The sequence below is a fragment of the Myotis myotis genome, unplaced genomic scaffold, assembly GCF_014108235.1.
Source record: "Myotis myotis isolate mMyoMyo1 unplaced genomic scaffold, mMyoMyo1.p scaffold_m19_p_3, whole genome shotgun sequence".
NCBI lineage: Eukaryota > Metazoa > Chordata > Mammalia > Chiroptera > Vespertilionidae > Myotis > Myotis myotis.
The window spans coordinates 24263482-24525917 of NW_023416335.1; the positions used below are offsets into that span (position 1 = coordinate 24263482).

The 262436-nt window shown below is 41.3% G+C and overlaps 4 protein-coding genes across 14 annotated transcripts; 2 read left to right on the forward strand and 2 right to left on the reverse strand.

Annotated features, from left to right (window-relative positions):
- Positions 1-3958: 3958 nt before the first annotated feature.
- Positions 3959-138312, reverse strand: KAT6A (lysine acetyltransferase 6A). 8 transcript variants are annotated; one of them, XM_036300725.1, is made up of 19 exons: positions 119500-119847; positions 118079-118135; positions 116066-116164; positions 81241-81486; positions 65871-65979; positions 61221-61336; positions 58532-58613; positions 57429-57564; positions 55617-55933; positions 52410-52528; positions 37598-37713; positions 29430-29571; positions 27342-27503; positions 26175-26268; positions 24190-24421; positions 23339-23549; positions 19033-19635; positions 12418-12739; positions 3959-9299 (listed from the first exon to the last, which is right to left on the reverse strand). In XM_036300725.1, exons 4-19 carry the CDS (start codon positions 81274-81276, stop codon positions 6628-6630), a joined length of 5469 nt encoding a protein of 1822 aa, XP_036156618.1. In that variant the 5' UTR covers positions 81277-81486; positions 116066-116164; positions 118079-118135; positions 119500-119847; the 3' UTR covers positions 3959-6627. The 8 variants fall into 8 exon arrangements, with proteins under 8 accessions (XP_036156618.1, XP_036156617.1, XP_036156612.1 ...); XM_036300724.1 differs by lacking the exon at positions 119500-119847 and adding an exon at positions 119071-119365; XM_036300719.1 differs by lacking the exons at positions 81241-81486; positions 118079-118135; positions 119500-119847 and adding exons at positions 134751-135660; positions 135986-136231.
- Positions 138142-205258, forward strand: AP3M2 (adaptor related protein complex 3 subunit mu 2). Of its 3 annotated transcripts, none has more exons than XM_036300727.1 (9): positions 138142-138258; positions 183827-184171; positions 188783-188954; positions 191967-192104; positions 196529-196614; positions 196876-197009; positions 199255-199462; positions 199732-199876; positions 203634-205258. In XM_036300727.1, the coding sequence occupies exons 2-9, from the start codon at positions 183899-183901 to the stop codon at positions 203732-203734; spliced, it is 1257 nt and encodes a 418-aa protein (XP_036156620.1). In that variant the 5' UTR covers positions 138142-138258; positions 183827-183898; the 3' UTR covers positions 203735-205258. The 3 variants fall into 3 exon arrangements, with proteins under 3 accessions (XP_036156620.1, XP_036156619.1, XP_036156621.1); XM_036300726.1 differs by lacking the exon at positions 138142-138258 and adding an exon at positions 182274-182336; XM_036300728.1 differs by lacking the exon at positions 138142-138258 and adding an exon at positions 182444-182503.
- A 4917-nt stretch (positions 205259-210175) lies between these two features.
- PLAT (plasminogen activator, tissue type) lies at positions 210176-234253 on the reverse strand. Of its 2 annotated transcripts, XM_036300660.1 has the most exons (14): positions 234109-234253; positions 221451-221546; positions 220554-220596; positions 219480-219617; positions 218977-219087; positions 218452-218626; positions 217892-217983; positions 215839-216013; positions 215094-215179; positions 213986-214181; positions 213759-213895; positions 213399-213539; positions 212358-212524; positions 210176-211065 (listed from the first exon to the last, which is right to left on the reverse strand). In XM_036300660.1, the coding sequence occupies exons 2-14, from the start codon at positions 221523-221525 to the stop codon at positions 210907-210909; spliced, it is 1695 nt and encodes a 564-aa protein (XP_036156553.1). In that variant the 5' UTR covers positions 221526-221546; positions 234109-234253; the 3' UTR covers positions 210176-210906. The 2 variants fall into 2 exon arrangements, with proteins under 2 accessions (XP_036156553.1, XP_036156554.1); XM_036300661.1 differs by lacking the exon at positions 218977-219087.
- Positions 234254-259016: 24763 nt separating this feature from the next.
- On the forward strand, positions 259017-259396 carry LOC118651384 (60S ribosomal protein L36a-like). Its single transcript, XM_036300506.1, has one exon. The coding sequence runs from the start codon at positions 259042-259044 to the stop codon at positions 259360-259362; it is 321 nt and encodes a 106-aa protein (XP_036156399.1). The 5' UTR covers positions 259017-259041; the 3' UTR covers positions 259363-259396.
- Positions 259397-262436: the final 3040 nt, after the last annotated feature.

Genomic DNA, 262436 nt, shown 5'->3' on the forward strand with positions numbered 1-262436 from the left:
TAGTGATTATATTCAGTTGGGAAAGAAAATTGTGATTAGGAAGGAGCCCACAGTCAGAGTGGAGGATTTCTGGCTGCTGTTCTTTTTATTTTTACAGAGATATTTTTATATAGACTCAGTAAGCTGTACATGTTTTGTGTACTCTGTATGTACTCTGTTTTCACAATAAAAACAGGCATAGCCCTAACTGGTTTGGCTCAGTGGATAGAGCATCAGCCTGCGGACTCAAGGGTGTCAGGTTTGATTGCGGTCAAGGGCATGTACCTTGGTTACAGGCACATCCCCAGTAGGGGATGTGCAGGGGGCAGCTGATCGATATTTCTCTCTCATTGATGTTTCTAACTCTCTCTCCCTCTCCCTTCCTCTCTGTAAAAAATCAATAAAATATATTTAAAAAACAGGCATGAAAAGATGTTGGGGAACAGAGTCCTTCTTTTCTGGGCATATTAAGATCTTCTTAGGATGCCTGACCCTGCAGAGGAAGACTGCTAAGGCAGGAGCCAGCTGAAGACAAAGCCAATACACAAGGAGGGTGGATGGAGCAGGTTGCTGAAAGATGTTCCACAGCCTGAGACCCCCAACAAAACAACTCACCAAAGAGGCTGCAGTGACTGGTTTGGGTCTGTTTTGCTTTGTTTTCCTTTGTAATTTTCAATAGCATTATTCCCTTGGCTCTCTAAAGTTGTTCTTGCAACATTCCATGTTACTCAGTTTTCAGATTACACTTTCAATCAAGAACCTTTTGGCGATGTCAAGTTAGGAGTTCTAGTCAATTCTAGTTATCTTCCTTAAACAGGAGCTAGACAGACTTTTTAAAAATCATGTAATTATTCTACTTTGCAAGAGATTCTAGCAGTAAAGCCATCACTGTTTCCTAGTCAATCTATAACTGTTTTCATTTTCACTGGAAAACTATGGTCAACAACAATCCTTTTGACATAACTGACTACATAACTGCTTTTAAAACTTCCTTTTAAAAAGAAATTAAAAAAATAAATTTAAATCAACCAATTTAAAAAATGTAATACATCAATTAAACAATTAGAACTTGCACATGGGGAAGAGCCTCAGTCCTAACAAAGAAGTTTTATGTATAAATGTTTTTCTTTACTTGTCACAAAAGACTTTAAACTTAGGATCCCAATTAAAATGTTTTAAAAGAAAATTTCAAAAATAGGAGATTCTGGAGCCCCCCAAAAGCTCTTTTAGGGCCAATTTTTAAATAACTCGAGAGGTAATCTGAATGGCTTGTGTTTCCTAACAACAATGCCAAATTTTCAATGCACATTCATAGGAATCCTAATGAGCTGTACACTGCACTATAGTTCTTTAAGCACAGGCAAGTAGCTTATCTCTCAGGTCACTTGCTTGTCTTTGCTGATCCTGTGCATGTATAAACTAAAAATTTTTAAAAATGAACACGTCACCCAGAAAGCATTTAATATTTTTGAATGTTGCTTAAATGTGGCTTTCAGAAATATTTAGTAAAGAATTAAATGTTAGAACATTTTTTCTTGCTAACAATAATGTATACCCACACTCAAAAAGTTTCTCACAAGTCATAGGAAAACAACTCCCTATTACTATTTATTTGAAAAGATCTCAAAAAAAACCATAGTCCATTATACTCCAGGGCTTTCCTTATTTCAAGCAAAAATTATACCTACCACTTTTTTGAGGTTTTATATAATCCATATACCAATACTAGTATTTAGGCTCCTATCGATATAGCAAGGCATCTCAATTAAGCCCAATTTGTAGCTGACGCTCTGGAAAGAACATCCACGGGTCTGTGTTGCATTATGTAACCACACCAACTTACATAACAAACCCATCCAGCCCCTTAACAGGGATTTATTAGGAAATGAGTTGGGTTTTGTTTTGGGGATTGTCAGCTTTTGATTGGATGGCCATGCTCAAGAATTCCAGACACTAGTCAACATAAAAAAATAAAAAAACACCTTACTCTATATAGTCTCTAAGTTCATTTACAGAAACTGTATCACTTTTTAGATTTCTTGAAAGTCACACGGAGGATATAGAGCTCTTTCCTCCCACACACACTTGTCGTAATAACTCTGCTTACTTTATTCTGCCAACAAGGACAGTTAGTTTTTCTCTTTTCACGATGCCTTCCCGTTATCATCGACCCATACCTTGTATATTGTGAAAAGACAAGGACAAAAACCATCACAAACTGCCCAGGCTGCAACAGAGAACCTGAAACAGTAATTCTCACCTTAAGAGCTAGATTGTCGACCTGACACTGGCTTTTTGGTGAATAGATATTGTCACTATGCTACAAAGCCATGCTTGGAGAGGCCTTAAAGGAATACAATTCCTGGAACCCTAGTTACTAAATGCATGACAAGTCTCAGCATATATCATTCATCTAGTGCCGTGGTCAGCAAACTGAGGCTCACGAGCCACATGCGGCTCTTTGGCTCCTTGAGTGTGGCTCTTCCTAAGCCTTAGGAGTACCCTAATTAAGTAAATAACAATGTACCTACCTATATAGTTTAAGTTTAAAAAATTTGGCTCTCAAAAGAAATTTCAATCATTGTACTGTTGATACTTGGCTCTGTTGACTAATGAGTTTGCTGACCACTGATTCTAGTGTATTACCACTCTCCTCTCACACCTACCCTTTGATTCAGAGTGAAAAGGTCAAAGGCAATAAAGAAATAAGAGCTCCTTTTCTACTCATATCACTCATGAGTTGGCTTCAAATGGAAGTATATTACTCAAATTATATTTTTAATTTAATATATAGTGAGGGTGCCACACTTCAAATAAATCTATAGTACAGTCTTTGGTCACCTCTCCTTTGTCAAAAAATCAAAATTGCTGTATGTTGAATTCACTTATAGTAGATAATTTATAGTAGCAAAGGCAGCAAGTATGTTTTTGAGACACTACACTAATACTTGCATAGTACCACGACAGTCTTGGGTCCAAATCATGGTTACTTAAGCAAGCAAAGAAATCAAGGGAAACAAACTTATTCTGGGTGACTTTATGACCTAAAACTTTAATGGCATGAGGGTTAGAACAAACATCTGCTATAGATACTACTCCTGTAAAATTCCTGAATTCTTCTCAGTGTGAAAGGGTAGCAGATAAAGTTTGGAGGCCATTAAAACTTGCAGCCATTTCACCTCTCCACCCTGAGGCTGTCAACTTTCCAAAGTTAAATAGCATTTCCTGAAATCTGCCTTATATTCAAAATTCTAAATGATGAGAGGCAAGTAAAATAATCAAGAAAATAACAATAACAAAAAGATCTTTAATGTTCAGGACCTTGATTTGTGGCAAATCTCCCTAAATTACATAATCAAGTAAACAGAAATGAGAAAAAAACAACCACTGTTTCACATCTAGGAGGTACTTGGTCACTGCAACTGTATTTCTTTCTTTCTTCCTTTTTTTAAATCCTCACCCGAGGATATTTTTCAATTAATTTTTAGAGAGAGCGGAAGGGAGAGGGAAAGACAGAAATATCGATGTGAGAGAAACACATTGATTGGCTGCCTCCTACACGGGTCAGGCCAGGCCAGGGAGGAGCCTGCAACCAAGGTTCGTGTCCTTGACCAGAAATCAAACCCAGGACCCTTTGGTCTGCAGGCTAATTCTCTATCCATTGAGCCAAACCAGTTAGGGCTGTATTTCTTTTTTAAGGCTGGGTAAATCACAATCCCTTTACAAGGTTTTCAAATGGATTAACCTAAAAAAATCAAGATGAGGTTATAATACCATTTTCTTTGGAAAAGAAAAACCATCTATATTGTTGGCATTAAATATATATATATATTTGAAAACTGGATTTCAAAGCAAAAGTCATGAACTTATACTTGCTATATAATGAGGAACATGAAAAGGCTGTTGTGTGTTGAAAAAGAACTGGAGTTTGAAATATTTGGAAGAGAGAAAAATTCCACATGCAAGACAGACATCCAAAATGGCTCAACATAATTTATTTTTTTTATGTTAAAATGTACAGAGTTCTTTTGAAAGTACTTGCTAGAAAGGGGGGAAAAAGTGATATTACATACAAGGAGAGGAAGGGAGACCAACTGGCCCAGGAGCGCATGACATGGAGAAATACAAAGGCATCTAGGCACCCCTTCCCCTTAGCTTACAAGTCACCATGAACAAAGTACAAAGAAGTTACAAAACAGGAAAAGCAAATATAAACAGACAGGAATAGACTTAGTTAGCTTCATTTGTACATGCGGCTTTTAGAGGCATCTGGAGCTCTATTCACACACTCTAGAGATCTCTTTAAAGAGAATTTTTATCTTTCTTAAAATAGTTTTTAATATTCTACAACAAAGATAAAAAATTTTAAAGATGGAATGAAATGAAAAAGCTCTTATTTTAAAAGGCATCAAAGTCACTAACAGTGAGTTTTTTAAATTTCTTTTTTAGAAGATTACCCAAGTTATTTTGCTAAAAATACATTTTTTTTTAAAACAGAAGTGAAAAAATGACAGGTACCAATATTACTGTGTTGGATAATTTCTTTTATAATATAGAAAAGAACATTTTCTCTACAATAGTTCTAGTCACAAAAAGGCTTGTGGAAAAAGGGAGCTGCCTGATTGAATCTTTTTTTTTTTTTTTAAGAAAGAAACAAAACCAAACACAATCGCAAACCAACAGAAACTGAATTCACGGCCCTCATTGCAACAGCTTCTCCTTCTGCCTTGACCCACCACCCTCCTCCCAATATACTTCCCTCCCGACCCACCCCAACCCCACCCCAACCAGGAAGCAATGACATAGCTGAAGATAGGGAGAGGGCAGAACAGTGCACTTTCTACATAGATGCTTGAGAACTGGAATAGTATATACAGAGAAACTGGGTCCTACACAGCCTTGTACATGCTCAGAATTGATAGCGCTAGGATGTGGAATTCTGCCTTTTTCTATGTAACACATTTAATTGAGAAAGTCAATTAAAATGTATTAAAAAAACCAACAAACCTGTGCATTTGAAAAATGTAATGCCTAATTAGTACTTCAAAATTTATCTATATAAAATATACAAATAAAGGAGAGAATTTAATGCTTATAGGTATTTCTTTAAGCAGTACTTCCCCCTTTTGGATATTTGACTGCACATACCAAGTGGTATAATAATTTCCATCTTCCAATGATGGAATATATATATATAGATATATAGATTTTTTTACCTATCCCTGGAGCAAGTAACAGGAAGAGAATGGGCAAACTGGCTGCACAAAAGAGAATGGAATTGGGAATAACATAGGAGCCTGCTAAAACCCTGCTGTCCAGATTTGCCCTGCTATGCTGGTGGTTGGTTTATCTTTCTTCTCTTCAGCCACTCACAGGTGAGCAGCTAGTGCACTGATTCACAGGGGATGAACTCAGGATCTCAAAAGACAAATGAAGACCGGAGGTATGTATCATTTAAGTAGCTATAAAACTCACACCATGATCTCCCTTACAACACACATTCTGTAATCTCTTCCAACATAAACAGTGTCAAAGGTTTGCCAGGTATTTTCAAATCACCGAAACAGTCATCCATCAACACTGTAAGAATGTAAGAGGCTAATCACTAGGGACTGTTGTTTGAGTTTAATCAGAGTCAAAGGCTCAGGAATCAAGACCCTTAGCATCTCAAAGTACATACTAAAAACAAGAGGTTGCGTGGAACGTGGGCTTTTATGGCTGATTCACCAGGTGGTAAAAAAAACGAGAGGTTAATTTCCTCTTTTTGATTGTTAATTGACCATCTCTATTCTTCCAAGGCTAATTTAGGATTGCAAACAGCTTTCCTCTGAGATTCTGCTGTTAATTGAGACTTACAGTATTTGTGTGTCTCTGAGTGCTAAGTGGGTATAGTAAAAAAAATTATATTACACTTGATTTAAGAAAGACAAACATTTCAATGAAGTCCATCTAAAAAGAAACATTTTGGGGGAAAGGTTTCAAGAGGTGTGTGTGTGTGCGTGTGTGTGTAGGGAGTGGAGGGGATTTTCAGAGGAGAAGCATTTTCCTGCCTCACTTTATTAATAATAATAATAATAATATTAACAATAATAATAAGTTTAAGGAGCTTGGGTTGTTCTCCATGTCCCCATCCGAGTCTCCCATAAGTGCCTCCTGCTGGAATGAAGTAGGAAATGAAAAGTTGGGTTCAGAGGAAAGGGTCTGGTTAACCCTCGAGATGTATATATAACATTTAAAAATGACAACACTGGGAGCTGCAAACAGTGAAGGGAAACATACATCTTCAAATAAAATCAAGATATTTCACTTTACACAAATTCTGTCCATGTGGTATGTAAAGAAAGTAAGGCTCTTTTTAATTATGAAAAGATTTTTGTGCATGTTTCCCCTATCCCCAAATCCATTTTTAGATGAGTTCTATTGTAAAATGTTCAAGATTATGAAGAAAACCAAAACCCAGAACAAAATGAACCCCCAAAAAAGAGAAGACCAGGTTTTTTAAAAAATAAAATAAACCAAAGAAAAATTCCTCTAAATCTACAGCAATATTTTAACTGGAAAAAAAAGGTCCATTTTTCTCTGGTTTGTCAGTATAAAAGGTTCCTTTATTTATATATATTTAAGTTTTTAATTGCAAGTTCATCTTGCTCATCTTCTCATGTAAGGTCCATTGAGTGACTGCTTGGGCACACCAGCAGCATTCATGTAGCTGTGATGGGAGGGGCCAGTGTACATCATGTTTCCATGAGGGTTTGGCTGCATAGGCTGCTGGGTATAGGCCTGGCTCCCCATCATCCCCATCTGCATCTGCATAGGATACTGTGCTGTCTGGTTCATGTAGGCAGGGTTACTATGGTAACTGCTGTTCATCATGGGTTGTGTCATTCGATAGCTGTTCATGGCATTCAAGGTGTTCATATTCATGGAATTAACATTATAGGTAGGGGTTGGCATTAAATTAACTCCCATGTTCATGCCACGCTGAACGGCTAATGCACGAGGGCCAGCCTGCATGGCAACCGCTGGTGGACTGCGGCCATACAGCTGCTGCTGGTGAGCAGCTGCAGAGGGCAGTGGTGCAGATTTGGAGCGAATGGAAATGTGCCCCTTGACCGGCATTTGCCCTTGCAACCTCTGAGTGTGAGGAATACCAATGTTGGTAGCAGACATGTTGCACTGTAGCAGAGGTGACGTGAGGTTCATGGTGGTAGATGCCAAGTTTGGGGGTGGCGTCATGGTGGCTTGTGCTTGAGGGGTCCCAGCTAATGGATGAGATGGAGCTAGCTGAGCCAGCCCTGTATTAGACAAAGAAACACTGGTTGCATAGGAAGTCACAGCAGGAGAATGGCTATAAGGCATGGCATGAGGGTCCATAATGGTGTTAGTCAGCTGCTGTAACTTGGCTAAACTGAAGGTGGCTGACGGTTGAGAGTAGCTGCCGGCACCAAAATCCCCTGGAATCCTCTCATAGATACTGATGTTCCCAGTGCTTCCAGATTCTGGTATCTCCATGATCATAGGCGCTGGAGTGAAACTGTTATTCATACTACACTGTGACAGGGGCGGCTGCTGTTGAGGTGGCGGTGGGGGTTGAGGCTGCTGGGGCTGAGGTGGCGGCGGCGGCTGCTGCTGCTGTTGCTGCTGCTGCTGCTGGGGTGGTGGAGGCTGAGGTGCTGGTTGCTGTTGCTGCTGCTGCTGCTGCTGCTGCGCTGGTGGCGGCGGTGGCGGCTGCTGGTTACTGGGAGGCCGCTCCACCACACAGCTCTGAGGTGACTTGATGTTGCAGTTGGCAGCAGGCTGGACATTGTTCTGCTGCATCATACTGCAGCTGTTGCCCATGTTTGCCATCTGCTGAGTGACAACACAACTGTTCTGGGTGAGGCTGCTGGAGGACGATAACCCACCATAGGAGCAGCTGCTCTGGGAAGAGTTATTCCCACAAATGCTGCCGCCCATTGTGGAATCATAACTGCTAGGGTTCTCGTAGTTTTCTGTGGTGCTCTCAATGCTGCCCAGATCACTGAAGCCACTGTCCACCACCTGCTGAGAGTGGTCTGATACGGAAGGCACATCCATCATGGGGCTGGTCTCCATGTTCTGCATAGAGGGGGCGGACAGGGATCCTTGTTCTGGGCTGATCTGGGTGTAACCACTTTCAAGGGCAGGCACATTGGGACTGCTGACTGAACGGACTGACTGACTGGGATGAGACTGAACAGAAGATATTGGACTATTGTGTTCAGAAGCATGACAGTCTTCAACCATTGACATCTGAGGGTCTTCATCAGCTTGGGTGTAACTCTGCAGCGTCTGACAAGCTGCAAGTGTCTCTTCACAGTCCTGGTAGGCACCCTCGTGCTCATTGCTTTCTTCTTGAGTCAAGGACTGTACTGCTTGCACAGTTTCCAGATCCAGTTCACTATGGGGAATTTCGTCTTCCTCTTTTAACTCAATTAATTCTTCTTTAGAGTTTGAGTCTTCTTCATGATCATCCTCAGACCCTGGCATATGCTCTGATATCACGGATGTTTCATGGGAAGTCTGTTCTTCTTCAGAATCTGGTTCTGTTTCCTCTTTATCCTTTATATTCTCCCTACTGTTCTGCATATTCGTATCTAAAAAAGACTCCTGACTACCAGGACCCTCTTTGACATCTTCTCTAATGGGCTGCTCCTCTAGTTCTTTTTTCTTTGTAGATTCTAGATGACCGTCATCTTCATCATCTGCATCATGGTCTTCATTCTGGTTTGTCTCTATAGCCACTTCATCCTCTTCCTCTTGCTCCTGTTCTTCCAGTTCTTGTTGCTCTTCCTCAGATTGCCTCTGCTCTTCTGAGACACGGGGTTTCTCTTCTTCCTCCTCTACCTCAGGTTCTTTCATTTCCATCTCGGGACTGTTGCTATCCACTGGAGAAACTGCTCTAACTTCACTGCTGGTTGTATCTTCTTCTTCTCCCTCTTCAACCTCTTCTGCTTCCACGTGCATCTCCTCATCTTCCTTCCTTTCTTCGGTTAAAAGTAAGTCTTCCTTTGATTCAACAGTTTCTTCATGCTCTTGAATTCTGAGTTTACGTCCAGGTTTAAGAATGGGGACAATGGGCTCAACAATGCGTTCATGAGTAGAAGAAACCGGCATGATTTCCCGATTCAACTTAAATCCTGGCTTGCGACCAGGTCTTTTCTTCCAGTGGATTGGTTTGCGGCTTTTGCCTTTGGGCCATCCCTTTTTCTTTTTCATAGGTGTTGATGTATCTGGCTCATGTGGAGAATCATTCACATCACATTTTCTCAAGACAGGTACTGGCTTTAGGATAGGAGTGTCTGTACAGGAGGGATAAAAAAATAAAAACAGGTTATAAGATCTTGTGTTTTTTAATGCCTTTTTCTGAGACCAGCATATACAACAGAAATAATTTCATTAATCACCACAAACTTGATTATCTTCATTGTCTAGTTAAGAATCTAAAGAAGAAGCCTAATTAGTGACATCTTCAAAGTTATAAGGTAAATTGGCAGAACAGTGAAAGAATCCTAGTCAACATTCTGTTACCACCCACTAGCTAAAACCAGTTCAAGTTTATCATTGCCAACTGTATAGCTTGGGAAAGTTCCTCTAATTCAGTTTTATCATTTATAAAATGGAGATGAGCTTTATAAAGGTGCAAATACAAAGTAGTTATTACAACTACTTTAGACAAATTATCTTTATTATGTAAGTTATAAATCAGCTCATATCTTTGTTTTTTTTGTAATCCTCACCCGAGGACATGTTTCATTGATTTTAGAAAGAGAGTGGGAGAGGGAGAGAGAGGGAGACAGTGGTAGGGAGGGAGGAAGACAGAGAGCGGAGGGAGAGAGGGAGAAACATCAATCAGTTGCCTCCTGCATGCACCATGACCCACAACCTGACCAGGAATTGAACCTAAAACCCATTGGTGTATGGGACAATACTCCAACTAACTGAGCCACCCAGCCAGGGCTTTTTTTCTGATTGCAATTTATATTCTCTGATTGTCTTATTTTCCACAAAATCATTACTTAAGTTAATTTCATGAGCCATGATTGAGCAATGCTACAAAATAAATGTTGTGTTTGTATGGGAATAGCTGCAAAACATTTAATCCTAGACAAATACTGACCTAAAGAAAAAGCTGAAGCACCAATAACAATGGTTTATTAAAAATAAATTTTATTTTAGCATTATTTTCTTCACAATTAATTTGTTCCTTTTAAAAAATTGTAGTAAAATATGCATAGCATATAAAAGTCTCCATCTTAACATTTTTGGTGTGGCATTAAGTCCATTTCCTTTTCCATTTATTTATTTAATCCTCACCTGAGGATATTTTTCCATTGATTTTTAGAGAGAGTAGAAGGGAGAGAGAAACATTGATGCGAGAGAGACACATTGATTGGTTGCCTCAAGCCTGCAACCAGAACTGAACCCGAGACCCTTCCGTCTGCAGCTCTATCCACTGAGCCAAACCAGCTAGAGAACATTTCCCATTAATTTTTAAAGGGAAGAAAACCAAGGCAAGAACATGATTTGCAGGGGAGAGCTCTGCAACTAAAAAGGTATAGTTAATAAAAATAATTTGAAAACAAAGAAAATTTGTCCAACTCAACATAAACTTAGAGGATACTATTTTAGTTTATAATGATACAAGTTATAATTTTACTAATGTGCCAAATTTAAAAAATAAGTTTCCTACTTATATATATTTCCTACTTATAACAAAACTCTGGAAAATCATTACCAAAGCAAAAAATCAGTCATCTTGTCATTTTATTAAAAGTATTTATTGTAGCCCTGGTTGGTTTTGCTCAGTGGACAGAACTTGGGCCTGTGGACTGAGGAGTCCCGGGTTTGATTCTGACCAAGGGCACATGCCTGAGTTGCAGATTTGGTCCCCAGTAGGGGGCATGTAGGGAGGCAGCCAATCAATGATTCTCTCTCATCATTGGTGTTTCTATCTCTCTCCTTCCCCTTTCCGCTCTGAAATCAATAAAAATATATTTTTTAAAAAAGAAAGTTGTCATCTTTAAAAACAAGTATTGCATAAATATATGAGCATGGAGAAAATGAAAGTTATCCACTAGATTTGAAACTGAGTGAATTTAGGTGAGGGCTTGTGCTGGGAGGGGGGAAGGAGACATATGTAATACTTTCAACAATAAAGAATTTAAATTTTAAAAAAAGGGGTTCTCCTTTTCAGAAGAGCATTAAAAAAAAGTAAAAAAAGAAACTGAGTGAATTTATTTTAAAAGAATAAAAAGCTCAACTAGTTAATCCATAAAAGCTATACATTTATATCTATGTTCAACTAGATTCCTTCAAATTCAAAAAGCTCAGTTTGACCCCCATGCAAAACAAACACTGCATGATGCTCTGGAAAAACTGAGGCAAGGATGCAAATGACTAGTGTGTGACCCAGCTAATCTATGAGCCCATTTCTTCATTTCTAAAGAGGAAATAACAATAAGGGTGTTTTAAAAGTAAATCACTGAATGTTTAGCTATACCATATTTTGAAGTGCTGTTACCATTTTTATTAGAAATGTACTACGAAAAAAAAAGGACACATATGTAATACCCTTTGTGATACTTTAAGCAATAAAACAATAAAAAGAAAAGAAAAGAAATGTACTACTAATTGAGCAAGACACTTAAAGACATGATTCAGGAAGGATTCCTGAACAGATCTGAAGCAAGTTCAATTTACATGAATCTGATCTTATTTAAGAACCGTCTTCTTTTTTTTTTTTTTTTAAATATATTTCTTTATTGATTTCAGAGAGGAAGGGAGAAGGAGAGATAGAAACATCAATGATGAGAGAGAATCATTGATTGACTGCCTCCTGCACACCCCCCACTGGGGAATGAGCCCGCAACCCAGGCATGTGCCCTTGGCTGGAATCGAACCTGGGACCCTTCAGTCCGCAGGCTGACGCTCTATCCACTGAGCCAAGCCGGCTAGGGCTAAGAACCGTCTTCTTAGCATTTGTAACTATTTATTGAGTACCTATATTAAACACTCAGTACACTTCAGTAAGCGAAACAGACTAAATCTATAGAGAGCACGTTCTAGTAAAGAGTTATTACTTAAATATCTTTCTGACACTAAGTCTAGTCCACCTATTAACTAAAGTTTCAGATAATGAACAAAAAAAGGATTCGGCAGAAAAAGAATTTTCTGCAGAAACAGCAATAGGTCCCAGGGGAAACTAGAAAAACAAAACAAAACCACACTTTAAAAGGACAGAGGACTAAATGAGGGTGGATACACTTGATACAACTTTTTAGAGATTACCAAGTCATCCATTAGTTACTTAGTAGGCTGTGTTCGTTTTTCAGCCTTTTTATTGAAGGGTTTACAGCTATCACTGCTGTATTCTAAAGACAATAAAAATACAATAAGCAAAAGTTTTGTAAAACATACCATCGGCATCATCTGACTCTTCATCATCGTCATCATCATCTTCATCTTTCGACTTCCTCTTAGAAGAGGATCGACACCTGAGAACATTCTGTGAGGACAACCGATGGAAGTATCCTCTAGAGAATAGTTCATTTTCATCCTCTTCCTCTTCTTCTTCATCAATCTCAAAGGTGGGTTCTAACCTTGGCATCGGCCTCTCAGAGTCAGAGTCTTCAAAAGGTTCGTCTAAAACTTCTGTAGTCTCAGAAATAGTTTCTGTGACCACACTGCTATTGTGGTGTTTGCGTTTTCGGACTCTCCTCCTTCGGTGAAGAATTGGTTTCTGTTTAAAAGAGAAGTAATTTCATTAACAGTAATGAACACTATGGTTTCTGTTTATAATATGATTAATAGTTTTTAAGCCTAATAGAATTAGCACACATAAAATGAGGATGCTATTTACCAAAATATATTTAAATTTTAAAGAATTTTTATTAATAGAGAGGAAAGGAAAGGGAAAGAGAAAGAAACATCAGTGTGAGAGGGAAACACCGATCAGCTGCTTCCTATATGTCTCCTACCAGAGATGGAGCTTGCAACCTGGGCATGTGCCCTGACTGGGAATTGAACCGCCAATCTTTCGGTGCATGGAACAACCCCCAACCAACTGAGCCACACCAGCCTGAGCTCAAAATAGATTTTAAATATTATTTCAAAATACCATAGTAAGATACTATACATAATGTATCATAGATTCACAGATGTTGGATAAATGAATACAACTTTGTAAAAGAATGGTCACGCAGGCCCCAAAGGGCAGATATTATAATTCCCTCCTTAAGAGTGACTTAGAGGAGAAACCAAGATGGCGGCATAGGTAAACAACTGAAATTGCCGCCTCGTACAACCACTTCAAAAATACAACTAAAAGACAAAACGGACGTCATCCAGAACCACAGGAAGGCTGGTTGAGTGGAAATTCTACAACTAGAAGGAAAGAGAAAAGCACACTGAGACACAGAGGAGGTGCGGAAATAAAGTGCAGAGGTACGAAGGCGCGTGCGTAAAGGGCTGGCAACTGAGGACGTGACTGTCTTTTTCAATTGGGAGGGAGACATAAGCTCCTGCTCTGAACTCCAGTTCCGGGAGAGTCTTTGGGGACCCAGACTCATACGGGGAGAAACTGAGCTGTCTGGCAGCGGGCGGAACTCGAGGGCAGCTTTCTCTCAGAGGTGCTTGCAGCGATAACTGTGGGACACTGAGATGGGGCCTCTTAGGGTAGGACTGAGGAGCAGCCATAGCTGCTTGCTCTGTCCTGTTGATCTTGATACGTCCCCCCCCACCCAAGCTGTGCGCAGAGGCTTTTGCATATGAAAGACCTGGCCCTTTGCAATCTAAAATTACCTAACAGACTGCAGCTGGGTCAGAGACACCCAGAACTTCCAAAAGAAGGCCCAAGGCCCCACAGCAGCTTGAATTGCTTCACAGCTGGGCCTCATCTGGGCACCTCCAAATCCCAAACAAAGAAGAGAAATCTGCAGATCTCTCCATAGCTCCTGCTGGGTAGCCTTGGGCAGAGGCTAAATAAGCACCTCCTTAGAGATCCAAGAGCCAGTGTACCCAGTGGTCAGAGTGGGGCCATCCGGATTACAACTCCTCAGATCCAGAAGGGACACACTCAGGGGGCAGACTCAGTGAGCACCAAAGCCCCACTGAAGCAAGTCTTGCCTCAGAAGGGTGTCTCCAGCACAGAAGTTCTCCCACTGCAGACACAGCTGATTCTCACAGCCAATTGGCCTGGAGGTCAATTCCTCCCAGTGATACCTACAACAATCAAGGCTTAACTACAAGACTGTGCACACAGCCCACAAAGGGGTGCACCAAGTGTGTCCACCTCAGGTAATTGGGGAGGCTGAGCTACTGGGCCCTATAGGACACCTAGCACAGAAAGCCACCCTATCAACACAGGGAAGCAGCCAAAATGCGGAGACAAAGAAACAGGTCACAAATGACAGAAAAGGAGGAAAGCAAACTACTGGATATAGAGTTCAAAACCACGGTTATAAGGTTTTTCAAGAATTTTCCAGAAACCGCCAATAAATTTAGTGAGACCTTCAAGAAATCTAGTGAGACCCTTGAGGATATGAAAAAGGACCAACTAGAAATTAAGCATACACTGACTGAAATAAAGAATATTATACAGAGATCCAACAGCAGACTAGAGGATCGCAAGAATCAAGTCAAAGATTTGAAATACGAAGAAGCAAAAATCACCCAACCGGAAAAGCAAAAAGCAGAAAGAATCCAAAAATATGAAGATAGTGTAAGGAGTCTCTGGGACAACTTCAAGCACACCAACATCCGAATTATAGGGGTGCCAGAAGAAGAGAGAGAGCAAGATATTGAAAACCTATTTGAAGAAATAATGACAGAAAACTTCCCCTACCTGGTGAAAGAAATACACGTACAAGTCCAGGAAGCGCAGAGAAACCCAAACAAAAGGAATCCAAAGAGGACCACACCAAGACACATCATAATTAAAATGCCAAGAGCAAAAGACAAAGAGAGAATCTTAAAAGCAGCAAGAGAAAGACAGGCAGTTACCTACAAGGGAGTACTCATACAACTGTCAGCTGATTTCGCAACAGAAACTATGCAGGCCAGAAGGGAGTGGCAAGAAATATTCAAAGTGATGAATAGCAAGAACCTACAACCAAGATTACTTTATCCAGCAAAGCTATCACTCAGAATTGAAGGTCAGATAAAGAGCTTCACAGATAAGAAAAAGCTAAAGGAGTTCATCACCACCAAACCAGGATTATATGAAATGCTGAAAGGTATCCTTTAAGAAGAGGAAGAGGAAGAAAAAGGTAAAGATACAAATTATGAACAAGTACATATCTACCAACATGTGAATCTAAAAATCAAGTGAATAAAAAATCTGATGAACAGAAAAAACTGGTGAATATAATAGAATTAGGGGCATAGAAAGGGAGTAGACTGACAATTCTCAGGGGGAAAGGGTTGTGGGGGTGCAGGAAGAGGCTGGACAAAAATTGTACACCTATGGATGAGGACGGGGTGGGGGGTAAGGGCAGAGGGTGGGGTGGGAACCGGTTGGAGGGGAGCTATGGGGGGGGGGGGGCAAGAGGAACAACTGTAATAATCTGAATAAAGATTTAATTTTAAAAAAATAGTGACTTAAACACCCTAGAGATGTCTATTTCATTACTAAAATGACATAGTGGTTAGTCCCTCAACTTCTCTTTTCCTTAAGAGAAAAAAAGGAATAAACACTTTCTGTTTGTCTCATAGCTCTACTATGAAGGTCAGCAGAACTATCAGCAGAACCTTCAGTACGCCATTTCATGCACTATCCATGGAGTTTATTGGAATGCAGAAATGTGGAGCTGACAGGTATTTACCTGATGTCAGTGAAGCATTTCAAAAGTAATAAAATAAATGTGGAATTTGGCACATTAGGCACAATTTTTCACACAATAGCACAAAACAAAGATGATGCAACTAAGCCAATTCCCTCATTCTATAGAGGCGAGAAAGGTTACAGGACTTAAGGTTACACATGCAGTCAGTATAGAAATGGTTGTAAAATACAGTCTATGACTCTCAGTCAAGTGAGTTTCTTCAAGAACTTCCAAAGTGCTTTGTACATGATCTCACTGCCTATTATAATATTCCTTTTTTACACAAACAAATAGCCCAGTTTTATTTTATAAAATGGCAAAGATATATTCTTCAGGATCACATAATAAATAGTAGAATTAGTTAAGAGTTCACTTTTTCTCCACTTCAAATTTACTAACATCACTAGTTAAGAATACAATTTTCAAACTAAGTTAAACATGACCTTGCTTTTTGGAGAAATAATTGATTGGAGCATGAAATATACAAGTTGAACCTGAAACATCTTTTAGTACCAGAAAGTAAAAAGTGCTCAAAACAAAACAAAAACCTTCACAAAGATGAAGGCATGTATGTTAAAGAAACACAGGAATAAAATGAAAAGAGTTCCCAATATCCAAAGCTAGAAGAATTTGAGCAACAAAATAAAGTAGTAGTATTGGAATATAACTCAAAGTATAAAGTAAATATGAGTCCAAAGCGATATAAATAAATGTATAAACAAATAAACAAATAAATAAATGTGGAGAATGGATAAATATCCCAAGCAGGATTCTAAATAAACATAGGTATTCTGCTCTTAAAGAGTAAAGTATTACTCCCCATACCTCAAGTGGGGATTGTAGACAGATGTCCTCCAAAGACTACAGAAAAGGAAAAAAGGGAATACCTTTACAGTGGAGAAACCTGACAAACACAAGCTCATGCCAGGTGATGGAGGTTAACAACAGTGGAAAGTCATATTGATAGTAAGTACCCTTGTATATATACTGACTAGAGGCCCGGTGCACAAAAATTTGTGCACTTGGGGGGGGGGGGTCCCCTCAGCCTGACCTGTGCCCTCTCACAGTCTGGGACCCCTCAGGGGATGACCACCTGGTGGCTTAGGCCCACTCCCCGGGGGATTGGGCCTGAGCTGGCAGTCAGACATCCCTCTGGCAGCCCAGGAGCCCTTGGGGGATGTCCACTTGCCAGTGGGGAAAAGGCCTAAGCTGCAGTCAGACATCCTTAGCACTGCTGAGAAGGTGGGAGAGGATCCCACAACCACCGCAGTATTGGCAGCTGTCAGCCTGGTTTGTGGCTGAGCAGAGCTCCTCCTGTGGGAGCGCACTGACCACCAAGGGGCATCTCCTGCATTGAGTGTCTGCCCCCTGGTGGTGTGTGTCATAGTGACCAGTCATTCCCAGTCATTCTGCTGTTAGGGTCAATTTGCATATTACCCTTTTATTATATAGGATAGAGGCCTGGTGCATGGGTGGGGGCCGGCTGGTTTGCCCTGAAGAGTGTCCTGGATCAGGGTGGGGGTCCCGCTGAGGTGCCTGGCCAGCCTGAGTGAGGGGCTGAGGGCCGTTTTCAGACTGGCCACCCTGGGTGAGGGGCTGATGGCTGTTTGCAGGCTGGCCAAGCCCCCCAGCGGGGACCCTCACCCCATGAGGGTGTGGCCATCCTGGGTGAGGGGCTGATGGCTGTTTGCAGGCTTGCCACGGCCCCCAGCCACCCAAGCTCCCAGTGGAGGCTGGCTGGAAGCAGGTATCTGGGATTTATCTATCTTCTATAATTGAAACTTTGTTGCCTTGAGCGGAGGCCACAGCCGGCCAGGGCAGGCGGGAAGCTTGGCTTCCTTCATCGCGGGGGCAACCAAGCCTCCTGCTTGCTCCAGCTCCGTGGCTGCCGGCTGCCGTCTTGGTTGCGTTGATTTGCATATAGTCGCTCTGATTGGCTGGTGGGCGTGGCTTGGGGTATAGCAGAGGTGCGGTCAATTTGCATGTTTCTCTTTTATTAGATTAGCTAGTTGACACCCTTTATATGATGTGATGAGAATGGCACTTTACCTCTGTGGTCTTCTTCTTAAAAATATATTACCCCATTCTAATATCATGAGGAACATTTGCAAAACTTTCAAGGTCACCAAAAACAAAAAGTCTGAGAAACTATTATAACCAAGAAGGGCGTATGGAGACATAACTACTAAATGTAATGTGATATGCTAGATGTGATTCTGGAACAGAAAAAGGACATTTGGGAGAACTGAGGAAATCTGGATAAAGTATGTACTCTACTTAATAATATATCAATTAATTGGCTCACTATTTGTGACAAATGTACCACATCAACCCGAGAAGATAATAATAGGGGAAACTGGATGTGGGGAATACAGAAACTTTCTTTCCAATAATTCTATAAATCTAAAATGGTTCTAAAATGAAGAGCTTTTAAAAAAATAAATAAATAGCCCTACCTTTTGTTTTTTAAGGGTCTGCCAAAGAAAGGAATTATTTCATTGTTTTGTATGAAAGCTGTCACCTCACTACTACAGGGTGGCTCATCCAGAGAACTGACATACTTCAGGCTGACTGCCTTGTGACAATGCTTCAAGATGACTCCATAGCCTGGAGTATTTCTGGTATACAGTTTAACAAAAGTCACTATCATCATCACAATTTTTTAACCAACTGGCTCTTATTAAAAATTTGCATGATGATGAAATATATAGCTTATAAAATATTTTTAAAATGTGGTTAAGACAAACTACTGGCAGAGTAAAGGGGAGAGAGAGAAGGGGGTGAGAGTACAGGAAAAATAGTACTACTCAAGATAAGATGAATGGCTTTGCTCTGAGCACCCCAATATACATCCACTTTCCATGGAACTATGCAATACTTCCTTCTGCTTTTCTAATATAATCATTTCTAAACTATACACATTTAAAAAATATTTTTTAAATTCCTGTCATTTTTTAAATATCAAAACAGCAAGCTGCAAAACAGTCTGTCAACCCTTAAATAAGCTTATGACTTCTATGCTAATTACCATGAATCATAGAAGTCACATACACATTTCAAATAGTCACTGGAAACAATATACTGAGGCTTAAAGTTTAAAAAATAACCCACTAAGAACTTCTATATTTACTCTTTTAGAACTCTAGAAGAGAACAAGTGTATACAATAAACTGCAACTGCAAGAAGGAAAGACATCAAAGAAATGCTTTACCTTTCGCTTCAATGTGGGCTTTGTAAGAACTGGTGGCGAGTTGGACCGAGGACTTTCCGGCTCCTCTTCCTCCTCACTACTCTCACTGAAGCCCCTGAGGAGAGCCTTGTCACCATCACTATAGCGACGGGACAGTCTATCATTGCCTTCTGCTAACCTACACTTCAGAACCTCAGGGCTTTTCTTTAGATGTCCCCGCCATAGCTCAATCCCTTCACTTAGTCTTCTTTTGGGAATGTCTGGCTTCCCATCCTGGCTTGGCTGCTCCTGAGAGGCCGCCGACTGTTCCTCGCTTTCAGTGTATTGTTCTTGGGAGGTTTCTGATTTTTCCTCACATTCTCCATATTGTTCCTGAGGAGTTGATGACTCTTCCAAGAGTAGTTTAGAATCTTTATCACCAAAACGTTCCTGGTTTTTTTTGTTCTTCCTCCCACAGCGGCCTCTCCGAGATGGCTGATTATTTGCAGGAAAACTATCCCGGGAAAGAACTTGTTTGTTCAAACGTGTAGAACTGGTTGGTGCCAAAACTTCTGGTTTCTTTTCACTTTCTATTGAAGAATAAGAATCTTGTTCTTTGTTCTCCTGAGATGCAGACTTTCCCACCTGATTTCAGAAAATAAAACCATGCTGGTTAATTTTTCAATTTTATCTGGTACTATCTCCTACTCTGATCTTTTAAATACTAAGATAAGAAAACAGAGCTTAAAAAAAGAAAATTATTATTTAATAGCTAACATGAATATTATTTATGTGTCAGACACTTTTAAATGCTTTAAAAAGGTAATTTTCACAATAATAGTATAAAATATAATTACATGCCCATTTTATAGATTAGGTAACTGGGGTATAAAAAGTTTAAATAAGTTATCCCAGGTCATGCAACAGCAAATGAAGAAGCTGGAATATAAACCCAGGCAGTCTGACCCAAGAGTTGGTGCTCTGAGACACTATGCAATACTATCTTCAATAAACAAAATGAATATTATTATTCTTATGAATTTTAAATGAGATAGTTTCTGAAACTTCTCAGAAGTAAAAATTTATAAACAGAGAGGAGATCGGCTCTGGAATATGAGCAAGAAAAAGGGGAAGTTTGAAAAAAATGAAAGAAAATTTCTATAATTATTTTAATTTCTTTTTATTCTGATTAATTTTAAAAATTAAATCACATTAAACAGGGGCAAGAATTTGTTTACATTATCAAAGGAGGACATAGATTTTTTAAAGAATGAAAGAACTTATTTTAAAAAAGGTATGATCAGGGAGAAACCAAGATGGCGGCATAGGTAAACACCGGAAATTGCTGCCTCGCACAACACTTCAAAAATACAACTCAAAGACAAAATGGACACCATCCAGAACCACAGGAAGGCTGGCTGAGTGGGAATTCTACAACTAGAAGGAAAGAGAAAAGCACACTGAGACTCAGAGGAGGTGTGGAAATAAAGTGCAGAGGTAGAGAGGCTCGAGCGCGCCCGGGGAAAGGGGCTGGCAACTGAGGACACGACTGTCTTTTTCAATCGGGAGGGAGACATAAGCTCCCAAAGGCCCTGACTCCAGTTCTGGGGGAGTCTCATATGGGGAGAAACTGGACTGTATGGCATTGGTCGGAACTCGAGGGCGGCTTTCTCTCAGAGGTGCTTGCAGCGATAACTGTGGGACACTGAGATGCAGGGCCTCTTAGGGTAGGACTGAGGAGCAGCCATAGCTGCTTGCTCCACCCTGTTGATCCCCTGGGACCCCGCCCCACCCAAGCTGTGCGCAGAGGCTTTTGCATATGAAAGACCTGGCCCTTTGCAATCTAAAAATTACCTAACAGACTGCAGCTGGGTCAGAGACACCCAGAATTTCCAAAAGAAGGCCCAAGGCCCCACAGCAGCTTGAATTGCTTCACAGCTGGGCCTCATCTGGGCACCTCCAAATCCCAAACAAAGAAGAGAAATCTGCAGATCTCTCCATAGCTCCTGCTGGGTAGCCTTGGGCAGAGGCTAAATAAGCACCTCCTTAGAGATCCAAGAGCCAGTGTACCCAGTGGTCAGAGTGGGGCCATCCGGATTACAACTCCTCAGATCCAGAAGGGACACACTCAGGGGGCAGACTCAGTGAGCACCAAAGCCCCACTGAAGCAAGTCTTGCCTCAGAAGGGTGTCTCCAGCACAGAAGTTCTCCCACTGCAGACACAGCTGATTCTCACAGCCAATTGGCCTGGAGGTCAATTCCTCCCAGTGATACCTACAACAATCAAGGCTTAACTACAACAAGACTGTGCACACAGCCCACAAAGGGGTGCACCAAGTGTGTCCACCTCAGGTAATTGGGGAGGCTGAGCTACTGGGCCCTATAGGACACCTAGCACAGAAAGCCACCCTATCAACACAGGGAAGCAGCCAAAATGCGGAGACAAAGAAACAGGTCACAAATGACAGAAAAGGAGGAAAGCAAACTACTGGATATAGAGTTCAAAACCACGGTTATAAGGTTTTTCAAGAATTTTCCAGAAACCGCCAATAAATTTAGTGAGACCTTCAAGAAATCTAGTGAGACCCTTGAGGATATGAAAAAGGACCAACTAGAAATTAAGCATACACTGACTGAAATAAAGAATATTATACAGAGATCCAACAGCAGACTAGAGGATCGCAAGAATCAAGTCAAAGATTTGAAATACGAAGAAGCAAAAATCACCCAACCGGAAAAGCAAAAAGCAGAAAGAATCCAAAAATATGAAGATAGTGTAAGGAGTCTCTGGGACAACTTCAAGCACACCAACATCCGAATTATAGGGGTGCCAGAAGAAGAGAGAGAGCAAGATATTGAAAACCTATTTGAAGAAATAATGACAGAAAACTTCCCCTACCTGGTGAAAGAAATACACGTACAAGTCCAGGAAGCGCAGAGAACCCCAAACAAAAGGAATCCAAAGAGGACCACACCAAGACACATCATAATTAAAATGCCAAGAGCAAAAGACAAAGAGAGAATCTTAAAAGCAGCAAGAGAAAGACAGGCAGTTACCTACAAGGGAGTACTCATACAACTGTCAGCTGATTTCGCAACAGAAACTATGCAGGCCAGAAGGGAGTGGCAAGAAATATTCAAAGTGATGAATAGCAAGAACCTACAACCAAGATTACTTTATCCAGCAAAGCTATCATTCAGAATTGAAGGTCAGATAAAGAGCTTCACAGATAAGAAAAAGCTAAAGGAGTTCATCACCACCAAACCAGTATTATATGAAATGCTGAAAGGTGTCCTTTAAGAAGAGGAAGAAGAAAAAGGTAAAGATACAAATTATGAACAACAAATACACATCTACCAACAAGTGAATCTAAAAATCAAGTGAATAAATAATCTGATGAACAGAATAAACTGGTGAATATAATAGAATTAGGGGCATAGAAAGGGAATGGGCTCACTATTCTCGGGGGGAAAAGGGGTGTGGGAGGCGCGGGAAGAGACTGGACAAAAATTGTACACCTATGGATGAGGCCGGGGGGTGTGAGGGGCAAGGGCAAAAGGTAGGGTGGGAACCAGGTGGAGGGGAGCTATGGGGGGATAAAAGAGGAACAACTGTAATAATCTGAACAATAAGATTTAATTTTTTATAAAAAAAGGTATGATCACATGAAGAAAAATATTGAAATCTATATAGTCTCTCCTTTTAAAGCCTGTAACTCTTTAATGGCTTTAACCTTTTAATGGCTAAAAATGTCTGTGTACCTACTAAACTATTTAGTGCTCTCTTAGAAAACATACACATTTACATTATTCCATAATGTTTTATCTTAAGGAAAATGTATTTTGTTTTCATTTTTAACAGGTCAGATTTAGTTTCAATTCTGATTCCTCAATTACTATATAGCTTAAAATTTAGCTGCTTGTTGGCACTCTGGTAAGAAATATTTAGTCATAAGTTAACATATAACAAATTTGAAGGTCTCCCAATGATCCAAGGCTTAAAAATATACAAATAAGTATATAAAACCCAGTTTTATTTTGTTTTTGATTTCAGGGAGAGGGAGGGAGAGAGAGAAACATCAATGATGAGAGAATCACAGATCAGCTGCCTCCCACTTCCCCCCACCCCTCACTGGGGATCAAGCCTGCAACCCAGGCATGTGCCCTGACCAGGAATTGAATCATGACCTCCTGATTCATGGGATGATGTTCAGAATTAAAATAAACTCTGAAATTCTAATGTGAATTTACTTCATTGGTTTAATTTATTTATATATATCACAGATACTTATGAAAACCCAAAATATATCCTTCTGTCACAAAAAATAGAGACTACTCATGTCCTTACATTTGTCTCTAATTCTCTTTCCTGGCACTGCAGCTCTTCACTTTCTCCTTCCTCAGCCTCCTCCTCTTCTTCTTCCTCTGAGACAACAGAATTGGAGACTATGACAGGAGTCCAGCGCAAGCATTCTGGATCTACATCTACAGGTCGCAAATTCAGCTGAAGTTTTGTCATGTGATCCTGAATAAGTTTTTCCCGGCGGATAATTACAAATCTGGAACCAAAGAAAAGTTTATAGCAATCAACAATGTACAAGGAGTACCTAACAATGAATACAGAACCATAACACCCAGAAAACCCTGGAGATGATGATAAATGCTTCAAAAATAGCAAGCCTGGGAAGCTGAAATAGAGAAATAGGCCATCACATGAGATAGCTAAGAAATATGAAGTTAGATACTTAACACTCAACAACAGCAAGGGATGAAATTCTTTTAACCATTTATTGTCTCACACTCCCAATCTCAGAATTTCTAATACTTCCCTGAACTTTACCTCCTATTCTCCATATTTCTAGCTCAAATGCCTCCTTTCTAGATAAAGGTGAGCTCTTTCCTTTGATCTATATTTCATTTTGTACCATGTTATATGGAAATAAATCATGGGTATAACTTATGTGAAATTGTTTCTAGGGTTGAAGAAACTCCCGATACTAGAAAATAACATTCAAACATTAGGAAGGTCAAAAATAGTTTAGAAAAATATGGTCAGTAGTATCAAATATCATAGGATAGAAAATGATGTCTGAGGATCACCAAATGTATTATTTATATTAGTTTATATTCTTCCATCAATAATTTGGCTGCCTTCACCTAATTATCCTTCAAAGGTATACAAAAGAATGTAATACTCACTGGTCACTACGGAAGTCCAGCATTCTTAGGTGGTGGAGTGTGGAAGTAATGTCTTGAGGACAGATTCCAGTCAACTTACTTAACTTCTTAATGCTGATTTGCTTGTCATTTTGGTGATAAAGGCACTCCAATATTACACTTTTCCAATAAGCCATGTAGGAAAGACGACCTAGATCGGATAATGGTTTCTCTGGAGACCCTGCTTGGCCTTCGCGCTTTGATAACAAATAACCTAAAGAAACCCCCAAATTACAAGTATGTCAGAGAGCCTAAATTAGGCTAATTCACGAACATAACAATCCCCTCTTCCACAACCAATCTAAGTATTATAAGCAATAATAATTACAAAAGCAAATTCCTTCAAGAAAAAAACATAAAATTGCAAAATTACTTGAAAACCAATTTGCAGGCAGATTACATGATTTGTCTACAATGAACATTAGGCTAGTATCACTTAGTCTATACTTAACATAAACATTGTTATAATATTCAAACTGTTAAAAATCAGGACTTCATATTGATGGGCTGCATTAGTAAGTTTAAGGCAATGTTTTTTATTTAATGTACTATAGAAAACCACCCTTGCAATATTTTCCTTGGACCACTAGATGGCAAGAGTTATATCTGAATTGAACAACACAAAGGAATGCCAGTGTTTATGTAATCTTATCTATTAATATTGTGGTTCTTTGAGAGAGTATTAGATGACAATTTCTCACTTCAACCAAAGCTCTCCTCACAATTACCTATCACCCTAATTCTTGGTAAGCAGGAATAAGAGTGTCACTGTGAGTGTATAATGGTATTACTTCGTCCTCTTGTCTTGTGCATGACTCTCAAGAACAGGAAAAAGAAGGCATCAATTCTAAAGGAAAGTATCAAAAATGGAGATGCCAGAAGAAATGTTTTTTTGTCATTTAACATAAAATCAATCTAAGAATGGTAATGTGGGAAAATATATTACATTTACAAAAATAGTTGAAGACAAACACTGTAATCATAGATTGTTTGCATATCTCAAAAAAAGACTAATCAGCATAATATTTCCCCTATGTCACTTAATGACATAATATGTTCAGTCATGAGTCCTATTTCAAAACAATATATCAATATGTCAATATATCAATATTCACTCTCTAATACTAATCCAAAAAGACCAAGAAAATTTACAAAATAACCAATTTTATTTCCAGTAAAATATGGTCAATTGTATAGTCTAAGGCCAAGGAGAATAAGCTTTACTGGTCTATATAAGAATTAACTTCTTAACACTGGCGATATAATCATCTGATATTTAGAAGGATTGACTATTGTCAAAATCCTTAGTTTAAACCACTGTTTCTGAATATTTTCAAAATACTATTTTTAGCAGTATCTGAGAAAATATTCCCTCAAATATCACTATTTTATAATCAATATAAAATTTATTACGAACATACATTAATTCCTAAGTAAGATTATCAATGTGTAAAACAAAATTCCAGTTCCACAATTACCTTTTTAGAATCATTAGCTTTCAATATTTAACTCAGATTAAATTATTTCCTTATCATTTAATTTTAAGATTTTTAAAGGTGCATCACATATTTTTAACCATTAAGTAAAAAGCCTATAACTAAAAAATGATGCACACATTTTGGGTAACAAAATTGGGGCAGGTGCTGTACATCTTTATTAATATTAATTTAAGCAGATATACAATGTTTAGTATTGTTGTGAGTTAGAATTACTATATAAAACTAAGTTCCATTGTAACTTAACAGTTGCAAATTCAAGGAAGTTGGTATTTAATATTAGCTACTTACAAATATTTAATGTCCAACCAAAAGAAAAAAAAATTCATGACTTTAAGTTTTAAAGTTCCATACAGCAGTATGACAAGCAATAAATCATCTGCAAATCTTTAAAATATTATACACACTCACACGTGCACACAAACATGGTCCATAAGAAGAGATAACAAGAAATTATGTTATAGTACTTACTGAAATCGATGAGAAACCTGCCATAGCCCTTACGCTGGTATTGGGGAAGAATCATTATACAGGAAACGTTGTACTTCTGTTGGCAGTGCTTTTCCTGTTGGAGAAAACAGAAGCCAAGTTTAAAACAATAAGCTGATAAAGATGAATAACAATGCTAAATATTAAGAAACAAATACTAACAGTCAAAACCACAGCTCTGGTCCTTTGGGAATAACAATGCACATCAGAAAAAATACCCCACAGGGAGGAGATAGGATAATGTTAAGTCACTGCCATTACCCACAAAGCAACTATCCCAGAAGAATAAAATTATAATATAAACGACGCCATCCAACAGCATATGCAACTCAAAAACAGTAAGTCAATGCCTAAAATGAGCAGAGGAATCTGAGTCCCAATCACTTTGCAAAGCTACAAATTATGAATCAATATGGCGCTCCAGAAATTTTAAGATTCACCATTAACTATTTCAAAGCTGCTTTTATTTCCTCCTCTTGGGCTACACAGTGCAGCCCCACCTCCCTATAAGCTGTCCCTAAGTTTACAAATAATAGTCCCAAAGTGTTAGGTACAACTATATTTTTACAAACCAGGTAACAGAGCTTAAATTACATTTAACTACTGAAATAGCCTACTAACAAAATGCTTATAAAGCCAGCTGTCCTTCTTATTTTATTCACTTAGATTTTACTTTGGGCTTACTCAAAAGACATCTTTCATGTTGTTTGACTACAAAACAAAACTTTTTTCTCCCAACAGAATAAAAGATTAAAGGAAGGAGAAAAATATCCTGTAATAAAAATTTCTTACTTTTATTTCTGTGCCTAAAATTCAAATTAGGAAGAGAAGATTTAAACTGAGAACTTAAGCAGGTAATGACTGTGTTTATTTCACAAGTTCTATCATCACCATGGGAATAGAAGTCATTTAAAACTTTTCCTCTTGAGTATAACCAGCAGTTCATGTTCCTAGGAGAGTACATAGTCTGTTGAATGTTACTAGGTACCTTCTAGCACTTGGTATGTTCCTGAATGTTCCTTCTAGTTTCCTTTCTAAAAAGCTAGATGGCACTCAGAAGGTCCCCTGTAGTATCTCCTAGTGAGAACCAGTAAAGATTGTTTCAGATTTACATATGAATTCAAACAGATTTTAAGCTGATATACTTACTTTAGAAAAGTAGCCAACAAGGTGGCAGCCCTTGACATCATTCTGTGTTAGGACATAAAAAAGAAATGGCTCCACATCATAATAGAGTGTTTTGTGGTCAAGAAATAACTTTGCCAAGAGGCACAGGTTCTGACAATAAATGGTACTCACATTCCCATCAACCTAGAAGAAGAAAACATAGAACAAAATGGTCAGCAGAGTTTCTCTTTAGTTCCAGAATAATACAGGTCAGTTACAAGCACCTCTGAGTATCCACAGTCCAGCCTAAGAGAAACTGTCAGTGATCAGAACACACTGGAACCTGGAAGCTATCCCTGGTAACAGCAGGATTATAGGAAAACCTCCTGTTTTTAAAACAATTGTATTCAACAAAGCATGAAGGAGTTGATGGCCATTTTAAAAATTGCACTTTTTGCTTTTATAACAGACTAGAGGCCCAGTGCACGAAAACCGTGCACTGCGGGGGGGGGGGGGGGGGGCGGTGCGGCGCGCTCAGCCCAGCCTACACCCTCTCGCAGTCCAGGAGCCCTCAGGGAATGTCTGACTGATGTCTTAGTGTTAATGCTTTGGTAGAAATTACTTTGAGATGGATGTCTGTCAGTTGGACATCCTTAGCACTGCTGTGGAGGCGGGAGAGGCTCCCACCACTGCCACTGGGCTCGCCAGCCATAAGCCTGGCTTCTGGCTGAGTGGCGCTACCCCTGTGGGAGCACACTGACCACTAGGGGGCAGCTCCAGTGTTGAGCATCTGCCCCCTGGTGGTCAGTGCACGTCATAGCAACCAGTCTTTCTGCCATTCGGTCACTTTGCATATTAGCCTTTTATTATATAGGATTGACTGCAGGAATCCTTCAGATGGCAAGCTGATCTGTTTCCTTTTTTAAAAAGTATTTAATATAATAGAAAATCTAAATGCAACCACTTCTAATACCTATGTAAATAAAACAAGGAATACCTATAACCTAATCTGTGCCAGCAGCCAGAAGCAATGTAGTCTGACTGCCATGATCAGATTTATCCCCAAATAAAACTATTGAGGGAGATTTTATTAAGCAGGTTCCCTGGCAACCTGGAAAATGGGATATTTGTTAGACTCGGGCTGGCCAAGATCAGGGGCACTAGGCTTCATTGCTCCTGACACCCTGTGCTCTTGGAGTTGCTGGAGCTTACTCTTTGATGAAAATGCCAATGGATGCCCACATTAGACCCCTAACACACTGGCATTTCAAGACTGAAACCTTTTGAACAATTTTAGTAATTTAATATTACTTCTTTTAAAATTTATTAGTACACCAATATATGCTTGACTTGAGGAACAATTTGCTCTGAAACAGTCCTATACACCACACCCTTTCCCCTCCCCCAAGGTGAAGCACTTCTGTATTCCTCAACTGAAATAAAGACTTAGGGAAGATCAAGAAAGTAAAAACTGAGTAGACCCGACAATCAGAAATTCTATCAACTAGGATTCTAGTAATGTAAATTCTAGTGATTAAAAGAACTGAACACATGGCAGGTACTCAATAATTGCCAATCAAACAAAACTGAGGATCAAGACATTAATACCACTAACAACACAGAATACTCACAAGCATAGATAAGTCATATCATCATGAAGTCAGAAAAATATATTAATATTTACTACTGCTATTTAAATATACCTGTTCAAAATATTCCTTTAAATAGAGCAACAGAAATCTCTTCATTTAAACGCCACAGTTCATAGATTCTAAGACAAAATTTAATCACTTCTAAACACATATAAAACCAGGTAGCATTTTATAATCAAATGGAGTCTTACAAATCATTAACAGTACTTTTTCCTTCTTAATTGTACATAAAATAGATATAAAGTATATAATTGATCATTAATTTAATGAAATACAGAATAATTTGAGATCAAGCTTGTGAACTTGGTACATTTGTATTGGCCTAATTCTGCTTCTCAAACAGCAGAATTATCTGAACAGTGAATAAACAACAGTAAAATAACATCCCCTCCCCCTCAAAAAAATCAAGTTGCACAATTAGATACAGTATAGGTGGCATTATATTTGAAATGAGAGGACAACTAAACATCTACTTTACCTCAAAGACAGATATGTTATTCTTTCTGTAAATCTCATTGGCAGGAGGATGGAACCAACCACATTTCTTCATGTGCTGCTGTAGAATAGTTCTACTTTTCATATATTTTAGGCAGAATTCACAAAGATATAGTTTAGGCAGCCTATAAATAATAATTAAACAAAAAAGGGGACAGGGCTTTATATTTTATAAGACTAAACTTTCACAATTCTTTTTTTACTCTCATTACTACACAGGTAAAAAGGCAGAGAATGTATCATTAACCCCATATATCAAATGAAAGAAAGAAAAAAACCTAAAGATAAAACTAATTTGGGTAATAGTACCCAACTAATAGCTGCAGAGCAAAGGTGAGAAATCAAGACACAAAATTCCATGTTCTTCCTATTTGACTAATATTTTGCAGTCTTTTTAAAAGTTACCCCTTTGACAAGACACACACAAAAATCTCACATTATCTCCTCCTTGATAACCTCTAATAAGTAGAAAATAAAGTCTACCTTCAGAACATACCAGTAAAAAAAAAAAAAAAAAACAAAAGAACATACCAGTAAGTGAAGAAGACTTTGTCAAATTATATACTCTTTCTTCCTTTATTTGTAATCATTCATTCATTACTATCAGAAAATAAACATTTGTTGAATATGTATTGTGTCAGGACCTGTAGTACACTAGGCATACAGTGCTGAGTGAAATGGACATATAGTGGATATCATAAAAGCAGATTTTATATTTCTTTTTATATATATATATTTTATTGATTTTTTACAGAGAGGAAGAGAGAGAGATAGAGAGTTAGAAACATCGATGAGAGAGAAACATCGATCAGCTGCCTCCTGCACATCTCCTACTGGGGATGTGCCCGCAACCCAGGTACATGCCCTTGACCGGAATCGAACCTGGGACCTTTCAGTCCGCAAGCTGACGCTCTATCCACTGAGCGAAACTGGTTTCGGCATTATATTTCTTTTTAAGTATAAAATTATAATATTGAATATGTTTTTTCCAAGTTAGGACATATTATAGTACTTCCTTCTTCCACTCCTGAAATTCTGGCTTTCCCTCTGGTTAAATATCACATTCAATTCTGCAACTCAAAAGCCTATTACTCAACAAGTAAAATAAAAGTTCAAATTATTCTTCCAGATGTTCTCTGTTACTACTTCATATTTAGTCTTGCTATTTTAGCAGTAGTTTAACAGGACTTCTTCCTTATAATGTCCTTTTAATGAGGAGCTAGGTAATGAAATTAAGTGATCAGATAGGTTCATAATGGAAGGAATATAACCTAAATTAAAAAACAGCAAGTTTTATACCTATTTTAGTCTGAGCCCAGAAGACCACATGGCTCTTCTATTATAAAATGTACACCTCTTGTAACCCTTGCAACCTGAAATGTGTCCAGAACTGATCATGTCCTAGTAATCTGAGATGATACCATCCTTAAAATTGCATATGCAAAATACTGAATTATTCGATGACAAAAAATATACCCCAAATAAATTACTTTATCTTCTCTCATATAAATAAATAAGTATTGAGGCTGAAGAAAATTTTAAAAACTTATTAATTTAGTTACTATCAGTTTGAATAGCTATGCTTTAAAAGATTACCCTGGAATTTTTTTAAAAAAAGGCAGATTAACACACACAAACGTTTGATTTGTTAAAGTGTGAAGACCATACTATTTTTTCAAGTCTACTTTAGAAGCAGTTTTTAAAGCATAATTATTTTTCTGAGAACATTTAACATTCAACTAAACCCTCTCCAAAGGTATATTTATGGAACACTAGTCCTGTATGTACTAAGTGTTTCAAGCTAAAATAAGGGTGGGAAAGGGCATGTGATTTTTTTCCCTTCTCCCTTGGGAATTTACATTAATTCTTCCTATACCACATCTTATTTTTAAACTGTCGTTCAGCATACTAAAAACTTCCAAGGAACTATTGAAGTATAATATTCTAAATGTCTACAACATGTAATACTGTTTTCTAATATCTCTAGTATTAGCCAAACCAAAACAACATAAAATTATACATTAGCATAAAACATATTCCAAATACAGTACTGAATAAAACAAATGACTGACATTATAAATTAAAGTCAAGAAGCAAGATCCAAAACATGGAAAAGAAAGTTCCCTAGGCTACGTTGCTTATTTCCTTTGCAGGTTGTCTCAAACTACTCAGAAAAGAAGGGCAGCAGGATAAACAGCTTTCTCCTTCTTTACCATCAGTTAAAATATCTCAGAATAAAATGGCCGCAACTGCTAGACTGTCTTCCTGAATATCTGGATTTTATACAACTATAATTCATGCCCCCCCCCCCACGATTCTACTACTTATCTTTATTTACCTGTGCTAAATTCTCAATAAGCAATTACTTTAACTTGTTGCAACATGAAGAAGATACAGAAGAATCCCTGAGTACAGTTTTACTTTAAGAGCTAAACATTACAACTAAACATTCCCCACAATGTGAATCTGAGAAACCTAAACAAAATTCTGTGCTTTTAAAAATAATGGGGGGTGGGGGGGTGCAGATAGGAATGGAGAGAAAGGAAGGAAAGGAAGGAAAAGAAGGAAATAATGAAGAAAGGAAAGGAAAAGAGCCAATGAGTGACAGGCTATAACTTTCTCCAGGTTATGGTAAAGATAAATGCCAACTTTAAAAGCATCTAATTAAACTTTTAGGTCTCAGTACATGAAAATAAAATACAATTTATTTCCTAAGGTCTATGAGAGAAGCATAATTTTTTTAAAAGCTCTATTAGGTAAACAAGTTTTTTAAGACAACATCAGAAAAAATGAAATCTCTGAGAAAATTACTGCCAAGTCTTATCAGGTAAATTATGAATTCATGCTATTTCTTTGGAATAATAAGATGTAAAGCATTTTATTGATGAGTAAAAAAACCCAACTTTAGCAAATCTTATTATATGAAAAACAATAAAGTAAAAGGAAGCAGAATCATGATCTACTTCATTCCAATTCTTGCTGGAAACATTTTAAAAGCCTCTTACTTTACTATAATCAGGCCCACTGGGATAATACTGCTAATCTAAAGGGAATCATCTGATAAAAGCCCTGAAAAAAACAAAGTGTTTTTCTAGTAATAGTACCAATAACTGCAGTTCTGTCATTGAAAAAAATACATCATCAAGAACGAACATTAGATCACATGAAATAAAGTGTAGTTATAGAGATTAGGAATACTCCTAACCCTAGAGAATATTGCTGGATGATGCTTTTGTCATCTTCCTGACAGCACCTTAGATTGCTCTGATCAACTTCATCATGGGGTGTAGCTCCACACTTGAAATTTATTCTAAAGTAAGTCACTATGTTGACACCCTAGCCAGGGGTGGGCAAACTTTTTGACTCGAGGGCCACAATGGGTTCTTAAACTGGGCCGGAGGGCCGGAACAAAAGCATGGATGGAGTGTTTGTGTGAACTAATATAAATTCAAAGTAAACATCATTACATAAAAGGGTACAGTCTTTTTTTTTTTTTTTTTTTTAGTTTTATTCATTTCAAAAGGGCTGAATCCGGCCCACAGGCTGTAGTTTGCCCACGGCTGCGCCTGTGAAGTTAGGGCTGTGCTACAGCTGTGTGCTTTGGAAGCACTGCTTCCCTTACTTCTACAATGATGCAAATATTCTTCCCAGGAATTCCTTCATGGCTTTTAACATTGCCCAACATAGTAGCATTTTATATGGCCTTCATAATAGATCAACTTGTAGTAAAATTTTAATACCATAATAAAAATTATAACAAATATCACTTGAATCAAAGGTAATGAATAAGCCCTGGCTGGTTTGGTTCAGTGGATAGAGTGTCGGCCTGCGGACTGAAAGATCCCAGTTCAATTCCAGTCAAGGGCACATGCCTGGGTTGCAGGCTCGTTCCCCAATAAGAGGCAGGCAGGAGGCAGCCAATCAATAATTCTCTCTCATCATTGATGTTTCTATCTCTCTCTCCCTCTCCCTTCCTCTCTGAAATCAATAAAAATATATATTTTTAAAAAGATAATGAATGGTACCAGCTACATGAGAACAAGCTAGGTACAGATGCTACATGGAATAGTGCAAGCACAGTGGTTAAAGGCTATGGCTATATGGAAGAGAAAAGTGAGATTAAATCTTGGTTCTGACACTTTAAACTGTATGATCTTGAATAAGGTTGCTGGGCCCTGGTCTATAAAACAAAGATAGTAATATCCACCTTACAGAATTACTCCAGAAATGTTTAATTCAGTACCAAGCTCAACAAATGGTAAACAGAGCTGCTATTATTTATAATTGGTACTATGAATATTTTTATTCTCCTTGCATCCATTTTACTCCATCATTTAATGGTCATTCCAAGACTTTAAGAATGCATTCTTCAGTAACAGGAGCTACACATAATCTATACCAGCAGTTGCCAACCTGTGGTCTGCGAGGTCTGAAAGGTTGGTGACTGCTGAACAATGAATCAAGTTAGGAACAGGATTAAAAGGTTAAGGAAACTTCCTAAGCTACTCAATTATGTGGGAATCTGCCTAGGATCTCAATATGATCTCGTAGCAAAGAGGTTATTATGAAGCTAAGCTCTAAACAGCCCAGGAGTAGACGATATGCCATGATTACAGTAACTCCTCTGTCATGTTTTTTTACTGGGAGAGTGGGGCTCTCTGTGAACCTGTCTACCATGTATGAGCATCACATGGCCCTGTTGAAGAAATTCAGGGTTAAAACTCTAATTTAACTCTTCAACGTCTGACACTGAATCATACCACTCCAAATGAAGTACTACTATTGCTTTATTGTTGTTTCACTTTAAGTCAGGGATGCAAGATTACTTAATATACAATGCATACACAGCCCTGGACCATACTGCTCAGTGGTTACAGAGTGTTCGTCCTCACACCAAAGGATCTCGGGTTCAATTCCCGGTCAAGGGCATGTGCCTGGATTTTGGGTTTGTGTGCGGAAGGCAACCAGTCGATATGACTCTCTCATATCAATGTTTCTCTCTCTGTCTCTCTCTCTCTCCCACTCCCTCCCTTCCTTCCACTCTCTCTGAAAAGCAATGGAAAAAATATCCTCTGGTAAGAATTAACAAAAAAACAACAAACAAATAAAAAACAATGCACACACAAATGTTTGACATTATGGGAGATAATGCTTAATTCCACTTTCCAAAAGATATTTTCCTCTTGTGATCTTTTTGTTTGTTTGCTCTAATTGTCCTCTTTCTACGTGCATTGGAATCTGAAATTTTTTAAAGTGCTTAAAACCTTTAAAAAATAATTTATAAGTAATTTAACACAGAATGATAAAGTCATTAATAAAGTTAAGGATACAGAATTATTATTTGGAAAACACAGTATCTCTAAACATTTTCGTCAACTCAAGTTTAAAAGAACTCAGAAGTAAAACAAGACAAAACTCATTTAAATAGATATATGTAATTCTTTTGCCTGGCAGGTATGGCTCCGTGGTTGAGCATCGACCTATGAACCAGGAGGTCATGGTTTGATTCTCTAGTCAGCGCACATAACCAGATTGTGGGCTCGATCCCTAATAGGGGGCATGCAGGAGGCAGCTGATCAAAGGTTCTCTTTTTCTTTCTTTCTTTCTTTCTTTCTTTCTTTCTTTCTTTCTTTCTTTCTTTCTTTCTTTCTTCTTTCTTTCTTTTTTGTATATATTTTATTGATTTTTTATAGAGAGGAAGGGAGAGGGATAGAGAGTTAGAAACATCGATGAGAGAGAAACATCGATCAGCCGCCTCCTGCACACCACCTACTGGGGATGTGCCCGCAACCAAGGTACATGCCCTTGACTGGAATAGAACCTGGGACCTTTCAGTCCGCAGGCCGGCGCTCTATCCACTGAGCCAAACCGGTTACGGCAAAAGATTCTCTTTCATTACTGATGTTTATATCTCTCTCACTCCCTCTCCCTTTCTCTCTGAAATCAATAAAAATATATTTTTAAGTTTAAATAGATATACATAGTTTTATTTAAAAATGCAACCAATAATTATGAATTCAAAGACAGAAAAAAAGTCACAATTATTAAAGAACCTATAAAATTACAGAATCTTTTCTGATGAAAATTTCAGGGAAACCTCCACAATGAATAAGAAAATATATAGAAAATGTCTAAAATTCTATTTAAAGTTGATGAATTTTTATAGCTCCTGTCCTATTGCTGCTCTCTGATTCCTATTATACTTGTTATTTTTCTGCTAGCAATGTTTATTCCTTCACTGACAACCAATTCCCTGAAACCTGATTAAGAAGTCTGGTTTTAGTGATAATCTCATCAAAACAAAATGTAACATTCTTAATGAAGCCTTTTAACAACCTTGACAACAGCTTCATGGTTCAATTCTTATCAATACTCTTGATAAGCAAGTGCTGAGACTGACTCTATTTCCATTCCTGAATCAATTGATTTCCTCTCTTCCCCTTGAGTAGAAGAGACAAGGTACCTGTGGTATCAGTCTATCTATACCACAATCCCTAAAACAGTTGATACACACATTGAACAAGCTTTCTTTTCTAAGTTGAGCACTCTTGTAGTAACATGCATAGTTTGCAAAGAAAAGAGCTCACTAATAAATGGTAATATTTTATTTTAAACCTAATGAAGAAATTAATCCCTCAGCATATTTCATCTTGGCTATTCAGAACTCCTAAGGAGTAAGTTGTCTTTAATACCTGAGTTCGATAGGTAGTTGAGAAATTTTCTGTTCTCTTTTAACATATATGTCATTTTATATATTTATATATATATTTATAATCTTCTTTTAACAATCTCAGATTGTTGTTATTCCATGATATAAATAGAATGCTGCTTTGAAGACCTACCACAGTGTTTAGGGCTAACAGACCTTGTAATAAATGGCTCTCAACTGCTGTTTCATGAGCTTGTGTGTTAGTTTCCTGGAGTTTCGCTTTCTCTTCTGATTTTTTTTTCTTTTCTTTTTTTCTTTTCTCACTGAGGTCTGTCTGTAATAACATTCTCACTCCTATTTTTCTATTTCTGCTAGACTTGGAAACTAGACAGCAATTTATATAAAAAGAAAATGTAAAAAAATACTGAGTTTTCGTTTTTTAACAAATATACTGGCCTTTTCCCACCTCCCTGGAAATAACCCATGTTAAAGCACTCTACATAATGTAAGCCACTAAATGAATTCATGTTGTTATAATTATTTTTGCTAATATTTTGGACAAGCAATGTTACTAGATAGGTAAAAGTCATACAATGAGTACTTTGAATATGTGTTTAACCTACAGAGCACCATAATTTATTTTTCCTTTCAACAACCTGTTAAATAGCAAACTGTGGCATAATTTACAGATTAAAGAGAGCATTAATGTAGTAGACTGCTATACTTCAAAATGGTAACCATGTTTAATTTTCTTATCAAATCTTATTTTTCAACTCTTTTAATTTAAACCATACATAATAATAACTGACATTATTGAGCACTTACCATTTTCTAAGGGATTTACATGTTTTAATCCATGCAATGTTCACAACAAATCCTATGAGGTCAGTACTATTATTATCCCCATTTTAAAGATGAGGAAACTGAGGTAGAGTTGGGTAACTTCTAAGGGCACTTATGTGTCACAGTTGAATCATGAAACAATTTGGCTCTACTGAACACAATGCCTCATCCCAAAAATCTGTCAACTGATCAATTTTTATATCTGGAAACCTGAGCTATTTATATATAATTTAATACCATTTATCCAATTATTTCTGGAGGGAAAAACATTAAGTCTGTTAAATTATAAAAATTTAGATAAAAGGCTACTTGGTGAAACTTTACTTATGGATAAGTATAAGAATCTCTTTCTCTCTTTTAATTCTTAGTGTGAGTAATATAAAGGTAAATTGTCTTAAAGAAAAAAAGTTCCCCTTTCATTATGACCATGTGTCGGGTTTCCAATTTTAAATATCAGCTTTTGGGCAAATTACAGGAAAACAAATCTAAAAGCGACTAGGATTAAGTGACTGCCAAAGTATGCTGCTATTACAGACATTTAAAAGCCACTAGTTTCAAATGTAAAAAGATGAAATAGACTAAAATGTCCCGAGGATCCCTTCTAGAACTGAAGTTCTATGAATTGAAAAATAGAAGGTAAAGGGTCTCTCAAAACATACCTTGAGTATTCTTGAGGATATGGGGAAGAGTACCAGGTGTGAATTTCATATTTCCCAAACTCAATTACAGAGGGACAGCGGACTTGTGGATCAGGGGGGCCAGTCACTCCAACTTTCTGTGCAGGCAAAAAACACATTACAAAATTTAACTAAATTAAATACACTGAGACAGATAACAAAGCAAAAAACAATCTGAATCTAAATTTGTCTTCTCAAAATTCCATGGGAGAACAAAAGAGCCAAAAATAAGCTAATAAGTTTTGAAAAAGCTGTATTATTTCTTAACCAGAGCACCCAAATGAAAAACAAAAATGCTGATAAATCTTAGAGCCTAATATGGTTGGTGTCACTGGATTTCCATGTTTAATAATACTGTGAATCCCTTCCTCAACTAAACTCATGCCCTTAATGACTTAGTTATTAAAGAGAAACTGCTGGAACAGACATATATCTAATACATATATAGATATATGGTGCCTCACTGACAACAGAAATGACCTGTGAGCACATGTGAGCACATACGGAAAAAAAATGATTGTCTGGTTTGGGAACGTAGGTATTTAAGAACAATAAAAAAAGAATATGGCAAAACAAGTATCAAAAGTCTTCATTTTGCACTGCCCATAAAATTCCCTTCATAAGTAGCTCTTCATAAATTTGACCAAAGAAAAAAATACTCCACTATACACGTATTGTTATCTCTTTTACCTACTTTGTATTTATAATAAAAAACAACCTCGCCCTAGCTGGTTTTGCTCAGTGGATAGAGTAGCGGCCTGCGGACTAAAAGGTTCCTGGTATAATTCTGGTCAAGGGCACATGCCTGGGTTGCGGGCTCAGTCCCCAGTTGGGGGCACGCAGGAGGCAGCTGATCAATGATTCTCTCTCATCATTGATGTTACTATCTCTCTCCCCCTCTCCCTTCCTCTCTGAAATCCATAAAAATATATTTAAAAATAAAAAATAATAAAAAAATAAAAACAACCTCTATGCTCTCATCCCTGCAATAATCTGAATAACTACACTTTCTAAAAAGAATAACTTGTAAAGCCTTTATGACTTCTATACCAGCAATTCCAATATAAGTCATTGTTAAGGGCTATAAAGATCAGGTAATCTGATTTTCTGTACACCTAATATAGCAACATATTCATACATACATAGGCGTGTATATTATGTACATAACAAATGTGTATGTATATGCATATTTGTCATGGATACTCTACAAACATTAACTGACTTGAAAAAAAAAATAGGCCCTGGCTGGGTGGCTCAGTTGTTTGGAGCAACGTTCCATGCACCAAAAAGGTTGTGGATTTGATTCCCAGTTGGGGCACATACCCAGGTTGCAGGTTTGATTCGGGTCAGGGGGTATATGGGAGGCAACTGATCAATGTTCCTCTCTCACATGGATGTCCCCCCCACCCCTAAAATCAGTAAACAGATCCTCAGGTGAGGATTTTTAATGTTTTTAAAAAAGAAAAAGGTAGAGATTTTAAAAGTCCCTTGTTGGAGCCTATTGATAGACAGCGCCGTGCGTGTGCACACACACACACCCCTCTACAAAACTGAAAAGATCAGCGCTTTTTATTCACTTTTTAAATAGAAATTCATTTCAGGAAGAAGCCTCTTCACCACATCTCATTTGAACACTCTCCCTGGTCTTTCTGTTTTCTTTTCTAAAAAGCCAGGGGACTTATCTCAGGTTTCATACTGGAATACAGCCAAGTGAAACCTCAACCTCTTCCTTAGACACCTCAAAACAAAAGACAAATATTTATTAAGTTGGATGAATTGTGTTATGACACAAAGGCATACTGAAAATATCTTCCAAAGGCAAAAATCATAAGGAAACAGATAAGACAGGGTTAAAATAAGATATTTTCATTTCTCAAAACCAAAATAGAACTTTGTAGGTTTTAAAAACGTTGTTCTTTAAACTACATTCCAGAATCAAGTATTCCAATTAATAAAGTATCTTTTATTAATTATAAGCTATCTTCACAGCTCAAAATAACCAGAATCAAGTATTCTAATTAATAAAGTTGTATCTTTTATTAATCAACCTATCTTCACAGCTCAAAATAACCAGAACAGTATAGAAAATATCAGAATTACCAAGTATCGGAAACTAGATCTAATTTCCTGAGTCAAGGATCAAACAGGAAGCACAAAAGTTGAAAACATGCACCTGCTGCAGCACTGCCTGTTGTTTGGTAGCTTTCCCATCAGCTGCCCGTGGCTCTTCCAGGTGGATGCCTGATGTGAAATTGGTTATCCAATTCCAGTATAATTGCTTGCACATCACCGCAACGAAGAGAGTCTGTGTAAAACGAGCCTCGCAGCAGGTTTCCCCACTCCCTCACCTACTCTCACCTTTGTGCACTGTAAAAATGTCTGGCACATGCGCTCATCCACCTCTGTCCTCCACCACCTCCAATTCCCTGGTGAGTTTCCTGAGCCAGTGTGTTTCCCTTTACTAAGGTTTAGAACAGTGATGGCGAACCTTTTGAGCTCGGCGTGTCAGCATTTTGAAAAACCCTAACTCAACTCTGGTGCCGTGTCACATATAGAAATTTTTTGATATTTGCCACCATAGTAAAACAAAGACTTATATTTGTGATATTTATTTTATATATTTAAATGCCATTTAACAAAGAAAAATCAACCAAAAAAATGAGTTCGCGTGTCACCTCTGACACGCATGTCACAGGTTCGCCATCATTGGTTTAGAAGTTAACAAAGGCTCTATGCTGTGAAGAAGCAAAAGCTGCATCTAAACCAGTCATTAACCCAGTCCTTGCCAAAGTCAAATTGTCAATCTGAATTACAAAATCACCTCGGGTAAGCCTTTTTATTTTTGTTTCAGCCAAAATACTCTTTTGTTAAAGACTCAACTTTCCAAAGCAGCAGATACCTGATATAATTGACAGCACAAAATATTTTTTAAAACTGTTAATTCAGGTTCTGCTACTTTGTACCCTCCTCATTTGAATATGCCAAAAATTTTAAAAGATGACATATTCCAGGCCAGAATAGACTTTTTAATCTAAAAAAGTTAAGGGGGGCACTAAATGCACTAGTAATTGGGTTAAACCAAAAGATAAAATTTTAAATGTGCCTACTCTAGATAATGGAACTTTTATTAGTAACAGTTTGTAAGAAAGATTATTACTCCTCTATAAAAACTCCACTTCCGCCCTAACCGGTTTGGCTCAGTGGATAGAGCGTCGGCCTGCGGACTCAAGGGTCCCAGGTTCGATTCTGGTCAAGGGCATGTGCCTTGGTTGCGGGCACATCCCCAGTGGGGGGTGTGCAGGAGGCAGCTGATCGATGATTCTAACTCTCTATCCCTCTCCCTTCCTCTCTGTAAAAAAATCAATAAAAATATATTAAAAAAAAAAAAAACTCCACTTCCATTAAGTCACTTATCTAATTCCAATTTCCAATATACAGAGGCCACTCTTATAATACCCTCAAATCCAGATCTAGTACAAATATGAAAATTACAATTCATGTAGATACAACCCTGCTGCTCCCTTCCCTTTGCCCTCCATTAGATAACTCCCTCTTGGACTTCCTTCTCCATCTCCCCTGGGTAAACAAATGGCATTTTGAAGTGGGAGTGGAGGGTTATACTGCACCCTTATTATCAATATGAGAATGTGAAATGTGGGGGAAAGAGATGTCTTTTTGGTATTTGAACATTTTCCCATAGAAACAGTATAATAAAAATAATTCCATCCATTTGGGATTGAAAGTTACATGATGAAAGAGATATGTAAGAATGAGTTCACATGCTCCCAAATGGAGAGAGCATGAACTTAATAAGAGAATCAGCATTTGTGGAACATGTACTGTGCCAGACTCTGCACCTTATATCACTATCTCATTGAATCCCCACAATCCATTCCTCAAAGTAGAAAACAATGTGCTCACTTTATAGATAAGGGGGGAAAACACAAGGCTCAGACAAGTTAAAAGGCAAAAACTTCCAGAACAGAAATATCCAGAGTAAAGCATAAAGAACAAAATGGGTAGAAGTGAGATAGGAAGTATGGGTAGCCCTCAACTAATTAATGATTTGAATTCCAAAAGTCTGTATGTTTTTTTGAACTGAAACTTAATTTTCCAAAAAAAATGATGCTACAAGTACACAGAATTTAATCCAAAACTCTTGGAAGACAATGTGCTTTGGAATTCTGAATTTTTCTGATGTTAGGAAAGTATTACAATACATACTAGTATATGTATCTTAAGTCGACAACTCTTGTAGGATTCAGGGACACTCCATAAACTGATATCATTGATATATCTTTTTTTTAAAATATATTTTATTGATTTTTTACAGAGAGGAAGGGAGAGAGATAGAGATAGAGAGTTAGAAACATCGATGAGAGAGAATCATCGATCAGCTGCCTCCCGCACATCCCCCACTGGGGATATGCCCGCAACCCAGGTACATGCCCTTGACCGGAATCGAACCCGGGACCTCTCAGTCCGCAGGCCGACGCTCTATCCACTGAGCCAAACCGGTTTCGGTTCATTGATATATCTTTAGCAAAACATGAATATTCACATTAAATGGGATAAGAATACATATAGTCTCATGTCAGTTCAAATCATGTTTGCCAACAATTGAGTTAAGTGAGATCTTATTGTAAGATGGGTTATGAATTTCTTTTTCATTCTGCAAAAAAGATACATAGATGGCCAATAAGTACATGAAAGATGCTCAACATAACTAATCATTAGAGAAAAGCAAATGCAGACAATAAGATATGACTTCATACTCATTATAATGGCTACTATAAAAAAATAGAACAAAACAAAAAATCAGAAAACAGCAATTGTTTTACAAGGATGTGAAGAAAGTGTAACTCTTGTGCATTGCTGATGGAAATGTAAAATGGTGCAGCCACTGTGGAAAACAGTATGGCAGTTTCTAAAAAAATAAAATTACTATTTGAATCAGCAAATTCACTCCTGGGTATATAAGAACGGGAAGCAGGAACTTGAATAGATATTTGTCCTCTCATGTTCACAACATCACTATTCACAACTAGAGGCCCGGTGCACCGGGGAGAAAGGGGCTGGTCCTCAGCCCGGCCTGCACCCTCCTCCAATCCAGGACTCCTCGGGGGATATCCGACTGCCACTCGCAATCCAGGACTGCTGGCTCCTAACTGCTTGCCTGCCTGCCTGATTGCCCCTAACCCCTCTGCCTGCCTGATCACCCCTAACTGCTCCCCTGCTGGCCTGACTGCCCCTAACCGCCTCTGCCTCACCCTGCACCTGGAACCCAGAATTCCCTCCTCCCGCTGGTCGCAGACACCCGGGACCCAGGCTTCCCTCTCTCTGGCCAGCCACAGGTACACAGGACCCGGGCTGGCTTTGCCCAGACCAGCCACAGCTGCAGGCAACTGTGGGGCAGGCGGCTTGTCCCTCTCCCAGGCCACAGCCCTAGCTGCTGGCGCCCGGGATCACAGGGCGGGTGGCTTGTCCTTCTTCCAGGCCGCAGACTGGCTGGTCCCCATTCCTCTCTCCCCAGTGCTGAGTGTTTGAGCTAGTACGGCATGATGGTGTGAGGGCATGATGACCATCTGCATATTAGCTCTTTATTATTATAGACAGCCAGAAGGTGGAAGCAAGCAAGTGTCCATTGGCAAATGGATGCATAAACAAGATATGGTAAATACATACAATGAAATATTATTTAGCCTTAAAAAAGAAAGAAATTCTGATACATGCTACAATACAGATGAACCTTGAAAACATGCTAAGTAAAATAAGCCAGACACAAATGGACAAATATCATACGATTCCACTTATATGAGGTCTATCTAGAGTAATTAAGTTCATAGAGACAGAAAGCAGAATGGTGGTTGCCAGGGACTGAGGGAGGAAGAAATGAGACATTTTTGTTTAATTGGCCATTCCTTCTCAGTTTCACTAATCTCTAAAAGTTTAAATATCCCAGGACTCCTCAAAGCTCTTTTCTTCTCTTTTGGTGATCCTATCTAGTCTCATTCCTTCAAATACCACCAACTTTCTGACAAGTCCTTAATTTAGATTTTTTGCTCAAACTTATGTGTGTTGAATTCCAGACACATACATCCCACTGCTTGCTAGCTCCTCTCTTGAATGTGTTATAGCAAGCATGTCAAACTCGCAGCCCACAATGAATATTTTTGTGGCCCAGCCAATATAACGGTATGTAAGAAATGTTTTAATAAAAATTTCATAACTTAATTTTTACAATATCCTGTTATACATAATTATTAATAATGAACTATAACATTCACTAATGACTGATTAATATAATCGTGTTGCATTCATTTCCCTTACATGCCTTACTCACAGGTAAACCATTTCTCTCCACTAATACTGGCAGCGAATATTGCAGCAGCCGATTGCCACGTCATTAGTCTTGGACTGACTTGTTTGGTGTGCGCAATAGGAAATATTTTGCTTTCAGAGAACAAGAAAAATAGGTTTATTTGCATTACGCTTATTAATTTGTGCAGTTATTCAGTGTTTGCTAAGTTAATGTTCAAGAAAAAAATAATTTTTATTAAAATGTTCTATTATTTTATGTTAACAATTACCCATTTATTTCAGCCCTTTGTATTCAGCATGTCTCTGCTGAAATAAACCTAAGTTTCTATGAAAATTGAAGCCTTTGTTTTTTTGCAGCCCACATAAACTTAAACCTTGTTTATTTTGCCCATGTTAGCTTTTGAGTTTGACATGCTTGTGTTATAGGAACCTCAAGTTCAACAGTCCAAAATCAAATTCCAGATCTTCTTTTCCCCAAACCTCTTCCTCTTGTATTTTCCTCCATCTCAATAAATGGCAACTTCCTCCACCAAGTGTGCTCTGGACGCTACTCCTTATTTTCATAACCATCCAATCCAACAGCATATCCTAATATGGGTCTACCTTCAAAACATAATCAAGAATTATAATTGACCACTACCACAATGATCCCCATCTCTCTCTCTTTCTCTTTTTTAAAAAAAATTTTTTTATTGATTTCAGAGAGGAAGGGAGGGAGAGAGAGAGAGAAACATTGATGAGAGAGAATCACTGATCAGCTGCCTCCTGCACGCCCCCTACTGGGGATCGAGCCCGCAACCCAGGCATGTGCCCTTGACCAGAATCAAACCTGCGACACTTCAGTCCGCAAGCTGACACTCTATCCACTGAGCCAAACCAGCTCGGACTGATCCCCATCTCTTATGTGAATAATGCTAATAGCTTCCTAATTTCTTCCTGCGTTTGTATTTTCTCCTTTCAATCTACACAGAAACCAGAACAATCCTATCTAATAAAAGAGAAACAGGATAATTAGCCATACCTCTGCTACCCTTCCCACTGGCTAATCAGGGCGATATGCAAATTAACTGCCAGCCAAGATGGTGGCCGGAAGCCAGGCAGCTTGAAGCGAACTTGAGGCTTGCTTGCTTCAGTGACGGAGAACTCCAACGTTCCCCACCTGCCGTTACCGGCCTCTGAGCTTGCAGTCTGAAACATTGTTACAAATACAGAAGCTAAACAAAACCCCAGAAACCAGCTTTCAGCCAGCCGGGATCTCGGAGCTGGAGTAGAAACAGTGTTTAGATTATAGAACCCAAACAAACCAGATACCTGCTTTCAGCAGCCGAGGCCTAAGATCTGGAGCCAAGCCTCAGAGCTAAAGCTGGCCCAGAATTAAAAAAGAAAAAGAAAAAAAGGAGCAGTTGGGAGCTTCAGTCACCTGCCAGCCTGGAAACAGCCATCATCCCCTCATCCTGGCTGGCCAGGCACCCCCGTGGGGACCCCCACCCTGATCCAGGACACCCTTCAGGGCAAACCAGCCGGCCCCCACCCATGCACCAGGCCTCTATCCTATATAGTAAAAGGGTAATATGCCTCCCAGCACCTGGATCAGCGGAGCCGTGAGGCCTCCCGGCACCGGGATCAGCGTGACAGGGGGCAGCGCCCAAACCCCCTGATCGCCCTGTGGCTCTGTGTGTGACAGGGGGCGGGGCCACAACCTCCCTATCCGCCCTGCTCTGTTCGTGACAGGGGAAGGCACCCCAACCCCCTGATCAGCCCTGCTCTGTGCCTGATAGGGGGGAGCTCCCCAAACCCCTGATCGCCCTGTGGCTCTGTGTGTGACAGGGTGCGGCGCCCCAACCCCCTGATCGGCCCTGCTCTGTGTGTGACTGGGTGCGGGGCCCCAACCGCCGCCCCCCCCCCCCCATGGGCCCTGCTCTGTGTGTGACGGGGTAGAGCCATAACCTCCCCATCGGCCCTGCCCTGAGTGTGACAGTGGCGGTACCCCAACCCCCTGATCTGCCCTGCTCTGTGTGTGACAGGGGGCGGTGCCCCAACTCCCCTATCGGCCCTACTCTGCGAGTGACAGGGGGGAGCTCCTCAACCCCCTGATCAGCCCTGCTCTGTGACAGGGGGGAGCTCCTCAACCCCCTGATCGGCCCTGCTCTGTGCGTGACAGGGGGGAGCTCCCCAACCCCCTGATGGGCCCTGCTCTGTGCGTGACAGGGGGGGAGCTCCCCAAACCCCTGATCGACCCTGCTCTGTGCGTGACAGGGTACGGAGCCCCAACCCCCCTGATGGGCCCTGCTCTATGAGTGACAGGGGGCAGCGCCCCAACCCCAACTGGCCCTGCTCTGTGCGTGACAGGGGGTGGCACCGCAACCTCCCCATCGACCCTGCCTTGAGTGTGACAGGGGGCGGTGCCCCAAACCCCCAATCGGCCCTAACCTGAGCATGACTGAGGGTGGCATCGCAACCTCCCGATCCGTCCTGCTCTGTGCATGACAGCGGGCGGCGCCCCAACTCCCCAATCAGCCCTGCTCTGAGCCCGACCAGGGGCTGCACCTAGGGATTGGGACTGCCCTCTACCACCCGGGAGCAGGCCTAAGCCAGCAGGTCATTATCTCCCGAGGGGTCCCAGACCGCGAGAGGGCATAGGCCGGGCTGAGGCACACCCCCTCCTCCCCGAGTGCACAAATTTTTGTGCACCGGGCCTCTAGTCTATATAATAAAAGCATAATATGCTAATTAGACCAGACAGCTGAACGCCCTTCCATACGCCCTTCCAGATGAAGCCAGGGCTGTGAGGGCCGAGGCAAGCCACTGGGGCTGAGAGGCCCGGCCCCTTGCACAAATTTTGTGCATTGGGCCTCTAGTTCTTTTATAACATGTTTCAGGTTATATTGCTCTTCTGCTCAAAGTCCCCCAAGGGTTCCTATCTTAGTCAGTATAAAAACCGTAGTCTTTATAATGGTCTAGAAGACCCTACAAAATCTGGCCTCCCTTACCTTTCTGTCTTCATTACCTAATTCCTCTTCTCATTCTAACCACACTGGCCTACTTGTATTTCCTTGACCATACTAAGCACAAAACTGGATTCAGGGCCTTTGAATGCCTGCTCCCTGCCTGGAATGCTATTCCCTCTGATATCACATGGCTCATTCCCTCACCTCCTTCAGGGTTCTACTAAATGTCAGACATTCCCTAAAATAATGATTTAAAATTGCACAAATCCATCCTTTCCCTCTGGATTTTCTCTCTCCCTCCTCTGACTTTTCTCCATAACTGGCATACCATTTACCATCCCTACCCCAACTAAACTATAAGCTCCATAAAATAAGAATTTTTTTAAAAAATCTGTTTACGCCTGTATTTTCAGTGTCTGGCACATGGTAACTCAGTACTCAGTACTCAGTAACATTTATTGTTAAATGAATGTTATATATAACTTTAGCTATTAACCATGAAGTTTCACCACTATCACCTGTTGATGATAATCTGGCAAAGCTCCTACCCCAAACTCTCCTACCTCCATATACAAATCTACAAAAGTTGTCCATTTTAGACTTTACACAAATACCCAGTTTATGTAAGATAAATGGACTCTTCTTCCATTCATAAAAGCTCCTACTACATTTAGTACCATCATGTACTCAAAATAGAAGAACACTGGGAGACATATTTGGTTCCATCTTTTCCTTCAACTCTAACTCCCAACCCAACACTATATCTTTTCCATGCTATCCTAAATCTTTCTCAAAAATCTCTGCCTACTGCACCTCCTGTGCCTTCATTTAGGCCCTAGTCACTTCTCATTCTAACTACTGTAATCACTGGACTCATGGATGTCCTTGTTCAAATATTTTTCAGTCCACTATGCACTGTATCACCCGAGATGAGTATACAATCAAGTCATCCTCTTTTTAAAATTCTTAGTAGCCCTTCAAAAGCTATTTGACTACTTTCAAAAGCTACTGTAACTTAAAAAATAAACCACAAACTCTTCAACATGAACCATAAGATCTTTGTGATCTGGTCTATACTTACCTTTCAACTTCTTCTCTTACTTGAAGTCCACCAAATTAACTACATCCAACCAACTCCAAAAGTTCAATAAGCTTTCCTATACCCAAACTGTTCTGTTTAAAATGTCTTCCTCTTCTTATTCAACAGTAAATTGTTACTCATTCCTTCAACACCCTGCTCAAATATAACCTCCTCTAAGATCCCTAGATAGATACTTTCCTGTTTATTCTCATTGCGTCTATACAAATCTCTATGGCAGCGGTTCTCATCCTGTGGGTCGCAACCTCTTTGGGGGTTGAACGACCCTTTCACAGGGGTCGCCTAAATACATCCTGCATATCAGATATTTACATTACGATTCATAACAGTAGCAAAATTACAGTTATGAAGAAGCAACGAAAATAATTTTATGGTTGGGGGTCACCACAACATGAGGAACTGTATTAAAGGGTCGCTGCATTAGGAAGGTTGAAACCACTGCTCTATGGTAACATTATACCATAAACTAGCAGTTAAGAGTTAAGGATCTGAGGTCAGACTCCCTGGGTTCAAATACTGATTCTAAAACTAAAGCTAGGTAAAATAATCCTCCTAAGACTTCTCAATTATTTCATCTGCAAAATGGGAGCAAGTAATATACAAGGCTGTATTACAAGCAACAAATTGATATGTAATGCTGAATATAGTACCAGGAACATAGTAAAAGAGTACCTATTACTAATTACATTGGTTTAATTATTTATCACTGTCTCCACAAGTAGAAGAGACACATTTTCGATTCATCTATGTATTTCTAGTACCTGCTCCTAAGATAGCTAACAGAAGCTCACATTTATCTAGCCCTCACTATAGGAATGACACACTAAGCCATCTTGCAAATATCAACTCATCTAATCCTTTCAACAAACCTATTAAGTAATTTGTTCAACCAAGGTCACTTAGCACAGGTAGGATTTGAAGTCTGTTTCTAGTACTTAGGCCTTTAACCACTACCTATTAAAATTCTCAAGAAAATTATGTTAAATTGTTAAATTAATGAACTCAAAATACATCTAAACAGCCTTTTAATATGTCTTATAATTAATGGGAAAATGCCTAAGACCATTAAAACAGTCCCTCACTCCCCATCCCTAATTTCATCAATATCAAGGAGAAACCACTCCAACAACAACAAAGGTAGTCATGGGGGTAACCTTAAATTCCTGGCATGCCAAGACTAATGTCCTCTTACTAGCCAACATCCAGTTCTATGCTAGTAATTCAATATATTTCTTACCATTTCCTAATAAGTGCTCCACTCTGTTTTATCTCTCATACTAAACTACAGCTGGTCCTTGCTTCGCATGGTGCCATGTTAACTGAAACTGACACATACCAGAAGTGAGATAAAATCTCAATCACCAAAGGAATGTGTAAAGCATGGACACAATTTTGATGTGCACGTTTCCATTAACTCAGTGCCATGCAAAGTAAGGACTGCCTGTGTTACACACTTTTACGGGCAGCTATTATGCTTTCTACATCTCCACAGTGTGACTTGCACAAGGTAGGCCCTCAAATATTTATTAATCTGATGGACCAATAATTGCAATATCTCTTCTATTCATAGTAGTTATTTATTCCTCAAAGCTAAAGTTAATGTTTACTGCACCTACCAGTGATGGCGAACCTTTTGAGCTCGGCGTGTCAGCATTTTGAAAAACCCTAACTTAACTCTGATGCCGTGTCACATATAGAAATTTTTGATATTTGCAACCATAGTAAAACAAAGACTTCTATTTTTGATATTTATTTTATATATTTAAATGCCATTTAACAAAGAAAAATCAACCAAAAAAATGAGTTCGCGTGTCACCTCTGACACGTGTGTCATGGGTTAGCCATCACTGGACTAAGCCCTCTTTCTCTCCATTTACCTAAATTCTAATAATTCTTTGAGTCTGCTTCTTCTGGGAACATTTCAGATTGTTAGTGTAGGTAGTTAGCAAGATCACACCAATTCTTACTTATTCTTAATCTACTGTGAATATGTGGAATAATCTGCATCATTTAATACAGCAACAAATTACATAAATTGGTACTCTATGCCACTGTTTGCTGTTTATCTTCTATGTACCTTTCCCTACTTGAATTCAGTACATGCCTTATAATTTTGGTGCCTCCAGTAACTCTTTTTTTTTAAATTAATCTTCACCCGAGGATATTCTTTCCATTGATTTTTAGAGAGAGTGGAAAGGAAGAGGAGAAACAGAGAAACATTGATGTGAAAAAGACACATCAATTGGTTGTCTCCCAATTGCTCCCTGACTGGGGATTGAATCCGCAACTGAGTTATGTGCCCTTGATCAGAATCAAACACAGGATCCTTAAGTCTGAGAGCCAACGCTCAAGTCACTGAGCAAACTGGGTAGGGCCTGGTAACATTTTTTTAAAGAGTAATGCAGGGTGTTATTGTGATTAAAGGCAAAACATTTGAAGTCACACAGGCCTGAGTTATAACTATACCAGAAAAGTCATGCAACTAAAAGTTGCAGTTTTCTCATATGTAAAATGGGAATAATACTAGTAATCTTTCCTTCAGAGGGTTGAGAAAATTATTATTTTTAAACATATTTTTATTGATTTCAGAGAGAGAGAGAGAGAGAGAGAGAGAGAGAGAGAGAGAGAGAGATATCAATGATGAGAGAGAATCATTGATTGGCTGCCTCCGGCACGTCCCCTACTGGGGATCAAACCCACAACCTGGACAAAAGCCCTTGATCAGAATTGAACCCAGGATCTTTCAGTCCGTAGGCCAACGCTCTATCCATTGAGCCAAACCAGCTAGGGCTTGAGAGAATTACTGATTCTAGCTTACTTCGTCTCTAATAACTGTTCAATTCTTTATTATTCTTTTCAAAAAAGAAAATTATTTTAATAACCCGGATTTTAAAAATGCTGTAACAATCTAATCCTGCAAAACTAAAATCGTTAAAATTAAATATGGAAATTTAATGTGCTATTTGGTTAATATTTTATATAAAAATCATTCTATATATTTCAAGAAGGTTGTTATGCCACAATGGAATGAGCTGAATACAAACGCTTCTTTCTGGTGATGGACCTTTTCAGAAAAACCATTTCCTCCAAGCTCATAACATGATAGTTGAAATAAAGTTCCAGAACAGAAGCCTACACTAGTAATTTTTTATGCTTCTATTTTCTTTTCAGAGGTGGTTCTTTTTTATAGAAATGTTCCTTATATAGTTAATGATGGAACATAGAGCCAGGCAAACTGTATCCCTATTTCTCCTGAAATTTAAAAAAAAAAAAAAAAAAATCAAAACCAATTAATGAATGGCTTTTTTTGATAAAAATCTTGCTAAGCATTTCAGTAACTCTTGAATTAGAAATATACCACATGAAATTTAATTACTCAATATAATCACTAGGCACAAATATTGGATTTGCTTTTCTGGGTTTCCCACTAATTTGTAAATTCTATGTCTTACTCATATAGTCCCTATACCTAGCATAGTTTGTAAAACAAAGCAGGCACTCAATAAATGATGAGATGTTAGCTGGATTCCAAAATTAACTCCTTTATCACTTATGTCTTTTTTAAAAAATATTTTTTATTCACTGGGCATAGAGCCCACAACCCGGGCATGTGCCCTGACCAGGAATCAAACCGTGACCTCCTGGTTCATAGGTCTATGCTCAACCACTGAGCCACGCCAACTGGGCTCATTTATCTCTTAATGGTACAACTGTACAACTATCTAATACTCTATAATAGAATTTTCCTGCACAATTTTTGAAACAAAGGTTGAAGCAATTTCTACTGTGCCATATGTAGGCTCTCAAAAATGACTGTTCATTACCTTTATGAATGCTTCATTATTCAAAACATCATCTAATCTAATCAGTAGTGACTTTCCATTCACTTCAACCCACTTTATTACATTAAGTCAGAGAACCTGAGAGTCACCCTTGATGACCTCTTGCTCCTTCAAATTACACAGAATCTATCACCAAGTTCCACTGATTCCATCGCTAAAATATATTCTAAATCCATCTACCTCACTCCCATTTCCCCTGACACCTCTCTAGTTTAAGCTGTCAGCTTCTTTCATCTGGATTATTGAAAAAGCTTCAAAATTAGTTTCTCTGCTTTCAATCTTATCCAATTCCAATCCATTCTTAATATGGTGGCCAAGAAAAATACTATTTTTAATGCAAATCTGATCCTGCTATTTCCTTGCTAAAAATCTTTCAGCGGTTTCCCACTACAATTTCAATAAATACCAAAGGCCTAACTTACAGAAGGAAAATAATTTTACAGAGAAGAAACATGGAAGAATATTCCTAGATCAGATGGATCAATAAATTGCTATTATTACCGCTTTATCCACAATATAATTAACCTTTTGTTTCTCATCCATGAACAAATTATTTGAATGTCCAATTTGAATATCCAACTTACCTGCAGTGCTTGTTCTTGGATATCACGAAATAACTCCATATCTTTCTCAGTCATGATTTCCTGGCTCCCAAAAAGCCGTTCCTCACTTTCTTGTTTGCCTTCCCAGCCATCCTGATTGTCTGCATATAAAGAACGGGTTCACACATTATTAATATACTACCCTTAGTTTAATACATTATCTAGAAATAAATTTCAGAAGTCTTTATTTCCGTTTGAAGACCTCAATAATAATTATTTATATTATTATTTTATGTAACAGAGAAGAGATAGCATTAAACTGACTCAAAAAAAGATATTATAACAAAGTATATGTATTATATCTGCCTATAATAAAAACCTTGAATTGTCTTCTTAAAAATACTATATAACTAAATGTAAATGTCATTAAAAGAGATTACATTTTAATGTATTATTAATACATACAAAAGCAGAATAAGAAAAAGTTCTAAGGAGTATAAAATTTATTTTGAAATAGTATGAATACAACACTTTTAGTATAAGTTGTACATTCAAATATTTTTTCATTCCTTGGTAGTATGGAAGAAGTTTATGTTATAACAAGACATAATTTTCATCACCTGGCAAGAAAACAGAGAAAATCTGCTCTTTCAAACTTCTCAGTGAAGGATCACCATAAGGCCAATACATTCTTATCTCAGCAAAAAGATAACCTTTGAAATAGCTACCTTAACTGATGTCAAGAAGTACCAACTCCCTTCACATTCTGGGTTCCCTTTAAAGTAAGAACTCCACAAACCTGAGGATCACAGAGATAATCATCTGGATAAGTATGATAAATTACAATTACCCGCTAAAGAAGGCATCTTCAATGCATGAGGATGCAGTGAAAAGAAATTAGTGAAGGAGTATTGAGGGATTACATGGGTCATTATCCTTTGCATTTGAAGATGACACCGCTGATAGTGTGCCATCAGCATTTCCTCTCTGTATAAATGTAGCTGAAAAGACCAATTAGGAGGTAGTTCTTTTCATATCAACTGCACATATAGGCTGTCTGTTATTCACTTAGTATAAGAAAAAGGGCAAGGACTCACTGCTCACAATATTCCCAAATTGAAAAACACATACATATATAAAGATGCTATGTGACATGAATGCCCCCTAGTGCATGACACAGACAGATGCAGGCACAAACTAGTACAGCAATCAGTAGCACTGTTATCAGATGGTGCAATGTTGTTCCTTAAACTCTAAAACTCATAAAAAAAATGACAGAGCCAATTAAAGCAAAAGCTCACACCAATGCCTAAAGCTCAATATTGGTTTTCCATATACTTTATATACATTTGCTCTAATACATTTCTATTTCTATAACATTCCAGTAGATTCTTCTAATAATCCATCTATAGTGAAGTGGTTAATACAAAAATGCCTTTCACTAAGATCCGCTTTATTCTTTCCATCTAAGTCCAAACTAAATGACTTGCATATCTTCTTAACCATGCTTAAACTAGCGCTTTTCTACAATCTACATGGCTGATAAAGACATAAAAAGTATTTAAATGCTTACAGTAATTAGCTGATTGCCACTATGGTGAAAACCTGATCGATACAGCATTAAATAGGGGGACCTTACAATGATGAGAATTTTCTCTTTTCACTGAACCCATCAACCATTTATATAAGCAAGAATGAAAACAATGATGCAATGAAAACAATCACCAATGGGACATTCAGAAGAAGGAAATCAAAGTGAAGAAATTATCTTACAGTATATGAGATAAAAGAGGCTTGTGATCCAAAAAAGTCCATTCTCATTCTGCTACTTCCCTCAGAGCCATTTCTACTTCCTTCGCAGCATTAGGTTCTCTAAACTCACAGCACTCGAGCAACAAGGCTAGTTTAAGTTTTAGTTATCCGAAGAGCAAATGAAAATGTTCTCCTCTAACTTCAATTACCTGCTACGCTATTAAATATTCTCCACAGATGTTTTATACTTTGAGAAGTAAAGAACTTAGCCTGATACATTAAGCAAATGGACTGAAGCTATGGTTCTCTCTCTTTTAAGTGAAAAATTACAAATATATTTGCCAATATTTGAAGTAGAAAAATCAATGACCTTATATTTCCATGTATTTTATTCATTTCCTCATGCTTTCTTAACCCTTTGCGGTCGTTTGTCTACTCTCAGCCACCAAAGCTTTTTTACCATTCCAGTCGTATGTCTGCTCTCAGCCACCACAGCAAGGAACCGTATGAATCTTAACTCTATTCATTCATGTATCAGTTCATAATTTCTCTGAAAGCTCTTGTGTCTAAGCGACCTTGTCACGAACCAAAACACTGCCCCGACAAATCAGAGATATCGAAACTCAATATAAACAAACGCGGTCGTTCCACACTCGCCATGCAAAACACCGTGGCGAGTCAGTCGCCTTTTGAGAGTGAAGAAATCGACAAGCTTCGGAGATACTTCACAGAATTTCAAATAAAGCTTTACAAATTACGTTTAACTGTAATTAGGCATTCTCGCTTGTTAAGATATTTCAAAATAATACTCCAAAATGGCAAAAAGAAAGTTACCGAAAGAAGTGTACTGCGAATCTGAAGGTAACGATGAAGTGTTTTATTTTGGCACCTTGAATACTGACTCTGACGTAGAAAGTGATAACGTTTGTAGTGATTCTACTAGTAGTGAAGTAGTTCCAAAAAAGAATTAATAAATCTTGTTTACCCTTCATAATCTTGCATGTTATGTATCACTGCTCTTTCAATGGAAATTAATTCCGACCAGTACGACACCCATGTCCAAATTTAATACGACCGCAAAGGGTTAAATCAACAGCATTTTATTCACCCTTACTCTTTCCAACTTCCTTCCAGAAATAATGTAAATAAGCATCATGATGCTCCTCACATGATTTATTTTGTAATTTATGAAACATACAATTACCCTTGATTCAAGATTATAGCCCAAATTTCTCTAGGCAGATTCTTGGTGGTTCTACCAAAAAAGCACCATCTTTTGTCTAATAGCTCCTACTTGTTCCTTCTGCAACTTCATGTCTAGCCTCTAAATTCTTGCCACAGTTATCACCTTATTATCATTAAATATGTATCTTTAATACATTCTTATATTTCATAACTAATTTTTACTAATCAAATAAGTGTATTCCAGAGAGCTAGTGTTATTCCAAATAACACACTTTTGGAATACTTTTTGTTTCTTAGTGAACAGCCTTTTACCTGCGGGCCAATCTGAAGAGCTTGATTTTCTGTTGCCCTTTTTCCTGATTCTATATTGTTCAGAGTAGTCTACCACTTCCCCTCGTGGTTTCCGCCCATCAGGGGAAGGGGTGAAGAATTTGGTAAGGCCATCAATGAGCCCTTTGGTTTTCTTGTTGAATTTCAAAGAGACACTGCTATCTCTGCAGAAGTCCAAGCCATCTATTCGCTCCAAATACCCTTCTTCTGATGATGATGCTGATTGGCTGGAGAGAGTGATTTTCCGTTTCCGACCCCTTCCAGGGCCAGTTCGAACTTTGCTGAAGGGACCTTTTGATCTAAATAATCAAAAAGGGAAAAGGATAACTATTTTTTAAAAATCTGTATAAAGTTTCTACTTATTATATAACATGTAATTAGTAAATAACCTACAGCTTTATAAAAAGTCTGTATTATTAAAATATTTCATAAATTATAAATATTATATAAATAAGAAGCAATATTTTAAAAAAAACTCTATTTCCAAGAAGCCTAGTTATTTTATAGTGAAACAAATCCTAAGCCAGGAGTCAGAAGGCCTAATTCTGCCACTTACTAGCTGTACATCTTGGACAAATCACATTTTCTTTAAACATCAGTCTTCATCTGTTTAATGAGAGTTGGACCAAAGAACAAGTCAGATCCTTTCAGGCATAATAAAGTCCTATGATCTCTGTACCAACTCAGATTTATACTTTTACCTTTAAAAACAAGGATGGGTTACTCTCTGAAAGTGAGGAATCAGAAGATCACTTTACAAGAAATTAAAGCTTGATTTAAGATTTATTATATGAACTACAGGCCCTGGCCAGTAGTTCAGTTGGTTAGAGCTTCATCCTGATATGTTGAGGTTGCGGGAATCAATGCCGGGTCAGGGAACATACAAGAATGAACCAATGAATGCGTAAGTAAGTGGAACAACAAATCAATGTTTTTCTCTCTCTCTCTCAATCAATCAATAAAAAATATATGATTTACAATGCTGGTTCTGTATATTTCAATCTGATGTTGCCCATTCATTTCAAATGTGTCACAGTCAAGAGACTCTTAAATGTAGAAAAAGTGGGTAAAATGTTTGAGAATAGAGATTTACAGGCCTAAAGATATTTTACATATCATCAAAAGTGAATTACCTTAGAAACACTTAAAAAACAAAAAAAACAGGTTGAATTAGCTATGGAATCTTGCCCCACCTCCTCCAGACATAGCCCCATTTCCTAGTCCACAAAGGATAATTATATCCTGATTTCTGCTAATACAGCAAAAACTTGCATTATTTTACCTCAGAACATAAAAATGACACTTAGCTGTGACCTCAATAGAAGCTATCCAGTGATCTGTACATCTAATAGAAATAAACTATTGAGACTAGTATCAGGAGAGAAATCTGTGAAATGCAACAGTAACAATTTTTTCTTTCTTATTTTTTTTATATAAGGCAACAGCTAAGAGCCAGGCATTGGTGCCAGACTACTTGAATTTTAATCCCAGTTCAACATTTACTATAAACTTGTGCAACTTAATTTCTCTATACTATAGTTTCCACCTTCGAAAAATAAGAGTACAACAGTCCCTACTTCATTGGGTTGTTGGGAAAATTAAATTATTTAACACACATAAAGCACTTAGAAAGTGCCTTGGCAATTTATTAAGGGCTCAATAAATGTTAGCCATTATTATTACATAAAAGTGCCAATTATAACCAATGAAAATGTTTTCATAAACAAGGGAATCCTAAAATCTAGAGAAGACCCTATCCTTTTCTCCCCTCACCTTGCCACAAGTACAACTTACACCGTGTTTTGTTTCTTTAACCTGTTTTTTGGACGTCCTATTGGATTAGCATAACGCCGTTTTATCTGTGCCGCCTTCTTCTGTAGTAGTTTTCGTCCTTTTTTCCTAGGTCGACATATTTGACATATCCACATGCCTATAAAGAAAGAACATTCCACATAAAAGTACAATGGATATAAATACATTGAAAGAGTTCCGATACTCTTCAGGAGTTCTTAACCTCTTTCAGATTAAGGACTCTCATTTGAAAATTTACTGAAAGCCCCCCAGAAAAATAAACATGAAAATATATACACACAAAATTCTACAAACAACTGGAAGAGATTTACAAATATCTGAGGCCCACACATGGCTGACGTCCACTGATCCTCAGTTAAAAATCCCTGCTCTATACCTACCACCCAGATACTGGTTTCTAATTACCATTCTACAAGAAAAGGAGCCAGGATTCCATAAGTAATGGCTGATTCTAGGACTGGCACAGGGAAAATACAGATAACCTAGAACATCTTGGGGTGCCAGATAATCAAGAAGTGCTCAAAAGGTGATGAAAGCATATGAAAAGGACACAAGAACCAACTTAAAGGAGCTCCCAACAGTCATATTTGGGTCAAACTGAGAAAAAAAAGAAATAATCGGAGCAATGAGTTATAACCCATAGAATAAAATAAATACAGTGAGTCTGTAATGATATAAATGAATTAAAAAATATGTGGGAAAAAGAGATAGCTCTCCTCTATAGAAGAATTCTAATTATGAAAATAGAAAAATCATCATTACCAATACCACAGTAAAATTGGTGCAAGCAAGAATCACTGATGAATGCTAAAGTTGGTAGACAAAGCAGAAAAAGAATAACTTCCTCCATGGATGTTTAAATATTGAAAAGAGAGGAAAATAATAATAAATCCACATCACATAAGAATCAGGATGCCTAAAGAGAAAGACTGCCCCCACCATGAAGGTGATCGTTTTCTTCCTACTTATACATCCCCAAATAAAAAGATGCAAATTACTCTTTCATTTTAACAAAACAGATAAAAAGTGCTTTCACTAACATAACCCTTTACATGGCCAGTTTGATTTCAGAAAGAATTTCTCACCTTTTGGCATCCGGGTAAGTGGTGGGTCACAACACTCCATGTGAAAACCTCGGTCACAGGAATCACAAAAGAGCATGTTATCCTAAAATAGAGAAAGGTCAGTTCTGCTTAATCTTACAAAACAGAAACATATCAGGATCGTGACTTCATAAAAGTTAGGAAAATTCAACAATCTCAGAAAGGAGAGAAATTATTACAATAGTAAAATTTTCCTTAATTTGTATTAACTGAGTAAATGGACAGTCTGAGTTAGCAAACAGACGTGAGTTTCTGCTTCATCTGATCTTTAATAAAAACTAGTTTCGCCCAGCCAATGTGGCTCAGTGGTTGAGCGTTAACCTATGAATTAGGAAGTCACAGTTAGATTCCGGGTCAGGGCACATGCGTGGGTTGTGGGCTTGATCACCAGCAGAGGGGCATGCAGGAGGCAGCTGATCACTGAGTCACCACAGATGTTTCTCTCTCTCCCTTCTTCTCTGAAATCAATAGAATCAATTAAATTAAATTAAAAATAAATAATGAGTTTCATTACTTTCAAGTTTACCCAGGAATCAGATAGAAGCTAACTTTAGTCAGTTTTAATAAAAAAAGGACAATTTGTAATTAATATATTAACTGACTAGTCCTAAATGAATGCCCCCATACTCCTCAAACAATTTCAAAATATTATTTTAAAATAGCTTGGTCTCTTGCCCAGGTGATGTGGCTCTGTGATTGAGTATTGACCTATAAACCAGGAGGTCACGGTTCAATTCCCAGTCAGGGCATATGCCTGGGTTGTGGGCTCAATCCCCAGCGTAGGGCATGCAGGAGACAGCTGGTCAATGACTCTCTATCATCACGGGTATTTCTATCTCTCCCTTCCTCTCCCTTCCTCTCTGAAAGCAATAAAAAAAATATTTAAAAATAAATAAAATAGTTTGGACTCTCTGCAAATTTATAATTAAGGTGCTTTAGAAATTACCTAAAATTAATCCAAATCTCAATACACAAGTATACGAAACTAATAATATGTAAATTTAAAGAGTCTACTGTTCTAAATTCTGCTGGACGAAGTGACTAAAAAATAACCAACCATATCCTATCTAATAAAAGAGAAACATGGAAATTAGTGTACGACCACTACCCTTCCCATTGGCTAATCAGGGCAATATGCAAATTAACTGCCAGCCAAGATGGCAGCTGGCAGCCAGGCAGCTTAAACTGAACATGAGGCTTGCTTGCTTCAGTAAAGGAGGACTGCAACGTTCCCCGCCTGCCTTACCGGCCTCTGAGCCTGCAGTTTGAAACATTGTAACAAATATAGAAGCTAAACAAAACCCCAGAAACCAGCTTTCAGCCGGCCGGGATCTCAGAGCTGGAGTTGATACAGAGTATCAATTATAGAACCTAAACAAACCAGATACCTGCTTTCAGCAGCTGAGGCCTCAGAGCTGGAGCCAGGCTAAAGCTGGCCCAGAATAAAATAGAAAAAAGAAAAAAAAGGAGCAGTTGGAAGCTTCAGTCCCAGCCTGAAAACAGCCCTCAGCCCCTCACCCAGACTGGCCAGGCACCCCAGTGGGGACCCCCACCCTGAAGGATGTGTGACCAGCTGCAAACAGCCATCATCCCCTCACCCAGGCTGGCCAGGCACCCCAGTGGGGACCCCCACCCTGATCCAGGACACCCTTCAGGGCAAACCAGCCAGCCCCACCCATGCACCAAGCCTCTATCCTATATAGTAAAAGGGTAATATGCCTCCCAGCACCTGGATCAGCGGAGCCGAGAGGCCTCCCGGCACCGGGATCAGCGTGACAGGGGGCAACGCCCAAACCACCTGATCGCCCTGTGGCTCTGTGTGTGACAGGGGGCGGGGCCACAACCTCCCTATCCGCCCTGCTCTGTTCGTGACAGGGGAAGGCGCCCCATCCCCCTGATCAGCCCTGCTCTGTGCCTGATAAGGGGGAGCTCCCCAACCCCCTGGTCGCCCTGTGGCTCTGTGTGTGACAGGGTGCGGCGCTCCAACCTCCCCCAACCCACGGGCCTTGCTCTGTGTGTGATGGGGTAGAGCCATAACCTCGCCATTGGCCCTGCCCTGAGTGTGACAGTGGCAGCGCCCCAACCCCCTGATCGGCCCTGCTCTGTGGGTGATAGAGGGCGGCGCCCCAACCCCGTGATCCGCCCTGCCCTGAGTGACAGGGGGCGGTGCCCCAACTCCCCTATCAGCCCTACTCTGTGAGTGACAGGGGGGAGCTCCTGAACCCCCTGATCAGCCCTGCTCTGTGCGTGACAGGGTACGGAGCCCCAAACCCCCTGATGGGCCCTGCTCTGTGCATGACAGGGGGCAGCGCCCCAACCCCCTGATTGGCCCTGCTCTGTGCGTGACAGGGGGTGGCGCCGCAACCTCCCCATCAACCCTGCCTTGAGTGTGACAGGGGACGGTGCCCCAACTCCCCAATCGGCCCTGCTCTGAGCCCGACCAGGGGCTGCACCTAGGGATTGGGCCTGCCCTCTGCCACCTGGGAGCAGGCCTAAGCCAGCAGGTCGTTATCTCCCAAGGGGTCCCAGACTGCGAGACGGCACAGGCCGGGCTGAGGGACCCCCCCTCCCCCTCGAGTGCACAAATTTTTGTGCACTGGGCCTCTAGTATAGAATATACAATAGAATATTTCTAAATGAAATATTCACTTTAGAAGTTAAAAATACTCACTGCATTTTTGCCTTGATCTCGACAAGAACTGCAGGTTTTACACTCGATGCACTGCCACCGTAAGGCCTTCACTCTAACTGTTAGTTCAGGGGAAAACTTTAAACAGGATGGATGACCTAATAAGAGGAAAATTCAACAATGAAACCATCATCAATCATTTTGTAATTGTATTAAAGGAATAATGTAGAAAAAGTCAGTATCAAAACATGCATTAAAAAAAAAAAAATAGGATGCTCCTGGAAGCTTACATACCCATCTCATTAGGACTTATATTCCAATTCAATTTTATTAATGCTAAATAGACTTTAGTATACACCCCACAAATTTGATTATAAAAAACTTGACAAACTCTAAATTTTTATTAACCCTGCAATAAAGCATGATGTGTGTACACATGCTTGTATGTATATGAATATATAACATGGCCAGGCCATTTCTGGAAGAATATGCAAAAACTTTATAATTATAACATGCTAGGATATGATGCTATAAACATTTTGAAGGAGGACTTTACATTTCACTTTATACCCTTCTGTGGTCTCAATTTTTTTTAACAGTGACATGTTACTCTTAAAATTAAAAAATATTTAATAAAAAATCCCATAATTTAAAGTGAGTTATTTGCTCACTAGAGGCCTGGTGCACAAAATTCGTGCACAGGTAGGGTCCCTAGGCCTGGCCGGCAATCAGGGCCAATGTGTGGGGCAACTGGCGGGGCAATTGGGGGTCCCCCGCCTTGGCTGGCCTGCCGCTGTTTGCTCACAGGCCCCACCTCCCCACCACTGGTCGCCTCCCTCTGTGGGGTGACCAGCGGGGCAATCAGAGGGCCCCCACTGGCACCTGTCTTGGCTGGCCTGGAGCCACCTGCTTGCCAGCCCCACCCCCCGCCGCTGCTACCTCCCTTTGTGAGGCGATCAGGGACCCCCGTTGGCACCCGCCTTGGCTGGCCTGGTGCTGCCTGCTACCCAGCCCCAACCCCTTCTTCCCTCCCGGTTAGGGCCTGCGGGCTGGGGGCAGCTCCTGCGTTGAGCATCTGCCCCCTGGTGGTCAGTGTGTGTCATAGCAACCGGCCATTCCGCCATTCAGTCGATTTGCATATTAGGCTTTAATTATATAGAATGATTTAAGGCACTCAAGCTAAAATTAAAACATAAGCAATATTTCCACTATGACCAGAAAAACATGTTTCCTCTTCCAAGAGTTAGTATCAATTTGATTCTCAAAAACTTAGTCAATTTGCCCTCAACTCTAAAAAGGTTTATCCCCTTTCCTCTAAAATTTGGTTATTATTATTACTACTAGAGGTCCGGTGCACAAAATTCATGCACTTGGGGGTCCCTCAGCCCGGCCTGCTCCCTCTCGCAGTCTGGGAGCCCTTGGGGGATGTCCAATGTCAGTCGGACATACTTAGTGCTGCCACGGAGGCAGGAGAGGCTCCCGCCACTGCTGCTGTGCTCACCAGCCGTAAGCCTGGCTTCTGGCTGAAAGGCACCACCCCTGTGGAAGCATACTGACTATGAGGGGGCAGCTCCTGCGTTGAGCGTCTGCCCCCTGGTGGTCTATGCAGGTAACAGCGACCAGTTGTTCCACTGTTCGGTCGACTTTCATACTAGCCTTTTAATATATAGCATTATTATTGGTGAGAAAAGGGACTGGTTAAATTATTTTCTCTCTTTTCTATTCCTAAATAATAGTCTCTTCCTTGAGGTGGTAAGTTTATCATCAAAATATCACAAACATTAAAGGAAAATGGGAGAAGAGGTGTAAAACTTTCATTCATAATCTCATCATCCTAGAATAGCCATTTTCCTATTCTACTTTTCCTTTCTAAACAGGTTAAAAGCACTTTCATGGTTTTAATTGTAGGGTATACACAGTTTTTTGTTGTGTTTTTCATTGTTTTATTCAAGTAAACTTTATATTTATATTCCTTAGACAGATTACATTCCACCGAGTTGATTCACTGTAACCTACCTGGCCATTTCCTTATTGTTAAATACTTAGACTATTACCCTTAATAGTTAGAACACAAAAAAATTATTTCATGTTTATAAATTTTTTCCTTCTTTTAAATTAATAATAAATTCCTGAAAGTGAGTTGGTGAGCAAAATGAAATAATCATTTTTTTATAGCTTGAGAGGTAGAAATGTACTGCCAAAACATATTCCAGTCCCTATGATATATATGTCCAGTACCACCAGCAAGTACAAATGTTTTACCACAATTTCATCAGCTCTAGGTCTGGGCTCTCTAATCTTTCAAGTTTTATTATTATAACAGCTATGAATTGACACTTCACTGCTGCTTTGGTGTGCATTCTTATTATTATTTGGGTAAAACATTTTTTTATATGCTCAACTATTAACTTTCTCTCATATAAACTAACTGTTCATAGACGCTGTCCCTTGGACTTTATGCAGCTAGGCTTCAGATATGAGCAAAGTTCTACTAACTGAATGTGTTTGAGTGACTTCTGAAATGCAGAAATGAAGCAAAGGCCATCTTCCTCCTCATACTGACTTTTTTAATGATAAGCAAAGACATAGAAATACCAGTAGCTATCTAGTTCCACAGTAGCCTCCCACTTCCACCTCTTTCTTCTTTTCCTTCTTCTTCTATTGGTTAATACTTACCCAAGGATATTTTCCCTTTGATTTTTAGAAAGTGGAAAGGAGTAGGAGAGACACAGAGAGCAAAACATTGATATGAAGGAGACACATTGACTGTTTGCCTCCCGCACACATCCCAACCATGGCCAGGGATAGAACCTGCAACCGAGGTAACTGCCCTTGACTGGAATCGAACCCGGGACCCTTCAGTCCACACGCCAACACTCTATCCACTGAGCCAAACCAGCTAGGGCTTCCACCTCTTTCAAATTAAGGCAGATATAGTGATTCCCTTGGTAGGTTAGTTCTGCAATGTTCCAGAAATCAGTCCTTAGAGCCCAGCCTAGAGCTTGCCTCTTCGGTCCTTCCAACAATTTCATAAATACCTGATTGCACCATTAAATTCCTTTCCTCTTTAAGTATCTAGTGTTTTTCTGACTTGTGAAATAAATATAAAACATTGAAAAGTAAGCCGATGATCAAAGATAAAGCTGATATACTAAGACAGTGATGGTGAACTTTTTGAGCTCGGCGTGTCAGCATTTTGAAAAACCCTAACTTAACTCTGGTGCCGTGTCACATATAGAAATTTTTTGATATTTTTAACCATAGTAAAATAAAGACTTATATTTTTGATATTTATTTTATATATTTAAATGCCATTTAACAAAGAAAAATCAACCAAAAAAATGAGTTCGCGTGTCACCTCTGACATGCGTGTTAATAGGTTCGCCATCACTGTACTAAGGCCTTCCTACAAAGCCTTAAGTTCTTTTATTTTACTTAAATCTTTATTGTTAAAAGTATTATATAGGTCCTCCTTTTTCCCCCATTAACCTCTTCCAGCCTGCTCCCACCCTTCTCCTTCCCCCTCCTCCCGACCAGGCCCTCACCATCCCACTATCTGTGTCCATGGGTTATGCACATATGAATTCAAGTTTGTTGGTGGATCTCGTCCCACCCACCCTCCCCTGCCTTCCCTCTGAGGTTCAACAGTGTGTTCATGCTTCTATAGCTCTGGGTCTATTTTTGATCATCAGTTTATCTGGTTCATTAGATCCCGCATATGAGTGAGATCATATGATACTTATCTTTCTCCGACTGGCTTATTTCGCTCAGCATAATACTCTCCAGGTCCATCCATGCTGTTGCAAATGGTTAGAGCTCTTTCTTTTTTATTGTCGCACAGTATTCCATTGTGTAAATGTACCATAGTTGTTTAATCCACTCATCTGCTGATGGGCACTTAGGCTGTTTCCAAGTCTTAGTGTTATAAATTGCACTGCTATGAATATAGGGGTGCATATGTTCTTTCTGATGAGTGTTTTAGGTTTCTTACAATATATTCCTAGAAGTGGGATGACTGGGTCAAATGGGAGTTCCATTTTTAATTTACTGAGGAAACTCCATACTGTTTTCCACAGTTGCTGCACCAATCTATCTCCATTCCCACCAGCAGTGTACTAGGATTCCCTTTTCTCCACAACCTCGCCAACACTTGTCGTTGCTTGATTTGTTGATGATTAAGTTCTTCTTTATAACTGATTTTTTTAGAGAGACAGACAGACAACTATTTGTTGTTCCACTTATTTATTCATTCATCAATTGATTCTTGTATGTGCCCTGTCTAGGGATCGTTTTGAAACCACAACCTTGGAGTATTGGAACAATGCTCTAACCAACTGAGCAATCTGGCCAGGACTAGCCTTGTAAGTTCTTAAAATGTAGACCAAGAATATCTTTGATAGCATGTGTTAGAAAAAAACAGAGGGACCCCACCCAGTGTGGCTCAGTGGTTGGGCGTCGTCCCATGTACCAAAAGGTTGCCAGTTCAATTCCCAGTCAGGGCATATGCCCAGGTTGTGGGCTCGATCCCCCAAAGGGGGCATGCAGGAGGCAGCTGATCGATGTTTCTCTCTCTCCCTCCCTCCCTAAAAATCAGTAAACTATTCTTTGAAAAGTCTAAAAATCAATAAACTATTATTTGGAAGGAAGGAAGAAAGGAAAGAAGGGAGGGAGGGATAGAAAGGATCCACATACCACTGTTGCCACAGTCAGCACAGGAGATAAGTTCTTCTGGCTTCTTTTCTCGGTTTTGTTCTTTTGTACCAAGACAGAAACTACAGATGGGAATTGGTTCAGCAACTGGCTGTAAAGAAAAGCACAAATATTCAGGCAACAGTACTTTTTCTTAGCATTAATTTAAACACATTAAAATTATACTTTTAAATTCCTATAAAAGCCCAGCCAGTGTGGCTCAGTGGTTGACCATCCACCTATGAATCAGGTCATCACGGTTTGATTCCTGGCCAAGACACATGCCCAGGTTGCGGGGCATGCAGGAGGCAGCCAATCAGTGATTATCTCCCATCATTGATGCTTCTATATCTATCCCCCTTCTTCTCTGAAATCAATAAAAATGTATTTAATGAATGAATAAATAAATCCCTACAAGAAATAGTTACATGTAACTTTAGGACAAATAAACCACTCTCCTAAATCTCTAAAAAATTGGTCCTTGTAGTGACAACTTTGGTTCAAAAAAATCATATCCCTATCATGTTGGTCATTTAGGAACTAAATGACACAGTATGGATTAAACAAAGCAAATCCTTCACCTAAGATTAAATAATTCAACTGAATTAAGTGCAAGAAATCACAATATCAGTTCCTTAAAAGGCATGTGTTGTAAAAGAAGAGTGATAACATATATACAATTAACCATTATATAAAGCAGACGACATTAAGTGCTATAAGAGAGAAACTAGTGTTCTGTATAAATGAGAAAGATAAATTCTAATTATGGTTTGGAGGAGAAGAGTTGAAAGAGGAAGACAACATGTATCAAGTACAAATACTATGGTACCAGATCTTAAGAAATTTGTCCAAGGATATCTATAATAATAAAAGGTAATATGCTAATTAGGCCAGACAACCTTCCAGACGAAGCCGGGGCTGCGAGAGAAGCCCGGTTCCTGGGTGCCTGCTAATGGCTGGAGGGAAGCCCAGGTCCCAGGTGCCAGAGGGAAGCCAGTGCCAGCAGCCAGGTGAAGGAAGACCTACTCTTCACGAATTTCGTGCATAGGGCCTCTAGTTAGATAATAACTGTTAAAAAAGCAAGTTTAAACCTATGTTCTTCTGTCTACTGCATTGTCCACCTCACCCCAAGGATGGAAAGAAAGGCAATACAGGTAGTATAAACAAGATGAACTCAGGTGTGCAGTCTGCTAAGGCCAGTGCTTAAAGGATATGGTTTCTGTGATAAGCTTAGGGGTATTAGGGTAGGGAATTAGATCACTTTGTGAAGACTTCCACTGAATGTTATGTAAAGTTGGGCTTTATCCTACAGGAAAACTGAACCAAGAGATGATAACTTGTATTTGAGGAAAATATCTTCCTTTTTCTATTCATGAAGCCTGAGGTATAAACCAAGAAAAATAATTCCAGTAGCAGTATCAAAGACATATGGAGGAAAATCAAAATAGTGGTTATAATAGTCTGGTGAAGACAAGATAATCTGAACCAAAAAGTAAATGAAATAGAAAAAATTGCTACAGACTTAGAAATCAACTACTTGTAAAAGTGACAGAAAAAAAAATTTAAACATGACTAACTTAACTAAAAAGATGGTTAATATCTTTCAGTTGAAGGTGTTACAAGCAAACTAATAGTACTCCTGAGCTAAGAAGACTTCATCCAAGAATAGAAACTTGAAGTGAACACTAAAGAAGGCCTAGAGAGAAGGCAGAAGCAAGTTCATGAGGTTTGATCTTTATACTATAACCTCTAAGTACCATGAGATTTTAAGCAGAGGAATAGTATGACAAAGACTTAAATTTAGAAAAGTCATTCTATAAAGCAGTTGAAAATGGATTTGAAGGAACAGGATCTATAATCCAGGCCAGGAGTAACGAGAGTTTGTATTAAGGCATTGGCAAAAGGAATGGAGAAGAGAGAGAAACAATATTTAAAAGACAGAATTGGCAGGATTTGATGGCTAACTGATTTAGAGTGGGGAGCACAGTAAGAAAGATGGAAGACTTGGACACCATTAAAGATGTTAAAAGGTAAGCCACAGAATGAAAGATCCTACAACATATTTAACCAATGGCTTATATTCAGAACATTTAAAGAATTCTTACATATCAGCAAGAAAAAGACAGACAATAGAAAAGTAGGCAGAAGACTTCAACTGGTAATTCACAACAGAAAATACATGAATAATATATGTGGCCAAGAAAAGATGCTCAACCTCTTTAGCCATCAACAAAGTAGATATTTAAGAATGGCTAAAATTGTGAAGACTGGCAACAGTAAGTGCTAATAAGAAAGTGGAACAAGAACTCTCCTACATTGCTAACTAGAATATAAATTGAAAAAAACACTCTGAAAACTATGTGACATTATCTACTAGAATTTAACACATTGCGTACCGCATAGAAATCTCTAAGACATACGCCAGGGACCGCACGTTTTTGGGCAAACTGCACGTTATTTAAATCATCATAATGCACTTTAGGTGTTGTTTTTCAATAATTATAACATTTTTATTTACAAAAACAAACAATTAAACAAAGTTCCTAGTACCTTTTTAACGTATGGTACTGCGTAAAACATTTTCCTCTATGAAGAGGGACCAAACAAAATTTACATAAGTATCTAGATTCGCTCCTTTTTCCATGGGCATGAAAAACAAGAACACTCGTGAGCGGTCCTTAACAGATGGCGCGTGAAACACGAGAAAACTCCTGAGCGGTACGAAATGTGTTAACATAGACATACCATATGATCCAGCACTTCCACTCCTATCTACCCAAATGAAGTGAATACACATGAATAATAAAACATATACAAAAATGATCAGAGCAGCATTATTCATAACAAAATTTACTCAAAACTTAGCCAAATAACTAGCAATGGTTGCACACATAAATTGTGCTATATCCATACAGTAAAATATTTAACAGTAATGAAAATAAATTACAACCAATAACATGGAATGAATGGAAGAATGGACACAAAAGAATATACAGCCCTAACTGGTTTGGCTCACTGGATAGAGTATTGGCCTGCGGACTAAAGGGTCCCAGGTTTGATTCCGGTCAAGGGCATGTACCTTGGTTGTGGGCACATCCCCAGTAGGGGGTGTGCAGGAGGCAGCTGATCTATGTTTCTCTCTCATCGATGTTTCTAACTCTCTATCCTTCTCCCTTCCTCTCTGTAAAAAATCAATAAGATATATATTCTTTTAAAAAGAATATACAGGGGTGAGCAAAAGTAGGTTTATGGTTGTTTGTATGGAAAATAACACAATAATTAATAAATACTATAAGAATAAACTCTGTGTTTCATGTACTCACAACCATAAATCTACTTTTGCACAACTGTATACTGTGTCATACTGTTTACATACATAAAGTTCAAAAACAGTTCTATGTTGTTGTATGTCAGGACAGTGGTTATACCTTTAGGGAGAAAAGTAATAGGTAGTGCTTTAGAAAAAGGCTTACTGAGCCCTAGATGGTTTGGCTCAGTGGATAGAACGTTGGCCTGGGGACTGAAAGGTCCCGGGTTCGATTCCAGTCAAGGTCACATGCCCGGGTTGTGGGCTCAATCCCCCATAGGGGGCGTGAAGGAGGCAGCCGATCAGTGATTCTCTCTCATCACTGATGTTTCCATCTCTCTCTTCCTCTCTGATATCAATAAAAATAAAAATAAAATAAAATAAAATAAAAGGCTTAATGAGGTCTGGTAATGTTCTTTTTCTTGACCTGGATGGTGGTTTCATATACTTTAATTATGTAATAATTAAGTTATAGGCTTACAATCTGTGTACTGTTATGTATGTATATTTTAGTTAGAAAGTTCAATTTAAATTAATGAACGTTTTAGTGTAGGACTGCGGTACCTTTGGAATATTCTAGAAGAAATACCAATGATGACTGAGACATTGCAGTTTGGAACTTAGAATAGAGAGTAAGCTATAGATACATTTAAAAGACATCAACTTGCAGGTGAGTTATCACCCAGTGAGAAGGTGGAGTGGGTAGAACATGCTAAACAGTAAGGAGAAGGGAGTGGAGAAGTGAGATGAAGTCTGAAATAGAGGAATAGCAACATTTAGAAACATCAGAGAAAAAGAAAAAGGACCACTGTAAGAGAAGACAGATCAAGAGAAGTGATAACACAATTTCAAGAAGCAGAGAGCAATCAACAATATTGGAAAGATAAAGTATCTAGTGGATTCTACAATTGAGAAATAGTTGGAGAACTCACTACAAGAGCACATTTTCAGTGACAGAGTAAGAACTAAAGTCATACTACCATAAAGGGATAGAGGCCAAACAGGAGAAAGCAAAAAAAGAAATGGCAAAGAGTTTTGATGTGTTTGAGGTATTTAAGGTGAGAAAGATTTAACCTATTGAAAATATGGAAGAGAAGACTCAACCTGGTCAAAGATTCAAGAAACAAGAAATAACAGGAACATATTATATAGTAAGATTTAGAGCTGCACCGTTCAATATGGTAGGCAATATAAAATGGGATTAAATTAAAAATAAAATAGAGTTAAATTAATTCCTCAGCCACATTAGCTACATTTCAAGTGCTTAATAGTCATATATGGCTAGTGGCTATGGTATTAGACACACAAATAAAGAACAATTCCATCATTGCAGAAAGGTCTACTGGATAACACTGGTTTAAAGTAGATGAACTTGTTTTTTCAATTATTTTTTAGGGATAATTTTTAAATTAAATTTATTGAAGTGACATCTTATATAATAAAGAGCTAATATGCTAATTAGACTGAACAGCCAAACGACCGTCCAGACAACATTCTGCACAACTGTCCCAATGACCTTCCAGATGAAGCCGGAGCTGCGAGGGCTGGCTGGGGCTATGAGGGGCTGTGAGGGCCGGCCAGGGCTGCAAAGGGATGCGAGGGGCTGCAAGGGCTGCAAAGGGCTGCGAGGGCCGGCCAGGGCTGCAAGGGGCTACGAAGGCTGGCTGGGGCTGCAAGGGCCGAGCCCCTTGCATGAATTTCATGCACCGGGCCTCTAGTTGATTAATAAAGATAATATAGGTTGCAAGTGTACATTTCTATGATACGTGCTCTTCATATAGTTTTGTGTTCCCACCACTCAAAGTAAAATCATCTTCCATCACCATATATTTGACTCCCTTTACCTTCTACTACCCCCGACACATACCCCTTCTCAAAAGAGGATGAATTTTAAAGTATAAGTAAAGGGACTAGCCTTAGTAGTATAGTGATATAGAATTATCTGTAAATGGGAAAAGTTGATAGTGCTAATTTTTGGTAGCCTCATTATTTCTGGAAAGTAGGAAGTAAAATCATCAGCTAAAAGTGGGGCAGGAATTGGTTAGATACAGCATGAGAAAGTGATAGCTGATTAAGAAAATTGTGAGGTGAGATTGGCTTGGTCCAAGAACAGAGTTAATGAAAACCACCATCCTATCAAAATGGAAAATGAATACACATTCTTCAGGCAAGATAGAATCAGAAAAGTATGTATTAACATAGAGAATAAATTCAAAACACAAGAGAAAAGTTGATGAAGTCCCTGCAAAACTGCCTCTATCTTTTCACTAAAATAGAAGGCAATGTCACTTGCTTAAAGAGAAGTAGATAAGTATGGGTTTGGGCATCTACACAGAGAGCAGAACAAATCTGGAAATCTCTATGTGGAAGGTGGTAGGGAAACAATTAGTGATGGGAAATAAAATTGTTATTCAACCATAACAATAAAGACAAAATCAGAAAGAATCAATTTGTAGCATTTCCAATCAAACTGTTTATACAAGTTTTCTTAACACCTCTGAAGCCTTTTGACTGACAAAATAACCAGAGAACTGTAGACTGCCAAGATAAACCACAGAGTGAGGTCCACTAGAATGCAAATGCAAAGATCTCTAATGGTTGGCCACAAAGTTGAGGACATCATAAGCAGAAGGAGCTGACACACTGAAAGTATAAGGAGTTAAGATACCATAGAGCCTTGGCCAGTGTGGCTAAGTTGTTAAGAGTGTCAGCTAGCGCACAGAAGGGTCTCAGGTTCAATTTCTAGTCAAGGGCACATACCTGGGTTGCAGGTTTGATCCCCAGCCCCTGGTCCGAGCATATGCGAGACACAACCAATCAATGTGTCTCTCTCTTTCACATCTGTGTGTGTGTGTGTGTCTGTCTGTCTGTCTCTCCCTTCCTTCCTCCCTTCCTCCCTTCCAGTCTCTCTCAAAATCAATGGGGGAGGAAAAAATCTTCCAATGAAGTTTAACAAAACAACCAAAAAGAAGGTCACATCATTCTTCTTTAGAGTTAAATACAAAATATCTATAAAGCATTATAAACTTCAAAACTTTGTTTCAGCCCTAGATGGTATTGCTCAATGGGTAGGACATCATCCCATGCACCAAAAAGTTGCTGGTTCAATTCCAGGTCAGGGGACATGCCTGGGCTGTGGGCTCAATCCCTCATAGGGGGCGTGCAAGGAGGCAGCCCATGGATGTTTCTCTCTTTCTCTTCCTCTCCCTCTCTCTCTCTCTAAAAAAAAAAATTTGGGGGGAGGGGGAGCAGGGACTTAGGTTCAACTATAATTACTAAACCTATTTTTTAAATCAAGTGGTATACCACAAAAGGAAAATATTATATGATTTCACTTATATGAGATACCTAGAGTAGTTAAATTCATATAGACAGAAAGTAGATTAGAGGTTACTAGAAGCTGGGAGGAAAAGGGGAGAATGGGGAGTTATTGTTTAAAAAGTACAGACTTTTAATATTAAAAGCAGCAAGAGAAAAACAGTTAGTTACCTACAAGGGAGTGCCCATACGACTGTCAGCTGATTTCTCAACAGAAACTATGCAGGCCAGAAGGGAGTGGCAAGAAATATTCAAAGTGACGAATAGCAAAGACCTACAACCAAGATTACTCTACCCAGCAAAGCTATCATTTAGAATTGAAGGTCAGATAAACAGCTTCACAGACAAGGAAAAGCTAAAGGAGTTCATCACCACCAAACCAGTATTATATGAGATGCTGAAGGGTATTCTTTAAGAAGAGGAAGAAGAAAAAGATAAAAATTATGAACAAAGTGACAACAAATATTTATCTATCAACAAGTGAATCTAAAAATCAAGTGAATAAAAAATCTGATGAACAGAATAAGCTGGTGAATATAATAGAAGCAGGGACATAGAAAGGGAGCGGACTGACAATTCTCGGGGGGAAGGGGTGTGGGGGGTGGGAAGAGACTGGATAAACAGCGTACACCTATGGACGAGGACAGTGGGGGGGGGGGTAAGGGCATAAGGTGGGGTGGGAACTGAGTGGAGGGGAGATATGGGGGGGGGGGAAGGAACAACTGTAATAATCTGAACAATAAAGATTTAAAAAATTAAAAAAGTACAAGCTTTGAGCCCCGCTGGCATGGTCAGTGGTTGAACATCAACCTATGAACCAGGAGGTTACGGTTCAATTCCTGGTCAGGGCATATGCCCCAGGTGTGTGTGGGGGTGTGGGTGGGTGTGTGTGTTTGGGGATGTGTGTGCAGAAAGCAGCAATCAATGATTCTCTCTCATCACTGATGTTTCTACTTCTCTCTCCCTTTTCCTTCCTCTCTGAAATCAATAAAAATATAATTTTAATATATTTTTACATAATAAGGGGCAGAATAACAAAACCTTGCAGTTAAATTTAACTGCCAATTAACTTTCTTCAACTTGAAACAAATACTTTTCAGCTGAGATATCATTTATTAGTTGATAATACCTACTGCTAAAGTACTAAAATATATATTAAAAAGCTAAAAGAATGACTTTATTATATAGAATAAATAACAAAAAGGATAAAGAGGTAAGTCTTAGCTTAGTAAAATGGAAAACTGAAGTATTCTTAGTCATGGCATAGTGAAGGAAACCAAAATGGTGCTCAGTGACTAAACATGGGGAAAACAAATATTGCTAGATTTTCAAAATACTATCCAAAGCATAAGAAGTCTGGCAAATATTATTGTTTGGTAAGCACTGTAATATAACAAAAATTAAAAATAAGTACTCACATTTTCAAAGCATTTATAAATGTCAGTAAATATGAAAAAAATCTACACAAAATAATTAGAAAACAAATACTATTCCCATTATCCACTTACCCAAAAACTCAAAAGTAAGCCTTTTGAGAGAATATTTGCACCATTTGGTTATTTCTAATATTATAAGGGAAACAAACTGGCACATAGAGTTCACTTTAGGAAACTAATACTTTGTTGAGAAAGGTAACAAAATACACTGTTCTCTTCCAGTCAGGCAAATGCTTCTCTCAGTTTTACCCAGTTTTTCATTCTTTCACTATTAATGGCCTTGAGCGAACTCATGCTCCTCTCAAATCCTTTCCGACAGTTTAGAATTCAACTCTTCTTTATCTTTTCAAGAAAGACAGCACTAGAGAATCAGAAATCACCCTAGACCTCTTAATTTCACTTCATATGTCTTGCACATATATTGAAATTAATATACAACAAAACCATGCTTGGCTTCAAATAGGTTTATTAGTAACTGGCTTAAAGCCTCTCCTCCAAAGTTCAATGATCTTCAGGGGAAGTGTAGTTGGGTAGGATTTAATCTCCTTAAATTCGTCGGCTTCCATATACTATCAAGCAATCTATGGCTCCTTATTAAATATATTTTTAGAATAATCTTTTCCTCAAAAGTATACAATTATAAGATATATAATAATAAAACAACATGAATTGCCTGGAAAATAATTCCTTTTCCATTATTTATAATCTACAATAAGGTAACCTTGTATAATTTTAATCAGTTCCAACACAACCCATTAGCCATTACAAAGCCCTAATAGGATTACTAAATTGAATTCAATTATATTATGATGAGTTCATTCAATGACTTCTACAATTAGATACAATAACAAGATTATTGGTGAAAGTAAGTTAATGTTATAATTAGATCAGTAATGATCAATTTCAATTTACATTTTTACTATGCACATAGATTACTATAAATTTAGATGAAAAAGCAATCATCTGTCAAGATACTATAAAAATTTTCTATTTCCTAATCAGAGGTGACATCAAAAATGATAGTATGCACATTAGCTGAATTTAAATTCTATACTAAGACTGCAGAGTTAACTTTCTTTCACATATTCATCAGTTATTTGAAAGCTCCACTTTCTGTTTATCAGTGACATATAATTTCCTTCATTCATCTAATTATGATACTGCCAAGTTATTACTGTCTCTTTTTTCATTTGTGGTCCTTTCCTTTCTTTTATATACTTACTAGAGGCCCAGTGCACAAATTTATGCACACTGAAAGAAAATTAATTATGAGAAATATTTTAGAGGCCAGGGAGGGACCGCAGGAGGTTGGCTCCAGGCCGTGTCTGGCCCATCTTGCCCAGTCCTGATAGAATGGACCCCAGCAGCAAGCTAACCTGTCAGTCGGAGAGTCTGCCCCCTGGTGGTCAGTGCGCATCATAGCAACTGGTTGAGCGGTTGACCAAATGGTGGACTGATCGGTTGCCCACTTAACATATTATGCTGTTATATACATAGATGGCTCTCCCCTATTACCACATGCAATCTTCTCTAGTTTTTGATTATTTTTTCTATACATTCCTATCAGATTAATACCCCTAAAATGTTATGTTCTTTTATCCAGTCACTTGCCTGGCTCAAAACTTTACACAACATATAACAACTGCCAACTCCTATAGGCTATTCTTCAATTCCCTCCACCATTTACCAAACTGCTTTTCTCACACCATCTTCCTCTACTCCCAACCTACTCACTTGTCTTCAGAGATCATACTTCATGCTCTTTCCCTAAGTTATTTTACCCCAACCCTCAAAGAGTCCTTTGTATCCCTGTCTCAGCTCAGCAGAGCTTAAGAAACTGGATTCTGCCACTTATGGCATCACTTTGGCCAAATTACTGAACCTCTTTGATGTGAAACAGTACAACATACCTACTTTTCAAGTTCTCATGAAGATATGATGGGATAAAGTTATGGGACGGTAACTCAAAAGAGGCACCTATAAATGCTATTTCCTATATCTCTTTTCAAAACTATTCTTCAAAGCTTATTTTGGTTAAGTGACCAACTGCCACTTTTCTTTCTTTTTTAAAATATATTTTTATTGATTCCAAAGAGGAGGGGAGAAGGAGAGAGAAAAACATCAATGATGAGAGAGAATCACTGATCGGCTACCTCCTGCATGCCCCACACTGGGGATGGAGACCACACCTGGGCATATGCCCTGGCCAGGAATTGAACAGTGACCTCCTGGTTCATAGGTCGATGCTCAAACACTGAGCCACACCGACTGGGCCAAATGTCACGTTCAAGTCAGGGTAAGTTTTTGTTTTAATATCCAAAATAAAAAGCAAGGTGATTAAAATTTTCTGTAGGCTAATAGATTTTCTATATATGATATTTACATTATTGCATTTAGATTCATACCGTTGTTTTGCACACACGTATTTACCACACTGCACATTACCCACTTAAAACAATTATGTAGTGGTACTTGAGTACAAGAGCATTAGAAAAATAATCTTTTCTATACTAAAAATACCAGGTGGGGCCAAAGTAGGTTTACAGCTATGAGTACGGGAAAGTTTATTCTTGTATTATTATTTATTAATTAGTGTTTTATTTTCCGTATGAACAACTGTAAACCTACTTTGGTGCCACTTTGTATATAAAGTGATGGTTCTGAAGGAGTAAGATATTCAACAAGACTTTCATGTTCATTACTTTTTTAAAAAAATATATTTTATTGAATTTTTTACAGAGAGGAAGGGAGAGGGATAGAGAGTTAGAAACATCGATGAAAGAGAAACATCGATCAGCTGCCTCCTGCACACTCCCCACTGGGGATGCGCCCGCAACCAACGTGCATGCCCTTGACTGGAATCGAACCTGGAACCCTTCAGTACGCAGGCCGATGCTCTATCCACTGAGCCAAACCAGTCAGGGCTTCATTACTTTTTTAAGAGATTGTAATTGTGGGCATTATTCTGCCCGTGGTTTAAAGCAGTGGTTCTCAACCTTTCTAATGTCGCAACCCTTTAATATAGTTCCTCATGTGGTGGTGACCCCCAATCATAAAATTATTTTTGTTGCTACTTCATAACTGTAATTTTGCTACTGTTATGAATCATAATGTAAGTATCTGATATGCAGGATATATTTTCATTGTTACAAATTGAATATAATTAAAGCATAGTGATTCATCACAAAAACAATATGTAATTAATTATATATGTGTTTTCCGATGGTCTTAGGCGACCCCTATGAAAGGGTTTTTCGACCCCCCAAAGGGGTCGCGACCCACAGGTTGAGAACCGCTGGTTTAAAGTAACACTTGAACAAAGTGGCAAACAGCATCATTTTCCTCAAGACCTACCAAAATAATAACACATATCTAATAGAAGGTATGATGTTCGAAACTGGAAGGGATCTTTATAGCCCAGTGCACAAAATTCGTGCACATTAAAAGGGAATTAATTAGAAATATTTTAATATTGCTATTTGCCCTTTCTCTATAATAGAAGTGTGAAAGATGAATGGAAATTAGTCAAATGTATATGAAAATAATATATAAATTTATTAATAAACAGCAACAAAAGGATATAACGGCAACAGAGGCATGATATAAAAATGACAAAAACATGATATGAAAACAACAGTGATACAAACAATGACGGATAAAGTGATTCAACTCATTCCAATATCTCCCTGTACACCACATTAAGAGTGAAAACAATTCCAGGGTGCTTGACTAATTTCCCTTGTGATGAAGTATTTAGAACTTTAACTGTAATGTCACATGCTCTTCAAACTCGAGAGAAAGCAACATATAACTGACCATGTGCAAAAATGGGTTCAGGTAGGAATATTCCTACTCTGTCTAGAGTTTGTCCTTGTGATTTATTAATAATCATAGCAAATGCTGGCATCACGGGAAACTGCTGTTGAATTAATTTAAATGGGAGGCCAGTGTCAGACGGGGACAAATCAATTCTTGGAATCAGAACAACCTCTCCCTCTGCAGATCCTGTTAATACTTCAGCTTCGATAATGTCAGGTCGTAATCTTTTGATAATAAATCTGGTACCATTACAAAGACCCCATTTACTATTAAGATTTCTCAATAGCATGATGATTGCAACACTTTCCATTTTAATTTATGACACAGCATTCCCGAAGGAGTAATACTATTAAGAAATTCGATGGCAAAATTTTCCTTTTCAGCATCATCTGTTGAATCAATGGAATCATCACTCAAATATGTGTGAAAATCTCCATGAAGTATATTCAAAATGTCTTCATTTAATTTTTGAACATGCTCATTTTTTTGGACAAAGAATTGCATGTTTAGATATATTTTTAATATTATCTATAGATATACTATTTCCAAAGGTAGCTTCAATAACAGATCCATTACAAATCATTTCACAGGGAATTTCAATAATACCCATTCCTAAATGAAAACTGCTATCGTTTGCCATCTCCAAGTTTTACTAACTATTCACTATAAGCAGAGTCCTCTGATCTCATATTTGTTGTAAGAGACAACTTTCTGAAACATCCACAAACACTGCAGTACTTTAAACTTGTTTGTACTATGGCCGATCCCATAGCATGCAGTACAATACTGAGACATTGTCGAAAATTCCCTCCAAGAACTTTCCCACCAAATACAACATTCAAATTCATAATTTCTCTTAGTAATCTGTCTATGGCTTTTATAGCATGACTGGATGCTATGATGCATTCATCAATAATGAGAAGTTGGGCCTTTTTAATAGTTTTAGCAACTTCACTGTTTATATCGAGTCTAGAAATTGAAGTTTCATTTAATGAAATTGGTCATTTATATTGGGAATGAAAGGTTTTTCCACCGAGAAGTAAATTTGCAGCAATTCCTGTAGACGCTGTGGGTAAAACAGTACCACCACAACCTCTAATATAATGTATTAAAACTTTATTGTGGGGAGCCGCTACAGTGTTTTGGACAGGTTCAAGTCTTGGACTGATGAGAGGGCACAGTCCTCTCATTGCCATGTGCAAGTCCCAACTTGGAGGGCAGGGCCCTCCCAGCACAATTATAGCCAACAGCTATAGTTGTAAGCTTGAACCTATGGTCCAAACACATGGCTCCACGTGCCTGAGTGATGTAGGCTTGATAGAGTTCAGGTGCATGTAATTTAATAGGATTGAAACCCAGGAGAATGTTGTAAATATCTTGGTCACGTCCTTACTTTGTCTCATGGCATCTGCTATAAAATAAAGACACGGCTGTGGGCATGGTCACTGTCTCTCAGAGAAGCAGCGTCCCACCGAAACCCAGCTTTCATTCTCTTGTCTGTCTTTTCCAAGCCTTTCAGCCGCCCCCACTCAGGTTCACCCTTGGCCGTGCGGGTGCGGCACACTTTATAAAGATATGCCTCCACACTCCGAGGGCGGGTTCCTGCCTCAAACTTCGCCCTTACTGGAAATAGCTCCGGGAAACAGCTGGGGGGAGGGTGCAGCCGTTTCCAAGACAACCCCGGCAGGACTGACTTCCTTCCGGTTGGTCACGCTCTGGGTTGTGATGTTACACCCAGGGTTTTTATATAAGTAGACTAGAGGCCCGGTGCACAAAAATTTGTGCAATTGGGGGGGGGGGGCCCTCAGCCCGGCCTGTGCCCTCTCAGTCTGGGACCCCTCGGGAGATAATGACCTGCTGGCTTAGGCCTGCTCCCGGGTGGCAGAGGGCAGGCCCAATCCCTAGGTGCAGCCCCTGGTCGGGCTCAGAGCAGGGCCGATTGGGGAGTTGGGGCGCCACCCCCTGTCATGCACAGAGCAGGGCGGATTGGGAGGTTGCGATGCCACCCTCAGTCACGCTCAGGGTAGGGCCGACTGGGGGGTTGGGGTGCCGCCCCCTGACACACTCAAGACAGGGTCGATGGGGAGGTTGCGGCGCCACCCCCTGTCACGCACAGAGCAGGGCCAATCAGGGGGTTGGGGCGCTGCCCCCCCGTCACGCACAGAGCAGGGCCCATCAGGGGGTTGGGGAGCTCCCCCATGTCACGCACAGAGCAGGGTCAATCAGGGGGTTGAGGAGCTCCCCCTGTCACTCACAGAGTAGGGCCGATAGGGGAGTTGGGGCACTGCCCCGTCACACACAGAGCAGGGCCGATCAGGGGGTTGGGGCACCGCCACTGTCACACTCAGGGCAGGGCTGATGGGGAGGTTATGGCTCTACCCCATCACACACAGAGCAGGGCCCGTGAGGTGGGGGTTGGGGCGCCGCCTGGATCAGGTTGGGGGTCCCCACTGGGGTGCCTGGCCAGCCTGGGTGAGGGGATGATGGCAGTTTGCAGCTGGTCACACACCCTTCAGGGTGGGGGTCCCCACTGGGGTGCCTGGCTAGTCTGGGTGAGGGGCTGAGGGCTGTTTTCAGGCTGGCGGGTGACTGAAGCTCCCAACCGCTCCTTTTTTCTTTTTTTTTAATTCTGAGCCAGCTTTAGCTTTGAGGCTTGGCTCCAGCTCTTAGGCCTCCGCTGCTGAAAGCAGGTTTCTGGCCTTTGTTTACCTTCTGTATTTGAAACAATGTTGTGATCCTGCTAACTGAAGCCCGGTGGACTAAAGCAGGTTTCCAGGGTTTTGTTTAGCTTCTATATTTGTAACATAGTTGCTTAGAGTTGCAGCTCAGAGGCCTGCAGCGGCAGGCGGGGAACGTTGGAGTCCTCCGTCACTGAAGCAAGCAAGCCTTATGTTCACTTTAAGCTGCCTGGCTGCCGGCCGCCATCTTGGCTGGCAGTTAATTTGCATATTGCCCTGATTAGCCAATGGGAAGGGTAGCGGTCGTACGATAATTACCATGTTTCTCTTTTATTAGATAGGATTATAGCCCTAGTCGGTGTTGCTCAGTGGTTAGAGTGTCGACCCACCCAGTGAAGGGTCTCGGGTTGGAATCCTGATCATGGGTATGTGCCTGGGTTGCAGGGTCAATCCCCGGCCCCAGTCAGGATGCCTCACATCGATGTTCCCCCCCTTTCTTTCTCTCTCTCTCTCTCTCTCTCTCTCTCTCTCTCTGTCTCTCTTCCCCCTCCCTTCCTCCCTCTCAAACATCAATGGGAAAACTATCCTCCTTGGGTGAATTATTAACAAAAAAATATAATAAATAAATATAAATAAAAACCATTATGTATTCATTTTACTAAAAATAAAAATCCTTGTGAAAGGCTATATATGACTAACAAAGTGATTAAAGTTATTCAAAGTCAGACAGATATTCTGACTGTAAGTCCAATACTCAAAACAGCTTCAACTTAATCACTCAATGAAATAAAAAAAAATTTGCAATTTACACATACTTTATTTACTTGATTAAAAGCCTTCTTATGGTACATGCAATGTTTTACACAGTTGATCTCAACTTTGTTCACACTGGCTTCAAGGAGTTGTATTTGGGTTTCTATGCTCGAGACTCTGCTCAATTGCTGCTGTTGCCATTGGTTTGTTTTCTTTCAGAATCAAGGTAGGTACTTTCATATAAAATCTTTTCTTTCATTCCTCCTCTGGCAATTCTTTCCTGGATTCTTAGGTTGGCAAAATTATACCTACAATGGAATCAGCATCCTAAAGTCACCAAGATAAATTCTCCTACTCCAACATCAGATGATCTTCCAATTCTACTGGGTTAATAAAAATGTCAAAGGCCAGCCACCACAGAGCCTAATGAACCATATAATACCAAGTCCTGTGCACTGGGACTACTAACCTATAAAAAGCCTAACAGTATTATTTAAAAAAAACAAACAAACATGAAAATAATCAATTCTATCCTAGAAATGTCTATCTGCAATGCTGATAAACAATTAAAAATCAGTACTTCTCTAAGCTGTCTTCAAAGTCCTCAGAGAAACTGTCCCTCTTCCTGAAGAATAAAAAGATTTTTTTAAAAAGCAATGTAATAATTTTAAGTAGTTACCAGTACCTTATCTTCTCTACACTAAACTAATACTGCCCAGAACACCCATGTGGACATGCACACACGCACATACACCTTCAGTGGATATTACATCAAATTAAAATTTTTGCCCTGGTCAATGTGGCGCAATGGTTGGAGCATCATCCATGTAGCGAAGGGTCTTGGGTTCGATTCCCAGTCAGTCAGGGCCCTTGTAAGAGGCAACCAATCACTGTTTCTCACACTGATGTTTCTCTATCTCTCATCAATGAAAATCATATCCTCAGGTGAGGATTTACAAAAAAAATTCTTTCAAACATAAATATATTTCATATTCAATATTACCTCCGTAACAATATAAATAAAGCCTTGGGTGTTTAACAAGTGTAAAGCTTGAAGACAGTAGCTTTTCAAAAGAAAAGATAGTGTAATGAGAGTGGAGAACATAGTGACGTAATACTCAAGAAGGAAAGCCCTGACAAGTGCAGACTGCACACACACAATGAGAGATCAGGAAAGCTAGGCTGAAGCAGCCAGCTTGGTTTCATGCTGCAAATTTTGGCAGGCATTCAATTTCTTCTGATGTTTTCCTAGCTGCACATTTATCTATGCAATGTCACCAGATCTGGGGGGAGAGCGAGGTTGAGAGGAGGGGAAAGAGGAGAAAAACTCTTTTACAGGCTGCCAGCCCCTCAGCTTATGCTGTTACAAAGGATGTCTAGAAGCCAATGTACTGCACAGATCCAAATGCTGCAAGCAACCATACACCTGCACACACGCATAAATGCACGCATGCACACATAAGAACAACTGCAAAAAAGGGAAGTGCCTTTGGAAAGAAGAAAGCCTATAATTAAAGTCTTGATTCACAAGCAAAGATTCCCTTCTGAAATCTATTTCAATTCTTGGGCAAATGGGAGAAAAGGAAGGATGTTTCCTTATTCCACAAAAAAGCCTGAGCTGGTCTAGTCCATGCCAACTACAGCATATGCTACCACAGAAATAAACCAATATTATTTCTGAGAAGCAAAAGTATCCTATCAAATAACAATCACCTTATACCGGTAAATACCTAATGTACACTTTGCCAATAACTATAGTGAATAAAAAGGAACTTTTTTTTTTTTTTAAATATATTTTATTGATTTTCCACAGAGAGGAAGGGAGAGGGATAGAGAGTTAGAAACATCGATGAGAGAGAAACATCGACCAGCTGCCTCCTGCACACCTCCTACTGGGGATGTGCCCGCAACCGAGGTACATGCCCTTGACCGGAATCGAACCTGGGACCTTTCAGTCCGCAGGCCGACGCTCTATCCACTGAGCCAAACCGGTTTGGCGAATAAAAAGGAACTTTAAGAAACAGTTCAGTGTCATCTTGCTTGTACATAGGAATGTTTACTATTCTTAGCACTCCTATAAGTGTGAGTGTACACAATAGTAATACTGAAACCAAAACTGTAACGAGAATATAAAAGTAGAGGTCAAAAATAGCTCCTAAAAACAGGACTATTAGGTTCTATAAATGGACACTCTAACCCCATAATTCATTATATAAGTTATTACTACCAAAGGTAACACATAAAAATAACTGAGCAATTATTTAACCTGAGAAACCAGTCACCCTATTCCAATCTAAAACCAAAAAGCTTTCTCAAGATAAAAATGCTGTATCTCCAAAAACTGCATATACTCTGACCCTAAGAATGTGTCATAAGAAACAAACAGGAAATATCAGAGTTATAAATAACTTTGCTCTACACTGACACAGTTTATACATACAAAATAGAGTAGCTTCAACCAAAACTAGTGCTTACGACTTCCTTCAGATTAAATTTAACAATTAATCAGGTAAGGAGATAGCTTGATAGAAGGATATCCAAGTTCTCTAGCCCTGGTTCTCCAAGTATGGGCAAGTAACTTCATCTGTCATGGTTCTTTATTTGTAAAATAAAAATATGACATGACTATCTCAAAGTCTCTTTTAGTTCTTAATTTCTAAAATTATAGGTATTTTAAATACAAAACAGGATTTCCTACTTTCAAGGAGCTCATAATTTAGTTATAGGTCATCATAATGGGTAATCATAAATGAATTAACAAATCATGTAAGACAGTGACTAGTCCAGAGTAGTTACTCAACAAGTGTGTAAACCAGGGGTCCTCAAACTTTTTAAACAGGGGGCCAGTTCACTGTCCCTCAGACCGTTGGCGGGCCGGATTATAGTTTAAAAAAAAACTATGAACAAATTCCTATGCACATTGCACATATCTTATTTTGAAGTAAAAAAACAAAATGGGAACAAATACAATATTTGTATTTGCATGTGGCCCGCGGGCCGTAGTTTGAGGACTCCTGGTGTAAACTATGCTTAATGAGACACTAAACTTTAAGGGCTTAGAAAATAAAGGAGAGTTGAAGTTGAAACAACTTCAGAACAGCAAAGATTTCTGCTGGGACTAGGAGGTTCACTAGGATTTTAATTTTTTAACTTCATAACCCCAATCAATTAATTCAAATTCCATGTAATCATTACCCTCATTCTATGGATAAGGAAAAAGATATTAAGCATTAAGCTTAAATGATATTAAGCATTAACAAGATAAAACACACATTTGTAAATTTTTTATGACTTAGCCCAAAATATCCCTCAGTCTAGTATGATTGATTTGTACGTAGCCAGCCAGACTTAATAAAAGATTAAGCTAAGTGTGAACATGACAAGCTTGATCAATAGGAGTAAATCACAAAGCTCCTCTCATTAGGATAATCTAAAGTTAACATTTCTAACTTCAAAACCCTAAAGCCAAATAACAGAAACAAAACCTGTTCTCAAGTGGTATTTTCTCTAATACTGTTCTTAAAAACAATGCTGCTTAATAGAACTTTCTGTGATGATGAAAATTTTCTGCATCTGTGCTAATACAGTTACCACTGAGGCTACTAGTTACTTGAAATATGGCTACCATTTTAATTTTAATTTAAATAGCTGCATGTGGTTAACCGCAACTATATTGGTACAATTCTAGAAAGTCTGTATGGAGGGAAAATTTTAAAAACTGATGAATAGTTTTGAAGTTATAGAATAAAGCAATATAAAAAGTGAATACAGCAATGTCTATATAGCAAATTTTTTACCTTGAAAAACAATCCTATATAATAAACCGGTAATATGCAAATTGACCGTCACTCCAACACACAAGATGGCCACCCCCATGTGGTCAAAGATGGCCGCCCCCATGAGGACACAAAATGTTCGCCACAAGATGGCCAGCAGGGGAGGGCAGTTGGGGGTGACCAGGCCTGCAGGGGAGGGCAGTAGGGGCAACCAGGCCGGCAGGGGAGGGCAGTTAGGGGTGACCAGGCCGGCAGGGGAACAGTTAGGCATCGATCAGGCTGGCAGGGGAGTGGTTAGGGGTGATCAGGCTAGCTGGAAGAAGCAGTTAGCGACAATCAGGCAGGCATCCAGGCAAGCAGTTGGGAGCCAACAGTCCTGGATTGTGAGAGGGATGTCCGACTGCCTGTTTAGGCCCGTTCCCATTGGGATCCCTCGAGGGGATGCCATCGGGCATCCCTCGAGGGGTCCCAGATTGGAGAGAGTGCAGGCTGGGCTGAGGGACACACACATCCCCTGCACGAATTTTGTGCACCAGGCCTCTAGTTTTTAATATAAACTCTACAGTGTATTATTTGCAGTACCCTTTGCAAAGCTAGTTACCAAGTGCCTCACATCCTTCATCTTTACTATAATTCTCACAGGGTTGGCTGGTGAAAATACAGCTAGTTACTAGTTCTCTTTCTTCCTCCATAACATGAAGATAACAATAACTAGACCTGTCTGACATGATTAAATAAAATGAAATCGAAACGATAAAGTACTCTGAATTAAAACATAAAAAGGTGGCTCTGGCTGGGTAGCTCTGTTGGTTAGAGTGTTGTCCCAATACACCAAGGTTGCAGGCTTGATCTCTGGTGAGGGCACATAAAAGAATCAACCAATGAATGCATAAATAGGTGGAACAACAAATCGATGTTTCTCTCTCAAAAAAATTGCTTTATATAAAAATAAAATTTCAGCCGAAACCGGTTTGGCTCAGTGGACAGAGCGTCGGCCTGCGGACTGAAAGGTCCCAGGTTCGATTCCGGTCAAGGGCATGTACCTGGGTTGCGGGCACATCCCCACTGGGGGATGTGCAGGAGGCAGCTGATCGATGTATCTCTCTCATCGATGTTTCTGACTCTCTATCCCTCTCCCTTCCTCTCTGTAAAAAATCAATAAAATATATTAAAAAATAAAAATAAAAAAAATAAAAATAAAAATAAAAATAAAAATAAAATTTCAGAAAATTATTTTTAATGCTATCATCTCAGGAAATGTCATAATAACCATGATTCTCACTGAACAATTATATACTGTATATTCTAGGTCCATATAACCTAACAAGGGAGCAAAAAAAATTTTTTAAAGAAAAGGCATAACAAAAGTGTCTTCATGGAAAAGATAACATGAGGTCACCCTAAGATGACTGTGTGTGTATTTTACATTCTTCACAAAGCTTTTAATAATGTCTTTTACCTTTTTCCACAAAACATTCAATATTAGTTGCATCCTTTGTTCAAAGAACAAACGTCTAAATTTTTTAAAAAGTACATATTTACCTAACAAAAATTAAAAACCCAATACTGGAGTGATAAGTTTATCTTCATAGAAGCAGTTTTACTGTATACTGTCATAGGTATTAATCTCAATTATAATGCTACTAGAGGTCTGGTGCACAAAATTCGTGCACTCGGGGGGTTGTCCCTCAGCCCAGGCTGCACCCTCTCGCAGTCTGGGAGCCCTCAGGGTATGTCCGACTGATGGCTTAGGCCAGTGATGGCGAACCTATGGCATGCGTGTCAGAGGTGACACGCGAACTCATTTTTTTGGTTGACTTTTCTTTGTTAAATGGCATTTAAGTATATAAAATAAATATCAAAAATGTAAGTCTTTGTTTTACTATGGTTGCAAAGATCAAAAAATTTCTATATGTGACATGGCACCAGAGTTAAGTTAGGGTTTTTCAAAATGCTGACACACCAAGCTCAAAAGGTTCGCCATCACTGGCTTAGGCCCACTCCCCCGACCCATGGGCCTAAGCCATCAGTTGGACATCCTTAGCGCTGCTGCGGAGGCAGAAGAGGCTCCCGCCACCGCCGCTGCGCTTGCCAGCCAAGAGCCTGGCTTCTGGCTGAGCAGTACTCCCCTGTGGGAGCACACTGACCACTAGGGGTAAGCTCCTGCATTGAGCATCTGCCCCCTGGTGGTCAGTGTGCGTCATAGTGACCAGTCTTTTGCTGTTCAGTCCATTTGCATATTAGCCTTTTATTATATAGGATTAACAACTCCCTGGCTGGAACTTAAAAAACGAAGATGAAATTCTATGGTGTATACTTGACAATAAAATTCTGCCCTCTCCCTAACTTGAGTTCAGTTTTGCTTTATGTATTATTTATAAATGATAACCTTACCTAATAATAGACAAAGATGCTAATTGACTGTACATTTGCTACACTAACCAGCCAATCAGAGTATGCAAATTAACCTAACAAAGATGGCGGTTAATTTGCATACTAGGCTCCAAGTGGTGGAGCGAAGCCTGACAGCCCAGGGGCAGAGCAGCAGGGCCTGACAGCTCCGGGGCTGACTCCGGCCAGAGCCCCGGTCAGAGCAAAGGCCTGGGTCCTGGGTGCTGGAAGAAAACCGGTGCCAGCAGCCAGAGGAAAGGAAGGCCTATTGCACAAATCTCTTCATGCAACAGGTCTCTAGTCTATATAATAAAAGCCTAAGCAACCATTATGGCAGAACGACCAGAATGACAGGTCACTATGATGCGCACTGACCACCAGGGGGCAGATGCTCAACACAGGAGCTTCCCCCTGGTGGTCAGTGCGCTCCCACAAGGGGAGCCCGCTCAGCCAGAAGCCAGGCTCACAGCTGGCAAGCGCAGCGGCGATGGCAGGAGCCTCTCCCACCTCCGCGGCAGCACTAAGGAGCAGCAAACAGGTGGGCAGTAAGGAGCAAATGGTCCTGGACTGCAAGAAAGAGCAGGCCAGGTTGAGGGGACCCCTCACCCCCCACCCAGTGCATGAATTTCACGCACCGGGCCTCTAGTGTATAATAAAAATAATTATAGCAATTGCTATTATTACTAGCACCCACCTCTAAATTGCCTTCCACTCCCAGCTGTGTGCTCCTCATTCCACCTCACACCCCTTTAAAAAGTATCTTAAAGCCCATCTTTCCAAACTACTCACAAATGTGTACTACAACTATCTATAGGACAAAGTGGCAAGAGAGTGTGAACTTAATCTGAGAAAATTCTTCAACAGTGCAAAACACTCTCAGTAACTTTTTATTAAAAGTAGGCCAGAAGCTTGCAGATCAGACAACCCATGTATTCCTTGAGCGAACAGTATAGCAAAGCACAGTAGTACCATTCTACGGGAAAATAAAAGAGAATTAGGTTCAGATTCTAGGATTTCAACCTTATCTGTTAGGCAATTATCCTATACTGGAGGCCCGATGCATGAAATTCGTGCATGAGTAGGGTCCCTAGGTCTGCCCAGCAATCAGGGCAGATCGAGGCCTTCTGGCTGCCAGCAGGGCCATCCTTCCAGCTACCAGCCAGGGCCTCACTTCTCCAGCTGCCAGCTGCCGGCTGGGGCCTTCCTTTGTTTCACGCCACCCCCTGGTGGTCAGCGCACATCATAGCAAGTGATAGAACTCCCGGTCTCCTGGTCGAACTCCCGTGGGGACACTTCATATTAGCCTTTTATATGTATCCTATATAATAAAAGGGTAATATGCAAATTGACCCTAACAGCAGAACGACTGGAAATGACTGGTCACTATGACACACTGACCACCAGGGGGCAGAAGCTCAATGCAGGAGCTGCCCCCTGGTGGTCAGTGTGCTCCCACAGGGGGAGCTCTGCTTAGCCACAAGCCAGGCTGCTGGCTGCCAGTACAGCGGTGGTGGTGGGAGCCTCTCCCACCTCCTCAGCAGCGCTAAGGATGTCCAACTGCAGCTTAGGCCTTCTCCCCGCTGGCAAGTGGGCATCCTCCGACGGCTGCCGGGCTGCCGGGCTGCCAGAGGGATGTCTGACTGCCACCTTAGGCCCAATCCCCAAGGGAGTGGGCCTAAGCCAGCAGGTGGTTATCCCCCGAGGGTTCCCAGACTGCAAGAGGGCACAGACTGGACTGAGGGACCCCCCCCCAAAGTGTGCAAATTTTTGTGCACCGGGCCTCTAGCAGATAATAAAAGTCTAATATGCAAATCAACTGAATGCTATGACGCACACTGACTACCAGAGGGCTGATGCTCAACGCAGGAGCTGCCCCCAGCCCACAGGCCCCAGGCAAGCCAAGGCGGATGCCAGCAGGGGCCCCACAATCACCCCGCCAGTCACCCCACAGAGGGAAGCAATCGGTAGCGGAGGCAGGGGTTGAGGCTGGCCAGTGAGCAGGCCAACGCTACGCCCCCCCCAGGTCACCCCACCAGTCACCTTCCCTCAGAGGGAGGCGACCGGCAGCAGCGGGGTGATCAGGGGATGGGGGTAGCCGGTGAGCGGGCTGGTACTGGCTCTCGATCACCCCGCCAGAGCGGGTGGAGCCAGGCTGGCCAAGGCAGGTGCCAGCAGGGGACCTCCCAATCGCCTCACCGGTCGCCCCCCAGATTGGCCCTGATCGCCAGCCAGGCCTAGGGACTCTACCCATGCACAAATTTTATGCATCGGGCCTCTAGTGTTTACTAATTAGGACAGTTCTACAAAACTCTTGGCTCAATGTTTATGTTCAGTCCACACACAACCCAGAGCTCTACCTAGCTTCTTCCTACCACTTTTAGGCATCTCTCTTCCCAATTTAAAGCCCTCAGGCTCAGAGCACCCCATCCTACAACAACTGATTATAATCTACATCCCCCCAGTACTGTGATTTATGAGACAGTCCAGGTTTAGACCCATTTTCCTGGCACTCCATTTCATCTCAAAAATGACCTGGTTTGAATGACAAATTATATGCTCACCCTAACCTTCACTAACTCAGCAGTCAGTCCCAGCCAGGATTAGCAACTCTACGCTCTACTACATGTCCAAACATTCTTGACTCCAGAGCCCTCTGTCTTGAATCTCTTTATAGAAGGTTAAGAGAGCAGCAAATATGTGAACAGTCAAAAGTAAAGGATTAGAAAGGGACAATACAAGAACCTAAATAGGAGCCCCCTGAGGATAAGCATAACAGAGAAACATGAAAATGAATATTATTACTGATGCTTTACATCTGGTTGGCCCATAACATGTCATTCAGTTTATTGCACTAAGTAGCTAGAGAAAAGAATGCTAATCAGACTCTAGTGGCTATTGCTTTTTCAAATGTTTTATTGATTTTTAAAGAGAGAGGAAGGGAAAGAGAGAAACTTAGATGTGCCAGAGAAACATCGATTAACAGCCTCCTGCATGCCCCTTACTGGGGATTGAGCCCACAACCCAGGAATGTACCCCAACCAGAAATCGAACCGGTAACCTTTTGGTGCATGGGACAATGCTCACAGAATTGAGCCAGACCAGTCAGGGCTAGTGGGTATTGTTTTAAATAAAAATTTTAAATTTAGTTTAGACCTATGCCTACAGATATCCTTAGAGGTTTCTATTCAAATAAAAATATTAATAAATACAATGATTAGTACCAGACTTAATTACTATTATCTTCATAATTCTAAAGAAAGCATTAAGTGTAGTATCTTAATGTAGGTTCACTTGGAGCCTACTGCAGTGGCTATTATGTTTTTATCCACCAACTACCATCTCACAAGGGCACTATACCCAGGTTGTGCCAATTGTAAAAATGCATTCTGATTCATTCTTTCAAAAACCTTTACATGACTAACAAATGCCCCAGACTGTACTAGAACTGGAAATACAAAGTTAAACAAGATAATGCCCCTAAATCCAAGTAATTTGCATAGTCTAGTGGTAAAAAAGACAAAACCCAAATAAAGAGATGGATAAAATGACTCTCAACTGTAAGTGGTACTATGAAGCAAATAAGGAGCTTGGAAAAAGACAGGAATGAAGGAGGAGCTTCATGCTTTAGAAAGAGAACCTCTCTGAGGCAGTGACATTTAAGCAGAGGTCTAATGAGAAGCTTTACCCCTAGAGGGGTAAATCACTGCATGCAGAAGGAAAAGCTGTGCAAAGATCTTAAGAAACTAAGAGAGTCCCTTGCTGGTGTGTGTGAGTCAGTTGCTTGAACATCATCCCATGCACTGAAGCAGTCGCTGGTTGATTCCCAGTCAGGGCACATGCCAGGGTTGCAGGCTCGATCCCCAGTAGGGGGCCTGCAGGAGGCAGCCAATCAATGTTTCTCTCCCTTTCTCTTTCTAAAATTATAAAAACATATTTTTAAAAAGAAACTGAGAGAAGATGAGCAGTGCGGTTACAAAACAGTAAGCAAGACTGATGGTTTGGATATGAAACAAAGGGCTATTCCTGAAAGGAAATCAAGGAAGGGATCAAGGACTCCTGGTTTTCTGACTATGAGTGTTGGATTTACTGATATGAAGAAATTTAAAACACACAGAGAGGAGAAGGCATGGGGGGAAAAGAGGGAGGAGGAATCAAGAGTTTGTTTTGTTCACATTTTTTGAGTTAAGATGTTCAAGTAAGTCAGGCTGAAAATCCCAGAAGTTTTCTGAACAAAGTTTGAAAAGAAAATCCCTTTTTACTTCTAGGTCACAAGGATGGAAGGATCTGGATCCTAAAACACCTGCAACCATGTTCCCAACCATTTGAAGAAAACCTGTCTGAGACAGGAGACAGTGTTACTAATTGAAAGAAGCAGAGATGAAAATAGAGAAACCAAGCAATAATATAATCCTTGGAGCAGTTGTCCCTAAAGCCAACTCCATTCATACCCTTCCTTGAAGTTTGATCATAGCTACTAATAAAACACTCTTTTTACTCAAGTGTTTCAGTCACTTACAAACCCAGACTTAATATACTCATACATGCTAATTTATATTTCTGTTACTAAGTAAATTAGGAGCCAGAAAATAAATTTAGTTCTAGAAACTCAAAAAGGAAACAAGTTTGCAGCAAGGAAATGTAAGAAGTTTAGGGTCCAGAACTAACTTTGAGGAGAACAGGTTTTTGTGTTGTTTTAAAAAAAAAAAACAAAAACAAAAAAACCCACAAAGGAGAAAATAACCCAATTTAAAAAATAGAAAAATAAACGAAATGACACTTCACCAAAGAAGTTATAATAAGCATATGAAAAGGTGTTCAACATAACTAACCATTAAGGAAATGCTAATTAATTCACAATTAAATACCACTATATACCTATTAGAATAACTTTTTTAAATGACAATTTCAAATGCTAGTACGGATGGAGAACAAATGAAACTCTCATGTACTGCTGGTAAGAATGCAAAACAGAACAGCCACTATGCAAACCGTTTGGTAGTTTCTCATAAAGTTAAACATACACTTACCATACAACCCAGTAATCCCCTTCCTAGGTGTTTACCCAACTGAAATGAAAACCTACTGTAGTAGTCTGAAAAATGGCTCCAAAGATATAGGGTCCTAATCCTTGGACCCCGTAAATGTTAACTTATTTGGGAAAGGGTCTTTGCAGATGTGATAAATGAAGGATTTTGAGGTTAGAGATTATCCTGGATTACCAGCTGTGCATTAAATACTATCACAAGTATGAGAGAGAGAGAGAGAGAGAGAGAGAGAGAGAGAGAGAGAGAGAGAGAAGAGAATTTGAAATACAGATGATGTAAATAAGGAAGCAGATACAGCAACAAGGCAAGAAATGCCAGGAACCACCAGAAGCTAAAACAGGCTGTAAAGGGGATGTGCCCCTGCCAACACCTTGATTTTGGCCCTTGATACTGATTTCAGACCTCTGACCTCCAGACAGGTAAGAGAATAAATTTATGTTGTTTTTGAGGTACCCAGTTTGGCAATGTGTCACACAGAAAACTAAGATATCTATGTTCACACAAAACCCTGCATATAAATGTTTATAGCAGCCTTATTCATAATTGCCAAAAACTGAAACCAACACAATACCCTTCAATAGAGAAAGAAATGAACTATGTGGTGCATATATACAATGGAATACTACTCAGCAATTAAAGGAACAAAATATTGATACACACAACATGAATGAATCTCAAATGCATTATGTTAAATGAAAGAAACCAGACTCAAAAGGCTATATATGATTTATTTATATGATAATCTGGAAAATGCATGACTACAGGGAGAATGACAGCTCGGTAGTTTGCCAGTTCAGGGGGCAGTCAGAGGGTAGCATGAGGGAAGTTTATAAGGGGATACTGGAATTATTCTGTATCTTCATTGTGGTGGTGGCTGCACAACCCTTTGAACTTGTCAAAACCATAAAACCATACACTAAAAAGAATCCATTGTTGTATATAAATTTATAAATGCAGTGTTGCAAAGGGGAGTAGCTATGCCATTTACTGTTTTTCTGAATGCTCATATGCACACATGTCCAATCACTCCTTTATTCAATAAACACTCAAACATCAGATATGTGATTCCTTGATCCATCTTAACCAAGGTTGTGAGTCCTTTTGTAACTTTCATTCAAAAACCATCCTTGATTAATTTATTAACCCTACTAGAGGCCCGGTGCACGAAATTCGTGCACTGGGGCTGGGGGCAGTCCCTCAGCCCAGCCTGTGCCCTCTCACAGTCTGGGAGTCCTCGGGGATGTCCAACTGATGGCTTTGGCCCCGCGGGAGCAGGCCAAGTCGGTCAGTTGGACATCCTTAGTGCTGCCGTGGAGGCGGGAGAGGCTCCTGCCACCACCGCTGCACTTGCCAGCTATGAACCCGGCTTCTGGCTGAGCAGCGCTCCCCCTGTGGGAGTGAGTGCACTGACTACCAGGGGGCAGCTCCTGCATTGAGTGTCTGCCCCCTGCTGGTCAGTGCACGTCGGAATGACAGGTGGTTCTGCCATTCAGTTGATTTGCATATTAGCCTTTTATTATATAGAATCTTATCTAAACAGAGGGTGGGAGGGAGATAGCTGAACACTGTGATGGTATTCCCAATCTCATAATATACTTACCCTTTACAGACCAGGAAAGTTTGAAGCAGCACTAATCCATGCATAAATGATATTCTGAACAATTTAATAACCTCCCAGCATTTTTGTCAATATGCACTAGAAATAATACTGGCCTGTAATATTACAATGAATTCCCATAGGTACTCCATTTCCTTCTCTCCCTTCCCTCAATCTTTCCCTTTCAGATCCCCCAAAAACTTGGTCACTAAAAATGCATAAAACAAAATGACCAAAAATCTCTTCTGCCTAAGTTTAGAAAACTAATCTTAAATCTGCAACCCAATTTTGTTCAAAAGTCTGTAAATCAGTTGTTTAAAACTTGCAACAAAATGTTCCATTTAACAACATTCTAAACGGTGGTTAAGCCCAAACAAATCAATAAAATACAATGTTACTGAAATAGTTAGATCCCTACACAAGAGGTCTGAAAGCTCTAAAGATAAACACATTCCTTCCATGACCCTATCCCAGGGGTGGGCAAACTTTTTGACTTGAGGCCCACAATGGGTTCTTAAACTGGACCAGAGGGCCGGAACAAAAGCATGGATGGAGTGTTTGTGTGAACTAATATAAATTCAAAGTAAACATCATTACATAAAAGGGTACAGTCTTTTTTTTTTTTTTTTTAGTTTTATTCATTTCAAACGGGCCGGATCCGGCCCGCGGGCCGTAGTTTGCCCACGGCTGCCCTATCCCCTATGTGTGTGAGGAGAAGGGGAATGATTTCTAGACACCAGAAACCTATTAACTGCACTGTGACAAAATATAATTATGATCTGTTAAACTATATACTAGTACTTTATGTGCATGATTTCATTCAGTCATTATAAAAACCCTATACTACTATCAATTTTTTCAGTTTTACAGGTGATAAAAATTAAGGCTTAGAGAAGATAGTTTGCCTAGCATTATCACAGAAAAGGGAATAGCACTCCTCACTGATTCGAAAAAAAAAAAGGTACATAAAAAAAAACATAGGCTAGAGACTCAGGATCTATACCTATAAAGTTGTGTGACACTCCTCCCCGCACCCCTAACTAATATAACTTTCTAAGTTTCAATACAACCTTTAAGTGAGATCAATTACATGTTCCAATTCTTAACTTCTATTATTTATGGAGACCACAATAGAGGAGTGAGTATCTTTCTACCCTGGAAGCAATCAGGAAGGTGCCTGTAAGTCAGAGGTTGGCAAACTGTTTTTACAGACCACATAAGGTCCATATCATCTACAGCATATTATCAGTTTTGCTGTGTTTTAACTCTTAACATAAAACTGGCCGAAGGTCCATGTAAAAATACATCTAGGACCTTGCCCACAGGCTGGGTCTAGTTTGCTGGCCCCTGCTCTGAGTATATTTTGAACTGGGAAAGAGAAGAACGATGAACATTTGGGTAGACTCCCTTATGGGCATTCTTATTAAGAAGTTGGGTATCTGCCCCACTGGCGTGGCTCAGTGACTGAGTGCTGACCTATGAATCAGGAGGTCACAGTTTGATTCCTGGTCAGGCCATATGCCCAGGTTGTGAGCTCGATCCCCATTGTGGGGTGTGCAGGAGCCAACCAACCAATGATTCTCTTTCCTCATTGATCTTTCTATCTCTCTTTCCATCTCCCTTTCCCTCTGAAATCAATAAAAATATATGTATTTTTAAAAGCAGGATACCTGTGTCACTGATTATCTAAATGTATCACTGAGTACAGCCTATGTTTTTTTCTCTCCCACTCAATCACTTCCCAATATCAGTTTTTCTTAATGGCTATCTTCCTAAATATAGACAAGTACCCATTTGGTCTGGACACCTCGATTGATTCATTTCATACATACTGAATACCCACTATGTGCCAAACACTAAGGAAAACAGTAGGCATCAAAAGAAAGCCATCTTGGACCTTACATTCTAATAGGAGACAAACAAAAATAAAAATATAGAGTACATCAGATAGCAGTAAGTATCATATGCAAAAATAACACAAGAAATGAAAATAAGTCCCAGGTGTGGTGGAAAGACTGCAATTTTATACGGGGAAGAAAGTGAGGTAAATAAGCCATGCAAATATTTACTTTAGAGACAACACCACAACCACCACCCCAGCTCTCTGCATACATGTCATTTTGTCCATGAGGCCTCTCTTAGCATACTCTATTTTTTCCAAATCACATATCTCATATCTTTCATTTTTTATGTTAATTTTTTTCACTGTCTACACACACACACACACACACACACAAATGTGAGCTACATATGGTATAGAAGAGTTGAGGACAACATAGTATCTGGTACATAGCAGATACTCAATAGATACTATGGGGGTGGGGGTGGGATGGGGAATATTCCAATAGAGAGAACAGTAAATTCAAAATGCCCTGAGGCAGGGATGTACCTACGAACAATATGAAAGTCAATGTGGCTGGTGGACAGTAGGGAAGGGGAGAATAATAGGAAGTAAAGCCAGGAAGTATGGTAAAGAAAGGACAAAAGCTAGGAGATAATTAGGAGGCAATGTCTAGTCAAAGAGTTTGAACTGATGGTAGCAGTACAAGAAGTGAGAAGTGAATGGATTCTGCATTTCTTCTAGAGCAGAGTTTGGGAAACTTTTACTGTAAAGGATCAGGTAGTAAATATTTTAGGCTTTGAACTAAGATGGCGGCATAGGTAAACACCGGGAAATTATTGCCTCACACAACAATTGAAAATTACCGCAAAGGACCGAGCAAACATCATCCAGAACAACAGAAAGGCTGGCTGAGTGTAAATTCTACAACTAGAAGGAAAGAAAAGCACGCTGAGAGCCAGAGGCGCTGCGGAGGTGAAGTGCAGAGGTACAGCGGCGCGCGCGCGCGCGAGGAAAGGGGGTGGCGCCTGAGGACGCGGCTGTCTTTTTGAATCACAAACTCCCTACGGCTCTGAACTCCGGTTCCGGGAAGTCTCTGGGGACCCAGGTCTCATACGGGGAGAAGCTGGTCTGTCCGGCAGCGAGCGAACTTGAGGGCGGCTTTCCCTCAGAGGTGCTTGCAGCCGTTACCGGAACACTGAGACGCGGGACTCCAGGCGGAGAATCGGCCATGGCCGCTTTCTCCGCCCTCTGACTCCCTGAGACCCCGCCCCACCCAGGCTGCGGCAGAGGCTTTTGCATGTGAATGTACCTAGCTGCAGCCGAACCAGGCAGACCCGGAACTTCCAAGAGAAGGCCCAAGGCCCCGCAGCGGCTTGCATTGCTTCACAGCTGAGCCTCTTCGTGGCTCCTGCTGTGTGGCCTCAGGCAGAGGCTGAATTAGCACCTCCTTAGATCCAGGAGCCACTGTACCCAGTGGTCAGAGGGGGTTCATCCAGACTGCAACTCCTCAGATCCATAAGGGACGCACTCAGGGAGCAGACTCAGTGAGCACCAAAGCCCCACTGAAGCAAGTCTTGCCCCAGAAGGGTGTCTTCAGCACAGAAGTGCTCCCACTTCAGACACAGCTGATTCTCACAGCCAATTGGCCTGGAGGTCAATTCCTCCCAGTGATTCTACAACAACCAAGGCACCAAGAGTGCACCAAGAGTGTCCACCCCAGGTAACTGGGGAGGCTGAGCTACTGGGCCCTACAGGACACCTGGCGCACAGGGCCACTCTATCAACACAGGGAAGCTGCCAAAATGCGGAGACAAAGAAACAGGTCACAAATGGCAGAAATGGAGGAAAGCAAACGATTGGATATAGAGTTTAAGGCCACGGTTATAAGGTTTTTCAAGAATTTTATGGAAACCGCCGATAAATTTAATGAATCCCTCAATAAGTATAGGGAGACCATGGAGGACATGAAAAAGGACCAACTAGAAATTAAGCATACACTGACTGAAATAAAGAATAATTTACAGAGATCCAGCAGCAGAAAAGAGGAACCCAAGAATCAAGTCAAAGATTTGAAATACAAAGAAACAAAAAATACCCAACCGAAAAAGAAAAAAGAAAAGAGATTCCAAAAATATGAAGATAGTGTAAGGAACCTCTGGGACAACTTCAAGCGTACCAACATCAGAATTATAGGGGTACCAGAAGGAGAGAGAGGGCAAGATATTGAAAACCTTTTTGAAGAAATAATGACAGAAAACTTCCCCTACCTGGTGAAAGAAATGGACTTACAAGTCCAGGAAGCGCAGAGAACCCCAAACAAAAGGAATCCAAGGAGGACCACACCAAGACACATCATAATTAAAATGCCAAGAGCAAAAGATAAAGAGAGAATCTTAAAAGCAGCAAGAGAAAGACAGTCAGTTACCTACAAGGGAGTACCCATACGACTGTCAGCTGATTTCTCAACAGAAACCATGCAGGCCAGAAGAGACTGGCAAGAAATATTCAAAGTGATGAACAGCAAGAACCTGCAACCAAGATTACTTTATCCAGCAAAGCTATCATTCAGAATAGAAGGTCAGATAAAGAGCTTCACGGATAAGAAAAAGCTAAAGGAGTTCATCACCACCAAACCAGCATTATATGAAATGCTGAAAGGTATTCTTTAAGAAGAGGAAGAAGAAAAAGGAACTCTTACCATTTGCCACAGCATGGATGGAACTTGAGAGCGGATAAATACCACAGGATCTCACTCATTTGTGGAATATAATGAACAACATAAGCTGATGAACAAGGACTGATCCAGAGACGGAGAGGCATTGATTGGACTGTCGGGACTTGGAGGGAAGGTAGGGGAGGGTGGGGGTAAGGGGGAAAGATCAACCAAAGGACTTATATGCAAGCATATAGGCCTAACCAATGGACATGGACAACGGGGGGGTGAGGGCATGAGCGGGGGTGGGGGGGGTGGGGGGGTAGAGGGTAACGTGGGGACAAGGACACATATGTAATATCTTAATCAATAAAAAATATATTAAAAAAAAAATATTTTAGGCTTTGCAGGCCATAAGGCCTCTGTTGCAACTACTCAATTCTGCTGTAAAGCATGAAAGAAACCACAGACAAGTGTAGCTGTGCTCCAATAAAACTTTATGTGGACACAGACATTTGAAAGTGTGTTGTGATCCAACAACATACTTTTGTACATGCACTGATTAACTTTAGTTACAGGTTCAGGGTTAGGTTAGATTATAAATTCAGGTCTCTTTAATTAGTTGAGGAATCACTGTTCATAATTCTTCAAGTACTCTTCATCCTTAAGCCTCAAGAGACTATTTCAAATGGCTTTAACGGTGTGTGAAGGAAGAGATTAAAACAATGAGGAGCCCTAGCTGGTTTGGCTCAGTGGATAGAGCGTCCACCTGTGGACTGAAAGATCCTGGGTTTGATTCCGATCAAGGGCACATGGCTGGGGGGCATGCAGGAGGCAGCCCATCAAATGATTCTCTCTCATCATTGATGTTTCTATCTCTCCCTCTCTGAAATCAATAAAAAAATATTTTTAGCCGAGACCGGTTTGGCTCAGTGGATGGAGCATCGGCCTGCGGACTGAAGGGTCCCAGGTTCGATTCCGGTCAAGGGCATGTGCCTGGGTTGCGGGCATGTCCCCAGTGGGAGATGTGCAGGAGGCAGCTGATCGATGTTTCTCTCTCATCGATGTTTCTAGCTCTCTATCTCTCTCCCTTCCTCTCTGTAAAAAATCAATAAAATATATTTTAAAAAAATATATATTTTTAAAAAGACAATGAGGAGCCGAAACCGGTTTGGCTCAGTGGATAGAGCGTCGGCCTGCGGACTGAAAGGTCCCAGGTTCGATTCCGGTCAAGGGCATGTACCTGGGTTGCGGGCATATCCCCAGTAGAAGATGTGCAGGAGGCAGCTGATCGATGTTTCTCTCTTATCGATGTTTCTAACTCTCTATCTCTCTCCCTTCCTCTCTGTAAAAAATCAATAAAATATATTTTAAAAAAAAAAGACAATGAGGAGAATAATATAATAGAGTAGGCTAGAAAACGTCAAATCAAAGTTAGAGGTGCTCCACCAATGTCATCCACAAAGACATAACAAAATCTATTTATATATCACTGGCATATCAAAACCCACAAATAATTTATCCAAAGAGATCAGGGCCTTGGCTTTGTGTCCCTTTTGCACTAAGAGAATCCTGACTCTTACTTAAGCTAGCAGCCCTATGCTATGGTAAGCAAGACTGCAATCCATAGCCAAAGTCCCTGTGAGCTCGGGAAAAGAAAGCAGTGCTGGGAAGCAAGGAGGGCAGATAAATCAGGAGGCAACTATAACAAACAACTTCTTAGACCCACAATAACATTTAATAGCCAATCCCAGGTGATTAACAATGTCAAACACAATGAGGCACTTTGTAACTGAATACAAAATCCTTCTTGCCTTAAATTAAAACACAAATTACTGTCATCTACAAAACAATATTTGCCCATGAGCAATATAAAAATGAAAACTTTATCTTCAAAGTGCTTACAAATTAGAATATCTAGAAAGCCTTCCATGCCAATCTACAACTTCCTGTAAGTTATTTTTTAATACAGAACACTTTTAAACAAAAAATTTTTTATTGATTTCAGAAAGGAAGGGAGAGGAAGAGATTGGCACATTAAAGATGAGAATCATTGATCAGCAACCCCCCTACTGGGGATTGAGCCCCACAACCTGGGTGGGCATGTACCCTGACCAGGAATTGAACCATGACCTCCTGGTTCATGGATCAACACTTATCTACTGAACCATATTGGCTGGGCTCCTCTAAGTTTTATAGATACATTTCAACTCCTGGAATATATATATTGTCCTCTCCTCTCAGCAGAGAAACAGGTAATAAAAATGGCTGAGCTAATAAACATGTATGTCCAAGGGTACTTTTATTTAAAATTTTTCTTTAAAAAAGTATTTAATTTTGTTCTAAATATCTTTTTGTCCCTTCCAAAGCCACGAACAACTAAGTCATACAACAATTTATCTATTCCTACTTCAATAATCCAAACAACCAACAAGTTTGATATTCATATAGAAATCCAAAATAGGAAAGAAGTTTGTTCATGGATATTCACAAACCTTAGAGATGGGATTTTCCTATTGAAATAGACTGGCAAATTTCTTCCCCTTTAAGTAAGTCCTACAGATATTTTACTACAAATGCAAGCAATCACAAAGACTTTAATTGCCATTAACAACTAAAAGGCTAAATTCTGAAAGATTAGAGCCCAGAAAAAGCAGTACTTTCTAAACAGGTCTTAAGGGCAATGAGATGGGAGTAGACAGTAGTCTTCCCTTATATAAATAAGTTCCGTTAGCAAAATTAAAGAGGTGTAGAGGTGGGGATTCCACAATTCCCTTCGTATGCTAATGTGAACTATAAATATGCACTGTGTTCTAAACTTATTGTGATAAGGATTTCTCTGTTCTCTAAACATATACAGTGGGGCCGTGACTTACGAGTGTCCTGACTAACGAGTTTTTCGAGATACGAGCTGTCTCTCGGCCGATTTTTTGCTTTGAGTTGCGAGCTAAAATTCGGGTTACGAGCCAGTTTCAGATACCCCACCGTTAGTTGGCACAGCTAAAGTCACAGTGAACACCACATCAGCCCAGCATCATGTGTCTCACTCGTTCACTTTAAGATTTGACATACAAGTAATTTGAGTTACGAGCTCCATCACAGAACAAATTAAACTCATAAGTCAAGGCCCCACTGTATTCAGGAAATGGTGTACCAAGGAAGCAATTTGGGAAACACAACTCTCTAATTGTTTTTAAATTAATATTAAAAGTAAGCAATAAAAATCCTAGAAAAAACCATAGGCAGCAAAATCTCAGACATCTCTTGTAGCAATACTTTTACAAATACATCTCCTAAGCAGTGGTCGGCAAACTGCGGCTCAGCAAACAGGAGCTCGTGAGCCACATGCGGCTCTTTGGCCCCTTGAGTGTGGCTCTTCCACAAAATACCAGCTCTTTCACAAAATACCGACTTCTGCACATGGGCCACGAAGTTTAAATCGCACTGTACGTGCACGCCCACACATGGTATTTTGTGGAAGAGCCACACTCAAGGGGCCAAAAAGCCGCATGTGGCTCGCAAGCCACGGTTTGCCGACCACGGTCCTAAGGCAAAGGAAACTAAGGAGAAAATAAACAAATGCAACTACATCAAAATAAAAAGCTTCTGTTCAGCAAAAGACACCATCAACAAAATGAAGGGAGCCCACTGTATGGGAGAACATATTTGGCAATGACACATCTAATAAAGGGTTAATACCCAAAATACATAAGGAACTCATACAACTTAATAAAAGGACGACAAACAGTCCAATTAAAAAATGCGCAAAGGACCTAAATAGACACTTCTCCAAAGAGAACATATAGATGGCCCAGAGACATATGAAAAAATGCTCAACCCTAGCCGGGTTGAAGGTCCCGGGTTCGATTCTGGTCAAGGGCACATGCCTGGGTTGTGGGCTCGGTCCAATGTGCAGGAGGCAGCCAATCAATGGTTCCCTCTCATCATTGATGTTTCTACCTCTCTCTTCCTCTCCCTTCCTCTCTGAAATAAATAAAAACATGTATATTTTTTTAAAAATGCTCAAAATCACTATCATCAGAGAGATGCAAATTAAAATGACATGAGATATCACCTCACACCTGTCAGAATAGCTACCATCAACAAATCAACAAATGACAAGTGCTGGTGAGGATGTGGAGAAAAAGGAACCCTTTACACTGCTGGTGGGAATGCAGGCTGGTGCAGCCACTGTGGAAAACAGTATGGCGTTTCCTCAAAAAATTAAAAATGGAACTCCCATTTGACCCAGTAATCCCACTTCTAGGAATATATCCCAAGAAACTAGAAACACCAATCAGAAACGATATATGCACCCCTATGTTCATAGCAGCACAATTCACCATAGCAAAGATTTGGAAACAGCCTAAGTGCCCATCAGCAGATGAGTGGATTAAAAAACGGTGGCATATCTACACAATGGAATGCTATGCTGCTGTAAAAAAGAAAGAACTCTTACCATTTGCAACAGCATGGAGGGACCTGGAGAGCATTATGCTAAGTGAAATCAGTCAGAGAAACACAAATATCACAGGATCGCACTTATATGTGGAATCTAAGTAACAAAATAAACTGATGAACAGAGTGGTTTCAGAGACATGGAAGCATGGAACAGAGTGCAGACTCTCAGAGGGAGGGTGGGGGAGGGTGGGTAGGTGGAAGGTAATCAACCAAAGACCTTGTATGCATATATGCATAACCCAGGGACAGAGACAATAGGGTACTGAAGGCCTGGGGCGGGGTGTCCGGGGCGGGTTGGAGGGGATTAATGGGGGGGAAAGGGGACATATATTATACTTTCAACCATAAAGAATTATTTTAAAAATAATAATTAAAAAAAATAAAAGCAATAAAAATTGGCCCTGGCCGGGTAGCTCAGTCAGTTAAAGCGTCAACCCGATATATCAAGGTTGTGGGTTCAATCCCCAGTCAGGACATATACAAGAATCATGTACATGAACCACTGGACGCATAAATAAGTGGAACAACAAATCGATGTCTCTCCCCTCCATCTCTCTAAAATCAATAAATAAGTGAAAAAAAATAATAAAAGTGAGCAATAAATATTAACATCAAGGTTCATTATTCAAAGATTAACTAAAACCTTTCCTTACAAGAAATACACACACACTATACAGGGTGGGGCAAAAGTAGGTTTAAATAATAGGTTGCAAATTAAGTGTCCTTAAACCTTTTTAAATACAAGAATAAATTCTTTCGTGTACTCACAACTGTAAACCTATTTTTGCCCCACCTTGTACATTTTAACAGTCCTTTTCAAAATATTTACATATGCATATCCTTAAGTTAAAAACACCAGCATAAGTACACAAAACACTTTAATACTTTTAACATCTCTGTAAACATAAAAACAACCAACTGAGAGATTAATGGTTACAAATACAAAAGTCAAATGTTCATAAAATAGGAGTCAAAGAGAACTGCAATATGAAAATAAGAAATATATTTAAAACAGAGGGGCACTGGTGAAATACAAGTAGACAGCTCTACTATGAAGGTGGGGGACAGAGGGAACAGAAAAAAAATTTTCTCCCAAAATAGCATTTAATAAAGTCAAGACTTTATTCTTAATTGGAGGGAAGAAAACATTTCCAAGCCTTCACATTTTTAAGATAGTAAATACAACAATTTAATGAGCAAATATAGTTGTGTAAAATATATTTTGTATGTTACTAAATTATTCAAATGACTTTGGATCTCTGGAGTGTACAAAAAATATTAGCGTTGCCTATACTTCCATTTTCCCGCAGTTTATTTTTGTCAATCTTTTACTAGTTAAATTTTTAATGGTCCTTAAACCTTTTTAAATTCAGAATTCATCTCTGAGTCTCTTTTCTATTGAGAGTTGTCAGTGCTCATTTTTGTTGTTGCTGCTTTGTTTTTAGGGTATCATTCTTTGAATCACCCAAGGTGTCACCGTGATGCAGTAATTCTTAAAGACTATTTCACGCTGGCCTCCAGAACTTTCTTCCAAGCTGTTGACCCCATTCTGCAAGTTTGGATGCTAACACTTTCTTGATCTTATCAAAAGGTGCCCACAGAACGTTTCTGTGGTCAAACCAGGACTCATATAATCCTAAAATGGTTTGTGGATCCCCAAATTTTTACCAGTCTTTCTTCAATAGTTTAAAACACTATTTCATTAAGAACATACCATCAGCACTATTTAGCGACTCGATACAGGCTATTTATTGAGAGAGAAAGAGAGAAATAAAACGGACATCTGTTGTGAAAATAAGAAAGATGTCAGGCATATTGTTGATTCATCTAACAGCAGGTTTCTATTCATCTCTATTAGCTAGCACATAGTAAGCACTCCATAAAGTCAAAGGCATACTGAATGAAACCTCAACAATCTCCAGTCAGCTTGATAGTGCTGAGATAGTTCAAGTACTTCATTCATTTGCTAAATGAATATTTCAAACTATGAGCCAGGCTGCTTGACAGACACGGAGACATAAAAAAATAAAAAGCAGCCCTTGCCTTTAATTCCAGCAGGAGCAGCAGAGAGACTACCATAACACATGGAGAAAGACATCATAGCATCAGCATGCCATCATATGATGAGAATATGTCATGTTCATACAGAAAGTTACCTCATCAAGTAATGGTAGTGGATAGGTCAAGGAACTTTAAAAGATGAGTATGAGCTATTTTGTCTGTACATGGAGTAGTATCTAAAAGGATGATATTCCAAGGAGAGATACAAATAAAAACTGAAAGGCAAGAGAGTGTGGTTAACTACAAGGAACTGCAGTATGTTGAAAGACTGAAGGTTTAATAAAGTGTGGCAACAAGTGAAGTTGCATAAAGGCTAAAGAGCCTTAATTTTATCCAGAAGGATCAGAAATCCACTGGACTTGAAGATTTTAAACAAGGGGAGGGCATGATATTTTAAAGAGAGTAATTAGACAAAAGTATAGAGGGAACTCCAAAAGTCTAGACCAGTAGTTCTCAACCTTCTGACCTTTTAAATACAGTTCCTCATATTATGACCCAACCATAAAATTATTTTCGTTGCTACTTCATAACTGTAATGTTGCTACTGTTATGAATCGTAATGTAAATATCTAATATGCAGGATGGTCTTAGGCAACCCCTGTGAAAGGGTCGTTCGACTGCCAAAGGGGTCGCAACCCACAGGTTGAGAACCGCTGGTCTAGGCTGAAGTCTGCTAGATAGCACAAGCTCCGTGAGGACAGGGATTTTCCATTTGGTTCACTGCTCAATCCCCAGCAAGTAGAACAGTACCTACCACATGTCAAATATCACTAAATATTTATTGAATGAAGGAAAATCAGCTGAAAGAGAGTACAGTAACCCAAGAAAGAAAAAAAGAACTGAACTAAAGCAATGGGAGACAGATATAGGAGGCATGACTAACTCTGCTAAAAAAGCAATTTTTTTACTTACAAGTATTCAATGTTACCTTTCCCTTCTACTAATGCAGCTCAAAGAGACTAACAATATTATAAATTCTCAATTCTGCAAAAAAATCCAAGTTAGTTTACTAAAGAGCTACAAAAATGTCAGAAAACTGTTCCTAGTGGCAATATTAAAGAAATCACTATTATTTAAATTACAGTCAAGACTATAGTTATTCTCCATCTCTGTTGAGGTCAGAAAATTATTTCATTCAACATTTACCAAGTGTTCTAAATATGCATGACAATCAACAAACAATAAGTGCTGGAGAGGAATGTGGAATAAAGGAAACCCTCAGGCACTATTGGTGGGAATGTAGACGGGTGTAGTATGGAGTTGCCTCGAAAAATTAAAAATGGAACTTCCTTATGACCTAACGATTCCACTTCTGGGAATTCATCTGAAGGAACCTGAAACAGTAATTCTAAAGAATTCTGAAGAATATATGCACATGTATGTTCATTGCAGCATTATTTACAATAGCCAAGATTGGGAAGCAATCCAAGTGTCCATCAGTAGATGAGTGGATAAAAACACCTGTGGTACATTTACACAATGGAATACTACTCCATGAGACTACTACTATTCTTAAAGGGTAAGAAAGAAAGAAATCTTATTCTTTGCAAAAGCATGGATGGACCTTGAGAGCATTATGCTAAGCCAGTCAGAGAAAGATATGTACTATATGATCGCACTCATGTGTGGAATCAAATGAACTAACAAGCTAAAGAGAGACTCAGAGAGAGCAGGCTGACAGCTGGGGAGATGGGAGCACTTGGTGGGAATGGTGGAGGCATAGAGAAAAAAAGAAATACTCATGCACACAGACAACAATGTGGTGATTGGGAGGGTGGGAGGGTGGGAAGGGTAGCTGAAGAAGGGTATGGGGGGATAAATGGTAATGGACGGAGACTTGGCTTGGGGTGGTGAACACACAAGACAGTGCACAGATGATGTGCTGTAGAATTATGCACATGAAACCTGTATAATTTTGTTAATCAGTGTCACTCCAATAAATTCAACTAAAAAATAAATAATAGCCCTGGCTGACATTTCTCAGTGGTTAGAGTGTCAGCCCCGCATCAAAGGATCAAGGTTTTGATTCCTAGTCAAGGGCACACAACCCCAGTCAGGGCCCATGTAGGAGGCAACCTGTCGATGTGTCGTACATCGATATTTCTTTCTCCTCCTCCCTCCCTCCCTTCCACTCTCTCTCTGAAAAGCAATGGAAAAAATATCCATTAGCAAAAGGATTAGCAAAAATAACTAAATAAAATAAAATAAATATTTAGCAGTGCTATACTAGGTGCTATCGAACACAGTGTTTCTTATCATTTCCAAAATTATGTGCAGTATCATGACCCCATGATGAAACTGAGGGGCAAAAGATTAAATACTTTGCCCAAAAACTACACAACTGGTAAAACCAGAAAGCAAACTCCAGAGCCCACTTCTATTTGCTACCCTAAATGATGGTAATGATTTGAATACCCAAGGATGCCCACGCTGTTTAGAGCAGGGCTGGGCAAACAATGGCCTTCAGACTAAATCTAGCCCTCCAGATGTTTTGTAAATCAAGTATTACTGGAATTCACACCTGTTTATTTACATATTGCCTATGGATGCTTTGCTCAGAGTTGATCAAAGACTGTATGGCCCACAAAGCCTAAAGCAACGGTTCTCAACATGTGGGTCGCCAACAATGAAAATACATCCTGCATATCAGATATTTACATTACGATTCATAACAGTAGCAAAATTACAGTTATGAAGTAGGAAGGAAAATAATTTTATGGTTGGGGGTCACCACAACATGAGGAACTGTATTAAAGGGTCCCGCATTAGGAAGGCTGAGAACCACTGGGCCCTAAACAATCTGAGCCTTTATAGAAAAAGTTTGCCAATGTCTGTTTTAGACTATCAATTCAATCAAAGCTCCACTAATTAAGAACTTATAGATATCAATACATCAGGCAAATTAATTTTAATATCTTCATAAACCTGTTTAAAAAGCAGTTTTTTGTGTGTTTTTTTTTTATAAAGCTTCATGCATTTTTTTTTAATATATTTTATTGATTTTTTACAGAGAGGAAGGGAGAGAGATAGAGAGTTAGAAACATCGATGAGAGAGAAACATCGATCAGCTGCCTCCTGCACATCTCCTACTGGGGATATGCCCGCAACCCAGGTACATGCCCTTGACTGGAATCGAACCTGGGACCTTTCAGTCCGCAGGCCGACGCTCTATCCACTGAGCCAAACCGGTTTCGGCTAAAAAGCAGTTTTTGTACTTAGATTCTCAGAGCTCCCTGGATTTACCCATTACCACTTCATATACTTTCTTATTATTTCCATGGCTTCCCCACTTGACTAAGAGCAAGCTACCTTTCTAAAATCCCTGTTATCATCCCAACTAGAGGCCTGGTGCACAAAAATTTGTGCACTCGGGGGGAAGGAGGGGTCCCTCAGCCCGGCCTGTGCCCTCTCGCAGTCTGGGACCCCTCGGGAGATAACGACCTGCTGGCTTAGGCCTGCTCCCGGGTGGCAGAGGGCAGGCCCAATTCCTAGGTGCAGCCCCTTGTCGGGCTCAGAGCAGGGCTGATTGGGGAGTTGGGGCACCTTCCCCTGTCATGCACAGAGCAGAGCAGATGGGGAGGTTGCGATGACACCCTCAGTCATGCTCAGGGTAGGGCTGATTGGGGATTTGGGGCACCGCCCCCTGTCACACTCAAGGCAGGGTCGATGGGGAGGTTGCGGCGCCACCCCCTGTCACGCACAGAGCAGGGCCCATCAGGGGGGTTGGGGCTCCGTGCCCTGTCATGCACAGAGCAGGGTCAATCAGGGGTTTGGGGAGCTCCCCCCTGTCATGCACAGAGCAGGGCCGATCAGGGGGTTGAGGAGCTCCCCCCTGTCACTCACAGAGTAGGGCCGACAGGGGAGCTGGGGCCCCGCCCCCTGTCACTCTCAGGTCAGGGCGGGTCAGGGGGTTGGGGCGCCACCCTCTATCACCCACAGAGCAGGGCCGAACAGGGGGTTGGGGCGCTGCCACTGTCACACTAAGGGCAGGACAGATGGGGAGGTTATGGCTCTACCTCATCACACACAAAGCAGGGCCTGTGGGGGGCGGGGGGGGGGGGGGCCGCACCCTGTCACACAGAGCCGCAGGGCGATCAGGGGGTTGGGGAGCTCCCCCCTATCAGGCACAGAGCAGGGCTGATCAGGGGGTTGGGGCGCCTTCCCCTGTCACGAACAGAGCAGGGCGGATAGGGAGGTTGTGGCCCCGCCCCCTGTCACACACAGAGCCCCAGGGCGATCAGGGGGTTTGGGCACTGCCCCCAGTCACGCTGATCCCGGTGCTGGGAGGCCTCGCGGCTCCGCTGATCCCAGTGCGGGGAGGCATATTACCCTTTTACTATATAGAATAGAGGCCTGGTGCATAGGTGGGGCTGGCTGGTTTGCCCTGAAGGGTGTCCTGGATCAGGGTGGGGGTCCCCACTGGGGTGCCTGGCCAGCCTGGGTGAGGGGATGATGGCTGTTTGCAGCTGGTCACAGACCCTTCAGGGTGGGGTTCCCCACTGGGGTGCCTGGCCAGTCTGGGTGAGGGGCTGAGGGCTGTTTTCAGGCTGGGACTGAAGCTCCCAACTGCTCCTTTTCTTTTTCTTTTTTTTAATCTGGGCCAGCTTTAGCTCTGAGGCTCCAGCTCTTATGCATCCGCTGCTGAAAGCAGGTATCTGGTTTGTTTAGGTTCTATAATCGAAACTCTGTATCAATTCCAGCTCTGAGATCTCAGCTTGCTGAAAGCAGGTTTCTGGGGTTTTGTTTAGCTTCTATATTTGTTACAACGTTTTTTAAACTGCAAGCTCAGAGGCCAGCAAGGCAGGCGGGGAACGTTGGAGTCCTCCGTCACTGAAGCAAGCAAGCCTAATGTTAGTTTCAAGCTGCCTGGCTGCCGGCCGCCATCTTGGCTGCCAGTTAATTTGCATATCTTGCTGATTAGCCAATGGGAAGGGTAGCGGTCGTACACCAATTACCATGTTTCTCTTTTATTAGATAGGACTAGAGGCCCAGTGCACAAAAATTTGTGCACTCGGGGGAAGGGGGGGGTCACTCAGACCGGCCTGTGCCCTCTCGCAGTCTGGGACCCCTCGGGAGGTAACGACCTGCTGGCTTAGGCCTGCTCCCGGGTGGCAGAGGGCAGGCCCAATCCCTAGGTGCAGCCCCTGGTCGGGCTCAGAGCAGGGCTGATTGGGGAGTTGGGGCGCCGCCCCCTGTCATGCACAGAGCAGGGTGGATTGGGAGGTTGCAATACAACCCTCAGTCACGCTCAGGGTAGGGCCGATTGGGGGGTTGGGGCACCGCCCCGTCACACTCAAGGCAGGGTCGATGGGGAGGTTGCGGCGCCACCCCCTGTCACGCACAGAGCAGGGCCCATCAGGGGGGTTGGGGCTCCATACCCTGTCATGCACAGAGCAGGGTCAATCAGGGGTTTGGGGAGCTCCCCCCTGTCATGCACAGAGCAGGGCCGATCAGGGGGTTGAGGAGCTCCCCCCGTCACTCACAGAGTAGGGCCGAAAGGGGAGTTGGGGCACCGCCCCCTGTCACTCTCAGGGCAGGGTGGATCAGGGGGTTGGGGCGCCGCCCTCTATCACCCACAGAGCTGCAGGGCGATTAGGGGGTTTGGGCGCTGCCCCGTCACGCTGATCCGGGTGCTGGGAGGCCTCGCGGCTCCGCTGATCCCAGTGCTGGGAGGCATATTACCCTTTTACTATATAGAATAGAGGCCTGGTGCATGGGTGGGGGCCAGCTGGTTTGCCCTGAAGGGTGTCCTGGATCAGGGTGGGGGTCGCCACTGGGGTGCCTGGCCAGTCTGGGTGAGGGGATGATGGCTGTTTGCAGCTGGTCACAGACCCTTCAGGGTGGGGGTCCCCACTGGGGTGCCTGGCCAGTCTGGCTGAGGGGCTGAGGGCTGTTTTCACGCTGGGACTGAAGCTCCCAAACACTCCTTTTTTTCTTTTTCTTTTTCTTTTTTTTTTTATTCTGGGCCAGCTTTAGCTCTGAGGCCTCGGCTGCTGAAAACAGGTTTCTGGCCTTGGTTTACTGTCTGTATTTGATACAATGTTGCGGTCCGGCTGGCTGAAGCTCCGCTGAGTAAAGCAGGTTTCTGGGTTTTTTTTAGCTTCTTTATTCGCAACATAGTTGCTTAGAGTTGCACCTGAGAGGCCGGCAAGTCAGGCGGGGAACGTTGGAGTTCTCCGTCACTGAAGCAAGCAAGCTTCCCTGTTCGCACCAGCTGCCGGCCGCCATCTTGGCTGCCAGTTAATTTGCATATCTCGGTCCTGCTCTGTGAGTGACAGGGGGATTAGCCAATGGGAAGGGTAGTGGTCGTACACCAATTACCATGTTTCTCTTTTATTAGTGTAGATACCTAGCATAATGCCTGGGACATAGACATTAAGCAGAAATTTGAATGAATGTCTGAATATAGGCACCCGATTTAAAATAATCAGTCAAGAGTAATGGAGAGATTCCGTACTACAGAAACCTGCTATTCAACACGTGTGCTGTGCAGCAGTGGAATACCTGGGAACTTGTTAGAAATGCAAAATCTCAGGCCTCACCAAAGACCTGTAAATACATTTTAACAAGATTCCCAGATCCAAATTTGAAAAGCAGTGCTATACAAAATGGTACTTAATTATATTAAAAGTCATTAGTTTGATTCCCAATATGGGGCAGGTCACTATGCATTTGGGAAAAACAACTACAAGACTTTATCCTTACCCTAACCTTGAGCTTCAATAAACAAAATAAAGACCTTATATTGACAACTTTAACTTGTTCTTTTATTGGAGGAAGACAGACATTGTTACTAAAATATAGGACCAGCCCTAACTGGTTTGGCTCAGTGAACAGAGTGTTGACCTGTGGACTGAAGGGTCCCAGGTTCGATTCCGGTCAGGGGCATGTACCTTGGTTGCTGATCGATGTTTATCTCTCATTGGTGTTTCTAACTCTCTATCCCTTTCCCTTCCTCTCTGTAAAAAATCATTAAAAGATCTTATCTAATAAGAGGGAATATGCAAATTGACCGTCACACCATAACAGTCAATATGGCTACACCCACAAAGGAGGCAAGGATTTCATAACACAAGATGGCTGAACCCACAGCAGAGGTCAAGTTCCCATTACAAGCCTTAACTAGCAATCAGCAGGGACCTGAGGCTGCATGGAACTGGGCCGGAGCAGGGGACCTGAGGCTGAGCTCCCCACCCAGCAGGGCTTGACGGGGAACCTCAGGCTGCACCCCCCACCCCAGTGCCAGGGGACCTCAGGCCGCACCCCCTGCTCCAGCACCAGGCCGTGGGACCTGAGGCCGCGCCCCTCGCCCAGCGGGGCTTGACAGGGGACCTCAGGCTGTGCCCCCTGCCCAGCGAGGCTTGACGGGGGACCTCAGGCCACGCCCCCCCACCCCGGTGCCAGGCTGGGGGACCTCAGGCCGCGCCCCCCGCCCGCGAGGCTTGACAGGGGAACTCAGGCTGCGACCCCCACCTGCAGGGCTTGATGGGGACCTCAAGGCATGCCCCCTGCCCTGGCCGGGGGGGGCCTCAGGCCATGCACCCCACCCCAGGCCAGGCGACCTAAGGCCGCACCCCCCACCCTGCAGGGCTTGACAGAGGTGGGGCCGGCCAGGTCTGGGTCTCACGCAATTTCGAGGCGCACGTGGGTGGGCGGGGACTTGACTCTGGATTTCATGGCGTGCCCCAGACTCTGACAGGAGGATTTTCATATACATTGTAGTAATTTTCTTTCACCTCTGACACTTCTATTATAGAGAAAGGGCAAATAGCAATATTAAAATATTTCCTCTAATTAATTCCCTTTTAATGTGCATGAATTTTGTGCACTGAGTCACTAGTGTGTGTGTGTGTGTATACAGGCGTGCGCGCACACACACACATACATACATACATGGACCAAACAGGAGAACTGTTCAAATATTTTGCCTATTCCAAAGACAATGACCAGAAGACATCCATCTTAATTTAAATAAATTATAGAGAATGTGAAAAACTATCTACATACTGTTTCTATGTCCTGCTTATTTGTTTGTTGGTTTTGTTACTCCTCATCCCAAGGATGTTTTTCCACTGATTTTTAGGGAGAGTAGAAGAGAGAGAGAGAAAGACAGAGAGAAACATTGATGTGAGAAACAAATCCATTGGTTGCCTCCTGCACGAGACGACCAGGGCTCAGGCCAGGGAGGAGCCTGCAACCAAGGTACATGCCCTTGACTGGAATCGAACCCGGGACCCTTTGGTCCACAGGCCTACGTTCTATCCACTGAGCCAAACCAGCTAGGGCTCTATATCCTGTTAGAACTGATATATGTTCATGAAAACTTCAAAATATGACAGTTATCTTGTGGGTTAATAAATTGATTTGTTTTGTTTTGTTTTGTCTTACTGGAAAAAGAAGAGGGAAGTCAGCACTACTTCCTGCTATTTATTTTTAAAAACAAAGGCTAAAAAACTATTGGAGCTATGACCTACTCACACTAAAAACAATCTTTAAAAGTAGCTGCTTGCTCTGGTCAGTTTGCCCACAGACTGAAGTGTCCCGGGTTCAATTCTGGTCAAGGGCAAGTATCTCAGTTGCAGGCTCGATACCCAGCCCTGGGCCCTAGTTAGGGCTCGTGCAAGAGGCAACCAATCAATGTGTCTCTCTCACATCAATGTTTCTCTCTCTCTCCCCCATTCCTTTCACTCTCTCTAAAAATCAATGGAAAAACCTTCTCCGGTGAGGATTTAAAAAAATTTAAAAAGGTAGCTACTTGGTGAATTTGGTGATTTAGGTACAATTACTATCCCTGTTTCACAGAAAAGGAAAGTGAAGCTAATGGAGGGTAATGTAACTTAGAAGTCAAACAACAAATAAATGATGAGGCTAAGATCGTAGTCTTCTACAAGCCCTAAACTAATCAGAACGAGTATTATATTAATTCTGTACCAATTCACCAGAACTTCGGTTTATCTCAATTATGAATTCATAGTGGTGTTGTTTTTTTTCTTTTGACCACTCCACTAGCCTCTATATTCTAGCTCCTATACTTTAGCTATACTAGTATTTTCTTGGACAAATCACTTGACCTCTATCCGCCTTTGTTTCATCTATAAAATATATAACCTCCTTAAAGTATTGTTGTGACCTAAATATAATATGCAGCATATAATACTTATTCAAAATTATATAGATTTCAAATACAAGTACTATATAACATGCACTTAAAAAGACTGACAAACAAGGACATACTATATTATCTATGAAATAGAGTTTCCCTGCCATCAGTAGAAAAGTAATAGGTTAAGATTTTTATTTGGGGGGAAAGGGGCATCATTCTACAGGACAGAAACCTACCAGTATAGGCCACTACTTACAAGAGACTCACCAAAAAGACCTAGATATTCTTTTTCTTTTCTTATTGTTTTTTTTAATCCTCACCTGAGGATATTTTTCCATTGATTTTTTTTTTTTTTTTTTTTTTTAGGATAGAAGGGAGGGTGGGTGGGGGAGAGACAGAAACACTGATATGAGATAGACACATTGATTGGTTGCCTCCCACATGCAGGATCGAACCTGTAACCCAGGTATGTGCCCTGACCAGGAATCAAACCCAAAACCCTCTGGTGCGTGGGTTGACAGTCTAACCATTGAGCAATACTGGCCAGGGGGCAAAAGACCTAGATATTTCTTAAAGCAACATCATCATAACAGTTTAAAAAAAAACTCAACAAATTTCTGATTAACTCTAAGAATTGCTTGCTTTTAAGCAATTGGTTTAAGACAGCTGATCTATAGAATTTGTAGCTCGTCAGTAGCCTGGCAGAACAAACTCCAATGAGGGTGAAAGAATGGAGTAAAAAATGGATGATTCTTCCTTTATCAAACTGCCAAAGATCAAAAAGTTTGATACCACTATGATTCCCTGGGTGTAGGGAAACAAGAACTGTTATATACTTGTTGGTGAATCTCTATGAAGAAAAATTCAGAAATACAAAATTACAAAGGAATACATTCTTTGACCTAATTATTCCACTTCTAGGAACTGAAAGTAAAATGACAAAATGAAGGAGGTTATTCAACTGACTACTGTTTATAATCATAGGAAACTGGAAATGTACGTCCATCAGCCAGGGTCTAGTTTTATAAATTATGGTACACCCATACAATGGAATATCACCAAGCCTTCTGTACTGATATGAAACACACTTAAGATATTGTTGTTACATGGGGAGAAAAAAACTAAGGTGCAAAACAATGTATTAAGGTATGTTATTAACTGTGGGAGGGGGGAACAAAAGGAAAAATAAATATACAGTGATTGTGGGGTTTATTAAAGTATGTATTTTATTGATTTCAGAGAAGGAAGGGAGAAACAGAAACATCAATGATCAGAGAGAATCACTGATTAGCTGCCTCCTGCATGCCTCCATTGGGGACCGGGAATCAAACCGTGACCTCCTGATTCATAAGTCAATGCTCAACCACTGAGCCACACCAGCTGAGCAATAAAGTGATTGTTTTTAAACACACAGAATCTCCTTAGAAGGTAGAAAAGAAACAAAACTCACTGGCTGCCTCCCAGAACTGGTTAGCAAGGGACTGGGACTTAGGAGAATACTCTCCATGGAATATTCTTCTGTACTTTTTAAATTTTATGTACTAATAAATATTTTCTATTAGGAAAACATAACTTCTTAAAGTTTAAAAAAAATACTACATGGTTAATAGAGAACAAATATTACCTTGAAGGAGGTAGCAAATGGTACTTTTCAGGTGAGTTATCAAACATTTGCAGAAAACATCTAAAACTCCTTCTCTCCTTTTAATTTATAGAGCCTATAATTTTGAGAGGATAAATGATTCAGCTTCTAAGTTTATTAAGTGAGTTAATGCTTTTTTAAAATCAACCTGTTTCTAACATTCCACTCGCCAGTTTAAGCCCGACAGTTTCAATTCAACAAACATTTTCTGAGCATCTTACAAAGTACCGGGAACTGGATACAAAGATTAATAACACATATGACTTGATAAATGCTTTAACAGATGGATGTAATAAATGTTAAAGAAGTACCTACTTTTTTAATGCTTGTCATTTTCATGAACAAGAGGCAGTCTGATGTGGCTGAAGGCGTACTGGACTTGAAAGAGACCTGGGCTCTAGTTCCATTTATTCCCTTAATTAAGCATATAATTCTGATTAAAACCTATCATAGCATGAATTGCCTTCCTTACTATACACACACACACACACACACACACACACACACTCACTGAGTGGCCAGATTATTATGACCACCTGACGTTTGTAGGCAAATTAGCTATAATTTCGCACTGACATTGCTAGAGGGCCAGACCATTATAAATAGGGAAGCAGGTTGTTTACCACGACAGAAGTGATTTATTTTCTGAAGATATGGGTAAACAACGCGATTTAACAGCCGTTGAACGAGGGATACACACACACGCACGCACGCACACACACACACACACACACACACACACACACACACTGAGTGGCCAGATTATTATGACAACCTGTCGACTGTAGGCAAATTAGCTGTACAATGCATCATATGGGATATGGAAGCCAAAGGGCTGTTCGAACACCTTTGCTGTCTGCAGTTACCAAGATAAAATGCCTCCAATTCGCACAGGAACACAAGGATTGGACAGTTGAGCATTGGAAAAAAGTCATGTGGTCCGATGAATCACGTTTCCAGTTGCATCATCCAGATGGCAGAGAATTTGGCGGAAACAGCATGAAAGCATGCACCCCACATGCATGAGTACAACCCTTCAACTGGTGGGGCAGTGTTATGGTTTGGGGCATGTTTTCCTGACATGATTTGGGCCCTTTAATTTGTGTGGAACAATGTCTGAATAGCACAACATACCTAAGTACCATTGCTGATCAAGTTCATCCTATCATGTTGATGGTGTATCCCAAGGAGATGGCTTCTTCCAACAAGACAATGCACCATGCCACAGTGCTCTTATTGTGCAGGAGTGGTTTCAAGAACATGAGGGAGACTTTACCTTGCTTAGGTGGCCCCCACAATCACCAGATCTCAATCCAATTGAGCATTTGTGGGACAAAGTTAAAAGAGCCATCAGGCAGCTGGTTCCACAACCATCAAATCTCACAGAACTGGACAGTGCTATTCATCAGGCATGGTGTCAGATTCCTCGCATCACCTTTCAATATCTCTTGGAGTCAATGCCAAGAAGAATCGCCGCAGTATTGAAGGCAAAAGGTAGCCCAATGAAGTGCTGATGGGGTGGTCATAATAATCTGGCCACTCAAAATATATACATATATAATTTATATATATTTTATATATATAATTTATATTTTATATATATTATATATACACACACACACACACACATATATATATCTCCCATGTTCAAAGGCTGTTAAATCGCATTGTTTACCCATATCTTCAGAGAAAAATCACTTCTGTCGTGGTAAACTACCTGCTTTCCTATTTATAATGGTCTAGCCCTCTAGCAATTTCAGGGCAAAATTATAGCTAGTTTGCCTACAAACGTCAGGTGGTCATAATAATCTGGCCACTTGGTGTATATCTAAAATAGAGAAATATGCTAATTAACCAGGACACCGTAACGGGTCGACCGGACAGGAGGAGGTTGTATGTGCAGCATCGGGGGCGGGGTAGCAGGGGCCTCCGCACGCCTGGGCTGGGGGGAGGGCCTGATCAGCAGCAGCCACAGCTGCTTCAAGGGCTGGAGAGGGAGGCAGGGCCAGACATGTGACTCGAGGGTGGGTGGTGCCGCACAATTTTGAATCGTGTGCTGGGCTCCTAGTGTTATATATGACTAGAGGCCCAATGCACGAAAATTCATGCAAGAGTAGACCCTCCTTCCCCTTGCACCCAGGACCTGGGCGGCTTCCCTCCAGCTCCACCTTTGTCCGGAATGATGTCCAGAAGGACATCTGGTCTAATTAGCATATTACCCTATTATTATTATAGATATACGTGAAAGCAAAATCCTTTAAAATCTGTGAGACACTTCAGAAACATGTTATAACCATCCAGATAAAGTTTTGGAGAAAAAGACTTTACCCCTTTTCCTTCTCTGGCTTTCTTGGCTGAAGTTATGAGTTCTCTGCTTAGCTTAAGCTATCAGAAATAAAATTATTTTTCTCATTCTTTCAAAGATAGTAGATGATGGAGCCAACCCACTTGTAAAGCATTCAAATAGAGTAAAAGATGAGCCCTGCCGGCGTGGCTCAGTGGTTGAGTGTTGACCTATGAACCAGGAGCTCAGGGTTCGATTCCCAGTCAGGGCACATGCCTGGGTTGTGCACTCGATTCCCAGTGTGGGGTGTGCAGGAGGCAGCTGATCAACGATTCTCTCTTATCATTAACCCTTTGAGTGCCAACCAATATCCTAGGAACTATGCTAAAATTGCCAAGGCATTTTTGCTGATTTTACAGCAGTTTAGGAAAAAAATTAAGAATCGCAAGGAACTGAAGTTACATATTCAGTATCTTCCACAAAATCATCATCTTCACAGCAAGAATTGACATATTTAGCAATATCGTCATCACTAATAAAAGCAGACTTAGAACTGGACCCTGCAGGAGGAGCGTGATAGCGCTCCTGGCACTTTTGGCGAAAGACAGGAGGAGCGTGATCGCGCTCCGCCGGCACTCTAGGGGTTAATGTTTCTATCTCTCTCCCCCCCCCTTCCTCTCTGAAATCACTAAAAATATTCTTTTTAAAAAAAGAGAGTAAAAGATGAGTTTTTACTGAAAATTACATATATAAAATCCCAAACAAAAGCAGGTATTCAACAGCAACTAAAAGCTGGGGCTTACACAGTACATTTACTAAAGCCTTGATGCTCTTTCAAATGAGGGTTGAGAGCAACAGGCAGCCTAGGATGGCAGCAACAAGAGCAAAAAGGGCCAATATCAAGTGACAACAGTTGTGGTTTTCATGCTGGCCACCTTACAGCTTTCTTAATGATATGCTTTGTTAGTGCTCTAAATTTGAAGTTCTTTGTTTAAAGTCTTAGGCTATTCTTATGCAATGAGAAGAATGTGTTTACCTCTGCCACTACTGCTGTTACCCTGTAGAATAATTCTTCAGATAAAACATATCCTTTCTTCTACCATTAAAAAGAAAAAAGATAATGTATCCTGCTGGCTTGGAGGTTACCCTATCACATACCTTAGCCATATAAAATGCTAATGAATGTTTACTGGGGAGAGTAGTGACTTTAAAACCAAGTTCTAAAAGTTAGACATGTGATTTGGTATTTTATTCATATTCAATTAAACATTTATTATGGGCCTATGTTTTGCTTCTAGGTCTTTGTACATGCTGTCCCCTTTGCAGGAACAACTCTTTCCCACCCCACCCATGTGCTTCCCCACCTCACTAACCTCTAACATGTAACTTCCTTTGAGAAGATTTCCCTAACATCTCCCACCGGCTGTGTTTCCACCGCACTGTTTTATCCCATCAGAGAACTTACCACTGTGTGTTAATCACAGGGACTATATTTCCTTTACTCATGACCTAATCACTATGCTGGCACCTGGAAGATGTTCCATAAATACCTGTACAGTATACCAGACATCGTGCTAGATAAACAGGTATACAAAGGTGAAAAACAAGTCCTAAATTCAATGTCTAATAGGAGAGGCTAACGCATACAATGTATAACAAGCTATGATGGAGTTATGTACAAGATAGGAGGGGCATAAAGAGAACTGAATCAGCTTGGAAGCAGGATAGGTGGAAGAAAGGGAAGAAAGCAGCAGAAAGAGTATATGCCTAAACCAGTGGTTCTCAACCTTCTGGCCCTTTAAATACAGTTCCTCATGTTGTGACCCAACCATAAAATTATTTTCGTTGCTACTTCATAACTGTAATGTTGCTACTGTTATGAATCGTAATGTAAATATCCGATATGCAGGATGGTCTTAGGCGACCCCTGTGAAAGGGTTGTTCGACCGCCAAAGGGGTCGCGACCCACAGGTTGAGATCCGCTGGCCTAAACTAAGTCTGCAAGGTTAAATTAGTGCTAGTTGGTGACAAAGAGGGAAAGAATGATCATTCCAATGAGAGATAAAACATAGAAGCAAGAGAAAATAAAAATGAGGTGGATCTGAGGAACTGTAAGTAGTTTGAAATACACAGTTCTAAAACCTTAGTAAGCATCTGATTCCGAAGGAGGAAGAGCTTATCAACATACAAGTTGCTGGACCTCACACCCAGTTTGTTAAATGATAGGCCGGGAATATAGCCCCAAAATTTGCATTTCAAACAAGTTTTCAGGTGACACTACTGCTACTTCTAATCCCAGGACCACACTTGGAGAGCCACTGGTATAGTGGGACATAGAGAGCATATAAAAATATAGTAGTAGACAAATTTGAAACAATGCAGGGGGTAAAGAAGCAAATTAAAAATCACATACTAGTCCTGGCTGGTTTGGCTCAGTGGATAGAGTGTCGGCCTGCGGACTGAAGGGTCCCGGGTCTGATTCCAGTTAAGGGCACATGACCAGGTTGTGGGCTCGATCCCCAGTGTGGGGGTGTGCAGGAGGCAGCCGATTGGTGATTCTCTCTCATCACTAATGTTTCTATCTCCCCCTCTCCCTTCCTCTCTGAAATAAATTTTTAAAAAAAATTTTTTTTAAATCACATACCATGCCATGGAACTTGGCACTGAAGGGTTCTAAGAAATAATTTTAATTTTAGAAAGATGATGATAATAGCTAATATTTATAGAGCACAGGACTTCATGTATTCTGTACTGCCCAGCAGCTACTAGCCATATGCTGCTATTTCAATTAAATTACAATTAAATAAAATTTAAAATTCAGTTTTTCAGTCAACCAGTCACATTTCAAGAGCTGGCTACTGTACTGAGCACAGATAAAGATTATGCTATTATCGCACAAAGCTCGATTAGACAGCACTGGTGTGTATTTACTCATTAAATCTTGACAACTTCATTATGAGATAGGCACGGCATAGTCCCCATTTTACAGAAAGAAATGTGGCAAAGAAAGATTAAACAAATTATCCAACGTCATAAAACAAGTAGTGCTAAAATGAGATCCAAATCCAGATAGTCTGGACCTTGAGCCTGTGTTCTTAATTGTGTTTTAATACGATCATTTTTGGCAGTAATGGGAACTGGAGGAAGACGATGATGGAGGAAGGAAAACCAATGTGGAAGCTACTAGGGTAAACCAGGAGAGAAATGACAAGAACCTACACTAAAAAAGTAGCAGCTAGAATGGAGAAGAGGTTAATTAAAAGAGATGTTACAGAAGTAGGAAAAATGGGGATGAACCCTGGCAGGTGTGACTCAGTTGGTTAGAGTGTCCTCCCATATCCTGAAAGGTGGAGGGTTTGATTCCTGGTCAAGGCATATACTCAGGTTGCAGATTCGGGATGCATACGGGAGGCAACTGATTGATGTTTTTCTCTCTCTCTCTCCCTCTCTCTCTCCCTTCCTCTCTCTAAAATTGATTTAAAAAAACAAACAAACAAACATCCTCTGGTGAGGATTAAAAAAAAAAAAAGTTGGGGATGAACTAGAACTGAATCCAAAAGAGGTGCAAATAAGGTATAGGAGATAACTAGTAATCAGAGTCAATGGCAATGTCTCCCACCACAGTAAGAAATCAGAAGAGCAAGTTGGAGGAGGGTGATAAATTCCACCTGGGTCATCATGAATTTGGAGTGACTGGGATAAGACACCACATAGTGAAAGAGATGTCTGGAGTGAAAAAGAGATATTTGGATTCAGATATGAATTTAATATAGAGGAGATAAGTCTAGAGATAACTCAGAAAAGTTGAAACAATTAAGTGGGCAAAGAACAGAACCTTAGGGAATCCAACAAGTAAGATTTTTTGAAAGGCAAAAGATAAAAAGCCAGTAACTAAAAATGAATTACCAGAAAAATGGAAGGAGCAGGGAAGACATCTAGGAAGATAGAATTATCCCAGAGGTCAAATGAGGAGAGACTATGGTCAACAAGTTCTAAATGCTAAAAGACACAAACTAAAAACTATTCACAAGTCCTCTTAATGGTGCTCAAGGAGCAAAGGCCAGATTACAACGTATTTGGAATGAATATAGCCTTTTTTTAAAAAAAGCAGCAGCAGCTTCAAAATGAAGGGAAGGAGACAGAGTGTATAGATGGAGAGAAGGATCTGAAGTGGTTTTTGACTGTTTTTATTTTAATTTGACACTTCCCCACCTTAAGGGGCAAAGAGTGATGGAACAAGCCCCGAGACAGGAGAGAACAGGATCCTGCACATAAATGGAAAGATTAGCTCTAGACAAGACACTTCTTTTACATCTTCTGAAAAGGTAGCAAGGGGGTAACAGTAAGTACAGATGTATTTAGGTTAGTTTGGGAAGGTATAAGTTGAATGAGCTCATTTGGCCACAAAGATTCTATTTGAAGAAGTAGGATATTGCAGTGTCTGTTAAAAATAAGAAAGGCAAAAGGGTTGGAGGAAACACTGAACTGCAGCAAGAGAACAAGACTACAGACACAGACATACATCCCCAAGCAGATGGCAGAGCTAAGATTAGAGGTCACATATTTCTAAGTGACACCTCACCACATGGTTTGTGCAATTTTCATCAAAATGATAAACCGCCCCAAATAGGAGCAGAGAGAGAAAATGGTTGGCTTAATTTCAAGGTTTGGGTTATCAATTAGATACAAGAGTGAAATAACTGAAGTGATAAACCAGAATGCCAAGTAACTAGAAGAAAAGGTAACCTTGAGTGGTGGGCACCCAATGGAATCACACAGGGGACCCTTCTTGAAACTATGCACTGTCTGAGACCTTGATGAAATAAAAGAGCAAGTGCAGTTGGAATTAGTAGAGAAAGGTTATGGCAGTTATGGTCAGGGAGTAGAATAAAAGAGAATTTCGGTTTCCGAAGTACACTGTCCTGGATTCAAAGTGTGCTCATGAAAGGAAGTGTGATGTTTTTTCCTGTATTTGTCTGAATTTCCATTATTAGGTAAAAAGTAGCTACTCCTTCTGTCCCCTAATTTCCTAAGCCACTTCCCATTATACTAGAGATGTTGGTTCTAGTGTTAGAACAGTGGTTCTCAAGCCTGGCTATAAGATGCACACAAAGACTTAAAACAAAACTAAAATCTGCACCCCATTGCTAGAGTATAATTTAAATGGTTCTGTGTTTACTATTTTAAGGCTCCTCTGGCAATTCTAAAGTGGATTTAGTGTCAAGACCACTGCTTTAGAAAGAACAGGGCTTTAGATTTATGTAATAAAATTCAAGAAAACTGACTCGCATGAGAAGAATTGGGATAACTAAAGCAGGAAAACAGTGAAAGAGGATCTAAACTGGTATTTAAAGATGTCCCAAATATAAAAGTTGGAAAACCATTAAAGCACAGCATCACATTCAACACAAACAAAATGTAATGTTTCCAAGAGTTCTGTTACAGGCTCTAGAAAATTTAAGAGTTAAATGCTTCACTGTAGGCCAATGACTAAGAAAAAAGAAAAATCCGCACTCTACTAAGCAGAAAGAATTGAAAAACAACATTTAACACCAGCTCTCCTAGGTCAAGGACAGTTCACAATTCCTTGGAGGAAAAAGCAGCCTACAATATAAGCATAATAACCTCCCACATACATGGAATCCACCTCTCCAGCACAAGAAGTAAACAGCAAAGGAATCAGCTGTCTTTCACACAAAGATTTTCAGTTTTTAGCTCCCAGATGTTCTTTCTACATCATTTTCTCCTTAACAAGTTTTACCAATAGTCTTAAAACCACCAATCTCTATATATAAAAGGCTAATATGCAAAGCGTTCCCTCGGGAGTTTGACCGGGAGTTCGATCACTCTCAATGATGTGCGCTGATTACCAGGGGGTGGCGCAGAACAAAGGAAGCCCCAATCAGCCCTGATCACCAGCCAGGTCTAGGGACCCTACCAATACACAATTTCGTGCACCGGGCCTCTAGTTATTTTATAAATAACTGAGCCCAATCTAACCTTTATTTGCCACTATTCTAATATATGTGCTAAATTTTATGACAAAGTAATGCAGAGATAAACTGTTACTATGAAGATAAAAATGGCAAACAAGATGTTATCTACTACCATCCCTTTAAGATTTGAGTACTAGTATTACAATCACCCAGAATCAAGATACTATCCTATCTAATAAAGGTGGAATATGCTAATTGACCCTCACACCATCGCAAAGATAGCGGCACCCACAGCCAATAAGGCGAGAGTATGCTAATTGACTCCCCCACCCTCAAAGATGGCGGCACCCACAGCCAATAAGGAGGGAATATGCTAATTGACTATCCTGCCCTCAAAAGATGGCAGCACCCACAGCCAATAAGGAAGGAATATGCTAATTGACTGCCACGCCCTCAAAGATGGAGACACCCACAGCCACAAGATGGCCAGCAGAGGAGGGCAGTTGTGCGCAATCAGGCCAGCAGGGGAAGGCAGTTGGGGGTGACTGGGCCAACAGGGGAGGGCAGTTGTGGGTGACCGGCAGGGAAGGGCAATTGGGGGCAATCAGGCACGTAGGGGAGCAGTTAGGCGTTGATCAGGCTGGCAGGGGAGTGGTTAAGGGGCAATCAGGCAGGCGAGCGGTTGGGAGCCAGCAGTCCCGGATTGAGAGAGGGATGTCCCAGATTGGAGAGGGGGCAGGCTAGGCTGAGGAACACCCAACCCCCCACAATCCCCCGTGCATGAAATTCGGGCCTCTAGTATATACGTAACAATGAATGATAAACTACATACTTTTATTGTTGTTGCTTACTGATTTGAGATAGAGACAAACATCTATTTGTTGTTTCATTTACTTATGCATTTATTGGCTGATTCTTATATGTGCCCTGACTGGAGATTGAACCCGCACTCTTGACATATTGGGATGATGCTCTAACCAACTGAGTTACCCAGCCAGGGCCCAAACCGTATACACCGAATCCACCCATACTTAATGCCTTTAATAAGAATTATTTCACAGATTAATAGAAAGCCTTGTACTTTCCTAACTCAGTCTTAAAATTTTCAAGTTCAAACCAATTATCCAAGTCACTCAGAGGTCATCTGAGCTGTAGACTTTCTGAAAATCAGTCCTAACTGTAAATGGACATTTTTTTTCAAAACTCCAGGAGTGCCCTAGCCGGTTTGGCTCAGTGGATAGAGCGTTGGCCTGCGGACTCAAGGGTCCCAGGTTCGATTCCGGTCCAGGGCATGTACCTTGGTTGCGGGCACGTCCCCAGTGGGGAGTGTGCAGGAGGCAGCTGATTGATATTTCTCTCTCATCGATGTTTCTAACTCTCTATCCCTCTCCCTTCCTCTCTGTAAAAAAATCAATAAAATATATTAAAAACAACAACAACAAAACAAAACTCCAGGAGTGCTTTTTCTTCAGGCATTAAGATCACTCAACATGTTCTTCTAATATTTAGATAGGCGTGCCCTCCTTGGGGTACACCCACTCAAATCTCCTTTTCCAGTAAATTTTCTTTCTCCTAAACTCTAAGGTTCCCCACAAGACTTGCAACCAAGGAAGCAATGGGCAGCAGCTGTTCATCCTGGGCTACTTCCATGAACTTGTCTCTAAGGCCCCCTTTCTGACTTTCCAGTGAGCTAACAGCCGCTCCACTTTGGCTCACTTCTTTCCCATAATGTTTCTAGAGAGACAAAGCAGCCCTGCCTATACTCTCTCCTGTTGCTTCTTCTATCCTAGGCCCTTCCTTGTTTCACTGTCCCCAGCTTTAATATATTCTCAAATTAAAATAAAATTAAATTAATAATATTTAGCTAAACACATAAGAAGATTCTAATTTCTCTAATTTAGACAATAAGAAAGCAGTCCCTCCCTGCTCCCCAAAAACTGTTTTGACTTTTAGAGCATATAGCTATCTTCAAACACTGAAACAACTGGATTTACATATATATATGTGGTTTAAAAAAACCACCAAAATTCTCTAGACCAGGGTTTTATTCTAGGGTTTCCATGAAGGGTGTTCTACATACATCAGTTTATACTCATTGCTCTCTAATACTTTAAAGCATTACTGCAGTCTAGAAAAAAAGCACAGAACTGAGAAGAGTCTGATCACTTCTCCCAGATGTAATTAACTTGCTGTGTGGCACGCGGCAAGATACTTAAATCTCCTTGGCCTTCAGTTTCTCTATTTGTGAAAATTAGAATCACTGTTATCTAAGATTGCTATAAAAAAGTCTACAAAATGCAGAAGACTCAATTCTAAGAATTTATCTATACTTTGTAAACATAATATAATCCAACTATAAAACAAAACCTTAATCAACACTACACCCTGACTTACTTTTACTTAGCAAGTCTTTTTATATATATTTTTTTTTATTGATTTCAGAGAGGAAGGGAGAGGGAATAAGAGATAGAAACATCAATAATGAGAGATAACTATCAATTGGCTGCTTCCCGCATGACCCACACTGGGGATTGAGCATGTGCCCTGAATGAGAACCCAACTGTGACTTCCTGGTTCATAGGTCCACATTCAACCACTGAGCCACACTAGTCAATCTTTTTTTTTTTTTAATTGCTGGCAGTTAAAAACTATTTTAACCTAGAATGGCACTCTGCAAATCTAAATTATAACCTCTATGCTTAATTTCAACCCTTAACCAAGTAGTGCCATACTATGAACTGTTTCTTCACCTGTTCCCTAAATCAAGTTCAAAGTAATTCTTTGAACTTGAATTTATAGAGTTATGTATAGTGCTGATGAAAGACATCTATTGGGAACGACGACTTTCCTGTCAAAGGAAAGTCCAGAAAGAAACAACCTAGATATTCCTGGGAACCAGCTGCAGCTGAATGAGTCTTAATCCTGCTCCAGCTGGGAAAAGCACAAGAGTGAAGTCGAAATGTTCTAATTCATTTGCTGCAGATCCTTTGTGAACTGACTCCACCCTGAGTAGCCAGTTAGTAAACAACTGTACCAGAAATGAGGCTCTTAATAATTCCTAAACAAAAGATTTGTTTGTTTCTTTAAAAAGTTTTAAATCGCAGCATGAAAAGTATTCATTATTGTAACTTAAGAAAGGCTTCCCAATTCACTAGAAAAAAAATGTTTAATTCTACTTTAACCAGCAAATTTGGTGCCTAGATTCATTCAGTCCTCTCACGTAGCTAAGAACCAAGTTGGTGTAAAAAACATATTGTCTCCAATATTTGAAATAGACAAGAGAGAAAAAAAAAAAAACCTCTCAAGGAGATTCTTATAATTTCAAGAGGCCTAGAATGATATACTTTTTTCCAGTTTCATCAAACAGTTCCTATTACCTATTCTTCATAGTATTCAAAATAAATGTCATGTAGCCCTAGCTGGTTTGGCTCAGTGGAGAGAGCATCAGACTGCGAACCAAAGAGTCTCAGGTTCGATTCCAGTCCAAGGCAAGGGTATGTTCCTGGGTTGCAGGCTCCTCCTCGGCCTGGGCTCTGGTTGGGGCATGTGCAGGAAGCAACCAATCAATGTTTCTGTCACATCAATATTTCTCTCTGTCTTTCCCTTTCTCACTACTACTTTCTCTAAAAATCAATGGAAAAATAGACCTACTGTGAAGATTAAGGAAAAAAAAAAGGTAAATATAGTGTAAAACAGTGCTGGCCCATGTGTCAGAATGAACTAAATAAAAACAAACAAACAAAAAAAAAACAGCAAGGCCCTAAACAGTTTGGTTCAGTGGATAGAACTTGGGCCTGCGGACTAAAGGGTCCCAGGTTCGATATCGATCAGGGGCACATGCCCCGGTTGCAAGCTCGATCCCCAGTGGGAGACATACAGGAGGCAGCCAATCAATGATTCTCTCATCATTAATGTTTCTATCTCTCCCTCTTCCTTCCCCTCTGAAATCAATAAAAATATTTTTTAAAAATAAGGCAGATGCCCTGACTGGTTTGGCTCAGTGGATAGGGTGTCGGCCTGCGGACTTAAGGATCCCAGGTTCAATTCTGGTCAAGGGCATGTGCCTTGGTTGCGGGCACATCCGGGGGGTGTGCAGGAGGCAGCTGATCTGTGTTTCTCTCTCATCGATGTTTCTGGCTCTCTATTCCTCTCTGTAAAAAATCAATAAAATATATTTTAAAATATATATATTATAATAATTAGGCAGCAAGGATAAAGAAAAAGACAATGGCCCTGACCGGTTTGGCTCAGTGGATAGAGCGTCGGCCTGCGGACTGAAAGGTCCCAGGTTCGATTCCGGTCAAGGGCATGTACCTTGGTTGCAGGCACATCCCCAGTAGGGGGTGTGCAGGAGGCAGCTGATCGATGTTTCTCTCTCATCGATGTTTCTAACTCTCTATCCCTCTCCCTTACTCTCTGTAAAAAAATCAATAAAATATATTTTTAAAAAAAAGAAAAGAAAAAGACAATGTATTTTGCATACATTCATTTTACATTTGGTGTTTTATGAGAAGCAATAATAAAAATTTGTATTACTTAATGTTATTAAAGGGCTAATATATAAATATATTATGCCTATAAAACTTAACCATGTGAAGTTCTTTTAAAACTTCATTAAGGAAGTACATGTTAAAGCACTCAGAACAATGCCCAATACATTGTTAACCTTTAACAAATGTTAGCTATTGATAGGTTTCTATAAGCAACTGCTTATATTCTCTTAACTTGCTGATATGGGGCAAAGAAAGAGGTGAAGATGCATAGATCATCTAGGTCTCTATTCCTAAAGCAATTTGTGGTATATAATATTTTTATTAATTTCTTCTCTTTATTTCATCCATTTATTAGAAGTTACCCCATGACAGAGTAAAGGTCAGTGGTTCCCAACCTTTTTTTGGCCATGCCCTACCTAAGCATCTCTAAAAATCCTGATGCCCCTCTATGATATATAATTCTTATTACTCAAAAAGTGAACTCCTATTCACGTGAAGGAAGCCTAAAAGGCCATTAACTTGGTCTAAACAAGCTTCCAAAGAACACAGCATCCATGAAAAAGAACAATAAAAGAGTGAAATTACAGTTGAAGTACTGAGGAAGAAAGCACTAAGAAATTGTTTTTAAAAAAAATAGTAATATGAAGTGATATGAAAAAATAGCAAGTTTCAAAACATATAATAGAGAACTGAAATGCATAAATGTCACAATATATATTTATATACTGTATATGAAGACCCTAGAACCATAATACAAAAAATTCACTGTTAATAACTCATTCTCGAATTGCCCCCTTTAAAAATCAAGTTGCGCCCCCTGTAGAGCATGTGCCCCACATTGGGAACCACTGCTCTAAGTATATGAGAAATGTTTAGATATGTGAATTAGAGTTTTGGGTATAGTAGTTTTGGTTAGCAATGACTAAACCAAAGGTTGTTCAGTGGCTCAAGTTTTCTTTCAGGGTATGTTATGGGCTGAAAATTAACAAAATACACAGAGCTCATAGGCTAAATAGAAGACCAAAACATATCTATAGAGTTGATTGTACTTAAACATATGTTGCATTACAAACACTTCTGCCAGGGTTACTTTTAAATTTATGTTTGTCTTTTTTATTTGAATAAGTCTACTGAGACGGTGAGTTCCCAAGCACATCCATACTTAATCTACACTTCAATGACTTATTAATAACAAATTTTTAATTTCTTAGGCTGCAGAACATTTAGACACACCAAAAAAATGGTATAATGTAAAAAAATGCATAAAAAATTGTAATTATTGAGATCAATCAGTTGCAAACTCAGTAACATTACAAGAATGTACATTATCCATGTCATTATGTCTTTACAATGATGCAAAAAATAAGGTCCCCTACATAAGGTTAGGATAATTTTCTCTAAAAGAATCCTTTACTTAAAGACTGCTATGTCAGTATCGTCCTCCATTCCTATCTCCATGATATAAGAATAAAAACTTGTTATCCTAGCCAGTAGCTCAATTGGTTGTCATCCCAATACATCAAAGTTGTGGGTTGATCCCCCATTCAACCCACATACAAGAATCAACCAATGAATGCACAAATAAGTGGAAAACAAATCTCTCTCCCTCTCTCTCTAAATCAATAAACAAAAGAATTAAAACTTGTAATTTAAAAAAGTTTCCCCAAAAATAGTTTCCCAATAATACAAAATACACTTGCTTACATACTCATAAAAAAATCTTATACTAGTATACTTTAAATTGAAATATTTTTCTCACTTATTTACTATTAATTTATCTCTTCTCAACATTTTTGTAGCATCTTTTGCTTTTGGATGGTTTGAGTTGGTTTTTTGTTTTCTTTTGTTTTGTTTTGTATTTTAAGTGCACGCCATCCCTGATTTTAACAGCATGAATTATGAAAGAGTAATTGTTCATAGCAACAGGATATCTAAATATAAAACTTAAAAATATAAACAATTTTATAACATGTAAAATGAGAAACAATTTTACTATAAATTATAGGCCATGTCCAAATAGTTAAATCAAAACTTTTATCATTTTTAACTCTCAGTAACGTGAAAACATATTTCCACTCTAGCCAGCATCCCTACACCAAAAATCTAACTTCCCACTTATTCCATGAATTTAAAATGCCTAATTCCAGTAACAAAATAATCTGGACTCTTAATCTCTGACAAAGCCTACATCCTAAATGCACTGTTCATGGTAGGCATCTAAATGTAGACTGAATAAATGAAGTAATTGAGCAAATTATCTAATAGTAATATTTATATTTCAAAAAGAAAGAAATCTACAAGGAAGAAATTGTTATTTAAGCCAGTTACACATTATCACCCTCGCCTATAGCCCACAGTTTAAGGCAGCGGTTCTCAACCTGTGAGTCGCAACGCCTTTGGCAGTTGAACGACCCTTTCACAGGGGTCACCTAAGACCATCCTGCATATCAGATATTTACATTACGATTCATAACAGTAGCAACATTACAGTTATGAAGTAGCAACGAAAATAATTTTATGGTTGGGTCACAACATGAGGAACTGTATTTAAAGGGCCAGAAAGTTGAGAACCACTGGTTAAAGGGAAAGCAACATTCTGTCCCAAATGAAAGCACTCTATTACAGCCATGCATTCAATCCCATTCTGCAAATGATAAAATTTTAGTGACAACTAAGATAAAAATTAATAAGATTAGAAATTATTTTTTAAGAAAAGAATAAAACAAAATGTTATATAGACAAGCTATTTTTTTTTTTTATGGACCATAGGTATACAAAACTAGATTATTCATAACCTCTAGTTTCTTATACATTCTTATCACTGGTTCAAAGTCAGTTTTAGAATTTATTCTATGATAGAAAGAGAGAAAAAAGGGAACAGTGAATGCAGTGAGGGAGGAATGTGTCCTTTCACAATTAGAGAATATGCTATTAATACAAAGAACATTCATAATTATGTATTTGAGTGCAGTGATAGGTATTATACATAACTCCCAAGAAGCAGTAAGTATAGCTATTATATAATAAATCTGCAGTCAGACTGCCCAAGTTCAAATTCTAGCTCTGTCACCTAATATTTGACTTGGACAAGGTACTGAATTTCTTTTATGCCTTAGTTTCTTCATCTGTAAAAAATAACAGTACCTACTCTCACTAAGTTGTATGAGGATTAAAGGAGTTAATAAAGTTGGCTTTAAAGTAATGTCTAGCACACAGTAAAAACATGACTAATAAACTACTACAACCTAATGCTAGCTCAGATATTTCTCTAGAACATGGATAAAACTTTTAAATCACAGTATCCCACAGTTTCTCTTCACTATTGATGTGAAAACATACTTAAAGTTCAAGTGTCTAACAAAAACTCTTAAAATAGTTCTACACAGCTGATCTCATTGAAAAGAGCAAAAACCACCCTCCGCTGCGGAAAATCTAACATACAGGTCTAAAGTTCCTTCCAAAGGTTAAAATAGAAAAATAAATAAATAAATAAATAAATAAATAAATAAATACAAAGTTAGAACTGATATAGAAAAGAACTGATATAGAAAAAAGTAAAGAAGAACTTGCTCAAGTCACTCCATATAGTCTCTGAATTTCATCTCTCACCCCTCAGATGACCAGGCCAATATATATATTTGCATTCAACAGAAGAAAACACCATTTTAAGACATTTCAGTTTTAAGCAGAGTGCCTGACCCTTATACCCCCAATACCTATTTGCTGAATTAATGCCTAAAAGTGAAGCTACTTCTGGCCTATATTTTCCTTTCTCCATCACTGTCAAAAATACATAATTTTTTTGAAAATATCTAAGTTTGTAACAGGAAGCCAATCAATTCTACATAAGAATCCATTGGCTAGTTTAAAAAAGAGGAAGGAAAGTAGTTAAAATACAATAAAAGAAGGCATACACTGTTATCTGTTTAGAGGAGGAATAATTCCTCACCCTACAGTTCACTGTATTATAATTTTGAATATGAGCTTTTCATATCTTCAGGGAAAGTCACTCAGGAAATTCACCACTGAAAATAAGGCTACATTTAAAAATACAGATCCTATCAACTCTAATTTTGTAGATACTATCATGAAACTAGTTTTCCAAGACTAGTACACATTCATAGAAGTATACTCAATGAAACTCAATTTTCCCAAATGTATACTACAAATTTAGTTACTTCGGTTAACAACACTACATATTTTAAAGTTAGTAACCAAAAACACATTTCTAACCAAAGCACACCAACAGATCTCTAAACTCAGCTCAGCTGCAAAATAAGGATTGTTGGGTTAGGATCAGGGGTGGGCAAACTTTTTGACTCAAGGGCCACAATGGGTTCTTAAACTGGCCAGAACAAAAGCATGGATGGAGTGTTTGTGTGAACTAATATAAATTCAAAGTAAACATCATTACATAAAAGGGTACGGTCTTTTTTTTTTTTTTAGTTTTATTCACTTCACCCACAGGCCTAGTTTGCCCGCGGGCCGTAGTTTGCCCACCGCTGGGTTAGGTGGTTCCCAAAGTCCCTTTGAAAAGTAAAACCCTAGGATAATAGGACTCAAATTTGTCCTACACTGCACTGCACTACACTGACTGACTACCTTTTAAAAATATGGCTAGATATTTTTAAAAATTAAAATATCTAACTCAAGCAAGGGAAATTATAATACAAGCAAGCAACCAGGTGTTCTAACAAGAATTTATAATACCCAATTCACAGATATAACACTGAATTCATTCTAAACTACAAATTATTCTGTTTCCATGCAATTATTAACTTGTACACTATTAAAAACAGTTGTAGGTATCAATTGTTATATTTCAATTCATTTCAGCCATGTCATTAAGAATTAGTTCTCACAGATAAGAGTTCTTACAACACTGAACAGAATAAAGCATTTTAGTCATTTTTCCACCTTGAATATTCAGTAATACTCTTAATAAATGCTCAAATGATACAGAGCTATTTTATGAAAGTGATTCACTATCAGAATCATTTTAAGGGTAATAACAGTAAGATAATGTTTCTATTTCAAAGTTTCTATTTTTTCAAAAGTTCACAGAGAAAATTTAACAATAAAATAGATCGCTAAAAACTTCAAAGAAAAATACTGTTAATTTTCAATTGTTATTTAAACAAAATTCTATAGATGAGATTTATTAACTGCAGTAAATTTAGATCAAATCTTAAATATTTTATACAGGGTGTGGCAAAAGTAGGTTTAAAGTTGTTCATATGGAAAATAATTAGTAAATAATATAAGAATAAACTCCTTTGCATATTCACACCTATAAGCCTACTTTTGCCACACCCTATACTCAATGTTAACTTTACAATCTTCTGATCCTAGAAGCAGACTCCTTGATCTTAAGCAAAATGAAGAGTATTTTACTATTGTATACAAGGTGTACAACAACTTAAATTACTACCACTTTCCACAGAACTACAATTCAGAGCAATTGAGATAAATATACAGCTAGGACACTAGGTCAATGTAAGAAAACAGCTATTAACACAACTCTCTTCTTCTCATCCCCAAATATCTACTTAAGGACCAAAATTTACTGTTAAGAAGACATACTTTCAACTGCACAAAAATAACAGCATAAAACAAAGCACAGGAAGGTATATCATCTGTGAATCAAAACTCAACTCCCCAGAACTTTACTAATACATATAGGATACTGTATTCCTGACCAATGTAGTTACACCTGTCATAAATAATATTTAGGACTCATTATAAGCAAAGAAATAATATACGACAGGAGGTTAGAATACAAACAGGAAAAATAAAGATTGCAAAATTTGCTTAGCTATTACTATGGGTCAGGAGAATCAGTCTCATTCCTATCTACTGATAATCTGCAACAAAAATGGAAAAAAGGAAAGAATACAGGTTCTTAGAGCCACCTGCTTGTTTCAAATTCATTTCTCCAGCACTTGGTTGCTCATTAACTTCTAGCAGTACAGTATTATAAGAACTTTTATGCAACAGTTTTAAAGTTGTATACCACTTTTTAATTCTAAACTAAACATTTTTTTTTTTTTAGGTAGATCAATAGACTACACTTTAAATCTTAGGTGTCGAACATTTCAAAGTATCAGAACAATTAGCATCTACTGAGTTCTCATACCTAGAACTCACCAGTAATAAAACAAAGCTGATTATTTCACAAGTCTCCAAACACCAAACTTGTGTAACTTCTATATTACTTCCTAGAAATTGGACTTTGTAGCATAACACATAATCATCTCTATAAGCACTGATGCATATACCATTCTCACCTTATCCTTTTCATGTGGAAGGAGTGACACTGGAGGTAAAGAGGAAAGAGACTCACAACTCTCTTTCCCATCCACATTGGTTGCTTTAGTGTTAAGCCGATAAAGAGGTCCATCTTTAAGAAGTCTGCCATGGCCAATGGCGCGTTTAACAGCCAATCGGAACTGCTGGTGAAAACCTGAGGCAGCACTGCCTCCAAATAATGCAGACACATCCTTCTGACCTTTCAAAAATCGTTCAATGCTTTTCAAAGTTGAGCCACCGGCCTCTGCCAAGCCATCCACCGCCCGCTTGATCAGTTTATTCCAATCTACATTTTGTTTATTGTCCAATTTTCCATGGTTTCGAGGTTTAGGAAGTGCTATTCGCCCAGGATTATCGGGATCTTTATAGGAATTGAGACCTTTATTTGAAACTTTTAAAATGGTTCCATCTTTAACACTCAACTCCAGTTGTTCTAAAACAGTTTTACGATCCAAGCCATGGGATGAAGACACTGCATTGCATATCCTTTCTTCTGAAGGGCGCTGTTTCTGCTTCTTCACTTTTTTGATGGCCTCCAAAATCCATTCCGTATACAGCGGGTTAGCGAGTTTTACCATGGTGAAGGATTCGTATATCCATAGAGTCGTTATCCCTTATCCTGATGCTGAGTAAGTTTTACACCATGGAAAACAGCATTCTCGGAGGCTGGGAACCAGTTAACCATAGCATACAAGTTTTCTGGCCTAAGTCCTTCCTCCTTTCACAAAATAGAATGCCTCCCACTTTACTTTAGAAACCTAAAAAACTTATTTGAAATGTTTCCAAGCTTCCCAATAGGTTTCTCAACAGCACCACATATGCGTCTCTTCATAAAGTTGTAAAAATTCAAGAACATCTCATTCCCAGCAGGAAAGTGTGCATCTATGCCTGAAAAAAAATTAAAACAAAGTCAGTTTTCTATCAAGGCCCATTTTGTGAATAAGCTATAACTGAAGAAATATCCCGGTCTTTAAAAACAATCAAACAGTGTTTACTAAGCACCTGTAGAAGTTTGAATGTTTCTATCAACATTCCAAAACAATCATGTATGTAAACCACTGGGATAAAAATGAAAAGAAAAGAAAAAGCTGAATAATTAGGATACAATGAGGAAACAAAATGAGATGCACTATGAATGACCTTAGGCTACAAGTAACCAGAGGGTGCTGGCTGTTCTTTGCTCCACAATCTCTGCTCCACAATCTCTGCTCACCAGTCTATGAACTGAAACTCTTCCTTGACATCTTTCCCCAAGAAACTATTCAGCACTTCAACAAAAATCTGGGTTAGTAGAAAGAAGCCTGTAATGAAAATAAGAGTGAATCTTCCATCTTTTAAAATTCCAGACATTCAGACTGGATAAAAACAGTCAATACGAAAACCACTGAGAACATTTTAACTATTTCATGTATTAAAGAAACAACAAGTAGAATTTACACAGATCACGTGCATATTTTAAATACATTACTTTAAACATTCCAAATGAAAACAAAAATAATACTGAAAATAGTTGTGTGAAAAGTACTTAAGGAATTTTTAAATAATCTAATTCCATTCAAATTTTAAGAATTACATGCCAATAGCTTCTCATAGCCAAACATTTTCAATATATTTGGAGGGAGTGTAACAACTGTCAAAATGTTTATAATTAGTCTACAGATAAACCAGAAATGGGAAAGGCCCAGAACCACTGTGTTCAAACGCACACACTACAGATTTTGAAATGTACGGCATAGAAAAAAATGTATTCCCTGTTTGTGGGTCTAAAGAGATCTCAGAGATTCAAGACTGCTGTCCGGAGATAAACATTAATACGTAAAACACAAACATACAAATATACTGCCTCTCCCAGGATCAAAGTCATTATCCTTTCAGACAAAAGAGACTGGCAGACACTAATCTTTTTTAAAAATCACCAAAATAATGAAGTCTCAATCTAAATAACTCCTTTACTTCCAAAAAATAAATTTAACGAAAGTGTTTTTAGACCTCTGCTCTTATGGAGGAGCATTCACATTACAACATAAACAATGCTAAAGATAGGCCTCCCACGGCAATTATTGAGAGTGAAAGAGTGACATTAGAATCCAAAGGAAAACCAAAAGATATTAGGAAAGAAATCGTACTGCTAACCATGCTAGGAAAGAAAAGGAAATACTCAAGCCTTAAGAGCCAAGGTTTATTTTTAAATTATTTGACTAAAAAGAAGCCCCCTGAGAGCGCTCTATCCTTCATTTGGGTGAGCGTCTCAAGAGGACAGAAATCACAGTGTTATTACTCTAGGAAAGTTAATTATGAAGACATTATCGCTGAGCGAAGTGAGAAGCTACCACGAGTTGAAGAAACTAGCAACAGCCTAATTGATTACTCTCCCAGGTGAAGGAATGAATGGCAGCGCCCCGTCCCCACCTCTCCCGAAAGTAAGGCGCCGGCAGACTTGAACTTCCAGCTCCGCACGGGCACCAGCCGGCGGGGAGAACGCACCACTCGCTTCCGACGGCCCTTCCCGGGCTCCATTCCCCACCCCCAAGCACCTCTTCGCGCTCGCTTTTCAAAAGAGCAAGAAACTTGAAAACTTGAAACAGCACCCCCCGGCCGCTTGCCAGCGGGCACGCCGTTCCCACTAAATGGAAACAGAACCCGAGGACTAAATTAACAATGAAATCACGTGAAGGGGTTCCGAGGAGCGTATCTCCCCTTCGCAGCCCCTTCGCATCCGCGGCTCCGCAGAGGCCGCTTCCGAAGAGGGCCGGGGGCGCGCGGGCTGCCCGGGACGCCTGACAGGTCGGGCGGCTCCGGTCCACACCGGCCGGCGCTGACAGGCCGCCCGCCGTCTCCCCTCCCGGCGCCCGGGCTGACAGCCCGGCAGACACCACACCACACGTGCTGCCTCCTCCGCACCACAACACCCGCCCGCCTGTCACCCCCACTGGCCGCCACGGCCCCGCCGGGATCTCCGCGCCCCGGGCCCGAGCCGGAGCGCGGACAGAAGGGGCGGCCGGGCGCAGGTGGGGCCGCGGCGGTGGGTGCGCCCCCGAGGGAGAGCGGGCTCGCCGGCACAGCACAGCCCAGCCCAGCCCGAGGCTCGCGGCCTGGGCCGCTCGCCTTCCGCCCGCCCGCCGGCACCCCCGGCGGCGCCCGACCCGCGGGCGGGCGGCGGGAGAGTCGGGCCTGCTGCGCGCGGTCCGCGGGGTGGGGTGCGCCCGGCGCCGGCCCGGCGCGAGGGGGCGGCCGCGGTGCCTCAGCCCGAGGCCTGGCGCAGAGCAGCGGGAGGCGGCGCAGGCCGCGGCGGGGCCTGCAGCCGCCCGCCGACCCCGCGAGGCGGCCGAGCGGGCCCCGGAAGGGCTCCGCCTCGGGCTCGACGGCCGAAGGCGGTCGGGGGTGGCCCCGCGGCTACTTACCGGGGGCGAAGAGAGCCGGAATCCCGGGGACCCGGGCCGGACCGCGGAGATGCCCCAAACTGACACGACCGCCATCTTGGAGACAGTGAGCTCCGGCCGGGGGGAGGGGCGGCGAAGCGGCGGAACAGCCGCGGGGGGAGGGGAAGCTTCGCGAAGGAAGGGCCGCCTGGGGGAGGGAGCGGGAACAGCCCGGGAGGGAGGCGACGGGGGGCGGGAGGGGGAGCGAGCGCGGGAGGGGGGCGGCCGCGGGGCGGGAGTCGCCGGGCCGAGTGCCGGGAAGGGCCGGAGGGCGGGGCGGGATCGGAGGGAAGAGCCGGCCGGGCGGGTCACGTGGGGCCGGTACAAAAGGCCAAAGCTGAAGTGGGAGGAGGGCCCGGTGGGGCTGGAGGCCAGCAGCTCGGGGCTCCTTCTCGCCTTTCTCACGCGGCTAGGTCGGCCGGAGACTCGGGAGAGGAGATGGTGTGTCCCCATTACACAGCTGGGGAGACTGAGGGCGGGAGCACGGGCGGGGTGGTGTCGGTGCGGTCCGGAAATCCGGCGGCCGGGCGGAATCTGAACTCTGGATGGCGGCCGTGTTTACAGTTAGCAGAGCCTCCCAGCCCACTTCGGAGCCCTCGCCCCACTGGCACCGGGACTCCCCCGGAACCCGAGGCCGGGAGCCGGGTGGGCGGGGAGTGGGCAGGTGCCAGGAGGAGGCTGCCTCCCTCCATCCTGCCCCTCTGCTCGCCTCGCGCACCCCACACACCTCGCTCCTCCCTTCGGTCGGGAACAGAGTGGGTGCGAGGAGAAGCGGGGAGAGGGTAGGAGCTCAGACACCGCGTCAAGCTCTTTGTCAAGTCTGCACAGTGAGAGACTTGTTGGACCTTAAGCAGAGTCGTTTTTGTAGCAAACTAGGGTCGGGAGACTTGCACAAGGTCACTCGGCTATTGTGGCACACGTCTGAGTTTGCAGCCGCGGTCTGCCTCAGGCCAGTGCCCGGCGGTCTGCTCGCCCCGTGCAGCGTTGCTCTTGCCCGAAATGATGGCTGAACCATGAACTGGCACTTTTTTATGGCCCGACTGTCCTCTGCTGGCTGCCTGTGTTTCTTTGTCTTTTCTCTCATCTAGTTTAAACTCCTTGAGGCAGAGATTGAGTCATACTTTTTTTGTGGGTTGGTTTTTTGGTTTTTTTTTGTTTTTTTGGTGTGTTTTTTTTTACTGCATTCACTGGAAAGGCCATAAATGACAAATGAAAAGACATACTAAATGCGTAATAACTTTGCGTATGTTTTCCTGCTCCTCTAGACCTTTATCTGCTTCCGGCATAGACTGTCTCTTCTAACACCTCATTTTACCCCAGTTTTACCTTTTGAAGACCACCCTCTCACTGCCTTAACTTCGATGTTTATAAACTTTTGTTGTATTGACCATTTGCCTCCATCCTTCCCCTTTTTTTACATTTGCATTTACTTTACATTACTTTGGCATTTTGTGTGTGGCCTTTGTATATATTTTATTAATATGTTCCCTTGTACATACTGTTCTAGGATGTCTCTTTGCATCTCCATGGCAGTATTGTACAAGCAGTACAGACTCAAAAAACAAAAGAAAGTTGATAGTGAATGAACAATTTTAAGCCATGAAGAAAGGTGGAATTTCTACACCCTCCCCCCCAACTCAAGACTTGAGTGTTTATACCTCAACATATACTTTACTATCTCTATAGATTGTCTCTACTCTAATTTTTAGGCTGTTTCTATTCACTACTAACATAAAAACTGATATGTTTATATGGTGGTCTGGCCAACTCAATATCCTAGCGCTGACACTGATAACATAAGTGTGGTGTGATGAGATTTCCTGAATCACCCTACTTCCCTGCCCCAGGCCCAAATTAGGAGAGAAATTTGGAGATAGAAGATAATCTATTAGGATATTTTCCATCCTAGAGTAATCAGACAGATGTATTCTCAAGTAAAGTGGGAGCTATTTGTAATGGAAATACAGGAATTTTTTTTAAAAAAGGTTTTTATTTCCCAAAGAGGACAGATAAAAGCATATTAATAGAAAGAAAATTAGTTCTTCATGTGAGAGTAGTATGTGGTCTTCAAAAGAAAAATAATATGTGTAGAGATGATCTGTTAGCCTTTGGATAGATAATTTGGAAGAAAACTAGCCACAATCATTCCTGTGAAAAGACCAAACTGGAAATTAAGCACACAGTAGCAAGAATTTAAAACTATTTGCAACAACAAACTACAGTTTAGCTTTCCAAACAGCTTCCAAAGAGAGACTTTACTTTACATTTGCATTACTTAGGGCACATTGTAGAGGACTCCTCAAAATAAAAGGTCTGCAACAAAGACAGATTAAAGTCCTCATCTTTTGCATGTTAAAAACAATCCACAGTACTGAAAGGACAGTTTTTCTTGCTGCGAACTTTACAAAGAATTCAGCCCTGCAGAGCTGGCAGCTAAAAGTTACTTCCCTCTTCCACATCTTGCTCTAGGAATCCCTGCCTTTTCAGTTGTAGTTGGTAGCTATATTTTATGCAGTCTAGCTAAGCCTAAAATTGAAAGGTTGCTTATCCTTGTTTCAACAGGAAAAATTTTTAGTCCATTTACATTTAATATAATTACTGCTGTGTTTGGATTTATGCCTGAATATTACTATTTATTTCCTTTTGTCCACTTACTTTATATCCTTTATTTTTTTGTTTCTTGCCTTATTTTGAATTAAAGTATTTTAAAGCATTAACCTCCTTTGTTAGCTTATTAATTACACATTCTTTTAGAAATCTCAGAGATTGCAATATGTTTGTTTGACTTATTATACTCTAATATAAATGATTGCTTACACTACTTTCCCAAGAATGCTAAAACTTTAGAATAGTATGCTTCCACTATTTCCCTTTTGTGTTTTTTGTTGTCAAGGATTTTAAATTTAAAATATTTTTAAAATTAATTTGAGAGAGAGAGGAAGAGGGAGAGAGAGAAACATCGATCAATAAGCAAAGAAAATAAAAGTCATCTAAATTGGAAAGAAAGAAATGAAACATTTTACTCTTAGATGACATGATTTTCTATCTAGGAAATTCTACAGAATCTACAAACAACTAGAATTAATGTTAATCAAGGTTGCAGGATATAAGATCATACATATACAAAAATCAAGTGTAAAATAATCTGATTTTTTAAAATAAGCTTTAAAAGTGATGATTTCTATGTGAAAGACAAAGAACATCCAGGTCAACCTAAAAAGTTTGAAGACCAACAATTATAAGTATTGTTGGATGAAGATGCATGTCAAAATCAAAAACAACTTGCAGAGATATTAAACATTGCTCAGCAAACAATTTCCGATTGTTTACAAGCAATGGGAAAGATTTTAAAGGAAGGAAAATGGGTGCCACATCAACTGAACAAAAGACAAATGGAAAAACGAAAAGTCATCAGTAAAATGTTGCTTCAACGGCATGAAAGAATGACTTTATTGCATCGAATTGTGACTAGCAATGAAAAGTGGATTTATTTTGAGAATCCCAAATGCACAAAATCATGGATTGATCCAGGTCAACCATCAACATCGACTGCAAGGCAAAATTGCTTCGGAAAGAGGACAATGCTCTCTCTGCATTTGGTAGGATCAGGAAGGTGTGGTGTATTATGAGCTTCTAAAACCAGGTAAAACAATTAATACTGATCGCTACTGGCAACAAATAATCAATTTGAACCACGCTTTGATCGTAAAATGACCAGAATGTGCCAGAAGACATGGCAAAGTAATTTTGCTTCATGATGACACACCATCACACACTTCAAAACCAATTAAAGACACATTAAAAGTTCAACCTGGGAAGTATTAACCCACCCGCCATATTCACCAGACCTTGCTTCTTCAGATTACCACTTGTTCCGATGGCACATGCATTTTCTGAGCAGCACTTCAAAACGTACAAAGAAGTGGAAAATTGGATCTCTAAATGGTTTACCTCAAAACAAGAAAAGTTCTATTGGGATGGTATCCACAAATTACCTGAAAGTTGAGGGAAATGTGTAGCTAGCGATGGACATTACTTTGAATAAAGCACTTTTGATGTTTCTCTTGAAATTATCGTGTTTTCTTTGATTACAAAATCCGCATTATTAGCTGGTACACCTAGTATTTATTTTCTCCACTTTTAACTATAATTTCTTAAACATATCAATTCTAGCTATATTAAATCTCTTTCTGATTATTACAATAGCTACATCTTCTGTGGGTCTATTTCTATGTTTATTCTTTCCGTTGGTTTTTGGTCAATTTAAGCAAATTGAACATGTGATTATAAATAAGGGTAATATAATCAACTGGATTTATCCCAGAAATGCAAGACTGGTTTGAAAATCAACTGATGTAATTAACCACACTAGCAAACTAAAAAAGAAAAAAATTATATGATCAGGTCAGTAGATACAGAATAAGCATTTGAAAAATCCAAAACCTATTCCTGATTAAAATCTCTCAGCAAATTGGGAATATAAGAGAGCCTTCCTACACTGGTAAAGGGCATTTATGAAAAATCTACAAGATACTTAATGGTAAAAGACCAATACTTTCCCTCAGAGACATGATCAAGACAAATATGTCTGCTTTGTCACCACATCTATTCAACATTGTGCTCTAGATTCCAGCCAGATCAATAAGTAAAGAAAATAAAAGTCATTTAAATTGGAAAGAAAGAAATGAAACACTTTACTCATAGATGACATGATTTTTCTATCTAGGAAATTCTACAATCTACAAACAACTAGAATTAATATTAATCAAGGTTGCAGGATATAAGATCATACATATACAAAAATCAAGTGTAAAATAATCTGATTTTTTAAAATAAACGAAAGACTTGAATTGACATTTTGCCAGAAAAGATATGCAAATGGCCAATAAACCCATGAAAAGATCCTCAACATCAGTAATCATTAGGGAAATGCAAAGTCAAAGTCACTATGAAATACCACCCATTAGGATGTATACTATAAAAAAACAACAACAACCAGCATTGCCCTGGCTGGTGTGGCTCAATTGCTTGGGCGTTGGCCCTGTGCACCAATGGGCAGGCTTGATCCCCAGTAGCGGGTATGCAGGAGGTAGCTGATAGATGTTTCACTCTCATATTGATGTTTCTCTCTCTCCCTCTCCGTGCCTCTCTCTCTCTAAAAAGTAATATAAAAAAAAAAACAACCACAGTGTTAATGAGGTTTGAAGAAATTTGAATTCTTGTGTATTGTGCATTAATTAATATGATGGTGTCTCAAAAGAAAAATTAGAAATACCATAGGATCCAGCAATCCGACTTCTGGGAACATATCCAAAAGAATTGAAAGCAGAGTCTTGAAAAGATGGTTGCACATCCTTATTCATAGCAGCAATTCACAAGAGCCAAGAGGTGGCAACAACCCAAATGTCCATTGATGGATGAGTGGATAAACAAAATGTGGTATGTACACACAATGAAATATTATTCAACCTTAAAAAGGAAGGAAATTCTGACACGTGCTACAGTATGGATGAACCTTGAGAACATTATGTGAACTAAGTGAATAATAAGCCAGTCACAAAAGTACAAAAACTGTATGATACCACTGTATGACTAGGGTAGTAAATTCACAAGGACAGAAAGTAGAATGGTGGTTGTGGGGGGTGGGGTGGGTGGGGAGGAGGTATTGGGGAGTTATTGTTTAATTGCAGAGTTTTAGTCCTGCAAGATTAAAGGAATCTGGAAGTGGGTGGTGATGATGGTTTCGCAGCAGTGGGAATGTACTTGACACCACTGACCTATACATTTAAAAATGGCCCAGTTGGAAATTCTGGTGTCATATTTGTAACTCTACGTTTAAATTTTTGAGGAAATGCCAAATTGTTTTCAAAGTATCCACCATTTTATGTTTCCACCAGCAACCTGAGACTGCAGTTTACTCTCCATATCCTGACCAGAACTTGTTATTGTTCATCTTTTTTATTTATAGCTATCCTAGTGGGTGTAAAGCAGAACAGTATTGTGGATTTGATTTCCCCTAATGAGTAATGATGTTGAGTATTTTCCATATGCTTAAGAACTATTCACATATCTTTTTTGGAGAAATGTCTGTTCAAATCAATTGTGTATTTTTAAATTGGGTTGCTTTTTCATTGTCAAGTTTTGATGGTGGGGAAGAAATGCTATTTTTTTCCTTCTGTTTGATGGTTTTTTATTGATTTTTAGAAAGAGACAGATAGCGATTTGTTTCACTTACTTATGCCCTCATTGGTTGATTCTTTTTTAAAAAAAATTTTTTATTGATTTCAGAGAGGAAGGGACAGGGAGAGAGAGATAGAAACATCAATGATGAGAGAGAATCATCAGCTATCTTCTGCATGACCCCTACTAGGCATGGAGCCCGCAACCCAGACATGTGCCCTTGACCAGAATCGAACCCAGGACCCTTCAGTCCACAGGCCAATGCTCTATCCACTGAGCCAAACCAGCTAGTGTTCATTAGTTGACTCTTCATGTGCCCTGACTAGGGATTGAACCCTCAACCTTGCCTTATTGGGAGGATGCTCCAACCAACTGAACAACTGAGCCAGGGCGTGTTATAAGAGTTTTTTGTGTTGGGATACAAGTCCATTATCAGGTAAATGATTTGCAAATATTTTCTCCCATTTTGTGGGTTGTCTTTTCATTTCTTTTCCTCCCATTTTATTAAGATACTAGAGGCCCAATGCATGAAATTCGTGCAAGAGTAGGCCTTTGCAGCCACAGGGGCTGCCTCGATCCTGAGGCTGCAGCCCCAGCTTCGTCCAGAAGGATGTCCAGTCTAATTAGCATATTATACTTTTATTATTATAGATAAGTGGCCTGTCAGGTAGCTCAGGGGCATTGTCTGGATACCCCAAGGTTTCGGGTTTAAGCCCTGGTCAAGGCACATGCGAGAATCAGCCAATGAATAAGTGAAACAAATCTCTCTCTCTCTCTCTCTCTCTCTCTCTCTCTCTTCTCCTCCCTCTCTCTTCCTCTCTCTCTCAAGTCAATAAAGAAAAAATAAATAAAAAGAAAAGATATGTGACATATAACAATGTATGAGTTTAAGGTGTACATGTGATGGTTTGATATATGTATATATTGTGAAATGATTGCCACAATCAAGTTAGTTAACACATTCATCACCTCACATAGTTATCTTTTTTTGGTGTGTAGTAAGAATATTTAAGATCGTCTTTACCAGATTTCAAATAGTCTTTTCACTTTCTTTTTTTCTTTTTTTTAATATATTTTATTGATTTTTTACAGAGAGGAAGGGAGAGAGATAGAGAGTCAGAAACATTGATGAGAGAGAAACATCGACCAGCCGCCTCCCGCACATCCCCCACTGGGGATGTGCCCGCAACCCAGGTACATGCCCTTGACCGGAATCGAACCCGGGACCCTCCAGTCCGCAGGCCGACGCTCCATCCACTGAGCCAAACCGGTTTTGGCCGCTTTCTTGATAGTATCATTTGCAGCACAAAAGTTTTAAATTTTCATATAGTCCAAATTATCAATTTTTGTTCTTTTATTGCTTGTGTCTTTGATGTTGTATCTAAGAAACCATTGCTGAACCCAAGGTCATGAAGATTTACTCCTATCTTTCATTCTAAGAATTTTATAATATTAGCTATTACATGTAGGTTTTTTATTCATTTTGAGTAATTTTTAAAATTGATTGTAGAGAGAGAGAGAGCAAGAGAAAGACATTGATTTGTTGTTCCACTTATTTATGCATTCATTGGTTGATTCTTGTATTTGCCCTAATGGGTGTTTGAACTACATCCTTGGCTTGTTGGGATGACGCTCTAACCAACTGAGCTACCTGGCCAGGGTCTTCATTTTGAGTTATTTTTTGTGTGTGTACAGTATAAAATAGGGATCCAGCTTTATTCCTTTGCATGTGAATATGCAGTTTTCCCAGCACCATTTTTTGAAAAGGCTGCTATTCTTTTTCCATTAAATTGTTTTGGCACCCCATCCAAATTCAATTGATCATAAAAATAAGGGTTTCTCAATTCTATTCAATGGATCTATTTGTATACCTGTATACCAGTACCATACCATCTTGATTACTGAAACTTTGTAATAAGTTTTGAAGTTGAAAAGTATGAATCTTCCAACTCTGTCTTTTTGAAGATTATTTTGGCTCCTCTTGATTTCCATGTGTGTTTTAGGCTCAGTTTGTCAATTTCTGCAAAGAAACCAGCTGAATTTTTATTAGGATTGAGTTGAATCTGTAGAGCAATATGGTGAGTATTGTCATCTTAATATTAAGTATTTACGAAGAGCAACTAAGATGGCGGCATAGGTAAACACCGGGAAATTATTGCCTCACACAACAATTGAAAATTACCGCAAAGGACTGAGCAAACATCATCCAGAACAACAGGAAGGCTGGCTGAGTGTAAATTCCACAACTAGAGGGAAAGAAAAGCACGCTGAGAGCCAGAGGCGCTGCGGAGGTGAAGTGCAGAGGTACGGTGGCGTGCGCGAGGAAAGGGGGTGGCGCCTGAGGACGCGGCTGTCTTTTTGAATCACAAACTCCCTACGGCTCTGAACTCCGGTTCCGGGAAGTCTCTGGGGACCCAGGTCTCATACGGGGAGAAGCTGGTCTGTCCGGCAGCGAGCGAACTTGAGGGCGGCTTTCCCTCAGAGGTGCTTGCAGCTGTTACCGGAACACTGAGACGCGCGACTCCAGGCGGAGAATCGGCCATGGCCGCTTTCTCCGCCCTCTGACTCCCTGAGACCCCGCCCCACCCAGGCTGCGGCAGAGGCTTTTGCATGTGAATGTACCTAACTGCAGCCGAACCAGGCAGACCTGGAACTTCCAAGAGAAGGCCCAAGGCCCCGCAGCGGCTTGCATTGCTTCACAGCTGAGCCTCTTCGTGGCTCCTGCTGTGTGGCCTCAGGCAGAGGCTGAATTAGCACCTCCTTAGATCCAGGAGCCACTGTACCCAGTGGTCAGAGGGGGTCCATCCAGACTGCAACTCCTCAGATCCATAAGGGACGCACTCAGGGAGCAGACTCAGTGAGCACCAAAGCCCCACTGAAGCAAGTCTTGCCCCAGAAGGGTGTCTTCAGCACAGAAGTTCTCCCACTTTAGACACAGCTGATTCTCACAGCCAATTGGCCTGGAGGTCAATTCCTCCCAGTGATTCTACAACAACCAAGGCACCAAGAGTGCACCAAGAGTGTCCACCCCAGGTAACTGGGGAGGCTGAGCTACTGGGCCCTACAGGACACCTGGCGCACAGGGCCACTCTATCAACACAGGGAAGCTGCCAAAATGCGGAGACAAAGAAACAGGTCACAAATGGCAGAAATGGAGGAAAGCAAACGATTGGATATAGAGTTTAAGGCCAAGGTTATAAGGTTTTTCAAGAATTTTATGGAAACCGCCGATAAATTTAATGAATCCCTCAATAAGTATAGGGAGACCATGGAGGACATGAAAAAGGACCAACTAGAAATTAAGCATACACTGACTGAAATAAAGAATAATTTACAGAGATCCAGCAGCAGAAAAGAGGAACCCAAGAATCAAGTCAAAGATTTGAAATACAAAGAAACAAAAAATACCCAACCGAAAAAGAAAAAAGAAAAGAGATTCCAAAAATATGAAGATAGTGTAAGGAACCTCTGGGACAACTTCAAGCGTACCAACATCAGAATTATAGGGGTACCAGAAGGAGAGAGAGGGCAAGATATTGAAAACCTTTTTGAAGAAATAATGACAGAAAACTTCCCCTACCTGGTGAAAGAAATGGACTTACAAGTCCAGGAAGTGCAGAGAACCCCAAACAAAAGGAATCCAAGGAGGACCACACCAAGACACATCATAATTAAAATGCCAAGAGCAAAAGATAAAGAGAGAATCTTAAAAGCAGCAAGAGAAAGACAGTCAGTTACCTACAAGGGAGTACCCATACGACTGTCAGCTGATTTCTCAACAGAAACCATGCAGGCCAGAAGAGACTGGCAAGAAATATTCAAAGTGATGAATAGCAAGAACCTGCAACCAAGATTACTTTATCCAGCAAAGCTATCATTCAGAATAGAAGGTCAGATAAAGAGCTTCACGGATAAGAAAAAGCTAAAGGAGTTCATCACCACCAAACCAGCATTATATGAAATGCTGAAAGGTATTCTTTAAGAAGAGGAAGAAGAAAAAGGAACTCTTACCATTTGCCACAGCATGGATGGAACTTGAGAGCGGATAAATACCACAGGATCTCACTCATTTGTGGAATATAATGAACAACATAAGCTGATGAACAAGGACTGATCCAGAGACGGAGAGGCATTGATTGGACTGTCGGGACTTGGAGGGAAGGTAGGGGAGGGTGGGGGTAAGGGGGAAAGATCAACCAAAGGACTTATATGCAAGCATATAGGCCTAACCAATGGACATGGACAACGGGGGGGTGAGGGCATGAGCGGGGGTGGGGGGGGGTGGGGGTAGAGGGTAACGTGGGGACAAGGACACATATGTAATATCTTAATCAATAAAAAATATATTAAAAAAAAATATTAAGTATTTACCATCCATGAACAGGGTAGGTGTTTTCATTTGTTGGAATCTTAGGAAATTTCTTTCAACATTTTGTAGTTTTCAGCATACATCTTACACCTCTTTTATTAAATTTATCCCTGAGTATTTTATTCTTTTTGATGCTATTGTAAATAGAATAGTTTTTCTTAATTTTATTGTTGCAATGTTCATTTCTAAAGTATAAAAATATGATTGATTTTTGCATATTGAACTTGTGCCCTGCAAACTTACTGAACTCATTTATTTGCTCTAATAGTTTTTAATTTAATTCCTTTGGATTTTTTGATATATGCAAGATCATGTCATCTGTTTTAGTCCTTCTGTTCCAATCTGGGTGACTTATTTTCTTGTGTAATTGCCCTGGCTAGAACCTCCAGTACAATGTTAAAGAGATGTGGTGATAGCAGACATCCTGATCTTTTGTTCCTGATCTTAAACAGGAAGACATGCAGGTTTGTTTGTTTTTCTATAGATGCCACTTATCAAATTAAGTAAGTTCCTTTCTGTTCTTATTTTGTTGATCATTTTTATCACGAAAGGTTGGCAGATTTTGTCAAATGCTTTATCTGTATGTATCTATTGGAATGATCAAATGATTTTTGCCCTAAATTCTCCCAATTTGGTGTATTACATTAATTCATTTTCTTTTTTTCTTTTTTTTTAAAAATATATTTTATTGATTTTCCACAGAGAGGAAGGGAGAGGGACAGAGAGTCAGAAACATCAATGAGAGAGAAACATCGACCAGCTGCCTCCTGCACACCCCCCACTGGGGATGTGCCCGCAACCAAGGCACACGCCCCTGATCAGAATCGAACCTGGGACCCTTCAGTCCGCAGGCTCCATCCACTGAGCCAAACCGGTCTGGCTACATTAATTCATTTTCATATCTTAAGCCAACCTGGAGTTTCTAGAATAAATCTCACATGGTCATGGTATATAATTCTTTTTATATATTGCTGGATTGAGTTTGGTAGTATTTTACTGAGGATATTTGCTCTATATTCCTAAGGGCTATTGATCTATAGTGTTTTTTCCTTGCGATAGCTTTATCTAGTTTTGGAATCAGGGTAGTACTGTCCTTGTTAAATCAAGTGGGAAGTGTTATCTCCTCTTCCACATTTTGGAAGAGTTTGTAAAGGACTGGTATAATTCTTTAAATGTTTGGTAGAATTCATCAATGCAATCATCTGGGCCTGAGTTTTTCTTTATGGGAAGTTTTAAAACTACTAATTCAATCTCTTCACTTGTTAGAGGTCTATTTGGATTTTCTGTTTTTTCTTGAGTCCGTTTTGGTACTTTTTGTCTATCTAGGAGTTTGTCCATTTCATCTGCTTGCCTAATTTAGGTACATACAGTTTTTCATAGTATTCCCTTTTATTCCTTTTTTTTTTTCCTGTAAGGTTGGAGTGAGTTTCCCTTTTCATTCCTGATTTTAGTAATTTCGTTCATTTTTTATTCTTCATCTTGCTAAAGGTTTATCAATTTTCTTGATATTTTTTTAAGAAGCAAACTTTGCTTTGGTTTATTTCCTCTGTTGTTCTTCTACCCTCTATTTCATTTATTTTCACTCTCATTTTTGTTATTTCCCTCCTGCTTGTTTTGGGTTTAGTTTTCTCTCCTTTTTCCAGTTTCTTTAGTTCGAATGTTAAATTATTGATTTGAAATATTATTTTTTTAATACAGATGTTTAGTTGGTGACATTAATTTTGATCACCTGGTAAAGTTATTGCCTGTTTTCACCAATATAGAATTCATATTTTCCTCTTTGCAACTAATAATCAATCTATGGGGAGATACTCTTTAAACTTGCTGTACAGGTTTTCTAGTGAGGTAAACATTTGTACATTTTTTTAAGGTACAAACTAGCAACTAAAAGTTTCCATCTGCTTTGATATGTAGTATTATTTGTATGAGCTGTCTAGTATAGCTCATAAGGCAGCTCATCTTGGAGTTAATCTTTTTCCCCCTGGAACAATTTATTTATTTATTTATTTATTTAAATCCTCACCCGAGGATATTTTTCCATTGATTTTTAGAGAGAGAGGAGAGAGAAGGAAAGGCAGAAATTCGATTGGTTGCATCCTGCATGCACCCTGACCACGGCCCCGGGTCGGAGAGGAGCCTGCAACTGAGGTACGTTCCCTTGACCAGAATCAAACCCAGGACCCTTTGGTCTGCAGGCGGATGCTCTATCCACTGAACCAAACCAGCTAAGGCTGGAACAAATCATATAAGTAGACCTTCTTAATTAGGCACCTAATTGTCCTAAAATAAGGATGTAGCATGGCCGTTTGTTAATGACTTGACAAAGGCTACGTCTCCCAGTACTCCTTGCTCAGATGCCAAGGGGGAAGGAAATTTTGTATAGAGATCCTGATTTCTCTAGGACAGCGGTTCTCAACCTGTGGGTCACGACCCCTTTGGCGGTCGAACGACCCTTTCACAGGGGTTGCCTAAGACCATCCTGTATATCAGATATTTACATTACGATTCATAACAATAGCAACATTACAGTTATGAAGTAGCAATGAAAATAATTTTATGGTTGGGGGTCACCACATGAGGAACTGTATTTAAAGGGCTAGAAGGTTGAGAACCACTGTTCTAGGATATTGACACCCTTGTGCACACATTCCTCCCATCTTGAGGTACAATCCAGATTATATATATATATATATATATATATATATATATATATATATATATATATATATATAAAAGCCTAATATGCAAAGTGTCCCCTCAGGAATTTGACTGGGTGTTCGATCGCTTGCTATGACATGCGCTGACCATCGGGCAGGGCATGGAACAAAGGAAGGCCCCAGCCAGCGGTTGGCAGCTGGAGAAGGGAGGCCCTGGCCGGTAGCCTGCAGCCGCTAGGGACCCTACCTGTGCATGAATTTTGTGCACTGGGCCTCTAGTGTTAGAATAGTTCAGCTGTTCTGAGTCAGGCCTGTCTGAAATCCTTCATCAGAAAAAGTTTTTAAGTGTCCCCAGGCAGTTGCTTCTTATGAGGAACAGGGGAATCAGAACCCAAACCCAGGCTAGATTATCCAGGTGGCAGTGCAACCAGGACCATTGTCCTGGGAGAGGCTGAACACTCCTCCTGACTCAGTCATTCAGGCCTTGTGGGTGAATTTGAGGAACTAAGCCAGAGTGTAGGAATATGAAATAAAAGCCGTACCTGGAGAACCCCAAGCAGGGCGCGGGGATCACTAATGGCCCCATCAGAGCCTCTAGTTCTCTCCAATAAGGTGGATTACTATTAATATTAAAGGGACATGGTGAATGTGTGCACTGAACTGGTGCAACTGGTCATTCCAGTTGCACTTTTTTTTTTAATGTGGCTATTTAAATTATTTATTTTTATACCTAGAAGATTATCTTCTTAAGGTAAGATAGAATCCTGAAAGGAATTCTGCTTTTTAAAAACATTTTTATATATTTTTTAAATGTATCTTTATTGTTGAAAGTATTATAGATGTCCCCCTTTTTTTCCCATTGACCCCTTCTAGCCCCCCATCCCCAGGCCTTCAATTTTGCTTCTTTTGTTTTACACACATTTATAATTAAATAGGGTCTGCCTGGTTTGGGTCTCCATATTTAACAACACCTGAAGCAACTCTTTAACTTTATAAAATCAAAAGATTGCTTGATGAATAAAGACCACAGGTTTCCAGCAATAAGTCTAACCGGAGGGTCTACAAAACATCTAAAAAGCCAACCAATCCCTGGCAAGTGTGGCTCAGTTGGTTGGGCTTCATCCTATGCACTGAAAGGTTGCTGATTCAATTCCTGGTCAGGACACATACCCCGGTAGCAGGCTCCATTCCCAGGAGGGGCATGCAGAAGGCAGCCCATCAGTGTTTCCCTCTCTGGTTCTCTCTCTCTCTCTCTCTCTCTCTCTCTCTCTCTCTCTCTCTCTTTCTCTCTCTCTCTCAAAATCTTTAAAATAAAAGCAAATAAGAAAAAGAAAGAAAGAAAAATCCAACCAAAATATTAAACTTAGTCATTTAAATAAATGGGCAGGTGCATTTGAAGAATTCAGGTGGAATTCTTTTGATGCCAGGAATGACCTAGCACAAAAGTCTATCTGAAGCTGCTGCATAATGATCCAGAGCCTCTTCCTTGGGGCACCTGGTAATAGAATTGTGTCTGTGCAGGGTGGGGAGTTCCCCAAACCCAGTACTCAGCAATGATAAGGCTTTGCTCTAGAAAAATATACCCCTAGATGAGGCAGACCGCAAAAATAATAATTTGCACGTTATCTTTGTGCAGAACTTTTTTTTTTTTTTAAGAAATAAAATGCCTCTGTTGACATTTTGTGGCTACTAGTTTTTTTTGAGGGTTCCTGGACGAATTTTCACTCTTTGCATGGTGCAGAAAACAATCAGTGTGGATTTTAGTTTAAAGCAGATCAGATCTATAGTGCCCCAGACATCTGGCAGAAGTGAATGCAACATTCCCTGGAGGAATATACCCTCAACCTAGGCCTGGGAGAAATCTGACAGAGAAATTTAAACAAAGATGAGCCAACAACCCCAATCACATAATACACAAGGAAATACACAAGCCATCATGAGGAAGATTCAGCAAAATAAATGAACCAGTCCTAGAAAGACTTTAGTATGGGAATCTATATATATAAAAGGCTAATATGCTAAGTGTCCCTCCAAACGTCCGACCAGTGGCTAGGATGTGCACTGACCACCAGGGGGCAGATGCTCAACGCAGGAGCTGCCATGGCACACACTGGCCATTTACAAAGAAATGGCGCCATGGACCTGGCACCGACAAAGCAACACCCAGCTTCCCACAAGTGGGACACAGGCCCTGCCACCACCCCGGAGTGACAGCCCACCAAAATGTAGCCAACACTGCCGAGACCCCATGGCGCAAAATGAGGCCCACAGCCCAGCCCAGAAACAGTGGCTATGGGTGCTGGGTAATGATGTCACATAGCAACACCTGGTTTCCTCTCCCTGGCGACTAGCCTCCTTGGAGTTTCTTCAGCCCAGGAACACGACTTGCTTTATAGCCAGGTGCAAACATTTTACACTGTAACCAAATGTCTGTGAAGCATTTTCATGTGCCTCATCTCATTTGATCCTCACAGAAGTCCTGGAGTAGGTAGATAAGAGACTTGGTGGAATCCTATTTTCTTTTCCTTAGCCAGAAAATGGAGATTTAGAAAGCTTAGAAACTTGACCCGACTGAAAAGAAGTAAGAAATGGTGGACCTTGAAAATGACTTCAGGTTTTCTCACTGCGCAGAATATAGTCAAACACTGCTGTAGTTAAATATTTCACCCTTTGTTCTCCATGTGTGATTTACAATAATACAGTAAGTCCTAGGGTTATGTTGGAGATCCATTCCTACAGTGTCACGTAATGCGATTTTCGTCATAAGTTGGAACCCACCTACATAAGCACCTATGTCACTCACATTGAGCACATACACAGCAGTAGTGAAGTGAAATAGTAAAATAATTTTTAAAGAGACCTTTACTTGTGGTAAATAAATAATAAAAAAATAAAGCACATATATGCATACGTCGAAATGATGGAACTTTTTTTAATAAATAAATGGGAGATGGCGATGTAACCACGAAATGACGTACGTCGAGTCCGACGTAACCCAAGAACTGTCTGTAATCTGCTTCATGTTGATATTTACTGCTGTGTTGCTGACAGTTACCTGAAAGAGAAGTTGGGGTGCTTCACTGGGCTGGAAAAAGTTTAGCTAAATCAGAAAGCAGGTCTAATTAAGCAAGTTTATATACAGTGGGGCCTTGACTTACGAGTTTAATTCGTCCCGTGACGGAGCTCGTAACTCAAATTACTCATATGTCAAATCAAAAGTGAACGAGTGAGACACGTGATGCTGGGCTGATGTTGTGGCGTTCACTGTGACGTTCGCTGCGCCAACTAGCGATGGGGTATCTGAAGCTGGCTCATAACCCGAATTTTTAGCTCACTCAAAGCAAAAAATCAGCCGAGAGACGGCTCGTATCTCGAAAAACTCATTAGTCGGGACACTCGTAAGTCAAGACCCCACTGTACATAAATCTCTCGCTGGCACCTATTACATGCGTGTGTTTCCATCTATCATTGTCAGTCATGAATTTGGTTGACACTTCTATTATAGAGAAAGGGCAAATAGTGATATTTAAATATTTCTTCTAATTAATTTCCTTTTGATGTGCACAGATTCGTGCACTGGGCCTCTAGTTATTAGATAATGGCCAGATAAAATACAGGGTACTTGGTTAAATTTGAATTTCAGATAATTAATAAATTTAAAGTATAAGTATATCCCATGCAATATCTGGGGTATCCTTATACTAAAATTTTGTTTTTTTTACCTGAAATTCAAATTTATCTTGATATTCTGTGTTGTTTTTTAAAATATATTTTTTATTGATTTCAGAGAGAAAGGGGGAGGGAGAGAGAGAAAGAAACATCAATGATGAAAGAAATTTTGATCAGCTGCCTCCTGCACCCCTACATTGGGGATCGAGCCAGCAACCTGGGCATATGCCCTGACCAGGAATCGAACAATGACTTCCTGGTTCATAGGTTGACGCTCAACTACTGAGCCATGCCAGCTGGGTGGTATTCTGTGTTTTTAATTGTTAAATCTGACAACCTTAAATATAGACTATGAAGTAAATAAATATGTAAGAAATAAAAGAAGAAACTGGAAAGATGAATAATGAGCAAGAAAACATCAGAAATGACCAGATAGATTGAAAAAAAGAGCAAATGGACCTTCTAGACATGGAAAATATAAGAATTAAAAAGAAAAACTAAATGGGAGAATTGGGGGTAAGTGTATTGATGTTGCAACTTACTTTGATATGCACAACAAAAGTTGGACTGGCCGAAACCGGTTTGGCTCAGTGGATAGAGCGTCGGCCTGCGGACTGAAAGGTCCCAGGTTCGATTCCGGTCAAGGGCATGTACCTGGGTTGCGGGCATATCCCCAGTAGGGGATGTGCAGGAGGCGGCTGATCGATGTTTCTCTCTCATCGATGTTTCTAACTCTCTATCTCTCTCCCTTCCTCTCTGTGAAAAATCAATAAAATATATTAAAAAAAAAAAGAAAGAAAGAAATACCCTCAGGCAAGCTTTGAGATTAAAAAAAAAAAAGTTGGACTGATGGATGCATTGAGGCATAGGCAAATGACCAAATATGTGATAAAGCATATATTTGTAGTTGTAGTAAATGTTAATTGTGGAATGTAGGTGGTGGGTAGATGGGATTTTAGTGTGAAATTATTTCAACTTATCTATATTTTGAAAATTATCATAATAAAATATTGAAATAAACATTAAAGTTAAGCAGCATAATAGACAAAGTTTAAATACTGAACTAGGAGATAAATCTGGAGGAATTTCAAAGAATGCAGCCCAGGATAAAAAGATAAATTATGAAAGGCTAGTTAAGATATGTGTTAGCAAATTGCCATCTGTCCTAACAGAGTTTTGGTTTTGTGTGTTTTTTAAATATATATTTATTGATTTCAGAGAGGAAGGGAGAGGGAGAGAGAGATAGAGACAACAACGATGAGAGAGAATAATTGATCGGCTGCCTCCTGCACACCCCCCCACTAAGGATCAAGCCTGCAACCCAGGTATGTGCCCCTGACCGGAATCAAACCCAGGACCCTTCAGTCCGCAGACTGACACTCTATCCACTGAGCCAAACCAGCTGGGGCCCTAGCAGAGTTTTTAAGAGCTAACAGAAAGAGGAAGAGGTAATATTCAAAGTAAAGTGGTTGAGAATTGTGCACAACTGATGAAAGAATCTGCAGATTCAGGTAAAGCTACAAATTATGAACAACAAATACACATCTATCAACAAGTGAATCTAAAAATCAAGTGAATAAATAATCTGATGAACAGAATAAACTGGTGAATATAATAGAATCAGGGGCATAGAAAGGGAGTGGACTGACTATCCTGGGGGGGGGGGGGGAGGGTGTTGGGACATGTGGGAAGAGACTGGACAAAAATTGTACACCTATGGTTGAGTACAGTGGGTGGCAACAGTAAGGGCAGAGGGTGGGGTGGGAACTGGGTGGAGGGGAGCTATGGGGGGAAAAAAGAGGAACAACTGTAATAATCTAAACAATAAAGATTTAATTAAAAAAATAAAAATAAAAACATTCTCTTGCAAAAAAAAAAGGTAGGTAGTCAAGTTGAAATTCAAATCATAACTACTATAAGAAAAAAATTTAGGGAGTGGGGGCAGGGGGGATAAGAACACATATGTAATACCTTAATCAATAAACAAAATAAAAAAATAAAAAGATTTAATTCACATCTTTAAAACCTTTAAAGAGCAAAAATGGAAAGACTTTTTTTTTAAAAAAAAGTCTTTTTCAGATAAAAAATTCAGATGTATCAATAATAATAAATGTAAATAGATTTATTATTTACATAGTACATAGTACAGCTAGTAATTATAGATTTTCAGACTGGATATAGCTGCCCAGTTCCTTCTCCCCAACTCACCATTCAGATAAGTCACTCCCATTCCCATAGGAAAGAGTAAGAGAGGGAAATAGAAGGAGGATTGCTAGCCTCTCAGAGGCCTTATACAGTGGAAACTGGAAGCCATAGAAACTCAATAACTCTTACTGTTTTTAGATTCTAGATGGGGTTCTGTCTCTCTGTATGTTATCTCATAAAATTCAGTAAGAAGTAAATTTCAAAAATATTTTATAAAGGTAAGCACTAACCACATATAAAATTCTAGGAAAATGTCAGTATCTCAGTACAGAAGAAAATGAAACTCTTGCCAAATACAGTAGTACAATTTTAAATGTATGTAACTCTGCTCCCTTCTTTTTCTTTTAATTTTCTCATTCTTATTTAATAAATTCAATTTTTACAATTTCCATGATAGACCCATCTATAAGCAATAAATAATATTTTCAACCATTAGAAACATTTTAATACACTGTATTTCATGATAACACTGAAATGCAAAAATATCTCCTGATATGTTTTAAAAAACAATAACAACACTATAGACAACACTATGGTTGATGTTCCGATATCTACTCACTTCACCTCTCCCCAGAAACAATATGATTGAGGGACTTGAATTCAGACTAAGGAGTGTGGCCCAGTTAGCCAAAAGGTGTTCTTATCCCATTCCATGCTTTGTCCAAGAAAGGGCTTTTTACCCCATTTTTGCCAGTGAAACATGAGAAGTTGGACTGAAGGTTTCTGGGAAACTTCTTCCTTGACAACACTGGAAAGCCAGACTCATTCTCTCCCTGCAGCTGTGACAAAGAAGTGTTTAGACTCAACAATTACCAGGAACCATTCTGCCCCGAAACATCTCTAAGGCCCATTCTGCCTCTGGCATCACCAGTTAATCTAATCAAGGCCTTTGTTCATTAAGGCAGTGTGTGCCCAGTTTTCTATAGATCAGTGGTTCTCAACCTGTGGGTTGCAACCCCTTTGGGGATCGAGCGACCCTTTCACAGGGGTCGCCTAAATACATCCTGTATATCAGATATTTACATTATGATTCATAACAGTGGCAAAATTACAGTTATGAAGTAGCAACGAAAATAATTTTATGATTGGGGGTCACCACAACATGAGGAACTGTATTAAAGGGTCGCGGCATTAGGAAGGTTGAGAACCACTGCTATAGATGCTAAAAGGTTCCTAACTTATATAATACTAGAGGGCTGGTGCACGAATTCATTCACGGGTGGGGTCCCTCAGCCTGGCTGGTGATTGGGGCCAATCGGGAGCGGAGGGTGGGCAGCCAGCTGGAGGGAGGGACTGCGGGAGGTTGGCCGACCGGTCCCTCCAATCGGGGCCGATGGGGGCGCTGGCTGGCTCGGGGGAGGGACCACAGGAGGTTGGCCAGCCGGCCGCAGGAGATTGGTTGGCCGTGGGATGTTGTCTGTGGGAGCACACTGACCACCTGGGGGCAGCTCCTGCATTGAGCATCTGCCCCCTGGTGGCCAGTGCACATCATAGCGACTGGTCGTTCGGTCGTTCAGTCATTTGATCTTTCAGTTGCTTAGGCTTTTATATATATACTAGGGGCCCAGAGCACGAATTCGCACGAGACCCAGAAAGAGTCCCGCGGCCACTGCTGCCACCGCAGGAGACAGGACCCAGAAACCCACCCACCATCCTGGCGGGACCCAGAAACCCACCCGTGCCTCTGGTCAAGTCCTCCAATGTCAAGTCCCTGCCACCTGCGTGTGCCTTGCCCCACATGCAGCCCCACCCACCCTACACACGCAGCCTCCTGCTGATCGGTCGTTATGGCTTGATGGCGGGATGACCACAGGCTTTTTATATAATAGATAGATTTAAGCCTTAACACTGAGACATTATTGAAATACTTTACTATAAAGCCCCTGCTGAAAGAGCATGCCCACTTCTTTCTTTTCTTTTTTTTTTTTTTTTTTTTTTTTTTTTTTTTGTCGATCCTCACCTGAGGATATTTTTCCATTGATTTTTGTTTGTTTGTTTTTTAGAGAGTGGAAAGGAGGGGAAGAGACAAAGAGAAAAAAACATTGATGTGAGAGAGACACATTGATTGGTTGCCTCCCGCCTGCACCCTGACCAGAGCTCAGGGCCAACGGCCTGGGCGAACCTGCAACCGAGGTACATGCCCTTGACCAGAACTGAACCTAGGATCCTTCAGTCCATGGGTTGAACCAGCTAGGGCAGAGTATGCCCACTTCTTAATGAATTTGCAAAGCTTGGCAAGAACTATCTAGTTTGCATACTAATAAAAAGAGAATGTAACTTTTCTCTTACATGTTTCAAGTATATGACAAACACTGGTAGTTACCTTCTCAATATCTGCTTCTTCCTCAGTAACAATTCAATTATTTCCTGAACAGCAAAATATGCCCTTCAGATGATATATTCCAGTTTTTCTTGACTCTAGGGATACCATTAATGAGATGCAAGAAGTTATTGGGTAAGATTTGTAGGAAAGCTCTTCAAAAAGGGACAGACATTGACATCATCCTTTTACTTCTTTCACCTTCTAGCTTTCTGGAATGCAGATATGAGGGCTGGAACTCCAGGAGACATTTGGGCCATGAAGAAAACTTGAAGATAAAAGCTGCATGTTAAAGATAGTGGATCAAAAAGATTAAAAGAGCTTGGTTATCTGATGATGGCAGAGCTGTCTCACCAGCCCAGGGCTGCCTACCTCTGAGCTTCCTTTACATAGAAAATAAAACTTGTATCTTGTTTGATCTGATTATTTGAATTTTTCATTCTATATGCCACTAGAAAATAATCCTAACTAGTGAATAGTGTGTCACTGTTTAGAAAAGAGGCTCTGGGATTGACAAAACTGAAGTTGAGAACCTACTCTGCAATTAATTAGCTGAGTGACCTTGGGCAGGTTAGTTAGCTTTTCTAGTCTGAGGTCATCATCTGTAAAATGGGAATAATGGGTGGTACCTATGTCATAGGGTTGTTGTGAAGATTAAATGAAATATTACATGCAGAATGCTTAGTGCAATGCCTGGCACAGACTAACAATCATCAAATGTCAGTAATAAATAATCTAAGGCAAAGAAGAAATCAGTGGTCTCCAACCTAAACTAAGACTGTAGCTCTTCTTCTTAATCTTTCTATGTATCTTTTGTCATCTATCTCTCCCATTCCTCAATTTTCAACATACTCTTTCCAAACCTGTGTGTCTTCTCAAGAACCCTATCCATCTCAGAATATGATATTGCCTCCTATCTCATAGAGAATATTGGGATTAAGAGTGAAACCCCTGAATGTTCCACCACCATACCAATTATCTTCTTTCAAGGGAGTTTCTTCTTCCTTCAGGAGCTAATCCTCCTACCTGCCATTTGGAGACAATATCTATCATCAACTCAGAGATCTGGGCTCATTATACACCACCTGCCTCTCTTGCCTCTCAATTTATATAGACTCTAGTGGCCCAGTGCACAAATTCATGCACATCAAAAGGAAATTAATTAGAAGAAATATTTTAATATTGCTATTTGCCCTTTATTATAGAAATGTCAGAGAGGAAAGAAAATTACTAAACTGTACATGAAAATAATATATAAATTGATTAATAAAAAGTAACATGATATAACAACACATATTTTCTATAAAATTTCCACTGTCAGAATCTTCATTTATCATTAATTAAATATGCTGGGTATTCTGGAAAATTTATATCATTTGGACAAACTTTGTCTTTGCAAAGTAAAGTAAATTTTCCATCAGATGGTTTTTCATTGGAGAAATTTAAGGATAGGCAAAATTGACATGTAACAGTCATTCCACCACAACTGTGTTCGATAATTGCATCCTCATTTACCTCATTTTCACTATGAAGGCAGCTCCTACCAGTATTGGTAGTACTTATCCATGACTGTTCTTTAGACATAATTCTGTTGACAATGTCACTTTCTTTCAGCCTCAGAAGTACACTGTGCCAATAGTTGGTCTTCAGATCCATTCTGTAGACAACTTCAGCTTCAGGATGTCAACAAAAATGTGACATCATTACCCGGTGCCCACAGCCACTGTTGCTGGGCTGGGCTGGGCTGGGCTGTGGGCCACATTTTGCGCCATGGGGTCTCGGCAGCGTTGGCTGTGATTTGGTGGGCTGTCGCTCCGGGGTGGTGGCAGGGCCTGTGTCCCACTTGGGGGAAGCCGAGTGTTGCTTTGTGGGTGCCAGCTCTGCGGTGCCATTTCTCTGTGCGTGTCACGGCAGCTCCTGTGTTGAGCATCTACCTCTGGCGGTCAGTCAGACAATAGGAGGGACACTTAGCATATTAGCCTTTTATATATATAGATGTTCGTATTTCAACCATTTTATAAAAATCAAAACAAAACACTATCCTTCTTTGACCCTTAGGACACCTGCAGCTATTGACTCTTTTTCCCTGCCCCTCAGAGGCAAGCTCGGTAGTTGAGCATTGATCTATGAACCAGAAGGTCACAGTTCAATTCCTGGTCAGGGCATATGCCTGGGTTGCAGGCTCGAACCCCAGTGTGGGGCATGCAGGAGGCAGCCAATCAATGATTCCCTCTCATCGTTGATGTTTCTCTTTCTCTTTCTCCCTTCCTCTCTGAAATCAATAAAAATATGTTGTTTTTTTAGAAAAGAGAATAGTCTAGCCCTCGGTGGTTTGGCTCAGTGGACAGAGCATCAGCCTGCGGACTGAAGGGTCCCAGGTTCGATTCCAAGTCAAGGGCACATGCCCGGGTTGTGGGCTCGATCCCAAGTAGGGGGCGTGCAGGAGGCAGCCAATGGGTGATTCTCTCTCATCATTGATGTTTCTGACTCTATCGCCCTCTCCCTTCCTCTCTGAAATCAATAAAAATATATATATTTTTAAAAACAGAATAGTCTACATTCATTGTAGCCACTGCTAAATAGCATTGGCTGGTATTTACTAAACATTTACAATGTGTCAGATGATTTACATACATTATCTCCAATCTTCAAATCCATACCACAAAGTAGGGCTATCACTCCCCTTTTTTATGAACCAGGTAACTGAGACTAAGGAGAATTAAGTATCTTGTTTCACTCAAACAGCTAAAGTGCGACATTATTAGGATTGGAACCCAGGTCAGTTTGGATGCAAGTCATGTTATTTGCATTCTATCAGCAGTTCCCAAACTTGGCAGGGCATCAGTCATCTAGAGACCTTAAAACACAACAATTACAACACAGGTTCTTAGGCCCCATCCCAGACCTACCAAATCATAATCTCTCTCTCAAAGAGCCAGAATCTCTATGTTTCAAGCTCCCTGAGTGAATCTGATACAGCCAGTTTGATGTAGGTCTTCCCTACACTGCCTCTCACAGTTGAGTATTCAGCTCATTCCAGTTTGGCTTCTAATTTCAATCCTCAAAGCAAATTGCTCCCAGAGACCTCCTTGTGGCTAGATCTACTGGAAACTTTCCAATATTCATCTTGGTTGGCTCCTTAATAACATTTGTCAAGCTGAGCAATTTCTAACTCTATTTGGCTTCCAGGTTACATTTTCTGCCTTATTTCTGATCCTTCCTACTCTGCCTCTGTCTTCTGGCCACCTCCTCAATGTTGGCACTGCCCACCTTGGTTTCTAACCTCACCCTCTTCTCCATATAAACACTGTTTGGTTGATCTCATCCATTCCTGTGGATCTAATTACTGTTTATATATTAATGGCTCCCAAACTGGTATTTCTAGCCTCACTCTTGGCTGCTGGATCTGTATGTCCATATAGGAGCCATTGCCAGTTAAATCACTTAGGTCCCTTAAGCTCAACAGGTCCATAATTGAATTCATGATCTTCCTCAAACACCCTTCTCCTGGATCTAATTATACTGATAATTCAAAAAATAGCATTCCCACCAGTCAGCATGGCTCAGTGGTTGAGTGCTGACCTATGGACCAGGAAGTCATGGTTTGATTCCTGGTCAGGGCACATGCCTGGGTTTCAGGCTTGATCCCCAGTAGGGGGCATGTATGAGGCAGCCAATTGATCCTCTCTCATCGTTGATGTTTCTACCTCTCTTCCCTTTTCTCTTCCTCTCTGAAATAAATTAAAAAAAAATAGCATTTCTTCCCCACCAGTGTGGCTCATTGGATTGAGTGTCCTCGTTGTCCCGTGCACTGAGAGGTCACTGGTTTGATTCCTGGTCAGGAATGCCTGGATTGCAGGCTTGATCTCAGGTCAGGGTGTGCAGGAGACAGCTGATTCATGTTTCTATTCCTCTCCCTTACTGTCTCTCTAAAACCAAATATATATATACATATATATATATATATATATATATATATATATATAATTGATTTTTTACAGAGAGGAAGGGAGAAGGATAGAGAGTTAGAAACATCAATGAGAGAGGAACATTGATCAGCTGCCTCCTGCACACCTCCTACTGGGGATGTGCCTGCAACCAAGGTACATGCCCTTGACCGGAATCGAATCCGGGACCCTTCAGTCCACAGGCCGATGCTCTATCCACTGAGCAAAACAGGTCAGGGCTATATATATATATTTAAATCTCATTTAAAAAAAAATAGCATGCCCTAAGTTTGAAAAATCTAAGTTTTTGAGGCCAGTGACACTTGCTTCCTCTGTAAGGGTCCATAGTCACCTTCCATTTTCCAAATGGTTGAAGCTCAACACTCTGATTCGAGGTACCAAATCTGCTACTACAAGTACCCTCATAGCATGTTGATGCTTTTGGTGGCTTGGTAGCCACTGGGGAGAAAAAGACCTTCCAGATCTACAATACAGGTGACTAATGAACTATCTGCAGACTTTCACCTTGAGTTAGGTACAGGGCCTACTACTCTTATAAAGAGTTTTACTATTTCCTCAAATATCAGTCTTATTTTGTTCCTCTGAAACTTGGAGAAAAATGGATCTTCCTGATATTACAATTTCCCCACAACACCTGATTAGAAAATATGTCAAACACACAGAAAATTTGAAAGAAATGTGCAGTGAACACCCATATATCCACCCCCTAGATTCTACAGTCAGAATTTAATTTTTATTAGCTAGAATAAGCATTTGCCTAACCCTGTGAGCTGTGAATAGAGTGATAGCTCTACCATAATTACATAGGAAGTATTCTGTTCCTACTGGTAAGTCCAGTGCTTCTTACGGGTTCTGTACTGGAGCCAATTTCATGAGTGCTTTAAACAAGCCAACACAGGTCAGCTGTTACCTGGGTGGAGGAACTTCTAGAGAGTTCTTCCCAGCTTAAAGAAACAAAATTTCAGTCATTTGGCTTGCTGCCTGAAGACACCTTCAGCTTTTGGCTCTTATAAGCAGGTGTTGTCCATAACCTAGAACTTTCTGGTTGTGCAATAAGAGGAATTGCCACTGCTTTTGGGCCAGTGATAGAGAGGAGGGTGTAACTGGGATTCATACCCCCTGCCATTGATTTTCCCAAAAGTTCTACTCTAACATTAATGGCAAGTGTCCCCACAGATGGTCTAGTGCTCTCTTCTACAAATGCATACAACCTTCCCCGTATCTTCCAGAGCCACTAAAGCCTTTAAAGAGAAAAAGGAATATAATTCCTTGAAATCTAAGGAAAGAAGTGGCAACCATCTCTCTAAATTGGTTCCAACTACTGTATGTGATGTCACAAGCTATATATTTCAACTCATAATAACTGCTTCATTTTGGCCCAACATCATCTATCCTTGGCTTCCTTCTTTTCCCGGAAAGTCTTCAGTTAAGAACAGATTCCAAAACAAAGGAATGTGTGCTCATCAGTAAACTAGCTTCTTCTCACAAAAAGAAAAAAGCAAAAAAAAAAAAAGCATTGTGGCTGAATGAAATCTGTGACTTTTCATTCTTATCCTGTAAGAACTAATGCAATTTTTTTTTAATGCTAAAGCCCTTTGAGGCAGCCCTGGATGTACAATTTTGACTAGGAGTGGAATACTTGAATGGATATAAAAATAATGCTTTTAGAATGGGGATAGTATTTTTCTTTTTAGATACATTTATTGATTTTAGAGAAGGAGAGATAGAAACATCAACAATGAGAGAGAATCATTGATCGGCTGCCTCTTGCACGCCCCCCACTGGGGATCGAACCTGCAACCCGGGCATGTGCCCTGACTGGGAATCAAACTGTGACCTCCTGGTTCATAGGTCAACCACACTGGCCTGGTGGGGCATAGTATTTTTATATTATAAAAGTCGCTTTCCTCTTTTGTCTTTCTGAGTACATGACCTTAACTGTAGATCTAAACATTCTCTGTAGCGAGACAAACACTAAATCTTTTAGTCTTTGTGGCCCATACAGTCTATCTTACAAGTACTCAACTCTGCCATGTTAGCTCAAAGGCAGCCACAGACAACACATAAACGAATGAGCATGGCTATGTTCCAATTTTATTTGTGGACACCTAAATAAAGACTACATTAGTTATTCTCAAAGCGAAGACCTCATATTTACTCTGCACAACCAAGCTACAGCATGAGTTAAAAAATTACAGGCCCACTACTCTGTATACAACCAATGTTTCCTCAAATATAGTCTAATTTTTACTATATACCTTTTATTCAATTTGTGAGACCACAGGATTAGAGAGTCAAAATGAGCCAGTATTTTCACCATAATTTAAAAAGTAACATGTAGAGGTTGCCGAAACCGGTTTGGCTCAGTGGATAGAGCGTCGGCCTGCGGACTGAGAGGTCCCAGGTTAGATTCCAGTCAAGGGCATGTACCTGGGTTGTGGGCACATCCCCAGTAGGAGATGTGCAGGAGGCAGCTGATCGATGTTTCTCTCTCATCGATGTTTCTAACTATCTCTCTCCCTTCCTCTCTGTAAAAGATCAATAAAATATATTTAAAAAAAAAAATAAATAAAAAGTAACATGTAGAGGTTAAGAATGCAGGTTTTGGAATCAGTCAGATGAGAATTCAAATCCAGACTCTGCAGCTTTCCTAGCTGTGTGATAAGAGGTAAACTGAAAAACATCTCTACATGTTTCTTCATTTGTAAAAATAGGCAAATAATTTGTTTGGAAGATTAAAAGAAATAATGCATATCAAACTCTCAACACAGTTTTCATTAAGGCACACAGTAAATGCTCGATAGATTTTAACTTATTATCATTATTTAGTAAGTCATTGCTAAGTAATGATTTTTATTTTTATCTTGTGGAAAGATCATTAGTGACATTGGGGTTCAATAGTCCATTTCACTGATGATATACTATTTTGTAATTAGGAAAATCACCCTAATGTAATGTCCTTTGTTTAATTTGGGAGCCCTGTGATTAATTTGTTATAATTATAGGTGGATTATACAGTTGGCTCTATCCACTGAGACAAACCAGCTAGGGCCTTTCTTTAAAAAAAATGTTTTTTCTTTTATTGGTTTCAGAGAGGAATAAAGAGGGAGAGAGAGATAGAAGCATCAATGATGAGAGAGAATCACCAATTGGCTCCCTCCTGCATGCACTCCACTGAAGATCGAGCCCACAACCCAGGCGTGTGCCCTGACTAGGAATCAAACTGTGACCTCCTGGTTCATAGGTGGATGCTCAACCACTGAGCCACACTGGCCAGGCCAGAGGTGTGTGTTTTCATATTTGACTTGCCACTGTGACTACCTTTACATATCTGTGACTTAATGGTATTTGTTTGTACATGTATAGCTTAAAAATTAATATTTATTAAAGCATTTTAAAATAAGAGTTCAGACACCTTATGGAGAGTTCCAAATCTCATTAGTGTTCAAGCAAATGAAAATTTAAAGTTCTTTTTAAGAGTTATTTATTTATAGGTAATACATGGTACATAGGACAAAATTCAAAAGGTATAAAAGATTGTATGATGAAAAAGAAGTTGTCTTCATCTCCCCATTACATCCTCTATCCCACAGTTGCCCTCCTAATAAACAATACCTTCCAGAGATGAAAACACACACACACACACACACACACACACACACACACACGGATTGGCAAAGTAGGTTTACAGTTGTGTGTGAAACAGAATTTATATTATTATTATTTAATTATTATTGTATTATTTTCCATATAAACATCTGTACACTTAGTTTTTCATATACCCACCACACTGTTTTGCAGCTTGCTTTATCACTTAGAATATATTGGAAATTTTCCATATCTCTACATATAGAGCTGCCTTGTATTTTGATTGATTGATTTCAGAGAGGAAGGGAGAGGGAGAGAGAGAGAGAAACATCAGTGATGAGAGAGAATCATTGATCTGAACGGCCTTGTCTTTTTAAATGGCGGCTTAATATTTCATCAGGGGGATGTGTTCCACATTATTTAACCAGCCCCCAGGGACAGGCGTTTTGGGTGCTTCCAATTGTTAGTTCTTACAAGGAAAATTGCGATGGTGCCTTGTAACTTTTCAGATTCTTTATACTGTGATTTCCTCCTTTCTCTTCTGACACGACTGAAGAGTGATTCCCAGGGGCTTTCCCGAGCCCCCTGGCCCCAGACCTTGGCATGTATGTATTCGCGGAGTTCCTGGATCTCCCTCCAGCAGTGTTGTTACTAGTCTCCTGTTCATCTATCTGCCTACTCGGGCCTGGTGGGAGGCGGGCGTGTTATGAACCGCGTGTCAGGGTTTGTGTGTCTGGGCAGCAGTGAGCGCACGTGTCCTGCGCTGATTTCTGGGGCATGCATGCGTGGGAAGGAGCAATTCCGAGTGCAAGTGGCTGCTTGTTCCTTTTGCAGCGTGTGGAGCCAAGGTGGGGTTGCGATCTGTGGTATGTGGTCCTGGCGTGAAGCTCGGGATGCCACTGTCCCAGCTCTGGTCCACAGTCCTCCCCCCACCCAGGGGAGGTGTTTAAAGGTGCCTCTTAGAAACAGGCACAACCCGGGCAGCCCAACTCCAGAACAATGGGTCCTTTCAGCCGCCCCCTTTAGATGTATGGCTCGTCACCATGGCAACCACCCCATTATTGAAAGTCAGAGCGGTCCCGCCTCAGACACTCTCCTCCCGGGCTCCCCTCCCCCTCCGCCCCGCCGTATGGTGTGTGTGGCAGTGGCAGCTGTTGTCAAAAGAAGGCACCTCTTTGTCTCCAAGGGATGAAAGACATTTGGTTTTCAACGCCACCCTTTCTCTCCACCCAACTTTTTCTCAGCGCTCTGCACCCTGTCCCCAGAAGGTGCCCCTTGATGCTAGAACCCCGCCCCGCCTACCCAGCCGTAGCTTTGGTACCAATTTCCTCCCGGATCTCTCTTCCCAGAGCATTTCTGCCTTTACCTCCAACTCTTGGAGTCACCAGAAGTCTCACTCTCAAGTGTAGTGTCTGAACTAGGGGAATTCGCTTGAGAAATCCCGGATTTCTTTTTCCCATCTCTGCTCTTGGAGTTGTAGTCCGAGCCACTTCTCCCCTCAGGCCCCATAGCGCCACCTTCTGTAGCAAGAGCGTATTACCGGGTCTGTTCCCGTTCATGCAAAAGCTCTTTGCCAGGCTAGTTTAAAAAGTTGGGCCTGCTCCTTCGAGTAAGGACTATATGGTTAACTGTCCTAGGGATCGCCCACTCAAACAGCTGGACACCTTCTGGCTGAAGAAAAAGCAACACGATTATATAAACAATATGACCTGTATTTTTCAGAAACTTCTCATTTAAATAAATGTAATGTTAAAATACACGGGCAGGGCAACCCACTTGGGTCCCCTCCCTGCTAGAGGGAGTCTATCTCTCAATAAACTTTGCTTTCGTTTACAAAAAAATAAAAAAAAAAAATACATGGGCAACAGGTAATGAAGACCTGGTGGAGTGGGTAGGGGCTGAGAAGAGGGGGGAAAAGGGGGGGAGAAATGTGAGATATCTGTAATACTATCAACAGTAAAAAATATATTTAAATATATGTATACTAGTGGCCTGGTACACTAATTCATGCACATTTCTTCTTTAATTAGAAGAAATAACAACATGCTATAACAACAACAAAGACATGGTATAAAAACAACATTGATAAAAGCAATGACTGATAAATTGATTAAACTTATTCTAATATCTCCCTGTATACCACATTAAGAGTAAAAACACTTTCAGAGTGCTTGACTAATTTCCCTTGTGATGAAGTATTTACAACTTTAACGTCACACACTCTTTGAACTTGAGATAAAGCAACATATAACTGACCAAGTCCGAAAACAGGTTCAGGTAGGAATTTTCCTACTCTGTCTAGATTGGTGCCAGTGAAAGCTTTATATGTATCATGCATGTGTGAGCCAACGTTTATTTTTAAATTGCCAGTGCGTTTCATATGTACCGGCTGGTTGGACGGTCAGATGGACGGACAGTTGGTCATTTAGCCTTTTATATATACAGATATTTTAAAGTTTTGTATTACTTTGAATGACTACCTAAATATGATTTACTTTATTTTGTCTGTGGCAGAACTTTATACAAATTAAATTAAAAATGAGAAGACATCTTTGGCTGACTGTGTCTGGGATTTGGGGTTCAAAGAATATTGCATCTGAGCCCATAATCTGCACTAGGGATCCTAAGATTGGAATAGATGGTGTTTTCCAGACCTTTCTGGAAATAAAAAAGATTACAGTGGTGAGAGAAAAAACAGGATCAAGAAGGAGGAGGGATGCTGTGGAGAAAAAAATGCAGAATTTTGTAATCAGTGGCAACAGAAAGAGCAAAACTGGGTATATTGAACTATTATGGAGATAAAAACACGTCAGGATTCTGTGTGGGAGGGAACAATAATCAGTATAAAATATTATCTAATACTAAATAGGGTAGATGCTAGAGCTAGAAATTTGAGGATAACTGTTTCAGATCTCATTGAGTCTACTTTTAAAAGAACTTAAAAAACAACTTTGGGAATGCTACACAAGAATGACAAGTAAAAGGCAAAGGAAGTTCAGCAGGTGACTGACAAGAAGTACATTTTTCTGGTCTTTGCTTCCAATTACTAACAATTACTTTTGATAAACAGGAAGCAGCCAAGTCTGGCACACAGGAAACAAGTATTTGCAAAGTGAAGGTTTTTTTTCATTTAAGAATAATTTTTATCTAAATACCTATCTAGAAAATAAAAAGCATGTTCCTTTGATAACTTTTCTTTACAATCCAAGCTCCATTGTTCCCCAACATCACTGAATAAATTGTGGAGGAAATTCTACCAGTTGTTCGTGATGTTTGATAAATATTTCCCCAGTGATTTCGAGTGAGTCACAACAGACCATCACAATTCAGAACTCTACTTATTTAACTTGATGGTTTTTAAAAAGTATTTAAGATTGTTAACAAGTAAAAGCAATTTTACCTTTTTGATAGTGATACTCATAGTTACATCTGAACTCTGATTTTTAGCAATAAACACATCATTTTATTTTATGAAAGTTACACACAGAACTATACAGAAGTGTGCTCACGGAGCTCGGGGGCTACCACGGGGATTACGATTGAGGCCAAGGAGACAGAATTCTAAAGTTCGCATCCCCATTCAGCGCAGCTCTGCTTTATCTGTTTCACATGTAAGCTTTACTTTCTCTAAAACATTTCACTGTTAAACAAAATTAAGACCATTGTTATAATAGAAACTTAGAGCTGGAAAAAAAAAAAACCAACTTGGAGATAATTTAGTCCAATCTTCTCATTTCACAGATAAGGACATTGAGATCCGAGGAATTTATCACACCATCAGTCAGATCACACCCTGTGACCGCAAGCCATCCCTACAGCCATTTCAGACCAGGGCTAGCCACATGACCCCCTCCCTCACCATCACTTGCTGGATCTTCTTTTTACTATGAACATGCTTTTGTCTTTTTCTTTTCATCTATTTTGTGGAAATTAAATAAAAGCTCTCTGTGGAGCTTTTCTGTTTTCTAGTCAGTCTTCCCTAAGTCCTTGAATTCCAGACTGTTTTTGGAATATCCAATCTATTCATTGTAGCTGCTCTATTTACTCCCACTGGCTGTGGACAGCTATTAGTTACCTATCCAATATCCATTCTCCTATCTTCCTTATTAACAGAGTTCTAGGGGGGGGGGGGGGGGGGGAGGGTAGTAATGTGCCCAGCTAGAAACATTCCTAGGATCTCTTTTAGCTTAGTTCTGAACAATAGAGCACAAGTGGGACTTCAGGAAAAGCTCATTGAAGAGAACGGATCCACTGGCTCATGCCCGCTTGCTCTTTGTTTTTCCTCCTTCTTTCTTCCTGGAATATAGCTTGATGGCTGGGGCCACAGCAACAATGTTGTGAGCATGAGGGTGAGAATGCCACCCTAGGAATGGCGGAAGGGCAAGCTAAGAGAAGCCCAAGACCTTGATGTGAAGCTGCCATTCCAGTCCTGGATTTTCTAACTCTAGACTTCTCGAAAGGTGGAGAAAAATAAATGCCCATCTTGTTTAAGCCAGTATTATTTGGGTTTTTTGTTGTATGTAGTGAAATGTAATTCCTGCTGGCTCCCATTTGGGACAAGAGCAAAGTAGATTAGGACTTCAATTTTATTGGATGATCTGTTTTTGAACACTTCCTACTTGCTTATATGGTACTTACATAACACCATCACAGGGCTCATAGCATAATAATAAATACAAAATTCGTTCACTTAGTCATGTAATGAAACAATCTTCTGCCCTACTCTCTACCCCTGGCTATGTGTAGACATATGTGTATGTCTCTTTTTCAGATGCTAGGTACATGTGTTTTGCAAGACCTAAAATTTCAAGTGCTGCTTTGACATCTTTGAGCATCACAGGGCCCAAAGGCCTAACTCTCAGCATATCCACTCCCAACACCAGGAGTCTCCCAGCCTGGCTAGTTCCTTTATCAGACAGACCAGTTGTACTCCATGCAGTGGGTAAGTGCTCAATAGTCTTGCAGGAACTAAGGATCATCCCACCCTCTTGTCACTACAAAGCTTGCTTCTCACAGCCCCTGCTGGTTCACTCTATGCCAGTGTGCAACCCCGACGAGGTCCTGCATGGTGTGCAATGTCCTCCTCCCTGGCCTGTGAGTATACTAATGACCTGCTGTCAGTTTCACCTGTCCAGTGTTGGGTGTCATTTTTGGCCATCTCCTGCTATTTAAGGCACGGTTCCTTCCTTCACCAACAGGTTATAAGGAAGCGATTAGAACAGTCCATTTATTTAACAAACATTTATTGAGGCCTCTTGGGTGTCAGGTACTGTGTAAGGCAATGACTATACGGGTGAGCAAGACAGATACAGTGCCTGCCCTCAAGATGCACATACTCTAGTGGGGAAGGCTGACAAAGAAAAAAGACAACAGGGAAATAAATACAGTAATTACAAGCTGTGATAAGTGTTAGAAAAAAAACCCCAAAACCATAGGGAGTAGCCTAGGGCAGTGGTCGGCAAACTGTGGCTTGCGAGCCACACGCGGCTCTTTGGCCCCTTGAGTGTGGCTCTTCCACAAAATACCGACTTCTGCACATGGGCCTCGAAGTTTCAATCGCACTGTACGTGCGCGCCCGCACGTGGTATTTTGTGGAAAAGCCATACTCAAGGGGCCAAAGAGCCGCATGTGGCTCGCGAGCCGCAGTTTGCCGATCACTGGGTGGCAGAGGAAGAGGAAGATGGGGAGGGGGGTGAATTTAGATAAGGTGGTAATGGAAGACTCCCTAAGAAGGTGACATAAGACCTAAAGGAAGAAAAGGAGCTAGCTACGTGAAGACCAGGGAAGAGCCTTTCAAGCAGAGGAAACAACATGTTCTAGGGCCTAGAATTAGCAGGGGAGAGGCTGAGTGACAAGAGGTTCAACTGGAAAGATGGAGGGAATAAATAAAAGATGTGTGCCGCCCAGCCAGTGGTTGAGCATTGACCTGTGAACCGGGAGGTCCACGGTTCATTAGGTTCCATTCCCAGTCAGGGCACATGCTCAGTTCCGGGCTCGATCCTCAGTGTGGGGCGTGCAGGAGGTAGCTGATCAGTGATTCTCTCTCATCATTGATGTTTCTATCTCTCTCCTCCTCGCCCTTCCTCCCTGAAATCAATAAAAAATATATATTTAAAAAAAAAAAAAGATTGTGTGCCTTAGTCTATTTGGACTGCTATAACTAAAATACCATAGATTGAGTGGCTTACACAACAAATGTTCATTTCTTACAATTCTGGAGGCTGGGAAGTCCAAGATCAACATGCTGGCAGATTCAGTGTCTGGTGAGAACCTGCTTCCTCGTTCACAGACAGCTGTCTTCTTGTGGTGCCTATACGTGGTGGAACAGGCAAGGTTGCTCTGCTGGATCTCTTTGGTAAGAGATGCATTCATGAGGACTAATCCCATAGATGAGGGCTCACTCCCATAACCTAATCACTCCCAAAGGCCCCACCTCCAAATAGCATCCCACTGGACATTAGAATTTTACATAAACCTATGCATTTCAGGGGAACGCAAACATTTAGTCTATAGCAAGGTGGTAAAGGCATTTGGATTGAATGTTGTGGAGAGGCATTGAAAGGTTCTGACCTGCAGATAAGTGTTCACAGTTGTAAAAACTCACTTTTGCTCCCATATAGAAAATGAATCAAAGGGGGTGAGCAGGACATTTTAACAATATCAATTCTTCCGATCTATGACCATGAAATATCCTTCCATTTATTTGTGTCTTCTTCAATTATTTTCCTTAATATCTTACTGTTTTCAGTGTACAAAGTCTTTCAACTCCCTGGTTAAATTTATCCCTCAGTATTTTATTCTTTTGATGTAATTATAAATGGGAGTTTTCTTAATTTCTCTTTTCAATAGTTTGTAATCGGTGTTTAGAAATGTGTATTGATTTTGTGTCCTGCAACATTACTGAATTTATTTATTAGTTCTAAGACTTTTTGATGGAGTCTTTAAGGTTTTCTACATATAATATCATGTCATCTGCAAAGAGTGATAGTTTTACTTTTTCCTTTCTAATTTGAATGCCTTTTATTTCTTTTACTTACCGAATTGCGTTGGCTAGGAATTCCAATGCTGTGCTGAATAAAAGTAGCAACAGTGGGCATTCTTGTCTTGTTTCTGCTCTTAGAGGACAAGCTTTCAGCTTTTAGCCATTTAGTATGCTAGCTGTGGGCTTGACATATGTGGCCTTCATTATGTTGAATATTATTCAGCCTTAAAAATAATAAAATATTGCTTTTTGTAACAACAGCGATGGACCTTGAGGGCATTATGCTAATGAAATAAGTCAGATAGAGAGAGACAAGTACTGTCTGATCTCTCTTATATGTGAAATCAAAGATAAAATAACAACAACAAGCTCTTAGATACAGAGAATAGGTTGGTGGTTGTCCAGAGGGGGGTGGTAAGAATGGTAATGGGTGAAGGGGGTCAAAATAAATAAATACATAAATGCATAGGAATGAATTATAGTCACATTTGCTCTAACTGCTCATCTCAGAATTATAAATACACTTTTTTCTTTAAACATACACCCTAAATCCAAAATAATTGCTCATGGTTAGCTTTCCTTTCTCCATATGCTTGTTTACAATGAAGTCTTCAAAGGGAAATAACCATAGGCATAAAATATTTATTGTCATCATTTGCATAGTATAGATGTTCAATAAAGATTTCTTGCCTAGATAAAAAAAATTATATCTTCTCAAAATAAGAAAAAAGTCAGTCATAAAGTTCACATATTGTATGATTCCATTTATACTAAATATCCAAAATAGGCAACTCTATAGTGACAGAAAGTACATTAGTTGTTGCCTAGGGCTGGGTGGTTGGGAGGAAATGAAAAGTGACTGCTAATGGATACCGGGTTTCTTTTTGGGGTGATGAAAATGTTCTAAAATTAGATTGTGGCAATGGGTGTACAACTCTGTGAGTATACTAAAAACATTTTTAAAGGGTGAATGTTGTGGCACATACATGATATCTTAATAAAACTAGGATGGTTTCCTGATGTACTTTAGAGATGGAATCAAGAGGGTTTGTTTCTGATTAGATGAGCGGATGAGGGCAATGGAGGACTTCAGGATGATTCAGGAGTATTGGTTTGAGTAGTTGAATAGATAGTGGTGACATTTACTGAGATAGGGAAAACAAGGTGGTGCAGGGTTGGAGAAAGGAACAGATTTGGGAAAGAACTCAAAGGTTCCTTTTTGCTCTATTAAGATGTCTATGAGGTGTCTAAGTGGAGTTTTCAAGTGGAAACTGGATATGTGGGTCTGGAGGCCTGTGAAGAGGTAGAGTCGTCATCATTGAAAGAGTACTTACACTCATGAGGTCAGCTAGGCACAGAGTGCAGACAGAATGAAGGCGTGTCTAGTAAGAAGCCGTAGAATAATTCCATGCGTCTGAGGTGTGCGTGTGGCCTGATAGTTGCATATTTCTGGGGTTCATCATCTAGGGAAGGGGATTGGTGTGGTGATTACTTTCCCTAGGAGACTGGAATCAGTAGGCTAGCCTGTGGATGCCAGGAGAGGGATGCTGCGGTCTCCTATTCAGGCAGGGTTTGGATTTCAGGAACTTGAGATGATTTTGCTGGGGCTTCCGAATAAGAGAAGCTACAGAGAACTTCTGCCACCTGGAAGCATCCCAAGATTCCCTGATTACATCACATCTTGTGAACTATATTATTACTTAAATGTTACTTTTGTTTAATGTTACTCTTTCTGTGCATTTTCCTTTTTTAAAATTAAGTGATTAATTTAAAAAATTGATCAGAGAGAGAGAGGAGGGGAGAGAGAGAGAGAGAGAGAGAGAGAGAGAGAGAGAGAGAGAGAGAGAGAAATATTGATGTGTGAGAGAAACATCAATCAGTTGACTCCTGCATCCACCCCAACCATCTATTAACCCTGCAACCTGGGTATATGCCCTAACTAGGAATCAAACCCTCCTTTTGGTGTACAGATGATGCTCCAACTGAGCCACACCGGCCAGGGCTTCATTTCCCTTTTTTTATCCCCACGTCTTTAGACAATTTTTGTATAAGTGTCCACCCTGGTCTTTGCTCTGCTATGGCCCTCTCCAATCCACCTCACACACATAATCTTTCTGAAATGTATCTGAAAGCATTTTATTCTCCATTAACTTAACATTTCTTCAATGGAATCCCAGGCTTATGAGAGAGGCAGGAGGTGCACACTGTGAGCCAGACTGCTTCAGTCTTCCTGTGTGCTGAAACGCCAACTTATTTGACCTTTGGCAAATTAACTGAACACTCATTGCAGTCTTCTCATCTATAAAAAGGGATCAGCTGGGCCGGTTTGATTCCCGGTCAGGGCATATGCCCAGGTTTTGGACTTGATCCCCAGTCGGGGGACATGCAGGAGGCAGCAGCGGATGGATGTTTCTCTCACAGTGAAGTTCCTTCCTTCCTTCCTTCCTTCCTTCCTTCCTTCCTTCCTTCCTTCCTTCCTTCCTTCTTCCCTCCCTCTTTCTTTCTCTTTCTTTCTTTCTTTCTTTCTTTCTTTCTTTCTTTCTTTCTTTCTTTCTTTCTTTCTTTCTTTCTTAAGGGCCAATTCAGGCTTTTTAAATATATCCTTTTTTTTATTGATTTCAGAGAGGAAGGGAGAGGGAGAGAAAGATAGAAACATCATTGATGAGAGAATCATTGATTGGCTGCCTCCTGCATGCCCGACACTGGGGATTCAGCCCGCAACCTGGGCATGTGCCCTGACTGGGAATCAAACCATGACCTGAACTATAGCTAAGTTAGAATGAGAGAAAGAATGCAGACTTTCTTTCTTTCTTTCTTTCTTTCTTTCTTTCTTTCTTTCTTTCTTTCTAAGGGCCAATTCAGGCTTTTTAAATATATCCTTTTTTTTATTGATTTCAGAGAGGAAGGGAGAGGGAGAGAAAGATAGAAACATCATTGATGAGAGAATCATTGATTGGCTGCCTCCTGCATGCCCGACACTGGGGATTCAGCCCGCAACCTGGGCATGTGCCCTGACTGGGAATCAAACCATGACCTGAACTATAGCTAAGTTAGAATGAGAGAAAGAATGCAGACTTTCTTTCTTTCTTTCTTTCTTTCTTTCTTTCTTTCTTTCTTTCTTTCTTTCTTTAAGGGCCAATTCAGGCTTTTTAAATATATCTTTTTTTTTTATTGATTTCAGAGAGGAAGGGAGAGGGAGAGAAAGATAGAAACATCATTGATGAGAGAATCATTGATTGGCTGCCTCCTGCATGCCTGACACTGGGGATTCAGTCCGCAACCTGGGCATGTGCCCTGACTGGGAATCAAACCATGACCTGAACTATAGCTAAGTTAGAATGAGAGAAAGAATGCAAACTTTCTTTCTTTCTTTCTTTTTTTCTTAAAAGGAGATTAGGAAGACAAGTAGGAGGTAGGTGGTCGTGAGCGTTGTAATAACTGTTAACAGTTATAAAACACTATGTGCCATGCACACTGCCCATTCATTCCATAAATATTTAGTGAGTCCTACTATGTACCAGGCACTGCTCTAGTGTTTGGATACAGAATACCAATGAACATAACAGAAATCCTTGCCTAGTGGAGCTTGCATTCTAGTGAAGGAAGACAGATAAGAATCAATACACATAATAAGTAAACTATATAGTACTAAGAGCCTGGTGCACTAAATTCGTGCACTGCCGGAGTCCAACCCCAGCAGGTCCAGGGGTCCCCAAAGGTGTGGATGGAGTCGGCAAAGAAGGAATGACACAGAGACAGCGTTCAGTTGATCAGCAGCCTAGCCAGGATCTCTAGCCAGGATCTCCAGCCAAGTTCTGGTCTGGATCTCCAGCGAAGTTCTGCTTAGGATCTCCAGCCAGGTTCTGTAGCCATGTTCCCTCGCTAGGTTCTGTCTCTAGGTTCTGAGGCCAGTTTCTGTCCAGGAACTTTTGCTATGTTCTCTCCGGCGAAGTTCTTCTGTCTCTAGAGAACGTTCTGTGTAGGTTCTGTGCCTAGGTTCTGTCTCTCTTGGTTCTCTCTTCTAAGTTCTGTGTTCTAAGTTCTGGGACTTGCTGTCTTGTTACAACTGTATTTATACCAGTTGATTCAATCCTATCAATCTCTATTACAAAGGTTAGGGCGTTTCTTATCTCCATTCCAGGGAGTAAAGATTATGTAGCTTAAGCATGATTGTTCATAGTTAAAGTGATTAATTACCCACCTGGCACTTAGTTGAGGGGTTTTATTCCCTCCCTAACTTCAGGGGAAAATCCCTACCTGGGGAAACAACCTTTCTCAGAGAGGAGACCTTGGTTAAAACACAGTGCCAAGAAGGTGAGCAAACATATTAAGAACAGTATGCCATATATGCCAGGTCCCTTGAAACAGCAAGCATGGACCGGCTCCCGGCAAATTCCCCCTTTTTTATTTTTTAAAAGCCAGTTTCTGTCCATGATCTTTTGCCATGTTCTCTCCAGCGAAGTTCTTCTGTCTCTAGAGAACGTTCTGTGTAGGTTCTGTGCCTAGGTTCCGTCTCTCTTGGTTCCGTATTCTAAGTTCTGTGTCTTGCTGTCTTATTACATCTTTATTTATACCAGTTGATTCAATCCTATCAATCTCTATTACAAAGGTTAGGGCGTTTCTTATCTCCATTCCAGGGAGTAAAGATTATGTAGCTTAAGCATGATTGTTCATAGTTAAAGTGATTAATTACCCACCTGGCACTAGTTAAGAGGTTTTATTCCCTCCCTAACTTCAGGGGAAAATCCCTACCTGGGAAAACAACCTTTCTCAGAGACCTTGGTTAAAACACATAGTGCCAAGAAGGTGAGCAAACATATTAAGAACAGTATGCTATATATGCCAGGTCCCTTGAAACAGCAAGCATGGACCGGCTCGCGGCAGTGCACAAGGGGGGGGGGGGTCCTTCAGCCCAGCCGCACCCTTTTGCAATCCGAGACCCCTTGGGGGATGTCGGGCCTACCGGCAGTCGGACATCCCTCTCACAATCCAGGATGCTGCATGTACCAGTGACCATCCTTTTCATACAGGTGAAAGGCATCTTACTGTTGTATGGGCAGCTACATTTTTTTTGCCCTGATTATAAAAAGTAGTACATAACATGATCCTTCTGAGGCAGTAGTACCAGTTTCCCCATTTGTGGGTGGAAAAACTGAAGCAGAGAGAAGTTAAGTAATTGGCTTTGTCACACAGTTATAAGTGTCAGAATCAGGGCTGACCACAAACATTTGAGCAAAACCTTGGAGGAGATGGGGACACGGGGGGGGGGGGGGGGTGTGGCGCGGGGCCTCCAGTAAAGGGAATGGGCAGAACAAAGCTTTACCACCACCACGTGCTTGGGGAGTCCCAGGAACAGTAAGGGTGACAGTGTAGCTGGAGTAGAATGAACAGGAGGTAAAGTAGGAGAGGAGGTTTTAGGGTTGAGGGTGGGGACTGGGTTTCACAGGATCTTCTTGACATCTATTTTAAAGATTTTGGCTTGCCAGAATCGGTTTGGCTCAGTGGATAGAGCGTTGGCCTGCGGACTGAAGGGTCCCGGGTTCGGTTCCGGTCAGGGGCATGTGCCTGGGTTGCGGGCACATCCCCAGTGGGAGATGTGCAGGAGGCAGCTGATTGATGTTTCTCTCTCATTGATGTTTCTAACTCTCTATCTCTCTCCCTTCCTCTCTGTAAAAAATCAATAAAATATATTTTAAAAAAAAGATTTTGGCTTGTAGTGCTTTTGAAATGGGTATCCAATGGAAGGTTGAACAAAGGAGTAACAGGATCTGATTTATCAATCTGCTGGATTGAGAAGAGACTGTATATGGGCCAGGGTGGAAGACCAGTTGGAAATACACTGCAGTAATCTAGGTGAGAGACATGGGGCTCGGACCAGGGTGTGGCCAGGGAGGTCAGATTCTGAGAAGGAGTCGGATTCTATATATAGCCTGAGGGAGGAGCCAGCTGGATGTGGAGAGTGAGAACATGGAAAAGTGAAGGACCCCTGGGCCTGACCATCTGGCTCCATCAACTAAGATGAAAAGGACTATGGAAGGAGCAGGTTTAAAGGGGGAAAAAAATCAGGAGTTCAGTTTGGGATATGTTAAGTTTAATATATCTAGAGCTCTCTTAGCCATCCAAGTGGAAATGCTGAGAAGGCAGCTGGATATATATGAGTCTAGGCATCAGGAGGGTCTGAGCTAACGATGTAAATTTGGGAGTTATCAGTATATGAATATTGAAAATCATGAGACCAGGTGAAATGACTAAAGGAGTGAGCATGGCATGAGACGAGGACCAGAGCCTGGGACACTCTAAGTTTAAGAGTTCAAAGAGGAGAGGAAGAGCCAGCTTCATGTAACCCCCCACCTATCCTAAAATGAATTACTTATGATCCCCCTTTTTTTAATTTATTTTTTTATTTTTTAAATATATTTTATTGATTTTTTACAGAGAGGAAGGGAGAGAGACAGAGAGTTAGAAACATCGATGAGAGAGGAACATCGATCAGCTGCCTCCTGCACATCTCCCACTGGGGATGTGCCCGCAACCCAGGTACATGCCCTTGACCGGAATCGAACCTGGGACCCTTCAGTCCGAAAGCCGACGCTCTATCCACTGAGCCAAACTGGTTTCGGCGATCCCCCTTTTTTTTAAAAAAATGTTTTCCTTGATTTTGAGAGAGAAAGAAAGGAAGGGAGAGGGATAGAGAGATAGAAACTTCCATGAGTCAGGCCAGTGTTGCTCAGAGGTTGAGCGTCGGCCTAGGAACCAGGAGGTCACAGTTTGATTCTTGGTCAGGGCACATGCCTGGGTGGCAGACTCCATCCCCAGGAGAGGGGCGAGCAGGAGGCAGCTGATCAATGATTTTCTCTCATCATTGGCGCTTCTCTCTCTCCCTCCCTCTCCCTCCCTCTCTGAAATCAATAAAAATAGATTTAAAATAAAATAAAAAGTTTGTACTATTAATGTCCTTATTTGAGAAGTGACGAACTTGAAGTTTAGGGAAGTTAAGGCACTTTCTCGAGGTAGCGCAGCTGGTAAGTGTTGGAGCACTTCAAACTCAGGCAGTCTGGCACCGGAGCCTTAAGTTCCCTTATGGGATGCCACATCATCCAGCCATTTTGATTTTGGGTTTTCTCATTTACTCAGTTCAAAATTAACCAACTATCATATCTGCCCTTAGCAAGTCTGGCAGAAAACTATCCACGCCCTCTTCGATAAACATCTATTATGGTCCCGTGTAAGGAGTAGCTGCTGCTCACGCTCCCTTTTACCCACGTGAAAAGTGAAGCAGTCAGGGTGATACCCTCCTGGTCTAGGTAGACATCATTACCGCCATCACCACACTTCAGCATTGTATTGAACACATACAATGTGCCAGGAACCAAGGCAAACACTTTCCTTATCTCACCTTACCTAATAACTGCTTTTTAAAGCTGAAGTTGAATCTTGTTTTCTGACCTCTACTCTGTGCTTTTCTGGAGCTCAATGACTTGAATCACTTAAAATAATAGCAATATCAACATCATTAGCGTTTCAATGCAATTTGGAGAGATACCTGCCTCACACCTAACTGAGATCCTTAAAGGTTAAGTATCTTGCCCAAGGTCAAGCAGGTGGTGGTATAGTTGGGGCTGAAAGAAGCCTCCAGAATCCAGGTCCAGAGCTCTGGATGAACGGCTCGACCGCCCATCACCTTTACTATACCCAATGCACATAAATGAAAGGGCACCACGTCTCTTTTTAAATGCACTTATCTAATGGAGAGTAGTTGTTACTGCTCATGATTCATTATCTATGATACGCTATTAGATAAATCAATGCCCCGGAAATCACACTTTTTAGCATCCCCTGGAGGCACATCCCGCGGTTCGGCAGCTGCCAGCAACAGCCGGCCAGGCCTTTGTGACTGGCGGCCAGCCGACTGCTCACGACAGCCAATCAGGGCTTGGAGTCACAGAGCTGCACCAATCGGAGATGAACGAAACCTCGATAAGGGCCCATTGGGAGCTGGAGCCGAAGAACTGGGTGAGCCACGAACCGCAATCAATCTGAGGGGAGGGGTGGAACACTGAAGTCCAATCCGCGGCTTTCAGACCTCCGTCGCGGGCCAGGCCGGCCAATCAGCGGGCGTGCGGCGACCGGTGCGCGCGCGGGGGGCAATGGGGAGGCGGGGCCTGTCCGCGCAGTGGAAAGGTGGGCGCTGCGAAGAGCAAGGCCGGGTGAGGAGGGCTGGCGACCTGGGTCTGGGAAGGGGGTGACGTGCGCTCACAGCCCACGGGGGTGGCGGCTAGGGCGCGCGAGGGTGGGGCGGGGCGCGCGGGGCTGGGGCCGGGTCACGAGATGCCACCAGACTGAACCTCCGCGCGGCGGGATGCTGCGGGGAGAGGTAAGGGACTGGGTACCGGGCGGTGAAGGTGGCCCGCTCCGGGATGCTGGCTGAGGGAGGAGGGGATACTGTTGCCATGGCAACGCAGTGTGCAACCCGTCCACTCCTTTCGCCTCCCGAACGTGCACACACCTTAAATCTACCCCCTTTGCCACCCGGCCTCAAGCGGTGTCTGTCGTCTGTGGCTCACAAGCGGCTGGGCTGGGACCAGCGCAAAACGAACCCACTTTGGCAGCTGTCTCTGCTCCAAGTCCTAGCTCCTCTCGGCTTCCCCGTCCTCCCGTTGTCCGCTGGCGGAGGGAGTAAGCTGGCGCCGGGGCACTTGGCACAACAGGCCCCTGCGGTGTAACCTCCCGGGCCAGTTCGCGGAGTGGACACAGTTGGGATACAGTGCGGCCGCCTCATCCTGGGAACTGGTACCGTAGAGATGCTGTAGCCTGAGGGACCAGGGGTCTCCCCCAGAGGGATTTTTTAAAAAGGCATCTAACACAGAGCCTTGTGCATAACAAATACTTAGAAAACGGGGGTTGACTGAATGAATCAGACCACAATGGCAGCTTTCCCTTCCATGGACCAGCGCTGTCCCATAGAAATATAATGCGAGCCACATGCTGTATACTAAATTTACATTTTCTAGTAACCACATTTTAAAGTTAAATTAATTTTAATGTATTTTACTTAACCCCATCCATACAAAATATCAATATTAAATATAATCAAAATTAAATCAATATTACTTTATCAATATTAAATCATTGGGAAGATATTATAAATTCTCATTTTCATACAAAGCCTTCAAAATATGGTGTGTATCTCACACTTACAGAACATCTCAATTTGGACCAGCCACATTTCACGTGCTCGTTGGTCATACTTGGCTAATGGCTACCATATGAGACTACACAACCATAAACATTTCTTATATGTGTGTGAGTTTTGACCAAAAACATGCAACTCATTAATATTTTTTGGTGCCCTCTTATTTGCAAGGAGGCACTGTGCAATGAGGTAACAAAAAACATGAAACCTGGTCTTTTTTCTCAAGGAGCTTCCTGTCTAGTTGAGAAAACACACATCCAAAAATTAAGTTGAATTTTAAATGGACATGATTGAGGCACTAGTAAGGACAACTGGCAGTATGTGATTGATTGACAAACAAGATGGCTGATAATGATCCTTAGGAATTCTAGGGAGGGATACTTCAGGCTCATGTAGTAGAGGAAGACTTGGTCTAGTCTTGAAAGATGGGTAAGACTTGGACTGCTGGAAAAGATGCGGAAGGTGTTTCGGTTGAATGGAGCTAATCGTAACTTTTTTTTCTAGGGTTGAAAATTTGTAGAGTCCTGAGGCGTGCAGACTGAAAAAGACTTTCCTCTCTCACTGACAGTCTCCACCATGATTCATAGCCTTTTCTTGATCAACTCCTCTGGAGATATTTTCCTGGAGAAACATTGGAAAAGCGTGGTCAGCCGTTCTGTTTGTGATTACTTTTTTGAGGCACAAGAGAGAGCCACTGAGGCAGAAAATGTACCGCCTGTTATCCCTACCCCTCACCACTATCTCTTAAGTGTGTACCGGCACAAGATCTTTTTTGTGGCTGTGATCCAGACAGAGGTTCCACCTCTGTTTGTCATTGAGTTCCTTCACCGGGTAGTGGACACATTTCAGGTGCGTAATTGTGAGGAGGTTCATGCACTTACATGATAAAGTATCTTCCTTATTCTGTTTTCATTGTATTCAGCTCAATTAAGAAACTTAAAAAAAAGAAAATCAAAACTGCTCTAGCCAGTTTTGCTCAGAGGATAGAGCATTGGCCCTCAGACTGAAGGGTCCTGGGTTTGATTCTGGTCAAGAGCACATACCTTGGTTGCAGGCTCAATCCCTGTGCAGGAGGCAACCAATCGATGTGTGGCTCTCACATTGATGTTTCTTTCCCTCTCTCTCTCCCCCTCCCATCCACTCTCTAAAACTCAATGGCAATGCCCTAGCCAGTTTGGCTCAGTGGATAGAGCACTGGCCTGTGAACTCAAGGGACCTGGGTTCGATTCTGGTCAAGGGCACATGCCTTGGTTGCAGGCTCAATCCTCAGTAGGGTGCAGGAGGCAGCCAGTCAATGATTCTTTCTCATCATTGATGTTTCTAACTCTCTCTCCCTCTCCCTCTCTGAAATCAATAAAAATATTTTTTAAAAAATCCATGGCAAAATATCCTTGGATGAGTATTAACAACCAAAAAGGAAGACATTAAAAATAAATAAATAAAAACTCTGACAATGTTCACTTCCTCTCCCACCTGATAAGATTCTTGATTCTACTTATTGAATTGGCTGCATCTAGAACAGTGGTTCTCAACCTTCTGGCCCTTTAAATACAGTTCTTCATGTGACTCAACCATAAAACTATTTTCGTTGCTACTTCATAACTGTAATGTTGCTACTGTTATGAATTGTAATGTAAATATCTGATATGCAGGATGGTCTTAGGCGACCTCTGTGAAAGGGTCGTTTGACCGCCAAAGGGGTCGCGACCCACAGGTTGAGAACCGCCGATCTAGAATGACAAATTGAATACTTTTGAACGTGTTGCATGAGAAAGCCACCCTATTCAGTATGACAGTGTGCAGTCATTTTAGTTCTGGAAATTGGAATTGTCTTATGTTCTGTTCACAAATCAGAGGACTTTAGTTTTGTTTTTTTAATCCTCACCTGAGGATATTTTTCCATTGATTTTTAGAGAGAGTGGAAGAGAGAGGGAAAGATAGAGAGAAGCATCAGTTTGAGAGAAACACATCGATTGGTTGCCTCCTGCATGAGCCCCGACCAGGGCCTGGGCCAGGGAGGAGCCTGCCGTTGACCGGAATTAAATCTGGGACCCTTCGGTCCTCAGGCTGATGCTCGATCCACTGAGCCAAACTGGCTAGGGCTATTTTTGTTTTTAATAGTGGACTTGATGTTAACCATTGTTAATTACGTTGCGTTGAGTCACATAAAAAAGTGGTAAGTGTATAAAGATACATGTACTTTTTAAAGTAGAGAAGTTAAGTAATGCTTATCTACTCTCCCTGGCAGGGGTAATTTGTGAACCTGTATTTCATCTTGGGTTTGGGGTACTTATCCACAGCATTGGAATACTAGTGATGAGCTCTTATTGCAAACCTAAGGTGGGAAATCTTCTGTACACCCCCACCCCCAAATTTAAGTAACACATTTTACATGATACAGTTTTCATTTTGAGTTTTTCTTTCAGGAATAGATTTGAACATTTTTGGGCAGTGGGGTAAAGGGGAGGTAATTTATACGACAATGGCAGCACCATTTATAGCATAAGATTTTAGGCTGCCCAGACTCTGGATTCAGTGGAATCCTCTCCCCAAAAGACTTGCTCAACTTCTAACACTTGTGGTATTTGCATAACTGAAATGATAAATGAGAAGCAAGGGCCCTTTGGTTCAAGTTCTATGTCATGTGAGGTCTGGAATGAGTCCCATGAATACAGAGATTGTAGAACTGGAGAAGAAGAGAATGACTACCCAAGTGTTGTGATGAAAATTGAAAAACACGTCAAAGCGTCCTTTCATTTGCCCTTCTATGTAGATCACATGTCTGGAGCAGCTTTCATTCCAAGAGAATTATATTTCGTAATTTTCCCACAGATACTTTCTGGTAGTAGTATTCTGGGATTCTAGTTCTCATGTGGCATACTAGTTCCTTCACATAGTGAAAACCTGAGCCCCAGTATGTGGAAGAACTGTAAGTGAAAGAACTCGGTAGTTATGGCCTTAAACCACTCTAATTGGGACCCATTATGATCTCCACATATGGTACTTTCTAAGATTAACAGCCCCATTGGTGAAACTTGACATCAGCTTCATATTGCCATAGTGATATTATCTAATTATAAGACAGGAAGTGAGAAACGTTGTTTAATCTAGTTGAAACCACAGAGGAATTTGAGAAAAGAGTACAGTGGCTTGTTTGGAAGTTTAGGACTTCATAGCTTGTCGTCTTTGAAGGTTTTGTTAAAAGTAAATGGATATATCCTGATTTTGGTGTCTTATCTGATGTCGTTCTCTCTGGCTGTATTATATTTCTAGGACTGGAATATAATGGAAGAATTTCAGCTGTAGAATTGCAAGCACTTTTGCTGTAGCATTTTGTCATATTTATAAGTTTCCATTCCAACTGCTGAGTTCACATTCTGCCTGATTTATAAAATCTAGTGAGGTGTTTTACTTATTTTTCAAAATAAAATCAGTGTTGGGAAGGAAAATATAACTTTTATTTTCTCTTAAGTCCCCATTTTTTAAAGGAGAAATCTGTTTGTTTTATTATATTTATTTATTTATTTTTTAAATTAGGAATATCAGTCTTCATTCTTTTGTTATTAATCCTCACCCGAGGTTATTTTTCCATTGATTTTTTAAGAGAGAGTGGAAGGGAGGGGGAGAGATAGAGAGAAAGAAATATCAACTGGTTGCCTCTTGCACTTGCCCTGACCAGGGCCGGGGATCAAACCTGCAACCGAGGTATGTGCCCTTGACCAGAATCGAACCCAGGACCTTTCAGTCCACAGGCTGATGCTCTGTCCACTGAGCAAAACTGGCTTGGGCAATCTTTTTGTTTTAGAAACACATTCCTAAGTGTTCTTGGATATTGGAATGGCTTCGATAATTGACATTATCTGATGTGATTTAGATCACATCTGGAGTCCATGATCAATTTTGGATGTCATAATTTGAGGAGAATATTGGAAAACCAGAGCATATTCAAAGACATGGTAAGATGGTGAAATGATCTAGAAACCATACTATAGCATGAATAGTAGAAAGATCAAACAGGGAGTTTGGCCCTGAGTAAAAATGTTGAAATGAAATCCTGTAGTTGTCTTCAAGTTAACTGTGTGGCTATTCTATAAACTTGTTCTTTAAGGAAGATCTAGGAAGCAAATTTTAGTTTAGCAATAGAACTTTCTAATAATCTGAGCTGTCCATGGATAGAATGGGCTTTCTCAAAAAGGGGTCAGTTTCCCTTCCTTGGATGAATTCAAGGAGGGTTATATGACTATCTCTTAGTTCCAGTAAAAGACATCACTGACATTCCTAGAAGGGCACACGAAATGACCGCAGCATTTCTTTCTAAATTAATTCATCATCGTGCATTGAATTTTACATAGTGTTTTATAGTTTACAAAGCACTTTTACATATATTATCATTTAATCAATCATGTTTAATTCTTACAACATCCTTATGTGTCCAATGGTATTATCCTGATTATAAAAGAAATCAAGACCCAAATTGGTTAGTATGACTTAATCAAGTAACCTAGTAAGTCACAATTAAGATTGTAACCTAGGTCTTCTGATTTGGAATCCAGAGCTTTTCCACACCCCAGATAATTTAGTATCTAAGTTCAGCCTTTGTTAATAAAAGAACAAAACATTCTTAGAATCCTAGCATCTTAGAGTAGGGATGATCTAAAGTGATTTTCTGGTATGATAGTTCATCCCCCTCATTTTATTTTATTTTCCTCTAAATTCTTATTAAGGAACTAGAGGCCCAGGGCACAAAAATTTGTGCACTTGGGGGGTCCCTCAGCCTGGCCTAGGCCCTCTCGCAGACCAGGAGCCCTCAGGGTATGTCCAACTGACAGCAGTCAGTCTAGCCTCCCTCTGCAGGAGGTGATGCATGGGCTGATCAGTGGACGGTGCTGGCTGGTGAGCAGCCGGCCCTGCCCCCCGATCACCCCTCCGCTACCACCAGTGGCTGCCCCTCCCTCTGCCCGCTGGCACCCGCCTTGGCTAGCCTAGTGCCGCCCACTCACCGGCCTCACCCCCCACCAACCGGTTGTTCTGCTGTTCGATCGATCTGCATATTAGGCTTTTATTATATAGGATAGAAGTACACAGTAAGGGTTAAAAAGATTTTCAGGTCTAATCTATGAAGTATTATCATAGTTCTTTCAAATTCTTGTTCATAAGCACACATAATTGTCTTGATTCAGTTTTGTATTCTACATATCTAGTTGAAGAAATTAACCCATAGAAGTTAAATGACTGACTTTAGTTTATAAAAGAAGTTAGTAATGACTCTAGTACTAATAGCCAGTCTGGTATTTTTTTCACTTACGAGAACTATGGTTGTACTTCATTTCCTTATTGTAGAAGAATATCCCAAACATTGAGTAAACACATATGGGCAGGACTAGATCCTTATTCTCTAGGAACACTCTTTCACTTATTACAGTATCTGAGTGATAAATAGACATTTTGTATTTTCATCAGGATTATTTTGGAGTCTGTTCAGAACCAGTGATCAAAGACAATGTGGTTGTGGTTTATGAAGTATTGGAAGAGATGCTTGATAATGGGTTTCCATTAGCTACCGAATCAAACATCCTCAAAGAACTGATAAAGCCTCCCACTATCCTCCGAACAGTTGTCAACACCATAACAGGTATGAAGAAAGCGGAAACCCACAGAAAGCTGCTGCCATCATGGGTGTGGCTTAGTCTGGTGTGTGTGTTGTTTTGAGTGCTTATCTTTGATCTCAGATATACAAATGCTTTAATTTTGCTCTTTATAGTCTTTGAGTATGAACTGAAGTAGATTTTAATTATGTGTAAAATACCGTGATTTCAATAACAGAATGAAGTGTTCTCCTTTAAAAATAATTTCTTTTCTGATTACAGAAGAAATACACGATTATTGTAGGCATGTTGGAAATACAGAAAAGCACAAAGAACATGAAATTAATTCTTAATCTCATTATACTTTTAACATACTGGTGTATATACTTTTTGTCTTTTCTAGACAAACAGATTATAGATGAATGGATAGAATTTTTTTAAACAACTTATATATATCTTAAAACTTACCTTTTATCAATATATGAGCACTGTCCAATTAGGTCAACTATTCTTCACCATTTTTAGTGACTTTACAATTTTCTGCCATATGGAATAGACCCTAAATTATTTACTGATTCCCTATTTATGCTGTTTCTGATTTTTTGTTCTTTTAAATATCAAGGAATTAGCATTCTTATACTTAAATCTTTGTGTATATTAGAATGATTTATTTTCAGTACTAAAAATAGAACTGCTGGGCCAAAGGGTGTGCACATTTTATGGACTTAATGCATTGTGCCAAATTGCACTCCAGAAAAGTTACACTAATTTATACTTTCAGTAGCAATTTCTATGCTCCCTAGCCAACCCTATCATTATTATTATTAAAAAGTTTGACATTTGATAATTTAGTGGTATCTTGTTATTTACACACTCATTTTTTATGACTAAGGGAGTTAAAACCTACTCAAGTGTTTATTGACTGTTTTTTCTCTATTGTGAATTACTTCTTGTGTCTTTTGCCCATTATTTTTGTTGAAATTGTTTTTTGGTTTTTTTTTTTTAGTTTAAAATAATTCCTTTCATTTAAGGATATTAAACTACCATATATTTTGGAAATATACATGATAGTTTATGGGAGTTCCTTACATATTTTAAATACTCTATTATATATATTTTCTCACAATCTGTCTTGTCATTTGACATTGTATATGGTATGGTTTGTTTAGTCATATTTAAACATTTTTTTATTTAGTAAAATTAATCATTTTTCTTTAAGGCTTTACATTTTGGGTCTTGCTAATATATAAACAGGGTTTACTTAGAATTTGACAAAATAATTGGAAAATTCATTTTAAAAGGAATAAATACGCACAAATAGCCAGGACAATTTTGAAAAAGAATTACAAAGGGGTGGAAAGGCTTTTCCTTGTCAAATATTGATATCAATTTCATATGGTGCTTGAGACAAAAACTCAAAGAATAGATATGAGTTATAAAAACCAGGAGAGAGAGAGAAACTAAGATGGTTTTGAAAATAAATATTTTTAAAAAAAGAACAAGAGAGAAAATGTGTGTGTATTATCAAATACAAGACATATCATGATTTTTGGTAATTTAAGAAATACCAGTTGGCCCAGTAATAGGCAAATAGATGATTGGGATAAAATAGAAAGACTAGAAACAGACTCTTGAATTTATAGAAATGTGATATAGATAGATGTTGTCATATATCAAATCAGTGAGCCATGGGCCAGTTGTTAAACATATTTATTGTATTGGGGCAGTCAGCCTTAATATAGAAATAAAATGAAGTCTCTCTACTCATTCTATACATGAAATGAAATAAGATCCAGTTAGATTAGAGTTAAACACAAACTTTATAACTGTTAGAAGAAAGCACAGGAGAATGCCCTTTGGATCTTGGAGAAGGAAAGTCTTTTTTTTAAAGTGAATTTTCTTGTAATTCTTTTGTAGTTTTATTTTTGGATTTAATTTTTTAATCTATTTGGAAATTATTTTGTTAATCAATAAGAGGTAAGGCTCTAGGTTTATTTCCCCAAATTTTCAGTCACTTTTCTAACACCACATATTGAATAATTTATCTTTTTTCCCTGTTTTCAAATGATATTTTTATCTTGTACTAAGTCATTATGGATTCTTGGTCTTCTGTTTTTTAGGCTTTCCTGCCTTATTATCATACTGATTTAATTATGATAGCTTGATGAGATGTTTTAATATATAGAGCATCTTTTTAAGAAAACACATTTGTTGGGATTTTCAATATTTGGAGCTTATTTTAAACCTTAAAGAGATTTATTAGTATCTGAATCATTTATGAATATTATTGAGTCATTTTTCAGAATCTCACTTAAATCTAGAAAAAGGTATCTGAGAACCACTTTTGAAAAGCTGAAATGTTTTGTAAATATGCTGAGTATATGTGTATTTAATGTTTCTTTCTTTAGGTTAAAAAGATACAGTTTACAGAAGAAGGAAATATATTTTAATTAGTTATAATACTTCATAATTTATTATATAGAACCTTTGAATTAAAAAAAATATTTTGATGCCTGTGGGGGAAAAACAAGGCAAGGAATTGATTTATAATTCTTATAATTCTTATAGATAGGGAGAGATCTAATTTGTATTTTTTTCCTAAATTTAAGTATTAGTGTGAGAGAGATTATATTGATGTGTACATTTTAATACCTAGCATAAATGTACCTAAGAACCTACCTCAAATTAGAATATTGTTTTTACCCATGAAAATTTTATAGCAATATGTAGATTACCATCTCCACTGAAAGCCAATACATTTAAGCTGCAAGCTATTGTGGAATTTGAGAGACCAAGTTCAAGTTACTTTCAAAACCAAAATATGATATCTGTTTCTCAGGTAACTTTCTTAACCTTTATTTTGCTTGAGAAGGCAGACCAGATGGCGACAAGTTTTTAAAGTAGACTAGGTTACCCATATAGAAGTTGGGAAAACTCGTTTTTTTGAAAAGTTATTTGAATAGTGGAAGCATAGAAACATCTAGGGAAGTATTCTATAATTATTGGTTACATCCAATCATCAAATTGGAATTAAATTACAGTAATATTCATTGTCTCAGGAAGCACCAATGTGGGTGACCAGCTTCCCACTGGGCAGCTGTCAGTGGTGCCGTGGCGACGGACTGGGGTGAAATATACCAACAATGAGGCCTATTTTGATGTGATTGAAGAGATTGATGCCATCATTGATAAATCAGGTAGGTATTTTTAATGTATCTTTTAAACTATGAAAATAGAAAGAGGCCCCCTTTTTAGAATGCTTTCTATTAGCAGAATTATCCCCCATTCAAAATCATTCATTTCAACTTAGTGCCTACTTTATGTCAGGAATTATGCTGGGGACTAGGAATGAACTTAAATATTATGATGCAGACAACATGATTATATATGTACTAGAAGCCCAGCGTGCAAAATCGCACAACCCCCCCACCCCACTCGTGCGCCCTCCCCACCCGCACTGGTCTTTGGTCATTACGGTGTTACGGTGTTATGGCCACAGGCCTTTTATTAATATAGACAAACCCCTAAAGATTCAACAAAAAGCTCTTAGAACTAAAAAAATAAATTCAATAAAGTTGTAGGAAAAACAATCAACATACAAAAATTAGTGGCATTTCTATATGCAAACAACAAACTATCCTAAAAGAAAATTAAGAAAACAGTTCCATTTATAATAGCAACAAAGAGAATAAAATACGTAGGACTAAGGAATAAACTTAAGCAAAGAAGTAAAAGATTTGTATCTTGAAAGTTATAAAACCTTGATGAAGAAAATTAAAGAAGACACAGATAAATGGAAAAACACCTGTATTCATGGAGTAGAAGAATTACATTATTAAATGTCCACAATACCCAAAGCATTCTATAGATTCAATGCTATCCCCATCAAAATCCCAATGATACTCTTTACAGAAATAGAAAAAAAAATCCTAATAGTCATATGGAACCAAAAAAGACCCCAAGTAGCCAAAGTAGTCTTGAGCAGGAAGAGTCAAGCTAGAAACTTCACACTTCCTGATTTCAAAATATGTTATAAAATTACATTAATTAAAACAGTATGCATTTGAAATAAAAACAGACATATAGACTCACGAAACAAAATATAGAGCTCAGAAATACCAGTAAAACCATACATTTATAATCAACTGATCTTCACCAGGAGTACCAAGAATATACAATGAGGAAAGGAGTCTCTTCATTAAATGTGTCAGGGAAACTGAATATTCACAGACATATATCTACAGACAAAATCAACTCAAAATGGATTAAAGATTTAAACATAGATATGAAATTATAAAACCACTAGAAGAAAAGATAGAGAAAAAGCTTCTTGACATTGGTCTGAGCAACAATTTATTTTAGATATAACACCAAAAGCAAAGGCAACAAATGCAAAAATAGGCAAATGGGATTGCATCACACTAAAAAGCTTTTGTACAACAAAGAAACAATCAACAGAGTGAAAAGGCATCCTATAAATGGGAGAAGATATTTGTGAACCATGTATCTGATAAGGGGTTACTCTCCAAAATCTATAAGGAATTCATACAACTCAATAACAAAAGAAAACAAAAAACAAATAACCTGTCTAAAAAGTGGACATAGTACATGACATATTTCAAAAGAAGACATAAAAATGGCCAGCAGGTATATGAAAAGGTGCTCAACAATTACTAATCATCAGGGAAATGCAAATCAAAACTAGGAGATACTGCCTTGTACCAGTTAGAATGGCCATTATAAAAAGACAAAAGATAAGTGTTGACAATGATGTGGAGAAAAGGTAACCCTTGTACACTGTTGGTGGGAATGTAAATTGGCACAGCCATTATGGAAAACAGTATGGAGGTTCCTCAAAATATTAAAAACAGAACTACCTTGTGATCCAGCAGTCCCACTCTGGTTATATCCAAAGGAAATACAATACGTATCTCAAAGAGATATCTGCACTTCCCTGTTCATTGTAGCGTTATCCACAGTAGCCAAGATATGGAAACTAACTAAATGTCTGTTGGTGGATGAATGGGTAAAGCAGATGTAAGATAGATATACACACACAATGGAATATTACTCAGCTGTAAAAAGAAGGAAATCCTGCCATTTTAAACAACATGGATGAACTTAGAAGGCATTACGCTAAGTGAAATAAGCCAGATACAGAAAGACCAATACTGCATGATCTCACTTATAGGAGCAGAGAATGGTGGTTACCAGGGGTTAGGAGGAGGGGGAAATGAGGAGAAAATGGTAGTTGCTACTGCTGATGTTGATGATGATGATGATGCTATTTGGTTGTTAAATATGATGAAGTTATATAAATAAAGGAGATAAAAAGGGGTTGCATAGAGAGAGAGAACGACATAGTATGGCTGCAGAAAGCATGCTTAAGTCCAGTGAGGGAGAGAGAAAGGTAAAAAGGTGGAGAATAAGAGGGTATCCCACTCATCCAGAACAAAGTGTAAAGAGGTGATAGTGTTTATGATTTATCAATGGAATGAGTAGGAGTTATTAAAACCTTTATGGATTTTGGAGTGAAGTATGTGCAAACACTTTAAGATGAATAAAATATTGTTAGGAAATAAAGTAGTTTAGTATGACTGAATTGAGAAGCATAAAAAAAAAAAGAAAAGGCTTAGCAGCTTTTCATATTAGTACCAAACTGGAAATATTACTGATGTCCATTAGTAATAGAAATGATAAGTAAATTTTGATGTGGTCATACAATGGAATACTATACAGTGATAAGAAAGAATGAAATACTGACAAGCCCAACAACATGAATAAATCTCATAGTGTTGAACAAGAAACTTAGATGCGTATGGTTATATGAAGTTTGAAAACAGTGCAACTTAATCTGAGGGAACAGAAGTCAGAATTTTAAGGACTTGGATTAACTAGGTTGGGCAAGAGGAGCACACTGGGATGCTAAAAAGGAATCGCATCTTGATGTGGGTGGTATTGCATAAGTGTGTACATATTTAAAAGTTCATTGAGCTGAACATTTATGATTTTTGCATTTTACTATAAGTTTTGCCTCATAAAGAATAAAAAAAAACCACCCCAACAATTACTAGATTGCTAGATTGTGAAGAGTCTTGTGTGCCATTTTAAGGAAGATTATTTGGAACACGGGAAAAGTTTTAAGTTGGGGAGTAACTTGAACAGATTTATAGTGTAGAACTATCAGTCCAGCTGCAGTATTAAGAATGGCTTGAAATGGGGTAGGACTGAAGGCAGGGAAAGCAGTTGCTGAAGTCACAAAATATAGACATCCACAATGGTAGTGAGGGTGGAAAGGAATGAGTAGATTTAAGAGGTAGAAGTCATATAAAAGAGAGGAAATGATAATTGGTTAGATGTAGGCACTGAAGAGTTAGAAGTGGACAGGATTTTCTGGCTTAGGCAACAGGACAGATGGGATCATCGTGAAGATATGGGAAATAGGAAGAGCAGGTCTGGAAACGAAGATAATGTCTCACTTTGACATGGAGAGTTTGAAGTGTCTCTGTGACAATCCAAGTGGAGCTGTCCCGTTGGCTGAACCGGAAAAACATATTAGGAAATAACTGGTCATCAATGAAAACTGAAGCCTGGGGTGATAGGCGAAGTAACCCAAGGGAAGAGTGTTGATGGAAGAAAGAGATGTTCAGAACTGTGAAAAAGCGGAGACATTTACAGGATGTGAAAAGGAAGAAAGCTGCAGAAGGCACTGCAGACGAGGAGCTAAAAAAGTAGAAAGCGAGGAGAGGGGAAGGTTTTGAAGGGGTAAACAGTGACGTATGCTACAGAGAGATCCTGTAGGATAAAGACCAAGTGTCCATGCCATATAGCAGCACAGCTCCTTGGTGGCCTTAGGGCAGCCGTGGGCAAACTACGGCCCGGGGCTGGATCCGGCCCCTTTGAAATGAATAAAACTAAAAAAAAAAAAAAGACCGAACCCTTTTATGTAATGATGTTTACTTTGAATTTATATTAGTTCACACAAACACTCCATCCATGCTTTTGTTCCGGCAGTCTGGTCCAGTTTAAGAACCCATTGTGGCCCTCGAGTCAAAAAGTTTGCCCACCCCTGCCTTAGGGAAAGCAGTTTCTGATACGAAATTTTCTGAGCTCGGTGTGTCAGCATTTTGAAAAACCCTAACTTAACTCTGGTGCTTTGTCACATATAGAAATTTTTTTTATATTTGCAACCATAGTAAAACAAAGATTTATATTTTTGATATTTATTTTATATATTTAAATGCCATTTAACAAAGAAAAATCAACCAAAAAAATGAGTTCGCGTGTCATAGGTTCGCCATCACTGGGTTAGGGTAATGATATTCTGTTTGATTCTGGTACTAGATTGAAAACTCCTTTAGACTAATTATCTCATTTATTTTTTATCCCCATGACTTCATCTAAGTATCTCATACTTGATATAAGGTTGGTAAATGTTTGGAAGGATGGACAATGCTAGGTAGATGAATTGGATGTATAGACAGAAGGAAAGAAGAAAGAGAATGAGGGAGGGATAGAGGAAGGAAGAGATGAAAGGAGGGAGGGAAGAAGGAAATAAGTTGGGAAGAACAGAGAAGAGTTCAATAATCCTTACCTTCTTTTTGTCTTGTTCCTGTCTCAGGTTCCACAATTACGGCTGAAATCCAGGGGGTGATTGATGCTTGTGTCAAACTGACTGGAATGCCAGACCTTACCCTTTCCTTCATGGTAAAAGCCTGGTCCACGGGTTTAGTTCTTGGGATGGGAAATTAGATGCTTTTGGAAAGACAGAGTGGTGAGCATGAAATGGAGCAAGAAGATATAATGAAGGACAGCCATGCAGCTTGTGTCAGGCTTGAATTCTCTATAAGTAACCAGAGAATTTGTATGTGTGTATGTATTTTAATAAAAACAGCACCTAAATTACTCCTGAAAGAAATGTGGGTGTTTAATTCCTATCTCTTGGTTTTCCTTGCCTGGCAACTATAGAACCCCAGGTTGCTGGATGATGTCAGCTTCCATCCTTGTGTTCGTTTCAAGCGCTGGGAATCTGAGCGCATCCTCTCCTTCATCCCTCCTGATGGAAACTTTCGCCTGCTCTCTTACCATGTCAGTGCCCAGAAGTAAGCAGCCTTATTATTAAGAATGGGGCGTGTGTGTGTGTGTAAACCATATCCGTAGTGTTTAAGAACTCTGATTGTGGCCCTGGCCGGTTTAGCTTAGTGGATTGTGTGTCGGCCTGCGGACTGAAGAGTCCCAGGTTTGATTCCTGGTCAAGGACACATGCCTGGGTTGCAGGCTCGATCCCCAGTAGGGGGCGTTCAGGAGGCAGCCGATCAGTGATTCTCTCTCATCATTGATGCTTCTATTTCTCTGTCCCTCTCCCTTCCTCTCTGAAATCAATACAGATTATATATATATAAAAGAACTCTGGTTACGGAGTTACCAGGGTTCAAATTCCAGTTTCTATATGTACTAATTGGGTAAACTCTCTGGTGAGTTGCTTAACCTTTTTATGTCTGTTTTCTTTTTTGTTTGATTGTTTGTATGTTTTTTAAATATATTTTATTGATTTTTTACAGAGAGGAAGGGAGAGGGATAGAGAGTTAGAAACATCGATGAGAGAGAAACATTGATTTGCCTCCTGCATGCCTCCTACTGGGGATGTGCCCGCATGCCCTTGACCGGAATCGAATCTGGGACCTTTCAGTCCGCAGGCCGACGCTCTATCCACTGAGCCAAACCAGTTAGGACCGTGGTCGGCAAACTGTGGCTCGCGAGCCACATGCGGCTCTTTGGCCCCTTGAGTGTGGCTCTTCCTAAGCCTTAGGAGTACCCTAATTAAGTTAATAACAATGTGCCTACCTATATAGTTTAAGTTTAAAAAATTTGGCTCTCAAAAGAAATTTCAATCGTACTGTTGATATTTGGCTCTGTTGACTAATGAGTTTGCTGACCACTGGGTTAGGACGATTGTTTGTTTTTTTAAATACATTTTTATTGATTTCAGAGAGAAAGGGAGAGGGAGAGAGAGATAGAAACATCAGTGATGAGAGAGAATTGTTGATTGGCTGCCTCCTGCACGCCCTACACTGGGGATCGAGCCTGCAACCCGGGCCTATGCCCTGACCGAGAATCGAACCTCTTGGTTCATAGGTTGAAGCTCAACCACTGAGCTACACCGACTGGGCTGTGTCTATTTTCTAACATCAAGTTGAAAATAATAAAAGTACCTTATTATGAGGATTAAATAAGAGAATCTAAATAGTGCTGATCACAAAGTAAGTGCTCATTAAGTTTGCTGCCATTATTTTTGTTGTGATTATTATATGTCTAAACAAGAGTATTTTCTTTCTCAAATTGGAATCTGAGTACACCTGTACTCAATGCCCCCAACCCCAAAGAAGCATTAAATTATGCAATGAAAACCATAGACTGCAATAATTTTTGATCTTGAACATTCTCTGTAATATGAGTCTAAGGTATTTTGGAGCCCTTAGTTGAAGGTATACAGTAGAAGGTATGTGAACTGAAGAGAGCCATGAGACCTTAGAACCACCAATACCTTTCTGGTGTGATTTGGAATATATAAAATATATAAAAATAATATATAAAATATCTGAGTGCTTGAGAACAAAGACTCTGGAATCAGACTGCCTAGACCTAAGCTCCACCTTCAGTACTTATGGTATGTGACCTTGGGCAAGGTCACTTAACTGAGGTTAAGCATATCAGTATTCATTTATAAAACCAGGACAGTAGCAGTACCCATTTCATACTTATTGGGAGGATTAAATGAGGTAATAGAGATCAAGCATTTAGCATAGTGACTGGTACTCAGGAAGTGCTTAATAGATTTTAAGAACTGTTATTATTCTGTGACTTCTGTATTTCCTCTTTGATCAAATCATGACAACTACACTACTTCATAGGTTTTTGTAAGGATCAGATGAGGTCAGGTAAAAGTTCAAGAAATTATAAAATGTCCATGATGCATGAATAATATTCTCCCAAGTACAAATAATTATCAATCACATGTCACAAAATAAAACAGAAATATGGTGATTCCTAATTTTTGTTCATAGTGCCTTTCTCAGAGTAGGCTTATCATACTCTTTGATATTAAGGATGTTATTCAAAGAGTTATTAAGAATGGTTAGTTTACTTACTAGATAGCATCTTAGCTTTACAAAAAGAAAAAAAATCAAAGATCACTAGGTGTTTTTTTTCCTCCTGTGCTTAATTTTTAAGATAAGGAATAAGGAAGCAAGTAAGGGAGGAAAAGCTGCCAACAGGGCAGAGGAGGAGGAAAGGTTGCCATTTTCCCAGAACATTCATGAAATGGGCTTCTGTGCGTCTCTTTTCCAGTCTGGTGGCGATTCCAGTGTATGTCAAACATAACATCAGTTTCCGGGACAGTAGTTCACTTGGACGCTTTGAAATAACAGTGGGACCAAAGCAGACCATGGGGAAGACCATCGAGGGAGTGATTGTCACCAGCCAGATGCCCAAAGGGGTCTTGAATATGAGCCTCACTCCATCTCAGGGGACACACACATTTGACCCAGTTACTAAGGTAGGAGAATAAGCAGGAGGTTTTGAATTGCTGACATTAAGTAGAAGTAACTCTGCGGGAGCTCTCCCCACAGACTTTATACCTTGTTGAAAGGGGCGGTCAGTCACAGGGGCATTGTTTTCTCCTGGAGATATTTTATGGTAACAAATCGTGTTCTCTGTTGAGAAACACCCTAGAGGCACCTTATAATATTGTGAACAGTTGCCCTGAGGTTAGAGCTCAGCAACCTCACATGAACGGTTCTGCTGTAACTTTTTTTTTCTTTGAAGATGCTGTCTTGGGATGTAGGAAAAATAAATCCCCAAAAGCTACCAAGTTTGAAGGGGACCATGAGTCTTCAGGCTGGAGCTTCCAAACCAGATGAGAACCCCACAATTAACCTGCAGTTTAAAATCCAGCAGCTGGCCATTTCTGGTAAGTGCCCCACTGCTTAGATGGCTTTGAAGAGAACAGAAATGGCACAGACATCACAAAACCTTCTCTTGGCTCCCAGCTTATCGAGTCTGACTTTATTATCTGACTAGAGACCCGGTGCACAAAAATTTGTGCACTCGCCTGGGGGGGAGAGGGCGGGGGGCGTCCCTCAGGCCGGCCTGTGCCCTCTCGCAGTCTGGGACCCCTCGGGGGATGTCCATCTGCTGCCTTAGGCCCACTCCCCAGGGAATTGGGCCTAAGCTGGCAGTCAGACATCTCTCTGGCAGCCTGGGAGCCCTTGGGGGATGTCCACTTGGCAGCGGGGAGCAGGCCTAAGCTGCAGTTGGACATCCTTAGTGCTGCTGAGGAGGTGGGAGAGGCTCCCACCACCATTGCTGTGCTGACAGCCATCAGCCTGGCTTGTGGCTGAGCAGAGCTCCCCCTGAGGAAGAGCACTGACCACCAGGGTGCAGCTCCTGCATTGAGCGTCTGCCCCCTGGTGGACAGTGTGTGTCATAGTGACCAGTCATTCCCAGTCGTTCTGCTGTTAGGGTCAATTTGCATATTACCCTTTTATTATATAGGACTAGAGGCCCAGTGCACAAAAATTTGTGCACTCGGGGGGGGGGTGAGGGGGGGTCCCTCAGCCCGGCCTGTGCCCTCTCGCAGTCTGGGACCCCTCAGGAGATAACGACCTGCTGGCTTAGGCCTGCTCCCGGGTGGCAGAGGGCAGGCCCAATCCCTAGGTGCAGCCCCTGGTCGGGCTCAGAGCAGGGCTGATTGGGGAGTTGGGGCGCTGCCCCCTGTCATGCACAGAGCAGGGCAGATCGGGAGGTTGCGATGCCACCCTCAGTCACGCTCAGGTTAGGCCAATTGGGGGGTTGGGGCACCGCCCCCTGTCACACTCAAGGCAGGGTCGATGGGGAGGTTGCGGCGCCACCCCCTGTCACGCACAGAGCAGGGCCCATCAGGGGGTTGGGGAGCTCCCCCCTGTCACGCACAGAGCAGGGCTGATCAGGGGGTTGAGGAGCTCCCCCGTGTCACTCACAGAGTAGGGCCGATAGGGGAGTTGGGGCACCGCCCCCTTTCACACACAGAGCAGGGCGGATCAGGGGATTGGGGCGCCGCCACTGTCACACTCAGGGCAGGGCCGATGGGGAGGTTATGGCTCTACCCCGTCACACACAGAGCAGGGCCCGTGGGGGGGGTGGGGGGTTGGGGCGGCGCACCCTGTCACACACAGAGCAGGGCCGATCAGGGGGTTGGGGTGCCACACTCTGTCACACACAGAGCCTCAGGGTGATCAGGGGGTTGGGGAGCTCCCCCCTATCAGGCACAGAGCAGGGTTGATCAGGGGTTTGGGGTGCCTTCCCCTGTCACGAACAGAGCAGGGTGGATAGGGAGGTTGTGGCCCCGCCCCCTGTCACACACAGAGCCACAGGGTGATCAGGGGGTTTGGGCGCTGCCCCCTGTCACGCTGATCCCGGTGCCGGGAGGCCTCTCAGCTCCACTGATCCTGGTGCTGGGAGGCCTCGCGGCTCTGCTGATCCCAGTGCTGGGAGGCATATTACCCTTTTACTATATAGGATAGAGGCCTGGTGCATGGGTGGGGGCCGGCTGGTTTGCCTGGCCAGCCTGAGTGAGGGGCTGATGGCTGTTTTCAGGCTGGCCACACCCCCTTCAGGGTGGGGGGGTCCCCACTGGGGTGCCTGGCCAGCCTGGGTGAGGGGCTGATGGCTGTTTTCAGGCTGGCCAACCCCCCCAGCAGAGACCTTCACCCCATGGGGGTGTGGCCAGTCTGGGTGCGGGGCTGATGGCTGTTTGCAGGCTGGCCAAGCCCCCCAGCAGGGACTCTCGCCCCATGGGGGTGTGGCCAGTCTGGGTGAGGGGCTGAGGGCCGTTTTTGGGCTGGCCACGCCCCCCGGCGAACCAAGCTCCCAGCCTCTCCTTTTTTTTTTTCTCCTGGGATTTATTTATCTTCTATAATTGAAACTTTGTAGCCTTGAGAGGAGCTCAGAGCCGGCCAGGGCGGGTGGGAAGCTTGGCTTCCTCCGTCGCTGGGGGCAACCCAAGCCTCCTGCTCACTCCAGCTCTGTGGCCGCTGCCATCTTAGCGGGGTTAATTTGCATACTCACCCCTGATTGGCTGGTGGGCGTGGCTTCAGCATAGCAGAGGGATGGTTAATTTGCATGTTTAACTTTTATTATATAGGATATGTAATCTTTAGTAAAATCTTTTCTAGTGTATTTCTGGGGAAAGTTTATAATACTTGCTTTGAAGTTGGCCTAAGGGACCTGAATAAAAGTGTCTGAGACAGGAACAATATTGGTAGGCAGAGATGTTTCTGGGCAGTTGCTGAGTCATCTTAGGTGTCAGTTTGGGCTTTCCTGGGTCTTCAGTGTGGGAATGCTTCTGTACTCTCAGCTGGTAATTGAATAATTTCCTTTCCTTTCCCCCAATTTCAGAAGACTTTTACATTTGCTTTTTAAAAAATTCTCACCCAAGGATTTGCTTATTGATTTGAGAGAGAGAGAGAAGAAGAACATCTATTGATTGTCTTGTGTCTGTGCCCTGACCAGATATTGAACCCCCAACCTAGGTACATGCTCACTGGGCATCCAACCCACAACCTTTCAATATATGGGATGATGCTCCAACCAGCTGAGCCATACTGGCCAGGGCCACATTTGCTTTTGTTATCATTTAGAATCCTTGGGCCTACCCAAGTCAGTTCACTATAGTCTATACTTACTTCAAGATGACCCTATATAATAAAAGCCTAATATGCTAAGTGTCCGGTCGTCCGGTTGGCTGTTCAACCAATTAAAGCGTAATATGCTAATGATATGCTAAGGCTACTCAACTGCTCCCTATGATGTGCACTAACCACCAAGGGGCAGACACTCCGACCATTAGGTAAGCTTGCTGCTGGGGTCTGGCCAATTGGGACTGAGCGAGATGGGCCGGACATCCTGGAGCCCTCCCTCGGTTCCTCCCTGGCTGGCCACCCTCCAGTTTCCCTCCCCAGCCCCAATTGTGCACCGGTGGGGTCCCTTGGCCTGGCCTGCGCCCTCTTGCAATCCAGGCTGAGGGCCCCCTCCCCACCGAGTGCACGAATTTCGTGCACTGGGCCTCTAGTAGTAATAATAATAGTTAGCAGTTACTGGGTATTTACTGTGTGCTGGGTACTGTCTTAAGCTATTTACATCTATTATTCAATCTGTTGAACAATTCTGTAAGATAGAGAGGAAATGATTTTAACTTTACATGAAGTTCCTATTTTTCTTTACCAAAGGGCTTTGTCTAATTTAAGTGATTAGAATTTACTTAAATTAAAAACTCTTTCATCTTAAAACACTTAATAAACTTTAAAGTTTTATATGGTATAAATTTTTTTTTTTGCTTAGTATAGTGAGAATACTTAAGAAGCATTCATTTATTCATTATTTTCCATTCATTCAGTGGTGATTTATTTCTTTATTAATTCCTTGATCTCATCACTGTCGATTCAGGTATTCAGTACAATAACTAGAGGAAAACGCATGGTGCTCTTATTTTCCTTGCACCTCATTTCAGTCTGCATATAACTTTCTGCCCTTCCACTTCAGGAACAGGTCCTCTAATACTTTTTTTTTTGGCTCATGGCTACTACTATCTCTCTCCCACTCTTTGAATTGAAATGAATTTAAACAGTTATGCTACCTACTTCTTTTGAATCATGCTTATGTCATATTCTTCCTTCCTTCCTTCCTTCCAGGACTCAAAGTGAACCGCCTGGATATGTATGGAGAGAAGTACAAACCCTTTAAGGGCATAAAATACATGACCAAAGCTGGAAAGTTCCAAGTTCGAACCTGAAGGGAGAGTTTTGCAAAGGGAACAGTACAAACACTTTTTCATTTCTTACTTGTCTAACAGTGTAAAACAATGTCAGCCTGTCTCCTAGGTCAGTCCCCTTCTGGACCTAACCGCTCCTATTTTTCCTCAGCCTTCAGTGCCATGGAACTAATCAAGGGAGAAAAGGGTCGCCGGGGAGGATGAGACAGAACTGAAACACAGTCAGCACCACCTCAGTTCTTAAAGAGCTGGGCGATGGAGGCCAGGGGTACTTGATACCATATTTAACTATTTTAATGTGGTTACCATAGGAAAACACTAGCATTTGTTACTTGCTTGGCTTTAATTATCTAAAGCCAATGAAAAACTTCTTTGTTATTGTTTTTTAAGGTGGAAAGAAAGTAAGGGAGAGAAAGTGGAAGAGAAAAGGAGGGAGAAAATGGGAGGGTGAGAGGGAGGAAGGAAGGAAAGAAAAAGGAAGAAAGAGAGAGAAAAATAGGAAGAAAGAAAGGAAAGTTTGGAAGAGAATGAATGTTAGTCGAGCAAAAGCCAGTTAAGGATCTCGTCTGTGACGGGGAAGAAAGTGGAAACAGTATAATTAAAGAAGTATGAACACACTAAAGTGAAAGTGGCAAGACAAGCAAGTCCCACATGAAGGAGGGCTGGAAAGAATAGAGCTGAGTTTCTTTCTGATCTCTCTACTTTCATATATTTAAAAAATTTGTACTTCTAGAAATGAACTGGCAACTTCTTAAATGGAGCCCACTATTGATATGGAAAACCCCAGTAGAACCTGATTGCCCCTTAAAGACCAGGACTCTATCCGACCAGTTTTCAGATACTGGCTGCTGCTTGTCTTCAGTACTTGGTTGGTCATCTTCAGTGAGAAGGTGACTTGCCTTTTCCTGGTGGTGGTTGCCAGAAATGCCTCTTTTTATAACCCAAAACAATTCTACTCACTTCACAGAATTCACCAGCTTTTGCCTGTTACCCGAGGAGAGTTTCAGAAAAGCCAGTCCAGGGCAGCCATATTCTGTATGTCACAGTATTGGAGTGTAGGTGGCCTGCTTGGTCCTCAGGAAGGTGTACCACAACTATAACCCAGTGATTTCTCCTTTTTAAAAAATAAAAATAAAAACATTTTAAAATTGATTTTGGAGGAGAGATAGAAACATCAATGATAAGAGAGTATCATTGATCGACTGCCTCCTTCACACCCCCTACTGGGGATCAAGCCCATAACCTGGACATGTGCCCTGACTAACTGTGACCTCCTGGGGCCACACCTGCCAGGTGATTCCTTTTCATGTGTCAGTGCTGGACTGGTCCTGGAGTCTAAGCCGTCTTGTTGGAAACTTTTTTATCCGTAACCCTAAGTCAAAAGAATGCTTAAATGAGGATGGATTCATCCTTGAAGATGCTCAGTAAAGTTACTTCCTTGATCTTTTATTTTGTTCTCTATAATATATTTATTAACACTAGAGGCCCAGTGCACAAAAATTTGTACACTTGGGAGGGTCCCTCAGCCCTGCCTGTGCCCTCTCGCAGTACAGGACCCCTCAGGGGATGTCCACCTGCCAGCTTAGGCCCACTTCCCAGGGGATTGGGTCTAAGCTGGCAGTCAGACATCCCTCTGGCAGCCCGGGAGCCCTCGGGGGATGTCTGCAATCAGACATCCTTAGTGCTGCCGAGGAGGTGAGAGAGGATCCTGCCACCACCGTTGCGTTCCCAGCCATCAGCCCAGCTTGTGGCTGAGCAGAGCTCCCCTGTGGGAGTGTACTGATCACCAGGGGGCAGCTCCTGCATTGAGCATCTGCCCCCTGGTGGTCAGTGCGCGTCATAGCAACCAGCCCTTCCTGGTTGTTCCGCCGTTATGGTCAATTTGCATATTACCCTCTTATTATATAGGATAGCTATCCGCCAGTCCATTTTTCTTTTAATCCTTCCCCCCCCTCAAAAAGTCCCCCTAGTCTTTGAATAAAACTAATGTAGGAAGATGGGTCATGTTGATTATGTGTAAACCAGTTTCAGAAACATGGCAACTGCAGGATTACCTCAGGCTTTCCCAACGGGTAATTTTTATTCTAGTTTAGTGAGTCTATTACCCATTTAAATATTTATATAAAAGGCAGGTTTTTAAAAATCATAGCTTAAGTAGTGATATTGTGCTTTGCTTCATGCATGGAGAAAAATGAAGACACATATTCTCCAAACCTTATAGTCTTTCTCTAAAGCCCTATTTCCAAAATACGTAAGTGATTCTTTTTCTGGTTTTACCTTCCTACCTGCTGGACTTTTTTTTGCTGCAGAGCAATGTTGCTTTGTGGTTTTTCTCTGGGATAAATTGTGCACTATATGATGTGTTTCAGATCCCACCACTCCAAAATTTTCTGAGTGCTGTGTCCCATATACACACCTACCATGTGGTTGGTAGAATACGTCGAATTACTTCTCCTGAGGCCTCTGGAGGATTTTAATGTTTTACAGAAAACAACCAATCTTGGTCCCTGAATATTCTTAGTGTTTTAAGTCCAGCTGTTGTATTTCCTCCAGGGCCGCTCATCCTAATCTCAAGGGAGGATGTTAAGGGGGAATAAAGTATCTCGGGGATGGGAGCTGCAGGCCTTGCACATGAAGTGACTCTCACATCACCTGTAGCAGAGCCCTGGAGCACAGCGGGGTGCACTGCTGTCGCCTGGCAGTGTGTTAGCATAAGTAGCGCAGGGTGGCTTGACCACGCTGTTCAGCTCCCTGTGTTTAACAGGTACAGAAGTGTCTTCTCTGTTTGTGTTAATAAAGTGGAGTTTTACCATCCTCCGTGTCCTGAGTGTTTTGTTGTTAGGACTAACGATGATGCTATGCCTCAGTAGAAGCAGTAAGAAATAATTCAGGAGGATCTTACTATTGTACTTTCAGCCAACAGACCTAAAGCCATATGGATGGTTTGATTCTCTAGTCATCTCTGGAAGACAGGGATATTGGTATTTATGTCATTTTTTTAAAAGAAATATTTTATTGATTTTTAGAGAGAGAGGAAGGGAGAGGGAGAAACATTGATGTGAGATGGATCGGCTGCCTTCTGCACTCCCCTCACCCTGTGGAGATCACCTGTGGAGATCGAGTCCACAACCTGGGCATGGTCCCTCACTGGGAATGGAACCAGCAACCTTCTGGGGCTTGGGATGACGCTCAACCAACTGAGCCACACCAGACAGGGCTTAATGTCATTTTTAAGGTTGTGAGAATGAACGATTAGATCAATCAGATTATTTCCTCCCAACCCCCGTGTGTAAGAGACAAAACCATTAAGGCTGCTGATGTCTGCTCTAGTTCTCTCCCCATCTTCTTGATCATGTTTGCTGATTAACTCAGACATGAAACAGGGCTTCAAGGTTCCCAGAAATCATAACTGTAGTAGATATTTCTTGGAAGAGAAGACATTAGGAGTTTTGGTAAAGTAGACACTGGTGACTATCCCACATCTGTATTAATTTCGTTCTGTAGCCCTCGCTGGTTTGGCTCAGTGGATAGAGCATCAGCCTGCGGACTGAAGGGTCCCGGGTTCGATTCTGGTCAAAAGCACATGGCTGGGTTGTGGGCTTGATCCCCAGTAGGGGACATGCAGGAGGCAGCCAATCAATGATTCTCTCTAATCATTCATCATTGATGCTTCTATCTCTCCTTCTCCCTTCCTCTCTGAAATCAATAAAGATATGTTAGTTTCGTTCTGTAAATCCCTCATGGCCATGAAGAAATTTTAAGACTTATTTCTGTTGACTTACCACAAGTGTTTAATTAATCTATTACTATTCCGATCTAGCTATCTTAGTCATTGTTAATATCTTTGCCCTTGGCCTGGCTCTTTTCCTTGCATTGATTGGAGTGTGACCAGGTACATTTTATACATGCACTTCCCTATCTGGCCAGTAGGTGGTGACTCCGGGCCAGCAATGAGATGAACTTTTTGTTTGAATTTTAAAAGGTGAATTGAATATGAAACTCTTAAACTGTCCCCAAGATCCCAAGTACTGGGGATTGTGTGAGTCTTTGGCTTTCGAAGTTAAACATGGAACCAAAGTTTATGACACTTTTTGATAACCATATTTAAGATTGGGGCTCGAGGAGAAAAACAGTTTCAATCACCTGATTTCCTCTAGTCTTCACCCATTAAGGCTAATTGCACAATTACCTGAGAATCTTTCTTGTTCTTCTGGTCTATTGGCATCTATTTGTTTTATTATCTGGCTGGGGATAGTGAGGGGAATATACGATTTAATTTCCCGTTATGCTCATTTCCTTCCCCTGACAAGTTCCACACATTTTATCCCAAATTTCCTAACTCACACTGGCTAATGATGTGTTGCTCTTTGCGTGTATTTTAGTAAAATTCTGCCATGGAGCTCAGTCAGTGAGTGGCCTTCTCTGAGCAATTGTCTTCCTCCAGCCTGCTGTTTCCAGGACCTCAGTCAGAGGAACGCTGGGGCCTTTTAACTACATTTCCATCCCAGGAGGCCTGACTGCTTCAGTTCACTTCATTAACTCCACCATCTGAGGAAAAGCTTCTCATGCAAGGGGCAGGGGGTGAAACCAGCTGAATTCTTGCAGGAGATTCAGCACTGGGAGTCTTGTTTATTGGTGTCCTCTAGCCATGTTTTTCTGAGATGGCTGAAAGACATTTATCTAAAATAAAATCTGCCACTTGCACAGGGAAACTTGTAAGTGAGCAGTCCGAAGTCAAGAAATCTGTGATGAGCCAAAACCGGTTTGGCTCAGTGGATAGAGCGTCGGCCTGTGGACTGGGGGGTCCCAGGTTCGATTCCGGTCAAGGGCATGTACCTGGGTTGCGGGCATATCCCCAGTGGGAGATGTGCAGGAGGCAGCTGATCGAAGTTTCTCTCTCATCTATGTTTCTAACTCTCTATCTCTCTCCCTTCCTCTCTGTAAAAAATCAATAAAATATATTTAAAAAAAAAAAAAAAAAAAAAAAAAAAAAAGAAATCTGTGATGAAAGTGTCTGTGGCCTGCAATTACTTAACTGATCCAGGGACTTCAGCATTTCAGGGAAGTTGGATTCTGCACCCTGAGCTCCCCACCCACCACCCCCAGCCCTGAATCCAGCTCTTGGGCCTTACAGAGTATCTTTCTTCCATGAGTTAAAACTACTTTTCTTCTGAGAACCCCAAACTGAGCAATCTTACAACATCATGAGAGACAACTACAACCACCTTTTTTGCCTCCAAGAAACTGTCAGCATATACGCAGCAGGAAGCATTGCATCAGCAGATCTATTCTTGGATCTGGGGCGTCAGTGATGCCTGCTGGGCAGCAGCCAGGTGTAGGGGTTATATAAGGAGTCTAAGAGAAGCAGAAAGCAGCATTCCATAAGCATAACCTGTGTGGACTGGTCTGGGAGTTAATTCTTTCTGATGAACAGGAAAGCCAAGTAGAATGGGGGGGAAATGGCCCAAATATTAGCTTCTAGTCCAGTGATGGCGAACCTTTTGAGCTCGGCGTGTCAGCATTTTGAAAAACCCTAACTTAACTCTGGTGCCGTGTCACATATAGAAATTTTTCGATATTTGCAACCATAGTAAAACAAAGACTTCTATTTTTGATATTTATTTTATATATTTAAATGCCATTTAACAAAGAAAAATCAACCAAAAAAATGAGTTCGAGTGTCACCTCTGACACGCGTGTCATAGGTTCGCCATCACTGTTCTAGTCTGAGCCAACAATTGGGATGCCGCATGTTAGTTGGCAGGTCATGCTTAGGTTCTTCTGATTCCTTCATTGCTCCTTCCTAGTTCTGTGATTGCTGTCCAGGGAGCCTCCTTACCTCCCGCGTCTGCTGTCTCCCCAACCACACTTACTTAATATTCCTGAGGCATGCTTAGTTCATCACTTCCCTTGAGCAAAGGCCTCAGTGGCTCCCTGTTGCCTACAAAATTAAGTCCAGGCTCACTTTGGCATTCAAAGTCCCCATAATCTAAATCCCAACCTACATTCTTTATGAACTTCACTTCCAACTGTTGAACTCAATTCCTCCCCATGCTCCCACTGCCTTTTTGCTAGATCTTTACTACTTCATGCACTGATATTCCTTGGCTCAGAATGCCTTTCCCACACCCCTCTACCAGTCCAAATCTTGCCCAATTTTTGAAAGCCCTACCTAATTTTAGTTTTTTCTTTAAGATTCCCCAATCCCTCCTGCAACTGAATTCCAGGAAAAGTTTCTTTCTGCCATTTTGTGGTCCATCTCTGTTCTACCTTGTTATTTCTCTAAATAGTTTATTTGTCCCCTTTTTACTATCGACAGCCCCTAGCACATTGCCTTGTATTCAGCAAGTATTCTGTATTTGTTGAATGAATGAAAGAAAACATTGCACATGATTTAAAAAAGTGAACATGAACAAATCTTCTGTGTGATACTGTATATATAACAACTATTCCACTCCGGGAAAATATGTGAAAAATAAATTTGAATTTATTATTTTAGTACAGTATAATACAAAATTGTGGCAACAGAAAGTAAACACTACGATGAACTGACATAAATATGCTATCGCCTAGCTGATCAGTTATTAAAATGGTACAATTCTTCTATTATAAAGGAAAAAAAACATTTACACTGTACACAAAAGGAATTCCCTCCAAGAGCTGTAGAGTGGAGAAAGGGGGTAGCCAAATACTTGATTTAAAGGCTGGTTTGAAGAACACGATCTGGCCTTAGGGGGCCCAGGCCTCTGCTCGGCTTCCTTGTGACTATAAATAGACATTCTGTTTCTAAGGCAATACTTCTTTCCTGAAGGATCTAGCTGCTTTTTTATTACAGAGACATGCCTTTTCCCCTGTGGTCCCACTTCCAAAGCTGTTCGCATGGATAGATTAGGTGGTTAGGCTTTTGTTCTACCTATTTGCCCTGGATGGTGGTGTTCTGGGAGGGGTTGGCATTTATCTGTCTTTCCATCTCACAGAATACATTCTGATATCAGACCTTAATCCCGGAAAACTTCCAAAGAGGGAAGTACCTATGAAAATATATCCTCTCCCCTCTTCTACTGGTTCTCCCCCCACTGGTACGGTGTGATGGCTCAAGGAGAAATCCGTGTGAAGAAGCGCCGTCTTGGTGAGTCTTCTGAAGTGGAGGGAGGTGAGGTCTGCCATGATGCCAGGGAACTGGGTGTTCTTGGTTATGGGCGCATGTTGTCTTGAATCCAGTTTAGGTAATTAGTAACCTTGGTGTATACACCTGGAACATCTTTCTGCCCACAGCCAAGACCCCAACTGATGATGCCAACCAAAGTCATGTGGTTGTCCTTCATACACACCAAGGGCCCGCCTGAGTCACCCTGCAAAAGGAGAACAGGTTAGTTGTTTGCAAAAACTGCTTTAGGTGGGAGTTAGGGTTAATATTTGTACTGTTACGATTGTACTCTTCATAGTACTTAGTTCACAGAGGAAAGCTTGTATCTCCATGATCTTGATCCTCTAAGAGGATTAGACTGTATCTATATTGTAAAGTAAATTTCTGAGATAATTGCTCAGACATTTCAGGCCTCAGGCCTGGTTTTAACTCCAGGCAGTTGTGTGGCCTTGGGCTAACTGTGTGTCTGAAGTACCTCTCTTATCAGTATAAGAGAGATAATACTACCTACTTGATGAGATTGTTCTGGGAATTGATTGGAAGAGAGCTTGAAAAGCTCTTGAGAACAATGTATGAGATTCAATAAAACTCTTGGTAACTGTTTGCTGCTGTTGTCTTGCTGAATCAAAATGATTTTTGGTTTTGAACTTGAAGCTTGCAAATTATCATGGTTTCACTTTGCAGGCAACCTTTATGTGAGTGTTGAGCGAGGTGGTACAATGAAGAGTTCTGAAGAAACTCTTCAAAAAGAGACCAAAGGCTTGTCAAGGAACAAGGGGTTCACAAAGAGTCCACCAAGTCTCCCAGGCAAGAGCCTGGCCTTCCTTCTCTTGGCACCCCTCGCACCCCTCCTCTCAGTGGTCAGCCTGACACACTGCAGGCATGAACATGTCTCATCAATAACAGATCCTTGGCTCTATTTGGGTCCTAATACACAGGCTGGTCTGTGTCCCATGGGCCAGTGTCTTGTTATCATAAAACAGAAGTACTGACCCCAATAAGGATGCCAACACAGAGAGCCTGACAATGGTTTCCGTTCCCAGGTTATTGGACTGAGTGAGTTTTTAAACCTCGTTTCTCACAAATCATCTCTATCCTACTTCCCAGCGAGCTGCCATTCTTCCTTCCCCTGCTATAAAGCAGACTACGATCCTCCAGCACCTACGTACGTCAAGAATTTCTTAATTTGTTTTGCTTTATCCATCACTCCAATGGCCAATTAATTGCTTGGGGTTTACAGGAAATCCTGTACTAGGTGGAGTTTCCTGTGCAGACGCCGGGGAAATTTCCTATAGCTCAGATTTCTTATGTTTGGGTAACTTTGATCTTTCTCCGGTTGCTTCACTCTCAGAGGCCCTCATGCAGAATCCCCAGCGCCTCACTAAGATGAAATCACGCCCTGCTGGCTGGAGGATGTTCCATGGTTAAGAACCTGATGGCCAAGGGACACTTTTACCCTTGGGTGGGCTCAGAGTATGGAGAGGCGCTCATGTTTACCTGGCAAGCATCGTGCAGGTTTGCTTGGTTCCCTCCACTGCGCGTGTCTCCAGCACACAGCATGTTGCTCGTGACGGTTTTGTTAGATAAATACTGAGACGTGCAGCGGTCGGAGGGATACAGCCTGACATGCCCTTCCTTCAGCCGCTCAGAGTAGAAAGGAGAAGCTGAAAAGAGAGGAGGGAAAGCATCTTATGATTTTAGGGAAAGTTGTCAATCTTTTGGAAGGAGAAAGCCAACTCTTCTAATAATTGCTAAGATGTATCAAGCTTTTACACATATTAGGTTGAGTCCTGGGACACGGCCAATATGTTCCTGTTTTGCCCTATAAAAACAACGATCTTATAGAGTTTTATCCAGGGTTTCCCAATAGCAGCACTATGGCCATATAGACCTGAAGATCATTTTTGTGAGGGGCTGTCCTGTGCATGGAGATGTTTGGCAGCATCCCTGGCTCCCCCCGCCACTAAATGCCAGGATACACCTCCATCCTGAATTGTAATAATCGAAAATGCCATCAGACATTGCCAAATGCCTCCTGGGGAACAACATCACCCTAGGCGAGAACCACTGGTTTAACCCAATCTCTCATTTGATCATCGTAACCAAGGAGGTAGCTAGTTCTGTCCCATCTCACCAACGAGAAAGCTGAGGCTTGGGGCGCTGTAACATATGGATCCAAGCAAGAGTCACACTGCTAGCAAGGAGCAGAGGGAGGATTTGAGCTCAGGTCTATGGGCTGTAGTCCAGGATCCATACCCTTAATTACTGTGTGCTCTCTTGTGACAACCTTCTTGAAATCTGAAGCTCTCCAAAGCACTGGTACTATTTGGACCTATTCAGTGACCCTGTGAGGCAGGGGAGGCCTACGATGGGTGCTCAGGACTTCACCTCAGGGGACTTGCCCACACTGACACAGCATCAGTGCCCATCCGGGGCGGGAACCACTCTCATGACCATTTTCTCCTCTGTCTGGTCAATGACTGCAGCCCCTGCTGTCCTGCAGACAGGCAGGATGGGCCGTGACTTCCTTCCACTTACACGCCTCGTGCTTGCCGTAGCCAGAAAGCTCACACTCCGTCCAGTCGGGCAGCTGCAGGTTGGCTTCCGGGAGACAGACGGTGCGGACAGAGCCAGTCTCCTGGGCGCACTCGAGCGAATCAGATTTCAGCTGCAGCAGTGCTGGGAGGGAGAGCGAGGGAGAGAAAACCCTGTGTGCATAGCTGCTTCTGATTTGGGGGGAGGAAGGTGAGGGAGAGGGCGAGGGTTTGGAAGGAGGGGTGCGAGTGCATGTGTGTGCACCTGTGTGCACGTGTGTGTGTGTGTGTGTGTGTGTGTGTGTGTGTGTGTGTATTGCGGACTGGAGTTTGAACTGGAGCAGGGAGAATAATGACATCTTACCAATGTCATTGTTGTAAGTGTCTTCATCGAATTCCTTATGAGCGATGTATTTTTTGACTTCAAATTTCTGCTCTTCCACTCCAGGTTCCAGCCGGTATGTTCTGCCCAAGACCACCTTAAGGTGGTGGGGAGGAAACCTAACGGAGAAACAGCCTTAGGACATTCTTCCTGTTGCGAGGTCTCCTCTAAGGAGAGCAGGAAAAGCCGCTGGGCCTCTGAGTCCCTACCTCTCCTGGAAGCAGTGGGCAGCGGACAGGACCCAGCAGGAGCTGATCAGGATCCCCCCGCACAAGAACCTCTCTCCTGGCGACCTCCTGTTCTGGACAAAGATGGCAGCCTGCCACGGGTGGGAGGTGATGTCTGAGAAGAGTCCTCCTTTAATGCGAAACTGAGGCAGCTTGTACTGTCGCCGGCCACAGGTGGCTGGGTGAGAAGAGGACAGGGAAGGGGGATGAGGTCTGTGGTCCTGAGGTGAAGTCCTGAGCACCCATCTTGATTTCTTCCCTTGGGACCCCTGAGTTTCTACTGGCTCTACAGGTTGGCACAGAGGGGTGGGTATAAGTCCCCCTGGTGATAAAAACCACAGCTTTCATTTGCTGAGTACATGGTACATGCCAACACTGTACATACACCATCTGTGACCCTCACAACACTGAACTCCAGAGGCTGAAAACTTTTTGCCCAAGGTCACAATGGCATCTGGATTAGAACCCAGATCTGTCGAAACCCATAACTGGGGATCTTTCTGCTATGCTTCGTTGCCTCTAGTTTTCTTTCTGCAGCCACTTCCTGGTTTAAGAAATAACGAAGCATTGCAACTTCCTCCTAGGGAATGTTTGCCCCATATCTTTCCCATCTACTCAGCCTTACCCATCCTTCAAGGCCCAGGTAAAATCCTACATCTGCACGAAGCCGATTTAAGACCCCCAAGCCCACAAGGTTCCAAGAAAGCTTACTGACACCACTCACTGGGGACTCACTCCACACAACCTTGCTTGTGAGTTAACTGATCATTTGTGTCTTACCTGCCCAGTTAGACTATGTTTCTTGAGGAACATTGTAGCTAATCTGTGTTCACAGGAACTGAGTAATAATAATCTATTCTCAGACATTTCCTGGGCATGGGAAGCGGATATCTACCCAAGAGTGTTAACCCCCACCCTTGCTTTAGTCATGGAAGCTCCCTCCCCAGCAAGACCTGACCTTCCTGAAAATCTGACAGCCTCACAGTCTGAACCAGACAGATGTGAAGACACAGGAAAGGGCAGAGGAAATGGTCAAGAGGGACAGGGCAGTGGGGCTGGGCAAAGGGAGGTGGCCAAGGGCCGCCCTTACAGCACTGGGGGATGTCACAGTATTCCCACGTCAGCTTGCGGTCCTTCAGCACGTGGCACCAAGGCTTGGCATCCCCGTCTGGATTCCTAGATGATAAAGGGAGTTTAAGGTTTTAGATCACCTTTTCAATCACATCTCAAGCCATGGAAGAGGGGAAGGGGGCTCAGTGAACCAATGGCAAAAACAATGAGCTGGGAAGGAGGATCCTGAGTTCTGGACTCGGCTCTGTCACAGACCCCACCACAGGAAAACAGCTTTCACATCAGCAACATGACATGCTCATCTCCCTGGGTCGTTGGGAGGGACTGGGGGCTGTGCTGTGAAGAAATTCTTTCAATTCGGTGGAATAACAGTGCCATGTGTGAGCGGACCAGATGAGGACTAAATGGCGATGGGAAAGGACCTTGAACTTGGGATTTGGGTTGAAAAACTGGTGGACTTTGCTTTTCTTTTTTTTTTTTTTTTTTTTTTTTTTTTATTGCTTAAAGTATTACAAAGGGTATTACATATGTGTCCATTTTATCCCCCCGCCCTAGACAGTCCCCTAGCCTCCCCTATCCCCCAATGTGCTTTTCATAATAGGTGTTATTCTAGCGAATGAATAGGTTGGACTAGATAATAGCCATGGTTTCTTTCCACTCACTGGGTCTTTCATATAACTTTAGGCATCAACTCTTTTCCCATCCCACAGCCCCAGTCTTGTCCTTTGCACAGACCTGAGCCCCTTGGATGTTGTGCTACATACCGGCAGTAATTGTGCTTGCCCAGGCCCAGTGCCTGGGCGTTGGTCTTCCACGCTGTGTTAATCTTGCCTACCAGGACCATGGAATTCCATGGGAGGCAGGAAACACCAGACACGGTGAGGCTGTGCGTACCACGGTATGATAATCCTTTTCCAAAGTAGCAGTTCCCATATTTTTCTGAAACAGAAGAAATCTCAAACTGAAAAAAACCCAATTAACTGCTAAAACGGGTAAGTTGGAGTTTGCAACAGGGCCTGCAATGTAGCCGCTGGCCTGGAGAATCGAAGGCAGCCAGCCTGCCAGTGAGAAGGGTGTGATAGCATCCCACCTCCTCTTTTTCTTTTCTTCAAGCCCTTTTCTTTCATCCTCACCCAAGGATATTTTCATTGGTTTTTAGAGAGGGGGGAAGGTAGAGAGAGAGAGAGAGAGAAAGAGAGAGAGAGAGAGAGAGAGAGAGAGAGAGAGAGAGAGAGAGAGAGAGAAACATTGATGTGACAGAGAATATCGGTTACCTCCCACATGTACCCTGACCGGGGATGGGGATCGAACCTGCCACCTAGGTATGTGTCCTGACCAGGAATCGAACTCATGACCTTTCGGGACAATGCTCCTACTAACTGAGCCACACCCAACAGGGCTTCTTCAAGCCCTTTCACACGGAGATGGCAAACGGCTTTCTGCTGGTGTGCCAACTTTGATCAACTGGAGATGGCTTCCTAGATTGCTGTGCTGAAAGAGCTTCTGAGGGTATATTCAGGTCAGGCAGGAAAGGGTGCTGAGTTTAATTAGTGGTGATTATTTCTGGAGCTGCTTTGAAAGTAATTATGGGTTTCCTTGTTTATATTTGACAGTGAACTAAGGTACTTCAATAGAGGGACATGTCAGCAGGCCCCGATTTCTCAGATTTTGCCTGCAAGTGCTCTGGAGGATTTGCTGGGCTTGGGAAGGAAGCGAGTGCTGCCTATTTTCACCTACTTGTCCCACTTGACCCTCTTTTCTCTCCATTTGAAACTCACAAAATATACCAGTATAATAAATAGTATAACTGGAAGGGATCTCTCAGGTCATCTAGACCAGGGAGTGCCAATTTAGACCAGATCCTGGGAGATGGGGCAAATGCTTTAGCATTACTGTAAAGCAGTGGTTCTCAACCTGTGGGTCGTGACCCTTTTGGGGGTCGAATGACCCTTTCACAGGGGTCGTCTAAGACCATCAGAAAACACATATATAATTACATATTGTTTTCGTGATTAATCACTATACTTTAATTATGTTCAATTTGTAACCATGAAAATATATCCTGCATATCAGATATTTACATTACGATTCATAACAGTAGCAAAATTACAGTGATGAAGTAGCAATGAAAATAATTTTATGGTTGGGGGTCACCACAACATGAGGAACTGTATTAAAGGGTCACAGCATTAGGAAGGTTGAGAACCACTGCTGTAAAGAGTCCTCAAATTCACAAGTGTGTCAGCATTTGTTGGAGACTGAATGCACGTTATTCTGTATCGTATATTTAGAACTTCAAAACGTGTTTTTCATGCTATTGTGATAAGTAACAATTATTTGTGAAAGCGCTGAATTCATATTACCTTTTGTAACTTAGTATTTTTTAAATTTGGGAAATTTTGTCACATTAAAAATATATATATATATATATATATATATATATATATAGAGAGAGAGAGAGAGAGAGAGAGAGAGAGAGAGAGAGAGAGAGAGAGATTGAGAAATAGGCCCAGCAATCAAAAAAGGGGGAATTCCCATTCATTCTCAAAAGGACTGGCAACCACTGATGCAGCGCCACCTTCTCTGTAGATGAGGAAACTGAGGGTCAGAGGTGTTAAGAAATCAGCTCAAGGTCAACAAGAGCTAGAGGCCAAGCCTGGGTGAGGACCCAAGTCTCATGACTTTCTTCCCTCTGCAGCCCAAACGGTGAACTCGCAGCCTGTTCCTTCGTCTGGCGGTTGTAGAAGGACCGTCAACCTGTCCTCCTAGACTCTCTTCCCCAGGACCCCACAGGGAAGGTGGGGTGGCTGCACTTACCCTGGGAGCAGACGGGTGTGCTGCAGAACTCCGGGACGTACTTCCCTGCCTTGAAGACATAGCACCAAGGTTTTGAGTCTTTGTCTGGGTTTCTGAAAAATCAGCCAGAGAAAGCCAGGGGGCATTAAAAGCGGAGCTTCCCTCACAGGCCCAAGGACTTTGCATCCTCTTCTGGGGAGAGTTAATGGGCTTTTGGTTGTGCACAGGATAGGTGCATCAAGTCAGGTGGGACTATGACTTAGTTACTGTCTCCTTTTGGAGATTAAGTGTGGTTTAAGGAGATGTGTGCGTGTGCCAAGTTGATAAGGGGTGGACTGTGACCGTGATTTTTTGTGTTAATGTGGCTGGTGGTGTTGGGAAGGGATTTTGTAGCTGTGGTTAATATCTACAGTCAGTTGGCTTTAAGATTATTTTTGATAACGTGGATGGGCTTCACCTAATGAGTTGAGGGCCTGAAGAGCAAAAGTTGAAAAGAAATTCTGTCTCAATATATATATATCCCCAGTGGAGCAGCTTCTCTCCAGAGAAAAACTACTCCGTAGGGAAGTCAGCCCTCTCACCTGCAGTAATTGTGATTCCCGAGACCCAGCTTGCTGGCATCTGGCCTCCGTGCGTTGTAGGTCTTCCGGGCCAGAAGGCTGCTGTTCCAGTTGATACACTCGGCCCCACTCTCCGCGGTGCTCCACGTGCCCCTGTAGGTGACACCTAGGTCCTTGTAGCAGGTAGCTCTGGCATCTGAGGGAAAGCAGGAAACACAACATCTCACATGTGAACCCCCTTTCATTGAGTTTCTCAAAGGGGTCTCACATCGGCGGCTGCCATCACCCCAAACCAATGAGGCAGGCTGGCTGCGGACGCTCCTGGAGCGCAGGAGGCGAGTGGGTGTCTGGGCTCACCCAGCTGGCTGGTGGCAGAGCCAGACTCCAAAGTGGGCCTGGCACTTTGGTTTTCTAACCGACCCTTGGATGACCCTTCCTGTCCCCTCTCCCCGCCTTGCCTCTGTCACCAGGGTAGATTTCCTTTCCGGGTATATCTGGCAATTGGGATTTCAGTCCCTCTCTCACACCCACTCACCCACTACTCACCTATTTCACAGAGTTTCCCACTAAATCCTTCAGGGCACTGACAGACAAAATCTGAGAAATAGAGAGCCTGCCGACACGTCCCCCCATTGAAGCATCTCGGTTCTGTGCAACCTGTCAGGCAGAAACAAGAAACCCCTAATTACTTGCAAAGTAGCTCCGAGAACAACATGGGTTAAAATATTAAGAGTGCTGTCTACATGTCAGGCACTATTCTAAGCAGTTTACAGCATTAACTCATTGCATTCTCACAGCAAACCATGAGGTACATACTATTGTCCCCCCGTGTTACAGAAAAAGAACCTGAAGTTCGGCAAGTGAAGGCATTCGCCTGAGGTCACAGAGCTTTGCTCCTTTCTGCTCAGCGCCTTCACATTTGCTGAAGGTGGATCATGCCCAGAATCTCTGTTTAAAGATTTCAACGTGTCGGGGACCAATCAAGACAGGGTTGGGGCCATGAGCCTGGATGCTGACGCTCGAAGCCTGGGCTTGAAGTCCCTACGTACTTCTGATGGGCACAGAGTGGCACTGCGACCGGCCGCTGTTGCACCAGCAGTGTTCGACGCGGTTGCTTCTGAGCATGGGGCGCAGCCACGACTCATGGTGACGATATGTCGTCTGGGTTTTTTCATCTCTGCAGGTCACTGTAACGAAAGACAGGCTGGCCTCTTAGGGCACAACTCACCAAAACTGATGGTCCACCTCCAGTCTTACTGAGAACATTCCTACCTCACTCTCTAGATAATCCATCCTTTATTCCTTTCTTGTTCTCCACTGGCAGACAACAAGTACCTAATATTTTTTCTCCAAAGACTCCTTTTATTGTTTTTTTTCTCTGATGGACCCTCATCTATTAAAGTACATGTATTAGGTCAGTGGTCGGCAAACTGCGGCTCGCAAGCCACATGCGGCTCTTTGGTCCCTTGAGTGTGGCTCTTCCACAAAATACCAACTTCTGTGCATGGGCCATGAAGTTTCAATTGCACTGTATGTGCCCGCCCGCTCGTGGTATTTTGTGGAAGAGCCACACTCAAGGGGCCAAAGAGCCTCATGTGGCTCGCGAGCCGCAGTTTGCCGACCAGGGTATTAGGTAATACTCTATTTTTTTCATTTTAATTCATCAAAACTACACACATGTATATAATTGCCTACCAGCGTTTTTGATCCACAGGAGTATTACCACACTGAAATGATGCATTTCTGGCCCCAAACAAAGAAAATTGGTGTTTTGATCTGTGTAGAAAACGTGCTACTTCCATTAGTATTTTTGAAGGACTCGGGGCCATTGAGTCACAGGCTCCCCCCAGCTTTGTGACTCCTTGACTGACAGCCTGGCTCCTGGAGGACACACCCTGTCTTCTCAGATCCTGGCTCACTCGCGTCAGCTACCTGGGTGCATGTGAGTGAGTGATGGGGGGAACCACACAGGCATCTTTGCCCTGTACCATTTCACCTTCACACATAGTTAAGTTCTGAGGTGGGGGATAGAAGATAGATCCCCTGACAGAGCCTGAATCCCCCTGAGCCCTAACCCTGCCTCCTACCTTCATCAACCCCTTTCCACCTCAGCTTCATCTCACCTCTGTATGACCTGGCTCCTCTTCTGAATCGCCTGTGGATTTCCTGCAAAGAAACCAGGGGTGGAGAAAGGATCAGTACATGCTGGGTGTCTTAAGAATAAAGGTAGCCAATCCAGAAGACCACCCATCAACCTGCCATCAGATGCCACCTGCCCAGAGATTCCCCCTCGGGTTAACTGGCCCCATGGAGAAAGTCCATGTCCTGCCTTCTTGTCTAATTCTTCCTCCCCTTCTAGACTAGCGCTGTCTAAAAGAACTTTCTGAATGATGGAAATGTTTAATACCTGTGCTGTCCAATATAGAGCCACGAATCCATGTGGCAACTGAGCGCTTGAAATATGGCTAGTGTGACTGAACTGAACCTTACATTTTATTTAAGTTTAAATTTAAATAGTCACAAGAAGTTAGGGGCTACCATATTGAGCAGTGGAGCTGTAGTCCCCATCTCTTTATGTAGCCATCTCTGACTCTCTTGTACAGGCCTGCTGCTCAGGCATTGCTCAGTTGGCCTTCTATGACGTCCTTTGCTGCTGGACATTTTCAGAGAGCATGCGTATTGTACATTTCCATCCAATGAAACAGTAAGCAGCAGGAGGGCAGCCTGCCTGCTTCTATGGCTTGCAGCACTTGCATTGTTTTGAAAGTATTTTATGGATTAATTCTAACACATTTAAAAAAAAATAGCTCCAAAGAAGGTGTTCGGAGGTAGTGGAGTAGAACTAAAAACTGTTCCCTCAAGTCACAATAAGTGCCTAGGGCCTGCTGCCGCTACTAGGGCCTGCTGCCGTGTATTCCCAGCTCCTCTGGCCCTCTGGCCCTTTGCCTCTCCACTGAAGAGCCCCTGGAGGGACCGCAGCCCTAAGGGATGAGGCACACAGACGTGAACTGCACACCCACCTGCCTGGGCAGAGTGAAGACTGCTCCACAAAGCAGCAGTACACACAACAGCTCTCTCTTCATTGTAGTCATCATTTCTTCAGAGTCCCTTAGATTCTGGAAGAATGGGGTAAAGCTTAATCATGTGATGTGAGAGGTCAAGGAGTACAACAAAGGTCAAGAACCTGCAACTTCATCATGGCCGGGCGCCCCAGGATCAGTTTCCTCCTCAGGAAACGCCCTGACAAGTGTCTGGAAGATGTGTGTGTGTGTGTGTGTGTGTGTGTGTGTGTGTGTGTGTGTTTTACATATAGCGGTAAAATACACAAGACACCAAACCTACCGTCTTAACCATTTTTTAGTGAAGTTTGATGGCAGTAAGCACATTCACACTGTTGTGCAATCATCACAGCTGTCTGTTTCCAGACCTTCATCTTTCCAAACAAACTCTGTACCCATTTACACAATAACTCCCCATTCCCCTAGCAACCACCATTCTATGACTTTGACTGCACTGGGGACCTATATCAGTAGAATCATACAATATCTGTCCTTTTGTGCTTGGCTTATTTCACTTGGCATAATGTTCTCAAGGTTCATCCATGTCAAAGCATGTGTCGGAAATTCCTTCCTTTTCAGGCTGAATAATATTTGTCTACATAGACCGCAGTTTGCTTATCCATTCATCCATGGATGGACACGGATTGCTGGAAGGTGATTTTGTCCAGAGACTTCTGTGGGCTGAAGGGTGAGACCATCTCTGGCACTTCTTGGCAGCCCAGGACCGCGGTGAGCTGGCGTGGTTTCCCTTGAAGTGAATTCCTGCCCTGGGGGTTGACTAGACAGAGCCACAATAATGTCCTCCCCCTGACTTTTTAGAGGAAACCATAGGGGTTTATTGCTGGCACATCACAGGGCCCGCCTCCCTCAGGTCGCCTCAGCTCCTCCACTCATGACTTCCATGCCTCTTTGTCCAACAAAGAGGAGGCTCCTCTGGGCCAGGCCTCCCCCTCCCCACCGCTCCATCGGGATGTCGGTCTCTCTCTTTACCGACAGGCCTGACAGATTTGTAGAAAGGAGCAGAGGCATCTGGTTTTAGTCATGAAGCTCAGATCTTCCTGGGCCCCAAATTCCCGGCTTTCATGTGCCTCTCCATGCTCTTGCTCTCAGCAGCTTAAAGTAGGTTACTTGGTCGGGATGTTATTTTGTGGTCTGGCAGGCCCACTGGCTCCTTCATCCTTAAGGATTAAATTAGGGAATTTCTTTCCTTGACTCATTTCCCTCCAGTCACAACAACTTTTGGTCCCACCCCTCCCCCCTATCCCAAGGATCTTCAGTGCCCTGTCCCTTTAGATCAGTGGTTCTCAACCTTCCAAATGCCGCGACCCTTTAATACAGTTCCTCATGTTGTGGTGATCCCCAACCATAAAATTATTTTCGTTGCTACTTCATCACTGTAATGTTGCTACTGTTATGAATCGTAATGTAAATATCTGATATGCAGGATGTATTTTCATTGTTACAAATTGAACATAATGAAAGCACAGTGATTAATCACAAAAACAATATGTAATTATATATGTGTTTTCTGATGGTCTTAGGCGACCCCTGTGAAAGGGTGGTTCGATCCCCAAAGGGGTCATGACCCACAGGTTGAGAACCGCTGCTTTAGAGGCTCACAAGACTTTCCTCCTGGCCTGGCTCTGGCTCCTTCTTTGTTTATTTGCATAGAACTTCCCCTGTTGGAAGTGTCATTCCCTTCTCATGGCCCCAGGCTCCTTTCACAAAATAAAGGAGCCTGGGAGACTCTTTATGCCCCAATGATTCTTCCTAGGATGCTGGTGACAGGCAGGGGAGTGAAACCAGAGCTGGGGGAATTGGGGAGAGAGCAGGAGGGCCAGGTCAACAGTGAACTCAGCAGGAAACCCAGGCCATGGGCTCAGAGGGAGTCTCCCAACCAGCACACCCCTCTCCCACCTCCCCTTGCCCATTATGAAAGGAACAGAAAGAAGCTCAGGATCTGGGCTTTTGTTCCGATTTGGCATGCCCAAGGCCCTCCTCTCAGGCGGGGGGTGTGGGGCGGTGCCCTTTGGGGGTCCTGTCTTAGAGAAGGAAGTGCACTACTATTCACTGGTTTCAGGAGGAAGAAGTGGGCCATCTAACATAGGAGCACACAGAAAGCCTCTGAACACAGGGAACTGCTCCGGACTTTCTTTCTCAGCTGTCCTTAATTTTGCCCCTTCTCACAATGTCCCCAACGTCCTCTTAAGTTTCCTTCCTTACTGGTATCTCATTACTTATGACCTTTAAAAACAGATCTTCTTAAATGTAATCCCCCCTTTCTTCCCGACCTTAATTATTTTCACATATTTGTAGACGGCCCCATCCTTTATTGTCTTAGCCAAGCCTTGAGGATAAGGAGACCTCTAAGCTCTCGGAACATGAAGAAATTCTGAATGAAATAATGAATGAATGAATGAATGAATGAATGAGCCACCAGCTGAACAAGGAACTTAACTTGCATGCCAAACCAACCAGTCTTTTCAATATTCTCATTCACCCAAACCCAGGGGATTGGTGTAGTCTTTTCTCTAGATGCCTGCCGAGTTACTGTTTTATTTCAAGAACTCACCATCCTCCTAAATGGAACACAAGTCCAGATGTTGGAAGTGGCAAAGTGGGAAGTGAAGGGTTAACATATTTGCATTCCCTGGACAAATGGGGGGGAGGGAGACTAACCCGGGAAGGAGTAGCCTGGCTTAGGACTGGGTACAAAGACTCGGACAGCTGCACCATGTCAAACTCTTTAGTAATTATAGAATCAGCATAAGGGGGAGAGGAGCATATTTTTGTCTTCTGCTCCTGGGAGAGTTAGAGACTCTGTCTTCTATCAGTCCTTGTCCTCCTCTGCCTCTTTTGGCCTTGCTGAGCCTTGAGCTGATCCAGTGCAAATGAGTCTCACACACACACACAAAAAACGGGATAGCTCCATCCTCACTGTGCAGAGGCAATGAGAGCAGCTGGACAGGCTGAAGGGGTAAGAGAATGACAAAGAAATGAGTCACTCGCCAGCAGACAAGCAGCTCGGTCTAAAGACAAAAGAGAATGAGAAAAGGGAGGGAACCGTGTCTTGCTTTGCCTTTGTAAAAGAGGTGGGTGTAGAGGTCTGGGCCGTGCCTGGACAAAGAAGAAAGGGAGTACCAGAGACGTGGACTCAGACCCAGGACCCCTGGGACCCATTGGACTCAGACCCAGGACCCCTGGGACCCATGCCAGCACACCTCGGTGGACCCCAGGTTCCCACCAAAGGGAGAAGTACCAGATGCTCATGGCGAGGCCAGGGTGGGAAGTGAGATTTGAGGAGTAAGTGTAAGAAGTCCTTCTGAGGCTCACTTTATAACTGAAAAAAGATTTTTAAAAATGTGTTCTCTTCCTTTTGCTATATTTGATGGTTTCCCAGAATCAAAGAACTAAAAAGGCAAGGAAGCAAGGGGAAGGGAGGGAGGATGGAAGGGAGGGAGGGAAGGAGGGAGGGGGGGAGGCAGGATGGAAGAAAGGGAAAGAAAGAAAGAAAGAAAGAAAGAAAGAAAGAAAGAAAGAAAGAAAGAAAGAAAAAAGAAAAACCATGAGGGTTCTCACTTTTGTTAGACTGCACTCTCTGAATCACTGAGAGAATCATTGTATGAGCCCGGCAGGGGTGGCTCAGTGGTTGAATGTCGACCTGTGAACCAGGAGGTCACGGTTGATTCCTGGTTAGGGCACATGCCCAGGTAGCCGGCTCGATCCCCAGTGTGGGGCGTGCAGGAAGCAGCCAATCAATGATTCTCTCCCACCATCGATGTTTCTATCTCTCTCTCCCTCTCCCTCTCTAAAATCAATAAAAATCTATTTTAAAAAAGAATCACTGTATGAGAGGAGTGATGGGATGGCCATAAAACCTGCCATTCCCAAGGCCCCAAGGCTCCAACCCTGGCAGGCTCAACCTGGCACACAAAGTTGATTTTTTGCCGATTTGTGAAAGGCACCCTCTCTGGTGGATGAAGCTCAGCAGACTCGGGCTTGGCAAGTTGACAAGGACTCCGTGCAAATAGAAAGAACAGGGCACATGACTCGGCAAATAAAGCATGGCCCGGATTTCAAGGATGCAAGGGCAGGCACCCTTGTGCAGGACACAGCTCACATGCTGCATGTGCAGCCACAATTCATCTGCTTTCACAGCACCTCTGACCTTGCCGTCCGGAAGCCCTGTTGGGTCCTGCCCGCTGCAGTGACGGAGTGACACCGGTTACTGGTCCCTCTGAACAAGTGTGAATGATGCCTGTTCTAGGGAACAGCGGGAACAGTGGTCTGGTTACTGTCCTCAAGCCCAGGATGTGTGCCATTCCGTCTGAGAAATCAATGATCACACCAACCAGAAACTCTGTGTTCATTTCCGCAGGGGAAACATGGGGGAATGCTGATGGATGGGTGGTGCTCATCCATCAGCATTCCCCCATGTTACCCCTGCGGAAATGAACACTGAGCTCATAACTGTTTGAGTCTGGACTGGGTGAAGTCATTGAAGTGGCAGCAGGACAGCTAGAGGAAGGACTTGGGGACAGCAGAGGAAGTGTTGTCCTCAGTGCCTTTATACCCCCTTTGCTTTACTCTTTCCCTCCATTCTCCTCCTACCTTCTTCATCTTCCCCCAGAGAAATCTGCTCTCCATAAAGGAGCTGACATGCTCATTCACGTAAAGTTAAAATGACTGAATAAAAATCAACATGCTGTTCTCCCAAAGCATCTATATTTTGAGACATAGGATCTATTCCCAGGAATGTAAAACGCAGTGGGCTGGACTCTCAAGGTTTCCCCCAGGGCTAACATTGTATGGTTTCTGTTGTGAGAACAAATGACAGAATGAGTGTACACATGCTGTGTAAACTGTAAAACACTTACAAATGGGTGTAAGTACTTTTATTTAAACACTCAACCACCTGCTATAAAGTGATTTGCAATAAAGGAACTGTACAAATGCAGTCACTCACTCAGTCAAGTTCTCTAATTCTAGGTACAAATGATGCCATTGTCCCACTTGTTATAGAACTGAAGGATTTAGTTTCCATTTTTGCCCACAAGGAAAAGGCAGACACACAAGCTAGGTAGAGAGAGATGGAAATTGCAAGGGAAAGACAAAAGCAAATAGATACTCTGATCGAATTTAATGCCGTGTGCAAGGTTTGCAATCTGAATCTTTGGTAAAGGAAATTTTGGAGTTATTATTGTTTCTCTCTGGAAGTCTGAGTAAGAGAAAGTCAGCCTGTAAGAGTCCCAAATACCCTAAAATGACTCATGGCTGTAAAACCAAAAACACCCTCCCTCCACCCCCCTCTCCCTCTAGCCACCATGGCCCAGAATGGATGCCAACAAATTAGAAAAGAAATGGTCAGAACTCCTTCCACCAGAGAAAGGACAAGAGGTGAGGTGAGATGGGAGAAGGAACCAGGACTCGGAGAAGGGGGTGAGCTCCCACAAAAGCTCACTATTGTCTGAGCCAGAGTCAGAGGCTGGGACAGGAGCCATTAGCCTGGTAGCTCTGGTCCCATTTATACAGGTCCTGCATTTTATAGAGACCATGCTCTCAGAATAGAAATCAGTTTCAAAAACTGCCATTATGGAAGCAATTCTTAACCTTTAAAAAAGGTCATTTTCTGCCCTAACGGGTTTGGCTCAGTGGATAGAGCGTTGGCCTGCAGACTGAAGGGTCCCAGGTTCAATTCTGGTCAAGGGCATGTATGTTGTTTGTGGGCACATCCCCAGTAGGGGGTGTGCAGGAGGCAGCTGATCGATGATTCTCTCTCATTGATGTTTCTAACTCTCTATCCCTCTCCCTTCCTCTCTGTAAAAAATCAATAAAAAAATATAAGAAAAGGTAATATTCTATGTGCAAAAGCTTATTTTCTCTCTTTTTAAACAGACCTCTTTGTAACTGGGAGATAAGAGAGGAAGAGTCTGTCTATTATTTAATTCCATCATTCCAACGAGTCAATAGAACAGAATCCTGCCGCATCGCCATTCAATCACCAGGGTAGAATTCTCTCCAAAGCATCTTGAAAATATAGGCATAAGGAACTGAGTCTAAATCAAGTGATATTAACCTGGCTGCTCACAAAAAGCTATACTGAGCATTGTCATCTCCTCAACATCCCGCCCTCTGCCAGGTAATTCTAGTGATTTGGGGGAACCAAGGGAGTGTCGTTTGTGGGTCTAGGAAAATAGAAGTCCACCTGCCTTCTCCTACCATAAACACACACACACACACACACACACACACACACACACACACACGCACATGCACACGCACACACAGGCACGCACACGTGCACACACAAACAAAAACAAAAACAAAACCCTTTCCTAATGAACTTGGATCCTTGCAAAAACAACAACAAAGTTCAGCTGGCAAAAGCGAATTCAATTAGTCAGTGCAGTAAAATGTTAACCCCAAAGTCTGGATCTAAACAAGGCGTGCGATCTAATGTTAATCTAAAAGAGCCTCCTGTTAAGCAATGAGGGCAGTTCCTCCTGTTCCTTCCACTCCCTAAAGCAAACATCACTGCATGGTAATTAAATGCGTAATAATTTGATATTTCTTCAGATAACCTCCAGATTTCAACACACATGAACCAAGCAAAGCGATCAGAAGCTTTCATGGTATCATTACCGAAATTCGTGCGCATTTTACTGGCCTCACATGAAAGTGATGTTGGAGTATATTTTTGAGAAATGTCTGGATTAATGCCACTTGCTCATCATGTATTTGAGTACCTACTACTTGCCAAATAGTTTAGAAAACCCTTTTACATCCATTGAATTATTTTTAAAATATTTTATTGATTTTTTACAGAGAGGAAGGGAGAGGGATAGAGAGTTAGAAACATCGATGAGAGAGAAACATTGATCAGTTGCCTCCTGCACACCCCCTACTGGGGATGTGCCTGCAACCAAGGTACATGCCCTTGACCGAAATCGAACCTGGGACTCTTGAGTCCACAGGCTAACGCTCTATCCACTGAGCCAAACTGGTCAGGGCCCATTGAATTATTTAAGGCAGGGGTGGGCAACCATTTTTCTTTCAAGGGCCATTTGGATATTCATAACATCATTCGAGGGTCATACAAAATTATTAACCTAAAAATTAGCCTGCCAGCCCAGCCAGCATGGCTCAGTGATTGAGTGTCAACCTATGAGCCAGAAGGTCACGGTTTGATTCCCGGTCAGGGCACATGTCCAGGTTGCAGGCTCTATCCCCAGTGTGGGGCATGCAGGAGGTAGCCAACCAATGATTCTCTCTTATCATTGGTGTTTCTATCTCTTTCTCCCTCTCCCTGCTGCTCTGAAATCAATAAAAATGTATTTTAAAAAATTAGCCTGCTATATTTGGTCAACCATTTAATTAATTCACCCCTAATGCCTTAGCAGGGCCAGACCAAATGATTTCACAGGCCTTATAAGACCTGTGGGCTAGACGTTCCCTACCCCTGATTTAAGGCAAGATTATTTTGTTTCTATGGATGAGAGAACTGAGCTTCAAAAAGGAATAAGGGTCCTAGCTGGTTTGGCTCAGTGGATAGAGAGTCCAGCCTGCAGACTGAAGAGTCCCAGGTTCAATTCCAGATCAGGGCACATGCCCAGGTTGTGGGCTCGATACCCAGTAGGGGGTGTGCAGAAGGCAGCCGATCAATGATTCTCTCTCATCATTGATGTTTCTCTCTCTCTTTCCATCTCCTTTCATCTCTGAAATCAATAAAAAAAATATTTTTAAAAAACAAACAAAACATAAGGAATAAGGGGCTTGGCCCTTAGGTGACACACCTTGTTAGAGGTGGTGTCGAGACTCAAACGCAGGATACCCAGATCTAATATCCAAAACCCAACACTCTCTCCACTACTCCTACTGTATCCGGAGGCTGGATTGTCGCATTTTTCATGTGGACAAAATTGCTGTTTGAGAGGAGCAGCATGTCCGCATGTGAGAAGCACAGCCTCTAGAGCAGTGGTTCTCAACCTTCCTAACGCCGCGACCCTTTAATACAGTTCCTCATGTTGTGGAGACCCCAATTTCATTGTTACAAATTGAACATAATTAAAGCATAGTGATTAATCACAAAACAATATGTAATTATATATGTGTTTTCTGATGGTCTTAGGCGACCCCTGTGAAAGGGTCGTTCGACCCCCCCCCAAAGGGGTCTCGACCCACAGGTTGAGAACCGCTGCTCTAGAGTCTTAACTTCAAACTCCGCTGACTCCTTCCTTACAGGCTGTGTGGAGCTTCCTGGTTTTCCTATGGGGCTAGTCATGCGCACCTTGCCGCATTGTTACGGCAATAGAGAAGCAGCAGGTAAAGCCCCTACTAATGGCTGTTGCACAGTAAGGTTAACTGCTTACTGTCCTTCAGAAGTGGGAGCACCTAAGTTTACAGCTTCTCTCTGGAAGAGTAACTAGAAGCTGCCAAGGTAGAAGGGACACCAAGCTCTATGGGGTCCTCATTGTGTTCATGTGTTAATCCTAAGTACTGTTTCCTAGATCGTTTGCACATCTTGTGATGACTTGCAGCCAGATGCTTTACAATGGAGAGAATCAAGCCCTTTATCTATGTGTACAGATCAGTATCAACAGGAGCCATTATTTCCTGCATGTGGGGTGGTGCTTTTTATCCTGTCTTTAATCTGTGTTTTTATTTGCCTTTCCCAGGCCTATTTACACCACACATGCCTGAGTGATTGTTGAGAGAAGCCGGAATTAGCGGCTAAGACAGCTGGAAGGCTAGACTCTCGCTATTGATAAGGCCCATCTGATGCAGAACACACGAATGTTTGACAACCAGAGGCGTTGCATGTGAAACATGAGGAAACCGGAGCTTCCCAGAAAAACAAAAAAAAAATGCAGAAAAGCCTTCTTTTTTTCTCTGTAGCCCAGGTGGCAGGCACTGGCTCTTGCCACAACGAGCAAAACTAAACAAGTTTCTCTTTTTTTTGAACATGACAAAGTGTGAACAGCCAGCAGAGAAGTTCTCTTTTAGATTATTCATAGTAGGTCGCTGGGTTTAGCTTCACCAACCAGTCCCCTGTCCCCCACCTTCAAGCAACTCAGCTGATGTCAAACTGCTCATGCAAAGATGCCTAACAAAGGGGCTTGAGAACCTCCTTGGGTACCATCCGCCCCGTGTCTATCAGATCCCCATCCCATCCATCTCGATCTCAAATCTAATTTCTTCCTTTCTTGAATTTGTAGGCAATGACTTGCTCACTCTCTGTATTCACCATCAAACATTTATTGAGCACCAACCATGCACTAGGCAGAGGCTCATGGTATAAAGACACATATATTCTGTCCTCAAAAACTCACAGTTTAGGAAGGGGACAGACAAGTAACAACTAGACAATCATAGTAAGAGTGTGATCTGTGCTGTGATATGCAGGGGGGGTTGTGGGGAGGGAAGGTAGATATGCAGAAGAAGAAGGGGTTCTACTGGACTGTGGAAGAGGGGCTCTAGCTCACTTTTGTTGAGGCAGGGGGTCAGGGACTGGTCAGGGTAAGCTTTCTGGAATGGATACTATATAAGCTGTCCATTGAACACAAGAATGAAGCAGGGTGTTTCTTGACAGAGTATATCCCCAAACAGCCCCCTCCAAGCCACTGGGAGAGATGGGCCCATTGCTTGGGGCCCAGAACAATAGCCAGAAACAACCAGAGCCTCTTTCTCTTCAGGGCAAACACCTTTCTCTGGGCAAGGGAATATAATTCACATACCCCAGGGTCTCCCTTCCAGGGTGTCCCTAGGAGGAAGGGTGGTTTGGAAGGCCCAAGAGGTCTAAGGATGTTGGGGCCTTGGGGGAAGGAGTTCAATTTGGATCCCCTCACGCCTAGTTGTAAGTTAATGGAATATTTGTGGCTACACATATAAACAGAAAAGGCTCATAATATACAGGTCTCCCAGGATCTGGGTTCAACCTGACCTTGAAGTGATCAGAGGCTCCAGGTGGAATCAGGTCTTGTAGGTCATTTCCCAAACAGACCTCTCCAAGCCACTGGTGTACAGGTCAGGAGCATCACATAGTCACCCTGCTCACCTCAGCTGGGGCTGTTGGCCAAGAGTTACTTTCTGGGTCATGGCCTTTGGCATAGATAGTGCTGGCAGCTGCTAAGGAGACTCAATTGTATTAGTTCTATGCATACAGCTGGTGAGCATTTCCTGAGTAATCATGATCAGAACCAGAACTCGCCTGAGTTATTCCTTCAAAAAATATTTATGAAATGCCTACTGTGTGCCCAGTGCCTGGTTCATGTTGCCTTCTGTCATAAGTCTTAATTTTCAGGTGATGAAGAGGTTTATCTATTTTCCTACCCTCTTCTACAGAAGTCTATTTCCCAGCAGGAGAGTGCACATAAAATATACAAAATATCACTAAGAAAACACGTTGTCCTTAGATGTAGGTAGACAACTAAGCCAAAACCATGTGGCTGGACTAGGGCGGATGATCTCTAAGATTCTTTCTAGCTCTATCTCTGAGTCTAAATCATTCTCACTTTTTTATCTGATTTGATTTGACACCCATCACATGGTTTTGTGAGCTGGTTGAAGAGGATGAGGTTTACAATCTGAAACTATAAACAGAATTTTTCTCCATGCAAAGCCATGTCCCAAAGAAGGCATACATACGCAGAGTATTCTGCTCACTCATGGTTCATACTAGCCATCTTATCAGGATGGAGCTGAAAAATCACAGGAAATGGACATTTCATTCTGAGGCTGCAGATGCACAATGCCAGACAATCAGCACCCAGATTTTTCCTTGCAACTAGATACTCGGGATCTCAGCGTAGTATATGGAATTGGAATTTTGACTGGCGCTAAGCCCACTATCATTGCTTTGAACCATGTGGCCACTGGAGCCGTCTGACCGAAAATAATCTCCACCCACCCTGGCGGCTTTGGAAGCCCTGAAGCTTGTTCCTTCCACAGGATGATCCTCACCTAGTGACCCCTCGGGCTGCTATCAATCCCATGACCGGGAAAACTCCTGTTGCAGGTCAGTAACAGGCCTCATCTGGACAGTAAGTTTCTCCAGTTCCTCTGGGGTTCCCATCCCTCATTTACAAAAGCCTTAGATGGCCCTGGTCCCTTTACGTCACACCACCAAAGCTAAGGCCGCACTGTCTGTTATGATCGTTTGAAATGTACTGACCATCAGCTCTGCTCATCAGCATGTTAGGCCCCAAGGAAATAAAAGTCCTAGAGTCCTGCGTCAATGAGCACAAACTCATAACTGCATCGTTGCAGTTCCTCAGCAACTCCCTGGTGGCGGATATCCCAGACTGTGATGAAGCAACTGAGAATAGCACAGACAGTGGGAGAATCTGACCCGAAGCTTCACAGCGTCTTCTGAGATGGTCTTGGGGAGTCTGGACAGAGACAGAGCTATTTGGGTACCTAGACCCAGAGATTGGAGGCTGGTGCCTCAGACATTTTAGGTAAAATACTAGTAAATGGATGGATGGGATGGAGCTCTTTCTATTTCAATCTTTACTGCATCCCCGCCAGTGCCTGGAGTCTGACTCTGCTCTCACAGGAAGCTCTCACCCAGCCGCTCACTCTAATCGTCATATATTGATTCTGGACAAGATAGTGTCCAGATCCCAGCCTGAGTCTTCCTGCCTCCACACTAAAACTGCTAGGAAGTCCTTTTGAGGGAACTCCACTTAGCAGCTGTATTTGCAGAATTTCTTCATGGGCTTGTAAATAGACACACACATGTAATGTTTTTCTGTCATCAATCGGCTGCAGGAGGCTGCCGTCATTATTCCAGCTTGGTCCTTACCACACTGCTCTGCACTTGAGATAGTCATTAGTTACCTGGGAGCTCAGCATGTTTTCCTCTCTGCCTCCCTCCTCCCCTCCCTCCTGCCCCGTGAGGTTAAGAAAATAAAGATAATAACAGTGCAAATCTAGAGACTTGATATGCTTCCTGCAGAGTGCTTTAGGAATAAAGGACGTTGCTGTGATTTTTCTCTCTGTAATTGAAAACTCCTTAAAGAGGACCTCACATTTGCACGCTGGGCAAAAAGCCAGAAAACGGAGCTTCTCTGGTCCAGGGGGGATGGCGGGGGAAGGGGGAGCTCAGAGGCCTTTCTCTGAAACCCCCTCCTCCTCTTTCCCAGCACTTCCCACCTCATCGCGCTCTGGAAATGTCACTCTCCCAGCCTCGGTTTCCCCGTGGGCTCCTTGAGGGAGGCTGCCTAGCGAGACGTCCCGCCCCCACCCCAAGTGGCCCGCTGGCAGCTGATTTTACAGTTCTTGCCTGTTAGTCATGAGGTGCTCCTGTTGTCTATTCAGAGCATTTCTGTGTAATTCTTTTCACGTTCCCCTTTACTCTGCAAGCGGAGATTTCTTACCCAAGAAACAACCCCTCCTCTTCTCCCTCTTTCCCTGCCCCAAACACTTCAGCCTATCCCAATTAAATGCAGATTCAATTAGAAATCTCCTTTGGGTGCAGTCGCTAGCTAATCCTCTTTTTGTCTGGAGCACAAAGTCAGTCCCTGACTCAGGCATTCCTTGAATTGGCTTAGTTTGCCAGAGAGACTTTTACGAGAGAGAAGAGGAGCCGCTGGACAGCGAGGCACAGAATTCAACCTACCTCCACTCCTTGCCTTGCGTGCCTCCTGGAAAGGCTCTCTTGTCGGCCCGGACTCTAGCAGGACCTCGGCGCCAATCTCTGCACAGCTCCAGCCTCCTTTAAATTTCAAGGCAGGGGGTGGGGTCGGTGGCCCCGGGTGGGCGGGCTTCTCTGCAGCAGGAGGATGCCCAGTGGACAGGGCCATGAGGGAGCCAAACAGGGCGGGCCTGTTTTCATAAAGAGGGGGAGGAAGTTCAGGATGGAAGCTGCGTAGCCCATCCTGGCTCCGGGCCAGCCTGATTATTCACAGTCCTGATGTCATCGAATACAACAATTTGGGAGTTGGACAGGACCCTACGAGTCATCTTTATTTTTTAGAATCCTAGTCCCAATGACGTAAAAGGGACCCTCAGGATCCGCAGGCTCTACGCCTTTATCAGGAAAAGAGGTCTTCACAATGCTACAGAAATACACACTGAGGAGGCCGAGGGCTTCTTCTGGAATCTCCAGCTGTAACTCCGCCCCTCTGGACACAAGAGGTTGGAAGGACTGGCCAGGTGGACCAGCTGCCCTCTGGGCAGAGGAAATGCCAGGGTTGGAGCGTCTGGGGTAGCGGTGGGGACATTTAAGGGCAGGCACCTGCAGTGGAAAGTGCCCCAGCCCAGAATCTGCTTCGTCAGGCACCTGCCCTGCCACTCCCAGTTCTGTGATTATGAGGAAAATCACCTCTCCTCTCTATAAAGTAAATCAGGGGTCACTGAGGTCATCTCAGCTGCAGCATTCCCTGCGTGGAATTCAGGCGGCGGTGGGGGGGAGGGGGTGCTGAGCTGAAATTCTATCGCTGCCATCCATCCATCCATCCCTTAAACTGATGAAAGCAGCTCAGGGTGCTGGAGTTTGCTCTTTAATGTAAATGTTCCTGGAAACAGATAACCTGTTTGACTTGTTAACAGATGACTGATAAAAGCAGCGCAGTGTGGGGCAAGGCCTAGGCTTGAATCAGCTCTGCCAGTCATGAGGGACGTGAGCTCAGGCGAGTTTTTCAGTTACGCTGAGCTTTCGCATCCGCAGGCCACGTGTGAATTAGAAACAATGTGCGTAAGATCACAGTAAGTGGCTCATCACAGTAAGCGGCGTGTGCTGTTATTGGCCGGTGTCTAGCTGAGACCAGGCATTGTGAGCGAGGAGTGAGAGAAAGGGTGCCAGGAGAAGGGACAGGTGGGTGCCAGAGGACATTGTGGGACAAGCAGCTATTCTAGGAGAGGCCAGATCTCTTCCGTTCTGATTCTAAATGTGCTCGTATTTGTTAAGCAATGAGAGCTGATTTTGAGGTTGGAAAATAAGGCAGTTGTAACCAAAGTCAAACTGTTTTTTTCCATGTTTTTATCAAGATGTAGTTCTGACCCTAACCAGTTTGGCTCAGTGGATAGAGCATCGGCCTGCGGACTGAAGGGTCCCAGGTTCGATTCCGGTCAAGGGCATGTACCTTGGTTGCAGGCACATCCCCAATAAGGCGCATGCAGGAGGCAGCTGATCGGTGTTTCTCTCTCATTGATATTTCTAACTCTCTATCCCTCTCCCTTCTTCTCTGTAAAAGGTCAATAAAATATATTTTTTAAAAAAAGACGTAGTTCTGTGAATGGCCATTATTAGAAAAAGGGAAATAGGGGTCCAGTTAGCCACAGAGTACTGGAGACAGGACATCAGATAAGCCGCAGCAGAGGGCGGCCCTGTCCCACGGAGACGGGCCTATTTTCCTGTGACATGGTATGCCATGATGAGGGGCTGGGGCTTTCTCTGGCATTTTGGTTCAGCAGGAGTGCAGGGGTGGTGGTGGTGGTAATGGGACTTTAACTTGAACTCCTGGAGAGGATGATTTGCACCTGAACGATCACACTTAACTCCTCAGATCACACAGAGACTGCAGTCTGGGTATTGGCTCCTAAGGCCTGGGCAGTGACCAGTGGGGGTGATCAAGGAGAGGGATAGGGAGAATCCTTCCCCACCACCTGTCAGGTCACCTACAATTCCACCTTGCCAAACTCATTCCCTTCGGTTTTTAACCACCACTGAAAACACAAATGTGATCAGTTAACCTGCGGTCTTAAGAAAGAGAGGGGTGGGCCGAGAGCAGGAGATGGAGAGGATGGGTGTGCAGGTCACCAACAGGTGCCCCTGAGCGTTGCTGAAATACTCCCAAATGACTCACACCAGTGGATCCCTGGTGCTAACACGCACGCACCCTGGGGCCTCTGTGTTCCTACGGAATGTGAGGTCGTTTTCCTTTCACAGACTCGGGGGATTCTGGGCCAGCCTGAGAAGGAGGAGGTGGACGGAGGGAGGTTAATAGGAACACAATGGGAGCCTTGATTTTAGTCAAGGGATTGCAGTGGGGGCGGGGGGGAGGGGGAAATGAGAATAGATCTTGGTGAAATCACATCCTGGCAAAATTGTATCAAAGCCCTTTGCTTTCAAGGAAGGGAAATAAAATCCAGGCCCAGATAACACGGAGACAAAGTGGGCGCAGGGAAACCAGAAGAAAGCATTCGTACAGAGCTTGCTCAGCCTGGCACTATTTCTGAGGCGAGGCCTCCCCCACCCCTCCCAGGATGGGCCCAATGCGTCACTAGCGGGGACATCTTATCTCCAGAGTGGGCACAGGGATGGGGCAGAAGAACACGGACCACTGAGATCCCATCAGCTGAGTAAGAAATGATGTGATGTCTGTGGAAACTCAAGCAAAGGGAGATGGACAAGAGGCTTATGACAAAGCAATTTGTGATCAAAAGACAGAAAATTTGTGTATAATCTCAGAAGGTTTAATTTTGGAGCTTATCTGGCTTTTCAGAGGCTGGGGTGAACAGCACAGTGGATTTGAAATGGTGTTGTTATGACATGCACTGTCTAGGCCTTCATCTAGGCTAGAGATACCAAGTTGGTCAGCTGTACCAGTGACCTGACTTCTGCACAAACACCAAGAAACACCAATTCTTGTGGACTTTTTAGGGCCGAATGACTGGGATGTATGGTTGTCCTTGTTAAGAATTGTTCACCAGGCCGTATGAGGGCTCTTTGTATTATTCTTGCAACTCTTCCAAAATATTCTTGCAAATGACTTTCAAAATAAAAGGTAAAAACTGGGTCGTTCTCTCGGGGTAGTAATTCTACTTCTGAATATTTAGCCCAATGAAATAAAAATTTTAAATTCCCGTGCAAGGAAAGGATATGTACAAAACATAAAACTGGAAATAACATATGTCCCGAAATAAGGCAATAGTACTTTATAATGCAATATTGTGTAGCCATTCTGAGGACTGATAATAGAATTATACAGAATATCAAAATCAATCACATATTATATTACCACAAAGAAGTAGAAAACAAATTTGTACATGACCTGTGATATAAACTGTGTGATATAAACCATATATATATAAATATATATAAAAATTAAAAGATAAAACCAAGTGTTGAAGTGCTGCAATTTTTGGTGAATTTTTTTCAGTTCCTTTCTCGAAACCTCTAGATTGCTTTGGTAAAAAGAGACTTACGGGCTCCACACTGGCTCCAGTCTGTTTCCAGCAACTTCTCTCTGACACAGGCTCTGAAAGGCAGGCTTGTCCATGACTGTGTGTGGGAAGGCTGGGAATTTCCCTTAACCTTTTACAGATTTCCATGAACTTATTCAAACTCTTTTTGAACACATCTCATTTTCAACCAGTTCCTTTGTGGGGGAATCGAGCTTATCAGGGTGGCCTCCCAATTCTCTAAAACGGCACCTCTTGCCTTTGGGCCTACAGCAGCCCCTTTGAGCTTTGAGGCAGAGCTGGTTTCAGTCTTCTAGGAGTAAACATATGGGCCTCATCCACCTGTGCTCACGCCCTGGTGAGCTGTGCGGCTGGTGGAGAGAGCCTGTGGCTGTGAATCAGGAAGTTTGCCCTTTTTTCTCCGAAATTAGTTGCATGTCTATGGGCAGGTTTGCCTTGTGCTTTAGCTTCCTTGTGTTTCAGAGGATTATTGTTTGGCTGAAAAGGGGAAGAAAAGGCTTTGAGACAAATGACATGCTATTGGTGATTTAATAAGCTGTTTCATAAGTTTTGTTTCTGCAGCTTTCTCCCTTTCCTACATCTTTTCTCAAATGGGAAGCCCTTTGCAGGGGAAAATCTCTCCCTCTTTTTTCAGAGGTGCCAAAAGGGACTTGAAAGAGCATCTACTTGAGATTTTCTCCAACTGTCCTCTAAGCAGTCTTAGTGTCACACATGTGGGGGCGGGGAAGGAGGGTTGTCAGGGGGGATATTAATGCTAATAATATTTTTTCTTTTAAAAACATTACCACACATTTCTTTTACAAAAACCACCACTCTAAGCTCAAGATAATTATGGGGAAACTGTGGGGAGGGGAGCAGGGTATATGGGAAACTGTACTTTCTGCTCAATTTTCTTGTAAACCTAAAACTTTCCTAAAAAATCATGTCCATTAACTTAAAAAACATTTACTTGAAAATGCAAAATGCAGCCATTTCTGATATAAAATAATATTATGATGTATTTATGCATATGTATTAGACATTGAAATCTAACTTTTATGGAGATTTTTGCAGAGATTAGTTGGTCTGTGATACCATCCAGTGCCATCTATTTATATTCAGGCATTTCCTATCCAATCAATATCTACAGGCATTCTATCCACATCTTATGATTTTAAGGGTGTCTGTAGTCAATTAAGTTCAGGAAAATTGAGCTCTTTTAGTCCCTTAACTTCATTTTTCTTTAATTTATTTTTATTGTTGAAAGTATTACAGATGTCCCCTTCCTCCCCCCACCCCCTTTGACCCTTCCACCCCACTCCTGCCCCCTCCCCAGGCCTTCAGCACTGTATTGTCTGTGTCCAAGGGTCATCCATATATCTACTTTAGTCCCTTAACTTCGAGCTTGAGGACACTGAGAAGTGACTGCTCCAAGTCCCAGGGTAGGGGCTGCTGGCCAGCGCTGGAATTCTGGTGTCCTCTGCCTCTGTGAGCCCTTGTCCTACTGCTGTGCCTGGGGCCACCACACCTCGTAGCCTCAGGTGAGGTGCTTGATTGGTTTCCTTTCAGCCTTTCGAGTCTTTTATTTTAAAATAATGACAGCAGCCATAGCCCAAACCAAGTGGACCGGGATCACAATCACCCCGATGAGTTCTGCCCTCATGCTGACCCTGGAGTGTCAGGCTCCTCACCTCAGCAATGAGATCATCCTGACACGGGAGGCAGACTCAGAGTGCGTGGTGGCTTATGAAGGGGAGGCTCTCCCTCAGTTCTGGTCATGGGCTGCGGAACTGCAAGGTTCAGGGTGGCAGGCACAGACTGTTTACATTGGACCCACCTTCCACTGCAGTGTCACAGGACTCCCTGCTCTGGAGACCTTCTTCCTGAGCCAAGCATTTTTGCTCAGTGAATACAGTTCTGAGGAAGCTTTCCACAGATCCCTCTCCCTCTCCCCCGCCCCAGGGAACTGATGCATATTTTATGAGATTCTTTTACCTCATCCTGACAGAGTTGTACGTGTTTTCCCTGTGTGGGGTTTGAACCAATCCGAATGAACCTGAGACCTTTTTTTTTTTTTTCCTGTCAGCCTTCCTTTATCTATGGGGCACAGGGTTTCCTGTTTGATTTTCGATGGATGACTTTTATCACATTTCAAAAGTCCCTTGTCCTAGCTCACTGTGTTGGTTCAGGAGTGACTCAGTCCACAGCTTTTCTTAGACCCGGAGGGAAGCTGCGAGAACGCAGAGCCCTGGACAAGCTATTGTCGATCTGGATGACCTGGGCTGTCCTCCAATGAAAAAGAAAGACCTTCGTGAACGCCGACTTAGTACCTGTCATGACCAGCAGACCCACTCTCAAATCACTGTTTCATGTGTTTGGCTAATATGGAAATGACTTTGGAATGTGAAGAAATACATCAGGTTACAAAACACTATGAAGCCAACTTTTAAAAAGCACACACTCCTCAAAAGGTTAACAGCAGAGGAGAGGTTGTAGCTGAAGATTTGAAAAACAATTGCTCTGAAGTGATATTTGAAACCAAGGGAGTAGGGGAAGCCCACAGTAGAGAGTGTTGAGATCACCAAAGTTTGAACCTTGGCATTAGAATAAGGGAGGGAGAGTTTCTAACATGTCAGTAGGCACTGGGGTAATGAGTTGTTGAGTCCAGGCTGGCAGAGGGCAAAGGTGTCAGGGATAGGTGAGGATGGTGCTGAAGGGCAGAGGAGATTCAAGGACCAGGAAGAGAGGAACTGGGAAGGCTAAGGGGTTAGCATGAAGCTGGGAAGGAAGACAGCTTATTGGGGAAGTGAAAGGGAATTTGAGTCATCAAGGAAGGTAGAAATTATTCTTGAAGGCGGTGCTGATGGCGTGGCCCTTTACATCACCAAATCACAGCCGATACCTAGAGGATGATGTGTATTTGGAGAGAAGATAGAGAGGGGAAGGAGACTTCAAACCAGGGGAAGCCACATGCCGCCAATGTGAGCCTGCCTTGCAGACACCAGGTGGTTGTGGCCAATAACTAATTTTATATGGTGCTTGGCCTTTTTCAAAGCACTTTCATGCACATGGTCACATTTGTTCTTCACAAATGTGATATCCTATGAGAGGGACAGAGAAGATGTTATACCCAGTTCGTAGAGCAGGAAACTGGTCCTGGAGAGGACTTGCCTGTGGCCACAGAACTGCTTGTGAGTATGTGAGGGAGCCCAACAAGGTCAACAGAAATAAAATCTGGGCTCCAGCCAGGACACCACCCATTAGAAATGCTCTCCTCCTTTTGGCCACCTGTCAGTGGGCAATTAGAGAACCCAACTTTGGCTCTCATAGGAGGCAACTCAAGTGAGGATTAAGTTTGTTGATGTTTTTGTCTCACCCGCTACCAGCAGAACCCACACCACATCAGAAACAGACTCTCATGGCGTGTTGGCCAGGAGGGATCCTGTTGTGGTAGGTTCACATGCCAAGTGGCTTCCTGCAGCACACGTACGCCACCCTTGTGCTCTTCATGTCCTCACGGCAGAGCTGGGTAGCTGGGCTCCGGTCTCCACAGAATGTTCCTGAGACTACTGCATATTGTATTTCCTCCTCCCTGTCTCCTTCACTGATGGGGATAGAAGACCCTTCCCCGGGTCTTACGACTGCCCCCACGTCTCCTGGGCTTCTCAGCTCCTGCATGCCAGTGGGGAGCCCTCAGGAACTGTTGGTCTGAAATGGCCACAGCCTCCTGGTCAGGGGGAGGTCATGGCCACCAAGAAGCTGCAGCTGCAGCAGAGCATTGCCCCCGCACCTCCCTCCTCTCTGTCAGAGCGAGACAGATCATTCTTTTTCCATCCCTAGAGATGCCAAAGGCGTGCCCTTGCCAGAGTCATTAAAGTCGTCCCTGTAGACATGACCTCCCACTGGGCCACGAGCCCCATTGTGGTGGCGGGTCCTTCTGGCCTGTGCTCAGCCAGAAGCTAGGATGTGAGGGCCAGAGGAAGCTGGGCCCCACCCTGGAGACAACCGTGCCTGCCGCCACAGGGCCAGGCTGAGGAAGCAGATTTCCGGCTGAGAGTGGTGCCAGGAGGCAGGTGGGAGCAACAGGCTCACATCTGGAGCACATCAGCTCAGAAGCTCTGACAGCCTGTATTAGTGCTGATGAGGGCCAGAGGGCCAGCTCCTAACTTCTCAGAGGCAGTTTCCTCATCTGTAAAATGGAAATGAAATCTGACGCTACCTACTTGCAGAAGGGTTTTGGCTGAGTAAACCAATGAGCTGGCCTGAAGGGCAGCAGACCCTGGGGCTTTGCTTGGCATCTCTTCTATCTGCATGATGGCTCCTCTTAGACTGGCACTCCATGCCTCTGAGGGACACAGACATTATAGCTCCAGGCTCAAATTCTTACAGCCTGTATCCACAGAGAGCTCTTGCAGACCTGGCCAGCCTGGGTCATGTGTCTATCTCTATGGCTTGGGGATTGAAGTCTGTTACTAGAAGCAGAAAGGGGTGCAAAGAAGCAAAACAGTAGACACAACACACCAGTCTCTCTCTGCACTGAGGTCCTTGAACCTTCGTTCCATAAATGAGAAGGGAAAGACAAAATACCTTCTCTAGCACATGCTTGCAGGGACAAAAGCAGAACAAATCAGATTTGGAGAACTATGAGCCAGAAGAAGCCTTAGGTTTCGCTTGGGTTAGCCTACACTTCCACTTCTCTGGACCCATCGGTACTCAACCAGTTAGTAGATCTGGGAAGCCAGGGTCCTTGACCCAGCCTAGGGCTCTCTCTAGAACACCATGCAATAAACTCACTGCTCCAAAGAAATGAAATCAGACAAAGTTAGATGAGAATAGGGTAAGCGATGTTGTCTACAGAAGAGAGGCTCAGTGATGACCCTTCACAAAAATAGGTATTAGAAAGCCCCAGCCCATTTAATGCACGAAGCCACTATCACCTCATGAGCGACTAATTTGATCCCTTGTTTTCCTTTACAAAATCTGACTGCAGAACTCACCCTCAGACAGAAGCAGGTGCACACAATGTCTGCTGGGCTTCTGACTGCCCTCCTGCCTGTAGAGTCTGTTTTTTAGTTCTGGGTCCTAGGAGCCATCCTCAGAAGCACTGTGTAGAGATAGGGAATCTCTTGTATGCAACCGAGCTTTTCATGACCTAAGCAAGCTATTTTCTTTTGCCATTTCATTCTGATACACTATTGGAAACCAAGAAACCTCATCTCAATCAAACAGATCCTGCGCCTCTAAATTCAAGCCTCACAGAAGGTCTTCACTCCACCTAGGGATAAGGAAGACTGAAGAGACGTGTACATTTATGTATTTATGTGTAAGGTCTTTTACTCCTCAAACATTTACTGGATTCTTGCTTTGTTCCAGGCAGTGTGCTACGTGCTGGGGACAGAGAGGCAAGGGACAGTCTAGTGAGAGACAAGTATGTACTAGAGAAGGTGTTTGGCAAGTTTTTTGGTAAAGGGCCAGAGGGTAAATATTTTTAGGCTTTGTGAACCATATGTTCGCTATCATAACTATATAACTCTGTCATTGTACCATGAAAGCAATCAAGACAATATATTAGCAAATGAGAGTGGCTGTGTTCTGATAAAACTTTATTTACAAACCGGGTGGAGGGTTGGATTTGGCTCAAGGGCTACAGTGTGCTGATGATCCCTGCCCTAGAATGTGGATGTACAGGTGGAAGTGAGCACCTGGTACAGCATGACTTGAAGGAGGGAGTTGCTACGTTTACTAAGGACACATTAGGAGGAACATGCTTTGTGAAGAAGGCGTTGCTGTGCTGAACCAAACAATAGAAGTAGGAATTTGCCACGTGGGCTGGGGCAAGGGACAGCTTTGCTAGACAGGGAGGCACACCACGGAGCAAAGGCACTGTGATAGGGGCCCTGCATAGGGGTTAGCTGACCACAACCAATTAGTGTGATGAGACTGAGGGGAAAGAGAAGGAGGCGGGCAGTTAAGAAAGGCAATGTAGGCCATAATGAAGACTTGGGTCTTTATCCTCAGGGCAGAGGGAGCAGAAGAGCAAACAAACATACCTGAAGCTTCGGTGTTCAGCCATGATTCCAGATAATTTACATAAACAATCTCATTTTCATTCTCACAAAATACAGTGGGGTGGGTGTTAGTAATCTCATTTTATGATGGGAACACTTGTCAGGATTCAAACCCAGATGTGCTTCGTGCCCCACCCTCGGCTCTCTCCACATTGCTGCCCCTCGTAGGGCCTGAGCTCGGAGGAACCTGTCCTCCTTGGTCCCACTGTCAGTGGCCTGACCCTGCCAGCAGGAAAGTTTAGAGAATGCCACGATTTGTCAGAGTTGGATGGAGACTTCAACGGTTATGGGGGAGAAGGTTAAACCTTTGGTGGTGTGGGGAGGGGATCTCAAGGAGAAGGGGTGTTGACAGGTCACCCCATTACTCAGGCGGGGAAGGTGTCAGGCTACTCTGGGCACTGGAACATTTCCACAAGGCTGGCTGGGAGCCAGGGAGATCCTGGTCCCTGGGGGAGAAGGGAGTGCCTTGTGGCAGAGTGTTTGCCTGCTCTGTTCCAGTCATCCTGGCTGAGCTCCACCTGGAGCCCGTTGCAGGGGCTGCAGCACCATCAATCTTCATGCCTGAGGTCATGAAGTGAAAGGAATTCCAGAGATTCCAAATGAGGAGTCATCCCTGGCTCATCTCTTCCCTGTGCCTGGTTTACTCGGTTGCCTAGTGGCTGAACATTTGGTTCTTTGATTCCACCTGCTGAAAGTCAGGGTCATTCTCAAGACCAAGTCTCTTTTGTCTCTCTCATGTGTGCCAGGCAGTTGGTAGGTGTTCAATAAATATTTGTTTAATTAAGTAATTAATATCAAAGTATATCATTTATCCAATGCCTTTTCTTCAGTTCTTCATATTTCCTCCACACCAACACCTGCCAAAGCCATTTTACAGAGGTTTGTCCTTCACAGAAGTCTGGCTTGCGACTCCAAGTGTGGACTTGGACCAGCTGGGAGAATCTCGGCCCTTCCCCCAGACCTACTAAATCAGAATCTTTTTACAATAAGACCCCCAGGTGATCCATATGCGTACTTGAGTTTGAGAAACACCAGAGACATGATTTTGCAACTATACTCAGAAATAGTCACTAACCCTAATTCCATTTCTCATACATATATGAGGAAGGGGGAGGGAGTAAGAGATAGAAGCATCAATGTTGAGAGAGAATCATTGATCAGCACCTTCTGCACCCTCCCCTCCCCAATGGGGATCGAGCCCACGACCCAGGCATATGCCCTAACCAGGAATCGAACCGTGACCTACTGGTTCATAGGTTGATGCTCAACCACTGAGCCATGCCAGCCAGGATAAAATGATATTCTTTATGTATTCTGGGTCCGGCTATATTCTGAGTCTAGAAGACATTGTTAACACGCTCCCCCCAAATCTCTCCTCCTTCCCAGTTCTTTCCCTTTCACGTATCTGCCCTATTCTTGCTTCTAGCGGCAATGGTAGTTGGCTTTTAGTCTTCCAATGCTGGTGGTAGTTGGCTAGGCAAGAAGGAAGTGAGAGTAGAGAAAAAAAGAAATTCAATGACACTTTTGAGGGTCAGAGCCAAATACCTCACCCTGAAAGTCCCACCTTACCAGTACATAGGCTACGTATATCTGGTATCCTATTTCTTTATTCTGTTGCCAAGCCTTTACAGGTTTAGAGTAAAGGCAAGGTGACTTCTCTGAGGTCACACAGCTAGCAAAGTGGCAAGGGATAGGGTAAGGGGAAGAGGACCCCCTAGTTGCACCACGGTCCCTGGAAAGTCAGAAACCCTATGGTCCCTGGTCCTCAGCTCAGCCAGCACTCTCCTTTCGCAGAAGGCGGGGCTTCTACGGGTGCCCACTGTGGCAGGTGCTTTCTCCGTGGCCGCGGCCTGGAGTAGAGGAAAGGATGCGAGCCTCAGAGTCAACACACTTGTTTTGAATCTTAGTTGCATGATTTGCCAGCCACGTGGCCCTGGTGAGCTGCATGCTCTCTGAGCCGGCTCCTCATCAGTAAAACAGGCTGTGGGGCTTAGAGAAAGACTGCCCACTGGGCTTGCACAGGGCCTGGCACACACTGGCTGTCCCCAAGTTAGTCACTATCATTTCTCAGAGAGTTGTTCCCAATCATCTCCCAACAGCACCGTCTTCATATTTACACCATGCTCAAGAACATTCACCAGCTCCCCACCGCATATGGGAGAAACGTGCCTCTCCCCCGCTCCTGTCTGTGCCCCATCTCACCTTTGGAGCTGTCTACCCTACTCCTGTAAGTGCAGGTGTGCTAAGAAATCTGATTTTCTTATTTCTCACTTATAACTAAGTATTATTTCTTCTACAAATGTGTCCAACAGTTTGGTGAGCATACTGGTGGATTACTGGAATTAAGCCATTTAATCAATGCCTTTCCTATTAGGAGGTTTGGTAGTTTCATTTTTTAACAAAGAGCATTTTCTGTTTCAAAAGACCTGTACCTTTTTTCTCTCTCATTAAAATTACCTTGTGGTTATTGTTGTTAAAGGTATATTTAAGCCCAGCTCGTGTGGCCCAGTGGTTTTGCATCCACTTATGAACTAGGAGGTCATGGTTCCATTCCTGATTAGGGCACATGCCCAGTAGGGGGCATGCAGGAGGCAGCCAATCAGTGATTCTTTGTCATCATTGATGTTTCTATCCTTCTCTTCCTCTCTCTGAAATAAATTAAAAAATATTTTCAAAAATGTATATTTAATGTTTATCCTTAATTTCATTTTAGGCAACTGTCTCTAGGCAGAAGTGACCTCTCCCCCAAACTGATAAACCTCTCACTATTTTGCAACATAGATGACATCACTCTGTTCATTGTTCATGAGTTATTCATTTACTTACGGGATTTTAAACCAATAAGATTTAGGGTGTATAGTTCTGGTTAATTTTCTATGCCAAAAATATAACTTTTGGTTTTCACCATGTTTACAATTACTTTGTCATTTTCTTTGAGTACTTTTTAAAAATCCCCTGTGTTGCTTCACTTCTGTGAGTGAACATAGATACTTAGGAAATATTAAGCACAGTTTAATTAGACTTAGGAGAGAATTAGGGTGAGTTCAGAGTAATCAGGTGTTCCCCAAACCTTCCCCAAATAAACTGGGTGCTTGGCTTGAGTTACATACAATTGGATTCATCCAAGTGAACCATTCCGACTTACTGTATTCTGACTCATCTCTATTAGTTCCAATAAAATCCATCATTTTATGACTTAGAAATTTTTCATTGAGGATAGAGAGAGAGAGAGGCGGTGTGTGAGTGTCTGATGGGTTGTTTGGATTAATGATTAAGTCCTGCTTTTGTCTATTTAACCATGGAGACGTTCATAAACATTGTACTCTAACTAGATCATGTAGCTCATTTATTTTTAACCCAAATGCTGCACCTTTTCTTAATGATTTTATGACTGTACTCATGCTTATTCTTCTACTCAATTAAGGCTCTGCTGGTATAGAGAGTAAGTAAGCTGATCTTTATAGGAGACTATTAATTATAAAACAGACTCTCAGAGAGTTATAAGAACCACCCATTATTTGAGTTTTAAACCATTACTAGCAGTTCTCTGGCAAAAAAAAAAAAAAACTGCTTTGTCTGTATTAGTTTAGGTTGAAACATAGTAAAGCATCTAATTCTTGTCAGGGTCTTAACTTAGGTATTCTCTAATATTAAAATCATTTTCTTAAAATCACCAATTTGCAACTATAAATGTAATAATTTGGTCAGTCAAGGATCATCAATAGGTGTTAAAATCATTAGGTGAAACATTGTTAGTGAAGACTATTTTCATGGCAACAAAATAGCATTCATGATTAATTATGAATTTCAAAGAGAAAATGTACCTTTTTATTTATTTATTTATTTATTTTGGTTGTTACTTTTGAAAATGTACCTTTATAATGGAGTGATATGGTGGCCACCAGTCTGAGTGATCAAAATAAGCCTCACAAACAGTGCGACAACCTGACCATATATGTCTCCTAATATGATGAGAAAGCACACAATATCACCCATAAAGTATTTTTTGTTCAAATGTTGAATCTGTGTCTAATCAAGGCTGTAAACCTAACTTCCAGTTCTCAGGACATACAGGAGGGAGAAGAATTAAAGGACATCAAGATACCAATTAGACAAACTTAGACAAATCTATGTCGTGGGACATTCCACAAGACAATTATTGTGGACTCAACAAAAATCAAGATCATTGAGGGGAAAAAAAATGGGTGGGAGTACTGGTAGACTGAAAGAGATTGAAGAACATAACAAGCGATTAAAAGGCAATGAAAAAAAAATTTGGAACAATCTAGAAAATTTGAATATAGATTATTATATAGATGCTATTATGGAATGGTTGTTAGTTTTTTTGGTGTGAAAATAGTACTGTAGTTCTGTAGGAGATTGTTCTTATTCATAGAAGACTCCTGCTAGAATATTCAGGCCTGTCATCCTGCCATAAAGTCTACAACTTACTTTCAAATGACATAGCAAAGCATAAATTATGTAACTGTACATATCTATCTATCTATCTATCTATCTATCTATCTATCTATCTATCTATCTATCTATCATCTCTCTCTCTATCTCTCTCTCTCTCTTTCCCCCCACTACCTACCTAGAGTGACAAAGACAGAGAGAAATTGAGAAAGAGAGAGAGAGACTGTATAAATATTGCAAAATGTTAGCAATTATTTAATCTGGGTGGAAGATATATGGATTTTCATTGTATCATTCTTTCAACTTTTCTGTATGTTTGAAATACAGCCCCTCCTCCCCAAAAGAAGACAAAAATAAACTATCTCCATTTAATTTCAGCTGAAGGTATCTACAATTTAGTTGAGTTTTATCTTCACTTTTAAATCTTAGACATGCTTTACACTGGGAAGTATTGGTTAAGGTCAATGATATGAACTCAATTGCTAGAATGAAATTTGCCATGCTAAGGATAGCTTAGTTAAAACTTCATTTATTGCTTGATTTAAAAAAATTACTGACGATTCCATGGGGATATGGTCAAGCAAAATGTGGGGAGCTGCTTTATGAAGTTCTTGTGCTAGAGCCTTTCAGTCTTCAGTGAACAGAGAGGCCCTTCTGAATGTGCTGATGTTTGCACGAGCAATTCTGCAGACAACTAACAATAAAGCCCAGCTCAACCTTTCTGTTTATGGGCCTGTAAAAGCACATCTGGACATTTCCATTGCCCAGCTTTAAGATAAGCTAAATTAATCCAGGAAGCTTTTGTGTGCTATCAGTAATGAAGCATAAAATTAGGTAAATTAGCCCTGGCCGGTGTGGCTCGGTTGGGCATCATCCCGTGCACCAAAAGGCTATTGAGGCCCAATCCGTGGTAGGGATTGTGCAGGACGCAGCTGATCCATGTTTCGCTCTCCCATTGATATTTCTCTCTCTCTCTAGAAAGAAATAAAAAATTTTTGTAAAAAAAAGGGGAAAGTATTTCCTTAACATCTTTTTTAAAAAAAGCATATTGATGGGCAATTTGAGTTTACATAATCTTCAAGAAAGACCTGGATAACAGATGTCTATAGTTCAGCTTAGAAAGTGCTTTGAGCCTGGCTTGTGTGGCTCAGTGGTTGAGCGTTGACCTATGAACCAGGAGGTCACGGTTCAATTCCCAGTCAGGGCACATGACAGGGTTGTGGGCCCCATTTCCCACTAGGGGGCATGCAGGAGGCAGATGATCAATGATTCTCTCTCATCATTGATGTTTCTATCTCTCTTCCCTCTCCCTTCCTCTCTGAAATCAATAAAAATATATTTAAAAACAATATTTGGAAAAGAAAGAAAGTGCTTTGAACAATTGGACAGGACCAAGAAGAAGAATATTTTCCAATTATGCTGCTAGTTCTTCACAAGTTTGCTGATAGAGGGAAAAAAGCACCAGAGATTATATGCATGGTGATAAGGCTTACAAATACTAGTAGTATGGAATTTGTCCCATCAAAAGTGTAATGTACCTTGTCTTTAAAAAATACTAATGAAGCAAATATAGCAGGATGTTAACATCTATTTTTAAATTAGTGGTGGATATGTGGTATTCAGAATAGTTTCACTACCCTAAAAATCCTCTGTGCTCTCACTCGACCTTCTCTGCCTCCTATCTGCTGACAACCAATGATCTTTTTACTGTCTCCATAGTTTTGCTTTTTCCAGAATGTCATATAGTTGAAACCATCCAGGATGTAGTCTTTTCAGATTGACTTCTTTCACTTGGTAATATGCCTTTAAGTTTCCTCCATGCCTTTTCATGCCTTAATAGCTGTTTTGTTTTTGTTTTTGTTTTAGTTCTGAGTAAATTTCCATTGTTTGGGTATATTACAGTTTATCCATTTACCTACTGAAGGACATCTTGATTGCTTCCAAGTTTTGGCAATTATGAGTAAAGCTGCTGTAACATCCATGTGCAGGTTTTCATGTGGACATAAGATTTCAGCTCATTTGGGTACTTACCAAGAAGCACAGTTGCTGAGTCATATGGTAAGAATATGTTTAGTTTTGTAAGACACTGCCAAACTGTCTTCTAAATGGCTGTACCATTCTGCATTCCCACCAGCAATGCATGAGAGATTTCCTGTGGCTCCACATCTTTGCTGCCACTTGGCGTGTTGTCAGTGTTTTGGATTTGGGTCATTCTAAAAGATCTGTAGTGGCATCTCGTTGTTGTTTTAATTTGCAATTCCTTAATGACAAACTGTAGAGCATCTATTTATATGTTTATTTGCATCTATGTGTCTTCTTTTTAAAGTCGGTTTGATTAATTTAAATTAGTATTTTTATTACTCCTAGTAGATTAAAAGTTGAAAAAGCAACTATTTTTAAAACATCACTTCTTAGATTGCCATAAGTAGTGTTGCCTGGGCTCATTAACAGAGGTTTAGGGTTCAAATATTTTGTTTTATTTTCTTTTCTTTAGGAAATATTAGATCCAGATTAGTATAAACAAAGCCTGTTCTTAATTTTGTCCTGGAATGTAAGGCTGTTAACAGTAGAAGACTTCTCTTGTAGAAGGCAGTTTAGACCAGAGGTCGTACTGGGCCTGGTGAGTAATCCTAAAATGAGTAGCCAAGTAGGGTTTATTATAAAAATTAGTTAAAAGGGTAGGAAGTAGAGTTAATTCTAAATTTTTCAAACCTGATTAAAAGATACTTTTTTCAACCCAATTATAGAGAACTGCTTGGAGGGGATGCTGTGTTTGCATCTGTTTGTCCATATCATTGATCAGTTAATAACATGACATGATTTCAATGTTTTATTACCCAGTAAAATGTTTGAAAATACTGTTAAGAGTAATTTGAAACAGTGATCATAAATGAGGGCAAAATTTTAAAGTAATTGATTAATATTTGAGTAAACATGTACCCATTTTTGATATTTTCAGAACTAACCATGTTATGAAAAGGGCAGTAGAAATAAAGATTACTGAAATATAATCAAATTTAACATTTTTATTAGCCTAAATATTTATGATGATGATGATTAATATTATTATATTGACTATGACTCAATGCAGGTTTGAAATGCTAGTCATCTGCTCTACATTAGTAAATCTAAGAGTATGGACAAGACTGGTTATATAGGCATGTGGAATAACTATTTTAAGATTATTTGAATATTGATGTGACTTGTGTATATGTGTAGATGATGTAGGAAAAGTGATCAGACTTATTACTATCAAAAGTATTCAATATATTGGCACTCTTTTTTTTCTTTAACTTATAATTTGGTAACATTAAAAAAAATTCTTGCCCTAGCTGGTTTGGCTCAGGGGATAGCATTGGCCTGCGGACTGAAGCGTCCCAGGTTTGATTTCCAGTCAAGGGGACATGACCAGGTTGTGGGCTTGATCCCCAGTAGAGGGCGTGCAGGAGGCAGCCAATCAATGATTCTCTCTCATCATTGATGTTTCTATCTCTCCCTCTCCCTTCCTCTCTCTGAAATCAATAAAAATATTTTTTAAAAAAATCCTTACTCAATATATGTTTTAATTTTTTTAGAGAGAGGAAGGAGAGAGAGAGAGAGAGAGAGAGAGAGAGAGAGAGAGAGAGAGAGAAACACTGATGTAACAGAGATTGATTACTCCCATACACGCCCCTGACCGGGGTGCGAACCTGTAACCTAAGTATGTGCCCTGACTGGGAATCAAACCCCAAACTTTTTTGGTGTATGGGATGATGCTCCAATCAACTGAGCAACCAGGCCAGGGCTTAACACTCTTCATATGGAATATCACCAAGTTTTTGGCTTCTAAAAAGAAAAAATATCTACCATTATAAAAAATCTAAATAAAATAAAAAGTTACATAAAGTAATAGGAATTAGAAATTCTTAAAATCTTTTTTAGTAAATAAAAAGTAAGAGCTTCTCTTAATAGGATCACAATCCAATTAATTTAAATTTAATTTAAATTACAGTACTTGAAGTCAAGAATAATTTTAGGCTTAAACTACAGGAATAGAAGATAGATTATATGTAAATTTATATAAGTATGTTTATACATAAAAGATGGCTTAGTGCAATTAAAATGGTTAATACATATGCCACATTTTATTATAACGACTGTACAATTAGAAAGATATGCAATTGCTAAATTTGGACCTATCAGTAAAACAGTAATGCTTGATTAAGAGAAAGAGACATTAGTTATAAATTTGTTCCAATTAGACTAACAAGAAGAAAAAAGCTAGGTTTAAGTTAGCTAGTAGCAATGTTCAGAATCCTCACACAAATGGAGAGTACTACTATGAATTGCAGCAGACGTGGAGTTGAAGAAGTGAGCCGCCTGGCAATGCTAATGGGTGCAGACAAAAAAAACAAAAACAAAAAAACAAACAAGAAAAAAACCTCAAGAAAAGGCTGTTCTTTCTAGGCAAAGGACCAGGGAAGTGGCATCCTAGCAAGAGAGAAAACTTCTGGACAGACATCACAGAGAAACGGTGGCCCTATGCGTACCTATACCAGCAAAGGCCGAGGGACAGCCTAGATCACCGCCCTTCCCCAACCCCCAAGTGGAATGAGATGCTAAGTACACACAGTATGGTGATTATTTCTTAATTTATAGAATTATTATGTTGTATGCCTTAAACTGAAGCATGGTGGTCCCTCCTTTGGAAAACTGCTGTTTGAACTACCCTGTTATTTTTAGATAGTCTCTTATTCTATAAAATATAACTTTGTTTTTTAGCTTGAATAATAGAAAAGATAAACTTAACTGTCTGACCTTGCAAGCTAGCCATCTAAAGGGGCTGACACACTGATACTGATATTAACTCACATATTCTGCCAAGTGTTTGCTCACCCAAGGTTACAGGTGTCTATATAGATATGATATGTACTCAAAGTTACAAGTTGTCTGTATAGATATGACAGGTGTTTGACTAGATATGATATGTACTCAAGGTTACAAGTTGTCTTATACAAAGAACTAGAAGGATATAAAAAGGAAATACTCCCTCCTGTGTTTGTTCAGAATTTGACAGAGGTAATCTGTTCTGAACCTGCACGCAATAAAGATGACTCCTAACTAATTGGCTCATTAGGCGTCTTGTCCAGCTAGCTGATTTGCGATGCAACAAAACTAATACAGTTATATGGCAATTTAAAAGAATGCGGGGGATAGAGGAACATGCTAAATGGCCCAAGTTGTCAGTCAAATCCATAAAATAGGAAAATCTATATTCAAATGACCATTTCTGTTTAATAATTACATGGTCTGGGGGGAAAAGATGGTAATACCAAAATGTTACAAATATTAAAAAGACTTAAGAGAACTATCACCCAGATGCAATTGTGAAACTTATTTGATCTTGTTTTAAACAAGTTAACTGTAGAAAATAATTTCAGGGACAATTGGGCAATATCGAACATAGACTGGGTTTTAGGAAATATTAAGAAATTATTGTTATATGTTTTATAATGGTATTGCAATTATGTTTTTTATTTTATTTAAAAAAATTTTATTTATTTATTTTTTGTTGCTAATTTTCACCCGAAGATACTTTCCCACTGATTTTTAGAGAGAGTGGAAAGGAAGGGGAGAGACACAGAGAGAGAAACATAGATGTGAGAGAGACACATCAATTGATTTCCTTCCGCATGCAACCTGACCAGGGCTGGGAATCCAGCCTGCAACCAAGGTACGTGCCCTTGACCTGAATCAAACCCAGGATCTTTCAGTCCACAGGCCAAACCGGCTAGGGTGCAATTGTGTTTTTTAAGGCTTTATCTGTGGAGAGACATTCTGATGTATTTATGGGTGTAATATGAAATTATATCCAAATTTTGGACTTGCTTTAAAATAATTGAGCTTAAAAAAAAAAAAAGAGGGTCCCTGGCCAGGGTGGTCCAGTTGGTTGAGCGTTATCCCATGCACCAAAAGGTGGCCAGTTCAATTCTCAGTCAGGGTTGCAATCTTGATCCCCAGTAGGGGACATGCAGGAGGCAGCTGAGAAAGAGAATGGATGGAATTGGTCAGTGTGGAAATCAAGTTTAAATTAGGTAACTGACTTACGTATATCAGGGTAGGGAGGCATTAATACAAGCATGTCGAACTCGTGGCCTGCGGGCTGCATGCGGCCCACAACGAATATTTTTGTGGCCCAGCCAATATAACGGTATGTAAGAAATATTTTAATAAAAATTTCGTAACTTAATTTTTACAATATACTGTTACACATAATTATTAATAATGAACTACAACATTCACTAATGTCTGATTACTATAATTGTGTTGCATTCATTTCCCTTATGTGCCTTACGTGCAGGCGCACCATTTCTCTCCACTAATACTAGCAGCGAATATTTCAGCAGCCGATTGCCACATCATTAGTCCTGTACTGACTTGTTTGGTGTGTGCAGCAGGAAATATTCTGCTTTTGAAGAACAAGAAAAATAGGTTTATTTGTGTTACGCTTATTAATTTGTGCAGTTATTCAGTGTCTGGTAAGTTAATGTTCAAGAAAAAAATATTAATGTTTATTGTTCTATTAGTTTATGTTAACAATTACTCATTTATTTCAGCCCTTTGTATTCAGCATGTCTCTATTGAAATAAACCTACGTTTCTATGAAAATGGAAGCTCTTGTTTTTTTTTGCGACCCACATAAACTTAAACCTTGTTTATTTGGCCCATGTTAGCCTTTGAGTTTGACACGCTTGGTTCAAAGTAAGGACAGTTTAGAGTTCATCCCTATGGTTGGGATAAAGATTCTAGCATTGAAACGGATTAAGACTTTGAATAGATATTGCAGATGTTAGTGATAACAGCACTGTGCACTGAAAATAATAGAAAAATTAGAGCTATTAAGGTAGATAATTGTCAAGTAGGTATATACTAGTAAAGGAAGTAGGGCCCCTATTAGAAATAATGGGTACAATGAGAACTCTATATCTATGTGGTCTGTAAATTAACTGTAGCTATGTTCTGTAGGGGGTAGGGAAGCACTCTGGTCCATGCTGTTTTCTGCCACACTCTACAAAGATGCCAACCCATTCTGCCTGGTCACTGGTCATTGTCCTCACTTCCTGCGGCATTCGCGGCTGCTGCCCACAGTCCTTCCATGGCCGCTGGCTTATAAAGCCAGGGCCACTTCTGCTGGTGGTGTCCCCTCATCCTTGCTGAGGTTCCTCCTGGTTCTCAGAGCCTCTGCCAGTCACTGGTGTTCTTCAGGAGGACTGAGGCACACTGGGGACTGGACAGCCCCAGTCGCCATGTCCATGTGCCTGCTCAGGGCTTGCTGACAACAAGCAGGTCACTCCGGATGTAAGCACGGATCTTCTCAGAGTCCCACAACATCGCTGAGGTTTTTATGTCCCACCATTCCCCCGAATTGTGGTTAGGATTAATCTCTATATATAAAAGCCCAGCGACTGGAATGGCAGAACGACTGGAACAACAGGTGGCTATGATGTGCACTGTAGAAGCCAACCATCCTGATCAAGGCTCCAATCACCCTGCCCCCCGCACCCTTATCGGGGGTGGGGCTGGCCAGCCAACTGCCCATGGCCCCTAGTCCCCACCAGCCTGGCCTGATGGGTCCCCATTGGGGTGGACCACCAGACCCCACCCATGCACAAATTCATGCACTGGGCCTCTTGTTTAATAATAACAACGGCTAATTGACGTATAGACAGCAGAATGACAACTAGCATAACTTCGTATAAAATTGTGCTACTGCTTATAGCACTGCATGAGGCTACTTTGGCTCAAGTCTGAGTCAGATCAAAGGGCTAGGTTTAAGTGAGGCAGACTGTCCTCACAGGAACCTGACGTTTGTAGCCCCAAGTGATGACGGTGATGGACTGGTGTTCAGAACATTAAAATAAGAATAAACAGTCCTGGTTCCTTGGTTAATAATTTTAAGGGCATGTCTAGTTGGACACATAATATTTGAGCTTTTAGAACTGTAGGTGATACAGAACTTTGTTCAATCTGGAAAAATTAGCATATAGAAAGAAAGAGGGATGAACTCAGATGATGCATTTTAATCACTGAGCATATCTGACTTTATTAGCAGTTTACCCCAAGAGGCTGTACACCCTATTGTCTATAACTTCTGGGTTATTTCTGGTAATCAGGTTTTGGTTGCATTAAGGATATTATGGACACTTTTCAGAAAACTATTTATTATTTTATTTGGGAGTTTTATCATGCTTTGAGGTCATCCAACCAAAATGTGGAGATCCAGTCCTATGCATTTGTCACATCAGTGGGGTAATTTTATTTGAAAGGATTAATTGCTAATGGTTCAGAATCTTCTATCTGACCCTACTCAGCACAAGGTGGTTAATTATTCTGATTAGGAGAAGATAGTAAGACAGTCTATTCTGTTTCCTGTTTAGAAAATAAGGAGAATGTGTCCTTTGCAGTCCCAGTGCTGTGGCTGTGGGACATGTAACCGGACAGGTAGTGCCTGTAACATACGATGCCACAGATAAGCGGTTCTCAACCTGTGGGTCGCGACCCCTTTGGCAATTGAACGACCCTTTCACAGGGGTCGCCTAAGACCATCCTGCATATCAGATATTTACATTATGATTCATAACAGTAGCAACATTACAGTTATGAAGTAGCAACGAAAATAATTGTATGGTTGGGTCACAACATGAGGAACTGTATTTAAAGGGCCAGAAGGTTGAGAACCACTGCCACAGATTGTGTTTTTTCGTCTTTTTCACAGATTGTGTTTTTGGCAAACAGGCCTGATTTAAGTGTGCCAAGTTCCTTTTACTTCTTTTAATCTTCTTTACTATATTCCTGTGGATTAACAATGATTAAACCAATTTGTTTACTGAATTTTATTATGTTAAACTAGAGGCCTAGTGCACGAAGATTGTGCACTCAGGGGTGGGGTCCCTCAGCCCGGCCTTCTGATTAGGAGAAGAAGATAGTAAGACAGTCTATTCTGTTTCCTGTTTAGAAAATAAGGAGAATGTGTCCTTTGCAGTCCCAGTGCTGTGGCTGTGGGACATGTAACTGGACAGGTAGTACCTGTAACATACGATGCCATAAATCAGCGGTCCGGGAGTTGGAGACCCATTGTGTCATCCAATCACAGTGCCCTCACTTCTTTGGGAGTCCTGAGGGGGTACAAAGACAGGTATTCCTAACACATGTAGAATTATAAAAAGTGTGATTTCTAAACAAAGGTTTAGGCCAGGGCTTTTCAGATGTCCGTGATTCATAACAGTAGCAACATTACAGTTATGAAGTAGCAATGGAAATAATTGTATGGTTGGGTCACAACATGAGGAACTGTATTTAAAGGGCCAGAAGGTTGAGAACCACTGCCACAGATTGTGTTTTTTCTTCTTTTTCACAGATTGTGTTTTTGGCAAACAGGCCTGATTTAAGTGTGCCAAGTTCCTTTTACTTCTTTTTCTCACAGTCCGGGAGCCCTCAGGGTATTTCTGACTGATTGCTTAGGCCTGCTCCCCATTCCCTGCAGGGAGTGGGCCTAAGCGGGCCTAAGCGGACATCCTTAGCACTGCTGCGGAGGTGGGAGAGACTCCTGTCACCACCGCTGCGCTCACCAGCCTGGCTCAGGGCTTCTGGCCCAGTGGTGCTCTCCCTGTGGGAACACACTGACCACCAGGGGGAAGCTCCTGCATTGAGCATCTGCCCCCAGGTGGTCAGTGCACATTATAGCGACCCGTCATTCTGCTGCTCACTATGATATAGGACTGTCAACTATCAATGGATTATCCAGTCACACTGGGCTGCTCCATGTAATTGGGTTAGGAATTGGAGGCAGTCACGGACATCTGAAAAGCCCTGGCCTAAACCTTTGTTTAGAAATCACACTTTTTATAATTCTACATGTGTTAGGAACACCTGTCTTTATACCACCTCAGGACCCCCAAAGAAGTGAGGGCACTGTGATTGGATGACACCATGGGTCTCCAACTTCCGATCTAAGGAAAGCAACAAGATGAGTTAAGACACCGCAGTACCACAGACTATGTTCACAAAGGTTCAGGGACAGGTCGCCAGCCATCTGTCAGCAGCACGCAGGGAGCCACCCTGCTCTGAGGGGGAGAAGCCCTTGGCTGCTTGAGAATCACACAGGCAAGCAGAGTAGTGTGAACTTTATCTGGACACCACTTGGCATGCATTTGACAGCAGAATAAAGGGAGAGTGAGACACTGTCTCTAGGAACCCATAGTTTCATCTTCTTATGATCACAAGAAAATCGAGGACTCAGAGAGGAAAGGCAGCCCTTAGTTTCTCAGACTCAAGAGCCCTTATCCAGAAAAGGCTTATGAGACATAAACATTGCGGAGAGCAATTTGGCAATAACTCTTACAATATTGACATCTGCATGCTTTTTGAACTCGTAATTCCACTTCTAGAAATTTCTATGACATTCTTGACATGTGTGCAAAGAGACACATAACAAAGATGTGTATTGCAGCACTGCTGTCATAGCCCAAATTTAATAACCACCAATGGAGAAATGGTTAAGAAGTGAAACATCCATCCAACGAGATAGAAACTGCTATGAAAAATAAGTGGAAATATTACAGAAGAGTTTATCTCTGTGAGTGGCCTTGTGGAAGCTTTCACTTTCCGTATTAGACATTTCTGTATTAGACATATCTGTATTAGACATTTCTGTATTAGACATTTCTGTATTAGACATTTCTGTATTAGACATTTCTGTATTAGACATTTCTGTATTGCTCTGTTTTTTCCCTCTGAGATACATTGTTTTTCATTTAAAAATGCATTAAAATAGGAAATGTATATATAATAAAAAGTATATATGAGGATCCAAAGAGATTTACAAAGCCCCTAGCACATATGAGGCAGGGAGCGACACTAAATCTTATCTCTGCAGCCTTTCCCTGCTGATAGCTCTCGCAGACATGGTGAACGTTCCTAAAACCCGCCGAACTTTCTGTAAGAAGTGTGGCAAGCACCAACCCTACAAAGTAACACAGTACAAGAAGGGCAAGGATTCTCTGTGTGCACAGGGAAAGCGGTGTTATGACAGGAAGCAAAGTGGCTATGGTGGGCAGACTAAGCCGATTTTCCGAAAAAAGGCTAAAACTACAAAGAAGATTGTGCTGAGGCTTGAATGCGTTGAGCCTAACTGCAGATCTAAGAGAATGCTGGCTATTAAGAGATGCAAGCATTTTGAATTGGGAGGAGATAAGAAGAGAAAGGGTCAAGTGATCCAGTTCTAATCTTCGTATTTTGTTTGATTACATGACAATAAAATCAAATACCAAATAGGCATCACGAGACAGGGTAAGGGAAGGAGCAAATTTTACAGTTGCAGGAGGACTCTGCTTTACCGGAGCTCTAGGTTCCCTTCAACAGAGACTCTCTGGTTCATTTAAAAAAGGATTCGCTTTATAAAAATTGGGAAACTGCTAATAAAGCCAGATATGCTCAACCTTTCAGAAACATCTACCCCATGGAGCAGGAACTATTTCTACTAACTGGACCGATCTAAGTTTAACAAGACTAATAAACGGCAAGCCCTGCAATTGTCTCAGGAAAGCCTGGTGACGCTCCTGAGTCTTGGTAAGACATCAGGACTAGCTAAGCCCTGTGTAAGGCCATGCATTGAAGAAAGCTCTGGAGGGAGATGGAGAGGTTGGTGCTGGTCCCAGTATTCTACTCACTTCTCTACAGCCAGGTATAAGTTGCTTTACTTCTTTTCCATCTTCTTATTAGCAATGATGGAGAAATATTTTTCTCCCTGAATTATTTTGAGGTTCAAATGAGATTATGTATCTTCTTCCATCATAAAACATATGATGAAACTACAATAATTAAGATGATTTTTTTTCATAGAGAAGAAAAGAAGGTTTAATTAAACAAAATGGAATGCGGGCATAAATTCAAAACAAATGAGAATAAAGTTTCTAATAAAGGTGGCATTTCAATGCAGTGAAAAAGAAGATGAATTTTTAAATAAATGGCTTTAACAATAAGCTAGCCCTTTTGTGTGTGTGGGGGTGGGGGGGTGGGGGGGTGGGGAGAGGACAGTGCTGAATTCTTGCCTCATTACTCTTACAAAAGCAATGCTAAATGGATCATTAAACCTAAAAAAAGAAAACACATAATTATAAAGTGAAAATGTTACTGAAATTTATTTATAATCTTGTAGGGAAGGCTTGTCTAATTAGAATATAAAGCCTGAAGCCACAAAATATCAAATGAACGTTTAAAATATTTTTACCACAATCCCATCCAGCGTGGCTCAGAGGTTGAGCAATGACCTACGAACCAGGAGGTTATGATTGGATTCCCAATCTGTCAGGGCATATGCCCGGGTTTCAGGCTTGATCCCCAGTGTGGGGCATGCAGGAGGCAACCAATCAATGATTCTCTCTCATCATTGATGTTTTATCTTTCTCTCCTTCTGTCTTCCTCTCTGAAATTAATAAAAATATAAAAAAAGATTTTTATGAGATAAAGCCCCACACTAGGAAGTGTCAGATAATAAATTGGGAAGCTTTTTGTCAAAAGGCTAATTTTCTTAATTAACAAGGGAAATACACACACACACATATGAATAAAAAGAATGTATATTTATGAGAAAAATATTTGATCAGACAGTATGAAATACAAGTGGTCATAACCACTTGTGTCATAACCAACGAAAGAGATTCAACATCACTTGTAACACAAGAAATGTGTTTATAGCCATAATTAAGTTGACAAAAATTTAAAATTCTGATAGTATTTAGAGTTAGCAAGATTTGGGTTAAAAGACACTCCCATACATCCTGATGGGAATATATGTGAATAACAACAATTCTCTAATCTTTCCAAGGGAGAATTGAAAACATCTATCACATTTTTAAGTGCATAAACCTGATCCAGCATTTCACTGCTAGAAATTTGCTAGATATAGTCTAAATGTTAGCGGAGATATATGTGCAAGAATATTCACAGCAGCACATTTTGTGATAACACTCCAAATGTCCACGAACTGGTGGTTATATAAATCATGTTACATACATATAATAGAATAATACTCAGCTGATAAATCAACTAGGTGAAAATGTTTGTGCTTGGTTTCCAAATACCATTATCCACTAAAAGGAACCAGGACAACCTTCGAGAAAAGTGTAAGATGATCCTGGAACATCTTGTTGTACCAGAATGTAAGGAAGTACTCAAAGAATCATGGGGACATGCCAAAACGACTCAGGCGTGAGCTTGCAGTGACTTTCACTCAAACAATTTGAGCATCAAAATAAAAAAAATAACAGCATTGGACTTAACTCATTGAATAAAATAAGAATTAAGAGTTTATACTAATATAACAAACATAAAATAGCAGAGAAGGGAAAGTTATTCTTTATAAAAATTATTTTATTGATTGATTTTAGAAAGAGAGGTTGGAGGGAAGGGGGGAGAGAGAGAGGGGGATTTGTTGTTCCACTTACTTATGCATTCATTGGTTTATTCCTATATGTGACCCAACCGGGGGGTCAAACCTTCAACCTTGGTGTATCGGGACGACACTCTAACCAACTGAGCTACCTGGCCAGGGCAGGGAAGTTATTCTTCACAGTAGAATACCAGTGGAAAAAAACCACTTCTTTACAGTAAAATACCAACTATAAGAAATTATAGAGTTAGAAAATCATCAGTGGATAAAAAATGGATTAAATTTTGATGAGGAACCAGATATTTATACAATTACAAAGGGAACATAGTTATTCTACAAGTGGAGAAATCTGGCAGACATCACCTTAACCAAGGGATCAAAGTTAATGGCATCAGGAACGGGTAAGAGAAAATGAACATGTGCCTCCTGCGATGATGTGCTGAGAAAGATACAACATCCTGTCAGACAAATTGAGGTACATATTGAGGTATAGTCTACAAAACAACTGGTGTGTGCTCTTTAAAAATGTCAAGGTCAAGGAAGAAAAAGAAAGGCTGAGGAATTTTTCTAGATTAAAGGAGACTAAAGAGACAGGACAGCCCTGATCGGTTCAATGGATAGGGCGCCGGCCTGCGGACTGAAGGGTCCCGGGTTCGATTCTGGTCAATGGCATGTACCTTGGTTGCGGGCACATCCCCAGAGTGGGGTGTGCAGGAGGCAGCTGGTCGATGTTTCTCTCTCATTGATGTTTCTAATTCTCTATCACTCTTCCTTCCTCTCTGTAAAAAAGTCAATAAAATATTTTAAAAAAAAGAGAGAGAGAGAGACAGGACAATTAAATGCAGTACCGTATGTGATCCTGGACTGGGCCCTGGACTGGGGAAACAGCTATAAAGGATAGTACTAGAA

Coding starts and splice junctions, on each gene's coding strand:
- KAT6A (XM_036300719.1), bottom strand. CDS start 135,350: ATGGTAAAACTCGCTAACCCGCTGTATACGGAATGGATTTTGGAGGCC. Junction 65,980..116,065: donor AAATGACAAGCATTAAAAAA/GTAGGTACTTCT, acceptor TTTTCTTTACAG/CCAGTTGCTGAACCAATTCC. Junction 9,300..12,417: donor AGAGTCAGATGATGCCGATG/GTATGTTTTACA, acceptor CCTCCTGTACAG/ACACTCCTATCCTAAAGCCA.
- AP3M2 (XM_036300727.1), top strand. CDS start 183,899: ATGATTCATAGCCTTTTCTTGATCAACTCCTCTGGAGATATTTTCCTG. Junction 192,105..196,528: donor TGCCATCATTGATAAATCAG/GTAGGTATTTTT, acceptor TTCCTGTCTCAG/GTTCCACAATTACGGCTGAA. Junction 199,463..199,731: donor CATTTGACCCAGTTACTAAG/GTAGGAGAATAA, acceptor TTTTCTTTGAAG/ATGCTGTCTTGGGATGTAGG.
- LOC118651384 (XM_036300506.1), top strand. CDS start 259,042: ATGGTGAACGTTCCTAAAACCCGCCGAACTTTCTGTAAGAAGTGTGGC.
- PLAT (XM_036300660.1), bottom strand. CDS start 221,525: ATGATGACTACAATGAAGAGAGAGCTGTTGTGTGTACTGCTGCTTTGT. Junction 219,088..219,479: donor CCACTCTGTGCCCATCAGAA/GTACGTAGGGAC, acceptor TCTGCCTGACAG/GTTGCACAGAACCGAGATGC. Junction 218,627..218,976: donor TGGGAAACTCTGTGAAATAG/GTGAGTAGTGGG, acceptor GCTTTCCCTCAG/ATGCCAGAGCTACCTGCTAC.